This window comes from Oryctolagus cuniculus, chromosome 18, assembly GCF_051225735.1.
Source record: "Oryctolagus cuniculus isolate XC-2025 breed Fujian yellow rabbit chromosome 18, ASM5122573v1, whole genome shotgun sequence".
NCBI lineage: Eukaryota > Metazoa > Chordata > Mammalia > Lagomorpha > Leporidae > Oryctolagus > Oryctolagus cuniculus.
The window spans coordinates 14,557,852-14,833,383 of NC_142884.1; the positions used below are offsets into that span (position 1 = coordinate 14,557,852).

A 275,532-nucleotide genomic window follows, 5' to 3' on the forward strand; every position below is an offset into this window, starting at 1 on the left:
GGTGGCTGTGCGTCCGAATTGCCCCTCAGCATCTTCCTGGCTCAGCGCGGGGTGTGAGTTGGTGTGTTCTGTGCAAGTTTGACTTGAAATGCAGTGTTGCTGTTTCTCACACAGCCGTGTGTGACGACTGCCACGGTGTGCAGTGTCTGGGCACACCTGGTGAGCCAGGCGCCCACTGCAGTGCCGCATCTTGAAGCCTGACTGCGGGCTGGTGGCCGGGCTGTGTTGTGGGGGCTCTGCCGGGCGTCCGCAGGGCCGGGAGTGCCAGTGCCCGTGTGGCTGCCCTGCCTGCTGGGGTTTGCAGGGGAGGAGGCGTCGTCCTGTGACGCCCGCTGGCCTCTGTGCTGAGTGGAGGCTGTGTCTGCGGCGCGTGTCCCCTTGCCGCCTGGTGCCACGCTGGCTTGGGGCTGGCTGCGGCAGTGGGCAGGGCAGGGGCTGTGGTGGGCATTGGCCCTGCGCCCAGCCCTCGGTATAAATAACCCAGGGCTGCCTGTGGCTGTGTTTACTCTACCCCAGCCCGGGGGCGGCCGCAGCCCAGCAGGTCCTGGGGGCGGGGGTGACCAGGCCACAGCACAGACATTTCCCCCTGGCCAGAAAAGTCCCACAGCCTCACCGCACCCCTCCTGGGTGGGGGCAGTGACCCTCGTTCTGCACTGCCAGGGGCCACCAGTGCAGCTGACCTGGACGTGCCTGGGAGGCAGACAGAGGCTGGGAACAGGGGGCAGACCAGGAGACGGGCAGGGGGAGGGATAGGAAAAAATGAGGGCTGAGACCAGGGTAGGAGGGGAGGCCAGTGGAGCAAGGGATGGGGGTCAGAGACTGACAGAAGCTCAAGAGGCCAGCAAGAGAGAATGACCAAGGTGGGAGAGGCAGGGGCTCAGGAACCCGGAGTGGAGAGGCAGGCACAGGGGGAGGGGAGAGGCTGACAGCCAGAGAGGGGCGGGGGAGGGGCGGGCGAGAGGCGGAGGAGCCGCAGAAAGGGGAGAGGACAGCAGCCAGCACAGGGGCACAGGGATGTGAAGCGGCTTCGGCTTTGGCGGAACACGGGAGGGACACACGGAGGTGTCAGTTGCTGAGGGCGGGGCCGGGACAGCCGCCACGGGGTGGGGGCCGGATGCCCACAAAGGGGCTGTCCCCAGCAACCAGCCTCCCTGACTCAGCCTCTCCGCCCACCCCAGGCCCGAGTGGCGCTGGGGGGCCAGGGTGGGCTGCTCGGAGTCTCCTCCTCTCTTCCTGTCTCCCCTTCTAATCCCCGTCCCCGGGACGGCTCCACCTCTGTCCCGGCCAGACGCTCGTCTGGACCATCTGACTAACCCTAACTCTGACTCAACTGCTGTCTCTTGTTTCTTTTTTTAAAAAAAAAAACACGTAACAAATTTACGATGGCACAGTAGAACATAAAGATTTAATGACCAGATGACAGACCACGCATGCTCCCCCACGTCGGGTGCCAGCACCGCTCCTGCGTGACGACGTCCCTGCGCCGTGCTCATCTCCCCCAGCGTAGCCTCGGCGGGCCTCACCCCACCTGGACGCTTCTCCTGTCTCCCTGTCCCGGGCGGCTCTAGCACCTTCGTTCCACCTGTCTGCCTCTTCGGGCCTATGGCCTTGAGTAAGCAGCCCCTCCACGCTGGGCCTCCCCTGACCCATCTGCGATGTGGAGCTGGGGGTCCCTAGGCTGTTGGCTGCCTGGAGGAGTCCCTGTGGTGCGGTGCCAGGCACCTGGCCCAGGGATGCTGGGAACTCTGCTGGCCGGGTACCCCCTCTGAGCCTCCCAATGCAGCCACCTACCCCTGGCTGTCCACCCTAGCTCCTGGAATCAAGGTGGGCTGACCTACAGCTGGGCACAGGCCAGAACTGTGGCCCAGGAAGGGTTCCGGGAGTCTGGCCTGGTCAGGGCGCCACCGTTCTGTCTCACAGGAGACAGGAGTCCCCAGGCCCAGCTCAGCTAACGGCTGGCTTATGTGGCCCACTCCCCTAGTGGCCGCCAGTTCCCCCTCTGCTGGGGGACCAGAGGGGTGTGGGGCATGGGAAGGCAGGGCGCCTGGGTTCCCACAGGCCGGTGGCTGAGTCACCAGGCGGCCATCTGGCTCCCATTAGCCTAGGGCGGCAGGGGGCTCCTGGGGCGGGCCCTGTGGCCGGCTGGGGGCAGGGAGGCTGGGGCAGGCTGTGTGGGATGACTCAGGCCCGTGATAACAGCCTGCACGTATTTGGGGAGTGTAAACAGGAGGGAGAGGGAGCGGAGGAAGTGAAGGAAGGGAAAATTGTGGCTGGGCGGCGGGGGGGGGGGGGGGGGTTTGTGGGGGCTGGGAAGGGGGAGCCCCCCTGCTACCCCAAGCTGGCAGGCCCCCAGGGCTGCCCACCCCTCCCCAGCCTGGGTCCTGAGTGAGACATGGGAGCCGTGCAGCCAGGCTTGGGGGTGGGGAAGCCTACAGCTCAGAGAGATAAAGGCTGAGACCAGAGGGACAGAGACAGCCCATGGCTGGGAGAGAACTGGAAACCACAGACGGAAAAGCACAGGCCCAGGAGATGGGGACACAGCAGCGAGCAGGAGCTGCGCGAGACAGAGGGCGCCACGCACGCCACCTGAGTGGAACGAGACGTGCACGGGGCCAGCAGCAAGTGCCCCGGCCTCAGTCCAGCGGAGGACTTTCATACTGGGCCCGAGGCAGCGGGCAGCGCCTTGGGAAGAGGGAGAAGGGCAGGGACGCAGGACAAAGGGCAGTGGGGCTGAGGCAGGCACAGGACGAGCCAGGGTGTGGGGGAGCCGGCCGACGCCCCTGTGGGGTCGGTCACAGGGCGGCCTGCAGCAGCAGCCTCGCCAGGGGAGTGGACGGTGATGCCGTCAGTCGCCATCCGGCTCTGGGCTGGGGGCGTCCTCGGGCTCCTCCTCATCGAAGTAGCGCTCCTCCTCGTCCCGGGCCACGATGTCCAGGTTGTCCAGGTCGGGGTTGTCGTCCACTGTGCTGTGAAGGGAGGCAGCTGTGTTGGCGCTGACCTTGGAGGGGGACGTCAGGCCCAGCATCTCCTAAGTCACGTTTTATATAAAAAGTCTGCTTTCTCAAACGACTGGAGACCGTGGTGACGTGGGGCCCACGTTCCCAAGGCAGCAGGGGTTTCCAACAGGGCACTTTTGCCTCCTAGGGCACTGCTCAACACCCTGCCACACACAGGTCCATAGGATTCCCAGCAGCCCCCGGCTCAGCTCCCCACATCCAGGGAGCCCCCCCCCCCCCGCCCCGCAGGTTTCCTGCACCTGCTGTGGCCTCTCGGGAGCGCGGGTCCCCTCCTCACAGCCTTCCCAGCCCTGCGTCACCTCTCCGCCTCTCGCTGGAGGGGCCCTGTTCTGTCTGGCAGGAAAGCCTCTCGCTGGTCTTGTTCCCCGCTTTATCCCCAGAGCCTGGACAGGCAGACACCCGGCACACACGGGCTTGGTGTGTGGACGAGGACATGGTGGAGCCGCTGCTGCCCGGCAGCTGCCCTCGCGCTCCCGACTTCCTCCCAGGCACCTGGTCTGGTGGCAGCAGCGGTGTCGCCCACCGAGGGATGCCATGGCCTGGACACCCTGCTGGAGGCTCTGGAGGCTGTGCTCTGGCTGGGGGCACATCTGGCACACACACGTGCACACACACACACACACGGCAGCTGGGATGCTCTGGTCCTCAGGTGCTGGCCATGGCCAGGCCCTGTGGTGGAGACCACAAGCCCCGTTTCAGAGGGGCCCAGGTTGGCACACCTGCTCCGGGCTACAGGTCTGGTGTTCCCGACCACGAGGCAGGACTCGCTCAGCTGACAAAACCACCTTTCTCTGACTCTGACAAATCATTTTCCCGTGTCCTTTGGCCTGGTGGTCTGGGTGGAGAAATGAACACCTGGCACTGTGGACCCACAGGCCCCTGTGTGCTAACCCTGCAGGGTGCCCCCTGGGTCTGACCAGGCTGCAGGGCCTGGACACTCGGGGCTCAGGTGGCCACTGCCACCTGCAGTGCTCAGGTCAGCCCTGCGCAACGCCTCCCCGGCCGAGGGGCGAGGCTCGGGTGGCCCAGGCTGCTCCAAGGCGGCCATGCCTCCTCCTCCGGCTGAGGCGCCGCACCAGGGCCTCCCAGCACCCTGGGGCAGGCGTGTGCGGGGCCCGGGAGCACCTGTAGTCGAAGTCGCCGTCCTTGCCGTCCAGGAAGCGCTGGTGCATGCGGCTGGTGAACTCTTCCCGCAGGATCAGCCTCTCCTCCGAGTCGGGGACCCAGGCCTCCGAGTCTCTGCCTGACCGCTGGTCTGCGGCAGGGACAGCACGGCGGGGGGTGAGCAGTGCATGTGGCAGCTGCTGCCTCCCTCCAGGGGACATGGTCCGTCACACGCGCCAGGGACCAGACTGCAGGCCTCAGGGTGGGGAGGGAGCACTGAGGGCTCAGGTGCGGGCCAGGCCTGCAGCCGGTGTCTGGATGCTGGGTCCCCCTGCTCCTATCCCTCACCTTCCTCGTCACTGTCCTCCTCCTCTTCCTCTTCCTCCAGGCAGGCCTCCTCTTCCTCCTGCTGCTGGAGCAGCCGCTGCTGCAGCTCCCGCTCCTGGTAGGACTGGAGCAGCAGGTCAGACAGTGGGCAGGCGGGCGTGCCGGGGGCGCCTGGCTTGGGGGGCTGGATCGGGGCACGGGCGCTGAGCTCCTCCTGGGTGAGGTACTGCCCGATGTACTGCTCGTACAGCAGGGGGGCCCGGAGCCGCATCTGCTCATCACTGAAGTACTCCCCCCCTGCGTGGAGAGAGCGTGTCTGAGTGGCCATGTCCGTGCGTGCACGTTCAGGTTCACAGGAAAACCACGGGGGCCTCATGTGTGGGGCACGCGTCTGAGCATGTGCGTGTGACCGGGCCTGCAACCACCGGTGTGTTCACACATCCAAGCAGGGGTACAAGGGCAGGCCTGGTTCAGCATGGCCTCTGAGGCATCAGGGCTCTATGGCCCATGGACAGCTGTGCCTGGCCTGGGAGGGTGTGTGTGCAGTCCCACGTACCTGTGTCTGGGAGCTGGTGTGTGGGACAGTGCAGGCAGAACGCATGTGCGCGCAGCCATGTGCATCTAGGATCAGGTCTACAGAGCTTGGGGTCTGCCTCTCAGGGTGTCCCAGCTGGCTCAGCCCCTGCAGGTGGGCCTGGCTTGAACACTGTGGTAACAACTATACTGTCCCTGGCCCTCCCCCCCCCCCCCCGGTCCTAGCCCAGGACCGAGCACCTGCACAGCATCCTGGCTCCTGCAGCCCCGGGGTCTGTGCCTGTCCCTGTCCTGCTCACTCCCTCAGTCCTGCTCTCTCACTCCCATTGCTGTTTCTTTTCTTTTTTTTTCTTTTCTTTTGACAGGCAGAGTTAGAGAGAGACAAAGAGAGAGAAAGGTCTTCCTTCCGTTGGTTCACACCAAAAGTGGCCGCCGCGGCCAGCGTGCTACACCGATCCAAAGCCAGGAGCCAGGTGCTTCTCCTGGTCTCCCATGGGGTGCAGGGCCCAAGCACTTGGGCCATCCTCCACTGCCTTCTCGGGCCACAGCAGAGAGCTGGCCTGGAAGAGGGGCAACCGGGACAGAATCCGGCGCCCCAACCGGGACTAGAACCCGGTGTGCCGGCGCTGCAAGGCGGAGGATTAGCCTAGTGAGCCGCGGCGCTGGCCATCCCATTGCTGTTTCTGGCATCTTCTACCAAATGGTTTCTATTCCTCTTTTTCCCTCCATCTCTCTTGCCTGCTGTCAGTTTCTGCCACTTAACCCCACCTCACTCACCCCTCCTTTGTCACCCTGTTCCCCACCGACAGTCCCTCCACAGCTGGGCCTTCTCCTAACTGGCCCTGACTAGCTCTGCCATGCTCATGTCTGTTAACTCTGCTCGCTCTGTCTGTGGCCACAAAGACACTCCTAGTTAAGTGGTCAGGAAGGCAGCAGTGTCTCCTTCATGGCTGTCACCGTGTCTTGCTTAAGACATCCGCAAGGGGGCTGGCGCTGTGGCACAGTGGGTTAAGCCACCACCTGTAGCACCCAATATGGAATCCCACTGCTCCACTTCAGATCCAGCTCCCTGCTATGGCCTGGGAAAGCAGCAGCAGGTGACCCAAGTGCTTGGGCCCCTGCACCCACATGGGAGACCTGGAAGAAGCTCCTGGCTTCGGTCTGGTCCAGTTCCGAGTGTTGCAGCCTTTTGGGGAGTGAGCCAGCGGATGGAAAATGTCTCTCTGTAACTCTGCCTTCCAAATAAATAAATCTTTTAAAAAAAACACATAGAGCCGGTGCCGCGGCTCACTAGGCTAATCCTCCGCCTTGCAGCGCCAGCACCCGGGTTCTAGTCCCAGTTGGGGCGCCGGACTCTGTCCCGGTTGCCCCTCTTCCAGGCCAGCTCTCTGCTGTGGCCCGGGAGTGCAGTGGAGGATGGCCCAGGTGCTTGGGCCCTGCACCCCATGGGAGACCAGGAGAAGTACCTGGCTCCTGCCATCGGATCAGTGCGGTGCGCTGGCCGCGGCGGCCATTGGAGGGTGAACCAACGGCAAAAGGAAGACCTTTCTGTTTCTCTCTCTCACTGTCCACTCTGCCTGTCGTCAAAAAACAAAACAAAACAAAACAAACAAAAAAAACACATAGAAACAAAAACGGCACCCCGAAAGGAATTGCCATTTGTTCGAGTGTGGAATGCGGCGCATGTGCTGCCAGGCACACAGGTGGGCGGTGCTGCGGCCTGTGGCCTCGCCCACTGCTGTCAGATGCCAGTGACGCCTTCTGCCTGTCGGCCCCATTCTCTCTGCTCCCTCTCTCCACGACTTCTCATTTCTGTGGCTCTGCCTGGACCCGTCTGCCTCAAAGCCTCTCCCGGGATCTCGGGCCTGCGTCTGCCCCCATCTCCCCCCACCCCCTTCCCTCCCCGGCCCATCTGCCCTCCTCACCTTGGATGAGCTCGCGCAGGGCGGCATAGCGCCGGTTGCGCAGGCGGGTGCGCAGGGTGCGGGGCCGGGCACTGCCCTGCCGGGCCACCTCAGCGCAGTAGAAGTCTGCACGGTGGTCCCCACGCAGGTGGCCGAAGCAGGCCAGGTGCTCCTCACGGAGGCCCGTGCGGAAGCGCTCCAGGAACACGAGTGGCTTCTCATGGTACAGCTGGCTCAGGATGGCCACCTTTTCCCGCTCGGTCAGGTCGGGCTCGCCCTGCTGCTGACTGCACACGGGCAGAGGGCCGGCAGCCACGGCGCGCAGCATCGCACTCACTGCCGGGTTCTCGGCGCCGTCCAAGCTCCCCGACTCTCCTTCCACTGCCTCCACCTTGTCCTGGGGTCTGGGTGTGACTGGGGTCTGGCTCAGCTCCCCCCAGTGCCCAGGCGTGGGCTCCGTGCGGCCTGTGAAGAGAGGAGGTGTTGGTTTGGGGTGGGAGTGGGAAGGGGAGAGGCTGGGACTCCTCACTCACTGAGCACCTGCTATATTCTGGACACGCCCACACCCCCTACGCGAGGGGGTCGCTATTTTAGAGGGCCCAGACGGCTGATGGCTGACCGCCAGCATAGTTACTGGACACACACAACGTGGTCCATGTTTCCCAGAGCCATGCTGAAAGGAAGGGCAGGAGGAGGAGACACGGGGAGGCTGCGCTTTTACTAAAAGTTTTATTATTAAAAAACGTGTTCTCACTTCCTGTGAGAAGCAGGGAAGGGAGAGGGAGGGAGATACTGAAGTCTTCCACCTGCAGGCTCACTTCCCAAACCCCCGGGCAAGGCTGACACCGGAGCCTGGAACTTCGTGGGTCTCCCACGTGGGCGGGCGGGAGGCAGGGACCCAAGTCCTTGAGCCGTCACCTGCTGCTTCCCAGGACAAACAGCAGCAGGGAGCCGGGCCCGAAGCCGAGCAGCCAGGACGCAAACCATGCACGCCGGTGGGGGATGCCGTTGTCCCAAGTGGTGACCTAACTCTTGAGCTAAACTCCCAACCCCCAAATTTGTACCTGTTTATCTGAGAGGGAGACAAGACAGAGCCCCCATCTTCTGGTTCACTGCCCAAATTCTTGCAACAGCTGGGGCCTGGTCCGAGCCCGAGCTGGGAGCTGGGACCTCAATCCATGTGGGTGGCAAGGTACAGCGCCTCCCAGTCTGCATCAGCAGGAAGCCGGGGTCAGCCGCAGAGCCGGGACTTGGACCCAGGTGTTCCAATGTGCAAATCTTTTTTTTTTTTTTTTTGAGATTTATTTATTAGAAAGGCAGAGTTAAAGAATGATCTTTCATCCCCTGGTTGACTCCCCAAATGGCTGCAGTAATTGGAGCTGGGACAGGCCAAAGGCAGGAGCCTGGAACTGCATCTGGGTCTCCCACGAGGGTGCAGGGACCCAAGCACTTGGACCATCCTCTGCTCCTTCCCCGGGGGCGTTCGCAGGGCGCTGGATTGGAAGTGGAGCAGGTAGGACTCAAACCAGCACCCAAATGGGATGTCAGGTGTCGCAGGCAGCAGCTGAACCCACCACGCCACAGTGCCAGCCCCCAGATGTTGGCTTAACTGCAAGGTCGGATGCCTGCCCGTGAGGCTGCAATTTAACAAGAGGAGGCTGTGCCCAAAAGTGACATGAGAGTAGAGAGCTGCACGGTGAGGCATGGACCAGCCAGCGCAGAGGCCTCGGGCCACCTCACTGATTCACTTGTTTACACAGACGCATTCACTAACCTGTCCCCTCCCTGGTCCTCTGTGCGCACATGGCCCTGAGCAGGCGAGGCCCAGCGTGCAGGGAGGAACCCAGTGCAGCTCCTGCCCTTGGGAGCACAGCTGGATGGGAGACAGTCCAGATCGAAGAGCACACAGGCAGAAACGGCAGGAAAGCTGAGCCCGGGCAAACCCCAGAGGGGGCAGCGCTGAAGACGAAGTAGAGACCGCCCCTTTAGCCACTTGGCTGGGATGGGGACGAGCTGCAGGGGGTGTCAGTGTGGCAAGAGAAGACAGCTGGAGCAGACAGAGGCTGTGGCAGAGGGGAGGGGAGAGTGGGGGCGGGGCTCCAAAGACGCCAGGAGGCTGGGCAGCCACGTGGGGCTGAAGGGCAGGGGGTGAGGGAGGCATCCAGGACTGGGCCCAAGACAGGGTCACGGGCAGGAAGCAGGAGCTGATGCATGAGGAGAGGGGCCAGACATGGGCGAGGACACGGCTGGGAAGGGGAGTGGGCGTCAGCCCAGCGGTTAGAATTCCAGGTCCCATGTCGGGTGCTTCGACTCCAAGTCCCAGCTTCCTGTGACTGCAGACCCTGGGAGGCAGCGGTGAGGGCTCGAGTGACTGCGTTCCTGCCACCCCAGAGGGGGACCTGGGTGGTTCCTGCTCCTGGCTTCCATAATGGCATCTGTTCCCAGCCAATGGATGGGAACTCTCACTGTCCATCTTTCTCAAATGGACAGAAACAAAAGACAGTCTCTTCACGCCTGCAACAGTTATCTTGGGGGAAACAAACAGAAGGGGTGTTTCCCAGGTGTGGTTTAGGGTCCAGGGGCGCCCGATGAAAACTCCAGTGTCCTTTGAGAGCCCCTGTGGAAGACCTGACACACCCCAAAGAGAAGGCAACGTGAGGATAAGCAGGGCTAGGAACGATGAGGCCACAGGCAAGGAATCCCGCGGCCGTCAGCGGCTGGGAGAGCAAAGACCAGACCCCACCCCACCCCGCCAAGGAACGCATTGCAGACTTCCGGCCTCCAGGACCCCGAGAAAGGAGCTCGTGCGGAGGAAGCCGCCCGGCGGACGGTCGTTCGTTACAGCAGCCGCAGGGCACTGAGGCGGTCTGCAAGGGAGCCACCAGAGGAAGCGGGCCGAGTCCCCGGTGGTCTAGTGTGCGAGCCACGGGGCAGCGCTACGCGCAGAAGGCTCGGGAGACTTGACCCGAGGCCTCCCGATGGAAGCCCACGGCGGTGGGTGCGAGGCGCGGGAATGGAGGCGAATCGGACTCGTCTGGAAGGCAGCATGGGCAGCGAGGGTGCAGACTTTCTTTTTAGGGTTCAAGTTTTGTTTTTAATCGTGTAAAGCTCCAAACACATAAAAGGGCCCGTGACACGCTCCCGCCCACCTCGGACACATCGTCCGGCTTCGACAGCCAGTGGTCCGGGGCCAGGATCCCCCCACGCCTCGCCCCACACCGGAGACTGAAGCAACAGATGGAATTTTAAAATGACAAAAACAGAAGCATTTAGGCTGACGGGAAGAGTGAGGGGGCGAGCCCGGGGGTGGCGCAGGGACTCTGAAGGGGCGGCCTCGGGGGTCGCGGTGACACGGGGCCGTGGTCAGCTGCAGATACTCAGGCGGCTTCGTCGGGCACTTGGGCTGAGCTCTGTGCGAACCCGCGCACCAGCACGGGAAGGCTGACCGGGACGTGGGAAAGCTGGCCGGGAACCGGGAGGAAGCTTCTCTCGGGGGAGAGGACGGAGGCAGAGGAGGGCGGCCTGTGACAAGAGGCCGTAAACCGGCGGGGCGCTGGGACGGACAGGTAACGCCGCGGGCAGGTGTCCCTCTGTCAAGAGTCCTCCCTCGAGTTCCCGGGGAACCATTTCCTAGAGACACCGCAGCTGCACCCTCCCGCCGCCTCTGCGTGGCCAGGATCTCACCCTCGTCGGCTTCCGCCGCCGCCGCAGTCGCCACGGCCTCCATCTCGGTTTCCTGCGACTTATCAACCGCCACCGAGGGTTCCGCAACCCAATCTCGGCCCCCGAGCACTCGGTAGCTACTTCCGGGAGAACAAGTTCCCGGGGTCGGTGCTCCGCCGCACCTAGGCACTAAGGTTCCGGGCTGAAGGCGGATCTCCCTACGCGCATGCGTGCTCCCTCGGGTCGCGCGCTCCCAGCCCGGAAGTAAAAGGCGCGCCGAGGGTGAGAGTGGAAAATCAGGGGGGCCCCGAAGCACTGCTCATGTGCCCGCGGCTGTGAACCCAGCAGCTCCTGGCTTAATTTTGGGGTGAGCGACCACCTCCAAGAATATTTACTACGCCTCCCGCTTGTATCATACCCAGTCCCTGGCTGGGAGCGACCCAGGAATGTCACCCCCCACGTTGTTCCCAGGCCCCGGAGGACCCGCATTCGGCGTCGGTGGCCGGGCTCTGAGGCGGGGACGGTCAGGGACGGGCTCGGGAGGAGACCCCGGGGGCCCTGAAGCACGGGGCGTCAGGGCGTCGGGGGAAGGCGCGCACGCCACGGCCAGGGAACAGAAAGTTCCAACCTGGCAAGGCCATGACCGGGCTGCGGAGGACTTGGGAGCCCCGTGGATCTTTACGCGACTCCAGCGGTGCGCACCGTTCAGGGCAGAGTTCATGGCATGTGCAGGTCCACAAGGGGTTTGTGAAGAACCACCGGCGTGAATGTCAGAGGGGCAGACAGGGAGCCGGCGAGGCCGCCAGGTCACAGAGGGCTCACTAAGCCGTGACGATCCATTCTAAGCAGCTTGAGCTGCTTCATCCTCCGGGGAGTGGGCAGCGGGGTCACAGGAGATGAGCGCTCTGGAGGAAGCTGCTGCAACAGCCCAGGCCGCGGCAGCGAGCGGCGCATTCTCAAGTCGGGAGGAAAGCGGGGTCCCCACGCGCCACACCACAGGTGGGGACAGCCTGGGCCTGGGCGTACTACCAGGTGAAGCCGGCAGAGGGCGCTGCGCCACAGCACGCGGACCCACGGGGCGGGAAGGGGCTTCCCGGATGGGGAGAGCCAGGTTTAGTGTCCCTCTGAGGGCAACGCTGGCACGTCCTCACGTTCAGATGGTCCCCTCCGCGCCTAGCCGTCTCCTTCGTGAGGTTCGGAGCTCCTGCAACGGAGCCACTCTTCACCAGCTCCGCCCCTCCAGGTGCCAGGCGCCGAGCAGGCACTATGGGGGGAGATGAAGTTTAGGGGAGAACGCTAGGAGCCATCGGGCTAGTCTCAGAGCTGGCCACTGGTGCTGTCCCATGACAGGTCTGCGTTCTCTGGAGCGTGACCCTGTGAGAACAGGGTCTAGGACGGTCTCCACTACAGGAGGGCAGACCACTACCCCAATCCCAGGTCAAGCCTGAGGTCCGAGGCTATCTACCCAGTGACTGCACACAAGCAGCCAGCCCTCGTCTCTACGTCATCAGTGCACCTGTCTCCACCCGGGCCTCCCAAGTCTCCCACACAGAAGTCCCTGGGGTGGAGCCAGCGCCGCGGTGCAGCACGGGCACACCGGCTCCTGCGCACCCGCGTACCCGCGTCAGAGCGGGATCCCAGTCCCAGCTGCTCCACTTCTGAGTCAGCTTCCTGCTCAAAAGCCTGCGAAAGCAGTGCTTAAGCCCCGGCCACCCACGTGGGAGGCCCAGATGGAGTTCCAGGCTCCTGGCTTAGGCCTGGCCCAGCCCTGCCACTGCGGTCACTGGGGGAGTGAACCAGTAGATGGAAGCTCTCTCTCCCTCTTTCTGCAACTCTAGCCTTTCAAATAAACAAGTCTTGAAAAAATTCCTGGAGGGATTTGGGATTGTGAGAAGCAGAGAAATCAGGAGTGAGCTAGTGGGCTCAAGGGGACGTCTGCACCAAGACCAGAGACGGCCCCCAGGCCCCAGTCGGGTAACGAGTGAGGGAGCAGCTGCCCACCCCGATTAAGGCCAACTGCAGCAACAGCTCAGGGTCTCCACCCTGCCTCCTTCCTGCTGGGTGCCGTGTCATTTATTGAAACAAAACAAAACAAACAGGGCAAACACATTTCTTAGTAAGTAAGTGCAGTTTGTTAAAAATCCTGTTAAAACACACAGGTCAGCTGGAGTCAGACTGGAGGACCACGGTGGGAAACGCGCTCAGGCCGGCACCTGGGAGCCCAGCGAGGCGGCGGGGGACACCCCGGGTTCAAGGGAGGCGGCCCCCTCCCCCTCCCTCCCCCGCTGAATCCCACCAGAAACTACCAAGACGCCCGGAATAAAAGGTTTCAAGTTCAATAGTCACACTCTCTCCAAATACAAAAAGCAGTTACAATTCAACTGAACACAGAAGCTCGTGTGCAAAGTTACGAGGAACTGAGACGTCGTATAAAAAGTTAGGTTAAAGATGATTCTGTGGTTCTGTTTTTGTGTTTTGAGGGTGTGGCTCTTCCTCGGTCACCTGAACTCAGCAAAGAAATGGTTATCTTGATGAAATATCAACGGCCGACCCACAGTAAAAACGGACAAATTCTAAAAATTAAAAAAAAGCATAATTACCAAAAAAAGGTCACTGCTTCCTCCCTCTGTATTTTGCTTTTTAAACTTGTTTTTTTAAGTTTTTGATTTTTTTTTTAATCCTGAAAAGTAGACAGTAAAACAGCTCCTGGAAGAGTTTACAACCAACTGCATGAGGGCCTGGGAAGCTAAGGGCAGGAGCAGGGCTGGGAGGAGACGGGGTCCTCCCCTCAGTCACTGTGGCCTCACTGCTGCCGAGGAGAGGGGGTTCTCTTGTCAAAAAGGAGGTAGGAGGATGAGGAGAGGTGGGAGGTCGGGGACAAACAGAAAATAAAAGGTCATTGTTGCCTGTTTGAATCCAGAGAAAAATGCCTGGCCCGGTGCGGGGGGAGAAGCCCCTCAGAGGGAGGCGGCCCTGGGATGCCCCTGTCCCCAGCACCACGGGACCCGGTGGGGTAGAGGGGCCGAGGCAGGCGCTGGTGGAGGAAGCCAGTGGGGGCCTCTGGAGCCTTGGGAGCACGCCGGCTACTGTGTACTTGCGCCTCCCTGTGTGCTCCCGGAGTAGCTCCCGTAGTCGTAGTTCCCGTAGTATGGTGGCCACTGGCCCTGGTTCTGATAGTACTGGTTCCACTGCTGCGCATACTGGGGAGAGACCAAGAGAATCAGGTTGCCCTCCTCCACCCCAGATTTGGCTCCTCTCCCAGCCCCACCCTCCCCCTCACCTGGAGCAGAGATCAGTCAGTGCAGAGGTGACAAGACACATTGGAAGGGCAAGTGACCAACCCGATGCCAGGTGGTGGGCAATCAGGGATGGGGCCCAGGCTCTGGCTGTCACCCCAGTGCCCTCTCAGCATGGCTGCCATCGGCCAGTTACCACAGCCAGGGCAGCCTGGAACAGGGCCCTAACCGGAGCTGAAGCAGGATCCGGAGGCCTCAGGCAGCCCCTCCCTGGTCCGTGCTGCACTGTGGAGGGCCTATGACGTCAGTTATTTGGCTGTACCAGCCTGAGGCCAGCAGGCTGCCCACCATTTTAGGGGAAAGCAGAGGCCCAGGTTTGGGAATCCCACCCAAGGGGAGCCCCTGGAGCGTCTCCACCCACCCGGCCCCCATTTGGCACCTACCTGCTGATACTGGTTATAGCTGGGCTGAGGGTAGGTTTGTGCAGTTGGGGGTGGCGGTGGGGTATAGGGGGCCGGGCTGTAGCCACCGTAGCTCCCATAGTTGTAGGCAGGTGGTGGCGGAGGTGGAGGCGGTGGTGCTGTGTAGCCCTGGCTGTAACCTCCCTGGTTGTAGGGTGGCTGGCTGTAACTCGGCTGGAAGAGAGAGAGTGCCGAAGCTCTGTGAAGCAGCTCACAGGTGATAAGAAGGGCCCTGCCCTGGGGAGCTTGTCTGAGGGCTGAGGAGGAGGTGGGTGAGCTCTGTGATGTCGCAGGACAGGACGAAGGGCTCGTCCCAGGCCCCTGCTCTGGCCGTGAAGACCCTGGGCGAACAAAGCACATGGTACCCGAGTCCCAGGTTTCTTTTCTGTAGTGAGAGCTGCACCCAGCTCCTTCAGGCTGCCCGTGGACCCAGTCAGCTCCTGTGTGCCAGCCTCAGTTACGGCAAGCTCTGCTGAGAACAACGGTGCTGCCTGGCACAGGCTGTGTCGTTAACCATGTCATTGCTGTACAGACTCTGAGGGAGAGTCCACCAATTCCATTATAATAGGATGCTGAGGCTCAAGAACGTGAAACCACTGGGTCAAGGTCACACAGCTAAAAAGAACTCCAGCCCAGGGGCCAGCACTGTGGCGTAGCTGGTAAAGCCAAATCCAGCATCCCATATGGGCGCTGGTTCGAGTCTCAGCTGCTCCACTTCTGATGGCCTGGGAGAGCAGAAGATGGCCCAAGTCCTTGGGCCCCTGCACCTGCGTGGGAGACCTGGAAGAAGCTCCTGGCTTCTGGCTTTGGAATAGCCCAGCTCCAGTCACTGTGGCCATTTGTGGAGTGAACCAGCTGATGGAAGGCCCCTTTCTCTTTCTCTCTGCTTTTCCTTCTCTGTGTAACTCTTTCAAATAAATAAATCTTTAAAAAAAATAAAAAAGAGCTCCAGCCTACTTGGTTTAGTCCCAGAGCTTTAATTCATAAGCTATGGTGCCATTTGGCATAGAAGCTGCTTGGGGTCCGGCGCTGTGGCTTAGTGGGTAGAGCTGCCGCCTGCAGTGCTGGCATCCTATATGCGCAACGGTTCAAGTCCCGGCTGCTTTACTTCCAGTCCAGCTCTCTGCTATGGCCTGGGAAGGCAGTGGAAGATGGCCCAAGTCCTTGGGCCCCTGCATTTGTGTGAGAGACCTGAAAGAAACTCCTGGCTCCTGGCTTCGGATCAGTGCAGCTCTGGCCGTTGCAGCCAACTAGGGAGTGAACCAACGGATGGAAGACCTCTCTCTGTCTCTGCCTCTCCTTCTCTCTCTGTGTAATTCTGACTTTCAAATAAATAAATAATTAAAAAAAAAAAAAAGCTTTCAAAAAAAAAAAGAAAAAAGAAAGAAAGAAATTGCTTGGGGTGCCCATATCCCATTAATGGAATGCCTGGACTTCTGGGTTCGCGCTCCAGTCGTGCCTGATTCCAGCTTCCTCCTGATAGAGGGAGCCGCAGGTGATGGCTTGGTGGTTAGGCCCTGCCGCCCACAGGGAAACCTGGGCTGAGCCCCTGCTCCTGGCAGTGGGCTGACTGCTCCTGGCTGCTGAGGGCATCTGGGGAAGGAAGCAGCAGATGGGAGCTCTGTCCCCGACTCCTCCTCTGCTTTTCAAATAAACGACAAAAGTCTACAACCCCTCACAGTACCGTGAGCCTTTGTGGGGAAAATGAGGCCCAGAGAGCTTCTGTCCAAGGTCATAAACCGGATGTCGTGGGCCTGGGGGCTGAGGTGGAATCTACTCCGCTCCTGTCGTAGGAAACACTGGCTCCACGGGGACTGGGGTCCATCCAGCCGTCTCCCGGCAGCTGCTCCCAGGCCTGGCGCGGAAGGCGCTCAGGAAACGGCTGAGCAGTGACACGCAGGCAGCCTGGGGAGCAGTGGCCTGTGCGTCCTGCAGCCAGAGCACCAGCAGCCCGCGGCTGGACCTGGGCCCAGAGCTACCTGGGCGTGAGGCTCAGGACAGCGGACACTCACCACGCCCAGGGCCCTGGTCTTCACAGCCTGGCTACAAACGGGTCAGCCCTTTCCAGCTGGGTGAAAGCCAACTCCACGCCAGTGCTTTCCTGGGGCCCAGTGAGGCCACTGACACAGCCAAGAGAGATCCACCTGCCAGAGGGGCCAGTGCTCACACCGTGTCTCCCTGAGGGTAGTGGCAGGTTCTGGGAAGGGTGTTGAGGGGATCTGAGAATGCCCAGGGTCCATCCCAGACCAGTGCATGGCCCTGAGAAAGGGTGGACTGGAGGCAGGAAGAGACCTGTGACTGGAACACGCGTGGGCGGCTCCTTCACAACACCCTCCTCTCACCTGCTTGGGTTCAAGAGCACACGTGTGCACAGGCAGTGACCCCGGGCTCAGCCTCTCACCTGTGGAGGGCTGTAGCTGCTGACGGTGGGGGTGCTGGTGCTGGCGCTGGCGCCAGGGATGCTGCTGTTCTTACTGTAGCTGCTGGCCCCCGGGGGGTTCCGAGCAGGGCTGTAGCTGGGCGGCGGCGGCGGCTGCTGTGGGGGCGGCTGTGGCGGCGGCGGCTGCTGAGGTGGCGGCTGTTGCTGGGGGGCCCGGTTGTAGCTGCCTCGGTTGTTGGAGTTGTTGTTATCCCGGCTGTTGTTACCCCAGCGGTTCTGGTTGTAGCCACCACCTCCACTGCGGTTGAAACCTGCATTGAAGAAACAGAGAGGCCCCATCACTCTCAACTGTAAGCCACAGGGGCTGGCAACTGCTGTGGCCCCAAGCACGGCCAGGCACGAAGCGTACCCCCGAGTTTCCCCAGGCCCCTGGACTCTCCCCGTCACATGTCAGATAGCATGAGGCTGTCACTGTCTGCGGGCAGGCTCGGCTCGCCCACTGGCTGTGGGCCAGTGAGGCAGGGACCAAGGCTGTCTTGGCTTCTACTACGCCCCAGCATGAACCAACAAGAGAGACGCTCAGGCAGGAAGCACAGCCATGAATGGGCAGATCTGGGCCTCTTTATGCCTGGCCCAAGGGGCCGGCCTGTCCTGAGTCTGTGCAGCTGTTCCTGGGGCCTGGAAGCCACTCCCTTCCCTTGGCCAACTTCCACCGGGCCTGTGAACCTCAGCTCAGACAGCAGCACCTCAAGAGGCCTTTGCTGAGCCTGCAGCCTCCCCTGCAGGCGGGACTGGGGGGTCACCGAGGTCACAGCATCCCTGGGTTTCCCACAGAACCATTTAGGTCATGGCTGTATCACCCCCAGAACTATCCGCACAAAACTCACCTGGAACAGGGCTCAGGCCATGTCTGTTAAACTCACAGACTACTTCAGAGACTGCAGTACTAAGAACTGAGAAAATTAGTCTCACTGAATCTCTCTCCCCACCACTTTAAAACCCAATCCAAAGAGTCCTAGCGTCTGCCTTGCACCAGGTGCGGGTGGGATCTGGGGTCGGCAGTGCACCTGGCCTGGCCCCTCAAGAAGCTCCCGGGCACTGGTGTGGCTTAAGGGGCTCAGCACCACCTGAGACACCAGCATCCCAGCACGGGCACAGGCTTGAGTCTTGGCTGCTCTCTGATGACGTGCCTGGGAAGGCAGGGAAAGACGGTCCAAATCCTTGGGAACCTGCACCCATGCTGGAGGCCTGGATAAAGCTCCTGGCTTTGGCCTGGCCCAGCCCCAGCTACTGCAGCCATTTGGGGAGTGACCCAGTGGGTGAAGATCTCCTCCGCCTCTCTAACTGCCATAGAAGATGGGGAGATTCACGAGTGAGGAGCACTGACAGGGAGTGGGATGCTGATCTCCCTGGCGTCCCAGGGGCTGCCTCCCTCTGGTCCTCACGACAGCCAGCCCACTGCAGTCAAGGTCCGACCCTGACCCAGGAACACAGCGCGGGGAGCTGTAAGCGCGACGGCTCACCTCCTCGGTAGCTGCCCCCTCCACCGCTGCCTCCACCTCGGTTCTGGAAGCCTCCGCGGCTGCCTCCAGGGGGACCTCGGTTGTCATAGCGCTGGAAGCCGCCGCCACCTCCTCGGCCCCGGAAGCCGCCACCTCGGTTGTCAAAGCGTTTCTCCGGGGGCGGCCCGGCCTTGCGGCCTTCCTCATTGTACTGCCTCACCAGCTTGTCGGCTTCCTCCCGCTGCAGCTCGATGAACAGAACCTCATCCAGGAAGTCCCCGACGTCCGGCAAGGTGAAGTTGGCTAGGAGGGGAGCAGCCCGGAAGGAACAGGGGGAAGAGGTCAGTTCCTTCCGCCCAGAGGACGCAGGCCTGCCAGAAGGGGAAGGTGGAAGGAACTGGAGCAGTGAATGAGGAAGGTGAGACGGGGTCCCAGCCACTCGGCCTCTCCAGCAGTGTCAGGGCTCACCAAGACCCTTCCCTCTCTTTCCTGAAGAGACGGCTGGTCTCCATCTAACCAAGGAGCGCATCAGGCGGTGGGATCCCCATGCCTATGTTTACAGAGGAGCAAACTGAGGCTTGCCCAGTTAGCCACCCAGGGCTGGCGGCAAGGTGAGCGCACGGCCGCTCTGCGTGCGCTCCCACTGCCCAGCCCACCCCCGGCTGAAAACCTTGCCAGGAGAGACACGTGTAGCTTTTCCATTCACAGCTGTGGTGGACAGAGAAGGGACAGAGCAGAAGCAAACAAAGAGCAAGATCAAAAGGGAGTGACGATCAGGGAGCGGGGCAGGGGCGCAGCGAGCCAGGAGCCTTCTCCCTGAAGGCCCACGTGGGGCTGGCCCGCAGGGAACCACCCGTTTCCTACCTTTCATTTCTAAGACCGCATGGTCGGGGACATCCTTCCCTTCCTCGTCGGTTCGCTTTATTGTTCGGTCTTTTAGGTCCTCGTCAGTGGGACAAATTACAATGGCTTTGCGCTGGAAGCCTTCAAATGGTCTCATTTTTCGTCTCTGGGCTGACCCATAAACATTTGTCTAGGGGTAAGTAACAGAAGAGGCAAGAGAGGGCACAGTAAGAGTTGTTTGTTCCTCTGAGGGCGGCGATGTAGGCCAGGGCTGAGAGCAGGACGCCAGTGCTCCGCCAGGCAGGAAACCGCTGCTTCGCTCTCAAGGTCTATTTTAATCACGATTACTTCTTTTCTATTTGAGACACCGAGGGAGAGCTTCCATCCCATCTCACTTCTTCGAGTCCTCAAACGTCTGCCAATAGCTGCGACTTGGCCTGGCCAGAGTTGAGAGCTGGGGACTGAACCCGGGTTTCCCATGGGGCGGCAGGAACCCCACTGCTGTCTCCCAGGGCACAGGTGAGCAGGAAGCTGGAGTCCGGAGCCAGAGCCGGGCATTCACCCAGGCACTCCTCTGGGACATGTGGGAGTCTTAGCTGCTGGACCAGACATCTGACTTGGGACAGCAGCTGCACACAGGCTCGGGCGACGGCCTTCTAAGGCTGGGATCCCACATGTTCCTGGTACAGTGCTTGACCACGTCTCCCCCACGCTGCAGGTAGCGCATGCTCATGGCAAACAACTCACAACACAAAGCCTCAAGTTTAGTCAGGATCCCCCTCCCTCCAGTGCCAGCCCTACAACTGGTGGTGAATTTCTTACGCACACCTCTAGAATACTGGTTTGCCACGTGAGTAGAACGTCACGACACATGTGCTTCGGAAGCTCTTTCCCGGAACACATCCCAAGGCGTTTCCTTGCAGCGTTCTCTTTAAATGGCCAGCACGCGGGCAATCGGCAGCCCTGGCTAACGGCACAACCGCCTTCTGCTCCCTCGCTAGTTCTCCTCTGAACAGTCAGCCTCAGCCTCATGCCTGACAGGGCAACAGCCCATGCTTCTTCCAGATGCAGGCTTGGGTCTCACGTTCTGCTCCCCTGCCCTCCACCACAGGCAGCTGTGCCTGGGCCGCTGCTGGCACAGCGCCCCCCAGAGCACCTGTGACTGACAGCTAACAGCAGCAGCTTCCACCGAGTGCCTCTCACATGACTGAATTCCCACGTGGCCCTGGGGCCCGCATCTGTTGCAGCCCAGGGCTTGGTGGTCTCAGTCTGTGTACTTGAGTCACCGGGACACAATAAGAAAGTGAAGGTCAAAGCCTTCAAGACTTCCTGAGCCTGAATCTCGGGGTGGGACCACAATGCCCATACAGGTTCCGTCCTATCCTAACTCAGAACTCAAGGGTCTGGACAGGCACCAAGGGGGAGCTGCAGAGAAGTCTGCAGAGGGCCTGCCGTGTCTGAAGACTCCCCGGGGGCGTGAAGCCCCGGCATGGCCCTCTTGCCCTGCCGCCTATCCTTACAGCTGCTTCACCTCTAAGACCAAGCTTAAGAGCCTCCCTCCCAGGGCTGGTGAGGGCCGAGCGGGAGGATGACTACGAATGACACAGTGTAAGGAACTGCGGGAGCGGAGGGTGACACGCCAGCCCCCAGGGCAGGAGGCCCGTGGCGGGAGGCAGGCATGGCAGTGGGGCTGCTTTGCAGGCCATGGCTCTGCCCTGACAACCCTGTCACCCTTGCATGGCCCTGGGTGAGCGACTTCCACGCAGAGCCTCAGCCTGCTCCTCTGTAAAATCTACTTGCTGCACATTACTGAGTCTCAAGCCCTGAAAAGGGAAAAAGAGTGTGAGTGTCCTTGGGTCGCTGTGGAGACGGAATGAGTTCATTCTCAGTGAAAGTCCTCGTCTCACTTGGCCCGCAGCCAACTCGCCACAACGTGAGCTACCACTGACACAGCTGTCACTGGAGGGATGTGTGGATACTGACACTGCGGTGTCGACTCGCAGCAACCCAGGCTGTGCTGCTCTCCCCAGGAGGAAGGCCACAGGCTTGGGGAGGAAGCTACCCGTTATGAGCCTAGCTGAGACTGCCCACGAGTCCCCTGGTTCGTCTGTCTCTGACTCCTTCACTGGAAACAGGGATCACAGCACTCCCCTCCTGGCTCTGGGGAGGATCTACAGATGTGGACGTCACTTTCCTGTGATGGGGGTGGGGGGGCAGGAAAAGGAGAAGTCCACGCGGCACAGCTTGAACACGTGGTCAACAGGACAGACAGTGTTCTAGGAGAGGCTTCCCAAGGAACAGTCTGAGGAAGAGAGACGGACCACAAAGGCGGCTGCGGGGAGATCTGGACTGTGAGTCCAGTTGTTCTTGAAATCAACCAGATTCCCTGGCCCTGACACACATTCCAGGCAAAACTGTTCCTCCCTGTTCCTCAGAGGAACTATCCTGACTTTCACGAAGGAGGGGGCGGGCAGCATGTGGGTGGGGCCCACACAGGCCAGAGGTGGCTTGAGAAGGCACGTCAGATTACAGAGGCACAGTGAAGTCTCCTCTCCCAAGCAATCCTACCCTGACTGCTCTGAATCCCGAGGGCGTGGAAAAGGAACCAGAGGGACGGGGGCGGGGGGCGGGGAGCGCAGCCGGGATTCATAAACAGCTGGCCTCTGGCTTTGAGAAGCTCTGCAGACCTTCAGAACCAAGGTACCCAGAATCCTCGGGGCGACGCTTTTTGAAAAAGCACCTCCCTCTGCTTACTCCTCGGGTTGGGAGGAAGGGGAGCACTGAGACCAGACCAGCAGCAATGCAATCACTGGCTTTCCTGGAGGGCAGGGAGTGAGCTGCTGGGGGTTGTTACCACAGCAAACACGGTGACGTCAGAGTCTCGGGCCAGCCGGGCCAGCCGGCACGCTGTGGTCACTGGGGCTGCTGGCTGCTGGCTGCTGGCGGCTGTTGCTAGGAGGCAGACACAACAGCGAGGTCAGCTTTTCCAGCTGCCTGAGTTCCTTCTGCCTGCCTCCCGCATCTCCCAGTCCCACCCTGCTGCAAGATGTGTGTTCCCTGGGCCCCTGATCACCCCCATCTCCAGCAAGGCCTACGGGGGGTGTTCCCAGAGGAACTGCAAGGGGAGCATTGGTGTGAGAGCGTCTGAGGGACTGAGGGGGACACAGCAGGCCAGGTGATGACTTCTGCTGGCATCCCACGTTCTCTCAAGGGCCCACTCTGTCTGTCCCGTCTACTCTCACTTGTCATAGCTCAACAATCAGGCTGGCAGCAGGAAAAACCTGGCTGGATCCCAGAGGAGCAAACTTAAGGCTGGTGAGGGAAACGTTTGTCTTTTGGGCTCAGCAAGGTGAATCTCAGTTGAGGGCACCACACATGCAAGAAGAGAGCTGGCTGGAGTGGCAGGAATGGAATAGGCTCAAGGCTCAGGGATCAGTGGGGGTACAGAAAAGAAACATCCCCTCTGCCAACATCTGCCGACAAGAGATCCTTTACTTTGGGCCACTGTAGCCCTGAGTGCCTGTTTCACAGGGATGCAGAACTGTATGCTCCAAGGGTGAGGCTAGGTTAGCAATGTCAGCACAGCCAGCCCCGACTCTGACCACTGTCCGGCCTTTGACTGCTGAGCTCTCACAAAGGGCACTCCTAGCCCACAATGCCCGACTCCAGGGGAGGTTTGGGGAACATGACTCTGTGGCCCTTTGAGAAGCCTCTGGGAGGGCAACTCTGTATCCAGTGTCAAGGCCCTCAGGTAGCCTAGGAACAGGCCAATTCATTCCAGAGGCTTCCTCCCTGTCCCAGGAGACCCCAAAGAGCCACCCAAAACCATGTGGCCTTCTCCTCCTTCTGGCCAGGCATTTGGCCACACCCCTCCTTAGCAATAAACACAGGACCCCAGCTCCAGACTGCCCTTGGACAAAGCATCAGCTCTCTGTAGCCCAGCTCCAGCAAACTTTCCCCAATTCCCTCCCAGGCCCAAATACATGACACTGTGGCCATCTGGGAAGTCAGCAAATCGACTGTATGACTGGAGAAGTTCTTCCTTGGTGAGGCCTGCTTCCCCTCTGGCCACCTCTTCCCATCTCCTCCTGTGATGCTCCGTGGTTGCAATGCAGACACGGTTTGCAGAGCTGCTCGGGTCATCACAGAATGCACCTGAAGCCCAAAGCCACACAAGTGCCTGTGCCCAGTGAGACTTCGGGGGCTATGGGTCCGGGGTCCTGGCCAGACAAACGCAGAATCTTGGCTCACACAGTCCTGCCTGGCTGCTGCAGGCAAGTTCTCCTCCTCTCAGGATGACCATTTCTGAGGCCAAACTACGTAACAGGAGGCCTGGAAACACCAAATGCAAGGAGGTCTGACCACGCAGGGAAAACCACAGAAGGGAAAAGGTGGTCCTTGGCCGAGATGCAGGACCTGCAGGGACTTCTGTGGCACTGCTCTCCCTGCAAGTCCTACCCAGCCCAGGGGACAGCTACGGGTCCTCAGCTTGTCCCTCGCCACCACAGCTCGTGAGGTGAGAAGTGGCAGGATCCGGCCAGAGGGCTGCTGTGAGACACACACACACACACTCTCTCACACACACTCTCTCTCACACATACCCAGAGTTTCCTGGAACCTACTTTTGGAGTTAGTTCAGAACTGGTCAAACCACTGCTTTAGATCTGGGTAACTTAGAGCTTCTCCCTGAGTCCATCTTCCAGTCTGGGCTTACCCGGAACCCTCCTCCCTGCTGTCAGAGTTGATTCACACCTCACCTGACCTGACCTGCATGTCCACCACCAGGAAGCTGGCAGTCCCAGAGCACAGGGACACCAGGTACAGCCCTGGACCCTATCCCTCAACAAGCCAGCACCAGCCTACAAGGCCAGCAATGACTACACAGTGCTCAGCTGTGCGGTTGTGTGCCTACTGGGGCCTGACCTCCCGAGAAAAACTTGGCCAGGCCTTCACTACATGATCTAGCCCTGGTTACCATCCTCCGCGGGTCCACCTACCTGAAATGAATTTCACAGTTGATTTAACCAGCAAACTGAGAAAAATACAGGCAGGGAACAGTTGCTGGGGTATCCAAAAGAGGATGCTCAGACTGCTGAACAGTACCACTGCTCTGCTTTCAGAACCATGAGGTCCAGTTGGGGCCATGTCAGATTAAAATTCTAAAATGCCCTCACAAGGAGACAAAGTGAGGCCAAGGGTTTAAAAAAAAACCCAGTCTTCCAAGTGAGAGGAAGTTGGGTGATGTATTATTGGTGCAGCCAAGCTGGCAGAATAACCACGAGAAGCTTTTGGGCTAGCTGTGTTCGTTACGTGGTGCAGGATTCTCAACATTCCGTGAATGCAACTTGGTCCCTGGGGATTCCTCTCTGACAAGCCAACAACCATCACTGGTTGTTCACCAAGACCCTGTGACCCAGCAGCTCAGGCTATACACACAGAAGACACTTCAGTGAGGCCACAGGATGGGGTGTCACACCCTTGTACCAAGGATGTGAACAGCAGTCTGTATTTGCCCACTCACAGACTCTTACGCATCATAAATCCAAGGCTTATTCACAGATCCACAAATATGGAAAATAAGGAAACACTCTCTGCTCCTTGAGTATGGCTTCAGGACAAATGTCAAGTGTGACGTTGCACAGGCAACAAGCATGTGGAAGTCATTATTCTGAGACAGGAATCCTTAACCATTTTGGGGTCACTCATCCTTCTGAGAATGCTGAAAGCCATGGACAATCTTTCTAACTCAAAACTGTCTCGTTTCTTTAAAAAAGACGTATCTCTGTGCATGTGCATATACAATATAAAACAAAGTATTCCATGTTCGATTTCAAAGGCTCTTAAATCCTTTGATGTTAGCTGAAATGTCAGGAAAAAATACATGACTTAGGTTTTTACCTGTCAATCATAAAAACTTGGTGAAGGAAGCTGGGAAATGCCTACTCTGCAGAGGAAGTAATCGTAATCACCAGTTACTGCGTGCCAGGCCCTGCTGGGTATTGCATGCCATTATGACCTCCACTTTACAGACCAGGACACTGAGACCCATAGGGTAAAGTCGGCTGCCATGGGTACATAGTGAGGAAACAGCACAGCCAGGATTTCAGCCGCAGCCTGCCAGGTTCATAAATCCACACCTCTTCCATTCTATTAAAGGGCTCTCCCCTAATGATGTCCTTTGGAGCTGCTGCTGAGCCAAAGCTAGCAGGCCTGGTTGCAGCTCCAAACCCAGCAGACTGGGCCTGGGAGCTGGGCAGAGGCCAGACTGCATCCTCGTGTATGGCTGAACCCTGGCCAGCACCACAGCCGAAAAGCACTGAGAAAGGAGAAGGCTGGAGGGGAAATTTTAGGTACCCAAGAGGCCCGCCCCCTCCCAGGACATGCTGCCATCAGTGAGCACCTGGTCTAGGATATAGTTGCGTTTCTTGCGGGCAGCGATCTGGATGAGGCGGTTGAGGCACTGGGTGGCCTGCTGGATCAGGACGTCCCAGCGGCCAGCGTAGTTCCGCTGTCGGCGCAGGCCCATCACCTGAGGGTGGGAGAGGTGAGGAGTGAGTGGTCCTAGTTGCAGGGCAGCACTGAGCAGGTGGGAGGTGCGGAGCGCTGTCCTTACCCGCATCTTATCCATGATGGCATTGGTACCCAGGATGTTGTACTTCTTGGAAGGGTTGGAGGCTGCATGTTTGATGGCCCAAGTGGTCTTGCCAGCAGCAGGTAGGCCCACCATCATCAGAATCTACAACACAAGATGCAAAGGGATGCTGCATGGGGACTGGCACTGCCTTTGTTGGCGGTGACAACAGAATACTCTGATCTCATGGCTGCCCCGGAAAGTGGAGGCAGCAGCAGCAGCACCGGCCTCACAGTGCTGCAGCTGAGATTCAAAGGGGTCAGGCTGGTCAGATGCTTGGCCGAAGGCCTGGCGAGGGATGAGTGCTAACTCAACAGCTGTCATCACCAGCACTGACATTTTGGTCAAGGCAGGAAAAGGGACTCCGACAGGGAAAAGCCCCAGAAAGACTGTGCTCCAGGGCCGGTCCCTACAGTGGGCATGAGAAGTGGTACGAACTTATTGCAGTCAGAAACAGGAAGCGAGCTGTACACACACGAACAAGGATCACTCCTAATCAGTACACTCAGAATCAGCACACTCTAGATGCAAACTAAATGCCTCATAAGGAGGGAGAAGAGAAGGCAGTTTAGGATGTCAATAAAAATGATGTGCAAAGCAGGGCTTTCCTGTGGTGGGCTACAGCTCACAAGCACTAGTGAGGGAGCAAGGCAGGCTGTCACAATGCTCCAACCCTAATACCCTAAGATCTCAGTCACATGTGTACACCGAAACAGGCTCCCGGCATACCAAAGAGAATACCAAAACTCTTCAAAGTGAACTGATGAGCAGGTGGTGGTGGAGAGGGGAAATTTTTTTTTCCTATTTTCTAGAATAAACTTAACTCACACATACCAAAAACAAAAAACAAAACAAACAAAAACAAAACAAAACAAAACAAAACAAAAAAAACAAAACAAAACACTATTTAATAACAAAGATCAGGGCTGGTGTTGTGGCATGGCAGGTTGAGCTTCTGCCTGTGATGCTCGCACCCCATATGGGAACCAGTTTGAGACCCAAGCTGCTCCACTTCCAACCAGCTCCCTGCTAATGCACCTGGAAAAGCAGTGGAGGATGGACCAAGTGCTTGAGCCCCTGCAGCCACATAGGAAACCAGAAGAAGCTCCCGGCTCCTGGCTTAGGCCTGGTCCAGTCCCAGCCATTGTGGCCATTTGGTGAGTGAAACAGTGGATGGACGATCTCTGTCTCTCTTCCTCTCTGTAACTCTTTCAAATAATAATAATAATAATAATAAAAATCTGGAAAACAAAATAAAACACAACAAAACCCAGAAAACAAAAAACCAGGATCCCCAGGACAGCTCCTGGAGCCTACTCATCTCCAAAGCCCGCCTGTGTCTTCTCTCTCAGACACCCTGGGTGGCAGAGTGCACCCCCAGAAATCGCCTGCTGTCCTTTCTGCTGAGGCAAAGCCCTCCCTCCTTTTGGAATCTAAGACTCAGGTAGATGACACTAGCCCCTTCCTCTTTAGCCTAAGCCACAGCAGCTCCACCCATCTCCCACTCAGAGCACCCTTCCACACGAAGGGCTGAGGGGCCCACTGGGCCCAGTCACTCTCGCAGTGAGCATGCTCCTTCCCCACACCCGGCTATTTAGTTCCCCTCTGCCTCAGCAGCTAGGTGGCCGTGGGAGGCGGACGCCAGTGCGGCCTTGAGTCTGCTCACCTCACATTCTGCCTTGCTCTTTGGTCCAACGGTGCCGCGGATCCGCTCGCTGAGGGGAAGGTGCTGGATGAAGGTGAATCCTGGGAGGACAGAACAGTAGGGCTCTGCCCTCTGTCCGAAGTTGAACTCCACGGCACAGTTCTTCACCAGGACATGAGGATACAGGGCCTGACCCCCCAGGGCCTCCTTCTGGATTCGGAAGGCAATGCCCATCCACTTCCCATTCTTGGTGAAGGAAAGTTCCACATCGTTTCCACATTCAAAGTCCTGGGAGAAAAAGTCAATGACAATACTTGCCAACTCTCAGCACAAGGCCCTGGGAGCCACAGGCGGGAGAGAGTTGACGCAGGAGATGCAGGGAGTGGAAACAACAGCCAACTTTCCAGACTTAACTGAATTCCTCAACATTCAGGCACGCTAGACAGCACCAGGGAACAGCTCAGACAATGTCCAGCCCCAAACCCTCCTTGCCCAAGACCTGGAAGCTGGTGGGTGAGAAACAAGTGACTTGAAGAGGCTCTAAGGATTTGACTCTAGTTCCCCCGGCAAAGATGAAGGAAAAGGCGGTCCTGCCCTGTCCTCACTGCTGGTGAGGGCACGCTGTGTAGGCAACAGATGAAGGAAGCCACAGCTGGGCCTCAGAACGTGGAGTCCAGCTCTGCACATGCCTTCACGTGTTCCACACTGTTACCTGAGATCTTACTCTTCTGGGTAAATGTGTCTGGGATGACCTGGGCCTAAGAGTGCCTGGGGGAGGGGGAACTGGGGAATCGGACAAGGACGATCTGGTGCCAAGTTTCTCTGAGGAGTAGATGCAGATTCACACACGAAGTCCTGAACAACAAGTGGAAGCCTGCCAAGTTTGGGAGCAGGAGTATTCTATACAAAGAGAAGTGCTGTGTGTGTGTACAAACCCAGCGGTGAGAGACACAGGGCCAAACAGCTGAAGCAGAGGGGATGAGGAGGTAAGTTCAGGCACAGAGGAGAGCCATGAGCGGACCACAGGCATCCGCTCAGTCAACAACTATTCCCTGAGCTGCTGAAGCTTGGTGGTTAAGGTCCTGTTTTGGAAAGTGGATTGCTTCAGCTCTACCATGTACCAATGGTAATCAAAAAAGGAGGGTGACAGTATTTCATTACTTTAGATATAAAATATTTTGTCTCATGCTACATAGGATTATGTGGGTTGGAACATTTAATACACAATGAACACACGATGAATGAACTGTCACCACCAGGTGCCAGGCACTGTGCCAGCTGTCAGAGTTTGGGGCTCCCACTTCAGCTCTGTGAGGGACTCCCTAAGGCACCTCAGGAGTTTGCATTTGATGCTGATGGCAAAGCAGAGACCCTGACTTGTTTCAAAATTGATTTATTTGAAAGAGAGACAGACAGACAGAGATCTTCTATCTGCTGGTTCACTTCCCAAATGGCCCCAGTAACTGGGGCTGGGCCAGGCTTAAGCTGGTAGCCAGAACCCCATCCAGGAGTCCCACGTGGGTGGGAGAGGCCCAAGTATTTGAGATATCATCCAGGACTTTCTCAGGTGCATTAGGAGGGAGCTGGTTCAGAAGCGGAGTAGTAAGGACTCGAACCGGCACTCTGATACGGGAAGTGTTAACTCCCAAGCGGTGGCCTAACCCACTGCGTAACAACGCTTCCCCCACCCCCCGACCGTACCTTGCTAGGAACAGAAGAGCTGTCTGGTCAGAAAGACCACGTGGGCTGCAGGGTAGAGGTCTACAGTTAATGGAGACTTAAAACTGGAGCTCAGACAGCAGACTGAAAGTCAAGTACAAGGGTTCCTGACATGAAAGAAGAAGACCAGCATTTCTGCTCTCTCAAAACGGGAGACCACCTCAAGACTTCCCCTTTAAGAAACAGTGGATTCTCCTCAGAGCCCACAGGAGACAGCCCTGTATGAGTGGCTCCTCTCCTGGAACGCACGAGGTCAACACCATGCAGGGCAGACGGATCCTGCGCCAGGCCAGCTGCGCAGTCCCTGTCGTGTCTTCTCTGCTCAGCTGCTCTGACGTGGACAAATCCAGCACCAACAGAGCCACCTGCCCAAGTGGCAAGTGCAGCTGTGCACTCCCGCTGCAGGGGCTGAAGGCCTGGCACCCTTTAGAATGCGCCCTTTCTGTAGCCTCATCTCTCACACCTCCTCCACAGCGGCTGAAACGGGTCATCCTGTTCTCTCCACTTAGGAAGCTGCTTTGTCCTTTCAGCTTTGTGAACAGAGAACGTCAGATGTGATGCAAATGTTCCCTCAGGCTACTCATCTCCATACCTCCTCCAACCTCACCCTGAGTCTGTGGCATCCTTTGAACGACGGATACTATACGTGGAATCTCAAAACTAACAGCAGAGGTGATCCTGTGAGAGCAAGTCTAGGCCCGGAGCTGAACGCTGCCATCCCCAACAGAACCCCATGCTTTCCCAGAGCAGCTTGGGAACACTCTTACACACTAAGGACAGTTAAACTGCTGCAGTCTCTGGAGTATGTCATCAAAATTAAAAAATACACCTTTTCCCCAGAATGTAACTTTTGAAGAAATCCTAAAATCATATCCCCATAAGAACAGAAATGGAGCTGCAAAACGCTCAAACCAGCACAATAAAAGTGCTCCAATGTGGAAGTGAGAGTAGCTAAGTTAAACAGGAGACCCAGGTGTGGGGACACCAAGATCTTCAAATTACTCTAGAAAAGGGAAAAAAGACCAGCTGTCACTGCTGTGTTATCTGTTTCAGCAAACAACCTTCACAGCCACCAAAAGGATGACCAGCTGAGTTAATTTAGGGCACCCTGAGGCCTACATCAGAATACCCACGTCATTAAGCACAGAGGAATCACACTAACCAAACACTGAGGGGGAACTGGGTTGCAGCAATTGTGGGAGGGCCACACAGAGAAGCCCTCTAGGTAGTGCTATAAAAACATCTGGAAGAAATACACTTGGGCCAGTGCTGTGGCCTAGCAGGTTAAACCTCCACCTGCGATGCTGACATCCCATAAGGGCGCCAGTCTGAGGCCTGGCTGCTCCACTTCCAATCCAGCTCCCAGTTAACGTGCCTGGAAAAGCAGCGGAAGATGCCCCAAGTGCTTGGGCCCCATACAGGAGACCTAGAGGAAACTCCTGGCTTCAGCAGGCTGGGTCAAGCCATTATAGCCATCTGGGGAGTGAACCAGCAGATGGGAAAAATCACTCTTTCTCTCTCTGCCTTTCAGATAAAAAATAAATCTTAGGGGCCAGCACTGCGGTGCAGCAGGTTAAAGCCCCAGCCTGCAGGGCCGGTATCCCATATGGGTGCCAGTTCTAGTTTCGGCTGCTCCACTTCCGATCCAGCTCTCTGCTGTGGCCTGTGAAAGCAGAAGAAGATCCCCAAGTCCTTAGGCTCCTGTTCCCATGTGGGAGACTCAAAGAAGCTCCTGGCTCCCGGCTTCAGATCAGCTCAGCTATGGTGTTGCAGTCATTTGGGGAGTGAACCAGCAGATCGAAGACCTCTCTCTCTCTCTCTCTCGAACTCTTTCAAATAAATAAAATAAATCTTAAAAAAAAAAAGAAAAAAAACATATACTTAAGTGGGGGGAGGGAGAATAACATGCATGAAAGAAAACATAGGGCGCTTGTGTTTGCCATAGCAGGTTAAGGTGCTGCCTGTGATGCTGGCAACCCATATGGGCACCAGTTTGAGTCCCAGCTGCTGCACGTAGTATCCAGCTCCTTGACAATGTGCCTGGGAAAACAGCAGAAGATGGCCCAAGTGCTTGGGCCCCTGGATGAATTTCCTGACTCTGGCCTGGCCCAGCCCCAGCCATTGCAGCCATCTGGGGAGTGGACCAGAAAACAAAAGATTTCTTTCTCTCCCTATCTCTAACTCCATCATTCAAATGAATAAATAAATATTAAAAAAGAAGAAAACACGAGGAAAAAAAAAGTAATGGTCATCGTTCCCATATGTGGATAAAAAAAAGTAAGTACCAGCGGGTTCACACTAGGGGCGGGCACACGTGACCAGGCTCAGGGGAAGACTGACACACACCTTCTTATACTCCTGGATGTTTCTGGAAACAATGTGAACTGATCATTTTTTAAAAATGTCTTTTAATTAAGATAAATCTGTATTATTTGTATGGACAAGGAACAATAGCTAAGACTTTATGTTAAATGGGAAAAAAAAATCTGAGTTTAGAATAGCCTGTAGAACATAAACACAGTTAGTCTTTATTTTAAAGATATGTTCTTTAGGGCCGGTACTGCGGTTTAGCGAGTAAAGCTGCCGCCTGCAGTGCTGGCATCCCATATGGGCACCAATGCGAGTCCCGGCTGCTCCACTTCTGATCCAGCTCTCTGCTATGACCTGGGAAAACAGCAGAAGATGACTCAAGTGCTTGGGACCCTGAACCCTCGTGGGAGACCTGAAAGAAACTCCTGGCTCCTGACTCCAGATTGGCACAGCTCCAGGTGTTGCAACCAACTGGGGAGTGAACCAAGGGATGGAAGACCTCTCTCTTTCTCTCTACCTCTCCTTCTCTCTCTGTGTAACTCTTTCAAATAAATAAATAAATCTTAAAAAAAAGATATGTTCCTTAAAAAACTCATGAAATACACAGGAGAGCTGAGACATTATTTCAGACTAAAGGAGATGAAAAAGACACTACAGAGAATGCAATAAACAATGCTGGATTGGATCCTGATCCCCAAATCAAACTGCACTAAAGAATATTGGACAACTGGCAGAATTTAAATGTGAACGGTGGGGCAGATAATAGGATCACATCCATGTTAAATTTGGTAAGTATACTGTGGTCAAGATAACAGCTTTGCTCTGAAGAAAGAGAGTATTTGAGAATAAAGACATGATGTATGGGGCCAGTGTTGTGCCACGGCAGGTTTAGCAGCTGCCTGCAATGCTGGCATCCCCTATAGGTGCTGGTTCAAGTTCCAGCTTTTTGACTACCCACCCATCTCCCTGCTAATGCACCTGGGAAAGCAGTGGAAGATGGCCCAAGTACCTGAGCCCCTGCAACCACGTAGCAGACCCAGGTGGAGTTCTAGGCTCCTGGCTCCAACCTGGCCCCTCCTTGCCATCACAGCCATTTGAGGAGTGAACCAGCAGATGGAAGCTATCTCTCTCTCTCTCTCTCTCTCTCTCTCTCTCTCTCTCTGTCTTTCCCTCTCTAACTATAGCCTTTAAAAAAACAAATAAATAAACCGGGGAGGGGGGGGACATGATGTATGCAACCTACTCTCAAATGGGTCAAATACAAACCACACACACACACACACACACACACACACAAATGGTAGAGTAAATGTTAGAATCTGGATAAGAACCTCTGAGAATTCTTTATTTGTATTCATTTCTCTAAAGTTTGAAATTACTTCAAAGCAAAAAAGGAAAAACAAGAAAAAGGGAAAAAATGAGCAATGCACACAAATGCGAAAGGGGAAAGAGACCAAGACCAGGAAGCAGTATCTGGGTAGCTGCTTTCTCTGGGGCCTCATGGCACATTTCACAAACATCGCTTGTAACTCTTCAGGCTCACTGTATTAAGTAATATTTACTGAGCACTGACTATGTGCAGGCACTGTTCTAAATGCTTTTCATGGATTAACCTGGCTCCACACAACATTCTAAGGTGGTGCACACAGGGCCTGAGATCAGGGAGTCTGGCCCAGCGCTGAGGGTCACGCTGCAGGCTCTCCAGGATCGATGCACACGGCAGCGGCTTTGCATCTTCTGCTCGCACAGAAGGCAGATGCACTGAGGGAAGCCTGGCTCAAGCAATGTGAGCTGAAGGGAGAAGTTCTGGAATAAGATGACGCCACTGTGGGGCAAGACCCAATACCACTGCCTTCAAGGTAGACAGGCTGGGGCCCGTGTTGTGGCACAGTGGGTTAAGACACCAGCTCTTGGGGCCGGTGCTGCAGCGCAGCAGGTTAAAACCCTGGCCTGAAGCGCTGGCATCCCATATGGGTGCTGGTTCTAGTCCTGGCTGCTCCACTTCTGATCCAGCTCTCTGCTATGGCCTGGGAAGGCAGGGGAGGATTGCCCAAGTGCTTGGGCCCCTGTATCAGATGGGAGACCCGGATGAAGCTCCTGGCTGCCGGCAGCCATTTGAGGAGTAAACTAGCAGATGAAAGATCTCTCTCTTTCTCTCTCTCCCCCCACCTCTGTAACTCTGCCTTTCAAATAAATAAAATAAATCTTAAAAAAAAAAAGAATAAAGAATAGGCAGGATACTTCCTAGCAAAAAAGACATTCCTGGGTTTAGAAAAATCACTCTGCTATCCAGGAAAGGAGGAAGGCTCAGTGTACATGGAGTCGCCAGACCTCCTCAGGGTGCTCCCTGATAGCTTTGCACAAAGCCCAGAGGGAACAGGAGCGCAGAATTTGACACAAAGCAACAGTAAGCGGCACTCCTGTCTGTCAAAGAGACAAAGAAGCATGGTGAGAGTGGCTGCACACAGGGCAGCCGTGAAAGCACAGCCATTCCTGAGGGAGCTCAGGGTGTGCTGGCTCCCTAGTCTGCAGGCACTCACCGCAAAGCAGCCAATCACATCGTTCTCTGCAAACTTGTCTCCGTAGTTTTCAAATCGGCTATTGGTGGACTTCTTTCCAGTGCCTCCGTAGCCATAGGAGAAAGGCTCTTCACCTGGCAGAAAACACAGGCAAAGGCAAGTTAAACGTGCCACGGTCCTCACAGCTTCCTTGGCTGACACATACTTTTAAGAAAAGTAATCCCCTCTCCCTTTATTGCTAATTTTGTTCATTACCTCTTAGGAGGGGTGGAAGGTTAATAGGAAGCCCTTTAACATGCAGGACTCTGGAGGGCTTGTGGGCTGAGGTGTTAAGTCTGGGATCTGGAACTGAACTCAACTACTCCACACAGAAAGGAAAAATTTGGAAATCAAGAGTGGAGGGGAACGGGGATGGAAGACACTGCATGCTGACACCCAACTGTCCGCCAAGCCTGCTAGTGCCAGTCCTGCCACAGACCCACTATGTGACCAAGGCCATGCTGTGTCATCATCCTGGGCTGTTTCCTCATCTGTACTGACCACCTGCCACTCACATCTCAAAACTGAGACAAAGAGAAATGAGGTGACCCAGGAACCTTGAATGAAAAGGACATACTGCAGTGAGCTGCGTACCCACCTTCAGACCTAACAAATCCACTTTCAAGGACTACCCTAAACTGGTAGAGTCATTACAGGATAGTGGCTCCAATGTTTCACAGAAATATTTGCCACTGATTTAAATGAGCTACAAAAGGAGACTTATTATATATATAGCACACTTGTAAAACCAAAAACTTCACAGCGATGAGAAAGTCCTGCTTGCTTACAGGAATATACCCATAATATATTACAGAGATCAGGATACACAACAGTATTCACAGCATGACTTATGTTGACTATGTAAAAGAAACTAAAGAAACTCCTGAAAGAGTGTAGATAAAAATGCTAACACTGTTATCTTGTAGGTTTAGCAGATTATCAGTTTTCCCTTTCTGTATGGTCTAAATTTTTACAAGGAGAATATACTGTTTTCTTAACTAGAATGTTCATATAACCAAGGTCTCAGCACTGGTCATCGTCAGTCACAGGGAGCCAGCCAGGTCATGGAGGAGTGGGGGCCTGTGAAAATTCAAAACCCTTTAATGGGCAACCTCTGCCTTTCTTGGCAACCAGGCCTAACCCCCCTGGTCTGTCCCCTTTAATTAGAGGGTAGGCTCTGGACAGAAAATCCAGGTAGAACTTAACAGACTGCAGATCTTACTGTTTTAGCAAGGCTTGAGGGCAGGAGACAACTGATCTTTAATAAAGAAAGCAATTTTCAGAAGAGAACTTAATTCAGAGAAGAGTTAACTGTCTACAGAAAAGCTGTCACATGACTACGATCTTTCCAGTGGAATCTAGAACGCCTGAGGACCGGCAGGCAGTGGTGTGTAGCTAATCCTATGCCTGTTCCACCCCGGCTAGCTGTTCTCAGTCCAAGCCTGCGAAGAGGAGCCTTGAAGGCCAGCAGGGGCAGTCACCCTACTCTCTGAACTGCCGAGCTGACCTCCCCTTACCTAGCTGGGTGCTGCAGGAGTCCAGGGACCAGCCGATTCGAACAACGTGGGGATCGGGCTCTGTAGACGGAAGGTGCTTCACAGAGATTTCCTCGTTGATCTGGGGACAGAGGACAAGAAGGCTGAGGACTGTCTCTGGAGGCTGACAGACTATGAGGCAACACAGGAGGAAAGCTCACCAGGCACTGAGAAATAGCGATGGTTTTTGTTGCTGTGAAAGAGGGAGTTAAACAGCTCTGAAGAGCCTACGGCACTGAAACCAGGGCTTCAAAAGGGATTGGGGAAATGCAGGGCTACAGAGAGGCATTTCAAAACAGTTTTTTTTGTTTTGTTTTTTTTTTTTTTTTTTTTTTTTTTTAGTTTTAACACTTGCTGCAGGGGGAACAAACTCTCATAATATTTAGTTGAAAGATAAATTGGTGCAATGTCTTTGGAGGGCAATCTAGCAGGCTTTCAAATGTGTAAAAGGAACATGTTCAATAACTGTGCGATCCTGCCGCTAGTTTACTCCAGATACTCCTATGTGTGCAAGTGTGTGTATGTGCATGCAATAGTACGTCTTGTTTTTTATACATACACTAAGCAATGTTATTATTTACTTTCATCTGTTTGAAAGACTGGGTCACTTCCCAAAGGCCTGCAATAGCCAATGCTGGGCCAGGCAAGCAGCACAGAACTCCATCCAGGCATCCCATGTGGGTGGCAAAGATCCAAGTACTTGAACCATCATCACCTGCTGCTTCCCAGGGTGGCATTAGCAGGAAGCTGGATCACAAGCAGAGTAGCTGGGATTCAAACCAGACACTCCCACAGGGCATGCTGACAACCCACGCAGCAACCTAACTGCTGCATCACACATCGACCTGCTTTTTAATCCTGTGTGTTTCAGTACTGTCTGAACTTTTGTTAAATATGAGCAGGTACTATTTTTTTTTTAAATATTTATTTATTGCTTTGAGAGGAAGAGTGTTCCCATCCATTGGTTCACTCCCAAGTGCCTGCAATGGCCGGGACCGGGCCAGGCTGAAGCTGGGAGTTGGGAAGCTGGGAGTTCTCTACATAGGTCCATGCTTTCCAGATCACTTTTCTTCCCCAACAACTCCTTTCCCTGCTTCTACAAATGTGTCACCAATAGACTACTTAACTACACAATACCTGGGGTCAAATCTTGGCAAGGAAAACTGTTTGAAGAAGCAACATATGGCTGGCCTGCTTTTCCAATATCGTATTTAGCAATGGTAAAGTTCTCTTTTGGTTGCTTGGACACAGTCTGTTCTCAGTTCAGTCTCTTGTAGTTGTGGCCCTGACCAAGGCGACTGATGACAGGTCCAAAGGATAGGCCTGCTTTCCATGCCTCTCCCTTCTGCAGCTCCTACTCACCTTCATCTCGAAGCACACACGGCCCCTCCTGACCCCGTAGCTGGCACGGGCTCCTGACCAAAGGTATGCAAAGCCCTCGATTGTGAGCGGATAGCCACTACTCCTATCTCGGGCCACCTTGAAGTGGAGGTCGCAGTTATCTGTGGAGGAAAAAAGTCCGCAGCTGACTGATGTTTTAAAGGTACCAAGAATCAAGCTCCCCATGAGTGTTAACCAGGAAAACACAAGGTAACACATTGTAGGGCCGCATCCAAGAGGAACCAGTACACCCCCTAACCATTCTCTCTTTGAAGAAAAAGGGTTTTGGCTACTGCAAATTGGCTTACATTACTCCATATAAAAACTGAGTTTTGTTTAATTTTGTTTTTACTCCCCAGTTGGCCTTAACAGTCAGGTCTGGGCCAGGCAGAAGCCAGGAGCCAGGAACACATGGGTGACAAGGACCCAAGCAGTTAGGCATCATCCACGGCCTTCCCAGGCACATCAGCAGGAAGCCAGATTTGGAAGCAGAGCAGCTGAGACTTGAGGCAGCACTCCGATACTGGCATTGCAAGCTGTGGCTTAACACACTGGATCAGAATGCGAGCCCCAGGAACTGCGCTCTTGACCATGCAGGCAGGGCCCAAGGATATGCAAATGCCTCCGGTGGGAACTGTGTACAGAACAGCTAAACCCCAATGCCACAGATTTCAAACACTTCCCCATGTCAGCTCTATCAGCTTGGGAGCCAGACTTCTGTTATCAACGGCTGTAAAACAATCCAATCCTGATCCACACCTGCCACCTAGCAAATCTGGGCGCACCACAGGCTCCTCCTGCTCCTGTGGGCCCAGGACACCACTCCTACACCTCTGACTCCTCCCCCTCTCCGAGGAAACCTTTTTTAAGTCTGATCACTTAGCGTCTGACCAGATGCTGCCTCGGGGACAACTGCCACCCAATACTTTCAAAAGAGTTTAGCTTCACCTCAGGTAGGTTTTGTCTTTGACAACGTGTGACAGAAGAGACTGCATGTGAGATGTCTTCACCCCTCACCAAAGCCCATAGCCCCTGCTCTATAAAGACGTGCTACGTAAAGAAACGCACGCACAGGCAGCCTTTCCCTCTGCGGGGAGGCGCAATGTTCTCAGACCTGGTGGGCTTCTGGGTGCAGTCCGCTTCAGTCTATCACTCTGATCCTCAACTTGGGACATCTGAGAAGGGCCAGGACGCCCACAACCATTCCTCCACAGGTTTAGATGTGGTCAACGTGAACGCCACTCATCAGTGGAAAGAAAACTGAACCAGAGGACAGAGAGCAGGGCAGGCCAGGCGGGTTAGTGCCTCAGCAGACCAAGTGGCGCTGGCTTCACCAGGACACGAGCAGCTGGAGGAAATGGGGCAGCGGCTGTCAGAGGGCTGAGTCTCCCCAGCAGCACTGATTCCTCTCCTGCTGAGATGAGCCCCCTTCCAGGTGCAGGCTCCGAGAAACCTGAGAACCCACGGAGGCCGCAAGGTGGGCACTCCTCTTCGGAGAGGAGCTTGGAAGCAGAACGAGCTGCCCAGGGTCCCCAGCAAGAGCTGGGAGTCGGTCTCCTATCTCCCATCCCGCGTCCTGAGCGATGCTGCGTCTCACAGGTGCGCGATGCCAGGCAGGGGTTCTGGTAAAGGCCAAGGCACTGCTCCTGCAATGCTGCCCAGAGGTACAACCACATGGGCACCGTGAGGACTCACATGTATCGATGGCAACAAGGGTGTCATCAAAGTCGTCTTCATCCTCTTCGGCGGGAGGCTGAGGGGAGCGGCCCCTGCGTTGCAAAGTGAGGTTAATCACAAGAGAATAGTGGCAGGAACACAGAGGAGGGACAGAAAAGGCTCTGCTGGAATGTGCAGTGGCCCCAGCCTGCTTCCTCGTCTCCATTTCTTCTCTCACAGGTTGGCAATACAACTCTGGAACTCTTCCTATTAGCAATGAAAGCAATGACTGGTACTTCCGGGTGGGGCATGCGGGGTGGGTGGACACAAGGACACAGGGCATGCTCTACTGAAGTGGGGCATCAGAATCCTTTATAGAGTTTTAAATTTTTTTTTTTTTTTTTTTTGACAGGCAGAGTGGACAGTGAGAGAGAGAGACAGAGAGAAAGGTCTTCCTTTGCCGTTGGTTCACCCTCCAATGGCCGCCGCGGCCAGCGCGCTGTGGCCAGCGCACCGCGCTGATCCGATGGCAGGAGCCAGGAGCCAGGTGCTTTTCCTGGTCTCCCATGGGGTGCAGGGCCCAAGCACTTGGGCCATCCTCCACTGCACTCCCGGGCTACAGCAGAGAGCTGGCCTGGAAGAGGGGCAACCGGGACTAGAACCCAGCCGGTGTGCCAGCGCCGCAAGGCGGAGGATTAGCCTAGTGAGCCGCGGCACCGGCCTAGAGTTTTAAATTTTTAAAAAAGATTTATTTATTTGAAAGCTATAGTTAAGAGAGGGCGAGGTGGAGGGATCTTCCAACCACTGGTTCACTCCTCAAATGGTCACAATAGCAAGGACTGGGCCAGGCTGCAGCCAAGAGTCTGGAACTCCATCTAGGTCTCCCATGTGGGTGGCAGGGGCCAAAACACTTGGGTCATCATCTGCTATTTTCCCAGGCACATTAGCAGGGAGCTGGGTAGGAAATGGAGCAGCTAGGACTTGAACCGGTGCTCATATGGGATGCTGGTATTGCCAGCAGTGGCTCGACATGCTGTACAACACTGGCCTGGGAATGCTTTCTCAAAGACTTGTCCCGGCCGGCGCCGCAGCTCACTAGGCTAATCCTTTGCCTTGCAGCGCTGGCACACCGGGTTCTAGTCCCGGTCGGGGCACCGGATCCTGTCCCAGTTGCCCCTCTTCCAGGCCAGCTCTCTGCTGCGGCCAGGGAGTGCAGTGGAGGACGGCCCAAGTGCTTGGGCCCTGCACCCCATGGGAGACCAGGAGAAGTACCTGGCTCCTGCCTTCGAATCAGCATGGTGCGCTGGCCGCAGTGGTCATTGGAGGGTGAACCAACGGCAAAAGGAAGACCTTTCTCTCTGTCTCTCTCTCTCTGTCCACTCTGCCTGTCCAAAAAAAAAAAAAAAAGACTGGTCCCTCAGAACCAAGATTCTGATCCATGCCTTTTGCATGACAGTGGTCTCCACAATGAACTTCTTGGTATCCCTAAGGGTGCTGGCCAGGAAGGAGAATGTGCAAGATCCTAGATAAACTCCGATAATTACAGCCTGTCCACATAACAGTTTTCTTAAAACCCTACATCTAAAAGGATTTAAAGTGACCCATTTTTTTTTCCAGTCCTTTTCAAGTGTCCTAAATTATGAACAAGATTCATCTGCCTACCAAAGCACTAAAAAAGGGACTTACAATGCTGGCTTGGGCTTTACAGGAATAAGGGAGAGAGGCAGAAAGACGGGGTCTAAGGCCCAGGGCCCTGCCAGCATTGACCTAGCGCACCGTGTGCACAGACCAGGTCGCGTGGCCCCAGCTTGCGGCTCCCCTCTGCCGGAGTTCCCTTCCAGCCTGCTGACCCACAGCCAGCAGAGAGCCCGGTACACACAAGGGGCTCAGCACAGGGAAGCTTCCTCCTGGGAATCCTTTCCTGCCGGCCCCAGATCAGAATGCGCGCTCCTCCTCTGCGCCCCATCAGCAAGCAGCCTGTGCTCTGTGGGAGGCAGAGGAAGAAACCATGTGAGGAGGGCGCCACGTCCTAACTTTACCACCGTCTGTGAGACCCAGCGACGGATGGAGGGGCAGGACTGAGCCTGGAAGCGAAGGAGCGGGAGGGCTGGTCAGGAAAGGGAAAAGGCAAATGGCCAGAGTGGCCCTCTTGTGAGCTCCTGAAACTCCCCTGCAGCCTGACAAGTAACCAGTACTGGGGCTTACTGCTGAGAGTGTCTGTTCTCAGTCCCTGTCAGGATAAAAGAACGCAGACCCCACTGTCCACATCACCTCTGTGTCCCTGGTGTCTAGCCCAGGGGTGGGCGCCACATGGAAGCACTGAGTGGGAGGATGGAAGGAGACGGCTCGCCTGGGCAAGAGATCTTTCTCTGAACCAAAGGACCCCACGCGGCTACTAGGAACAGGACACTGTGCGGGACACCGCAGGCAGTAAGGCCAAGACTCAGACGTAGCCTGGCAACTCACACCCAAATGCGAGGTGTTTGGGATTCACCCTGCAGGTAACAAGAAGTGGGAACCGGGAGAAAGATCCAAGTTCAGGAACGCTGATCCTGGGAGCAGTGCAGGAAGGACTGGGAGAAAGTGTCAGCCCAAGGAGACCTGCTCGGCTCCTCTGCCTTAGAACTAAGGTCCCCAGCGGGTATGGGGCCGCGGGCATGGAAGCCTACGGAATACTGCGACTCGCGCCTCAGATTCTCACCTCCGATCCTCTCGGTGCTCAAAGTACCCGCGGCCCCGGTTTTCTTCGTAAGGCCTCTTGCGACTCTGGAACTGCTGTCTGTCGGGCTTGAGCTGAGGAGCTTCAGGCGGGAGGAAGCTGGTGGGTCCTTCTTGTTTCATCTCTGTCTTCCCTTCTACTGCCAGGACAAATTCACATGGTGGTCACACTTGGAAACTCCTCAGCTGCGGGAGAAACGCTGGTCCCTTTTACCCCAGGAGATACAGGTGGACTGCTGACTAGGAGTGAAGGGCGGGGCACAGGCAGCTTTGCTGGCTGCAACAGGAAGAAGCCTGCTGAGCAAGCCAAGAAGGTGAGCGCGGAGAACAGGGTCAGGACACAGGAGAGCACGTGGCCGTACAGCTGGCAGTCACACAGCTCAGGCTTCACGGGGAAGGGGGCTTCAGCACTAAATGACGACAGTCTTTTTAATTCAAAGGTGAAAAAGCTGCCTTTGGCTAACAGGCCAGAGACCCATGAAGGCTGGCAGCTCCCTTGGCCTGTGCTGATTGGAAAAGAGTCCTCCAAGACTTCTAAGAGCCCAGAGTCACCCCATAAGGGAGGATCTGCGGTTGAGCTACACCATAGCTAGGGTTCACCTCATTAAGTCACACCACACACAGGAAGCCAAGATGCGGACAGGGTACTGCAGGTCACGGGAAAGTCCCATTCCCAGGCACTCCAAAAACCTGCATCCAACCAAGAGCAAGTGTGGACTCACCCCAGACCCCTCTCTCACAGCACCCGCCCAGTGCTGGGTGCAGTCACACCTGCGCATTTCAGTCCAAGACCACCCTGGATCACTCCCTAGCTTTGGCATGTGACCCAATCTCCCAGAGACGTCTACTGGGCAAGTCAAGAAGGTTGCCCTGGAGGGCAGAGCTAGGACACAGGGAGCCACCCTGCAGAGGGCCTCAGGTTCCCTGGGCTGGTGCACAGGGACACCATCAAAATCTGTTGATAACGGCACATAAAACACTCCCCTTGGACGGTGGACGGACAATTCCTCTAGTCTCAGAGCCTGACACAAATCTGCAGTTTAACCTACATTCACTGGAGTCTTGAATCAGCCACAAGAAATGTCTGGGGAATTCACTTTGTGGGTGAACCAGAGTGGAATCAGAATCAACTGGTCTCCCCGAGAAAATGCACCAGGGCTGTAACACAGGGAAAGAGCAAACACTGGAGTCAGTCCTGGCCCTGTCATTTCTCAGCAATGGGACCCTGGCTTCGAAACGGTAAGACATACGCCATGAAGACCAACGCTGCTTATTAATCTACAGCACTGACCCAGGGGAGTTTCCCTGGTTAGAGCCGGAGCTCTGCCCTTACACAAGTCAACTGTCCACTCTGTAAACCTAGGAGGAAACAGCCTCATTGTATCTATCTCCCAAATTGACACCAGAAGAAAGTGCTCTGCAAAGATACATTTCCAGGTTGGGGAAATCCTGAGTTTAAACAACAGGACAGCAGGTTTGCTTCAATGCAGGACTTCTCGGGGCCTTAGATGCTCTAAAGAGCACTGCCAATCTCCACAACATGGTCCAACCTATGCCGCGTTTCCAGCCACACGGTTAAGGAACCCTTTCCTGAGCAGTAACACACCCTGGAACAACATTCTCCAGAATGTGGGGACCACTAGACTGATTCAGAAGGCCCTCCTGGCCTCCATTTACGAAGATTCTAAGACTCAAGCACTGGCCTCCAGGTCTAAAGTGCCCATGGTATTGGTATTCACAGCTGACAATGGAGACAAAGAACCAGCCCCAACACTTGAAAGTGGGGCTGGGGTCTTCCCTTTAAAAAATGCAATATAACACAACACCAATCTGCTGGAGTGAGGGGCGCCAGGTTAACAAAGTCTGAGGAGACAGGTTCCAGAGACGCGGTAGGGGCCCAAGCAGATTCTGCTTCCATCCAAGAAGATGCTGCTCGCATCACTCACCTGGGCGATGGGACTGCTGCTGCGGCTCCATGTCTAGTGCTCTCCTCTCATAGGCAGACTCATGCTCTTGCTTGATGACCTGGGTCTCATAGAACTGGTTCTGCCTGGTAATATTGTCCATGACATCTTAAGACAAAAAAGAAAGAAAAGAGAAAGCCAGTTAGATGGGTGCTCCAGAGGGCACCCTGGCCATACACGCCATCCCCACTGGAGCCAGTCAGGGTGCCAGAGGCTAACGTGTGACACACCTGCAGATGTGGAAGAGGGGCCCTCTCACCCCTCGGAAGATGGCGCTACCTGTGACTGGGTTTGTACAGAAACTGTACAAACCGACCGATGTGCAACTCCTATGAAGTGAGGCAACGGCAAGGTCAGAGAAAGGGTCCACCTTGACCTCCCTGAGTTCCCACCCCAGGGCCGGGGTAAATCTCCAGACACCTGGGACTCCATGGAGCACAATTTAAGAAACCACCAGCCTAGCTGTTCTCTACGACAGTGTGATGCTTAGGGAGAGCCTTCAGGGTGCAACATCGAAAACTGTCTCAGGCACAAGTCAGCCCTCTGCCCAGCTCTGACTGTTCCCACCCCTGCCCTGCAGAGGCAAGGGTGACAATCTCAGTGGATGGGAAAATGGAGAAGGGAAGGAGCTATGAAGAAAACGGGAATCCCAAGAGTAGCCCTCAGCCTCATTGGGGATCTGTCCTGAAATACCAGGAGTCAGGCTGGAGGGGTTTCAGGAAGGTTTCCCGCAGGCGCAGAGGAGAGCGGCTGCAGCGTGCTGGGAACGATTCCTGGAGTGTGCGCTCCACACCAGAGCCTAGGATAAGCTCTCCCTACGGAGGCCTTTGCAGTTTAGGGAGACAGGCATATTAAACAAACGCACAGGGGCCAGAACAGTGGCTCAGCAGGTTAAAGCCACTGGCTGCAGTGCCAGCATCCCATACAGGCACCAGTTTGAATCCTGGCTGCTCCACTTCCGATCCAGCTCCCTGTTAATGGCCTGGGAAAGCAGCAGAGGATGGATGGTCCAAGTGCTTGGGCCCCTGCACCTGCATGGGAGACCAGGAAGAAGCTCCTGGCTTTGGTCTGGCCCAGCCCCAGCCATTGCAGTCATTTGGGAAGTGAACCAGCAAATGAAAGCTCTCTCTCCTTCTAACGCAGCTTTTCAAATAAATAAATCTAAAAACAAAACAAAACAAAACAAAACAAAACACCATACACACACAAATGCACAGAAGTTTAACTATGATTGTGTTAAGGGTTATCAAGAGGCTGGCGCCGCGGCTCACTAGGCTAATCCTCCGCCTTGCGGCGCTGGCACACCAGGTTCTAGTCCCAGTCAGGGCGCCGGATTCTGTCCCGGTTTCCCCTCTTCCAGGCCAGCTCTCTGCTGTGGCCAGGGAGTGCAGTGGAGGATGGCCCAAGTGCTTGGGCCCTGCACCCCATGGGAGACCAGGAGAAGCACCTGGCTCCTGCCATTGGATCAGCGTGGTGCGCTGGCCGCAGCACGCCGGCCGCGGCAGCCATTGGAGGGTGAAGCAATGGCAAAGGAAGACCTTTCTCTCTGTCTCTCTCTCTCACTGTCCACTCTGCCTGTCAAAAAAAAAAGAAAAAAAAAATTAAAAAAGAAAAAGGAAAAAAAAGAAAGGGTTATCAAGAAATATCAGGAGCTAAAAAAGAAAAGGGACCTGAGAAATAACAGCCAAGGTTTGGCTCCAAGGTCACAGGAACGAAGATTCAGGGATGAGAATGGAGAATATTGCCGGGGTTGGGATACTGCACAGGAAAGCTCAGAGGTGGGACTGAAACCAGACCTTCCCCCTAACCCAGACACTCTCTCAAGGGGCAGAACCTTGCAGGCAAACCTGAGAGGGCTTTGGAGACTGAGTGAGCGCCAGCGAGCAGCACACCGGCTCTCGGCCCCAGGGGCCGCTCTCTGCTGGGTGCCTCCCGAGTCCTCCTCGCGGCTGTGCCAGCAGCAGTGAGGCAGAACCACGGGGAAGCAGAGCCTATCCTGCCACTTGTTGACTGACTGGATGCTTTCTCAGAGGACAAACACATCTGGGCACAAACCTGGTGCGGCCCAAAGGGAGGAAAGTCTCAGGTCACGTGGTGCCTTACAGGTCTGTTTACCAAGGCTGAGGGAGGGTCGCAGGGGTGTGGAGGGCACTCAAAGGACTCTGGTGCAGAGGGCAGGGCGAGAGGAAGAGAGGGAACGTCATCTTCCCTGGGATGTGAGGTCCTCTCAGCCCAGCTGCTTCCTCCAGGCGCTAGGCAGTGTGTGCCCCAGAGCCTCAAGCCTCTCTAAGCATCCCTCTGGGCCCGGAGCAGCCTGCCCAGGGAGCCAAGATGCTGGGGTCCCTCTCCATCCCCTAAACGCCGCTTTCCTCATCAGCAGGCGGACCCGGGGAGAGGCCCCTCACGCGTGACTTCATTCTTAACAACCCTGTAACCCCATTTTACACACAAGGAAACCAGACGCACGGAGATGAAGCACCCTGCCCGAGTCACAGAGCCGAACCTGAAACAGTCTAGAGGCTGCGTGCCGAGGCATCCAACCACCCTGCTCTCCCGGAACTCTGCCCCACTGGGGGCTCCCACTCTATAGACAAGCTCGCCGGGCCACTTCTTCCTTCCCAGGTCTCTGCCACGCCACGCACGCTGCCAGCACCTGGGTCCTGGACAGTCGCTGGGCTGTTCTCCACTCCAAATTTACACGCAGGCTGCCACATCTCTCGTGAACGAGGACCCAGTGCCAACCCCAAGTCTCCTCCATGGCCACATTTCTCCTCTCACCTTCTTCCCCCAGCCCCAGGGTGCCCTTTCCACAGACCCCCCAGAAGCCCTGGACACCACAGTCCTTCCCCCTTAACCTCTCTTCCTCCCATCTTTGCAGTCCCAGTGCTGAAAAAAAGTCGCCCTCTGCTAACTCCAGACTCACTCTCTGCCATGCCAGGTCTCTGCTCCTCAAACAGCTGCAGGCCTACCCTAATCCCTCCACTCCCACACTCACTCCTATTGGCTGATGCAGATACTCCCTGGGCACGCAAGTAACTGCTTCTGGGGACCAAGGAACCCTCACCGGGAGATGCTGAGCCCCACCTCTCCCCCCAACAACACCCCGAGGCCCCCGGGGACCAAGTCAACAGGCTTGCCTTCTCCTTCCATTACTCACTCACTCCCCCTCCCCCATCTTCCCAGACAGCTACACACTCCCGTGCTGGACACGAGGATCCCCTGTCCCTCGGTTACTTCACCAAATTCAAGCACTACCAGCTTGCTCTCTGCGCCCGTCCTACCCCCGGCTGCCCCGTTCACCAGGACCATTCAGCACAGCCACTGAGTTCCGGCCCGGAGAGCTTGCCCAGTCCCAGGCTCCCGGGTCCTTTGTCCAGGGAAGCATCTTTCCTGCCCCCACGAGCTTCAGGACACCAAGGCTCCTGGTGCCGCCTCTGGCAGTCAACCACAAGGTCCCCGGATCGCCCAGCACCCAGTGCCCAAGGTGCGCCTGCCTCTCGGCTGGCCTCCCAGCCTGGAAGAGAGGTGGGTCCCCCCGTGGAACAAGCTGGTCTCCCACATCCCCTCACGGATCTCCGGCCAACACCAGAGCACCCAGTCCACCGCAGACACCAGTGCCTCCATCTCATCAACCCACCTCAGGACCCTATCAGCCGCTCCGGCCCGGACCCCGGCCTCTCCGTCCCGAAGCTGGAAACGCGGCTCCTAACGCCCAGCCCACCCTGCTGCAAACCCCAGGATCACCATTTCCAAGCCTCTCCCCAAGCCCCTAAATAGAAAACCTCTTTTTCTTCCGACTCCGTTCGGTTCCAAAAACCACGGTTTCCGGTCTCCGAGCCCTAAGGTCCAGAACCCTCCCCATTCCCTGGACCCACCTCTTTTCCGACACCGACAGCGCCCACCCCCAGCTTCTCCCCCGCGCCGAATGCCAGAATCCACCCGCCGGCCGTCCCGAGGCCCCGGTCCCCAGATCCTTCGCGGCGGCCGATCGCAGGACCCCCCGATCCTCACAGCAAGTCCCCGACCTCGGGCGCCGGACTCCCGCGTCCCACAGCCCTATCTTGGCCCAGACTCCAGGCTCCCCGGCCCCCGCCCCGCGCACTCTCACAATGTCCGTCCGGCCCCGAGTAGCCGCCGGGCTCCGGGTGCGGCTGCAGCCCGGGCGGCGGTGGCTGCGCGGTCCCCTCCAGCTCGGAGCCCCCCTCGGTCTCGACCTCCTCGTTGTTGTGCCCAGGTCGCCCCGGTTCGTCGTCGGCCTCGAGCTCCCGCTCGTCGTCGGGCTCCTCGGCCTCCAGCGCAGCCTGCAGCCGGTCAGCAAGCTCGGCCTTAAGGCCGCGAGTGTCCAGGCCGCGGCGCTGCAGCTCCTCGCGAAGTTCGTTCACCTTCAGACGGCGTACATCCATGGCCCGGGCCCCCGGGGCGGCCCCCGAGCCCGGCCCGGCCTCCCAGGGCTCTGTCCCCCTTAAACCTCTCCTGTCAGGAGGCGAAGGGGGAAAGGGGGGGGGGCTACTCCAATGGCGGCGGCGGCTCAAAATGGCCGCCGCCGCCGCCACCTCCCCCTCCCAGTGCGCCGTACGATGCAACACGGGTGTCAATTGGCCAGCGCTCGGGGGCAACGGGCGCGGGCCCGGAGACTCAGCCAGTTAGAGCACAGTTTTCAAAATAACGACAGTGAGAGGGCCTACGAGCAGCCAGGGAGGAAGCGTTGGCCTACGTCGAAGACGCGGCCCAAGCGGAGGGCGGGAAAAGGCAGAAGGCGGAGCGCCAGCTGATTGGATGGCGCCCGCGCGCCCGCTGCTGTAAGGTCGAATGAGAAAAGGGGAGTAACGATTTAGTCCAATCAACCTTGGGCTTTCAAAATGAGCGCCCCCCCCCCCGCCTTTCCTGCGAAGTCCTTTCATCGAGCTAAGTGTCTTTGCAACACACATTCTGATTTGTCTACATCTCCCGCCCCTTGAGGAGTACGAGCGGGTAAAGTCACTAGAACCAATCAAAACGAGGGTCGGTAGAAACCCCTCCTTCCTGTTGCCTTTAAGAAACCGGAAAGAGAAAAATTCACGAAGGACCCGCCCCTTGCCGTTAGGGCGGTTTCAAAACAATCTGTCCACCAATTGCATTTATTGTCTCATCTCACTGAGGGCCGGTAGAGATGGGTCGCTTGAGGAAAAGCTAACAGGATTGGCCGTTTTTCAGAGGCTTGCCTCACAAATTTCGCCGTAGAGGGAGGCATATGGAGTAGATATTAAACAGATATATTATTCATAATCTGGAACTCGGCTGTTTTATTATTACTTTTTTAATGAAAAACGGAACTTTGGCGAGTCCTGCAGGTTTGATACTAGAGGCTAGGCCAGCGACGAGAGAAAAGTTGTCAAGGAAACCGCGTGTCCATCCCCTGGCCAGCTCGCCTCGCGGGGCCTCTGTCCGCGACCGCAGCCTCGCGGAGGCCGTGGAGCCGCCCCTCTCCGGGTAGAGCCCCGCACTGAGCGGCTGTCCCCTCCCCGACCCTCTGCATGGCTGTCCGGGGCACCTGGCCGACGGGCTCAGAGACGCGGATCGGGCCTCCCGCTAATAAACACGGACGCCCGAGTTCCCCGGCGTCTAACGCCGCGCCACCTGTCGCCTCTAACTCAAACGGACAAACCCGGAGTCAGACACACAGCCGAGGCACGCAAGGCCCACACCCGCCACACTCCAGCGGAGCAGACAAAGGCGCGCGCCGCGCAGATACACCCCCAGGCTCGGGTCGGATCAGGTGCAGCACACCGGCAGCGCAGGTGTGCCCGCGAAGCTCCGCGCGGCCGGGCGGCCCCACACCGCACCGACCCAGCGGACAGTGCCACTGCAGCCACCCGGACACGCAGCACCCACTCCGCGGCGGGACAGACACTCACGTGGGCCCGGAGGTTCCAGTCCAGACACCCCGCCCCTCGCCCACGTCCGACTTCCTCTCTCCTCCCAGCCTTGCACAACGATTTGTTCTAAAAAAGTTTGTGGCCCGGATTGAACCGTCCCGGCTTCTCGGGAGCCGCCACCGGGGGGCGTCCGGGCGCTGCCAGGGGCTCCTCGGTCCGCTCCCGGACACACCCTGGACTGCGCGCCCGGGGCAGCGAGCGGACTCCCCTGGTGGACCCGGGACTACCGGAGGGGTTCTGTGCCCGCGTTTCTCTTCCTGGACTGTGGGTACCTGTTCTGCTCCGTGTCTCAGGATTTCTATCACTTTGTATCTGTTGCTCAAGTTTCTTCCTCTTCCCGCTGGGTGTCTGCCTGATTGTGTGTGTTTGGCCTCGATGTACAGTGTTCATTTAGACCTCTCTAGGGAGGAGACTTTCGTAGACCCCACCACACCCTTCCTGGTACTGACAGAGAAACTGAATGGCTGGGGAGAGGGGCCGCATCGCAGCTGAATGCAGATGAGAGGAGACACAAAGAGGATTACGAAGTTTTATGTGCTCTCAGCTCCTCCGGAGGCACCAGAGACCACACTTGTACACCGGCGATAAGGGACTGGCTCATGGGGGCAGCATGACCCAAAAGTAGGGAGCCGCCCATCCCCCGGGGTGGTGGGGAAGGAGGCATCCCTAATGCATTGCACAGGCTTGGGGGGAGGAGGAAGCGAAGGCAGTGCCTAAGAAGGGGAGGGGCACATAGAGGAACCCTATCAGGTTAGAACCCTGGAATCGTACCTAATACTCTAGGCTGTGGACCCTGAGAACTGAGAACACGCAGTCTTTTAACTGCAGTACCTAGAACCTTCAGATTGACAAATGTGGATTCTTGGGTCCTTCACATGATCCTAGGAAGGCAGAGTGCACATAGAACCTGGAGGTGTCCAATGTTAGGAATGATTAGAACTTTGGAGTCTAGTTAGTCATGGCTACTGGTGAGAGTCCTGCATGCAGAATCTTGGACCAACAGACCCTAGAGTGCCCTGAAACACAGGCTAGACCGGCATCAGGATCTCAGGGATTAAAATCCAGACTCCTGGAGCATATGATCTAGAATCTTAGATTCCGAGACTAAGTCTTAGGATGTCACATCTTAGGACATGAGACCACAGAACGTCCATCTTTAGACTCTTAGAACTTCTGAGTTGCAGATTCTAGAATCCTGGATCATCTATGACCTCAGAGTCCATTAGGATATCAAACCTTGAGGAGACAATGTTTTGAAGCCTTCGTGTCTAGACTCTTATGGTTAAAGGATTTAGATCTGAGAGCCCTAGAATGTCAGCTTTTAGAACTGTAGGCCTTAGGACCTCCATGTCTAGAATTACAGAATCTACATTCTTACATACTACCATTAGAAAAACAAAATCTAGAGCTTTAGAACCTAAAGTCTTGGGGTCTTATCAAGAATCTTAGAACCAGAAAATCTAGAACCACACAATCTCACAGCCTTAGAACTTCCTTGCTGAGAACTTGAGCACTTTTGAGTTAGAGACGTTGGAATTTCAGGTCCTTAGAACCAAGAACTCGTAGTATCTCTGAAACCCAGAACCTCGGCATCGAGACCCCTTAACCCTTGGAGTCCCGAGTCTCGGAATGCAAAGGCCTGGGAGTACCTTGAGAGACTGCAGTCGAACCTCTTCCTCCTACAGGTGGGGGTGCTGTGGTGCAGGGAAGGCAAGGGTCTGTCCGGATGGAGGGGGGTGGCAGGAAGACAGGGCTGCAGTGGGGAGAAACCTAGGGTGGGAGAGTGGGGAGGGGGCTTCCCCCAGTGGCAGTGCCTAGCTTGGATCCTGAGAGGAAGTTCTGGGTAGAGGGTCATCTCAGACTCCATCCTCCTGTGCCGGGGGTGCTTGGGAGCTCCTGTCGGCAGGCAGAGCAGGGCCAGGGGCCGTGGAAGGGCAGAGGACGTAGCGTCCGGCAGGATGGACCTCCGCGGCCGTAAGGCAGCTGCAGGAGTCCTTCGGGTCGGGCTGGGTGTGCGGCTCTGCTCCTCCGGCAGCTCCACGGGGCTCGGAATGACCTCCGCCCTCGTCCATGTTGACGTAGAGGATTTCGTCAGGCTCCTGGGCAGGGGGCAGGGTCTTCAGCGTGTTCTCCAGGTCTTCCCGCAGCTCTGAAAAACTTGGCCGGTCTCGGGGGTTCAGCTCCCAGCACCGGGACATCAGGGCATACCTAGGGCAACAAAGTGAGGGGTGAGAGACTGAGCAGGGACTCAGACAGACGGCATTCTGGGAGTCTGGGGACACTGTATGACACGCAGAGAACCGGGGGCGTTTCAAAGGGCTGTGGGGAAACAGCAATGTGGGGGAATCTTCCAGAGATTTGGAGATGCTCAGCAGTTTCTGCAGGGCGTCCTGGAGGTGGGATGTGGGAAGGGCCTGGGGACACCTGTCTGGTGTGAGGATCGGGCCTGGGGACACCTGTCTGGTGTGAGGATCTGCTCCAGCACAGCTTTCCAGGTGAGCCTCCAAGAAGAGACCCCGGCATCAGAGCCTGGCCCTGCCACCTAGAGGCTGCGCTGGTTTAAAACAAGCCCATAAAGCCTCCTTTCAAAGGATGGCAGGAAGTCCCCTCCTGCTGTGTGCAGCCAGTGTGTGTGACTTCCGAGACCAGCTCACACAGGCACTGTGGCTTCCTGCCTGCACTTGCCCTGGAGTCACCGTCCCAGTGCTAGGGAGGGGTCCTTGTGGCTAGGATCAGGGCCACTGGCCTCAGCCCTGTGAGGGAGCCAATTAGAAAGTGACCTTGGCAGCCCCAGCTGACATCTTGAGTGTAACCCCCTTAGAGACTGAGAGCCAGAATCACCCTGTTAAACTGTTCTCAGACTCCGGACCTTCAAAAATTCTACCAAGTTTGTTATTTTAAGCCTATTAGATGGGCCGGTTCGAGTCCTGGCTGTTCCACTTCTGATCCAGCTCCCTGCTAATGTGCCTGGGAAAGCAGCGGAGGATGGATCAAGTGCTTGGGTCCCTGCACCCACGTGGGAGACCCCGATGGAGTTCTAGGCTCCTGGCTTTAGTCTGGCCCAGCTGTGGTCATTGTGGCCATTTGGGAATGAACCATCATATGAGAGATCTTTCCCTCTCTTTTTTTCTGTAACTCTTGACTTTCAAATAAATAAAAAAAATTTTTTTTATTTATTTGAAAGGCAAAGAGGCATAGAGAGAGAGAGGTCTTCCATCTACTGGTTCACTCCCCAAATGGCCCCAATGGCCAGAGTGGGACCAATCCAAAGCCAGGAGCCTGTAGCTTCTTCTGGGTCTCCCACATGGGTGCAGAGGCCCAAGGACTTGGGCCACCTTCTACTGCTTTTCCAGACACATCAGCAGGGAGCTGGATCAGAAGTAGAGCAGCTGGGACTCAAACCAGTGCCTATACTGGATGCCAGCACTGCAGGTGGCAGCTTTACCAGCTATGCCACAGCACCACCCTCAATAAGATAAATCTTAAAAAACCAACCAACAAACAAGAACAGGCTATGTGGGGCTGGCCTTGTGCAGCAGTGGGTAAAGCTGCCGCCTGTGACACCAGCATCCCATACAGTTGTGTCAGTTTAAGTCCCAGCTGCTCCACTTCTGATCCAGCTCCCTGCTAATGGCCTAGAAAAAGCAGAAAGACGACCCAAGTGCTTGGGCCCCTGCCATCCAGTAGTTCTTGACTCCTGGCTTCAGCCTGGCCAGCCCTGGCCATGGCAGCCACCTGGGGGGTGAACCACTGGATGGAAGATCTCCCCTCTCTCTGTAGCTCTTTCAAATAAACAAACCTGTTCCTTTTTAAACAAAGGCTATGAGAGTTGGGGGTATAAGTTATTAACGCACCAACTGTGCAACCTTTGGCGAGGGACTCCACTTCCCTGTAGGCCTTGGTTTTCTCACCAGCAAAATGGAAACAAAAATTATCTCCCTCACATAGCTGTGGTGAGGGTTAGATGATTTAATACACACAAAGCACCTAAAACGGTGCCTGCTAGTAAGTTCTAGAAAATGAGTAGCTATTATTCTCACTCCCTTTGGCTTTGGGAGCACCCAAGGAGGACCTGGCAAGTCTGAAGCCCCAGGCTGTCTCCTCTGGACCCAAGCAATTTCCTCTGTTTACCCTCAAAGTGCTGGCTAACTGCCGTGCCTCACTGCACGCCGTAATACCGCCAAGATTGATGGGCACGTCCTCAAGGAGACTGCAAGATCTCAGAGGAGCCCTAAGAGCCTGGCGGAGGTTCAGTAACCCGAGCCTCTGCCGTGTCCTGGGTGCCGAGGAGTACCTGGGAGGAGCGTGGGGTGCTCAGGGCCACCGGGTGAGGTTGTGCAGTTGGTCACTCACTACCCAAGGACACACAGCTGGGGGGCCCGATCCAGCCTGCACACCATGTAACCTTAGCTAATTGGCTCCCCATTGGCTCCTAATGGTCCTGCCAGAGTACTGGAGAGGGGCAGGAGGGTCACTCCACACGCTGAGCACTGCACCCACGTCTTAAGGGTCCTGGGGATGTCCGGGCCACGTGGGGTGCTCAGGGGCGTGCAGTGCATTTAAGGCTGTGTATGGGGAGTCCCAGGGGTCCTCACAGTCCATCCAGACAGTCTGCAGGCTGCTTCAGGCGGTTTCCCTGGCGCAGGTAGTCATAAATCTCGCTGTTCTCCACGCCTGGGTACGGCGTCTGACCGCGGGTGGCGATCTCCCACATGGTCACCCCAAAGGACCACTATGGGAGGCAGAGGGAGGGGATTAGAGGGGCTCTGCAGCACAAGAGACCCCCAACATGTAGGTTCACAGGCACAGCACAGAGACCCCCAACACGCAGGTTCACAGAGTGCCCCCAACACGTAGGTTCACAGGGCACAGCCGAGACCCCTGACACACAGGTTCACGGGCACAGCACAGAGACCCCCGACACACAGGTTCACGGGTACAGTCCCTCTCATGTACACATGTTCCCAGCCACCTATTGGTGCATCACAAGTATTTATAGAAATTCTTTCCTGGGGCCGGTGCTATGGCATAGCGGGTAAAGCTGCTGCCTGCGTTGCTGGCATCCCATATGGGTGCTGGTTCGAGTCCTGGATGCTCCACTTCCAATCCAGCTCTCTGCTATTCTTTCCCCAGTTACACACACACACACACACACACACACACACACACACACTATCCAGGCACACACCTCATGCTTCCTGGACACATGACCTCAACTGTCACCCTCCATACTGCTGTACACACTGCACAGGTGCAGGCACATGCGTGCCTGGTCACTGTTGCTTCTCCTAACCTGTAAGATCCACACTGCTGCTATGCACGTGTGTGTCTGTGTATCCCCATGTACACACCACCACTCAGACACACACGCTGCCCCACACAGTGAGCCCTGCACCCATAGCTGCCTAGGCGCAGTGTGTGATGGCCAGGCCCTGCCTGTTCACGCCAGCCCTGCACACATACCACGTCGCTCTTGCTTGTGTAGACGCGGTCAGCCAGGCTCTCGATTGCGATCCACTTGACGGGCATCTTGGCAATGCGGCCCTGGCGGTAGTAGTCCCCGTTGTAGATCTTCTTGGAAAGCCCGAAGTCGGCCACACACACGGACATGTTCTCATTCAGCCTGCCGGGATGGGGGAGAGAACAGGCTCCAGGCCCCAGCCACCTCCACCAGGAAGCCTGCCTGGCTCTCACAGGGCTCCACTGCCCAGCCACGCTGCCCTGTGTCAGGGTGAGGAAGCTCTCGCCTGCACCCTTGCCCTAGTCCAGGAAGGAACTGCTTTACTTCTCGTTTCCTTCCCAGCCTGCCTGGCTCTGGTGTTTCGACAGATTCTAAAGTCCTTCCTAGGTTCCTGACTTTAACAGTTTTCTTGGCGGATAGCAGATATACAATGTCAAACCCTCAGGGAACGGCTCCCTGTGTGTCCATGGACACACCTATGTATCCAGCACCCACATTAAGAAGCAACACCCAGGGGCCAGCACTGTGGCATAGCGGGAAAAGCCTCTGCCTGCAGTGCTGGCATCCCATATGGGTGCTGGTTCGAGTCCTGGCTGCTCCACTTCCGATCCAGCTCTCTGCTATGGCCTGGGAAAGCAGTAGAAGATGGCCCAAGTGTTTGGGCCCCTGCACCCACATGGGAGACCCGGAAGAGGCTCCTGGCTCCTGGCTTTGGATCAGCTGTTGTGGCCATCTGTGGAGTGAACCAGAGGATGGAAGACCTCTCTCTCTCTCTCTCTCTCTGCCTCTGCCTCTAACTCTGCCTTTCAAATAAATAAATAAATAAATCTTTAAAAAATAAAAAATAAGCAGCAGCAGCAGCATCCACAGCCAGGCATCTGGCACAGTGGTTAAGCTGCCCCCCATATCCTAGTGCCTGCGTTCAACTCTCAGCTCTGCTTCTGATCCCGCTTCCTGCTACTGTGTGCTCTAGGAGGCAGAGATGATGGCCAAAGTAATTTTATCCCTGCAACCCACATGGGAGACCCAGATGGAACTCCCAGCTCTTGGTGTCAGCCTGGCCCAGCTCTGTCTGTTGCAGCACTGATGGGAGAGCTCTCTATTTTTCTGTCTTTCAAGAAACCTTTTTTAAAAGATTCATTTTTATTTTTATTTAAAAGGCATAGTGACACACAGAGAGAAGAAGAGGGAGAAAGAGAGGAAAGGAGAGAGAGGGAGAGAGAGAAATCTTCTATCCCAAACAGCCGTAACAACTGGGGCTTGGAGAGGCCAAAGCCTGGAGCCTGGATCTCCATCCGGGTGTCCTACATGGGTGGCAGGGGTCCAAGTGCTTGGGCCATCTTCTGTTGCTTTCCCATAGGTGTGTTAGCAGCAAGCTGGATCAGAAGTGGAGCATCGGGGAGTTGAACCAGTGTTCTGACATGGGAACTTAACCTGCTGTGCCACCACACCAGTCCCCACCTTTCAAGTAAATAAAACTAAAAGAAGAAAGAAAAAACACCCATAGAACATTCATACAGTAGAATACTACATAGCAAAGAAAATGAGAAACCTACGAATTACACATGCCAACACGGAACAATCCCAGAAGATCACACTAGCCAGAGAAGCCTGACATAAGGGGTACAGACTGCGTGGCTGCAGTTAGAGGACATTTAAGAACAGATGAGGCGGGCCAGCGCCACGGCTCACTAGGCTAATCCTCCACCTTGCGGCGCCGGCACACCAGGTTCTAGTCCCAGTCGGGGCGCCGGATTCTGTCCTGGTTGCCCCTCTTCCAGGCCAGCTCTCTGCTGTGGCCCGGGAGTGCAGTGGAGGATGGCCCAAGTGCTTGGGCCCTGCGCCCCATGGGAGACCAGGATAAGTACCTGGCTCCTGCCATCAGATCAGCGTGGTGCGCCGGCTGCAGCGCGCCAGCCGTGGCAGCCATTGGAGGGTAGCAGGTAAAGCCTCTGCCTGCAGTGCCAGCATCCCATATGGGCACCAGTTCGAGTCCCGGCTGCTCCACTTCTGATTCAGCTCTCTGCTATGGCCTGGGAAAGCAGTGGAAGATGACTTAAGTCCTTGGGCCCCTGCACCTACGTGGTAGAGACCTGGAAGAAGCTCCTGGCTCCTGGCTTCCAATCACTGCAGCTCCAGCTGTTGTGGCCAACTGGGGAGTGAACCAGTGGATGGAAGACCCCTCTCTCTCTCTCTGCCTCTCCTTCTCTTTCTGTGTAACTCTGACTTTCAAAATAAATAAATAAATAATCTTAAAAAAAAAAAAGACGAAACTAGTGATGTGACAGAAGTCAGAACAGCGGTTACTGCTGGGGAAGGACACGACAGAGCCAGCTGGATTTTAAGAGTCCCCTTCCCCCATTTTATTTGAAAGGGGGGGGGGGAGAAAGAGATCTTCCATCTATTGATTCACTCCCCAAAAGCCTGCAACATTCAGCCAGGAGCCAGGTCTTCCCTGTGGGTGGCAGGGACCCAAGTATTTGAGCCATCGCCTGCTGCCTCCCAGGGCGCGTTAGTAGGAAGCTGGAGTCAGAAGTGGAGCTGGGACTGGAGCGAAGCACTCTGATTTGGAAGGCAGGTGTTCCAAGCAGCACAGCGGCCAGACACGTGTAACAACTGGCTGAGCTGCCCGAGTGTGTATTTTAGTGAAGGTAGAATATGCACCAATTTTTTAAAGTATAAAAACTAGAGGAAGGAGACATTACCAGCCCCCTGGTGCTCCCCTTAGGTTGAGGCCCCTCCTGGGGTAAGCACTCTTCCCCTCCAACAGCGAGGCTTACTTTTGTTTGATTTTGTGCCTTATAAAGACGGCCCATGCCCATGGTCCACGTGTGTGGGGGAGGAATACCCATTTTCAGATTCCCGAGAGCTGTGTACATGGTCGCGCCTTGTCAAAGCGTTTTTCCCAGGCCTGCTTTCGATGAGTCTGAAGTTGTCATGAGCCCAACACTCTGAGCCTGTGGTCCTGTCCCCCCGCCCCACTCCCCTGGGCGGCTGCTGTGGCCTGTATTCCGCTCGTCCGCTGGTGGAGATTCTGGCCCCCTTATCCAACGTGGCCCTTCCCAAAGGACAGCCACAGGCAAGGCACAGATGGAGGGGCACAGAGGAGGCTCCTCTGGTCACCTCCGCCCCTCTGCTCACCTCCTGCTGCACACCAAGCCTCCCCTCTGGTCCCTTCTCTCTCCTCCTCTTCAGGAGGCCTCCCAGACTCCCCTGTTGAACTCGCGACCCCAGTCCTGGGTTCCGCCTTCCCTGAGGGGGCAGCCGGCCCGTCCTGCATTCTGGCTTGACACTCACATGCAATTCCTGGCAGCCAGGTCCCGGTGTATGAACCTCTTGGTACTCAGGTACTCCATGCCACTGGCGATGTCTGTCATGAACTTCACCAGCATCTGCGTGGGGAGGAACTGCAGGGCCAAGGCAGGGCCAAGCAGAGATGAGCGGATCCCGAGTCCCTGCCTCCTCCCCGCCCTTCTCGTGCACGCCAGTCTCTGCCTGCTCTCTTCCCATGGCCCTGAGAACGAGGCCCAGCCCCTTTCTGCAACCTCCAAGGCCCCAGATAATCTGCTCTGCCCTCCTCTCTGACTCCATCTCCCACTCTCCTTGCCCTTGACTGACATCCAGCCAGGGGCTCCTTTCCGGCCAGCACACAAACCAAGCCTGTTTCCACCTTGGTCCATGCTGTGACCTCTCCTGTCGGAATCTCCCAGAGGCCCCCCAGCTGGCACCTCCTTCAAGGTCACAGCCTTCCCCCACCCACAAAAACCTGTCAGTCTCCCACTGCGTCTCTCTGGGAGCTGCCTGGGTCATGCAGCGGTCAGCTTGCTGAGCACCCTGTCCCACCGTCCCACCGTTGCACGGCGAGCTCCGTGGGAGCAAGTGCTCGGGCCCCACAATCTGGCCAGTGTCTGGACAGTGCTGGCGCCTGGTGTGTGCTCACGGAGTGCAGCCATGATTAAACACCCCTCACCATCGGCTGGTCCCCAAGCCGCGAGTACAGGAGGAAGCTGTGTAAGTCTCCATGTTTCATGAAAGGTAAGATGACCACAGGTGCCGGGAAGCCTTCTCGTTCAGAACCCTGGAAACAGACGCCTGAGCCCCCCAGGCAGCCCCATCACTCCAGCCGGACTGAGGGGAGGCCGGCGCCCTCCCAGCCAGACTCCAGCCTCTGCTTCCCTCTCTGTTGCTGGGGGAGTGACAGGGACAGAGTTTCAGAGAAGCCACTTCCAGCAGAGTTCCCAGGGATGTTTCCGGAGCCCCCCTGGGGACCTCAGCTATTTCTGGAAAGGGTCAGAGGTCGCATTCCAAGGCGAGGGAGAGAAGGGGGCGGAGTTTGCTGACCCTGGAGGAGCAGAGGAGTGGGGGAGCCAGGAGTGTGGGGGTTTGACCATCATCGTGGGGCCCCTGGATTTCCCCCACTCACCGAGCAGCTTCATGACGTTGGGGTGGTCAAATTCCTTCATGCAGACGGCTTCGCTCAGGAAGTCCTCCAGCTCCGACCTGGTGCAGATGGCGACTTGGGGCAGAGAGGAAGGTGGGTGAGGCCAGGAGTGAGGACTCCTTCCCTCCCCCGCCTCTCCATCGTCCTCATCTCCACCTTCATCACACACGATTAAGATGCTGGACTCAGTACTATATGTCTACCCATATGTGCCCATGGTTCTCCTCATTTAATTTATTTAAATATTCATTTTATTTGTTTGAAAGGCGGAGTGACAGAGAGATGCACGAGACAGTGATCTTCCATCCACTGCCAAATGGGTGCAACTGGGGCTGGGCCAGGCAGACTCCCTGGACCTCCATCTGGGCCTCCCACGTAGGTGCAGGGGCCCAAGCACTTGGACCATCTTTTGCTGCTTTCCCAGGAGCATTAGCAGGGAGCTGGACCAGAAGTGGACAAGCCGGGATTCGCACTGGCGCTCATATGGGATGCTGGCATCACAGTTGGCAGATGAACCCACTACCCCACAGCCCTGGCCCCTCATCCTCATTTAAAGATGAGGAAACCAAGGCACGAAAAGGAATGTGCCCAAGGGTGCCCAGAGCTGCAAGGTGGAACAGGCAGAACTCAACCCCAGGCAGCCTGGGGTCCGGGTACTCACTCTCACTCCAGGCTGCCTCCCAACGTTTTCCAACTGCTCTGGGACTCCCAGGGTTAATGCTGTCCCATTTTACAGGTCAGGACTCTCTGACCTGGAGGGGCAAGGTGACCTGCCTGAGGCTGCCCAGGTCAAGAAGGTAACCTGGAGCCAGGGTTGCAGAGGCTCAAGTCGCCGCTTTGGACGCCAGCATCCCACATGGAGGCAAGTTCCCGTGCCGGCAGCTCCACTTCTGGTCCAGCTCCCCGCTAATGTGCCTGGGAAAGCAACAGATGATGACCCAGTATTTGGGCCCCCGCCACCCATGTGGGAGCCCTGGAAGGAACTCTTGAGCTCTGGGCACCTGGCTTTAGTCAGGACCAGCTCCAGCCATTTTTGGCCTTGTGGGGAGTAAAACAGCAGATGGAAGATCTCTCTGTCATGCTGCCTTTCGAGTGCGTAAATACCCATTTTTTTTTTCCTGGTGCACAGGAAGTGCTCAGTGATGAATGAATGAGTGAATGACGATGACGCCGTAGCCCACGCTTTAATCCCTGTAAGTCAGGAAGGAGCCATTCCTCCCCCAACTCCAGCCCCAGCCTGACCCTCTACGCTTTTCCTTCTCTGCATAAAAAGGACTCAGAGCTGGACTTCCTGTGCTATGTGGCCCTGGACTGGCTAGCACCTGTCTGATGATGTAAATGCTTAGCTGCGGTTAACTGCAAGAACTACCTGCCACCCCCGCATTCACTGCTTTGTCTCGCAACAGCCCAGGGAGGCAGGGACATCCCGATCCAGTCTTCCAGAGGACGAGGGGAAGTCACGGTCCTGGATCCTGCAGCGTGCCTCCCCAGACCTCCCCCACTCTGCTGTATCATGGGGTGGGGAGTGCTCCTTGAACACTGCATTTCCCAGGCTCCCTTCCCTGCTGGCTTCCTGCCGCGGTTTGCCAAGAGCTGGCATTATGGGAGATGGGCAGTGGTGGGGGAGGCGGGGAGAAGGCAGGATATTTCATCTTCTCTCTACCTTCACGGAGCTGTGTCTTCTGGCGCCCACGGGCAGCCCCTAACTCTGTGGTCCCAACTTCCACCAGGCGCCCCTGGCCACAGGTTTGATGACATCACTTCCTCCCTCTGCTGTTCACAGCTAGGGGTGGAAGAGACTTCCTGTTCCTTCCTCCACCTATGTGGTGAGTGCCTGTATTCAGTTCCTTCTGTCAAACACCTGGCTCCCTTTTCTATTTGTTAACACTGAGGTGCTACACTGTGGTCAATCTGCCATTACCATTCCTGGGTTGGGGCTGGGGTCCCACACGTGCACACGCACGCACAGACTCACTCTTCATCGTCTTCACGGCCACCTTGAGAATGGAGTCGTCCTGGTTGAGCTGACCCTCCATCACGGCTCCAAACTCTCCTGTGAATGGCCCAAGGGAGATTTTGGCCTCAGGGGCCCACAGGGACTGCGTTTCCTACAGTCAGGTGCAGGCCGGGACAGAGGAGGGTACGTGTGGGCTGGGGGCCTCACCTTCTCCCAAGGTCTTCCCCAGGGCCACCTTGTGCCGGTCCACCATCACGTCCCGCAGCTTCTCCTTCAAGTCTTCACTGATGCCCAGGCTGTTCACTGCATGGAGGTGGACAGAGTCAGGGAGCAGGGCCGACACTCGGGGAGGCTCATCGGCAGGCCTCTGTCCACTGCTGACGTCCTACACCACTTCTGTGCTGCTTCAACATCTGAGGCTGCTCTGAGTACCTCCCTACCCTCACCCTAGCTACACCCCGGGACTCCCAAACCTTCCTCCAAGGCGGCAACTACAAGGCTAAAGTTGGGCACACAAATTTGCTCCAGTGGGCACCCTGATGGTCAGTTCCCTGCAGTACTTGTTAAAAATAATTTCTTCTTACTGAGGCGTAACTTGCACACATCCTGTGTGCACTGCTCGGTGGATTTTCACAAACCAAACACAACGTTGCAACCAGCAGCCAGGACAAGGAAAGCACACGGCCTGCCCTTTGTTGACTTCTCTTACAGTGGGCTGGTCAGCTGTTTCATTGGTGAATGTTGCAGACATGGACTCACCCGGCGCATGCTCTTTAGTGTCTGGTTTCTTTCACTCAGCATTATGCCTGTGATCACTGCTATATAATGGCTGTGTGTCACTGCGGTTTATTCATTTTCATTGCTATATAGTAAGAGTTCTCAAACTTACTGATCTCAGGGCCCCTGTACTGGTGTGGGTTATATGTTTACATCAGTATTTCTGGTATTCAAAATAGAAACAGATAGTTGTTTGTTTGTTTGTTTTGCTTTTTTGTGCTGAAACCCAGGATGGATAGCATTTTAAACCACAAGCATACAAGAGCACGTGTTCCGTCAATCATCAGAGTCACTGGTGACATCATCTCAGGTCAGGGAGTTTCTAGAAAACTCTACTGAATGATCATAAGAGTGCAAAAGGACAAATGCGATCTTTCCTTATGATGAAAATAGTTTTGACCTCATGGACCCCTGCAAAATGTCTTGGGGACCCCAGGGGACCCGGATCACACTCTCAGAACACAGCTGTCGGTTACTCCACAAGGTTGCTGTGACCTCCCTGCTGCTTACTCCTTCTCTTACACAAATGTCTTTCCCAGCCCTTCCCACATGTCCCCTGGGGGCCACGGCAGTGTTCTCCCTGTGTGCTAGGAGGACCTCACTCTGTTCCTCTTCTTTCTGAATTTCAGTTTCCCCAACTGGAAAAATGAGGATATTTGACAGAGTGGCTTCCAAGGACCCTCCTCAGCTGGGACCATCCGTGAACCTACAGTCCACCAGCAGAACCTATGGGTTAATGATTCTGTTGTTTGTGTCATGCGTCTACAGGAGCCCAGCAGGTCTGATTCTCTACACGTGTTAGCCCCAGACCTGGTCAGGGAGCCATGGCGTTCACTTACAGGTAGCTTCAGTAGTCCGGCGACTGTAGGACTTGCGGACCCGGTATCTGACCACCAGCTCACCCCGCTCCACTGTTGGCTCAAACACCTCTCTGGGGGGATGGGGAGAAGGGGAAGGCAGGAAAGAACCGTGAGCACCAGCCCAGCCCCGGGTCCTGCCTGCCCTCTCCTCCAGTGCTGCTGAGTGAGTCTTGGGCTGCTCCCTTCCACCTTCCAATCGTTCCCCAGACCCTCTTGCTCTCATCCTGATTCTGGGTCGCCTCTCTTCCTGCACAGCCTCCTCACTGGTCTCTTTGCCTCCAGCCTCTCCATCCCAGGCCACATAAGCCTCCCCAGCTCACCCATAGCGAGTCTCCTTCTTCCGCCGGTGGACAAGGAAGAGGGCCAAGATGAGGACGCAAGCAGCGGCCACAACTGCTCCCAGCAGTACATACCACCAGGGCCATGAGAAGGCGGGAGCTGGGGGTTCACTCACTGTCAGAGGGTATGGGGGACAGATCATGGCGGAGGCCCTGGATTCAGCTCCCTGGGACCCCCGGGGGGTGATGTGGGAGGGAGGCAGGAGGTGTAGAAGGAGGTGTGGGTGCATTTGATGAGGGGTGCAATCGTGTATCCACGGACACTGGGCAGGGTCAGGCAGGGCATGCGGCGGATATGACAGGAGTGTGTGTTAAAGCAGAAGGAACGTGAGAAGTGTAGGAACGTCGAGTTGAGAGCAGAATGAGGGGATGGTGTGATGGTGCAGCAGGTTCAGCTGCTGCTTGCGAAACCAGCATCCCGAGCCAGAGCACTGGTTTGAGTCTGGGCTACTCTGCTTCTGGTCCAGCTGCAGGAGAACATGCCTGGGAAGCAGCAGGAGACAGTGCAAGTGCTTGGGTTTTGCCACCCACACGGGAGACCCAGATGGAATTCCTGATTCCTACCTTCCGACTAGCCCAGACCTGGCTGTTGTGGCTATCTGGGGAGGGAACCAGCAGATGGAAGTGCACGCGCTCTCTCTCTTTCTCTGTCTTCCAAATAATAAATATTTGAAGAGCGGGATGAATATCTGATGACTGTGCAGGATGAGTTGTGAGTGTCCAAGGAGCACTGGGACGGGTGGGAATAAGTTTCAAGTAGAGTAGGTGTGTGTGATAATTATGCAAGGTGGGTGGTGTTGAGTGTGGAAAAACAGGTGAGTAGGAAAGAGAACACAGGATGGTGGGTGAGGCTTGTGCAAGGAGTGCAAGACTGATGAACAAAGGACCAATGCATGTCTTTGGTGTAATGCTGTCCGGTATGGTAAAAAAGTGTTTATTTACTTTCATTTGAATGGCGGGGGGTGGGGGAGGTAGAGAGAGAGAAATCTATCTGCTGGTTCACTTGCTAAAAGCCCACAGTTGTGAGGGCTGGGCCAGGCTGAAGCCAGGAGCCCGGGGAATTCCATCCGGGTCTCCCACATGGGAGGCAGGAGCCCTAGTACTTGAGCCATCACCTTCCGCTTCCCAGGATGCATCAGCAGGAAGCTGGATCAGAAGCAGAGCAGCCAGGACTGGCACTGGCGCTGCAATATGGAGTGTGGGTCTCCTCAGTGGTAGCTCTACCTGCTGTGCCACGACACCCATGCCTGAAAGCGTTCTCATAAAGCAGGGAGGAGGGCGAGACACCTGTGCAAGAGGCACGGTGAGTGTACACAGTGCGGGACTGCTGTGCACAGAGGTGAGGTTTAGACACTGGGAGCAGGCGATGACGTTCAGGGTGAGAGACGTGCACATGAACAGGTAAAGGAAGTGACTAGGGCAGGCGAGGGGTGTGGGTTGCATGGGAAGGGTGTGGAGATGGGGCAGGCGTAATGGTGCACAGAGTGTGTAGTGGGCTGTGACTGGTGAGGGGTGAGAAACGGTGTCTGAGGAGTGAGGAAGGGAGCTGTAGGGTGTAGGCTAGCGTGGACCAGAAGTTTCTTGGTGTCTGCAATGGGTGGTGTGAGTGTGTACATGGTGTGCAGAGCTTGTGAGTGAGAACTCCGTGTGTGTGTCATAGGTTTGGGAGGCGTGTGAGAGGAATGAAGGAATACAAAGGGATGTGCGCGACAGGAAGGTGGGATGAGTGTGGAATGCCTTTGTGAAGAAAGGAAGACATGTGAGGAGTACTGAGGGTAGTGGGTTGAGTTGCAAGAGGTGGACTGAGATGGTGTTAGGAGGGTATGACAGGTGTAGGAGGAGAAATTGAGAATTGCTGGGGAACTATTTGAGAGGAACAGATATGATGAGCATGCCTCATCCACCTACCCATCCATCCATCTATCCATTGACCCACCATTCTTCTATCCATATATCCCTCTACCCATGCACCCTTTGTATATCCATCCACCCACCCATCCATCCATCTATCCATCCATCCACTGACCCACTCACCCATCCATCCATCTATCCATACATCCATCAATCCATCCACTCACCCATCCATCCATCCATCCATACATCCATCTATCCGTCCACTCACCCATCCATCCATCCATCTATCCGTCCATCCATCTGACCCACCCACCCATCTATTCATCTATCCATACATCCATCTATCCATCCACTCACCCATCCATCCATCTATCAGTCCATCCACTGACCCACTCACCCATCCATCCATCTATCCGTCCATCCACTGACCCACTCACCCATCTATTCATCTATCCATACATCCATCTATCCGTCCACTCACCATTTACCTATCCATCCAGACACCCACCCACCAACCATTCATCAATCCATATACTCATCTACCCCCCTCCATCCATCCATTCATCACTGACTCACCCACCAGTCTACCATTCACTAAGGACCTACTTATGCTGGGCAATTCTAGGCACCTCCATCAAGGGCCACACAAACTCAAGAAGCAGAGGACAAGAATGATGAGTTTGAGAAACATGAAGGGCATGTGCAAAGGGCATGTGCATGCTAATGGGACCCTCCTTGGGTGTAGAGGGGAGGAAGAGAAGACAGGAGGTGCCAAAGCCCTTACCCAGCTGGTGGACTGGCTGTCCTTGCCCTGCGAGGAGAAAGGACAGAGGGGAGACGTGCTCAGAGAGGGCAAGGCTGGTGTGGCCCAGTGAAGGAGTCAGAGATGGCCCCAGGAAGCCTCGGGGTAGGAACGGAACAGGGTGCAGGTCGGGGTGGCAAGGAGGGACAAGGGTGCTGCAGGAGAGGGCTGAGCATGGCTCAGGAGTTACCTGGACGCCAGGGCTCCAAGGGCACGGGGAGGCTCCAGGGCCCATCCCCAGCAGCCGTGTAGGCTGCCACACACACCGTCAGGTTGGGCACAGGCCTGTCTCCCCGCAGCTCCAGGGTCACTTCTCGCTTGAGCCCTATGTCCATTAGCACCTAGGTGGTCCAGAGGGGCACGAGGGTAGAAGGCCAGGCCCATAGCTCAAGCCTCAGCCTCAACCCCGTCTCTTTCCCAGAGCCCTCATCCTCCAGCCCCTCCTCCCCTACATCTGCTCCCCCTTTCCTTTTCACTTCTCCATCCACAGGCCCAGTGGGAGACGGCACCAGGGCAAGGGCCTTGCCTGTCTCATTCTCTGAGGTGCCCCCCAACTCCTTAGCACGGCGCTCGGCACCCAGCACTGCTCAGGGAAGGTCTGCTGAAGAAGCCGTCTCGCCTTCTCACCTGGAACTCCGTCCCCTCCAGGCTTCCTGCCCTAGCTCTCCAGCCCAGGCTGCTCCAAACCCACGGAGCAGCTCTGCACTCATCGGGAGAGCCCCGCTTCCTCAAGATGCCGCACCACCGCCTCAGACAGAACTGCGCAACTGTCGTAGGCAGCAGGTGTCTCCTGAAACGCCGTCGCAGAGGTTCACAGAGAATCGTCCCCTAACCCCTCCCCGGAGCACTCAACCTCCCCAGAACGTGCTCCCGGACGTGTGAGTGACCGAATGCCACCCCATCTGGACAACTTTCTATGTCTTCCATCTCCTCTCCGAATCCCTCCTCCAGCCACCCCGCCCCACCCCAGCCAGCAGCACCCACCTCGGGGGTGTCCTGGCTTCGATACGCCAGCCGGTATCCTAGCAGGGTGCCCTGCAGGGGTGCCTTTGGCTCTTGCCAACGCACGAGGGCCTGGCTTCCGTTCCGCACGGCGCTAACGTTCTCGGGGGGGCCCAGGGGCACTGGAGGACAGGGAAGAAGGGAAGCTAGCATCCCCACTGCTTCCTGACCCCCTCCCCCGTTCCCAGGAAGTTAGGCATGGTGCAAAGGGCAGGCACGTGGGCAACGCTGCAGGCCTCCTGTGAGCAGAAGCACGGGGGTGGGGGTGGGGGAGAGGTGAGCGACGCCACGGACGGGGTTGAGAGGCGGGGGACGCAATGAGGGGGACGGGGTAAAGTGCGAGAGGCACACAAGCTCCAGCAGGGCAGTGAGCAACATCTCCCTGCCCAGCCCACTTACCTCCCTCCGGCGTCGCCACGGGCAGCCAGTGGGTCCAGGGCGAGGGGCCCTGGCTGCTGGTGCACGACACCCGGATGTGGTAAGAGGTGTGAGGATAGAGGCTGCCCAGCCGCAGATGGTGAGGGGGCACGGCTGCTTGCAAGGTGAGGGGCTCCTCCGGGGGGTCGGGCTGTCCTGGCCAGAGGCCCACCCCATCATCTGACAGCACTGCCTGGGAAGAGAGGGAAGGGCGTGGGGACAGGAAAAGCTCTCAGCTGTCGCGGCCCTGGTGTGACCACCCACCCTTGGCTGTATCATCACACAAAGGCCACCTCCTCTGGCAAGACTCTCGTTCCTCTCCGAGCCTCAGTTTCCCCATCTGGAGAAAGGGGGCTTAGAGGGGCAAATGCCCCTGGGTTGTTGAAAGCGTACATGTTATGGACACCCGAGGAGGCCAGGTGCACGGCAGGCGTTCGGCCTCGGTCATAGTAACGACGATGAATGGCGTGATGGTCACAGCTGCGACAGCAAAGCAAGCAGGAGCCTCTGAGACCCCAGCGCTGAGCCGGCCCACAGGCAAAGGCCACCTCCCACAGCAGAAGCCCGCAGAGCGCTCCTCTCTAGCAGCCGAGGGGCCTTCCTGGGGCTTGGGAAGGGTCTGTGCTTGTTCGTGTGTCTGTTTTTCTTCAAAGCTTTATTTACTTATTTGAAAGAGTGACACAGAGAGAGATCTTCCAGCTGCTGGTTCATTCCCCAAATGGCTGCAAGGCTGGAGCTGGTCCAGGCTGAAGCCAGGAAGCCAGGAGCTCCATCTGGGTCTCCCACATGGGTGACAGGGGCCCGAGCACTTGGGCCGTCTTCCGCTGCCTTCGCAGGTGCGTGAGCAGGGGACTGGACTGGAAGCCGAGCAGCCGGGAGTGGAATCAGCACTCTTGACACAGGGTGCTGCAACTCACTGTGCCAACACCAGTCCCAGGAGCTGCGTTTTGATTCGGAGGCTGGTTACATGGACAACTCTGCAGGTGAAACCATCTAGGTGTACGCCAAAGACTCCGTAGGATCCTTACAAGCATAAGGACACGTCTGGTGTGCACTGAGCACCGTTCACAAATCTGAATTCATTTAACCCTGGCACTGAGGTAGGTCCATGCTTATCCCGGTCATGCAGGTGAGGTCACTGAGGCCCAGAGAGATGGAATTACTTGTCTAACATCATCGGTTTGTCACTCCTGACCCTGGGGTGTGAACCCCATTCTGTCCCCAAGGCTCTGTTTACAGCGAGAGCATCAATGAAAGTGACAAAAGCTCTCAGCAATCCAGAGAGGTGGTGTAACTTAGAGCTGAAGGGCCTGGCTCAATCCAGACTCTCCACTCCCTGGCTCTGTGCCTCGGTTTCCTCTTCTGTAAAATGGGCGGACAACAGTGGCTCTGCTTTACAGGGTTGGCTGAACGGGGGCACACAAGAGTTGGCCGGCGCCGCGGCTCACTAGGCTAATCCTCCGCCTTGTGGCGCCGGCACATCGGGTTCTAGTCCCGGTCGGGGCTCCGGATTCTGTCCCGGTTGCCCCTCTTCCAGGCCAGCTCTCTGCTGTGGCCAGGGAGTGCAGTGGAGGATGGCCCAGGTGCTTGGGTCCTGCACCCACATGGGAGACCAGGAGAAGTACCTGGCTCCTGCCATCGGATCAGTGCGGTGCGCTGGTCGCAGTGCGCTGGCCGCGGCAGCCATAGGAGGGTGAACCAAAGGCAAAGGAAGACCTTTCTGTCTCTCTCACTTTCCACTCTGCCTGTCAATAAATAAATAAATAAATAAATAAATAGAGTTTAGAAGACTGCCTAGGCATACTGCATGTTCCTCCAGGATTTTTTTGTGCGACAGAAGTCACCTGGCAACAAGTGTCAACCTCTGCACTCCCCCGCACGGCAGCACCTGGCTGGTCCTCTGGAATGGCACGGTCGGGACAGGGCCCCAGTCGGGGCACACATTTGCACAGCCCTGCCACGGAGCCCCACGCCACGATCACACACAACTCCTGGGCACACACCTCAGCACTGCTGCTGCTCAGGGCCTCACTTTCAGCCTGGAGACCTCAGTGTGGGCTCCTCGTGTCTGGGTCCAGCTTGGATGTTATTTGCTGTGTGACCTACAGTGAACACCTTGACTTTTCTGTCTCGGTTTCTGTCTCCAGAAAACAGGCCTCCCTACTCGTCAGGGTGTAGTGTTTAAGGACACAATGCTTGCACCTCGTGGCACCAACAGCTAACACCTCTCCGATGCCAAGGATGCGCCAAGCTCCAATGAACTCACTGACTTTTCACCCTATGGGGCCAATTTCCTTTCTCACTGCTACTTTATGAGTGAAGTCAAGGCTGTGAGAGGGTCAGCAGCTTTCCCAAAGTCACACAGCTCCTACGTGGGGAGATACACCACCCCCGGAGAGCCGCGGAGGGGTGGACGTGCGTGGTGCATCACAGGAGGGGGTGAGGCTGTCCTCATGCCTGCTCTCCCACCCACAGTGACAGACAAGAAGAGGAACCTCTTCCAGGGCAGAAGGGAGGTGGGTGCAGATAGTGGGCCTGTGCCCACTCCCACTTCTCTTTTGCCTGGGATGGCCGTGACCTTTCTGCTGGAGCCCTTTAGCCCCAGCCAGAGCACAGCAGGAAGTGAGACCTGGAGACGGAAGATGACACACTTCTGCTTTCCTGGGGACACTTGATGGATGGGGCCTGAACCGGCATCTGAAGTCTCCCAAGTCAGGCTGGCCTCTGGGACTGGACCTCAGCTTTGCCCTTCTAGCCATGGTAGGGGTCGGGTGGACAGGCCACTTCCCCTCTCTGGGCCCCAGTTCTTCACCTGGAAAACAGGGAAGTTACTGGCACTCCCTGCTAGGGTTAAAATGCCCAGGGCACGGAAGCGTAAGAAAGGCAGCACCTGTTTAGTTAAGCATTGGCTCTAAAACAGTGTCCGAGGAGGACAGGAGCACCCTTGGGTTTGGTGAGACCAGGGTTTGAATCCTATGTCTGCCATTTCTTGGCTGTGACCTTGGGCAAGCTGTAAATTACTGAGCTTAGTTTCTTTCATCTGAAAAACAGGTGGGGCCACGCATGAGGAGAAGTGAGTACAGCTGTACATAGGGCCCTGCCCGCAGTTGACTTGCGACCGAAGCCGACTGCTGACATCACTGTCACGGACACTGGCCCGCTCTCACCTCTGACTTCCAAATCTCAGAGAACTCCAGAGGCCCTGGACACACACATCTGGCTTGCCTGCTCGCTTGCTTTCTCTCTCTATTTTTTACACATCTGACTTTTTCTTTTCTTTTCTTTTCTTTTCTTTTCTTTTCTTTTCTTTTCTTTTCTTTTCTTTTCTTTTCTTTTCTTCCTCCCTCCCTCCCTCCCTCCCTCCCTCCCTCTCTCTCTCTCTCTCTCTCTCTCTCTCTTTCTTTCTTTCTTTCTTTCTTTCTTTCTTTCTTTCTTTTTTCTGAGTCAGAGCAGGGCTTTGACACTGCTTGGACGTTGCTGGCGTCCTGCGTCAGAGGACTTGAGTTCGAGTCCCAGCTCCACCTCCAGCTTACTGCCAACACCCTGGGAGGCAGCAGATGACGGCCCCAGTGCTTGGGTCCTTGACACTCATGTAGGAGACACAGATCAGGTTCTGGGCTCCCGGGTTCAGCCTGGATCAGCCCTGGCTGTTGTGGGCGTTTGGGGAGTGAACCTACAGACAGACGACTGACCTCTGTCTGTCTATCCCTGTCTCTCCCTTTTTCTGTCTCTCTGCCTTTCAAGTAAAAATAAATCAATAAAATTAAAATAGAGTAGGAACAACTTAATGTGGAGACTGGGTCTAGCCCACCTCACTTGTCATGCACTGTTCTTTTATTTTTTAAAAACGATGCATTTATTTCAAAGGCAGAGAGACCGAGCGATGGAGAGAGTGTGAGTGAATGTCAGAGAGACAAGGAGAACTTCCCATCTGTTGGTTCACTCCCCAGTTGGCCACAATAGCCAGGTCTGGAGCCCGGAACACCATCCGGGTCTCCCACATGGGTGCAGGGCCCCAGCACTCGAGCCATCCTCTGCTGCTTCCCAGGTGCATCAGCAGAGCTGAACTGGAAGCAGAGCAGCTGGGACTTGAACTGGCACTCCACTATGGGATCCGGCATCACAAGGGGGGGCTTACCCCTGGGCCACCATGCCAGCCCCATCACGTACTCTTGTAGAAAACATGCCCCGTACATGCCCGACCCTGTGGTGGTAATAATGAGGAGTCAGTGACCTTGGAGCCCACCGCCCCGTGGGGGACGACCCAGAGGGGTCAGGACTGAACAGGAGATACACAGGGCAACGGGTACCTTACAGTGACACAGAGAGCTCCCGGCCCTGCTGTCTCAAATCTGGTCAGAGTTAATACCATTAATACTAAAAATAATGAAAACAGCTAATGATGCATTTCCTAAGTTCCAGTTGGTTATTATTGAATTTTCACAACAAGCTTATCAGATCGATGCTACCACTGTGCCCATTTTACAGATGAGAGAACTGAGGCCTGTAGAGATCAAGTAACTGGCCCAAGTGGAGCCAGGATTTAACTCAGGATATCTGGCTTAATCTGCAGCTCTGTTGCCTTTCAACACACCAATGGCTGGGAAGGGCTGGCTTCCCAGGGAGAGAGTGAGGGCTGGGGGTGTGGGCTGACTGAGGTGAGCAAAGCCTGGGAGTCTCACCTGCAGGGTGCAGTGGGTGAGGGGGTAGATTCCGCTGAGGCCTGGGGTCCAAGCCACCTCCAGCTCTGTAGGCCAGCGAGAAACCAGGTGGAGGTCACGGGGCCGCTGGGGGATCACTGTGGACAGATGAGGGCGCGTTTGCCCAAAGCTCCCCACCCTGCCCTCTGCCCCTGGGCCTAGCCCCCACCCGACACCCAACCCCCCCCCCCAACTAGCTCCCGTTTCTGTCACCTGTAATGGTGGCCGTGCGGGATGTGGTGACCCCCTTGGCATTATGAGCTTCGCAGGAGAAGGACGACGTCCTGTTCAGGCCTGGGGAGTCACAGGAGGAGCCCAGGGTCAGAGACGGGGAGGAGGGGCTCCGCCCACTTTGTCCGTCCATCTTGACCAGGCTCAGCCCAGGTCACCTGGGCGCCTGCTGGGAGGGAGAGTGTGGGGAGGGGAGGGCAATGCACCGCCATCCCCAAGCTCAAGGCCAGGCCCCTGGCCTCAGACCAAGCCCCTGCCACACAGCCCCACACAGGCACAGGAACACACTCCAAAACACATGTGTACATACACACATAGACACAGACACACATACATGCACACACACTTTCAGAGGGGCCTGCAGAGACACCCCAGGCTGCGTGTGCACCTGCTAGACAAGCCTGAGGCTGTGGGCGAGCATGCCACCAAAGCATCTCATTCACACACTTGTCCTCTCCCAACCCCTCTCCTCGCTCATTGTGCTCCGGTCACACTAGCTTCCTGGTGTCACACACACACACACTAGCATGCTCCCACCCTGGGAACCGTGCACTTCTGTTCCTTCCACTTGGAGGCTCACTGCCTCCCTCCATCATGCCTGTTCCGCACATGACACCTGCCAGTCGCTCTGTTCCCAGCCACCCCTTTTCCAGCGCAGGGGCACAGCAGTGCTGGGGGTGCAGGGCCCCGTCAAGTGGGACTGGCACACAATAGGTGCTCCCTATGTGGGCACGATGGATCTGTGGGTGTCCATGTGCTGGTGAGCGTTTCTGGGGGTGTGTGCAGAAATGTGTATGTGGCCAGGAGAGCCACCATGTGCGTCTTCAGTGCCACTTCTCAGTGCCTGGAGATGATAACTGCCTCTCCCCAGTGCCACGGTGCAGCTGCGCACGCGCGCGCGCGCACACACACACACACACACACACACACACAGAGGCGCCTGCAAGTGCAGAGGCCACGCACACTGCCGCACATCTGCTCAGCGACATGGCACGGCCAGAGGTCGGAGCGCCAGGGCCTCGTCTGTTGCTGCCGCCAAGCGCGCGCGCGCGCACCTCGTCCAGCTGTTTCCGTGCGTGTGCCCGTGGCCCTGAGGCCTGCGCGTGCTGCTCTCTCGGGCCTGTGCCTGGGTTCCCACCACCGTGTTTGCGAGAGGGGCACTCTGCCCGCCCGCAGACAAAAAGTTTCCTTTTCTCCGGAGAGGAACCGGAGAAAAGTCCGCCGAGGCCGGAAGGGGGAGGGCAGGGGGAGGCGAGGCCCTGGCGGCTGCCTGGTGCCGGAGCGGCCCGTTCCCAGCCAAGGTCAGGTGCCCGCGCGCGCGCAGCCCCCGCGGCCAGGCGGCCGGAGAGGGGGCGGGGACCCTGGGTCTGCTCCAGCCCACCTGGCACGTGGGGCCTGCGCCAGGGTCACCGCGTGCGGGCGCTGGCGCCGCCCCTGCCGCGGGCCCGAGCAGCCGAGACGGAAGGGGGGGCAATGTTCTGGAGCCAGGTCCTGTTCCGACCGCAGCATTCCTGCCCCCGCGTGAGTCACCGGGGCGCCCCCCCACCCTGGCACTTCCGGCAGTCCAAGGGGCCCCCTTCCCAGGCCGGGCGGGTGGTGGCACCTTGAGGGAGGGGAACTGAGGGCCGGAGGGGGCCTGGGTCTCACTCCCCTCCTGAGGGCTCTCGCTTTGGGACAGGGGCCCGCCCGACACTCCAGATGTACTTTCCAGATGTCTGCCCCACCCCCTGCCCGCGCTCCCCCCGCCACTCTTTTCCAAGGGAATGAGAGGGATGGAAGAAGAGGGAGGCACGCCCTGAGTCAGATAGAGGGACAAACACCAGCAGACAAAATTCCTTCACCCCCCCAACACCAATGAATCACACTTAAACACACAAGGGCCATTATTAGAACCAGAAAATGCAGCACTCGCTACGCTACACACAGATGTGCAAGGGCTGATGCCGTCACACACACAGTGACTTCCATGTAAACCCACAGTGGTGGACACTGATGTCAGATACACGGGTGAGCTTATGTGGGGACAAACACGTGAACACTTGGTCCCATGTGTGCACGCGGATGACAAACACCCACCAACACAAGGTGCACCCGGGCTCACGGGTGACTGGGTTGACTGGGGCTGGACACACACACACACCAGGATGCCTTTGGTGAAGGTTCCCATCGGCTTGCTTGCCTACTTGCAGCACCTTGGGGCATACAAACACGCAGCCAGACACAGCGGCATGCGCTCAGGCTGCTCCACGTTCATGGGGAGGCAGACTGCCACAGAGACACTGCTGCATACACTAAGGCTGGCGCCGGTGCGCACGCATGCACCAGGCATGCACCAGGCACCAGATCATTCACCAAGTGGCAGCCACAGGGAGGGCGGATGGAAGCAGAGGGTGTTGCTACTGCTCTGCTCTGACTCCACACACAGACACACACACGGACACATGCGTGTGGATACACACACACACACACACACACACACACGGAAGCTGTGCCCCACTAAGGCCCCCTGCCTGAGAGAGGCAGCTACTGATGAATCCCTCCCACACACTGAAACTCACACACACAAACCCTGCTACATCTGTGCCCCCAATTTCCGCTCCTCCCATGGATTTGGCGGGGGGGGGGGGGGGGGGGGACACCGTCCCCTCCCCCTTCCACTTCTCCTGGGTCCTGCCAGGCTGACTCAAGCCCCATCCCTGTCCCTACCCGGCCACCTGAGCTATGGGCCTGAGTCACCCCTCTGGGGGCTGGCTTGTTCCCTGCACACTCAGGGCCCCCGGAATGCTGGGAATGCGGCTCCTCCCTCCACCCTCCACTCTGGGAGACCCTCCTCATCCTGGCAGAGGGAAGCAACAGGTTGGGGTACGGGGAGCTGTTATCCTTTAGGGCTCAGCCACTTCCCCTGACAGAGCATCCCATGTGTACTCCTGTGTCTCCTCCTTCCATAAAGGGGAGCCCCCATGTCCAGGGGCTGCTTCTGCCCACTGTGTGACCCCAGCTGGAGGCCTGCCAGTGTGTGAGATGCAGAAGGGATGGGTCACCCTGACGGGGAAGGTGCCTATCACTCGGACCTCCCTGTGCTGTCTCTCCACCTCTGGTCACCTCTGTGGCTGGTCCCTTCTTGTGTCTCCCAGGCTCGCTCGCTCTGATTGTCTCTGAGCCTCCCACTTTCTCCCTCTCTCTCTTCTCTGGGCTCTGTGCCCCGAGAGGGGCCTGGCTGGATATCCTCCCTGTTGTCCTCCCCATAGTCGAGGCCAGCAGGGCTTCTCAGGGCCGGAGGTGGGCAGGGCATGGGGGGAGGTGGAAGACAGGCGGAAGCACTGGTTCGTGGGTCAAGGGCACCAGGCCCACACGCACTTGGGCTGTGCAGCAGCTCAGAGGAAATCCGGGACAAGGAATGCTATTCACAGCGAGACACTGGGCTGAATGGAAGGAGAGGCAGAGAGATGGAGAGACAGAAAGACACACACAGAGAAGCAGTGGGAGAGACAGAGAACTAGAGAAATAAGAGAACTGACAGAAAGAAACAGACGCGAGACCGAGACAGGGACAGAGGGACTGGCAGACGCACAGAGGCAGCGAGCCAGCGCTCTCTGCTGACTTGGCCCAGGGAAGCCAGACTCACCGGGAACACGCAGGCTGTCCTGGGGGCCGTGCCCCACGGCCGGGGCCAAGGGGGCTGCATCCTGGAGCCAGAGTAGGTCCACGGGTTCTGGGGGCCCCTGGGCCCGGCAGCTCAGGTTGAAGGGAGTGTCGGCAGGCACAGCCCTGTCCTCAGGCTCCTCCAGGAAGTAAGGTAGGCCTGGCGGGAGGGCAGTGGCAGAGGTCGGGAATCTGGGAGCCTCCCACGTGTCCCACCCACCTCTGGGATACTGGGGGCTTTGGATACCTGACCCACTTTGCAGGGTCTCTGACCCCCCTGGGACATCTGAGCCTGCTTCATGACTGACCCCCTAGGCCTCTGTCCAGCAACACGTGATCCCCCCCCATGTTTGACCCCCAAGATGTCTGGGCCCCCCATGTCTGCTTTTCAGAATGTTTGACTCATCATCTCATTTTCTTGATGCAGAAAGTGAAGCCCCTGGTGTGGGGAGTGGGGGCTCAGTCTCGTGCCTACCACTCCTTATCTGGTTCCTAGAATGGGCTATGCCAGCTACAACTGACCTTCAGGACATCCTACAAACCCCAGTACGTCTTCTCTTCACAATACACACCCACAAGCCTGCCTCCATCCTCGAGAGACCCCAAGTTCTCTGCCCTGCAGGGCCTGCGTGACCTCCATGGACCTCCCTGTGTGTCATGACTCCCCCCCCACCCATCCCCGGGCTCACCTTCCAGCCCCAGATAGCCAGGCTGAGACACAAAAGTCTGTCCCCCCAGGACCACCGCACACTGGTACCGCCCTGCATCCGACAGCCGCAGGGATGAGATTCTGGAAGGGCAAGAGGAGGGAAGAGGCTGGAGGTCAGAACTGGAGCCGGTTGGTCCCAGAGGTCTTGTCACTGGCTCAAAGCCACACAGCCTGCAGGCGACTCAGCCAGGACTCTGGTCCAGGAGGGGCTCGGTGCCCATGACCTACCCGCCCGTGATGGGGGCGTGTGGGGATGGGGAGGAGCTTGGGTGTGGCTGGTTGGGGAGAGCAGGCACCTGAGTTTGCTGACCACTTTCCAGTCATCCTGGCCGTCTTCGCCCAGGGGCACCTGGGTCTGGGTGCTGTCCGCCAGCTCCAGGATCTGTCCATCCCGCAGCCAGACCACCTCGGGGGGCTCCCTCTGGATCCGGAGCTCGCACTGAAGGGTGCCCGTGAGTCCCCGGGCACGGGTGACGTTCCCTGGACTTCTCACAAAGGGGTGCTCCTCAGCCTGCGCACCTGCATTGGAGAAGGGAGCTTATGGACCCCCCGTTTTCTCCAGCCACTCGGTTCCATGCTGTCCCTGCCTGCCCACCGGCTGCCAGGACCCGCCAGGCCCTTCGGCCCACATAGTTGTAGGGTGACCTCAGAAGGGGGTGGAGGGCCGAGGCGTGGGGGAGGGTGGGAGCCTTCCCAGGGGACCGAGGCCCAGCATCCATCCGTCCGTTGGGAAGTAGGCCCGGGATCTGGCAGCCTCCCACGCCCTGGACTGCCTGGCAGGCCAGTCCCGGCCCCCTCTGCCCTCCCTCAGGGTCTCTGGAGACTTCATGGACTGGGCTGCTGGCTGGGGGAGGGAGAAGGCGAGAAGAGAGGCTGGGAATGGGGAACCAGAGAAGTCAGAAAAAGTCTGGCACAGGGAGAAAGAGAGCGAACAGAGATAGAGGTAGACAGAGAGATGAAGAGAGACATGACTCTTAGGACAAAGGGCAGGGAGGGTGTCTAAGAAGAGGGGCAGAGACGGGGAGAGAGCAGCGGAGCCGGCAGGCGGTGGACTGGAGGCAGAGATGGAGAGGAAGACAGAGAGGGAGCAGGCAGTGGTGGGGCAGGCACAAGTGTGAGGGGTGACAGTGGCAAGGAAAACCCTGGGGGCTCCAGAGCCCTCCCCACTCTGCCACTTAAGTGCTCTTTGGGGAAGGTTCCTGCCTTCCCAGAGGGCCCCCAGCCCAGCCCCGGCTCCCAGAGCCTCCACCCCTTCTGTCTCCTGTCGGTCTGTGTCCATCTCTTCCGTCTCTGGCCCTCCTAGTTTCTGTTTCCTGTCCCCCTGTTCCTCTCTCAGACTCTCCCCCTGCCTCTTGCTCTGTCTCGGAGTCTCAGCAGCGTCTCCTTGTCACCCTCATGCCAAGTCCCTTGTCGTTCCCAGGAAACTCTAAGCCAGCTCAGCACACCCCCCCCCCACCACCACTCCCGCCTCGGCACCTGCCATCCATCCCCTTCCCCTCCCGCCACAGCCCCTCCATGGACGGCCCTGCCCCGACAGTTCCCATCACTCACCCCTGGGGGCCAGGCACCCCCAGCAGCACAGCACCAAGCACCAGGCCAGTGGGATCCTGCCCATCCTCCGGGCGCCACAGCGCAGTCCTTGCCAAACTTTGCTCCGAAGTTGCTGGGCACGCCGCGGGGGGAGGGGGCAGGGCTGGGCTGTACCCGGCCCTCCCCCCAGCTCCGTGCTCCCCTGATTTGGCACTGCCCGCCTGGCACAGCCGAGTCCCTTCAGCCGGCTCCGTTCCTCCGCAGCCGCCTTCCCGGCTCCCTGCCTCCTTCTCTCCCTCCCAGACTTCAGGCAACCCAGTCCCCGCCCCTGGCTCCCCCTCTGCCTCCGCCCACCGGGCCCGGAGCCCAGGGGCCACCTGGAGGACGAGGGGTTAACTTGGAGAAGCGAGGACTAGCCTTGTCTTAAAGGGGCCTCAGAGGGGGGAGGCTGAGGAGGAGGAAGGGGATCCCCAGTGACTGTGCCCGGCCCCAGGGCCAGTGAGGCGGGGAGGCTGTGTGTCCCTCTGGCTGGGCCCTGGGCGCTGTCCCTCTGGGCTCCTCTGGTGTCTGGTAAACATCCCTCCCCAGCTCCCCCCACCCAGCCTGCACACCCCCCTCTGCCCCCGCCCCAGCCCCAGCCAGGCCTCCTTGGCCCTCACTCCCCCTCACACTCAGGGCTCCTCGGACAAGGACACACATACACACACACACACTCACACTCAGACAGGCAGAGACACGCAGGGGCACGCTGCCGGCCCACAAACACACTCTGACAAGCCGGCTCAGGAGCTTGCCTCCAGGAGAGATCTCAGAGGGAGGATATGTGAGAGACACTCACGTGCGGAGACACGGATCCTCCGACACCCCAGACCCCACGTGGACATGTGCACGACGGCGGTGCCCCCAGAACCGAGTTAGCATACCAGCTATACCGTTAGCCACGTGGCCGAGGGCAGGTGCCTGGCATCCTGAGGCTCCGTGTGAATCTGTAAAATGGGAATAAGAGCAGGATCCCTTTAGCTGGCCGGTGGGGGGACAATCTGGGTCAAAGCATGTGCCGTTCCTTGCACTGGCTGGAGCTGCACCTATCCGAAGCCAGGAGCTTCTCGCTGGGTCTCCTATGCGGGTGCAGGGGCCCAAGCACTTGGGGGCATCTTTCACTGCTTCCCCAGAATATAGCAGAGAGCTGGAATGGAAGTGGTGCAGCTGGGACTCGAACCAGTGCCCATATAGGATGCCGGCGTTGCAGGCGGTGGTTTTACCCGCAGCACCACAGCGCAGGCGCAGGTGGTATCTTAATCACTGCACCAAATGCCCCCCCAGGACCCCTTCTTGAGGTCTGCTTGACCCTCCTTCCTCCTTTCTCACCCAAAGAGCCCCCTCGCAGGCCTTGGAGCACCCTCCTGCACATACGTCAGCCCCATCTCTCGTCTACTCCCATGGCCCCACTCCCATGGCCCCACTCCCTGGCCCCTTCCAGTCTGAGGTCCTCATGTTGTGTTGTTTGCTTCCAACCCCCTGTCCTTCCCTGGTGCAACAGGTGCATGGTCATCATTACAGATTTTTTGGCATGACTATGTGCCTCATGTCTGTCCCCTCCAGTTGGCCTGTGGGCTCTGGGAAGGCGGGGACAGGCTACATCCTGGTCACTGCTGCATCCCCACCCACCAAGGGTGCCACAAGGGGACAATGAATCACTGAGGGGGCAGATGCTGGTCACAGCAGGTTAAGTTGCCGCTTGGGATGCACGTCCTAAATTGGAGTTGGTTTGTGCCCCAGCTACTCCCCTTCTTTCCTTCTTCCCTCCCTCCCTTTCTCTCTCTCTTTAAAGATTATTTATTTATTTGAAAGGCATAGAGAGGGGCCAGCGCTGTGACGCAGCGGGTTAACACCCTGGCCTGAAGCACCAGCATCCCTTATGGGTGCTGGTTCTAGTCCCGGCTGCTCCACTTCCGATCCAGCTCTCTGCTATGGCCTGGGAGGGCAGAAGATGGCCCCAGTTTTTGGGCCCTGTGCATCTCCAGCTGTTGCGGCCAATCAGGGAGTGAACCATCAGATGGAGGACCTCTCTCTCTCTCTCTCTCTGCTTCTCCTCTCTCTGTGTAACTCTTTCAAATAAATAAATAAATCTTAAAAAAAAAAAAAGCATAAAGACAGAGAGGGGAAAAGACACATATATATACAGAGAGAGATATCCTCCATCCACCCAAATGACTGCAATGGCCTGGTCTGGGCCAGGCCAAAACCAGGAGCCAGGAACTCCATCCTGCTCTCATCCATGATGGCAGGGACCCAGGCATCTGAACCATCATCTGCTGCCTTTCCAGAAGCTGAGCAGAAGCAGAGCAGTTCAGACTCTAATCGGAACTCTGATATGGGATGCGGCTTAACCCACTGTGCCACACTGCCAACCCCTCTGGCTACTTCACTTTTTTTTGACAGGCAGAGTGGACAGTGAGAGAGAGACAGAAAGGTCTTCCTTTTTTCGTTGGTTCACCCTCCAATGGCCGCTGCGGTCAGCACACCGCGCTGATCTGAAGCCAGAAGCCAGGTGCTTCTCCTGGTCTCCCATGTGGGTGCAGGGCCCAAGCACTTGGGCCATCCTCCACTGCCCTCCAGGGCCACAGCAGAGAGCTGGCCTGGAAGAGGGGCAACCGGGACAGAATCCGGCGCCCTGAACGGGACTAGAACCCGGTGTGCCGGCGCTGCAGGCGGAGGATTAGCCTATTGAGCCGCGGCGCCGGCCTACTTCACTTTCAATTCCAATTTCATGCCAGTGTGCACCCTGGGAGGCAGCAGGAGATGGTTCAAGTACTTGGGTCCCTGCAAGACACCCAGATGGAAATCCAGGCTTCTGGCTTTGGCTGAGCTTAGCCCTGGCTGTTGTGGGCATTTGAGGAGTAAATCAACAGATGGAAGATTTCTGTCTCTTGGTGGGGGGTGGGGGGAGGCGGCGGTGGCGCTGTGATGCAGTGGGTTAATGCCCTGGCCTGAAGCGCCGGTATCCCATATGGGCACTGGTTCGAGACCTGGCTGCTCCACTTCCAATCCAGCTCTCTGCTATGGCCTGGGATAGAAGATGGCCCAAGTCCTTGGGCCCCTGCACCCATGTAGAAAACCTGGAGGAGTCTCCTGGCTTCTGGCTTTGGATGGGCGCAGCTCTGGTTGTTGTGGCCAATTAAGGAGTGAACCAGCAGATGGAAGACCTGTCTCTCTCTGCCTCTCCCCTCTCTGTGTGACTCTTTCAAATAAATAAATAAAAATCTTTTAAAAATTCTTTCAAGTAGATGGAAAAATAAAACCTTTAAAAAATACGAATTGAGAGGCATTTTTGAAGGTGCAGAGGTCTATCCACTTGTTTAGATATACTGCAGGTCTTCACCCACCTAGGGCATCACGGACAGTGCTGGGTTCGTGGCAAACTTGAACTTGTGACTTCATTCCCTCAAGAACTTTTGGCTGAGAACTGGCCCTCATATAGGATGCTGGTGTTGCAGGTGGTACCTTGACCTGCTGGCCCCTGAGGGCCAGAGGATGGTTGAGGAAGGCCTTGCTGAGGTTATGACTGAGATTGGAAGGAAGTGAGCAAGTGAGCCAAGACCGGAAGAGCATTCCAGGCAGTGCAAAGGCCCTGCAGCCGGCGTGCGCCAGGAACAGCAACTAACTTCAGGGAGGGCTATCTGTGGCTGGGAGTGGGAGAGTAGAGGACAGGTGGGGTCAGGAAGGGCCTGGCTTGGCAAGGATTTTGGTCTGTCATCTATGATGGGAATTACTGGTGGACTTTGGGCAGGAAACATTATTTGATCTCTCTTTAAAGAATCCCTCTAAGGCCACTAGGTGAAAAGTTGAGAGACTTCTAATTTTTTTTTAAAGTTTTTTTTATTTATTGGAAAGAAAGAGAGAGAGGGGCTGGCGCTGTGGCACAGCAGGTTGGGTTAAAGCCCAGGTCTACAGAGCCGGCATCACATATGGGCACCGGTTCGAGTCCCAGCTGCTCCACTTCTGATCCAGCTCTCTGCTATGGCCCAAGTCATTGGGCCCCTGCACCCGCATGGGAGATCTGGAAGCTCAAGGCTCCTGGCTTCAGATCAGCCCAGCTCTGTCCGTTGCAGTCATTTGGGGAGTGAACCAGTGGATGGAAGATCTCTCTCTCTGGCTCTGCCTTTTCAAATAAATAAATCTTGAGAGAGAGAGAGAGAGAGAGAGAGAAAGAGAGATCTCCCATCTGCTGGCTGGGCCAGGCTGAAGTTAGGAGCATGGGACTCCATCTGGGTTCTCCCACGTGGGTGGCAGGGGCCCAAGCACTTGGGCCAACTTCCAAACAGGCGCTCAGACAGGACGCAGGCGGAGGCTTAACTGGCTGCGCTACAACGGCCTGGACAGGACCTCCTAAGAGAAGGATCGGGACGTGGACGCAGCAGCCTTAGGAGTCACTGAACACAGGACCATTCGTTAACTCAGACTCTAATTCCCAGTTTGTAGGGGTTCCTGGGAATGGAAGGACATCTTGAGGAATGCTACAAAAAATGCCATCAGCCAAATCTAGAATATGAAAAACTCTTGTCAGGCAAATGACTCAGTTTACTCAAGAAGTGAGCAGCACGCCGCCAACGTCTAGGGAGCAGTTATGGAGTGGAAAAATCCAAGAGGCACTTCAAACGAAATCTGCTCATGCAATTGGTGTGAAAAATGGGTCCTGGGATTTTGACTTTTGAAAAGAAAGCTTTTGGGGGCAGTTCTTGCTTAGTGGATACAGAGGTTTTCGTGGGATGATGAAAACAGTTTTGAGTATAGGAGCTGGTGTTGTGGCATGGCGGGTAAACCTGCTGTCTGTGACACCATCATTCCATTTCCCACCCGGTTCCCTGCTAATGTGCATCGGAAGGCAGTGGAAGATGGCCTGAGTACTTGGGCCCCTGCTACACATGTGGGAGACCCACACGGAGTTCCTGACTCCTGGCTTTGGCATGGCCCTTCCCCTGGCAATTGTGGCCATTTGGAGAGTGAACCAGCAGAGAGATCTCTCCATCTCAGCCTCTCTTACTCTGCCTTTCAAAGAAATAAAAGAAAAAATATATTTAAAACAGAAAAAGATGGTTATCCTCCATCAAAGAGTCAACAGCCTAGGAACAGGCAATCAAGATGGAATCCCAATCCTGTCTGTCCACTTTACTCTTCCACTGTTTTGTGCTACCTCTAAAGAACAGAAGTCAATAAAGTGATAACATCATGGGACTTTTTTTTTTTTAAATAAGGAAACTTTGTGAATGACAGATGCACTGTGGTATTTTTGGAAGATGAACTGATATCTGCAGCTTACTTGATGGAAAGAAAAAAAAAAAAACCCGAGCCGGAGGGACAGGTGGACAGAATTGTTATTGAGCAATGGAGCAAGATGCTGTTGGGAGAACCAGGAGTTGGCACGTGGGCATTCTCGGTACAAGCCCCTCAACTTTGCCACATGTCTGAAAACTGTCACAATAAAATGGTGGGGGATAGGGGTGGGTGTTGTGTAGTGGACTGAGCCGGAGCTTGGAATGCCTGCACCCCACGAAGTGCCTGAGATCCAGGCATGCTTCTGCTCAGAGAGAGAGGGACATAGAGAGAGGGAGACAGAGATCTTCTATCCACCAGTTCATTCCCCACTTGGCTGCAACGGCCAGGGCTGAGCCAGGCTGAAGTCAGGGGTCAGGAGCTTCATCTGGGTCTCCTATGTGGGAAGCAGCAGGCATTCGAATCATCTTCCTCTGCTTTCCCAGGCCACTAGCAGGGAGCTGGATTTGAAGTAGAGCAGCTGAGACAGAAACGGGCACCCATATGGATACCAGCGTCCCAGGTGGCCACAACACTGGCCCCCTTACCTCTGCTTCTGATGCAGCTCCCTGCTGATGCACCCTGGGAGGCAGCAGATGATGGTCCAAGTACTTGGGTCCCTGCCACCCATGTGGAAGACCCAGGTGGTTCCTGGTTCCTGGCTTCAGCCTGGCCCAGCCCTGGATGTTGTGGGTACCAGGGGAGTGAACCAGTGGACAGAAGATCTACCTCTCTGTCACTCTTTCAAAGAGATAAATAAATCTTTTAAGAAATGTTGGGAAGAAACAAATGTCCTTAACTCTTCAATGATTTTCTGGGATTTGCCTTAAAATATCCCTAATTTCACATAAGTGAAAACTAGAAAGTTAGTGGTTGTTGAATGAGGCTGGATGATGGGTAGTCGGGGAGGCAGGGTTGTGTTTGTCTGAAAACTTCCTTACCAGATAATTTAAGACACAAAGGATCTCCCTGGCTCCCTTAAGAAGGGAAGGCAGGGGGGCAGGGTGGCGGAAGAGGCCAGGGCAGGGTTGGGGTCTCTCTGTGGGCTATGGCCCCTGTGTAGTATCTGCTTCCAGATTCCCAGAATCCCCAGGGGCTGGCTCTGTTGGTTTTGGGCTTTCCCAGGCTGAGGCCCCCCTTCCAGGACAGCCCTGTCCTGCCCTCCCCCGCCAGCTCCACATCTGGTACTGATGTCAACAGCCAGGGTGGGCGGTGACCGTGTTTTTCAGCTCCCGCCCAGCCTCAGGGGAGGGGTGGACTCCCCCAACCCCACCCCTTACTCACTAGGACAGACAGATTCGGTCACACAGCAGGCCCCGCCTCAGGCCAGACACAAATGTTTATTGCAAAATGGGGGCCTTTCAGTCACAAGGACATCAGATCTGGCCTCTTCCCTGACTCTGGGGCTGGGAACTCGGCCCCTACATGGTCATCCAGCCGCTTCCATTGGGTCTTACATGGACTGAGGCAGGGCAGGGGCTGAGTCAGGGACAGCAGGGGTCGCTTTCAGCTCCGTTACATAAGCAGGGCTGGGGCTGGGTGGGCGTTTCTCAGACAGGGCCAGTGCCTGCCAACCAGGACCTGTTTGCGTCTGGGAGAACTTGCGATCAGGGTGCTTGGAAAGGGGCCTCCGCGGCAGTGCTGTCTCCATGGGAGGACCCCTCGGGGAGCTGGGCGGTGTCATGTATGTCTAGCTGCGGCCTGGAGGGCCCTGGACAGGAACCTGTGACTTGCCCCAGAAGGGGGGGTGGGGCGTGTGGCTCTAGGTGGGCTGCGCACCCCAGAGCGTGGCATGGACAGCTTTGCTGTGTTTAAATGGTGAGACACAGGTGGCTGCCTGCGGTGTAGACGTATGGCTGTGGACACACAACTCTGTCCCTGCTCGCCCCGGGCGGCCACCCCCACCCCCACCCCCACCCCGAGCTCCCCTCTTCATCAGGTCCAGCCAAGGCAGTGGTCAGCGGGGCCGGACCTGCAGCTGGAAGGCCGAGGGGATGTTGAAGAGGCCGCTGACGGCAGGCTGCAGGCTGAGCGCTTGTGGCGGGCACGGGCTGTCCAGGGAGAAGCCCTGCAGGATGGCCGTGAAGAGCAGGAAGAGCTCGGCGCGGGCCAGGCCCTCGCCCAGGCAGACGCGCTTACCTGGTGAGGAGAAGGAGACCCGCGGCTCACAGCCAGGCCTGGGGATGGGGCGGTGGGCGAGGGGAGCCAGCAGGGAGCCCGGGGCGCAGGAAGTCGCGGCTGTACCTAGGGAGAAGGGCAGGAAGGCCTCGTGCTTCCGGAACCGCCCGTCAGCATCCAGGAAACGGCCTGGGTTGAATTCCTCCGGCTGCTCGAAGACCTTGGGGTCCCGCAGGACGGAGCCAAGGAGCGGGAAGACCTCGGTGCCCTGATGGGAGAGAGCCACGACAGCGTTCCCTCACCAAGCCCGGACACAGAGGTCCCAGGCCGCAGGCACTGCGCATGCGCATGGCACGGTGGGTGGAGCGCCGAGGACGGAACACAATGACGTCAGCGGGGCCAGGTACGTGTGTACCGCACAGGTGATGCGTAGGTGCACTGCACACAGAGGCGCCCGCACTGGCAAACATGTTTGGAAAATGGAGTCAAAAGGTCAGTTCACTCAGGTGCGAAACGTTCTGAAGTCTGTATATACAAGGAGACTTTAAAAAGCAAGAAACGCAAGCGGTGGGAGTCTGGCGCAGTGGGATGCAACCATTCTGTGTGAGTCCCGCTCTGCTTCTGACTCTAGCTTCCTGCTGATGGGCACCAGGTGATGGCGCAAGTACTTTTTTTTTTTTTAGCTAAAGATTTATTTTGGGGCTGGCGCTGTGGCCTAGTGCGTTAAGCCTCTGCCTCTAAGGCTGGCATCCGGTTTGGGTCCCAGCTGCTCCACCTCTGATCCAGCTCCCTGCTAATGGCCTGGGAAAGCAGAAGATGGCCCAAGTGCTTGGGCCCCTGCACCCACGAAGGAGACCCGGAAGAAGCTCCTGGCTCCTGGCTTCGGATCGGCCCAGCTCCAGGCCCTGCAGCCATGTGGGTAGTGAACCAGAGGATGAAAGATGTCTGTCTCTCCCTCTCCCCGTCTGCAACTCTACCTCTCAAATAAATAAATCTTTTAAAACAAGATTTGTTTATTTGAGAGGCACAGTAATAGAGGGAGAGACAGAGACCCTCCTTCTGCTGGTTCTCTCCCCAGATGGCAGCATTGGCCCGGGCTAGGCCAGGCAGAAGCCAGGAGCCAGGAGCTCCATCCATATGGGTGTCAGGAGCCCCAGTACTTGGGCCGTCTTCCACTGCTTTCCTGAGCTGGATTGGAAGCAGAGCAGTAGGGACTCCAGTTAGCACCGTGATGTGGATGCCAGCATTGCAAGCAGCAGCTTAACCTGCTGTAGTACAATGCTGGCCCCACAAGGACTTGGGTCCGTTCCACCCATGAGGGTGTCTGGATTGAGTTCCGGGCTTTGGCATGGCCCAGCCACAGCTGTTACTGGCATTTTGGGGGAGTGAACCAGCAAATAGAAATCTCTCTCTGCTGTCTCTTTGCCATTCTTTTTTTCTTTTTTCTTTCCTCTTTTCCTTTTTTTTTTTTTTTTTTTTTGACAGGCAGAGCTAGACAGTGAGAGAGAGAGACAGAGAGAAAGGTCTTCCTTCTGTTGGTTCACCCCCCAAATGGCCACCATGGTCGGCGCGCTGCACCGATCCAAAGCCAGGAGCCAGGTGCTTCCTCCTGGTCTCCCATGCAGGTGCAGGGCCCAAGCACTTGGGCCATCCTCCACTGCCTTCCCAGGCCACAGCAGAGAGCTGGACTGGAAGAAGAGCAACTGGGACAGAATCCGGTGCCCCAACTGGGACTAGAACCCCGGGGTGCTGGCACCACAGGCAGAGGATTAGCTTAGAGAGCCACGGCGCAGGCCTCTTTGCCTTAAATAAATCAAAAACATATTAAAAATGAAAAATACGTATAATGAAAACATATGGAAGCATTATTTGTACCAAAATGAACTTCTCTTTAAAAAAAAAAAAACATTTTTATTTGAAAAGCAGAGTTACACGGAGGGAGAGAGAGAGAGAGTTGTCTGTCACTGGTTCACTCCTCAAATGGCCTTCATGGCTGGGGCTGGGCCAGGCCAAAGCCAGGAGCCTGGAGCTCCATCCAGGTCTCGCACATGGGTGACAGGGACTCAAGTACTTGGGCCATCTTCTGCTGTTTTCCCAGGTGCATCTGTAGGGAGTTAAATCAGAAGTGGAGCATCTGGGGCCGGCGCTGCAGCTCACTAGGCTAATCCTCCGCCTTGCGGCGCCGGCACACTGGGTTCTAGTCCCGGTCGGGGCACCGGATTCTGTCCTGGTTGCCCCTCTTCCAGGCCAGCTCTCTGCTGTGGCCAGGGAGTGCAGTGGAGGATGGCCCAAGTGCTTGGGCCCTGCACCCCATGGGAGACCAGGATAAGTACCTGGCTCCTGTCATTGGATCAGCGCGGTGCGCCAGCCACTGCGCGCCAGCTGTGGCGGCCATTGGAGGGTGAACCAACGGCAAAGGAAGACCTTTCTCTCTGTCTCTCTCTCTCACTGTCCACTCTGCCTGTCAAAAAAAAAAAAAAAAAAAGAAGAAGAAGTGGAGCATCTGGGACTCAAACCAGTGCCCATATAGGATGCCAGTGTTGCAGGCAGCAGCTTAACCCATTGTGCTACAATGCTGGCCTCTACACTTGTCCTTTAAATCCATTTGCATGAACTGGTTTGTAACAGGCATGGGCATTGCACGCATACACACATACACATACCCTGTGAATAAGCCAAAGAGCTAGGTATGAATATTATTTCCATTTTAATGATGGTGAAACTGAGATCCAGAGAATGGAAGCGAGTTGCCCACAGTTGCCATCTGGACACAGCAGTGCTTGTCATTTTTCCATTTTGTTTTGAAACTTTGGGCACATCTGTGATTCAGCTGTGGCTGTTTTAAGCCACCTTTTTGCCAAATGTTGAGTCCAGCCTTTTGCTGGAGTAGCAAAAGGCCTTTCGGAGGAGACGGCCAGCATGGCTGGGCGAGGGCTGTCCAGGCAGACTGCCCCTGCCTGTGTTTGCAGAAAGTGGCAGCTCTGGGGCCGGTGCTGCCGCGAAGTAGGCTAATCCTCCACCTGCGGCACTGGCATCCCATATGGATACTGGTTCTAGCCCCGGCTGCTCCTCTTCCCATCCAGCTCTCTGCTATGGCCTGGGAAAGCCAGGCCCAAGTGGCTTGGGCCCCTGCACCCGCATAGGAGACCTGGAAGAAGATCCTGGCTCCTGGCTTTGGATAGGCTCGGCTCTGGCCGTTGCAGCCATTATGGGGAGTGAACCAGCAGATGGAAGACCTTTCTGTCTCTCCCTCTCCCTGTCTGTAACTTTACCTCTCAAAATAAATAAATAAAATCTTTTAAAAAAAGAGAAAGTGGTAGCTCTTTCAGCCATGATCAGAGCCCCTGTGTTCCCAGGGCTGTGTGGTGGATGGCAAATGTGGCAGGATAGCATGAGGGGAGGGAGCGAGACCCCTGCTAGGGACTTGCCTAGAAGGTAAGGGAGGCTCCAGAAAGGACAGGGCCATGGCACTGGTGCTAAAATAAGAGAAAGGCAGATAGCTGGTAAAGCATAGGCTCTGAGTTCAAATCCTGCCTTCAAATCCTGCTTGCAGGTTGGGTGCCCTTGACAAGTGTTTTAACCTTTCAAGTTCTCAGTTTCCTCATTTGTAAAATGGGCATAATGGTATGCAGTTGCTTTGAAGACTAAATAAAATGCACATGCAAACCATTCAGAGTGATACCTAGCACACAGTATCGGTACCTATTATGATGATGATTCTTTTTTAAAGATTTATTTATTTGAAAGTCAGAGTTATACAGAGAGATAGAGAGGCAGAGAGAGAGAAAGAGAGAGAGAGAGGTCTTCCATCCACTGGTTCACTCCCCAATTGGCTGCAACGGCCGAAGCTGTGCCAATTTAAAGCCAGGAGCCTGGAGCTTCTTCTGGGTCTCCCATGCAGGTGCAGGGGCCCAAGCACTTGGGCCATCTTCTGCCCTCCCAGGCCATAGCAAAGAGCTGGATCAGAAGTGGAGCAGCCAGGACTCCGGTGCCCATATGGGATGCCGGCACTGCAGGCAGCGGCTTTACCTGCTACGCCACAGCGGCGGCCCCTAATATGATTATTATTGGTGTCTATTACTGTCATTAGAAGAAAGATACTATTGAGGTTCACAGGGTGAAGTAGTCTGTTCAGGCTTCTAGCTGGAAAACAGCAGGGCTGGACTTAAGCTCCAGGGTTTGGATTCTACAAGGAAGCTGCCTCAGGTTCAGGGAGTCATTGATCTCCCCCTAGTGGTTCTGGGGCTGAACTGCTCTCTGATGAAGAGGCAGGGCCTGGGAGAGGGAGAGGGAGAGGGAGGAGGAAGGAGGGGAGGAGGGAAGCGGAAGGAGGGAGGGAGTGTGCGTATTGCGTGTCCCAGCCACAGGGCTGAGGGCGAGGAGGGCCGCTGTTAGCGTTACACCTGTTACTCAGTACTCAAACTCCTTCCCCGAGCGCGTCCTCATCAGACTGTCCCAGCCACCTCAGCAGGATGTAGAATTAGCATGTCTGTCTGACAGGTGGGGAAACTGAGGCCCAGAGACAGGGTCCCAGGGCAAGAGAAATGCACACAGAAGAAACCAGGAAGAGTAAAGGCTGCAGAGAGAGGAAGAGGGGGGATTATCACAGAGGGAGGAAGGTGCAGGGCCACAGCGGCATGGTTGGGGCACGGGGGAGGGGGAGATGTAGACACTGAGATCAAGAAAAAGTCAGGGAAGGACAGGAGTTGGGCACAGTGGTTAAGATGCCCCCTAGGGCACCTGCATCCTTGTCTGGGTTTCAGTCCCATCTCCACTTCTGATCCAGCTCCCTGCTAACGTGCATCCTGGAGGCAGCAGGTGACGGTGCAAGTGCTTGGGTCCCTGCCACCCTCACGGGACACCCAGATGGAGAGATGGAGCTCCTGGCTCTTGGCTTCTGCCTGGCCCAGCTCTGGCTGTTATGGGCATTTGGGGCAACAAACCAGCAGTTGAAAGATTTCTCTTTGTCTCTTTCTCTGTGTGTCTCTGACATTCAAACAGAATGAAAATAAACAGACATTGGGGCAGGCGCTGTGGCGCAGTGGGTTAACGCCCTGGCCTGAAGCGCCAGCATCCATGTGGGCGCCGGTTCGAGACCCCACTGCTCCACTTCCTGTCCAGCTCTCTGCTGTGGCCCAGGATAGCAGTGGAGGATGGCCCAAGTCCTTGGGGCCCTGCACCCATGTGGGAGACCCGGAGGAAGCTCCTGGCTCCTGGCTTTGGATCGGCACAGCTCTGGCCGTTGTGGCCATATGGAGAGTGAACCATCAGATGGAAAACTTCTCTCTCTCTGCCTCTCCTCTCTCTGTGTAGCTCTGAGTTTCAAATATATAAATAAATCTTTTAAAAAAAAAAAAAGAAAGAAAATAAACAGACAGAAAATAAAAAGTCCGGCTGTCCAGAATACCCACCTGGGGCAAGGTGTACCCTCGGAAGCAGGTGGTCCGTGTGAGGGCGCGGGGCACGCCCATGGGCAACAGCGCCAGCAGCCGCTGGGCCTCGTGCAGAACCGCGTCAGTGTAAGGGAGGCGGGCACGGTCCCCCAGGCCCGGGGCCCGGCCAGCACCCAGCTCCCGCGTCAGCTCTTCCTGCACACGCTCTGCACACAAGAGTTATTGGGTCAGAGGGGACTCAGGCCCCCCTTTCCCAGATGAGAAAACTGAGACTTGAGAACTCAGGCCATCTGCCCGGAGACACAACCGAGTCTGTCACCAGTGCCACCAGCTGCCCAGTGCCACCTTCCCGACCAGCCACTGGCCCGACAGCAGGTGACACAGCTGCCCGGCCCTGAAATGCTGGCGTTCCTGGGGGCGCACGCCCAGCCCGCCTCTTCCCATGCACCCTTCTGCACCCCCAAGGCTCTGGTCCCTCCTAAGCTCCGATAACCCTGGGGTCTTGTGGTCTCCTGCATCCCGCTCCCCACCCCTCACTGGGTGGCTTCAGACCCCACCCAGATGGTTTCAAACTGGAGTCAGCATCTTCTCTCTAAAACCAGTTCCTTCCTGTCCCCACCTCAGGTGGCCACAGTGTCCTCCTGTCGCCCTAGGCAGAGACCTGCCCTTCTGCTTGACGCCTCCCTGTCTTGTCATTCTCTGGGATCTGCCTGTTCCACTCCTTCATCCCTCCCCGAAGCCTGTCCTGTCCTCTCCTGTTCAGGTCTTTGTCCTCCTCCCTGGGGCTCCTGGTGTCCCCTCTCACCCTTCTCCACTCCCTCAGGGCAGCCCAAAGGAGTTTTCTAAAAGCTGAACGTGACTCTGCCCTCTCCTGCTCAGGGTGCTGCCTTGATTCCCAAGGCCAAGGCCAAGGCCAAGGCACAGGCAACAGGCCCCGAGAGGACTCCTGCTTGTCTCTCTCCATGCCTCACCCCATAACCCGCAGCCGCCTGGCCTCCTCCGACACCCCGAAGCCCGCACTTCCTCGCCTCCTGCTCTGGCTCAGCCCGACCACTCTGCTTGCACAGTCCTCCCTCTCGAACCCTCTCTTCTGTCCCCAGGGCCTGGCAGGTGCGAAAGGCGCTTACTGTGGACGTGAGGATGCTTCAGCAGTAGCAGCAGGGCATAGCGGATGGTGGCGCTGACCGTCGCCGTCCCGGCAAACAGCAAGTAGGTGACGGTCATCAGCAAGTTCTTCTCTGTGAACTCTGTGTTTGGGTCTTTTTCCTCCTGGGAGAAACCAGGCAGAAGGGCTCAGAGAACACAGGCTGTGGGAAGTAGAGGTGCAGGGAACCAGGCATGGGGCATAGCACAGTAAGTTACAGCTTTGTCACGGAGTGCAAATGAGTGGTTCAGAATGGGAAGTGGGTGTCTGATATTAGTTCTTCTGGTTGAAAGGCTTTTTTTTTTTTTTTAAAGATTTATTTAGGGCGGCACTGTGGCACAGTGGGTTAAGCTGTCATCTGCACTGCTGGCATCCCATAAGGGTGCCAGTTCGAGTCCTAGCTGTTCAACTTCTGATCCAGCTCCCTGCTAATGCACCTGGGAAAGCAGCAGAGGATGGCCCAAATGCTTGGACCCCTGCACCCAAGTGGGAGACCTGGAGGAAGCTCCTGGCTTCCGGCTTCGGCAGGGGCCAGCCCTGGCCGTTGTGGCCATTTGGGGAGTGAACCAGCAGATGGCAAATCTCTTTCTCTCTCCTTCCCTCTCTGACTTTCAAATAAATCAATAAATCTTAAAAAAAATTTTTTTAAAGGGGGTGGGGCAGGGAGGGGCAGTGAGAACAGAGCACCCAAAAGAGAGAGACAGACACTCAGAGAGGAGCATATGCACAGATGTGCAGCGAGATAGAGACCTGACTGGGGAGTTCAGGTGCACCTGTCCTGTCCAGGAGGGACTCACACCCCACCAACCCTCCTTCCACCTGCTGCTACCTGTGCCATCTTTAGCAGGAAGGCATCCACAACGTCACGAGCAGGGCCTGAGGGGTCCAGGCTCTCCTGGTGTCGACGCACCTGGCGCACAGTGAAGGCAGCCAGGGTACCCAAGTGGTGGAGGAGCTGTTTGTGGGGGCTGGGCAGGGGCCGCAGGAACCAGGAGAACATCTCGTAGGCCTGTGGGGGGAGGGCAGTTTTCCTCATCAGAGGGCTTGGCGGGAATCTTAGGCAGGTAAAAAGGGGTCCCACCTGCTTACCTGTCCCCACGGGGAGCTGGTCCCCAGCAGGGTACCGCCAGCTGCCCGCACCACAGCCTGGAACTCCTCATCCTCGTAGGGCATCCGGAAGCCGAAGATAAGGGAACAGACGATGTTGGAGGTGGCCTGGGCCAGTAGCAGGGAAGGGTCAAATGGGTGTCCTGGGGGAGTGAAGGGGGGGATGGAGCCAAGGTGGAACAGACCCCAGGCCTCGATGGAGAGAGAAGCATGGAGGAAGGCAGGAGGGCAGGTGCAGGGGAGAGAGCCGGAGCAGGGTGAGGCACAGAGCGAGAGGGAGACGTGCAGGGGGATGGACAGTCACAGAGAGACATAGGGAGGCCCAGAGACAGACTTAGGGTCAGAAGAACTGAGAAAAGGAGGCAGAGAAAAAAGGCAGAAAAGAGATGGAGATCCAAAAAGAGGGCGATGACATATAGAGAAGCTGAGATACCCTCACACAAGACACAGAGGGTGGAGGTGGAGACCCCAGCCCAGCCCAGAGCCCAGGGCTTCCCGGGCTGCACTGGGGCCATGCCCACGCACAGGGAGAAGCTCCTCCCCCTGACTCTGCTGACCTTGGGTCTCCTGGAGCGCCTCCACCAGGCGCTGAGCCTCTGCCTGGATCAGCTCCTCGCCTTCCCGCTTCCCCATGCCCCGGTCCCGCAGAGCAAGCATGGTGAATTTCCTTAGCTGCTGCCACCGTTCCCCGTTGGCAAAGAAAACCCCTGCATAGAAGGTGAGACTCAGTGAGGGACCGGTCCCTCTCAGCATTCCCCAGGACAACCCCTGTCCTGAGTCCCTGCCTGCCCAGCTCAGAGATGACCACTCAGCAGGTACCCAGTAAATGCACAAACTGGGGCCTGTGTCCCATGGCCTTGCTCTGGACAGCCAGTTCCTGGGGGAGCCGGGCTCCTGCTCCGTGATTGGCCAGGGGAGTTCAGATTTGTCCCTCCTTTTCATCTCTGCATCTTCCCCCACCCTCTTCCTCTCTCCCGTCCACCCCACCCCAACATTCACAGCGTGAACCGAGAGGGGAGGAGATGAGAGCCACACTGTTCTGCTCTGAACAGACCTCCCCTTCTCCAAGCTCAGTGCTCCTCCTGGCCAGTGCTGCCCTACGGTGGCCTCCCCTGTGTCCCCTAGCACCCCTCAATCCCCACCCCACACTGGGTCCTGCTCTGGCCTCGGTGTCCCTCCTCTCCCTGTCCCCTGGCTGGAGCTCTGGGCGTGACTCGGATGCTTCTCCCACCCCCCACTTTGTCCCATCCCACAGCCCCTGTTCTGGTCCAGCCCAGTCCTGTCTCTGGCTCGCAGCCATCAGTTCTGCTCCGTCTGCAGCTCCTAGGGAGGGTCTTTCAAACTCTGACCACATCCCTTTTCTGCTTAAAATCCACTGCTGAAACCCAGCGTGACTCACGGACCCCACATGGACAGAGCTCACACCGGCTCATCCATGACAACCACACTGGCCTCAAAGGTCCCCGCCTAAGCCTTTGCCCCTGCTGCTCCCTCAGCCGGCATCAATGCCACCACCCCATCTCCTGCCATCCATCCTGATTGAACAAACTCCACGCATCATCCCGCAGGTCTCAGCTCAGAGAGGAGCCTCCCCTGCTCCCCAGGTTCCTGCTCCCAGAGCTGTGCCTGTCTGAACACAGACCAGCCCCCCCCTGCCCCCCGTGGTGAGAGAGGACCCGACATCTCTCTCAGGCACCTCTGCATCTCCGGTTCCCAGAGCAGAGCCAGCCAGGGTGAATGTCTGTGCCTGACAGCTCTTCTGCCCTCACGCTTTTGGACAGGTTGGTCTCTCTGCTTGCAACACCTCCCACTCCGAGTCTCAGCTCAGATATCCTCTCCTCCAGGCAGACCTCCTGGGTAGCCCCCTCCCAACCCAGCCCTCCACAAAGGAACCTCTGGGTCAGGTGCCTCCTCTGTATTCCTGCACTCCCAGGACTTCCGTCATCCCTCAGCCCCTCTGGCTGAGCCTCCTCTATCCGGCCCTTACCCTCTGAGCTGTCACTGTTTGGTGACAGGTCTGCTGCTCATAGCCTTGTGCTCTGGGGGGCAGGAGAGGGGCTGGCTCAGCCAGTGCTGTGAACCCACAGCGCCCAGCATGGGTTTCCTGATTTCTGTGCAATTCTCAGAGCTTTGAAAGTTCTGCCTGAGCCGGGGCTTCACCTGCACAGGTGACTGTTGTCAATGACACCACCACCTGGCAATCACTGCAAAGCCCAATCCCATGCGATCAGTACAACCCTGTGTGCCACAGCTGAAAACACGGACCCCCTAAAGTCACGGATCCAGCGGCCCCCGCCTCCCCTGACTCACCATGGCCGTCAAAAGTCTGGTCCAGCGTGGCCAATGCTCCCCGCCCGGCAAAGTCCTCGGCTTGACCTCCCAGAGCCTCCTTCACAGCCTTGTGTCCAACCAGGACCACCACGCGCCGCCAGGGGCCCAGGTGCACAGTGAACACGGGTCCGTACCTCTCACTCAGCTGGGGTGGACAGGGAGAAGCGGGGATCGGTCAGCAGCTGCCTCTTCTGGCCGAGGTGTCTCTACGGGGGCCCTGGCACTGGATAAGCCATCTGGTCTGGCTTCTGCCCCCTCTCTGGGGAGCCCGCCCCAACCTGAGGCAGAAATAACCCCACTTGGAGGGCTCAGTTCTTTTTGTCTCAGGCTCCCTCCCTAAACGCATCTTCCAGTCCTGTTTCTGTGTGTTCAATCCTCACCTCTGACCCTGGGACAAGCCAGAATCAGATGTGGTCTCATAATTTCGACCTCCACCCCCACCCCAGCTCTCCCTTCCGGTCACTGCTACACCCTCAGATTCCGGAGCACCTGCCCCCTCCCTCCCCAAGACCCCATCCCCTTTCCGTGTCCTTGAGCCCTGCCCCCAATCCTTCTGGATGGGGAAGCTCTTTGCACTCCCAGCTCCATGCCCCCAAGGTTGGGAGGCCTCAGGCCGCCTTTCTTGCTCTCTCGAAGTTGAGCGATTCCATTCTAGTTCCTTCAGCCAGGATCCCTCCCCTCCCGTGGGCCTGCAAGGCTCCCTCCTCTTCCCAGCCCTCCAGGACACCCTGCACCCTCCCCCACACTTTCAGCTACTCCTGGTCCCCCACCCCCACCCCAGGACGCCTGTCTATCAGCTTTGGTCCTTGCCCACCGCCCTCCCAGGAGTCTGTGGGTCCCTGCTCCCCAGGACCCCTGCTCTCCCCCCTCCACTTCCTTCCAAGGAGACCCAAGAGCCTCTAGGCTCTGGCACTCCGGTTCCTCCCATCCACCCATTCCCCTCCGGGCCCTGGGTGCCCGCCCCTCACCCGCAGGAGCCCCGGGTACAGCGCCCCCGGACGGAGCTGCAGCAGGTTCCCCAGCAGCGGCAGCGGCGCTGGCCCTGGGGGCAGGTGGCCTCGCGCCCGGGGCAGCGCCAACGCCAGCAGCAACAGCAGCAGCAGCAGCAGCGCCCAGGTGCCAGCCGCCTCCATCTCCGCAGGTCCGCTCCGTCCCCCACTCCCGGCCGCCGCACGCTTCTGGGCCGGCGAGGGGCGGGAGCCGCCCTCCACGGAGAAATCAGGCGGAGGGGGCGGGGCCGCGAGCCTATCAGCCCGCCCGCAGGCTCGCGCTCCGCTCCCCGCTGCCGGATTTCTCCCAGGCTGCGGGCGTCTGAGGTCGGGGGGCGCACGCCCAAATGGGCCTCCCAGGGTTGCCTGGGGTTGCTGGGCGGAGACAGCGCCTTGGACCCCAGGTGAGGCGAAGGTAAATAGGAGGAACCTGGAAGCGGGAGACTTTGACCGTCCGCAGGCAGCCACACCCCGCGCCTGGCGGTGACCCGGCGCCGCCCTCCGCAGCTCTGGGTTCCCAACTGATGGACACCGGCGTGCGTGCGCGCGTGCGTGCGTGCGTGTGTGCATGTGTGGTGCCTGGGGGCCAGGAGGGACGACTGGACCTCTAGCCTGAAGAGTCTGGGGTCCAAGGCAATGAATGGGCTGGCCCAGAGCCATTCATTCATTCATTCATTCACTTAGGGGCAGTGTGTTCAGTGGTTAGCAGCATGGTGGCTCCAAAATGGGGCGAGTTCCCAGGATTGATCAGAAACTGTGATTCTGGAAAATATGCTGGAATTCGTTTCCTGGCACAAAGCTCCTGAAATCCTTGTTACCCTCACAGCGCCAAGTGTCCTTTTGTGCACCCATCGGTTGGCTGGTGACTGGCGGCCCCTGGCTGGCTTCAGGATTGGGGCTGTCCCTGAAGAAGGGGACAGAGGCTGAAGGTCAAGTTGATCGCCAGTGGCCAGTGATGTAATCCATCACGCCTGTGTAGTGAAGCGTCCACAAAAGCCCAAGAGGACGGCATTGTGAGAGCTTCCGGATGGCTGAACTGGTGGAGGTGCCTGAGGGCGGGGAGCCAGAGAGGGCACAAGCTGTGCCTCCCCTCCCCAGCCTCTCCTCGCCTGTATCCTTTCTAATCTCCGTTATCATCCAGCCGTTAGTGCAAGTGCGGCTGTTTTCCTGACTCCTGGAGGCTGCTGCAGCAGCCGGGTTATAACTGGCATCTGAGGTCGGGGGCGGGGTTCTGGGGCTGGGGGCCGGGATCTGGGGCTTGAGCCCCTGGGCTGTGGGCCGTGATGCTGTCTCCAGGGAGCTGAATTGAGGGCCTGCCTGCTGCGCGGGGAGAACCTCACACACCTGGCGACAGAAGATGCCTGTGTAGAGTAGGAGAGACTGAAGCCGAGCTGGAGTGTTTTTTATACTCGGCGACACTGGTGCACACCGTTTGAAAGGGGCCAGGTGCGTGTCTAACAAGCACTAAGTAAGTGTTAGCTCACATTTATGCACGGATTGTTGTTGAAGTCTATCAGTGATACTGTGTGTTTTACAAACCAGGCTTTGCGCAAGACCTGAGCATGCAGCTTTGAGCAGCTGAGAGAGGGGCTCAGGAACTCGCAGCCACCTGGAAGTAAAATGGAAATTAGAGAATTGCAGGAAGTGCTAAGGCCGGCTGAGTGTGTAGATGGGGTGAGGGGAAGCAGGAGCGGGTTTGTAGAAGAAGAAATTCCTGGACCCCTGCTGGTTCCCTGCTCAGCGAGGTTTCCAGGGGGCTGTTTTGCAGGGCCCTGGGAAAGACGCTGCATTTTGTTTCTAGTGGGAAGGGAAGCCGTGTGGAGGGTTCCTAGCATGGCTGTTACTGTGTTTGGAACTCCACCTGGGTCTCCTGTGTGGGTGGTACCTGAGCCATCAGCTGCTGCCATTAGCAGGAAGCTGGAATGGAGAGTGGAGTCCAGCCTCGAATACAGACACCGGATGTTGGCATTCCAGGTGGTGCTTAATTGTTCCACATGGCCACTCCCACTCTACATGTGGTTAGGAAAACTTTCAAACGCATGGGAGGGGCCAGCGTTGTGGTGCAGCAGGTTAAACGGCCACCTGTGATGCCAGCATCCTGAGTGCCAGTTCAAGTCTCTACTGTTCCACTTACCATCCAGCTCTCTGTTGATGCACCCGGGAAAGCAGCAGATGATGGCCCAAGTACTTGCGACTCTGTCACCCATGAGGGCAACCAGGGTAGAGTTCCAGGCTCCCGGCTTGGGCCTTGCTGGCCCAGCCCTGGCCATTGCAGCCATCTGGAAGAGTAAACTGGCAAATGGAAGATCAATTCTCTCTCTCTCTCACTCTCTCTCTCTCTCTCAAGTCTGCCTTTCAAATAAATCTTTTTTTTTTTTTTTAAATGAATACTTGTATACTGCAAGGAGAAAAAAAAGCCCTTTTATTTTCTGGAGTTTTTATAACTGAGGGTATGGAATGAGTGAACAGTGGGCAGATTAGCAGCAGAAAAGCCATCTTCATTATACGCATACGCACGGCAGTTCCCCCGGGACTCTGACAAGGGCCAAATGTCTCCTATTTATGCAGAATCCTGGGCTAGGGACAGGCAGGGGAATGAGCCCAGGGCCGCCCAGTGCAGATGCGAGGTGCACACTTGCTGCTATGCAGGGGGCCTGTCTCCCAGGAACCGGAAGTTATCTCCAATCAGCCCCCCTTCTGATATGGATGCTATACTAAAACAGGTTTCCTTTAGAGATGCACATTTCCTTGACAAAAGGACAGCTTCTCCAATCTACTCCTGTATCTGCAGTTGCTCAAAATAACCAGCTCAAAATATGCCAAGGAAAGATATTTTGGGGTGGTACATTCTGGTTTCCTACAGTCATCTTTAGGGGTGGCAGGCACTGAGCCCCTAAATTCTACCTAGATTACATAGATTCTACAAGCAATATATTTTTATTTATTTATTTATTTGAGAAGTAGAGTTACAGACAGTGAGAGAGAGAGACAGAAAGAAGGGTCTTCCATCTGCTGGTTCACTCCCCAAATGGCCACAATGGCTGGAACTGAGCTGATCCGAAGCCAGGAGCCAGGAACTTCTTCCAGGTCTCCCACCTGGATGCAGGAGCCTGAGTGATTAGGCCATCTTCTACTGCTTTCCCAGGCCATAGCAGAGAGCTTGATAGAAAGAGGAACAGCGGGGCTGGCGCCGTGGCTCACTTGGTTAATCCTCCACCTGCAGCGCCGGCATCCCAAATGGGCTCCTTTTCCAGTCCAGCTCTCTGCTGTGGCCCAGGAAGGCAGTGGAGGATGGCCCAGGTGCTTGGGCCCCTGCACCCGCATGGGATAGCAGGAGGAAGGACCTGGCTCCTGGCTTCAGATTGGTGCAGCGCTGGCCGTAGCGGCCATTTGTGGGGTGAACCAACAGAAGGAAGTCCAACAGAGAGCTGGACTGGAAGAGGAGCAACCGGGGCTAGAACCCGGTGCCCATATGGGATGCTGGCGCCACAGACAAAGGATTAACCAAGTGAGCCACGGCGCCGGCCCCCAACAATATATTTTTTAAAATATTTATTTGTTTGAAAGTTACAGAGAGCTAGAGAGAGGTGTCTTTCATCTGCTGGTTCTCTCCCCAAATGCCTGTAATAGCAGGGGCTAGGCTCAGACAAAGCCAGCAGCCCAGAATTCAGTCCAGGTCTCCCAGGTGGGTGGCAGGTACCTAACTACTTGCTGCCTCTCAGGATGCACGTTAGCACGAGGTTAGATGAAAGTGGATGGAGCCCCATGCCCCTGACATGGAATGCAGGTGCCCCAAGTGGTGTTTCCGGCTGCTATGAGAAATGCCCACCCCTAGGGATGTATTTGGAGGTAGAGCTGGCGGGGGCGGCTGACGAACTGGCTTTGAAAGCAAAGGCAGGGCCGGCGCCGTGGCTCAGTAGGCTAATCCTCTGCCTTGCGGCGCTGGCACACCGGGTTCTAGTCCCGGTCGGGGCGCCGGATTCTGTCCCGGTTGCCCCTCTTCCAGGCCAGCTCTCTGCTGTGGCCTGGGAAGGCAGTGGAGGATGGCCCGAGTGCTTGGGCCCTGCACCCCATGGGAGACCAGAGACCAGGAGAAGCACCTGGCTCCTGCCATCGGATCAGCACGGTGTGCCGGCCACAGCACACCGGCCACGGCGGCCATTGGAGGGTGAACCAACGGCAAAAGGAAGACCTTTCTCTCTGTCTCTCTGTCTCACTGTCCACTCTGCCTGTCAAAAAAAAAAAAAAAAAGAAAAAAGAAAAGAAAAGAAAAGAAAGCAAAGGCAGGAATCCACTTTACCCACTGAGAGCAAAGCTGGAGTTAGGTAAGGAGGGCCCTGGGAGGACTAGAACGAGGTTGCCAAGGCAGTGAGCAAGACCAGGGTCCGTGGGCCCTGGGGGCCGTGTTGCTCCTTGGGACACATTTTCCCTGGTCCCAGACTGTGTTGTCATCAGCCCACTTGGGGGGTGCGGCGGGCGAGCAGGAACCCCCGGCAGGCTTGCCCTGCAGAAGGAGGGGAGTCGGGAATTGTCTCGGTCCCCTGCAGTGTGAGAGCTATCCCAGGGGATGGCAGAGTGGGTGGACAGGTTTCCAGTTGGATTTGGGGCTTCCTGGACCCTCTCTCCAAGAACAAGCAAAGAAAGAGCTGCTGAGAACCCCACCCCTCCCTCTGATTCAGGGCAGGGGGCTGCAGGCCAGGAGCATTTTCAACATGCTCTATCGCTTTTTAAAGATTTTATTTGAAATGCAGAGTTACAGAGAGATGAGGAGAGACAGAGAGAGAGATCTTCCATCGGCTTGTTCACTCCCCAAATGGCCCCAATAGCTAGGGCTGGGCCAAGCCAAAGCCAGGAGCCCAGAGTTTCTTCTGGGTCTCCCATGTAGGTACAGGGACCCAAGCACTTGGGCCATCTTCCACTGCTTTTTCCAGGCCATTAGCAGGGAGCTGGGTTGGAAGTGGAGCAGCTGGGACCTGAACCAGTGCCCATATGGGATGCCGGCACTGTAGGAAGAGGCTTAACTGGCTATGCACAGTGTCGGCCCCCATGTTCTATCTTTTTTTTAAAAAAATATTTATTTGTTACATATATATATATATGTACACACACACACACATATATATACATATATATGTATCTTCCATTTATTGGCTCACTCCCCAAGTGTCCACAACAACCAAGGTTGGGCCAGACCAAAGCAGGGAGCCAGGAGCTCAGCTGAAATCTCCCACGTGCATGGCAGGAACCCAAGTACTTGAGCCATCACCTGCTGCCCATTAGCAGGAAGCTGGCCTGGAAGCGGAGGCGAGACGTAAGCCAGGCACTCCAGTATGGGCTACAGGAGTCCCAAGTGGTGTCTTAAGCTCTGCTGCAAATGCCCATCCCAAAGAGCCCTGGCCTGGAACCCACGTTGCATGGATTCTAGGAGTCTGGTGGTTTAAGATGACCAAGACTGCAAGGTCAGATAGATCGAAGTTGTAAACGTTCCTGAGAGTCTAAAGATTCCAGAACAGACTTCGCACTGGTCACAGCACCCGAGCCCCTCACGCTGGCCTCTGAGGCCCACCTGGGCTGTGCCCTGGCTGGACTCTCTGCTCCTGGTTCTCCACTCACGCTGTCCTCAAGGCCTTGGCACTCGCCGTTGCCTGCAGCTTGAGGTCGACTCTGTCCCTGGTGAAAGACACCCTCAGAGCCTTCACACTGAATTAGCTTCCTCCCCAGGCCCACACATCCTGCCTCAATTCATCAAATCAAGTCCTGTAGAAACAGTCATCGAGTTAATATCTGTAAGCACGTAAAGTGCCCTCCACATAGCAAGCCCTGAACATGTGTGTTCAGCTCCCGTAGCTTTGTCTCACCACCTGAAAGTGTCTTCCATTTGATTGACATCTTCATTCTGCCCCTCCCTGCACTGTTTTCTCCAGGAGGGTAGGGACTTCTGTCTGTTTCCTTCACTGCTGTTTCCTGAGTGCTCACCACGGAGTAGGTGCTCGGTAAACATCTTATTAAAAAAAAAAAGTGGGGGCCAGCACTGTGGCATAGCCAGTAAACCGCCACCTCCAGTGCCGGCATTTCATATGGGCGCCGGTTCTAGTCCCGGCTGCTCCACTTCCCATTCAGCTCTCTGCAATGTCCTGGGGAAGCAGTGGAAGATGGCCCAAGTCCTTGGACCCCTGCACCCATGTGGGAGACCTGGAAGGAGCTCCTGGATCCTGGCTTCTGCCTAGCCCAGCTCCAGCTGTTGCAGCCATTTGGGGAGTGACCCAGAGGATGGAGAGAAATCTCGCCTGTAACTCTGCCTTTCAAATAAATGAATAAATCTTTGTTTTTTAAAATGATATAAGTATAATTTGCAAGTCTGTGAAATTTGTCTGCAAAGCAATCAAGGTTCCCCAATTCTCAAGTCTAAAGAGCAAAAGTTCAGAGTTTCCCTGAGTTAGATTTCGTGGTAGCTGAGTCACCCCTGGTGAGCCCTAATCTCCCTCCCACACCAGACCACACCCCAGGCCAGTGGATGCTGACAGCCTGGCCTCTTCAGCCTCTGGTGTGGGCCTGGCCATGCAGCAGGGGGATCCTCTTTGAGTCTGGCCTCCTGCCCTGCATTTTCCAAACTCTGCAGGCTCCCAGCCCTGGGGTTGCAGCAGGCCCAGTGGTGGAGGGGTCAGGAGATTGGGGAGGGGTGGGAGTAGTTTGCTGGGGATGCTCTGAGACTCTGGTTCTGGAATCGGACTTGCTGTGGGGCCAAAGCCATAGCCTGTCTCCTCTCTGGTCCACTTTACCACCAGGCTGACCCTGCCTCCTCCTCTGCCTCCTCTCAGCCTTGCTTATCTTGGCCTCTCTGCTTTCCCTTCCTCTAAGTGCCCGCCCCCCACCCCCCACCCCCAGCGCTAGGACTGGTCCCAGGGGAACCTGAAGTGAGCCTGGCTTTCTTCCTGCTGCCCCAGATCCAAAGCACGCCCGTGGCTGGGCCTATGGCAGTGACTTGATTATGTCACAGCCCACAAGGCAGCCACAGGCTTGGTTCCTGTCTTTTATTTATTTTTTTATTTTACTTATTTATTTTCAGTGTATTTGAAAGACAGAAAGAGAGAGAGAGCACGCATACTCTTCCATCTACTGGTTCACTCCTAAATGTCTGCAACAACCAGGGCTGGGCCGGGCTGAACCAAGAGCCCAGAACTCAATCTGGGTCTCCCACACGGGTGGCAGGGACCTGAGTACTTCAGACACTGCCACCTGCTGCTGCCCAGGGCGCACACGGGCAGGAAGCTGGGTTGGAAGTGGAGTAGCTGGCACTCTGACTTGGGCTGCGGGTGTTCCGAGCAGCGTCTTAGCTGCTGCACCCAATTCCTTCCTGCTTTGTTCCTGCCTTCAGTTGCTGTCTCTTCACCCCCTCCCTATCCACTTGCTTTCTTCTACCTCCTTATCCATAATCTCATCTTCCGCCCTCCCCCTACCCCTATGCCGCCTCCTCCTACCCAGAGGGGAACCCAAATTTCTGCTATACCCTCTGAAGTTTGCATAGCTGGAGTCTCTGAAATGAATTTACAGTGCACAGATCAACAGGAGAAAAAACATTCCAGCCGGCGCCGTGGCTCAATAGGCTAATCCTCCACCTTGCGGCGCCGGCACACCGGGTTCTAGTCCCGGTTGGGGCGCCGGATTCTGTCCCGGTTGCCCCTCTTCCAGGCCAGCTCTCTGCTATGGCCAGGGAGTGCAGTGGAGGATGGCCCAGGTGCTTGGGCCCTGCACCCCATGGGAGACCAGGAAAAAGCACCTGGCTCCTGGCTCCTGCCAGGATCAGCGCGGTGCGCCGGCTGCAGCGGCGGCCATTGGAGGGTGAACCAGCGGCAAAGGAAGACCTTTCTCTCTCTGTCTCTCTCTCTCACTGTCCACTCTGCCTGTCAAAAAAAAAAAAAAAAAAAAAAAAAAAAGAAAAAGAAAAAACATTCCAGGGATATGCACCTGGAAGGGGCGGGGGGTGGTGGTGCACAAAACAAGAGACTCTGAGAAGGACCAGGTGGCTACAGCAAGGGGCAGGGCCCTGCTCTTCCACCGGCCATGCCTGGGGCACCGCTTCCTGAGCCCCCACAGACCCCTGCGTGCACTGCCTCATTCCCATCCGCCCCTTGTCTGCTCCTCCATCTGCCCCTTCCACCCGAGTCCTCACCCCGTCCTCTCTGTGCACCTGCTGGAGGAGGAAGTGAGGCACTGCCTCTTCAGGAAGGCAGCCATAGGTGAGAAAAAAAAAATCACAGATCTTTCCCTGCTCCCTCTGTCTCCAAGTAGCATCGGGCCCCATGCTCCCTTATTTAAAAAAAAAAATAGGAGTGGGTGTTGTGGTGCAGCCAGTTAAGGCACTGCTTGGGATGTAGACATCCCTTCTCTGAGTTCAAGTCCTAGCAGGTTCAAGTCCTCGCTGTCCTGTACTGCCCAGCCAGCTTCCTGCTCCTGTGCCTGGGCCCCTGCCACCTGTGTGGGGGACCTGGATGGAGCTCCTGGCTCCTGACTTAGCCCTGACCTGCCCTGGCTGTTTCGAGCATTTGGGAAGTGGCCATTATGGCCACTTGGGGAGTGAACCAGCAGGTGGAATATCACTCTCTTTGTCTCCCTCCCCCCACCCCGTCTCTCTGTAATTCTGACTTTCAAAAAAATTAACAAATCTCAAACAAAAAAGAGTATAAACAAATGGGAAGATGGACAGATGGGGTTTCAGTCACAGGCAGCTGAGAAAAGCCTAAGGACCAGCTACAGGGCGACAACATGGAGCCCACCTGGAAGGTTCCCTCCTGAGCCCTGACCCTCCTTGAGGTGAGACACCAGCTCCCTGGCCTGCCCCCAGCATCGTCAACAACAGGGCTCCTCCAGGCCCTGTTACTGTCCTCTGAACCTCCCAGCATGCTGCACCCCTCTTTCTCAGGGTCTCGCTCTACCCAGTCATCAGACCCACCTCCTCCAGGAAACCCTCCCTGATACCCAACACTCCCAGGCTGGAGCGGGCACTGACTCTGGACACACACCCCCCATCCCAGCCCTGTCCACTCTGGGCACTCAGTGTCTGATGACTGATTTGTCTACCCCACAGCTGCAGGGTTGTCGCCGTCTCCACTGTGTCCAAGCTGGCGTCCACTCTGGACGAAGGGGCTGAGGGTGGGCCTTCCCTGGGGCCTTGCATGCCTGGCACGGACATCCTCCACCCTCTGGAACCCTGCAGCCACTCCTCATTCTGGAAGCTGAGGCTTGTTGGGAGAAAAGAATGAATAGAGATGGAATTCATGTTAGCTTAGGAGGCGTGGGCGTGCAGCGGGCTTCGTGATCTTCACAAAGTAACGTGCAGAGCGGGCGGCCTCCTGGCCCAGGGCGGGCCCTTTCTGTTCTCTGGAAGGTGGACTGCACCTTCCAGAAAGACAACACTCCCAGACTCAGCCCAGGCCAGATCCCACAGTGGGAGGAGCCACTAGAAACAGCAGGTGGAGCCGGCTGTGGCGAGGGTGCAGGGGGCTGGGAGGCACAGGGACCTGGAGAGAGAAAGGTTTTTTTTTTTTTTTTTTTTTTTTTTTTTTCTCCTTTGGGGTCTGAATTGCTTGCTGAAGCCCTAGTCGGCTACAACTCACGTGAGTGAGTTTCTATGAAAAGTGGCCCTGAAGTGGATCTGGAAATGGCCCTGCCTCCAGGGTTTTAGGAGGCGCTGGTGCCACGCCAGGCGCAAGCGGGGGTGTCTGGCAGCTGGCATGACAGGCTGAGTGTGGTTTTGCCTCAACACGCTGGAGGCACGGATCACGGATCCCCGTAATCCCCCGTGGGAGAGGCTGAGGGATCCTCCCCAGCTGCTGCTGACACTCAGGGAGGCCAGGTCTCCTGCCCAAGGCCTGTTGGGGGATTTGAACCCAGGCAGCAGCGGAGGAGGGAGGGGAAGGAATGCTCTCTGACTCCCACCCCTGGGGTTTTCAGTCCCTGTCTGGACCATCCTCTCCCCTCCCCCTTCCTGAGAAACCAAAGCCCAAAGCGTGAATTGGGGGCAGGGAGGGGGCAGCCCCTGGTGGAGGGCAGGAGCAGGTGAAGGTTATGGGTTGGGGGCACAGTCCTGTGAGGACCTGGGGAGGAGGGCATCAGAGTGGAGCTCGTGCACCCATTTCTTCTTTCTCCCTCCCTCCCTCCCTCCCTCCCTCCCTCCCTTCTTTGTGATTTCTTTATTTATTTGAAAGTCAGAGAGGGCCAGCACCAAGGAGCCGAGGGTTCAGCTGCTTGCGTGCTGTCACCCATAGCCCTGCACCGGAGCACATCGCAGTAACCGCATCTGTGATCCAGCTCCCTGCTAAAGTGTCTGGCAAGCAGCAGAAGATGGCTCAAGTGCTGGGGTCGCTGCCACCCACATGGGAGACCTGGATGGAGCTTCCGGTCCTGGCTGCCGGCTCCGGGCTTCAACCTGGCCCAGCCTTGGCCGTTATGGCCATCCAGGGAGTGAACCGGCACATGGAAGACTGCTCTGTCCCTGTAACTCTACTAAATAAATAAGTCTTTAAAAAACAAAAAGGAAGGGAGCTTCCATCCATGGATTTACCCCCAAAACACCTGCAACAGCCAGAATTGAGGCAGGAATCCACTGAGGTCTCCCACACGGTGGCAGCAGTTGAGTGTGGAAGCCATCCCTGCTGCTTCCCAGGTGCTCAGCAGGGATCTGATAGCCCAGCACACTACAGCGCCTTCCCCATTCATTTCTCCATCATGAACATTCTGAAATGGACATGTTGCAGGGTAGGGATGCAGCTAACAGTTCCCCCAAACTGAAAATGTGGTAGGAGAGGGGGCAGGGGACTGAAAGAACCTTCCAGAACAATAGATACTTAGGAGCAGTGTGACCCTGGGCAGGTAACTTACTGTCCTTTATTTCCTTAATCTTTATTTATTTATATTTATTAATTAATTTTTAAAATTTATTTATTTATTTATGCACGTATCAGCCGGAGCGGTGCCTATTCGAATCCAGGAGCCAGGAGATTCTTCTGGGTCTCCCATGTGGGTGCAGGGGCCCAATTACTTGAGCCATCTTCCACTGCTTTCCCAGGCCATAGCAGAGAGCTGGATCGGAAGTGGATCGGAAGTCTGGAACTGGCGCCCATATGGGATGCCGGCGCTTCAGTCTGGGGCTTCATCCACTATGCCACAGCGCCGGCTCCCCTCCCAGATTTTCCAGAGTAAATACTGGCTTCTTCAAGCCCGCCCCCCACCCCCCACCCCGCATCACACCTGCCCAAACATTTCTTGTCCTTTGAACGCAAAACTGAGATAAGCTCAAGCTGGCTCCTCCCCTGCCCAGCTCCCCCCCACCTCTGCCACACCCACCTCAGCCAACTGGCTCCTCCACATATTTCCTGAAGGTGCCCGCCCTCCCAACAGGAGGTCCCCAGGAGGGACTGGGCCAGTTTTCACCCCTGCTCGCTGTCTGCATCTTCCTGACCAGGTGGGTGTGTAGACAGTGGCACGCAGGGGTGAGGACGGCAGACAGACCCTGTCCCTGCCCGTGCCTGTGCCCAGCTCTGGAATGGGAGCATTTGCATCAGGCAAACAATCACGGAGGTGCAGTTTCAAGAACATGTGGACGGGCGTGCCAAGCCTGGAGGCCAGGCACTCTGGGAAGAGTGGGCGGGGCCCAGGAGGGAGGTGCTGGGCTGGGCTCCTGGGGAGGGCTGGGCAGATCAGAGCCCAGTGCAGCAGGCACAGGAACCAGACCTCCATGACTCAGACACTGGAAATGTGGAATTCTCCACCCACCCCGAGGTGCAGCACTGATTGTTGGGTGGGTGGCGGGGGCAAGCTAGGAAAGGAGCGGGACCTGAGCTGTGTCCCGGGGGATTGGGGGGCAGCGTTGTGTCCAGGCTGCTCTGTGTAACACCTTCCAGGAAGTGCAGCCGAAGAACCAGAGCCAACAGCAAATCTCAACCGCGTGCCATGGGCTACCCTGTGGAGGAGGTTTCTAACCCTGCAAAAGCATAGCCATGCTCCCAATTCTGTTTCCTGCCAATGTGCAACCTGGGAGGCAGCAGGTGATGTCTCAAGTGGTTGAGTCCCTCCCAGCCACGCGGGCAAGCTGGGTTGAGTTCCTGGCATCTGGCTTCAGCCCCAGCTATTTGGAGTATTTGAGGAGTGAACCAGCCCGTGGAAGATTTCTCTCTGTATCTGTATTTGTGCTTCTGTTTCCCAGCCATTCCAAAAACTTAAATAAGGAAACAAAAAGGAAATGAGTTCCTTCTAGGGGCTGGTGTGGCACACCAGGCTAAGCCACCACCTGCGATGCCAGCATTCCATATCGGAACGTTGGCTCCAGTCTCAGCTGCTCCACTTCCAATCCAGCTCCCTGCTGATGTCTCTGGGGAGGCATCAACTGATGGCCAAAGTCCTAGGCCCCTGCCACCCGCATGGGAGTCCCAGTGGAGTTCTAGGCCTAGACTGACTCTGGTTGTTGCAGCCATTGGCAGCATGAACCAGTGGATGGAAAAATCTCTCTGTCATAAATAAAATGAAACGATCCTGGGGCCGGTGCTGTGGCGCAGTAGGTTAATCCTCCGCCTGAGGCGCCGGCATCCCATATGTGTGCTGGTTCTAGTCCCAGCTGCCCCTCTTCCAGTCCAGCTCTATGCTATGGCCTGGAGAAGCAGTGGAAGATGGCCCAAGTCCTTGGGCCCTTGCACCCACGTGGGAGACCCAGAAGAAGCTCCTGGCTTCGGATTGCCACAGCTCTGGCCATTGCAGCCATTTGGGGAGTGAACCAATGGAGGGAAGACCTCTCTCTCTGTCTCTTCCTCACACTGTCTGTAACTAACTCTCAAATAAAATAAACAAAATCTTTACAAAACAAAAAAAAAATGAGATGATCCATCTGGAATGGATATCTGGTAGGAGGTCAGGAAGGTGCCTCAGAAGGAGGCCAGAGAGGGCAGGGATGTGGGGGCGACAGGCGTTGTGACGGGCGGAGTGCGGTGGGGCTAAAAGGCAGAAGGACCCCTGGCCTCCGTGTTGCCACACAAAAGTCACACAGGGTACGGAAGGGGTGGGAGCACTCAGGCAGGGCCTCGCTGCCCTCGCTGCTGTGACAAATGACCCCACCCTTAGTGACTTAAAGCAACACTCGCTTATTCTCCGACAGGTGCGGAGCCTGGAGCCTGAGTTGAATCCTGAGTGGCTGAAACCAAGGTGTCCCCAGGGCTGGTTCCTTCTGGAGGCTGGGGGTGGGGTGGGGATTGGGGGGTGGTTCCTGCCTGCTCCCCCTGCCATCCATTCCTCTGCCTCCTGACCGCCTTGCTCCAGCATCCCTCTTATAGCTCAGGATAATCAAGGACAACCTTGCACCCCATGGCTCTTCCTGTCACACCTTCTCAATGTCTCCCTCTTTGCTTTTTCTGAAACTGTATTTATTTAAGAGCAAGAGAGAGAGAGAGAGAGAGAGAGAGAGAGAGAGACACTGTTGTCCGTTGCTGCACTCGCCGAATGCCCACCATGGCTGGGGCTGGGCTGGGACTGAAATCGTGAGCTGGGCACCGAATCCAGGTCTCCCACATGGGTGGCAGGAACCCAGTCCCTGGGCCATCAGCGCTGGCTCCCGGAGCTCAGGTTGGCAGGAAGCTGGAGTCCAGTGCAGCAGCTGGGAGCCGAGCCGAGGTTCCCACTAAGGCACATGGCCATGCTCTCCTGTGTGCCCCCGCCAGGCTGATCGCTGGGCTCTGCAGTGTCTCTCAGCAGGCACGGGAGAGCAGCGGAGGGGTTGGGATCAGGACGAGGAGGTCTCTGGGGGCCGTTTCTCAGCCTGTGTCACCTGGACACAGGTGATTCAGGGACCCGGGTCTCCGGAATCCTCCAGGAGCCAGGCGCTGGGCTGCCCTGGCTGACAGCTCCCAGCTCCCTCAGTCTCTTCCCCTCACAGTTCTTAGTATCAGTTTAGCTGCAGTCCAGGCCAAGTCAACACTGACTGTTGACCTTAGTGCAGCGAGGACAGAGTTCACAGGGTCCTCGTTGCACCTGCTTTCCCCTTCCATACTGGTTTTCCGAAGGCCACAGCTGCCTGTGTCCTGCATTCTGACGAAGCCAAGACCTCTCCCACGATCAAGAGTTTTGGGGAATCTCTGCCCCGGCGGGGGGCTCAGAGTCGCTGCTCGGGAAGCTCCCATCCCACAGTGGGGCACCTGGTTCGAGTCTTGGCTACTCCACCTCCCACCCAGCTTCCCACTGGTGCACACACACCCTGGGAGGCTGCAGGCGATGGCTCAAGTGCCTGGGCCCTGACACTCATGTGGGAGACCAGGATGGAGTTCCCAGCTTCAGCCTGGCCCAGGCATTTGGGGAGTGAACCAATGGATGGAAGATCTCTCTGGGCCTCTCTGTGTTCTGCCTTTCAAGCAATAAAATAAATAAATAAATAAAACTGTACAGGTGACTCTGAGGGATGCCAAGGAACCAACTCATTATTCTGAAAGTGGATGAAGTCAGAATCAAGTACATCTCTTGCTTGTTGTATACAAACCACCTCGGGGCATCTTTAGCGCTAACGATCTTGCTTCTTAGACATCAGCATAATTATCTATCTGCCTTCTCTCTCTGTTGTCTCTATTTCTATATCACTTGTGTCTGTCTTGTGTGTATGAGTCACTGTGTAGCATGTATGGTGTAGAACTTTGTGTCTGTAGTATACATTGTGTCATCTCTGCCATATAGCTACGCTGTATTTGTGTGTATCATCTATGTGTCCACATCTGTCTGAATGTGGTACATCCATTTCAGATTCTTCATTTGAAAGGCAGAATTCCAGAGAGACACGGAGAGACAAAGATCTCCCATCTGCTGGTTCCCTCCGCAAATGGCTGCAACAGCTGGGGCTGGGCCAGGCTGAAGCCAGGGGCTTGGAGATGCATCTGGGTCTCCCACGTGGGTGCAGGGGCCAAGCACTGGGGCTGCCCTCTGCTGCTTTCCCAGGCACAGTAGCAGGGAGCTGGATGGGAAGCGGAGCAGTGGGGCGCCGAGCAGAGCTCACTGGACAGAGGTGTCATCATCTCACAACCGGGAAAGCAAGAGTGCCCACCCCTGGTCAGGCTGGAGCAGCCGGAGCCGCAGGAAGCCGCATTCGCCCTGGAGCCCGCTGCAGGGGGAGGCCACTAGGCTGCTCTCTGAGGGCCACGATGTCTTCCGCATGCAGAGGCATGGGGCGCTGGGCTGTGTGCAGCGGCCCCTTCTTCCTGTGGGGCCGAGCGCCCAGACTCACAGCTGCCGTCTTGACAGCCAACACAGGAGTCTGCGAGTTATCTTGTTTGTTTGAAAGGAAGAGTGATGGGGGTGGGGGGTGAGCGAGCAAGCAGCGCTCCCCTGGGCTGGCTCTTTCTCCAGATGCCCACAGCAGGAGCAGGAGTGCACCCAGCTCTCCCTCGTGGGCGGTGGGAACCCCATCCCTCCAGCCCTCACCAGCACATCCCTGGGTCTGCGTTGGCCGGAAGCCGGAGTCAGGAGCTGGAGCTGGGACTGTTACCCAGCGCTCCGAAGTGGCAGGAAGGTGTCTTGACTGGCACCTATAGCTAGGCTAAGCCCCGCCCCCGCCCCGCCTCTGGGTCGGGACACTCCCACACGCGGCGGGCGCAGAGCCACGCCCCCTTCTGCCTCTAGGAAGTGGGGAGTGTTGTGCCTGTTGTTAAGCCAGACAAGTGGAATCCCTTGGTATCCGCAGTGCGCATTCGTTTTCTAAATTTCACCATCTTTTCAATATCCTTTGTCGTTGTCTGCCTCGGTCTTTTTCGTGTGGATGTCCCCCGCCCCACCACGTGGGCATTCCTGGCTCCTTGCTTGGGTCTGGCCCCGACCCGCCCATTGTGGGTATTGAAGACTGGAACCCGGCATACACGTGAAGGAGCAGTTCAGGCATTGCGCCGCCAGGGGGCGCTGCCGCCCCGCTTCCCCAGCGCTGGCTGCCCCGAGGCTGAATCCTGACCCTGCACGGTCGGTTCCGTGGGCCGGCTGTGCGCCTGTGGTTATCCGTTCCTACAATGGGCGAAGGCGCAGCAGCCACTTCTGAGCCTTCGGGAAGATTCCGAGACGGCGATGGGAGGGGCCTGGCCTGGGCGCAGGTGCCCCCCTTGCCGCCGCGGGGCTCTCACGTGGGGGTGCTCTCCCCGCACACAGACTGCTCGATCCGGGCGTGGCCCTGAGCAGGGAGGGCTCACTGGGTAGTGCTCCGTGGGTAGTGCTCCCTGGGCTGTGTTTGCTGGGCAGTGCAGGCGGCGACGGGCGCCGTTCCCATGTGCGGCCGCTAGAGGGCGCCGCCTCCCTGGGACCTACGGAAAGGCCGGTCGGTCCCTGGGTGATGGACTTCTAGGCTGTCGCTCAGACCCAGGCTGGCCTGCACCCACTGTGGCCCGTGCCAGGTGGCTCCGCCCGTCTGTCCCCGCCTCCCCCTTCCCTCCATTATCAACTGAGCTTTTGCAAATGAGCTGTTTGTGTAGCAGACGCTGATCACAAGAGATCCGCCACGCAGATCCACTGCCACCGAGGGCAAAGCGGTCAGTAAAGGGCAGGTGCCAACGGCAGCTCCTCTCCGAGACTGCGTTCAGCTGTCAGGGAAGTGTTTTGCGGGTGTAATTATTGAGGGCCAGGTGTGCAACACCGTGAATTCCCATAGTGACACCGTGTGTCTCATAGTAACGAGCCTCATGTGGGAGAAAAGTGACCTGTTCACCATCGCGCCTTTGGGGTTGGGTGCTGGCCTCATGGTTAAGACACCCACATCCCACACTGGAGAACTTGGGTTTGATGCCGGCAGCCTGCCAGGCAGAATCCGCAGGGGTAAACAGAAGGTGCTCACGCAGTGCTTCTTTGCGTACTTAGGAAGGAAAGTGACTTCTCTGGGCCTGTGCTGTGGCGCAGAGACCCAGCTCCCTGCCGATGTTTAGGGAACGCAGTGGGACGTGGACCAAGTGTGTGGCTCCTGCCACCTGTGTGGGAGCCCTGGATGGAGTTCCTGACCCTGGGGCTTTGGCCTGGCCCAGCCATTTGGGGGGTGAACCAGCAGATGGGAGATCGCTGTCTGCCTGCCTCTCAAATAAAACCTCACAAGGAGAAGAGTCCCCCCCACGCGAAGCAGCAGGAGCTGTGCGGCCAGGACGAGGGCCCCGGCTGCTGAGTCCTCGTCTCTTGGAAGAGCTGTTAGGATTACCTGGGAGTCGCCTGCGCAGGCTCAGAGGGGACACTCACTCTCTGGGCATCAGCTACGGAGTCCCTAGAGGTCGACTATTCAGTCTGTCTATGAGGTGAACCAGCTGCTCTGTGAGGTTATAAATCCAGGCTGTAAAATCACAGGAGGTTAAAGCTGGGGCCACCCTGCTTCTGTGTTGCAGGCAGCAGAGGTGTTATTAATGATTAAGCCAGGAGTCAGTGTTTGACCTAGCGGCTAGGATGTGGGTCAGGACACCGTGTCGCACATCAGGGTGACGGCTGCAGCTCCTGACCCCGGCTTCCTGCTCATGTGGACCCTGGGAGGCAGTGGTGATGGCTAAACTGTTTAGGTTCCTGCCGCCTGCATGGGAGACTTGGATGGAGTTTCCAGAGCCCAGCTTCAGTGCCCGGCCCGGGTTATTGCAGGCATTGGGAAGTGAGCCTGCAGATGAGAGCATGAACACACACACTCACACACACACACACTCACACACACTCCCCCCTGCCCCGCCCCCGGAAAAATAGTAACAATGAAACAGGACTGAATCTTACAGATGCTTGCTATAAATGCACCAGTCCACAGGGGGCAGCAGAGAGCAAGCCCTCTGCTAACTTGCCCAAAATGTCCAGGCTGCATCACCTCATGTGCCGGCCATCTTTGCATAATCCACTTGGCCCAAGGGCTGAGCGTCACACAAAAGGAGGGCAGCAGCACCTGACCCTTCTGGTCCAGACATTCCATGCGTGGCTGAAAGGCAAGAGCATGGGTGGGGGCTCAGGCCTGGCACCCTGCTTCTGCCGGGAGTGCGGGTGGCCGGGGGTGGAGGAAGTGACCTCAGGGGACCTTGCCTCCACCAGCTACTGCCTGAGAGGAGACTGTGCCTGGGCTCAGCGAGGGGGGATGCTTGCATCAGTCAGACCAGGCCCCCTTCCTGCTCAAATCCTCCACAGGTGCCGTCTCCATCGCCTCCCGCGTCCCGTGCCAGCCACACTGGCCTCCTGGCTGCTTCTCCAAACCCCAGGCCCATTCCTGCCATGCAGGCTTTGCTGTCCCCGCTGCCTCGAGGTCTCCTGACGCCCGTGCCAGCGCTTTCTCATCTTCAAGTTGCTGCTCACGTGTTCTGTTCTCAGCGAGGTCTTCTCTGCCCACACCGCTGGGAGTGACCAGTGACCCCACCCCACGCGCCTGCGCCCTCACCTTGCTCTGGCTGCTTCTTCCCGTAGCTCTTACCGTGGAAGCCCAGACAGCTTCATGCTTTCTTTCCTCCTCCTCCTCCTCCCCCTACTTCTCCTCCTCCTCTTCTCCTTCTCTTTCTCCTTCTTCTTCTAAATATTTTTTATTTGAAAGATAGAGTTACAGAGTGGCAGAGGCCGAGTTATTTGAAAGGGAGAAGTGGAGAAAGAGAGAGGGCTTTCATCCACTGGTCAGTCCCAGATGACTGCAACGGCAAGAGCTGGTCGGATCTGAAACCAAGAGCCAGGAGCCAGGAGCTTCTTCCAAGTCTCCCACATGGGTGCAGGGGCCCAAGGACTCGAGCCATCTTCTACTGCTTTCCCAGGCCACAGCAGAGAGCTGGGTCAGAAGTGAAGCAGCCGGGACTTGAACCAGCGCTCATGGGGTTTGCCGGCACTGGAGGTGGAGGTTTAGCCCACTGTGCCACAGCGCCAGCCCTGGGTTTATTTATTTATCTGAGGAACAGAGCTCCTGTGCACTGCTTTACTCCCCAGATAACTGCAGCATCCAGGGACCAAAGCTGGAGGCCAAGAACAGCCCAGGTCTCCCATTGGCTGGCAGGACCCGACCACGTGAGCCATCACCACCAGCTCCAGTCTGCATCAGCAGGGCACTGGAGCACAGCAGGAGCTGAGTGTTGGACCAAGGGACTCTGGTGTGGGATGCAGGTGTCTTAACCACCAGGCTAGATGTCCACCTTGCTCTGGGTTTTAGTGTATCTCTCGGTGTGTTATTTATTTATTTATTTTTGACAGGCAGAGTTAGACAGAGAGAGAGAAAAACAGAGAGAAAGGTCTTCCTTCCGTTGGTTCACCACCCAAAATGCTGCTATGGGTGGCAGGCTGTGCCGATCTGAAGCCAGGAGCCAGGTGCTTCCTCCTGGTCTCCCATGCGGGTGCAGGGTACAAGCAATTGGGCCATCCTCCACTGCACTCCCGGGCCACAGCAGAGAGCTGGCCTGGAAGAGGAGCAACCGGGGCAGAATCCGGCAGCCCGACCGGGACTAGAACACAGGGTGCCGATGCCGCAGGCGGAGGATTAGCCAAGTGAGCTGTGGCATCGGCCATCTCTCTCTTGTTTTAAAAAATGTATTTACTTATTTGAAAGGGAGAGTTACAGAGAGAGGTAGAGAGAGAAAGAGAGAGAGAGAGATCGATCTTCCATCCACTGGTTCACTCTCACATGGCTGCAATGGCCGGAGCTGAGCCAGGAACTTCTTCCTGGTCTCCCACGTGGGTGCAGGGGCCCAAGGACTTGGGCCATCTTCCACTTCTCTTACAGGCCATAGCAGAGAGCTGGATCAGAAGTGGAGCAGCCAGGACTCGAACTGGCACCCATAGGGGATGCTGGCACCGCAGGCGGAACTTAGCCCACAAAGCTTCCATGCCGGCCCAGAGTGTATCTCTTTCTGTGATGCGGGGTCTCTTCCCTGCCTTATTCTCTCCCCTCCGCCGCCCTCCGCATCCGTCCTGTTGGTGCCTCTTCCTGTGTCCACCTCTCTCTGATTCTCAGCATCTCTGCCTCTCTGCCTTCTCTTTCCTACTCCGTGTCTGTCTCTACTCCCAGCTGTCTGCCTGCCTCTGGGTTTCTGCAGGTTCCTGGTTGGAAAATCTCTGCTGCGTCCCTGGTCCTGGCTATCGCTGCCGGCGCGTTGGGGGAGGAGGGCAGAGTCCACTCTTCCTGGCTCACCCTGGGCACAGCCTGGAGAAAGGACACTTGCTCAGGCTCAGCATGTCCCACAGCCCAGCCACGCATGGTGGGCCGGGGGTATGGCCTGCTTGGGCAGCCGGAGCCCGGCTCCAGAGGGCGAGGCCCCGAGGACAAGGAGAAGGAGGAGGAAGGGAAGACGCCATGAGGCCTGGTCCTGTGAGCCTGGCCCAGCCCCCACAAGCAGGAAGCCCAGGTGCTGGGTGCAGGCTCCCGGTAGTGTGGGGAGGGGGTGCTGGGAGGGCCAGATGCGATCAGGCTTTGGTCCCTCAGCTGCTGACCCTGTGTCTGGCTCCCACGGTTCTCCGGGCCACACCCATGGCAACCTCAGTCCCCACCCCCGCTACCTCCACACCCCATCCTGTTCTTTCTACCGTCTCCCTGCGCCCACCGTGCTGTCCAGCAGGCCCGGGGCTGCTGTCCCCCTCCCACCCCCAGCTCTCACCGTCTCCCCCCTTGCACTCCCCCCTCAGCCCCAGGGACTGCAGCTTCCGCCTTTAGGCCTCGTCCCCTGAGGAACCCCTTGCTCCACTCGGGGCGATGGTCCCAGCGCCTGGCACCCAGGGTGTGCAGGTGCAGCCAGGTGGAGACAGATGGTGGCAGGAGACCCCCGAGGTGGCCGGGCCGGGCCGTGTGGGTGCGGCCTCGTCCCCTCGTGCGGCACTGCCTGCCCCTCTGTCTGTGCACATCCAGTCCCCCACCTGAGCGCCGGCTGCATGAAGTCCAAAGTCCTTGCGTGCTCAGGGCCCGGAGCAGCCGCTGCTGTAGATCGGTGTCCGTGGAATGAGTGTCGCTGTCTGTGGCCTCACTGTTTGGTTTGCTTGTGGTCCCGCCACCATCTGTCTTTCTGGGTCTGTGTGGGGCCGTGGTGATCGCCCGGCCGTGAAGCTCTTACTACAGGCGCCGTATGCGGGGCCTCGGCTCCTTCCGCGATGAGGTCTGGCGGGGCCCACAGCGCACCAGGCTCGCTCGCCCGAGGGCCCTTCAGCACAGCGAACGAAGGACCAAGCTGGGCTGGAACACGAGTCTGCCCATAAACATTAGCGCTTCCTTAACTTGTGAGCACGACAGGGCGGGGCAGGGGTGCCTCGAGGAGCCCTAGACCTGGGGCTGTGCCCCAGTGGGGAGAAAGGGCAAGGCGCCAAGGGCTGGGAGCTGTCCTCAGCCCCTCCCCCACCGTGAGTCACCAGCAGTGCAGATTAGAAACCTGTTACCTTCCTGTATCCTGTGCAGTTCTCTCCCCCACCTCTCCCCCTACCTCTCTCTCTCTCTCTCTGCCTCTATAACTCTGTCTTTCAAATAAATAAATAAATCTTAAATAAAATAAAATGGGTAAAGCCAGCCTCCAGTTTACCAAGTTATACAAATCGCCCACACCAGCCCAGCTCCTGCTTTGGGGGTAGGGGAGGAGTAGCTGAGCTGACCCAGGGGAGGGGGGTGGAGCAAAAGCCATGCCTTATCTGAGTCTAAAAGTCAGAACCTGGCCCTGACTGGGTATGCGGTGTACTCCCTTGACCCAGGAGGCCAAAGAGCGCTGTGCACCTTCCTGACCCAGGAGAGGTGCTACCACGGACTGTGCTGACCCCAGCACCTGGCTCTGGCCTCGCTTGCTCAGTGACATGGCCTTGAACTTGAGTCCGCATTCCAGCCCTGGGAGACACTGGTAGGGGTGGGGGTGTGGTTTACACCAAGGAACTCTTGTGATCCTCACCCCAGGAGGGAGGTATTGCTGTCTCCTCCAGTTCTCCAGTGGAGAGGGGGATGCCCAGAGAGGCTGTGACACTGCCCAGAGACACACAGCAGAGCAACGTACAAGGGGGCATCAAACCCAGGTCGTCTAGAGCAGAGCTTGCTCCCACCCAAATCCATTCCTGAACTTGTGTGGTCATCCCTCCGTGGGAGTGAAGGGCTTGATGGCACTCATTTGCCTTCCTCGGAGCTCAGTGCTGCCCGGCCCGACACAGCGCCATCAGTCGGAGCTCGCTCTCGGCACAGGTCTTCAGCCCACAGACTAATGCCTTCGTCGTCTCAGCCGAGCACTGACCACACCGTGGCCATAACTTTTGACCATGAGTGTGTTTCTTCCTGCCGGCTTCACGGAGAGACGGTTGGTGTTCACTGAGTCTTAGCAACCTCAGTGTAGGGGTTGTCTTCTTAGGTGGGGAACTCTGAGCTTCTCATAACGCCACAACTTCTCGTTGGCGTATCTGGATTGCTAGCACCAGACCACTTGAGCTTTGGGGCCATTCTAAGTAGAGTAAGGGTTCCTTGAATGTTAGCATTGTGACACTGTGATGGGGACTACTGGGGTGGGGGGGGTAACGTACACACAGCGGATACGCTGGACCAGGGGCTGATTCTCGTCCTGGGTGGGATGAAATTGAATCCCATGACTCAGAAAGGTGTGCAGACTTAAAATTCTGTAAGTTGTTCATCCCTGGACTTGTTCCACTGTGGTTGATCACAGGGAGCTGAAGCCTCAGACAGGGGCAGTGTGGGACATTGTGGGTGGGGAGGGGTCTTCTCCACGTTGGAGGTGGGTGGCTCCTTTGGATTTCTCAGGCTCAGAGCTGGAGAGAGTTTGCTTCAGGACAAATCAAGATGGAGTCCCACTCATATCTGATGTAGGTGAGACTCTGGACTTTTGAGTTTGTGTAGATGCGAGTTGGGGCTTGAGGATGATTGGGATGGGATGGATGTGTTTTACATGTGATAAGGCTGGAGTTTTGGGGTTTCCAGGGCACAATGCTGAGGTTCGAACAAGTCCTCCCCTGCATACAGGTGGAAGAAAATGACCATGGCGGAAGTACGGAGAGGGAGGGCTGGAGTGTGCGCTCAGCCCAGTGTTCAAGACACCCACATCTCATACCATGTGTGGGAGTTGACTCCAGGCCCCTGCTCCTGACTCTGGCTTCCTGCCTATGCAACTGGGCTTCGTGGTGCCACCTTCCTGGGAGACCTGCATAGCCTTCCCAACTCTTGTATCCACCCTAGTGCAGTCCCAGCCATCATGGGCCAGCAAGTCGGAAAGCTCACTCACTCTCTCTCTCTCTCTAATAAAATGTAGTGGGGCCCACAGGAGGCAGTCAGGCTCCAGAGCTCTGCCTTCATGGAGGGATTACTGTTGTTATGACAGGGGAGCACCTGTTACCCCGGGAGTGGGCTGGGCTCCGGGGAGTTGGGCCTGTTGTCCTCCGTCTCGTGTGTCACCCAGCCCGCCAGGCCACCACTGGAAGCCCTCACCGCGTGCCAGCACCCACAGGTGGGCTTCCACCTCTGGAACTGACAGAAGGATGCACAGGTGCTGGCTGTGAATGGCTCAGTCCCTGGTTTCTCCTCTAACAGCCAGACACGGACGGACGCAGCCTCTGCACCCCTGGAGCTCTGCGCCCGACTGCAGGAACAGACACTGAGTCAGAGACAGAGAGCGAGAGGGACCCAGAGAAACCCCAGCTGCTCCCAGACAGAGAAGAGGCAGGGGACCCGCCCAGCTGTAGTTGTGGTGATCAGAGACCCTGGGGACCCGACCGGGCACCCTGCCAGCTCTGTCTCCTGCCCCCGCCCCTTCTGTTCCTGCCATTATTGCCGCTGTGGCTGTCACACAAGGGACGCTGGGAGCCTAGATGCAGGAGCGATCGCCCTGAGCTTCTGGAGCCCTTAAAGATACTGGGGCCTGGAGGTGCCCAAACACCAGCACCCAGACAACCCGCACATGGGAACCCCCTTCCCATCACGGACACCTGCAGTGACCCAAGAGGGTGGGACAGACACCGGCAGGCCTGGAAAACCCACGGGCCAAACAGAGCTGCAGACAGACAAGTGCTCACTGCCTCCCATGGTAATAAACAGACGCTCATGTGCACTCTACACCCCCTCCACTTCCCCCTGCAGGTCCCTGCCAACATCCAGGAAGGGGAGGGGGCAGAGTGACGGGCGGTGAGCTGCCACTGGGCTGTCCGGGCAAAAGTGTGTGTCCTCTGGCTTCCAAGTTCACATTTTGGTAATGATGAGAGGAGAGGCGGGGAGTGGGTGAGGTTGCATAACTGAGTTGGGATCCAGGCTCAGGATAAAAGGCCCAGCGCGAGGAGGCTGCAGCAGGTGGACAGCCGACGGCCGGGACCATGGAGTTCAGCCTGCTCCTCCTCCTGGCTTTCCTCGCAGGCCTCCTGCTGCTTCTGCTCAGGGGCCACCCCAAGGCCCACGGCCGTCTCCCCCCGGGACCCCCCCCTCTGCCCGTCCTGGGGAACCTTCTACAGATGGACAGGAAGGGCCTGCTCCGCTCCTTCCTGCGGGTGAGACACGGATGGACGGGTTGGTCCTGGGTGAGCCCTCCCTGCTTGAGTGCCTGGGGCTCATGTGCCAGAGAGAGCCGGGCCTGCTTCCAGGCTCCTGGAGGGAGTGGGGGCGCTGGCGAGCAAGGGGCGCAGAGCCAGAGTGTGGTGGTGAAGGTGAGATTGTGACGGGTGACCCTGCTCAACTGGAGCTGCAGGTGGACAGCACGGGGCATATGGGTGTGAGCCACAGGTGCTGAGTTTCACTCTCCCTGCCATTATTGTCACCTCCTTGGGTGCCCGCCTGTGCCTGGAAGAGAACGAGAAAGGGCGGTGACAGTAAATCATCAAATAGATTGTTTCGTCTGCCGTCATGCCGTCATGGTATGCTTGTCAGTTAAAACCTGTGATGGGTGCTGTGCTGCAGCAGGCTAGGCTGAGCCTGGGCCTCGGCATCCACACGCACTGCTTCTCTGCTCCCATCCAGCTTCCTGCTGATGCATCCAGGAGGCAGCAGGTGATGGCGCCGGTGCTGGGGCCTGCACCCACATGGGAGACCCAGAGGGGGTCCTGGGCTACTGACTTCAGCCGGGCCAGACCTGGTGTGGGGAATGAACCAGCAGATTAAAGATTCTCTCTCTCTCTCTCTCTCTCTCTCTCTCTCTCTCTCTCTCTTTCTCTGGCACGCTGCCTTTCAGATAGATGAAAATAAACCAATAAAGATTTAAAATGCCGGGCTGGGGCTGGCACAGGGTGTTAAGCCCCTGCCTGCAGTGCGCGCATCCCATATGGACGCTGGTTTGAGCTGATCCAGCTCCCTGCTAATGTGCCTGGGAAGACAGCAGATGAGGGCCCAAGGGCTTGGGGCCCTGCACCCATGTGGGAGATCTGGATGAAGCTCCTGGCTGTGGCCTGGCCCAGTGCTGACCATTGTGGCCGTTTGGGGAGTGAAAGCTGTCCCCTTGCCCCCGTCTCTCCCTCTGTTTCTCTCTCTCTGTAACTTCTTTAAATAAATAAATAAGTCTTTTTGAAAAGATTAAGCGTAAGAAGCAGATGCACTATAACACAGCTGACCCTCCAGCAGTGTCTGCCAGGCTCCAGCCGCTGTTTTCATTCGTGCTTCATGTTTTCCTGGCTTATTAATAATTAGCCAGCATCTGCTAACCCATTCCCAGCGGGATAATGGGAATGAGACAGTAACTTCTAGTTCCTCTGCCTCCTCCCCCTGCCAGACCAATCACATTCCTGAATCTTGTCATCTTATTGATTTGAAAGGCAGAGTTGCAGTTCAGGGCTAAGCCAGGACTCTAGAACGCCATCTGGGTCTCCCCCATGGGTGCAGGGGCCCAAGCACTTAGGCCATCTTCTGAGCTTTCCCGAGTGCATTAGCAGGGAGCTGGATTGGAAGTGGAGCAGCTGGGACTTGAACTGGGGTCCACATGAGATTTGAACTGGTGTCCACATAGCGGCTTTGTCCACTATGCCATACTGCCAGCCCCAAAAATCATTTATTTATTTGAGAGGCATAATTAGAGAGAGACAGAGAGACAGAGAGACAGAGAGACAGAGATCTTCTATCTACTGGTTCACTCCCCAAAGCACTACAATAGCTGGGACTGGGTCGAGCAGAAGCCTGGAGCCAAGAACTCCATCCGGGTCTCTCCTGTTAGTGGCAGGGTCCTGAGGACCTGGGCCATCCTCTGCTACTTTCCCAGATGCATCAGAAGGGACCTGGATGGGAAGTGGAGCAGCTGAGACTCGAACCAGCGATGCTATGGATGCCGGCATGGCAGGGGGCGGCTTAGCCCCGGGTCACAAGGCTGGCACCTGATCCCCCTCCGTAAGGGCATTTTTGCCAGCGGCAGCTCAGTGGGGACGACCGTGCCTCCGCAGACAGAACCTGCTGTCTCACTGCTCCTCTTCTCTGCCAGGGCTGGCCATCAATCCCCACACAGTCCCCGCTCACTGTGAGAGCCACATCCGCCTTAAGATACGTGTGCATTTGTAGGGGTCTTGGCGGCTGTCTCCTAGCTCACAGGACGCCGGGACCTGTCAGCACCGCCAATGAAGGGGTTTCAGTTTCGGGTGGGGATGGGCTGGTGCTGGTCTCTGGAGACCCTTTCTGCATGGAGCAGTCTAAGACTCGGGTGTCCAAAACATTTCATGCAAACAGCAGAGGATGTCATCGAATGTTTGACACACGCGCTTCTCATTTGTTGGAAAGGGCAAGTTAACATCCTGTCACAGCAGACCAGGAATGTTGCGTCACCTTTGTCCTTGCAGTGAAACTGGCCTGGAGAGAACCCACAGAGGTCACCAGGGGTTGGACAGTATGGGGTGTGGCCAAGGCGATGGCTGCTGCCAGCGGCATTTGGTCAGCCTCTGGTCCCACCCCCTGTGGAGCACAGGGGCGCATTCAGGGACAGGAGGCCGAACAGCCCTTGTCCCTCGGGAGCTCACAGGGGGACTGCAGAGACAGACGAAAGACACAGAATCCACACGGTGTCAGTGAGCGCTCCGCTGGGTGGCAGGGGACACTCATGAAGACCCGGGCCATTCAGATCATTTGAGGGTGGATCAAAGAGGGGCAGAGGGGAGAAGAAGGTGTCCCTGGTGGGTGTTAGGGAAAAGGAGGGGAATGAGCCATGCCAGGTGAGTGCGGAGCAGGTGGGGAGAGACCCGGCAGCTGTCCAAGCTGCAGAGGCAGCCTGGGGGAGGGGTCAGCGAGAAGGTGGCAGGCAGGGCAGGCGAGGTGTCTGAGCCTCTTTTCTCTGACTGCAGCAAAGCACCTGGGGCTGGGTACCGGGTCAGGTAGAGATGCAAGCAGCTTGCTGTTCTGGAGGGCGCAAGTCTGTGGGCTCGGCCATGGCTGTGTCCCAGCGCCGCGGAGGGACACAGCCATGCACAGAGGGGACTGTGCGCAAGGATGGCCTGGCTTCCTCACATCCTCTTCACCCCCATTTTTTATTTAAAGACATATTTGACTTATTTGAAAGGCAGAGTTTCAGAGAGGAAGAGAGATCATGCACTGGCTGGGTCCACTCAACTTGGGGACAGAGCTGGCCTTGCTTCATAGCAGGTTGCGTCTATGACGATGCTGGTATCCCATATGGGCATTGGTTCAAGTGTCAGCAGCTCCACTTCCGATCCAAGTCCCTGCTAATGCACCTGGGAAGGCAGGGAGGGTGGCCCAAGTACGTGGGCCCCTGCACCGACGTGGGACCCCCGGATGAGGCTCCAGGCTCCTGAGCGGGGACCAGCCCAGCCTGGAGGTTGCAGCTATTTGGGGAGTGAACCAGTGGATAGATCTGAGTTTTCCTTCTCACTCTGTAACTCTGCCTCTCAATAGACAAGTACATCTATAAAAAATGTGGGGACTCTAAACCCTCTGAGAATGTGATCAGAGCAGTGGGGCCTCCCTTTTGTGCATGCACGCACGCTTTGCACAGGGTTCCGAGGCTCACAGCGCCCCTGAAGCCCTCGGAGGAACTTGCATTATGATGGCGGCTTTCCCAGGGCTGGGGGACAGGGAGGGAAGGGACTGGGTGTCACACAGGAAGGGCTGGGACTGAGGTGTGAGTTCACATTCCAGACTCAGCTTTTTTTTTTTTTTTTTAAATTTTTTTAAGGATTTATCGAGGCCGGCGTGAACCAAAGGGCGAGCTGGGGGAGGAGTAGCCAGAGCCAGGCCATAGACAGCAGATTTTAAGCAGGGACACGAGAGGACTCTCGGGCTGTGATGCCACAGAGATTGGCCGGAGTTTAGGGTGCTGTCCTGGGGGAGTTAGAAATTCCCAGCCTTCTGTGCTGCTCAGGGCACCAACCAGTGAGGCAGGGCCTTGGGCTGCGGGGTCAGGGCAAGGGGAACGGGGAGGAGGGGGTCGGGGAGATGGCTGTGACCACTCTGTAGCCCACTGTCTCAGGTTCAGAAACTGACTGCCGCCGGCCCTGGGCGGGGTGTGCTTGGCAGCTCCGAGAGAAATACGGGGACGTGTTCACGGTGTACCTGGGATCCAGACCCGTGGTCGTGCTGTGTGGGACAGATGCCATCCGCGAGGCCCTCGTGGACCAAGCAGAGGCCTTTTCTGGCAGGGGGAAGATCGCCGTGGTGGATCCGATCTTCCAGGGATACGGTGAGAGCGGGCGCTGGGAGGGGTGGAGCTCAGGGAAGGTGGGCCTGGGTGGGGGCGAGGGCTGGGGAGGCACAGAGTCTCCTTCCACCCCCAGGAGTGACCTTTGCCAACGGGGAGCGCTGGCGGGCCCTTCGGAGATTCTCCCTGGCCACCATGCGGGACTTCGGCATGGGGAAGCGGAGCGTGGAGGAGCGCATTCAGGAGGAGGCCCGGTGTCTGGTGGAGGAGCTGCGGAAATCCAAGGGTGAGGCCGCGAGCCAAGGAGACGGGGCAGCGCCCGGCAACCGGAAACCCGAGAGAGGGGGAGACAGGGACCGGGAGGGGTGCGAGCTGTGGTGTCCCAGGACAACTGGGCGTCGCGCGTTGCTGCTTAACTCGCAACCTCGGAAAACCAGCTCCTGGCGACACCGGGACTCACATTAAAGACAGCAGAGGGGGGCAGGGAAAGCACCGGGTGTTCTGCAAACAGCCAGCCCTGTCCCCTCCCCGGTGAAGCTGCTGAGCTGAGAGCCAAGGACCAGGTCGGGTGCTGTGCGCTCGGCTGCCAGAGGGGGCGCTAGAGGAAGTCTCGTCGGGATTTCTGGAGTCTATAAGGGGACTTGGAGGTGACAGTGTTAGCGCCTGGATGTGGTCTTTGCCATCTTTCTTACCTGAGTTTCTGCAGAGTTGCTGAGAGGCTGGAGAAGAGAGAGCGAGGGAGCAAGAGAGAGAGAGAGAGAGCGAGAGAGAGGTGCAGAGCCAATGCCTGCAATGGGCAGGATGAGGCAGAGTGGAAGCCAGGAACTGGGGTCTCAGCTGGGCAGGGCCCATCACTGCTGCCTTCCGGGGTCTGCACTGGCAGGAGCTGCAGTCAGGAGCTGGGCTGGGCATGGACCCCAGGTGCCCCTGTGGGGGATGGAGGAGGCCCAGCACCAGCCCCCCACGCCCTCCTCCCTACCCCCCACACCACCTCCAGCCATGGCCGGGGCGGGTGTGTCAGGCGGGTGCATAGTCATCAACTCACATCTGCAGAGCAGAGCCCTAGGGGTGGGCAGAAGAGACCAAGGGGAGCCACAGACAGGGGGAGTGGTCAGTGTTTGATTGGATGCCTGTGGCCCTGGGACTGGTGCTCCAGCCTGGGGTCCTGGGAGACCCACTCACTGCACATGCGCTGTGCAGCTGGGCTCTCCTCAGCCTCTCAGTTTGCCCACTTGGGAACCGGGGAGATCACAGGCTGTGCCTTCCTCCGCTGCTGTGGGGAGAATGAGACAGAGCAGCAGGGGAAGGGCTAAGAGAGGACCGGACATGAATGTGCACGGGAGGCTGCCAGCTACGGCCGTTCCAGCCGATCATGACTGAGTGCTGGGGCGGTCACACAGCCGCACGTTCCCCAAGCCCGTGACTCTGTCTCTCCTTCTGCTGCTGCCTCCTCCTAGGAGCCCTCCTGGACAACACCTTGCTGTTCCACTCGGTCACCTCCAACATCATCTGCTCCATTGTCTTTGGAAAACGCTTTGACTACAAGGACCCCGTGTTCCTGCGGCTGCTGGACCTGTTCTTCCAGTCCTTCTCCCTCATCAGCTCCTTCTCCAGCCAGGTCTGCCTGAGGTGGGAGTGGGGTGAGGTGGAGTGGTGGGGATTCTTGGAGCAGGTGAGGAGGAGGCGGAGAGGAGGAAGAGGAGGAGGAGGAGTTTGAGGAGGACCTGCTCTGGGGTCTCAGAAAGGCAGCTTAGGGCAGGAGGGAAGACAGAGACAGCCAGAGGGACAGGGATGCCAGGATCTGGAGGGTGGCAGTGACAGGGACCCGAGGACCGGGGCTCAGGAGAGAGTGAGGGGAGGCGGGAATAGAAGAGTCGGAGAGAGAACGTGAGGGCTTGGGAGGGAGAGAGGGAAGGAAAGAGAGAAGACCAGACAAGGGCAGAGAGAGAGGGATGGGGAGGGGGCAGCTAGCCACAGAGGGACACAGAGAGAGAGGAAGGAGCAGAGGAGAACAGTGACTGCCAGAGACAAAAAGCGAGTGAGAGCAAGAGTGAGAGCCAGCTAGGGGTGGGGGGGAGGTCCCCGAGGAGGCGCAGGTGCCCAGGAGCCCCATCCACCCGGCCCCGCCCCACATGACCCCACCACACTCTCTTCTCCCCTGCAGGTGTTCGAGCTCTTCTCGGGCTTCCTAAAGCACTTTCCCGGCACGCACAGGCAGATCTACAGGAACCTGCAGGAGATCAACACTTTCATCGGCCAGAGCGTAGAGAAGCACCGCGAAACCCTGGACCCCAGCAACCCCAGGGACTTCATTGACGTCTACCTGCTCCGCATGGAAAAAGTGGGGCACGGGACGGGGGAGGGGCGTGGGGGAGAGGAATACAGGCAGAGCAGAAGGAAGAGGATGGGAAAGGGAGGGGAAAGATGGGTAGGTAGAGAGGGAGGGAGAGAGAGAGAGGGAGAAAAGAGAGGGAAAGACAGAGAGAGAGAGAGAGAGAGACAGAGACAGAGACTGAGGCAAGCGACAAAACAAAGCAGCAGGGGCAGAAACCCACAGAGCCAGGGTGATGAGGGAAACAGCAAGAAACGTGGAGAAGCAGAGGGCGGGAAGAGAGGCTGGCACTGGGGCACTGGGCTGAGCTGCTGCACACGATGCTGGGTCCCACATGAGCGACGGTCCAAGTCCCGGCTGCACTTCTCATCCAGCTCCCTGCTGATGCACCTGGGAAGGCAGAATGAGATGGCCCAAGTGCTTGGGGATGGAGCTCCAGGCTCCTGGCTTCAGCCTGGCCCCGCCCCAGCTGTTGCAGCCATTAGGGGAATGAACCAGCAGATGGAAGATCTCTCTCTGTAACTCTGCCTTTCAAATAACTAAATCTTATTAAAAGAGAGAGAAGCACAGGAGTGGACAGGTAGAGAGAATCATGGTGGACCAGACAGAGTGGGAGACCCAGAAACGGATGGAGAGATTCACGAGAACTGGGCTCCAGCCTTGCTGACCATCTCCCTCCTCCCCCGCCCCGCCGGGGGACGCAGGATAAGTCCGACCCGAGCAGCGAGTTCCACCACCAGAACCTCATCATCACCGTGCTCACGCTCTTCTTCGCCGGCACCGAGACCACCAGCACCACCCTCCGCTACGGCTTCCTGCTCATGCTCAAGTACCCACACGTCACAGGTGGGCTGTGGACGGGCTCCTGTCTGGGGGAGACGTTAGGCTCAGGGATGGCCCCCGCCAGCCAGTCCTGCGGGTAGGTGAGGGAAGATCCTGTGGATCCGAGCTGGACCCACTGGGCCCTCACCCTCAGTCCCCCTGCACACTCCCGGGTCCGCTCCTCAAGTCATCCAGGGACACAGGTGTGTGTTCAGGGAGGTGCGCCCTGACCCTCTGGGCGGTGACAGCGGGACGGCTTTGACTCAGCAGCGCCCTCGTGTGCTCACCCTTGTCTGCAGCGGGCTTCCTCCCCTGCCCCTTCCCCAGCTGCCTCTCAGGCCTCACCACCCACGCAGCCTTCATGTTCCAGGACAATAATCCCCCCGTTGTGTCACCCCTGAGTCCTCACCATCACGCCCCCACCCATTCCTTCCTTTACATCCTCAGTCCTCACAAATGTGTTCACTCTTCATTCTTCCATATTCCAGCCATCATCCTTCACGTCACTGGTTCACTGGGCTCATTGCCTTATGTTCCAATGGGCTGTTCATGAACGGGTCCATCCAGTTAATTCATAAGTGAATACATCCATACACTCTCTGGCTCGTCATTCATCATCAGTCTATTTATGACTGATCTGTCCATTGATTTGTTGATTACACATTCCCATTATTTATCTAGTGTTCATGGATTAATCTATTGATCTATTTCTTTGTTACACCCCTGAAAGTCTGGCATGGTCCCTCATTACCTACACACACTAAGTACTAGTTCATTTTCTCCTCACCTTAGAGAGGAGTTCTGACGGGAGTTCTTAATCTGAAATTCCTGAGGAACTGTGGGGTGTGTTTATGTGTGTGTGCATTCCTATGTGTACACCTGTGCATGTGACCTTGTGTGTGCATTTGTATATGTGTTACCTGTGAACGTGTATGTGTCTGCACCTGTGTGTGTGGGAGAGAACCCACATCCAGGCTGAGAATTCTTGTTCCTCCCTCCTCCCTTTGCCCCAGGCTGGGACTCTGAGGGGCACCAGTGGCCTCAGCTTTGACGCACGTGTCTCCTGGCCCACGGCGCCCTGGAAAGCAGGGTCTCTGCTGAGATGCCTCCTGCTTGGGGTTCCCTGGCCCCGCTTTTCCTTGCAGAGAGAGTCCAGAAGGAGATCGAGCAGGTGATCGGCTCCCACCGCCCTCCGGCCCTCGATGACCGAGCCAAAATGCCCTACACAGACGCGGTCATCCACGAGATCCAGCGGCTCGGGGACCTCATCCCCCTCGGTGCGCCCCACATGGTCACCAAAGACACGCAGTTCCGAGGCTACGTCATCCCCAAGGTGAAGCCAGTGGTGCCCACCTCTTCCTGCGGGCATTCTTGGTCTTCCTAACTCCCAAACACAGCCTCTCATTGGTTCCTGTTGTGTTTTTTTGAGGGGAGTGGGATTATGCTTGGGCCAGGGGCCGGCCCCCTCTCTAACCTTTGGACCTCCCTCAGAACACGGAAGTGTTCCCCATCCTGAGCTCGGCTCTCCATGACCCGCGCTACTTTGAAACGCCGAACACCTTCAACCCCGGCCACTTTCTGGATGCCGACGGGGCACTGAAGAGGAATGAAGGCTTCATGCCCTTCTCCCTGGGTAAGCCTGCCTGTAGCCCCGCCCCCAGACCCCAGACCCCAGAGTCAAGGGCTCCGCCCAGCCCCTTCTGGAAGAAGAGGGAGAGATAGAAAAAAGGGAGTGATAAGAGTAGAGAGGGATGGCCTGTGCTGGGGCTCACTAGGCTAATCCTCTGCCTGGGGCGCCGGCACCCCGGGTTCTAGTCCCGGTTGGGGCGCCAGATTCTGTCCCGTTTGCACCTCTTCCAGTCCAGCTCTCTGCTGTGGCCTGGGAAGGCAGTGAAGGATGGCCCAAGTGATTGGGCCCTGCACCCGCATGGGAGAACAGGAGGAAACAAAGCACCTGGCTCCTGGCTTCGGATCGGCTCAGCGTGCCGGCCTTAGCGGCCATTTGGGGGGGTGAACCAACGGAAGGAAGACCTTTCTCTCTGTCTGTCTCTCTCACGTCTATCTCTGCCTGTCAAAAAAAAAGTAGCGAGAGAGAAACAAAATGAACAATAAATACTGTGTCTTCTGACAGAAATGAAAATGAAAGAGAAGAGAGAGAGACAGAGAGACAGAGAGAGAGAGACAGAGAGAGAGAGAGAGAGAGAAAGGAGAAGCAGATCCAAAAAGAGACGGAAAGGTAAAGGTAAGACGGGCATAGATAAAGAGACAGACTCCCACAAGTGTGAGCGTCAGAGACACCAAACGGTGTCCCAACGGGTAGCTGCTGGCCGAGGGGGGCGTCCGGTGGGGGATGACGCACTCGGGCTGGCCTGCAAAATCTGGGCCGCAGAACCCGTTCAAGAAGGAGAAGCAGGCCAGAGACTGCTGTAAGCACTGATGGCTCCTGTCTGCTGCTTTCTGGCTGTGCCGAAACGAGACGGTCCTAGCCTGGTCACCTGTCCCACCACCCGAGCGCAATCTTCCAACTGCTTGAGAGGGTGGAGGGGATGCCGGGAGACCCACACCCACTGGCCCTTTGAGAGACCCAAAAGTGAGGGGTGAGGCTCTGTGTCTGGGCTCAAAGTCCCAGGTGCTCCCACATCAAGGGTCTACAACCTCCTGGGTGTCCCACACCCCCAGGACCCCTCTCATTGTGGTGAGCCTGTTCACAGTTTCACACAATCTGGGGGCTGAATTTTTTTGAGTTCCTGAAGGCCAAGGATCTTGGGCTGAGATCTGAAGACAAGGCAGACACGTGGTTCCAGAGATGCCCGCCCAGCCTCCCCTCCTCCCACTCTCCCAGGGACAAACTCAAATAGACACACCTGCAGGATTCTGCACATGAACAGGGTGCTTTGCCAAGAGTTGTTTGAGCTCACAGAGGCTTGTGAGAGAGGTACCATTCTCCACCATGAGAAATCCTGACTAGGGAATACACACACACACACACACACACACATCCAGCCGGAAGTGGCTCCTTCACCCTGTAGGCTGCTGAACCATTTGGGAATCCGACAAAAACTCCAGTGGAGTGAACGCGGCACACACGTGTGAAGGCTGGCCCCGGTTTCAGGGGGTTTGGGAGCCCTCCCTGAGTAGCAGGTTAAAGGTGGCGCCCATGCAGGCCTGTTGCTATGGACACAGGTGAGTGATGTGGGTCGCTCTGTGTCCACAGGGAAGCGCATTTGTCTGGGCGAAGGCATCGCGCGGACCGAGCTGTTCCTCTTCTTCACCACCATCCTGCAGAACTTCTCCATCGCCAGCCCCGTGCCTCCCGAGGACATCGACCTCACTCCCCGGGAGAGTGGCGTGGGCAACGTGCCCCCGAGCTACCAGATCCGCTTCCTGGCCCGCTGAAGGGGCCACGGGGACCCCCGGTCAGGTCGTTAGGTGTCCCCGCCTCTGTAGAGAATGGCCCCAGACTGCTCCCACATCTTCCTGCCTCTCAGACCTGGGGCCAGCCGGGACCCTCCCCTTGGCCTCCTCGGCGTGGGGAGTCCTCTTTGTGGTCCCATCTCCTTCCACCAGGCTGCGGCTTTTCCAAAGACTCAGGGAACTGTTCTCTTCCTGTCCTCCCTGCGTGCGGCACCGGCCCCAGCTGCTAGGTCAAGGATTATACCCAGTTTGCAGTTGAGGGACAGAGGCCAGGCAAGGTGCCAGCAGTCTGAGATCACTGTGCCCCTGAGTGGAGGAGAGAGAGCCACGATGTCGCCACAGCCCACTCTTTGCAGTCACGTAGTTAGGTTAAGATGCAGCCCACACAGCACGCACGAAGCCATGCATTGAATGGGATGGTTTTGTGATTTTCTCTCCTCCACAAGGTCTTTACAACCACAGGATCTGTGCCATTGCCCCAGGGGAAACCCCAAACCTACCAAGCTGTTGATGTCCCAAATAAACGGGGGTCACACCTCTGAGGTCGGCTGTGCCTGGTTCCTTGCACCTCACGCGGTGTCTTGAAGCCCAGGGACGCCCCCCCCTCCCCCCACTCTTGGTGGCGTCACCCGACGTCTTCCATTTGTGAAAGGCCCTGGGCTCCCTGAGATGGTCCCTGAGACTCAAGCAGACACACACACAGCCTGCCCTCCTCGGGCCGGGAGGTGACCCCTGCTGTTTTGCGTGTGACCTGTTTACCGTCAGGTCCCTGGGAAGGCCTTCTGGTGAGACCCTGTCCCCTCCATCAGTGCCCACTCTCCAGTGCTGTTCATGGACCCACTTCCCACAGCTGGGGCAGTGTGTGGCATGTGACAGCTGTGCAGAAGGACTGCTCAGGAATGCATGGATGCATGGATGCATGGATGGATGCATGGCCAAATGAGCCACCTCCAAGACCATCCCAGATGGCCGCCAGGTTCCTCCATCAGACTGTGGTACCATCTCCATATCTCACTTTTTCTGATACCAGAATAAACTCCTGGCCCTAAAGGACCCGTGACAGCCCTAGTCTTACCTCTCATGCTGCAGTGCCGCCTTGTGACAAAACTGGCCGAGCGCCCTCCTTGGGGTGGTGCCACCATCCACACAGCCTGCACACTTTCCACCCTTTCCAGTGGGACAAGCTGGGTGGTCCAGGGCCCTGCCTGTGATGACACCGCCACACCAGCGGACAGCCAATGGGAAGGCGGCCCTGGGACTTAAGCCTGAGATGCTGAGCTCCTGGCTCCTGTGGCCCCGCCCCCTTTGGGCTTCCTGCAGCCTCTGGAGAGTCACCAGGAGCTCTGCCAGGGTGGAGTCCTGGCAGCCCCCCCCCAATCACAGAAATCAAACATCGGAGCAGCTGCCTTTAAGAGGCGGCAGAGCTCACGGCAGGCAGAGAGGGGACCATGGTGCTGTCCGCCTTCTCGCTCGTCCTGGGCCTCACTGGCCTCAGCTCCTCTGGGCCTGGGGCCGCCCTGCCTCCCCGGGGTCCTGGCTTCAGGCTGGACCTGCCCTGGGCTGTTGGGGCCATTTGGGGAGTGAACCAGGGGACTGAAGATCTCGTTCTCGCCTTGTCTCTTCTCTCTCTCTCTCTCTCTCTCTCATTCAAATAAATAGAAATCTCTTAAAAATTACATATGCCAAGAAGTATGTGGGGGGAGCCATCTTGTGATCTCTTCACCTTGACCGCGTCTGTGCAGGATTAGCTTTGTTTCTCCCTTCAGTGTTCTCGGTGACGTCACTGTGCACCCAGGAGGGGACAGCCTCTGCTAGGGGCTCCGTTGCTGCCATCATTTTGGAATTATTCATGCCTGTTATTTCTTTTGTGTCGATGTTAGCAAGTCGTATTTTAAGGAATCTGTCCACTTAACTTTACACTTTTTGACATGAAGTTGTTGGTATTTTTCCTTAAATTGATGTTCACTTAACAACCATTCTCCCTTTTCTCTCGTGCCGCAAGCCTGGAGAGACTGTGTTCACACCTTCCACAGCTGGATCCAGGGAACATCAAGACAGCAGTGCCCCTCAGTCTCTGGGCTTCATTTATGCTGGAAGCCAAAAATCCACTGTGCTCCAGTCCCAGAAGACAGTGTAATGATTTCTCAGATGAAATTCATTAAGTTGTTCCTGCTTTTTCATTTATTTATTTATTATTTATTTATTTGACAGGTAGAGTTATAGACAGTGAGAGAAAGAGAGACAGAGAGACAGAGAGGAAGGTCTTCCTTCTGTTGGTTCTCTCCCCAAATGGCTGCTACGGCCTGTGCTGTGCCAATCCGAAGCCAGGAGCCAGGTGCTTCCTCCTGGTCTCCCATGCGGGTGCAGGGCCCAATCACTTGGCCATCCTCCACTGCCTTCCAAGGCCACAGCAGAGAGCTGGACTGGAAGAGGAGGAACCGGGACTAGAACCCAGCACCCATGTGCGATGCTGGTGCCGCAGGTGGAGGATAAACCAAGTGAGCCTTGGCGCTGGCCCCCTCCTTTTTTAAATGAATTACTTATTTAGGGAGCCGGGTTTGTGGCAGTTCAAGTCTTGGCTGCTCCACTTCAGATGAGGCTCCTGGCTCCTGGCTTTGGCCTGGCCCAGCTCCAGTGACTCTGGTCATTTGGGGAGTGAACTAGTGGATGGACGATCTCTCTCTTTCTCTCTATATTTCTGCCTAACAATTAAATAATCTTTAAAGGGAGAGAGAGAGAGATTTAGAGGCTGGGGCTGTGGCGTAGCAGGTAAAGCCACCGCCTCTGGCACCAGTATCACATAAGGCCACCAGTCTGAGACTCAGCTGCTCCACTTCCAACCTAGCTCCCTGCTGATGGCCTGGGAAAGCAGTGGAAGATGACCCAAGTGCTTGGGTCCCTGCACACGCGTGGGAGACCCAGAAGAAGCTCTAGGCTTTCGGCTTTGTATCGGCCCAGATCCAGCTATTGTGGCCATGTGGGGAGGGAACCAGTAGATGAAAGACTTCTCACTGTCTCTCTGTAACTCTGCCTTTCAAATAAATAAATACATCTGTTGGGGCCTTAAGCCTGAGGCTGGCCCCTGACCAGCAGGGGACAGTACAAGCCCTCCCTGACGAGGTGAACGGGAGAGGTAAGGTCGATGGGTCAAGCACACCGCAGCAAGCACCCGTGAGTTCTGTTGAAGCAGGAATTGCTTTACTGAGGAAGTGTGCAGGCTTATGGAGCTTAAGAAAGACATGCACAGTAGGGGAGCCGATCAGTGAAAAGGTCATGCAGACATGGGTGGAACACACATGGGGCATCTTAAGCGAGGTATAGGGATCATGCACTGTCCACGTGTCCAGAACTAAATCGGACCTCTCCCTGCAGGTGGTCCGATCTCACGTGGTTTAACCCCAGCAGCCTCAGACACATCCCCAAACATCCACCAGGCGCCATGTTGTTAGGGATATTTTAGGCAATGCCCAATATGCATCATTTAAAAAAAGAGCTTCAACCGGGTCTCCCATGTGGGTGCAGGGGCCCAAGCACTTGGGCCAATTCTGCTGCTTTCCCAAATGCATTAGCAGGGAGCTGGCTTGAGAGTGGAGCTGCAGGGACTTGAACTGGCTCTCACGTGGGATGCCAGTGGTACAGACAGTGGCATAACCTGCTACACACCCCCAGCCAGGCCCCCACATGGGTGGCACGAGCCTCAGGACCGTTGCCATCATCCACAGCTTCCCGGATGCATTCACAGGAAGCTGGATCGGAAGCAGAGCAGCCGGGACTCAAACCTGCTCTTCTGATGCGGGATGTGGGCGTCCCACGTGCTGGCTCAACTGCTTCCCAACACCAGCCTCTGAATTCCCGTGTTCATGTGCGGAAACTGAAGCCCAGAGTGTAAAGTCACTGTCCCAGGGCCTTTGGGGACCCGGGCTCGGGGCTTGACCCCAGGTCGGCGTGGATCCGCAGCCTGTGCCATGCTGCTGGAAACCTGGAGTCAGTGCTGCTGACGTCATCCTGAGCCGTGGCACACGGCCCTGGTTTTCCAAAGGCGCAGCTGTCACCGGGGCACCACGCGGCTGAGGAGGCGTGGGCATGCTCCCTGCTGGCACATGGACAGCCTGATTTCTTTGGAAAATAAGGAAATCCCTGGGACCGCCAAGGTCTTTACCAAGTGGAATGAGTTAGTTGGTTTCTTGAGCCGTTTCTCCGAGAGGCAGGGGTGTGGCTGAGTGACCTGGAAGAAGCTCTAACTGTTTGGCTTGGAGTCTAAAAATCCTGACCCCTGACTTGGACTGATGCTGAGCCAGACCTCAGAAGGAGTCCAGAGAGGGCAGGGACGTTGGGGCGACAGGCGGTGTGATGGACAGGGATGGGGTGGGGCTAATAGGCAGAAGGACCCCTGGACTCCATGTTGCCACACAAAAGCCACGCAGGGTATGGAAGGGGCGGGAGCACTCAGGCAGGGCCTCCCTGCCCTTGCTGCTGTGACAAATGACCCCACCCTTAGTGACTTAAAGCAACACTCCTTTATTCTCCGACAGGTGCGGAGCCCGGAGCCTGAGGTGAATCCTGAGTGGCTGAAACCAAGGTGTCCCCAGGGTTGGTTCCTTCTGGAGGCTGGGGGTGGGTGGGGGGCTGGGGGTGGTCCTGCCTGCTCCCCCCGCCATCCAGGCCTCTGCCTCCTGACCGCCTTGCTCCGGCATCCCTCTTATAGCTCAGGATAATCAAGGACAACCTTGCACCCCATGGCCCTGCCTGTCACACCTTCTTATGTCTCCCTCTGCGTTTTCTTAAACTGTATTTATTTAAGAGCGAGAGCGAGAGCGAGAGAGAGAGAGAGAGAGAGAGAGAGAGAGAGAGAGAGATACTGTTGTCTGTTGCTGCACTCGCGGAATGCCCACCATGGCTGGGGCTGGGCTGGGACTGAAATCGTGAGCTGGGCACTGAATCCAGGTCTCCCACGTGGGTGGCAGGAACCCAGTCCCTGGGCCATCAGCACTGGCTCCCGGAGCTCAGGTTGGCAGGAAGCTGGAGTCCGGCACAGCAGCTGGGAACCGAGCCCGGGAACCCCACTAAGGCGCATGGCCATGCTCCCCTGTGTGCCCCCGCCAGGCTGATCGCTGGGCTCTGCAGAGTCTCTCAGCAGGCACGGAAGAGCAGCAGAGGGGTTGGGATCAGGACGAGGAGGTCTCTGGGGCCGTTTCTCAGCCCGTCTCACCTAGATACAGGTGATTCAGGGACCCGGGTCTCCGGAATCCCCCAGGAGCCAGGCGCTGGGCTGCCCTGAGTGACAGCTCCTGGCTCCCTCAGTCTCTTCCCCTCACAGTTCTTAGTATCAGTTTAGCTGCAGTCCAGGCCAAGTCAACACTGACTGTTGACCTTAGTGCAGCGAGGACAGAGTTCACAGGGTCGTCGTTGCACCTGCTTTCCCCTCCACACTGGTTTTCCCAAGGCCACAGCTGCCTGTGTCCTGCATTCTGACGAAGCCAAGACCTCTCCCACGATCAAGAGTTTCGGGGAATCTCTGCCCCGGTGCAGGGCTCAGAGTCGCTGCTCGGGAAGCTCCCATCCCACAGTGGGGCACCTGGTTCGAGTCTTGGCTACTCCACCTCCCACCCAGCTTCCCACTGGTGCACACACACCCTGGGAGGCTGTAGGCGATGGCTCAAGTGCCTGGGCCCTGGCACCCATGTGGGAGACCAGGATGGAGTTCCCAGCTTCAGCCTGGCCCAGGCATTTGGGGAGTGAACCAATGGATGGAAGATCTCTCTGGGCCTCTCTGTGTTCTGCCTTTCAAGCAATAAAATAAATAAATAAATAAATAAATAAATAAATAAATAAATAAATAAAACTGTACAGGTGACTCTGAGGGATGCCAAGGAACCAACTCATTATTCTCAAAGTGGATGAAGTCAGAATCAAGTACATCTCTTGCTTGTTGTATACAAACCACCTCAGGGCATCTTTAGCGCTAACGATCTTGCTTCTTAGACATCAACAGAATTATCTATCTGCCTTCTCTCTGTGTTGTCTCTATTTCTATATCACTTGTGTCTGTCTTGTGTGTATGAGTCACTGTGTAGCATGTATGGTGTAGAACTTTGTGTCTGTATTATACATTGTGTCATCTCTGCCATATAGCTACGCTGTATTTGTGTGTATCATCTATGTGTCCACATCTGTCTGAATGTGGTACATCCATTTCAGATTCTTCATTTGAAAGGCAGAATTCCAGAGAGAGACGGAGAGACAAAGATCTCCCATCTTCTGGTTTCCTCCGCAAATGGCTGCAACAGCTGGGGCTGGGCCAGGCTGAAGCCGGGGGCCTTGAGCTGCATCCAAGTCTCCCACGTGACCAAGCACTGGGGCTGCCTTCTGCTGCTTTCCCTGGTGCAGTAGCAGGGAGCTGGATGGGAAGTGGAGCAGTGGGGCGCTGAGCGGAGCTCACTGGACAGCGGTGTCATCATCTCACAACGTGAAAGCAGAGTGCCCGCCCCTGGTCAGGCTGGAGCAGCCGGAGCCGCAGGAAGCCGCATTTGTCCTGGAGCCCGCTGCAGGGCTGAGGCCAGGAGGCTGCTCTCTGTGGGTCACGATGTCTTCTGCACGCAGAGGACTGGTGCGCTGGGCCGTGTGCAGCGGCCCCTTCTTCCTGTGGGGCCGAGCGCCCAGACTCACAGCTGCCGCCTTGACAGCCAACACAGGAGTCTGCGAGTTATCTTGTTTGTTTGAAAGGGGGTAAGGAGCTAGTGTGCATCTCTCCCCTGGGCTGGCTCTTTCTCCAGATGCCCACAGCAGGAGCAGGAGTGCACCCAGCTCTCCCTCGTGGGCGGTGGAACCGCATCCCTCCAGCCCTCAGCACTGCCTCCCAGGTCTGCGTTGGCCGGAAGCCGGAGTCAGGAGCTGGAGCTGGGACTGTTACCCAGCGCACTGATGTGGCAGGCAGGTGTCTTGACTGGCACCTATAGCTAGGCTAAGCCCCGCCCCCGCCCCGCCCCTGGATTGGGACACGCCCACACGCGACTGTGCAGAGCCATGCCCCCTTCTGCCTCTAGGAAGTGGGGAGTGCTGTGCCTGTTAAGCCAGACAAGTGGAATCCCTTGGTATCCGCAGTGCGCATTCCTTTTCTAAATTTCACCCTCTTTTCAATATCCTTTGTCGTTGTCTGCCTCCTCTGTCTTTTTCCTGTGGATGGGCCCCCACCCCACCACATGGGCATTCCTGGCTCCTGGCTTATGTCTGGCTCTGACCCTGCCCATTGTGGGCATTGGAGACTGGAACCCGGCATACACGTGGAGAAGGAGCAGTTCAGGCATTCTTCCGCCAGATGGCGCTGCCGCCCCGCTTCCCCAGCGCTGGCATTCCCCATGCTGAATACTGCCCCTACCTTGGGCCGGCTGTGCGCCTCCGGTTATCCGTTCCTACAATGGGCGAAGGCACAGCAGCCACTTCTGAGCCTTCAGGAAGATTCTGAGACGGCGATGGGTGGGGCCTGGCCTGGGTTTATTTATTTATCTGAGGAACAGAGCTCCTGTGCACTGCTTTACTCTCCAGATAACTGCAGCATCCAGGGACCAAAGCCGGAGGCCAAGAGCAGCCCAGGTCTCCCATTGGCTGGCAGGACCCGACCACGTGAGCCATCACCGCCAGCTCCAGTCTGCATCAGCAGGGCATTGGAGCACAGCAGGAGCTGAGTGTTGGTCCAAGGGACTCTGGTGCGGGATGCAGGTGTCTTAACCACCAGGCTAGATGTCCACCTTGCTCTGGGTTTTAGTGTATCTCTCGGTGTGTTATTTATTTATTTATTTTTGACAGGCAGAGTTAGAGAGAGAGAGAGGGAGAAAGGTCTTCCTTCCGTTGGTTCACCACCCAAAATGCCGCTATGGGTGGCAGGCTGTGCCGATCTGAAGCCCGGAGCCAGGTGCTTCCTCCTGGTCTCCCATGCGGGTGCAGGGCCCAAGCACTTGGGCCATCCTACACTGCCTTCCAAGGCCACAGCAGAGAGCTGGACTGGGAGAGGAGCAACCGGGACAGAATCCGGTGGCCTGACCGGGACTAGAACCTGGGGTGCCAGCGCCGCAGGCGGAGGATTAGCCTAGTGAGCCATGGCACCGGCCATCTCTCTCTTGTTTTAAAAGATGTATTTACTTATTTGAAAGGGAGAGTTACAGAGAGAGGTAGAGAGAGAAAGAGAGAGAGAGATCGATCTTCCATCCGCTGGTTCACTCTCACAGGGCTACAATGGCCGGAGCTGAGCCAGGAGCTTCTTCCTGGTCTTCCACAGAGGTGCAAATGCCCAAGGACTTGGCCAACTTCTACTGCTTTCGCAGGCCATAGCAGAGAGCTGGATCAGAAGTGGAACAGCCAGGACTTGAACTGTCACCCATATGGGATGCTGACGCTGCGGGCGGAGTCAGCCCACAATGCCTCAGCGCCAGCACAGAGTGTATGTCTTTCTTGGTGTTGCTGGGTCTCTTCGCTGTCTTCCCTGTCTTATTCTCTCCCCTCTGCCGCCCTCTGCATCCATCCTGTCGGTGCCTCTTCTGGTCTCCACTTCTCTCTGGTTTTCAGCATCTCTGCCTCTCTGCCTTCTCTTTCTGTCTGTCTCTACTCCCAGCTGTGTCCCTGCCTCTGGGTTTTTGCAGGTTCCTGGTTGGAAAATCTCTGCTGTCCCCCTTGTCCTGGCCGTCGCTACCAGTGCCCAGGGGGAGGGGGCAGAGTCCACTCTTCCTGGCTCACCCTGGGCACAGCCTGGAGAAAGGATCTTCCCTCTGGTCCAGGGGTATTGCCTGCTTGGTATTGGCCACCCGCTGGTGTGGCGGTGTTGTCACAGGCAGGGCCCTGGACTGCCTAGCTTGTCCCATTGGAGAGGGTAGAATGTGTGCAGGCTGTGTGGATGTGGCTCCGCCCCAAGGAGGGCGCTCGGCCAGTTTTGTCACAAGGTGGCATTGCAGCATGAGAGGTAAGACTAGGGCCCTCATGGGTCCTTTAGGGTCAGGAATTTATTCTGGTATCAGAAGAAAGTGAGATATGGAGATGGTACCACAGTCTGATGGAGGAGGCCTGGTTTCCATCTTGTGGTGGTCTAGGAGGTGGCTCATTTGGCCATGCATCCATCCATTCATGCATCCATCCATTCATGCATCCATGCATTCCTGAGCAGTCCTTCTGCACAGCTGTCACATGCCACACACTGCCCCAGATGTGGGAAGTGGGCCCATGAACAGCACAGCAGAGTGGGCACTGACGGAGGGGAGAGGGAATCATCAGAAGGTCTTCCCAGGGACCTGACGGTAAACAGGTCACACGCAAAACGGCAGGGGTCACCCCTGGCCCAAGGAGGGCAGGCTGTGTGTGTGTCTGCTTGAATCTCAGGGACCATCTCAGGGAGCCCAGGGCCTTTCACAAATGGAAGATATAGCTGAGGTCACCAAGAGTTGGGGGGGGCATCCCTGGGCCTCAAGACGCCGCGTGAGGTGCAAGGAACCTGGCACAGCCGACCTCAGAGGTGTGACCCCCGTTTATCTGGGACATCAACAGCTTGGTGGGTTTGGAGATTCCCCTGGGGCAATGGCACAGATCCTGTGGTTGCAAGGACCTTGTGGAGGAGAGAAAATCACAAAACCATCCCTTTCAATGGACGGCTTCATGCGTGCTGTGCGGGCTGCATCTTAACCTAACTACGTGACTGCAAAGAGTGGGCTGTGGCGACATCGTGGCTCTCTCTCCTCCACTCAGGGGCACAGTGATCTCAGACTGCTGGCACCTTGCCTGGCCTCTGTCCCTCAACTGCAAACTGGGTATAATCCTTGACCTAGCAGCTGGGGCTGGTGCCACACGTAGGGAGGACAGGAAGAGAACAGTTCCCTGAGTCTTTGCAAAAGCCGCAGCCTGGTGGAAGGAGATGGGACCACAAAGAGGACTCCTCACACCGTGGAGACCAAGGGGAGGGTCCCGGCTGGCCCCAGGTCTGAGAGGCAGGAAGATGCGGGAGGAGTCTGGGGCCATTCTCTACAGAGGCGGGGACACCTAACGACCGGGGGTCCCCGTGGCCCCTTCAGCGGGCCAGGAAGCGGATCTGGTAGCTCGGGGGCACGTTGCCCACGCCACTCTCCCGGGGAGTGAGGTCGATGTCCTCGGGAGGCACGGGGCTGGCGATGGAGAAGTTCTGCAGGATGGTGGTGAAGAAGAGGAACAGCTCGGTCCGCGCGATGCCTTCGCCCAGACAAACGCGCTTCCCTGTGGACACAGAGCGGCCCACATCACTCACCTGTGTCCGTAGCAACAGACCTGCATGGGCTCCACCTTTAACCTGCTACTCAGGGAGGGCTCCCAAACCCCCTGAAACCGGTGGCCAGCCTTCGGACGTGTGTGCCATGTTCACTCTGAGACTGGAGTTATTGTCGGATTCCCAAATGGTTCAGCAGCCTACAGGGTGAAGGAGCCACTTCCGGCTGGATGTGTGTGTGTGTGTGTGTGTGTGTATTCCCTAGTCAGGATTTCTCATGGTGGAGAATGGTACCTCTCTCACAGGGCTACTGTGAGCTCAAAAGAAGTTACCACGGGTAAGAACTCTTGGCAAATCACCCAGCTCCTGTGAGGAATCCTGCAGGTGTGTCTATTTGAGTTTGTCCCTGGGAGCATGCGTGGCGGGGGAGGCAGGCAGGCGTCTTTGGCACCACGTGTCTGCCTTGTGTTCAGCTCTCAGCCTAAGATCCACAGCCTTCAGGAACTTAAATACAACCCCTAGGCCAGTGCCATGGCTCACTAGGCTAATCCTCTGCCTGCGGTGCCGGCACCCTGGGTTCTAGTCCCAGTTGGGGTGTCGGATTCTATCCTGGTTGCTCCTCTTCCAGTCCAGCTCTCTGCTGTGGCCAGGAGTGCAGTGGAGGATGGCTCAGGTCCTTGGGCCTTGCACCCGCTTGGGAGACCAGGATGAAGCACCTGGCTCCTGGCTTCGGATCGGTGCAGTGCACCGGCCGCAAAGCGCTGGCCGTAGCGGCCTCTTAGGGGATGAACCAACGGAAAAATGAAGACCTTGAAGACCTTTCTCTCTGTCTCTCTCTCTGACACTGCCTGACTCTGCCTGTCAGAAAAAAAAAAAAAACCACAACCCCCAGATTGACTGAAATTGTGAATAGGCTTGCCACAGTGAAGAGGGTCCCGGGGGTGTGGGACACCCAGGAGGTTGTAGACCCCAGGCTGGGCGAGCACCTGGGACTTCAAGCACAGACACAGAGCCTCACCCCTCACTTTTGGGTCTCTCAAAGGGCCAGTGTGTATGTGGGTCTCCTGGCATCCCCTCCACCCTCTCAAGTGGTTGGAAGATTGAGTCCGGGTGGTCGGACAGGTGACCGTGCAAGGGTCCGTGTCATTTCGGCCCAGCCAGAAAGCAGCAGAAAGGAGTCATCAGTGCTTAGGGCAGTCTCTGGCCTGCTTCTCCTTCCAGAACAGGTTCTGTGGCCCAGATTTTTCAGGCCAGCCCAAGTGTGTATCTCTCCCCCAAACCCCCCCTCGGCCAGCAGCTGCCCATTGGGGCACCGTTTGGCATCTCTGACTCTCACGCCTGTGGGAGTCTGCCTCTTTGTCTATGCCCATCTCATCTTCACCTTTCTGTCTTTTGGATATGGATCTGATTCTCTCTCTCTCAATCTCCATTTTCATCTCTGTCCGAAGCACACTATTTCTTGTTCATTTGTTTCTCCCTCTCTACTCCTATCACTCCCTTTTTTCTACCTCTCCCTCTCCTTCCTCCTTCCTCCTTAGCCTTCTCTCTCCCTGCCACTGTGTCCTGTTCACCGCTCACTCTCAGCCATCGGCTCCATCTCTTTCCTCGTCTCTGTCTATCTCTGTCCATCCTCCTCTCCACCCCTGTCTGTACTCCTCTCCGCCCCCACCCCACCTCTCTCTGGACCTGGGATAGGACTGTGAAGGGAGGAACTGACCTCCACTCCACCTTTCACACCTTCCTGACCCTGCTGACCCAGAAGTGTCCATCTGCTGGGCATCGCCCAAGCACTGCCCGGCTGTGTCTAAGGTGCCTGCTGTGAGCTGTTCTTTGGGTCCCAGTAGGGCAGTGAGCTCTGAGTAGGGCTCTGCAGACTTTCTCTTTGAAGAAACTCATCTCACTCAGTGTGGTGAGGTTAAAGTCCTCGCCCCAGGTCCTCCTTGCCCAGAGTTTGCCTTGGGGACCTAATCTCTTTTCTGCAGCCCCCTAGAGGGGTTGTTGTGATGACAGATGATGTTTAAATCATGTTTAAGGAGTTGATGATGCTAACCAACCTGATTTGATCATTGCTAATTGACTACATGTATCAGGTTACCACAGGGTATCCCAAAAGATCTACAATTTAAATAATTTTAGGGGCCAGTGCTGTGGTGTGGCAGGTAAAGCCTTATGGGTGCTGGTTCCAGTACTATCTGCTGCACTTATGATCCAGCTCCCTGCTGATGTGCCTGGGAAAGCAGTGGAGGACGGCCAGTGCCTGGGGCCCTGCACCCGTATAGGAGACCTGGAAGAAGCTCCATGCATTGGTCTGACACAGCCTTGGCCATTTGTGGAGTGAACCAGAGGATGGATGATCTCTCTCTCCTCTCTCTCTTTCTCTCTCTCTCTCTCTGCATCTCTGTCCCTCTGTCTCTCCCTCTCTAATTCTCTCAAATAAATAAATACATATTGAAGAATAATAATTTTTTAAAAGAGGGAGGACAAGTGGGCTGGGCTCCTGCAGGCAGCTGGGATCCCACAGGGAACATAACCAGAAGGGGCTGGGCAGGGCCCTGGATTCTGGGGTCTGGGGTCTGGGGTCTGGGGGCGGGCCACAGGTGGAGCTTACCCAGGGAGAAGGGCATAAAGCCTTCATTCCTCTTCAGGGCCCCGTCAGCATCCAGAAAGTGGCCGGGGTTGAAGGTGTTCAGAGCCGAGCTCAGGACGGGGAACACTTCCGTGTTCTGAGGGAGGTCCAAAGGTTAGAGAGGGGGCCGGCCCCTGGCCCCATGCAGGTTCCTGCACCCCCCCACCCCCCAAAAAAAACAGACACAACGGAAACCAACGAGAGGCTGCATTTTGGAGTTAGGAAGACCAAGAACGCCCGCAGGAAGTGGCAGGTGACCGCTGGCTTCACCTTGGGGATGACATAGCCTCTGAACTGCGTGTCTTTTGTGACCGTGTGGGGCGCACCGAGGGGGATGAGGTCCCCGAGCCGCTGGATCTCGTGGATGACCGCGTCCGTGTAGGGCATTTTGGCTCGGTCATCGAGGGCCGGAGGGCGGTGGGAGCCGATCACCTGCTCGATCTCCTTCTGGACTCTCTCTGCAAGGAAAAGTGGGGCCAGGGAACCCCAAGCAGGAGGCATCTCAGCAGAGACCCTGCTTTCCAGGGCGCCGTGGGCCAGGAGACACCTGCGTCAAAGCTGAGGCCACTGGTGCCCCTCAGAGTCCCAGCCTGGGGCAAAGGGAGGAGGGAGGAACAAGAATTCTCATCCTGGAAATCTGATGAGTGATGTGGGTTCTCTCCCACACGCACAGGTGCACACACAAGGTCACACGCATAGGTGCACAGACACATATGCACACTGATGCACAGACTAATGCACACTCAAGTTCACACGCACAGGTGCACACATAGACATGCACACAGAAGTGTACAGGTGCACAGAGATGCACACACGTGCACATATACATGCAAGGTGACACATACAAATGCACACGCAAGTTCACACACAGGTACAACAGAGATATGCACACACACATACACACACCCCAGAGTTCCTCAGGAATTTCAGATTGAGAACTCCTGTCAGAACTCCTCTCTAAGGTGAGGAGAAAATGAACTAGTACTTAGTGTGTGTAGGTAATGAGGGACCATGCCAGACTTTCAGGGGTGTAACAAAGGAATAGATCAATAGATTAATCCATGAACACTAGATAAATAATGGGAATGTGTAATCAACAAATCAATGGACAGATCAGTCATAAATAGACTGATGATGAATGACGAGCCAGAGAGTGTATGGATGTATTCACTTATGAATTAACTGGATGGACCCGTTCATGAACAGCCCATTGGAACATAAGGCAATGAGCCCAGTGAACCAGTGACGTGAAGGATGATGGCTGGAATATGGAAGAATGAAGAGTGAACACATTTGCGAGGACTGAGGATGTAAAGGAAGGAATGGGTGGGGGCGTGATGGTGAGGACTCAGGGGTGACACAACGGGGGGATTATTGTCCTGGAACATGAAGGCTGCGTGGGTGGTGAGGCCTGAGAGGCAGCTGGGGAAGGGGCAGGGGAGGAAGCCCGCTGCAGACAAGGGTGAGCACACGAGGGCGCTGCTGAGTCAAAGCCGTCCCGCTGTCACCGCCCAGAGGGTCAGGGCGCGCCTCCCTGAACACACACCTGTGTCCCTGCATGACTGAGGAGCGGACCCAGGAGTGTGCAGGGGGACTGAGGGTGAGGGCCCAGTGGGTCCAGCTCGGATCCGCAGGCTCTTCCCTCACCCACCCGCAGGACTGGCTCGGTGGGGGCCATCCCTGAGCCTAACGTCTCCCCCACACAGGAGCCCGTCCACAGCCCACCTGTGACGTGTGGGTACTTGAGCATGAGCAGGAAGCCGTAGCGGAGGGTGGTGCTGGTGGTCTCGGTGCCGGCGAAGAAGAGCGAGAGCACGGTGAGGATGAGGTTCTGGTGGTGGAACTCGCTGCTCGGGTCGGACTTGTCCTGCATTCCCGGGGTGGGGGTGGGGAGGTTAGCAAGGCTGGAGCCCAGCTGCCTGTCTCTCACCATCCATTTCTGGGTCTCTCACTCTGTCTCATCCACTGCTATTCCCTGTCCTCCACCTGTGCACTCCTGTGCTTCTCTTTCTTTTAATAAGATTTAGTTATTTGAAAGGCAGAGTTACAGAGAGAGAGATCTTCCATCTTCCATGGTTCATTTCCCTAATGGCTGCAACAGCTGGGGCTGGGCCAGGCTGAAGCCAGGAGCCTGGAGCTCCATCCCCAAGCACTTGGGCCATCTCATTCTGCCTTCCCAGGCCATCAGCAGGGAGCTGGATGAGAAGCGCAGCCGGGACTTGAACAGCTCAGCCCAGTGCCCCAGTGCCAGCCTCTCTTCCTGCCCTCTGCTTCTCCACCTTTTTGCTGTTTCCCTAGTCACCCTTGCTCTGTGGGTTTCTGCCCCTGCTGCTTTGTTTTTGTCACTTGCCTCAGTCTCTCTCTCTCTCTTTCTCTCTCTCTCTCCCTCTCCATTTTCTCCTCTCTTTCTCATCCTCCTCCTTCCCTTCTACTCTCTTCCCCTCACCCATGCCCCTCCCCCCTCCCGGGCCCCACTTTTTCCATGCGGAGCAGGTAGACGTCGATGAAATCCCTGGGGTTGCTGGGGTCCAGGGTTGCGCGGTGCTTCTCTACGCTCTGGGTGATGAAAGTGTTGATCTCCTGCAGGTTCCTGTAGATCTGCCTGTGCGTGCCAGGAAAGTGCTTTAGGAAGCCCGAGAAGAGCTCGAACACCTGCAGGGGAGAAGAGAGTGGGGTGGGGTCATGTGGGGCGGGGCCGGGAGGATGGGGCTCCTGGGCACCTGTGCCTCCTCGAGGACCACCCCCACCCTTCACCTGCTTTTTGTCTCTGGCAGTCAGCTCTCCTCTGCTCCTTCCTCTCTCCTGTGTCCCTCTGTGGTAGCTGCCCCTACCTGCCCCTCTCCTCTGCTCTCTGTCTAACTCTCTTCTCTCATTCTGTGTCTTCCTCCCACGTTTGCTCTCTCCTGCGTGTCTGCCCTGGCTGTGTTTCCTCCTGCTCCTCCTCCTCCTTTCATTCTTGCCTGCTCCACCTCACCCCACCACCACCCAGGCAGACCTGGCTGGAGAAGGAGCTGATGAGGGAGAAGGACTGGAAGAACAGGTCCAGCAGGCGCAGGAACACGGGGTCCTTGTAGTCAAAGCGTTTTCCAAAGACAATGGAGCAGATGATGTTGGAGGTGACCGAGTGGAACAGCAAGGTGTTGTCCAGGAGGGCTCCTAGGAGGAGGCAGCAGCAGAAGGAGAGACACAGAGTCACGGGCTTGGGGAACGTGCGGCTGTGTGACCACCCCAGCACTCAGTCATGATCGGCTGGAACGGCCGTAGCTGGCAGCCTCCCGTGCACATTCATGTCGGGTCCTCTCTTAGGCCCTTCCCCTGCTGCTCTGTCTCCTTCTCCCCACAGCAGCGGAGGAAGGCACAGCCTGTGATCTCCCCGGTTCCCAAGTGGGCAAACTGAGAGGCTGAGGAGAGCCCAGCTGCACAGCGCATGTGCAGTGAGTGGGTCTCCCAGGACCCAGGCTGGAGCACCAGTCCCAGGGCCACAGGCATCCAATCAAACACTGACCACTCCCCCTGTCTGTGGCTCCCCCTTGGTCTCTTCTGCCCACCCCTAGGGCTCTGCTCTGCAGATGTGAGTTGATGACTATGCACCCGCCTGACACACCCGCCCCGGCCATGGCTGGAGGTGGTGTGGGGGGTAGGGAGGAGGGCGTGGGGGGCTGGTGCTGGGCCTCCTCCATCCCCCACAGGGGCACCTGGGGTCCATGCCCAGCCCAGCTCCTGACTGCAGCTCCTGCCAGTGCAGACCCCGGAAGGCAGCAGTGATGGGCCCTGCCCAGCTGAGACCCCAGTTCGTGGCTTCCACTCTGCCTCATCCTGCCCATTGCAGGCATTGGCTCTGCCTCTGTCTCTCGATCTCTCTCGCTCTCGCTTCTCTCTCTCTCCATCCTTCTCAGCCTCTCAGAAACTCTTGAGAAACTCGGGTAAGAAAGAGGGCAAAGACCACATCCAGGAGATGGAGGCGCTAACACTGTCACCTCCAAGCCCCTTATGGAGACTCCAGAAATCCCGACGAGAGTTCCTCTAGCGCCCCCTCTGGCCGCCGAGCGCACAGCACCCGACCTGGTCCTTGGCTCTCAGCTCAGCAAGCCTCACTGGGGAGGGGACAGGGCTGGCTGTTTGCAGAACACCCGGTGCTTTCCCTGCCCCCCTCTGCTGCCTTTAATGTGAGTCCCGGTGTCGCCAGGAGCTGGTTTTCCGAGGTTGCGAGTTAAGCAGCAACGCGCGACCCCCAGTTGTCCTGGGACACCACAGCTCGCACCCCTCCCGGTCCCTGTCTGCCCCTCTCTCGGGTTTCCGGTTGCCGGGCGCTGCCCCGTCTCCTTGGCTCGCGGCCTCACCCTTGGATTTCCGCAGCTCCTCCACCAGACACCGGGCCTCCTCCTGAATGCGCTCCTCCACGCTCCGCTTCCCCATGCCGAAGTCCCGCATGGTGGCCAGGGAGAATCTCCGAAGGGCCCGCCAGCGCTCCCCGTTGGCAAAGATCACTCCTGGGGGGTGGAAGGAGACTCTGTGCCTCCCCAGCCCTCGCCCCACACCTCAGGCCCACCTTCCCTGAGCTCCACCACACCCCCAGCGCCCGCTCTCACCATATCCCTGGAAGATCGGATCCAGTACAGCGATCTTCCCCCTGCCAGAAAAGGCCTCCGCTTGGTCCACGAGGGCCTCGCGGATGGCATCCGTCCCACACAGCACGACCACGGGTCTGGATCCCAGGTACACCGTGAACACGTCCCCGTATTTCTCTCGGAGCTGCCAAGCACACCCCGCCCAAGGCCGGCGGCAGTCAGTTCCTGAACCTGAGACAGTGGGCTACAGAGTGGTCACAGCCATCTCCCCGACCCCCTCCTCCCCGTTCCCCTTGCCCTGACCCCGCAGCCCAAGGCCCTGCCCCACTGGTTGGTGCCCTGAGCAGTACAGAAGGCTGTGTATTCCGAACAGCCGGCGTTCCAGTGCTCACCACAGCAATCACCTGGATCCGCTCATTCATTCATTCATTGACTCATCGACAACCCGCTGGGATGTGGGGTCTTCTGTGTGCCATGTCCTGCTCTGGTCTCTGGAAGGGCCCTCACTCATCTCCCTTCCTCCCTTCCTGTACCCCCTTCAGTGCCTCGCTGCTCGACCACACCTGAGTTATCCCATTCAACTAGAAGCTCCCAGCCCGCGTCAAGCCCTCCCAGGCTCCGCAGGGCCGCCGTGGTGTGGACACGTCTCTGACTACTTCTCCCTCAACTCGCCCTTTGGTTCCCGCCGGCTTCAATAAATCCATCCCCAAGTTGAGGTGCTTAAGTCTAGGGGACTTTGGGACAAAGAGGCCTCTTGTTTCAGGGTCCCGGCCGCCCTCTCACCAGCTGTGCACCTGGGCCAGGTGCCTTCTGCATCTCACCACCCGTCATGGCCCATGTCGCACAGGTCGTCCACGAGCAAAGGCAGCCGCACGCAGGGAAATGGATTTCGAAGTCAGGGCGGCTGTTGGGCAGCCGCTGGGTCATTGCTGGGGCACCTGCCTCTCTTGCTGGAGGGCCTGGTCCTGGCCTGGCTCCTCGGCTTCTGAGCCAGCACCTGGACGGCGGCAGAGGACGGCCCACATCCCTGGGCCCTGCCCCCCAGGTGGAAGGCTTGGGTGGAATTCCAGGCTCCTGGGTTCTACCCGGCCAGCTCTGGCCTCTCTGGCTGTTTGGGGAGCGAACCAGAGCCAGGAGGAGCTCTTGCTCTGTGTCTCTGTCTCTCTGCCTTCTTGCTAAGACACTGAAAATGAACGAATAACAGATTTCTCTGAAGTGTTAGCATGTTTTAAAACTCACCATCTCCATCCTCAAAAGAAGACTACATATGGAGACCACTGAACCAACAAGTGTTTTCTGTTCAAAATATTTTTTGTTATACTGAAATCATTTTGAAAAAAGACAGCATCTTAATACAAGATCATTTGCCTAGAAAGTTTAAAGCATTATTACAAAGCTGTAACTGAAATTAAAAAGCTCATTATCAAATGCAAATGTTGGGGCTGGTGCTGTGGCATAGTGGGTAGACCCACGGCCTGCAGTGCCGGCATCCCAAACACTTGGGCCACTTCTGCTGCTTTCCCCGGCCATTAGCAGGGAGCTGGATCAGAAGTGGAGCAGCCGGGACTTGAACCAGTGCTCATATGGGATGCCAACATCACAGGCAGCAGCTTAACCCACTGTACCACAATGCTGGCCTTTCTAATCAATCTTAACATTTGCATTTGTTTATTTGAAAGGCAGAGTTACAAAGAGGATGAGGCAGAGGGAGGGAGAGAGAGAGAGAGAGAGAGAGAGAGAGGTCTTCCATCTACTGGTTCTCTCCCCAGATGGCTGAAACAGCTGAAGTTGCACCAATCCGAATCCAGGAGCCAGGAGCTTCTTCCAGTACTCCTACACGGGTGCTGGGGCCCAAACACTTGGGCCATCTTCTACTGCTATCCCAGGCCACAGCAGAGAACTGGATTGGAAGAGGAGCAGCCGGGACTAGAACTGGAATGTCTCATCCTAGTTTTTTCCCAGTGCCTGCCAGGGACGCCTTCCTCTCCCCTCTCCCCCTCTTCGATCCACCCTTGAGTGAGCTTAAAATGCCCAGGTCTTCAGTGTGTCCCTTGCCACCCAGCGGAGCGCTCACTGTCACCGTGTGGATTCTGTGTCTTTCGTCTGTCTCTGCAGTCCGACTGCCAGCTCCTGAGGGGCAGGGGCTGTTCGGCCTCCTGTCCCTGAATGCGCCCCTGTGCCCCACAGACGGTGGGACCAGGGGCTGACCGAATGCTGCTGGCAGCAGCCATCGCCCTGGCCACACCCCATGCTGTCCAACCCCTGGTGACCTTTGTGGGTTCTCTCTGGGCCATTGTCACGGCAGGGACAAAGGTGACACAACATTCCTGCACTGCTGTGACAGGATGTTAACTTGCCCTTTCCAACAAATGAGAAGCGCATGTGTCAAACACTCGATGACATCCTCTGCCGTTTGATGAAATGTTTTGGACACCCGAGTCTTAGACTGCTCCATGCAGAAAGGGTCTCCAGAGACCAGCGCCAGCCCATCCCCACCCGAAACTGAAACCCCTTCATTGGCGGTGCTGACAGGTCCCGGCGTCCTGTGAGCTAGGAGACAGCCGCCAAGACCCCTACAAATGCACACGTATCTTAAGGCGGATGTGGCTCTCACGGTGAGCAGGGACTGTGTGGGGATTGATGGCCAGCCCTGGCAGAGAAGAGGAGCAGTGAGACAGCAGGTTCTGTCTGCGGAGGCACGGTCGTCCCCACTGAGCTGCCGCTGGCAAAAATGCCCTTACAGAGGGGGATCAGGTGCCAGCCTTGTGACCCGGGGCTAAGCCGCCCCCCTGCCATGCCGGCATCCATAGCATCGCTGGTTCGAGTCTCAGCTGCTCCACTTCCCATCCAGCTCCCTTCTGATGCATCTGGGAAAGCAGCAGAGGATGGCCCAAGTGCTCAGGACCCTACCACTCATGGGAGAGACCCGGATGGAGATCCTGGCTCCTGCCTTCTGTCTGGCCCAGCCCAGCTATTGTAGCCATGTCGGGAGTGAACCAGTGGATGGAAGATCTCTCTCCTCTCTCTAATTATGCCTTTCAAATGAATATATGAATTTGAAGGGCTGGCACTGTTGCATAGCAGGTAAAGCTGCTGCCTGCAGTGCTGGCATCCCATGTGGACCCCAGTTCAAGTCGCAGCTGCCCCACTTCGAATCCAGCTCCCTGCTACTGCACTCGGGAAAGCTCAGAAGACGGCCTAAGTGCTTGGGCCCCTGCACCCATGGGGGAGATCCAGCTGGAGTTCTAGAGTCCTGGCTTAGCCCTGAACTGCAACTCTGCCTTTCAAATCAATAAGATGACAAGATTCAGGAATGTGGTTGGTCTGGCAGGGGGAGGAGGCAGAGGAACTAGAAGTTACTGTCTCATTCCCATTATCCCGCTGGGAATGGGTTAGCAGATGCTGGCTAATTGTTAATAAACCAGCATGCAAAGCAGCGGATGTAGCCGGCAGTCACTGCTGGAGACTCAGCTGCTGCTACAGTGCATTCTCCTTTTGATGTTTAATCTTTTTTAAAAATGTTATATTTATTTATTTATTTATTTATTTGAGAGGTAGAGTTACAGTGAGAGAGAGAGAGACAGGAGAAAGGACTTCCTTCCTTTGGTTCACTCCCCAAATGGCCGGAATGGCCGGAGCCGCGGAGAGAGAGACATCCTACATCTGCTAGGTCATTCCCCAAATGCCCCCACACTAGGTCTGGCCCGGCTGAAGTCAGGAGCCCAGACCCCCTCTGGGTCTCCCATGTGGGTGCAGGCCCCAGCACCGGCGCCATCATCTGCTGCCTCCTGGATGCATCAGCAGGAAGCTGGATGGGAGCAGAGAAGCAGTGCGTGTGCATGCCGAGGCCCAGGCTCAGCCTAGCCTGCTGCAGCACAGCACCCATCACAGGCTTCACTGACCAGCGCGCCCGCCAGCTCCTCCAGCTCTCCCTCCCCCCTCCCCTTGCTCCTGGCATTGGCTTGGCTGGTCTTTGCTCCCTCTTGATGGCAGACGCAACAATCTATTTGATGATTTACTGTCACCACCCTTTCTCATTCTCTTCCAGGCACAGGCGGGCACCCAAGGAGGTGACAATAATGGCAGGGAGAGTGAAACTCAGCACCCGTGACTCACACCCATATGCCCCGTGCTGTCCACCTGCAGCTCCAGATGAGCAGAGTCACCCGTGACAATCTCACCACCACCACCACACTCTGGCTCTGCGCCCCTTGCTCGCCAGCGCCCCCACTCCCTCCAGGAGCCTGGAAGCAGGCCCGGCTCTCTCTGGCATGTGAGCCCCAGGCACCCAAGCAGGGAGGGCTCACCAGGACCGACCCATCCATCTGTGTCTCACCTGCAGGAAGGAGTGGAGCAGGCCCTTCCTGTCCATCTGCAGAAGGTTCCCCAGGACGGGCAGAGGGTGGGGTCCCGGAGGGAGGCGGCCGTGGGCCTTGGGGTGGCCCCTGAGCAGAAGCAGCAGGAGGCCTGCGAGGAAAGCCAGGAGGAGGAGCAGGCTGAACTCCATGGTCCCGGCTGTCGGCTGTCCACCTGCTGCAGCCTCCTCGCGCTGGGCCTTTTAACCTGAGCCTGGATCCCCACCCAGTAATCAACCTCACCCACTCCCCGCCTCTCCTCTCCTCATTACCACAGTGTGAACTTGGGAGCCAGAGGATACACACTTCCTGCCCGGGCAGCCCAGTGACAGCTCACTGCCTGTCACTCTGCCCCCTCCCCTTCCTGGATGTTGGCAGGGACCTGCAGGGGGAGATGGAGGGGGTGTTGAGTGCACATGAGCGTCTGTTTATTTCCACTGAGGCAGTGAGCACTTGTCTGTCTGCAGCTCTGTTTGGCACGTAGGTTTTCCAGGTCTGCCGGCGTCTGTCCCACCCTCTTGCGTCTCTGCGGGTGCCCATGATGGGAAAGGGGTTCCCATGTGTGGGTTGTATGGGTGCTGGTATGTTGGGCATTTCCCAGCCCCAGTATCTTTAGGGGCTCCAGAAGCTCAGGGCGATCCCTCCTGCATCTAGGCTCCCAGCGTCCCTTGTGTGACAGCCACAGCGGCAATAATGGCAGGAACAGAAGGGGCGGGGCAGGAGACAGAGTTGGCAGGGTGCCCCGTCGGGTCCCCAGGGTCTCTGATCACCACGACTACAGCTGGGCGGGTCCCCTGCCTCTTCTGTTTCTGTGAGCACCTGGGGTTTCCCTGGGTCCCTCTCGCTCTCTGTCTCTGACTCAATGTCTGTTCCTGCAGTCGGGCGCTGAGCTCCAGGGGTGCAGAGGCTGTGTCCGTCCGTGTCTGGCTGTTAGAGGAGAAAGCAGGGACTGAGCCATTCACAGGCAGCACCCGTGCATCTGGCTGTCAGTCCCGGAGGCGGAAGCCCACCTGTGGGTGCCGGTGCGCAGTGAGGGCTTCCAGTGGTAGCTTGGCGGGGCGGGCCGACACATGAGATGGAGGACAACGGGGCCAACTCCCCGGAGTCCAGCCCACTCCCGGGGTAACAGGTGCTCCCCTGTCATAACAACAGTAATCCCTTCATGAAGGCAGACCTCTGGAGCCTGACTGCCTCCTGCGGGCCCCACTACATTTTATTAGAGAGAGAGAGAGAGAGAGAGAGAGAGAGAGAGAGAGAATGAGCATGAGAGAGAGTGTGAGAGAGAGAGAGCGCACTCCTGCTTGCTGGCTCACTCCTCACTTGCCCACAATGGCTGGGACTGCACTAGGGTGGATACAAGAGTTGGGAAGGCTATGCAGGTCTCCCAGGAAGGTGGCACCATGAAGCCCAGTTGCATAGGCAGGAAGCCAGAGTCAGGAGCAGGGGCCTGGAGTCAACCCCGGGCACTCCACACACGGTATGAGATGTGGGTGTCTTGACCACTGGGCTGAGCGCCCACTCCAGCCTCCCTCTCCATACTGCCACCATGGCCGTTATTCTTCCACCTGTATGCAGGGGAGGACTTGTTCGAACCTCAGCATTGTGCCCTGGAAACCCCCAAACTCCAGCCTTATCACATGTAAAACACATCCATCCCATCCCAATCATCCTCAAGCCCCAACTCGCATCTACACCAATTGTAAGCCCAGAGTCTCACCTACATCAGGTATGGGTGCCGCTCCAGACTTGATTTGTCCTGAAGCAAACTCCCTCCAGCTCTGGGCCTGTGAAATCCAAAGGAGCCACCCACCTCCAACGTGGAGAAGACCCCTCCCCACCCACAATGTCCCACACTGCCCCTGTCTGAGGCTTCAGCTCCCTGTGATCAACCACAGTGGAACAAGTCCAGGGATGAACAACTTACAGAAGTTTAAGTCTGCACACCTTTCTGAGTTGTGGGATTCAATTTCATCCCACCCAGGACGAGAATCAGTCCCTTGTCCAGCGTATCCGCTGTGTGTACGTTACCTCCCTGTAGTCCCCATCACAGTGTCACAATGCTAACATTCAAGGACCCCTTACTCTGTTTAGAATGGCCCCTAAGCTCAAGCGGTCTGCTGCTGGCAATGCAGATACGCCAACGAGAAGTTGCGGTGTAATGAGAAGGTCGGAGTTCCCCACCTAAGAAGACAACCCCTACACTGAGATTGCTAAGACTCATTGAGCACCAACCTTCTCTCCGTGAAGCCGGCAGGAAGAAACACACTCATGCTCAAAAGTTATGGCCACGGTGTGGTCAGTGCTCGGCTGAGACGACGAAGGCATTAGTCTGTGGGCTGAAGACCTGAGCCGAGAGCGAGCTCCGTCTGATGGCGCTGTGTCGGGCCGGGCAGCACTGAGCCCCCAGGAAGGTAAATGAGTGCCATCAAGCCTTTCCCTCCCACAGAGGGATGACCACACAAGTTCAGAGGTGGATTTGGATGGGAAAATATGAAAATCCCTAGACAAGGCTGCGAGACAAGTGGGTGGAGAAGGATTTGTGAACACGCTCACGGGAGAGTGGCAGATGGCCTGTCACGTGGGAGATGGACTCGAGCCCCTAGCTGGGAGCCCAGGGATGATGGCACCTTGGGGGTCTTCCCAGGGTCACGGCTCTGGAACGTCTCTGCTTGGGGTCAGCATTGTGGTGCAGCCAGTTAAGCTGCCAATTGCAACACCAGTGTCCAATATTGGAGTGATGATTTGAGCTTCAACCCACTGTGCCACAGCACTGGCCCTTAAACTTATCTTTTGTTTGCATTTTCCGTGAACTTTTGAAGCCCCCTCGTTTCATTAGTGCCTAACTTGGAAGCTGAGCTTGACCGTGGGTGTGCCAAGGAGGGAAAAGCTAGAGGCACACATAGAGGGTTCAGTGCTGCCCACGGCCTCAGGCACGCTCATGGACGCTGTGCACCGCAGACTTCCCACCCAGTGGATGCCCCCAAGGCCTGCCGCTTGTGCCCTCTTGTCTGTGCTTAGTTCCCTTTTCCTCTGTTTCTTCCTTCCTCAGTGTTCAGTAGCTTCTGCAATTCTGTTTTGGCTCCTGGCTCAGTAGCTGTGACTCCTAGCTTTGGCTTTCAAGTGCATGATATACATGTATAACTTATCACACCATTTTATGATGTCATTGTGTCACTCGCTGGTCATAACTGTGAGCTTTGTGTTTTTATGGCTGCTTTACGAAACACAGAATCAATGTTCTGTGTCTCACAGCCTGTGTTCCACATTCAGCTCATTCACGTGGGACGAGAACCTGGCAGTGTGTATCCTGACCTTCGGGCTGTCCTCACCATAAGTTGAATCTACATTTGCTGTAACTTCGTGTTACATTGTTACTATGTTTTGCTTAAATGGTCGGTTATCCATTTCAGCATTGTACTAATAGAGGGAAATCCCACGTTTATCACACCGCGCCCGTGCCAGGGCTGCTCACCTCCTCTGCAGGTCTCTGTTTCCTTCTGCCTGAGGATCTCCTTCACTTTTTCTGAGATTTATTTATGTATTTGAAAGGCAGAGTTACAGAAGCAGAGAGAGAGACAGGCACAGAGAGAGAGGTTTTTGATCTGCTGGTTTACTCCCCAAATAGCCACATGGACAGAGCTGTGCCGATCTGCAGCCAGGAGCCAGGAGCTTCTTCCAGGTCTCCCATATGGGTGCAGGGGCCCAAGCAAATGGGCCACTTTCCACTGCTTTCCCAGGCCATAGCAGAGAGCTGGATCGGAAGTGGAACAGCCGGGACTGGAACTGGCACCCACATGGGATGCTGGCACTGCAGGCAGTGGCTTTACCCGCAACACCACAGCACCGGCCCCACATTTATCCTTTTGGGTCTTGTTTTTGAGATTTGTTCAGCGAGATTTGAGACGTGTTCAGTCTGGGACTCATTCCCCATGTGAGGCAAAGTCTGTCCCGAGTTCCAGGGCCCGTGAGTTGCGGCCTTTCGCTGGTCTGGATTGTGGGAGCAGGTGCGGCTGCCGGCCCTGTGGTAGCCGCTGAGGGCGGCATCTCTAACCCTTTCAGATGACCCCTTCCCCAGCCACAGGCCCCACAGTCACCCTGATCAGCGTCCTGTCCCTCTAGGGATCCTCTGACAGCTCCACACGCCCTGTGAGTTTCCACCGCCCTGGTGCCCTCTCATTCCACCTTGACCCCCGCATCAGGGAGAACACGGGGCTCCCCCCTAGAAACTCTCCCCCAGCCATGCAGAGGTGCTAGAGACCACTGTGCGGTCCCCATCTTTCAGGGTTCCCTCCCCTGCCCGCCGCGTGTCCTGCTCCTCCTGTGTTCTCCACTCTGGGGTGCTGGCATGGAGAGAAGGTTTGCCGGCCCCTGTTCTTCACCTTGGCCGTAGGACCTGTGTGGTTGCATCCATGCGGTGCTCCCGTGGACTGGCCGGTGTGTGCCGGTGCGGTTCCCTCTGGGAGCTCACCCTGGTGCGCACACCCCGGCGTGCACACCCCGGCCCCTGTCTGTGTGACGCCTGCAGATGCAGTCACCTCCCTCTTCTGTGAGGGCCACAGAGCGATGACGAGAGAGGCAGAGCGAGGGAATCAGTACAACCGAGTGGTCAGACCCAGAGGCAGGGGTGGAGCAGCTAGAAAAGGCAGCACAGCTGATCCGCCTCGCTGGAGCCCTGGGTCTCTCTGACAAGCTACCCCGTTCCCTCCTTGTCTGCTCCTGTGTCTGGCACCGTCCACACGGTGCCTCTTCCTGCGCCGTGGGGATCTCTCTGACTGATTAACTGTGTCTGCCTAGTCACTGAGCTGCAGGGGCACAGACGTGACGTCCAGTCTGACGGGTGTCCACAAGGCTTAGGTCGTCTGTCTCCAGCATTGCTGTGAGCCTGCCCGGCCCTCCCCATGCAAGGCGTCGGTCCACAATTACCCGCCATGTGGATGGAGGTGTCTGCCTGTGTCGGCTTCTCCCTGGCTCTTACTTTCTGTCTCGTTTAAAATGGGTAGGGACTGGTGCAGAGGTGTAGCGGGTGAAGCCACCGCCTGCAGTGCCGGCATATCATATGAGCGCCAGTTCGTGTCCCGGCTGCTCTACTTCTGATCCAGTTTCTGCTGTGGCCTGGGAAAGCAGTAGAAGATGGCCCAAATGGCAGACCTAGAAGAAGATCTTGATCCTGGCTTCGGATCGGTGCAGCTCTGACCTTTGTGGCCAACCGGGGAGTGAACCAGCCAATGGAAGACCTGCCTGTCTCTCAGTCTCTCTCTCTCTCTGTCTCTATTTATCTGTCTTTCAAATAAATAAATCAATCAATAAGTCTTAAATAAAATAAAATAAAATGGGTAAAGCCAGCCTCCAGCTTACCAAGCTAAAGAAACCACCGGCACCAGCCCAGCTCCTGCTCTTGGGGGTGGGGGAGGAGCAGCTGAGCGGACCCAGGGAGGGGGGTGGGGCAAAAGCAACACCTTATCTGATTCTGAAAGTCAGAGCCTGGCTGGGACTCCGCTGGGTGTGTGGTGTACTCCCTTGATCCAGGAGGCCAAAGAGCGCTGTGACCTGGCCTTGAACTTGAGTCTTGAACTTGAGTCCGCATTCCAGCCCTGGGAGACACAGATGGGGTGTGGGGTGTAGTTTACATGGAGAAACTCTTGTGATCCCCTGCAGTTCTCCAGTGGAGAGGGACGCCCAGAGAGGCTGTGACACTGCCCAGCGACACACAGCAGGGTAATGTGGAAATGGGCGTCAAACCCAGGTCGTCTAGTGCAGAGCTTGCTCCCTTAGCTCCTCCACCGTCTGCCTCTCAGAGAGATGGGGAGCAGGGGACAGAGAGAGAGAGAGAGAGAGAAAGAGAGAGAGGTGGGGGAGAGAGCTCCACAGGCTACAGGAAGGTAACAGGTTTCTAATCTGCACTGCTGGTGACTCACGGTGGGGCAGGGGCTGAGGACAGCTCCCAGCCCTTGGCGCCTTGCCCTTTCTCCCCACTGGGGCACAGCCCCAGGTCTAGGGCTCCTCCAGGCACCCCTGCCCCGCCCTGTCGTGCTCACAAGTTAAGGAAGCGCTAATGTTTATGGGCAGACTCGCGTTCCAGCCCAGCTTGGTGCTTCGATCGCTGTGCTGAAGGACCCTCAGGCGAGCGAGCCTGCTGCGCTGTGGGCCCCGTGGGACCTCATCGCGGAAGGAGCCGAGGCCCCACATACGGCGTCCGTAGTTCCACGGCCGGGCGATCACCACGGCCCCACACAGACCCAGAAAGACAGAGGGTGGCGGCACCACAAGCAAACCAAACAGTGACGGCCACAGACAGCGACACTCATTCCACGGACACGATCTACAGCAGCGGCTGCTCCGGGCCCTGAGCACGCAAGGACTTTGGACTTCATGCAGCCGGCGCTCGGGTGGGGGACTGGATGTGCACAGACAGAGGTGCAGGCAGTGCCGCACGAGGGGGCGAGACGGCACCCACACGGCCTGGCGCGGCTTCCTCGGGGGTCTGCTGCCACCATCTGTCTCCACCTGGCTGCACCTGCGCACCCTGGCACCAGGCGCGGGGACCATCGCCCCCGAGTGGGGCAAGGGGTTCCTCAGGGGACAAGGCCCAAGACAGAAGCTGTGGTCCCTGGGGCTGAGGGGGGAGTGCAGGGGGGAGACGGTGAGAGCTGGGGGTGGGAGGGGACATAGCAGCCCCGGGCCTGCAGGACAGCATGTGGGCGCAGGGAGATGGTAGAAAGTGCAGGAGGGGGTGCAGAGGGAGCAGGGGAGGGGCTTAGGTTTCAATGGGTGGGGCCATGAGGAGCCCCTTGAGCCAGACACAGGGTCAGCAGCTGAGGGACCAAACCTGAGAGCTCCAGGGCCTCCCAGCACTCCCTCCCCACACTAGGGGGAGCCTGCCCCAGCACCTGGGCTTCCTGCTTGTGGGGGCTGGGCCAGGCTCACAGGGCCCAGGCCTCATGGTGTCTTCCCTTTCTCCTCCTTCTCCTCCTCCTGGGGGCCTCGTCCTCTGGAGCCTGGCTCCGGTCGCCGAAGCAGACCATATCCCATCCCTCCATGCGTGGCTGGGCCCCCCTCGCCCCAGGCACCGGCAGGGATGGCCAGGACCAGGGTGCAGCAGAGATTTTTCCAACCTGGAATCCTCAGAAACCCAGAGGCAGGGAGACAGCTGGGAGTAGAGACAGACACGGAGTAGGAAAGAGAAGGCAGAGAGGCAGAGATGCTGAGAATCAGAGAGAGGTGGACACAGGAAGAGGCACCAACAGGATGGGTGCAGAGGGCGGCAGAGGGGAGAGAATAAGGCAGGGAAGAGACCCCGCATCACAGAAAGAGATACACTCTGGGCTGGCATGGAAGCTTTGTGGGCTAAGACTCCATCTGTGGTGTCAACATCCCATATGTGCGCCAGTTTGAGTCCCGGCTACTCCACTTCCGATCCAGCTCTCTGCTATGGCCTGGGAGAGAAGTGGAAGAAATCCAAGTCCTTGGGCCCCTGCACCCACGTGGGAGACTTGGAAGAAGCTCCTGGCTCCTGGCTCTTGGTTTCAGGTCAGCCCAGCTCTGGCCGTTGCAGGCATCTGGGGAGTGAACCAGGGGATGGAAGACCTCTCCCTGTCTCTACTTCTCCTGGTCTTTCAATAACTCTGCCTCTGCCTCTCTGTAGCTCTATCTTTCAAATAAATATTTAGAAGAAGAAGGAGAAGGAGAAGAGGAAGAGGAAGAGGAGGAGGAGGAGAAGGAGAAGAAGGTGGAGGAGGAGGAGGAGGAAGAAAGAAAGCATGAAGCTGTCTGGGCTTCCACGCGGTAAGAGCTACGGGAAGATGCAGCCAGAGCAAGGTGAGGGCGCAGGCGCGTGGGGTGGGGTCACTGGTCACTCCCAGCGGTGTGGGCAGAGAAGACCTCGCTGAGAACAGAACACGTGAGCAGCAACTTGAAGATGAGAAAGCGCTGGCACGGGCATCAGGAGACCTCAAGGCAGCGGGGACAGCAAAGCCTGCATGGCAGGAATGCGCCTGGGGTTTGGAGAAGCAGCCAGGAGGCCAGTGTGGCTGGCACGGGACGCGGGAGGCGATGGAGATGGCACCTGTGGATGATTTGAGCAGAAAGGGGGCCTGGTCTGACTGATGCAAGGATCCGCCCTCGCTGAGCCCAGGCACAGTCTCCTCTCAGGCAGGAGCTGGTGGAGGCAAGGTCCCCCGAGGTCACTTCCTCCACCCCCCGGCCACCCGCACTCCTGGCAGAAGCAGGGTGCCAGGCCTGAGCCCCCACCCACGCTCTTGCCTCTGAGCCACGCATGGAATGTCTGGGACAGAAGGGTCAGGTGCTGCTGCCCTCCTTTTGTGTGATGCTCAGCCCTTGGGCCAAGTGGCTTATGCAAAGGTGGCCGGCACATGGGGTGATGCAGCACTGGGCATTCTGGGCAAGTTAGCAGAAGGGCTTGCTCTCTCCTGCCCCCTGTGGACTGGTGTGTTTATAGCAAGGATCTGTAAGATTCAGTCCTGTTTCATTGTTACTATTTTTCGGGGGCGGGGCGGTTACAGTCTATTTGCATGAGCGTGCCCGTGTGTGTGTGTGTGTGTGTGTGTGTGTGTGTGTGTGTGTGTTCATGCTCTCATCTGCAGGCTCACTTTTTTTTTCCCCCCACAGGCAGAGTGTGGACAGTGAGAGAGAGTGACAGAGAGAAAGGTCTTCCTTTGCTGTTGGTTCACCCTCCAACGGCTGCCGGGGCCAGCACACTGATCCGAAGCTGGGAGCCAGGTGCTTCTCCTGGTCTCCCATGCGGGTGCAGGGTCCAAGCACTTGGGCCATCCTCCACTGCACTCCTGGGCCACAGCAGAGAACTGGCCCGGAAGCGGGGCAACCGGGACAGAATCTGGCGCTCCGACCGGGACTAGAACCCGGTGTGCCGATGACACAGGCAGAGGATCAGCCTATTGAACTGGGGCGCTGGCCATCAGTCTCACTTTCCAAATGCCTGCAATAACCCGGGCCGGGCACCTAAGCTGGGCTCTGGAAACTTGATCCAAGACTCCCATGCAGGCGGCAGGAACCTAACCCGTTGAGCCATCACCACTCCCTCCCAGGGTCCACATGAGCAGGAAGCCGGGGTCAGGAGCTGCAGCCGTTACCCTGATGTGCGACACGGTGTCCTGACCCACATCCTAGCCGCTAGGTCAAACACTGACTCCTGGCTTAATCATTAATAACGCCTCTGCTGCCTGCAACACAGAAGCAGGGTGGCCCCAGCTTTAACCTCCTGTGATTTTACAGCCTGGATTTATGACCTCACAGAGCAGCTGGTTCACCTCATAGACAGACTGAACAGTCGACCTCTAGGGACTCCGTAGCTGATGCCCAGAGAGTGAGTGTCCCCTCTGCGCCTGCACAGGCGACTCCCAGGTAATCGTAACAGCTCTTCCAAGAGACGAGGACTCAGCTGCCGGGGCCCTCGTCCTGGCCGCACAGCACCTGCTGTTTCGTGTGCGGGGGACTCTTCTCCTTGTGTAGTTTCACTTGAGAGGCAGAGACAGGCAGACAGACAGCGATCTCTCATCTTCTGGTTCACCCCCAAATGGCTGGACCAGGCCAGAGACCCAGGTTCCGGAACGCCATCCAAGGCTCCCACATGGGCGGCAGGAGCCACACACTTGTCCACTTTCCACTACGTTTCCGGCACATCGGCAGGGAGCTGGGTCTCTGCGCCACAGCACGGGCCCAGAGAAGTCACTTTCCTTCCTAAGTACACAAAGGAGCACAAGGCTGAGGACTTCAGCAGAGAGCACTGCGTGAGCGCCTTCTGTTTACACACTCGGGATTCTGCCTGGGAGGCTGCCGGATTTCCATAGGGGTGCTGGTTCTAGTCCTGGGAGCTCCACTTCCGATCCAGCTCTCTGCTATGGCCTGGGAAAGCAGTGGAAGAAGGCCCAAGTCCTTGGTACCCCGCACCTGCGTGGGAGACCTGGAGGAAGCTCCTGGCTCCTGGCCCAGCTCCAGCAATTGCAGCCAATTGGGGAGTGAGCCCGTGGTTGTAAGATCTCTATCTCTCTCTCATTCGCTCTCTCTCTATCTCTGCCTCTCCTTCTCTCTGTGTAACTCTGACTTTCAAATAAATAAATAAATAAGTAAATATTAAAAAAAAAAAAAAAGCTCTCCCAGGTCTCCCTTCCGGATGCAGGGGCCCAGCACTTGAGCCTCTTCCACTGCTTTCCCAGGCGCACTAACAGGAAGTTGCACTGGAAGTGGAGTAGCCAGGACTCCAACCAGTGTGCATGTGGGATGCGGACAACACGAGCCCTGGATAGGGACTGTTGAAGCCCACAAGACTGGGGCTGCTCTGGTCTTACCGATCACCCAGGGCAAGCTCGGGGGCTGAGCATCCTCACCGGCCGGTGTGGGCCCCAAACAGCGTCGGCCCTGGGGCCGTGTCACCTGCGGGGGCACCCCCCTCACAGCACACTCTGGGGACCATGGGATGGATGTTTCGAATCTGAACAATTAGAAATTCTTGGCCAGCACCGTGGCTCAATAGGCTAATCCTCCACCTAGCGGCGCCGGCACAACAGTTCTAGTCCCGGTCGGGTCTCCGGATTCTTTCCCGGTTGCCCCTCTTCCCGGCCAGCTCTCTGCTGTGGCCCGGGAAGACAGTGGAGGATGGCCCAAGTGCTTGCACCCTGCACCCCATGGGAGACCAGGAGAAGCACCTGATTCCTGCCTTTGGATCAGCGCAGTGCGCTGGCCGCAGCGCGCCAGCCACGTTGGCCATTAGAGGGTGAACCAATGGCAAAAGGAAGACCTTTCTCTCTGTCTCTCTCTCTCACTATCCACTCTGCCTGTCAAAAAAGAAAAAAAAAGAAAAAAAAAAGAAAGAAAAGAAATTCTTAGAACCGCGGGATCATAAAACAATAACGGCTAAACCATCCATAGTGCCCTTCCAAGGCTTGGCACTGCGCTTGAGTAGCTCACCATCATGCCTGTATTGAAGCCTCGCTTTGTCATCCAAGTCGGACACCCCGTACCCTAGATGAGGTTCCACTTGGAATCGAGTGGTCTTGGGCTGGTGACCGAAGGCGTTGACCCCAGGCCTCCCTGAGCCCTTGTGCCACCAGCCTGCCTCACACCCACACCACTGCTGCCACTCAACACCAGCCCTGCCACAGCAAGAATGCTCTGCTCACAGCTGGTCGGCACCGGCTTGAGGCTGCACAGGCATTGTGCAACCCAACTCCAGCCCACGGACAAGACACCCAGGCTCAGAGTCTCCAAGCCACTTGTCCCAGCTCACAGGTGGAGGTGTGGCTGGAACCCCAGCCTGCTGTCTGCCTGCCAAGTGTGGCTTGGGACGGTCGCGGGGTCTCAGCTCCCCTCGGAGGGGCTGTGGGCCACAGCCAGAACCCACTGGCAAGCCGGGCCACTGTGGGGAGAGGCCGCTTGGGGCTCCGTCCCTGGACATTCCTCCTGGCTTCCTGTGTTTCTCTCAAACCCCGGGGACAGGCTGTAAACACTGCGCACAGAGCAGGCAGTGGCCCTTATCTCGGCAGGAATTCTGACTGCGGGTTCTCATACCTCCCCTGCCCTGCCGGCGCCCAGCCAGCCCCCCAGAAAACTCCAGGCACTCCTCCGACCTCACGTGGTGGATCCCCGCCTTGCCTGCAGGATCCTGTCCAGGTCTTCCCCTGCGTGTGCCCAGTCTCCCCTGTGCATGGAGCAGGTGGGTGTCAGAATGGGGAGCAACCACGGTTAAGTTCCAAACCCGACCAGTCCTGCCCAGGCCGTGAGAACCTGCGCAGGCGCCTTGGCCGCCCTGTGCCCGTCTCCCAGCCTTGTGGATAGGGGTGTGTGTGTTTGCCTGTGTCCTGTTGCCACAACAAAATACCTGAGTCCCAGTGCTTTACCAAGAACACAGGTCCACCTGTGCGTCCAGGGGTAGCCTGCTCTTTGCTGCTGCCTGGGATAAACACTGGTGTTTTCCAGAGGCTGAAATTCAAGATCAGTGCTCATCTCTGCCCAGCCTATGGAGAGGGTCCCCACGGCCACGCCCCGTCCTCTCAGGGAGAGAGATCTCAAGGAGAGGGGAAGCCAGGGAGAGGGAGCCACCTAGTGGTCAGGCTCTTTTTTAATAAAAAGATTTTACTTATTTATTTACTTGAGAGGTAGAGGTACAGAGAGAGAGAGAGGTCTTCCATCTGCTGGTCCACTCCCCAAATGGCCTCAATGGCTGGAGCTGGGCCGATCCCAAGACAGATACCAGGAGCTTCTTCTGGGTCTCCCACGCATGTGCAGGGGCCCAAGCGCTTGGGCCATCTTCCACTGCTTTCCCAGGCCATCAGCAGGGAGCTAGGTTGGAAGTGGAGCAGCTGAGTCTCAGACTGGTGGCCTTATGTGATACTGGTGCCAGAGGCAGTGGCTTTACCTGCTACACCACAGCCCCAGGCTCTAAATCTCTCTCTCTCTCCTTTAAAGATTTATTTATTGATTTGTTAGGCAGAAATATAGAGAGAAAAAGAGAGAAAGAGAGAGATCGTCCATCCACTGCTTCACTCCCCAAATGACCAGAGTCACTGGAGCTGGGCCAGGCCAAAGCCAGGAGCCAGGAGCCTCATCTGAAGTGGAGCAGCCGAGACTTGAACTGCCACAAACCCGGCTCCCTAAATAAATAATTCATTTAAAAAAGTAGGGGGGCCGGCACCGTGACTCACTTGGATAATCCTCCGCCTGCGGCACCGGCATCCCATATGGGTGCTGGGTTCTAGTCCCGGTTGCTCCTCTTCCAGTCCAGCTCTCTGCTGTGGCCCGGGAGTGAAGTGGAGGATAGCCTGAGTGCTTGGGCCCTGCACCTGCATGGGAGACCAGGAGGAAGCACCTGGCTCCTGGCTTCGGATTGGCACAGTGCCGGCCATAGCAGCCATTTAGGGAATGAACCAACAGAAGGAAGACCTTTCTCTCTGTCTCTTTCTTTCACTGTCTATAACTCTACCTGTCAAATAAATAAATAACAAATAAAAAAATAAAAAGGAGGAACAACTTGATGAATTTCATCTGAGAAATCATTACACTGTCTTCTGGGACTGGAGCACAGTGGATTTTTGGCTTCCAGCGTAAAAGAAGCCCAGAGACGGAGGGGCTCTGCTGTCCTGATGTTCCCTGGATCCAGCTGTGTAAGGTGTGAACACAGTCTCTCCATGCTTGCGGCACGAGAGAAAAGGGAGAATGGTTGTTAAGTGAACATCAATTTAAGGAAAAATACCAAGAACTTCATGTCAAAAAGTGTAAAGTTAAGTGGACAGATTCCTTAAAATACGACTTGCTGTCGGGGAACGGGACAGCCTGGCCAGCTGTGCCCCTCCCGACGTGTACAAGCACAAGAAGTTTAGTGCTGGGCTTTTTCCACCCTGCCCGTTGCTAATTGCAAGATCCTGTTTTGACTTTAAGCATCCTGTTATTGCATGTTTCCCACACTTACTCTTGCTGAGTTGGTAACATGTTTTCCGTGAATCATATATAAATAGGTGGACGGTGGGCGGGAGTTGAATGAACGCTGGTAAAAGGCGGAGTTGTGAATGAACGCCAGTAACAGGTGGGAGCTGTGAATGAACGCCAGTAATAAGCGGGAGTGGTGAATGAAGGAGTTGTGAATGAATGCTGGTAACAGGGCGGGATATATGAGAGGGTTGGAGGAGGCGAAGACGGTGGGCGTTCGCGACATGTAACGCGAGTCTGCTGAAAAATAAAGTGGAAGCTGAAAAGCCGATAAACGCGTCTGGTGTCTCCGAGGTCTCGCCGGCGTTAACCTATCCGGAAGGTGTATGCCTGCAACTGGTGCCGTGACTCGGATCGCTGCGACGCGGAAAGAAGGTAAGAAAAAAAAGTCTATAGATGGGAGTCTAGGGGAAAAAGCCTAGGAATACCGCGGTACAATGGGGAACACACAGTCCACCACGAAAATGCACCTGTTGATTAGCCGCCTTTTAAAGGCAATGGGGACACCCGTAAAGAGTGTAGCTGTGTGCAATTTTACGAGGATACTATATAAAACTTGTCCTTGGTTTGTTGAAGAAGGAGATTTATCACAGGTTCGGTGGAGATGGGTGGGACGTGAATTGTGAAACGCTGGAGTCGAGGAGGGAGTGATCCGCTTGTGGTATCTGATAGATACTGCTTTACAGTCGGAGGATGACCAGATTGGGGAACTCTTAGATGAAGGCTCCGAACTACTGGAGGAGCTCAGCGAAGACTCCCATGATAGTAGCGAAAAAGGAGATAGTATAGAGGAACAAAGGATGGAAGCAAGCGGAGGAGCCCGACCAAAAGCGAAACATTCGCAGACGCTGGGATCGCTTCCACTATACTCGGAGTTGCCCTTAATGCCCTCCGCTCCTCCTTACGAACCACCCTGTCATTCTATGCGCTGTTGCTGTTTTGCCGGCAATGCTTCCAGCGAGATGAGGCCCATAGTTTTAGAGTCTGGGCCGGAGAAACAGACTAGAAGGCAAATGCTTGAAACCGAAAGTGCTCGTAATGACGATGAAGCCGCTTTTTTTTTTATAAATACTGGGGATTCAACTCCCCACCCACCGCGGCGCCTGAAACCAAATTGGGCAGAGTTCTTTAACCCCCATCAGATCTTTCCAGTGACCGAAGACCGCCAAGGAAATCGCGGGTGGACTCCGGTCGACTTCACAGCATTAAAAGAGTTGCAAAAGGCAGTGACTCTCTACGGGCCACATGCTAACTTCACCAAAGCTATCCTAGGAACCTTAGGCACTCAGGGCCTAGTCCCCGAAGATTGGAGAAATGTCTGCAAGGCAGTCCTTTCAGGGGGAGATTATCTCTTATGGTCAGCCGCTTATAGGGAACTAGCTCGTACTCAGGCGGCGCAAAGCCGAGCTGATGGGCAACCTGCCTGGAATGAGGACATGTTAAACGGAGAGGGAGCATTCCATGCAGAAGCGGTGCAAGCTCGGTGTCCCCGGGAGGTATTACAACAAATAAGAGATATAGCCTTGAGGGCCTGGAAGGTAGTGCCAAAAAAAGGGGAAGTTAAACACAGTGTGACTAAGATAATACAAGGACTGACCGAGCCTTATGCAGATTTTATTAACCGCCTTTATGAAGCTGCAGGCAATCTGTTTGAGTCTCCTGAAGAGGCTGCACCCTTGCTGAGACGACTGGCATATGAAAATGCTAACAAGACATGTCGCTCCGCGCTAAGGCCTTGGCAACATAAGGACATCCCTACCTTTATGAAAATTTGCAGAGATGTCATGGATGATGTTGCCTCTGGGGCTCATGCTGCTATGGCAATGGCTAAGACCAATAGAGCAAGTGACCGCAAATGTTTCGCTTGCGGCCAACCCGGACATGTAAAAAAGGAATGTGGACAACATAAGCCCCACAAACGACAGCCAGGATTATGCCCTAAATGTGGGAAAGGTAATCATTGGGCCAGTGATTGTTATTCTAAGACTGATAGAGCAGGAAACCCCATTCCCCAAGAGTCAAAAAACGGGAGAGGGGCCCCAGCACACCAGGGCCCGAAGCAAAATTGGGTGCGCCAGCAATCAAAAAAGGGGGATCAGGAACAGTAAGCTGTTTCGAATTGCGGCCAACGGAGTCTCAAATCAGGTAAATATCGCCTACTTCATGATTTAAGAGCTATAAATAAACAAATGCAACCTATGGGGGCCACTCAACCCGGCCTCCCCGATTTAACCATGCTACCTAGAGAATGGAAACTAATAGTAGTTGATATAAAGGATTGTTTTTTCTCTGTCCCCCTAGCCAAGGAAGATAGACAACGTTTTGCCTTTACAAATTCCCTCTATAAATCATATAGGACCCAATGCTCATTTTGAATGGACGGTATTGCCACAAGGAATGACTAATAGTCCCACATTATGTCAAATATATGTTGCTAAGGCTATTGCACCTGTAAGAAAATTATTTCCACAAATGACAATAGTACACTATATGGATGATATTCTATTGGCTGCTCTTAACCAGGAAGAATTAGATAAAGCCTTCTTTGTATTAGAGCAATCCCTAAACAATTATAATCGTATACAAAGTCATTATCCCTATGCTTTACTCTGGCAAGAAGGACCATTGTTGTTTATATACCCACATAACCATATGCTCAGATCTATTACCTCCTATGCGGAGGCTATGGGAAATTTAGTTTTACAAGCCATCCACCGAGTCGTAGAAATTGCAGGGAGAAGACCACAGTCCTGCATTCTTCCGTTAGAGTCTGTAGTCATTCAGGAGTGGGCTAAGGAAACTTGGCAATGGTCCCACATCACCATCACCCTTGGCATAAGTGTAGATAACCATTATCCCAATCATCCCTTTATTAGATTTTGCGACACGGTACCCTTACACTATTTTAAAAAAGTTTATTCTAATCCCATTCCCAAAGCACCCATAGCTTTTACTGATGGAGCAAAAGGAGGTACCGGGGTGGCTATTTTACAAGGTCAGGTGCATCATGCAGTTACTGCATCTCCCTCACCTCAGCATGCAGAGCTAGCTGTAGTGGCTAAGTTATTAAATATGGTTGAGGGTCCTCTTAATATCGTTTCTGATAGCTTATATGTTGTTAATGCTGTTAAGAGGCTAGGCTCCCCTTTGTTAATATCCAAAAGTTCTACAGTGTTTCCTTATTTTGAGCTTGTTCAGCACACTTTATTTAGGAGATCAGATCCCATTTTTATCACCCATATTAGAGCACATACCTCCCTGCCAGGTCCTCTCACTGCGGGAAATGCCCTTGCCGATCAACATTCCCGCTTCCTTTTAGCTTGCACTGCCATGGAACAGGCAACAGAATATCACAAACTTTGGCATGTTAATAGTAAGACCTTAAGTATGAGGTTTAATATCCCTATTCGTAAAGCTAAATCTATTGTCCAAAATTGTGAAAAATGTGTTATTCATCAGCCTGTTACTATGCCCACTGGAGCTAATCCCCGGGGCCTTTATCCATGTCACATTTGGCAAATGGATGTAATGCATATCCCTGCCTTTGGCAAGCTATCCTGTGTCCATGTTATGGTGGATACTTACTCAGGAGTAGTTATGGCTACCGCCGCCGCCAAAGAGTCCACCTCCCATGTAATGCAACATATGTTACAATGTTTTGCTTCTTGGGGAATCCCTAATATAATAAAAACTGATAATGGACCTGCTTATACTTCTAAGGCTTTTGCTGAGTTTTTAGCAACTTTTCATATCTCTCATTTAACCGGCATCCCATATAACCCTACTGGACAAGCCGTTGTGGAACGCACTAATCTGTATCTGAAAAACTTTGTATTAAAACAAAAAGGGGGAATAGGGGCACTATCCCATTCCCCTAAAGACATTCTCAACCTCGCCTTACTTACCATAAATTTTTTAAATAAAAAAGCTGATGGTCTCACCCCAGCAGAACGTCATGTAATCTTGGAACAGACCCCCAATAGTAATAAACCCTATGAACCGACAGAAGCTCAGCCACACGTTAGAAAAATGATTATGTGGAAAGACCCACAAGATAACAAATGGAAAGGCCCATACCCATTAATAAGAAGGGTACGAGGTGCTGTTTGTTTTCTCCCACAGGAAGAAAAAAATCCAATCTGGACTCCAGAAAGACGGACAAGAACAATAGAGTGGCAAGATGATCGTGATCCTACTCCTACTAATAATGACGCCACTGTCACCGACGATGGCCAAGCTGGATGAGTACTGGGGTCTCTTGAGAGCCCTACCTCTCCCTCTCCAGTTGTGTACTTGCCTGAGAAGGACTTCTCTATGGCTGTTCAACACAGGAGAGACTTTGGAGTCACCGTGGTCGTCGTTGCAGTAATTGCGGCATTATCAGCTGGTGCATCCGCTATTGGCATGGCCGTGAGCCAAACCTCCACACTGTCCACACTTGATAGCATCACAAGATCTACCGCCCAGGCACTTGATGATATACTGCTATTCAGCTGTTAATGAACGGATTTATTGCAAGATTAGGCCTGGTTGGCATACCCTGTGTTATTCGATCTACTGCAGTTTGTGTTACCACCTACCCCTACAACCACTTTCCATTTGCCGCTAATCAGTCCCGTCTTTTGGGTAGCATGTTAAATGGTAGTTGGAATCCAATTAAACAATGGGCCGCCATTATAGGGTTGGCTCTTATTGTGCTTATAACAGGATCGATTATTGTTCGGATCTTGCAAGGGCTGTTAATACGCAAATGGTGGTTAAACAAGCCAGCTAACATTCAATAACCAGTACCCCATGCAAAATGGACAGATTCAGGTGTGGCTGAATCTGCTGGAATGGTAGTCAAAGACGGGTAAGTTCTGAGAGGTCTTCAAGGCAACCTAAGACAGGGCATGAACGCTCCCTCCACACCTCATGTTCATGTGCCAATGACGGGTAAGCCCGATAGATGCTCTTGGTCACCTAAGACAGGCACAGTACCACTCCATTTTGCAAAGAAATAAGGGGGAGATGTCGGGGAACGGGACAGCCTGGCCAGCTGTGCCCCTCCCGACGTGTACAAGCACAAGAAGTTTAGTGCTGGGCTTTTTCCACCCTGCCCGTTGCTAATTGCAAGATCCTGTTTTGACTTTAAGCATCCTGTTATTGCATGTTTCCCACACTTACTCTTGCTGAGTTGGTAACATGTTTTCCGTGAATCATATATAAATAGGTGGACGGTGGGCGGGAGTTGAATGAACGCTGGTAAAAGGCGGAGTTGTGAATGAACGCCGGTAACAGGCGGGAGCTGTGAATGAACGCCAGTAATAAGCGGGAGTGGTGAATGAAGGAGTTGTGAATGAATGCCAGTAACAGGGCGGGATATATGAGAGGGTTGGAGGAGGCGAAGATGGCGGGCGTTCGCGACATGTAACGCGAGTCTGCTGAAAAATAAAGTGGAAGCTGAAAAGCCGATAAATGCGTCTGGTGTCTCCGAGGTCTCGCCGGCATTAACCTATCTGGAAGGTGTATGCCTGCAACTTGCCAACATCGACACAAAAGAAATAACAGGCATGAATAATTCCAAAATGACGGCAGCAATGGATCCCCTAGCAGATGCTGTCCCCTCCTGGGTGCACAGTGACGTCACTGAGAACACTGAAGGAAAAAACAAAGCTAATCCTATACAGACGCGGTCAAGGTGAAGAGATCACAATATGGCTCACCCCACATACTACTTGGCGTATGTAATTTTTAAGAGATTTCTATTTATTTGAAAGAGAGAGAGAGAAAGAGACAAGGTGAGAACGAGATCTTCAGTCCCCTGGTTCACTCCCCAAATGGCCCCAAAAGCCCAGGGCAGGTCCAGCCTGAAGCCAGGACCCTGGGAGAGGGGGCAGCCCCAGGCCCAGAGGAGCTGAGGCCAGTGAGGCCCAGGAGGAGCGAGAAGGCGGACAGCACCATGGTCCCCTCTCTGCCTGCCGTGAGCTCTGCCGTCTCTTAAAGGCAGCTGCTCCGATGTTTGATTTCTGTGATTGGGGGCTGGGCTGCCAGGACTCCACCCTCGCAGAGCTCCTGGTGACTCTCCAGAGGCTGCAGGAAGCCCAAAGGGGGCGGGGCCACAGGAGCCAGGAGCTCAGCATCTCAGGCTTAAGTCCCAGGGCCGCCTTCCCATTGGCCGCCCGCTGGTGTGGCGGTGTCATCACGGGCAGGGCCCTGGACCACCCAGCTTGTCCCACTGGAAAGGGTGGAATGAGTGCAGGCTGTGTGGATGTGGCACCACCCCAAGGCGGGCGCTCGGCCAGTTTTGTCACAAGGTGGCATTGCAGCATGAGAGGTAAGACTAGGGCTGTCACAGGTCCTTTAGGGCCAGGAGTTTATTCTGGTATCAGAAGAAAGCGAGATATGGAGACGGTACCACAGTCTGATGGAGGAGGCCTGGCACCCGTCTTGGGGTGGTCTTGGAGGTGGCTCATTTGGCCATGCATCCATCCATCCATTCTTGCATCCATGCATCCATGCATCCCTGAGCAGTCCTTCTGCACAGCTGTCACATGTCACACACTGCCCCAGCTGTGGGAAGTGTGTCCATGAACAGCACAGCAGAGTGGGCACTGATGGAGGGGGCAGGGTCTCACCAGAAGGCCTTCCCCAGGGACCTGAAGGTAAATGGGTCACACAAAAAGTGTCAGGGGTCACCCCCAGCCTGAGGAGGGCAGGCTGTGTGTGTGTCTGCTTGAGTCTCAGGGACCATCTCAGGGAGCCCAGGGCCTTTCACAAATGGAAGACGTTGGGTGAGGCCACCAAGAGTTGGGGGGGAGGGCGTTGCTGGGCCTCAGACGCCATGTGAGGTGCAAGGAATCAGGCGCAGCCGACCTCAGAGGTGTGACCCCGTTTATCTGGGACATCCACAGCATGGTGGGTTCGGGGTTTCCCCTGGAGCAATGGCACAGTTTGCAACTAAATCCTTGGTTGTAAGGACCTTGTGGAGGAGAAAAAAGTCATGAAACCGTCCCATTCAATGCATGGCTTAGTGCGTGCTGTGTGGGCTGCATCTTAACCTAACTACGTGACTGAAAAGAGTGGGCTGTGCGACATCGTGGCTCTCTCTCCTCCACTCAGGGGCACAGTGATCTCACACTGCTGGCACCTTGCCTGGCCTCTGTCTCTCAACTGCAAGCTGGGTATAATCCTTGACCTAGCGGCTGGGGCTGGTGCCACACGCAGGGAGGACAGGAAGAGAACAGTTCCCTGAGTCTTTGGAAAAGCCGCAGCCTGGTGGAAGGAGATGGGACCACAAAGGGGACTTCCCCATGCCGTGGAGACCAAGGGGAGGGTCCTGGCTGGCCCCAGGTCTGAGAGGTAGGAAGATGCGGGAGGAGTCCGGGGCCATTCTCTACAGAGGCGGGGACACCTAACGACCGGGGGTCCCCGTGACCCCTTCAGCGGGCCAGGAAGCGGATCTGGTAGCTCGGGGGCACGTTGCCCACGCCACTCTCCCGGGGAGTGAGGTCGATGTCCTCGGGAGGCACGGGGCTGGCGATGGAGAAGTTCTGCAGGATGGTGGTGAAGAAGAGGAACAGCTCGGTCCGCGCGATGCCTTCGCCCAGACAAATGCGCTTCCCTGTGGACACAGAGCAGCCCACATCGCTCACTTGTGTCCGTAGCCACAGATCCGCATGGGCTCCACCTTTAACCTGCAACTCAGGGAGGGCTCCCAAACCCCCTGAAACCGGGGCCAGCCTTCACACGTGTGTGCCGCGTTCACTCCGAGACTGGAGTTTTTGTCGGATTCCCAAACAGTTCAGCAGCCTACAGGGTGAAGGAGCCACTTCCGGCTGGATGTGTGATGTGTGTGTGTGTGTGTGTGTGTGTGTATTCCCTAGTCAGGATTTCTCATGGTGGAGAATGGTACCTCTCTCACAGGGCTACTGTGAGCTCAAAAGAAGTTACCATGGGTAAGAACTCTTGGCAAAGCACCCAGCTCCTGTGCGGAATCCTGCAGGTGTGTCTATTTGAGTTTGTCCTTGAGAGCATGGCGGGGGAGGGGGGAGCAGGGCGGGCATCTCTGGCACCACGTGTCTGCCTTGTCTTCAGCTCTCAGCCCAAGATCCATGGCCTTCAGGAACTCAAAAATATACAACCGCCAGGCCGGTGCCGTGGCTCACCAGGCGAATTCTCTGCCTTCAGCGCCCCACTCTGGGTTCTAGTCCCAGTTGGGGTGTCAGATTCTGTCCTGGTTGCTCCTCTTCCAGTCCAGCTCTCTGCTGTGGCCCGGGAGTGCAGTGGAGGATGGCCCAGGTGCTTGGGCCCTGCACCCACATGGGAGACCAGCAGAAGCACCTGGCTTCTGGCTTCAGATCGGTGCAGTGCGCCGGCTTCAATGCGCCGACCATAGCGGCAACTTGGGAGGATTAGCCTAATGAGCTGAGGCGCCGGCCAAGATGACAAAATGGTTTTTAACACATGTTTAAGGAGTTGATGATGCTAACCAACCTGATTTGATCATTGCTAATTGACTACATGTATCAGGTTACCACAGGGTATCCCAAAAGATCTACAATTTAAATAATTTTAGGGGCCAGTGCTGTGGTGTGGCAGGTAAAGCCTTATGGGTGCTGGTTCTAGTACTATCTGCTCCACTTATGATCCAGCTCCCTGCTGATGTGCCTGGGAAAGCAGTGGAGGATGGCCAGTGCCTGGGGCCCTGCACCCGTATAGGAGACCTGGAAGAAGCTCCATGCATTGGTCTGGCACAGCCTTGGCCATTTGTGGAGTGAACCAGAGGATGGATGATCTCTCTCCTCTCCTCTCTCTCTCTCTCTCTCTCTCTCTCTGCATCTCTGTCCCTCTGTCTCTCCCTCTCTAATTCTCTCAAATAAATAAATACATATTGAAGAATAATAATTTTTTAAAAGAGGGAGGACAAGTGGGCTGGGCTCCTGCAGGCAGCTGGGATCCCACAGGGAACATACCCAGAAGGGGCTGGGCAGGGCCCTGGATTCTGGGGTCTGGGGTCTGGGGGCGGGCCACAGGTTGAGCTTACCCAGGGAGAAGGGCATAAAGCCTTCATTCCTCTTCAGGGCCCCGTCAGCATCCAGAAAGTGGCCGGGGTTGAAGGTGTTCGGCGTTTCAAAGTAGTGCGGGTCGTGGAGAGCCGAGCTCAGGACGGGGAACACTTCTGTGTTCTGAGGGAGGTCCAAAGGTTAGAGAGGGGGCCGGCCCCTGGCCCCATGCAGGTTCCTGCACCCCCCCAACCCCCCAAAAAAACAGACACAACGGGAACCAACGAGAGGCTGCATTTTGGAGTTAGGAAGACAAGGACGGCCACAGGAAGTGGCAGGTGAGCGCTGGCCTCACCTTGGGGATGACATAGCCTCGGAACTGTGTGTCTTTTGTGACCGTGTGGGGCGCACCGAGGGGGATGAGGTCCCCGAGCCGCTGGATCTCGTGGATGACCGCGTCCGTGTAGGGCATTTTGGCTCGGTCATCGAGGGCCGGAGGGCGGTGGGAGCCGATCACCTGCTCGATCTCCTTCTGGACTCTCTCTGCAAGGAAAAGCGGGGCCAGGGAACCCCAAGCAGGAGGCATCTCAGCAGAGACCCTGCTTTCCAGGGCGCCGTGCGCCAGGAGACACCTGCGTCAAAGCTGAGGCCACTGGTGCCCCTCAGAGTCCCAGCCTGGGGCAAAGGGAGGAGGGAGGAACAAGAATTCGCAGCCTGGAAATCTGATGAGTGATGTGGGTTCTCTCCCACATGCACAGGTGCACACACAAGTTCACACGCATAGGTGCACAGACACATATGCACACTGATGCACAGACTAATGCACACTCAAGTTCACACGCACAGGTGCACACATAGACATGCACACAGAAGTGTACAGGTGCACAGAGATGCACACACGTGCACATATACATGCAAGGTGACATACAAATGCACACACAAGTTCACACACAGGTACAACAGAGATATGCACACACACATAAACACACCCCACAGTTCCTCAGGAATTTCAGATTGAGAACTCCTGTCAGAACTCCTCTCTAAGGTGAGGAGAAAATGAACTAGTACTTAGTGTGTGTAGGTAATGAGGGACTATGCCAGACTTTCAGGGGTGTAACAAAGAAATAGATCAATAGATTAATCCATGGACAACAAGATAAATAATGGGAATATGTAAATGAACCAATCAATGTTCAGATCAGTCATAAATAGACTGATGATGAATGACGAGCCAGAGAGTGTTTGGATGTATTCACTTAGGAATTAACTGGATGGAGCCGGCGCCGTGGCTCAATAGGCTAATCCTCCACCTTGCGGCGCCGGCACACCGGGTTCTAGTCCCGGTTGGGGCGCCGGATTCTGTCCCGGTTGCCCCTCTTCCAGGCCAGCTCTCTGCTATGGCCAGGGAGTGCAGTGGAGGATGGCCCAGGTGCTTGGGCCCTGCACCCCATGGGAGACCAGGAAAAGCACCTGGCTCCTGGCTCCTGCCAGGATCAGCGCGGTGCGCCGGCTGCAGCGGCGGCCATTGGAGGGTGAACCAACGGCAAAGGAAGACCTTTCTCTCTCTGTCTCTCTCTCACTGTCCACTCTGCCTGTCAAAAAAAAAAAAAAAAAAAAAAAAAAAAAAAAAAAGAAAAAAAAAAGAAAAAAGAAAAAAGAAAAGGAATTAACTGGATGGACCCGTTCATGAACAGCCCATTGGAACATAAGGCAATGAGCCCAGTGAACCAGTGACGTGAAGGATGATGGCTGGAATATGGAAGAATGAAGAGTGAACACATTTGGGAGGACTGAGGATGTAAAGGAAGGAATGGGTGGGGGCGTGATGGTGAGGACTCAGGGGTGATACAACGGGGGGATTATTGTCCTGGAACATGAAGGCTGCGTGGGTGGTGAGGCCTGAGAGGCAGCTGGGGAAGGGGCAGGCGAGGAAGCCCGCTGCAGACAAGGGTGAGCACACGAGGGCGCTGCTGAGTCAAGGCGGTCCCGCTGTCACCACCCAGAGGGTCAGGGCGCGCCTCCCTGAACACACACCTGTGTCCCTGGATGACTCGAAGAGCGGACCCAGGAGTGTGCAGGGGGACTGAGGGTGAGGGCCCAGTGGGTCCAGCTCGGATCCGCAGGCTCTTCCCTCACCCACCCGCAGGACTGGCTCGGTGGGGGCCATCCCTGAGCCTAATGTCTCCCCCACACAGCAGCCCGTCCACAGCCACCTGTGACGTGTGGGTACTTGAGCATGAGCAGGAAGCCGTAGCGGAGGGTGGTGCTGGTGGTCTCGGTGCCGGCGAAGAAGAGCGAGAGCACGGTGAGGATGAGGTTCTGGTGGTGGAACTCGCTGCTCGGGTCGGACTTGTCCTGCATTCCCGGGGTGGGAGTGGGGGGGTTAGCAAGGCTGGAGCCCAGCCGCCTGTCTCTCACCATCCATTTCTGGGTCTCTCACTCTGTCTCATCCACTGCTATTCCCTGTCCTCCACCTGTGCACTCCTGTGCTTCTCTTTCTTTTAATAAGATTTAGTTATTTGAAAGGCAGAGTTACAGAGAGAGAGATCTTCCATCTTCCATGGTTCATTTCCCTAATGGCTGCAACAGCTGGGGCTGGGCCAGGCTGAAGCCAGGAGCCTGGAGCTCCATCCCCAAGCACTTGGGCCATCTCATTCTGCCTTCCCAGGCCATCAGCAGGGAGCTGGATGAGAAGCGCAGCCGGGACTTGAACAGCTCAGCCCAGTGCCCCAGTGCCAGCCTCTCTTCCCGCCCCTCTGCTTCTCCACCTTTTTGCTGTTTCCCTAGTCACCCTTGCTCTGTGGGTTTCTGCCCCTGCTGCTTTGTTTTTGTCACTTGCCTCAGTCTCTCTCTCTCTCTTTCTCTCTCTCTCTCCCTCTCCATTTTCTCCTCTCTTTCTCATCCTCCTCCTTCCCTTCTTCTCTCTTCCCCTCACCCATGCCCCTCCCCCCTCCCGGGCCCCACTTTTTCCATGCGGAGCAGGTAGACGTCGATGAAATCCCTGGGGTTGCTGGGGTCCAGGGTTGCGCGGTGCTTCTCTACGCTCTGGGTGATGAAAGTGTTGATCTCCTGCAGGTTCCTGTAGATCTGCCTGTGCGTGCCGGGAAAGTGCTTTAGGAAGCCCGAGAAGAGCTCGAACACCTGCAGGGGAGAAGAGAGTGGGGTGGGGTCATGTGGGGCGGGGCCGGGAGGATGGGGCTCCTGGGCACCTGCGCCTCCTCGAGGACCACCCCCACCCTTTACCTGCTTTTTGTCTCTGGCAGTCAGCTCTCCTCTGCTCCTTCCTCTCTCCTGTGTCCCTCTGTGGTAGCTGCCCCTACCTGCCCCTCTCCTCTGCTCTCTAACTCTCTTCTCTCATTCTGTGTCTTCCTCCCACGTTTGCTCTCTCCTGCGTGTCTGCCCTGGCTGTGTTTCCTCCTGCTCCTCCTCCTCCTCCTCCTTTCATTCTTGCCTGCTCCACCTCACCCCACCACCACCCAGGCAGACCTGGCTGGAGAAGGAGCTGATGAGGGAGAAGGACTGGAAGAACAGGTCCAGCAGCCGCAGGAACACGGGGTCCTTGTAGTCAAAGCGTTTTCCAAAGACAATGGAGCAGATGATGTTGGAGGTGACCGAGTGGAACAGCAAGGTGTTGTCCAGGAGGGCTCCTAGGAGGAGGCAGCAGCAGAAGGAGAGACAGAGTCACGGGCTTGGGGAACGTGCGGCTGTGTGACCGCCCCAGCACTCAGTCATAATCAGCTGGAACGGACGTAGCTGGCAGCCTCCTGTGCACATTCATGTCGGGTCCTCTCTTAGGCCCTTCCCCTGCTGCTCTGTCTCATTCTCCCCACAGCAGCGGAGGAAGGCACAGCCTGTGATCTCCCCGGTTCCCAAGTGGGCAAACTGAGAGGCTGCGGAGAGCCCAGCTGCACAGCGCATGTGCAGTGAGTGGGTCTCCCAGGCCCCCAGGCTGGAGCACAAGTCCCAGGACCGCAGGCATCCAATCAAACACTGACCACTCCCCCTGTCTGTGGCTCCCCCTTGGTCTCTTCTGCCCACCCCTAGGGCTCTGCTCTGCAGATGTGAGTTGATGACTATGCACCCGCCTGACACACCCGCCCCGGCCATGGCTGGAGGTGGTGTGGGGGGTAGGGAGGAGGGCTTGGGGGGCTGGTGCTGGGCCTCCTCCATCCCCCACAGGGGCACCTGGGGTCCATGCCCAGCCCAGCTCCTGACTGCAGCTCCTGCCAGTGCAGACCCCGGAAGGCAGCAGTGATGGGTCCTGCCCAGCTGAGACCCCAGTTCCTGGCTTCCACTCTGCCTCATCCTGCCCATTGCAGGCATTGGCTCTGCGCCCCTCTCTTTCTCTCGCTCTCTCTCGCTCTCGCTTCTCTCTCTCTCCATCCTTCTCAGCCTCTCAGAAACTCTTGAGAAACTCAGGTAAGAAAGAGGGCAAAGACCACATCCAGGAGATGGAGGCGCTAACACTGTCACCTCCAAGCCCCTTATGGAGACTCCAGAAATCCCGACGAGAGTTCCTCTAGCGCCCCCTCTGGCAGCCGAGCGCACAGCACCCGACCTGGTCCTTGGCTCTCAGCTCAGCAAGCCTCACCGGGGAGGGGACAGGGCTGGCTGTTTGCAGAACACCCGGCGCTTTCCCTGCCCCCCTCTGCTGTCTTTAATGTGAGTCCCGGTGTCACCAGAAGCTGGTTTTCCGAGGTTGCGAGTTAAGCAGCAACGCGCGACGCCCAGTTGTCCTGGGACACCACAGCTCGCACCCCTCCCGGTCCCTGTCTGCCCCTCTCTCGGGTTTCCGGTTGCCGGGCGCTGCCCCGTCTCCTTGGCTCGCGGCCTCACCCTTGAATTTCCGCAGCTCCTCCACCAGACACCGGGCCTCCTCCTGAATGCGCTCCTCCACGCTCCGCTTCCCCATGCCGAAGTCCCGCATGGTGGCCAGGGAGAATCTCCGAAGGGCCCGCCAGCGCTCCCCATTGGCAAAGATCACTCCTGGGGGGTGGAAGGAGACTCTGTGCCTCCCCAGCCCTCGCCCCACACCTCAGGCCCACCTTCCCTGAGCTCCCCTCCCAGCTCCCGCTCTCACCGTATCCCTGGAAGATCGGATCCAGTACAGCGATCTTCCCCCTGCCAGAAAAGGCCTCCGCTTGGTCCACGAGGGCCTCGCGGATGGCATCCGTCCCACACAGGATTACCACGGGTCTGGATCCCAGGTACACCGTGAACACGTCCCCGTATTTCTCTCGGAGCTGCCAAGCACACCCCGCCCAGGGCCGGCGGCAGTCAGTTCCTGAACCTGAGACAGTGGGCTACAGAGTGGTCACAGCCATCTCCCCGACCCCCTGCTCCCCGTTCCCCTTGCCGCGACCCCGCAGCCCAAGGCCCTGCCCCACTGGTTGGTGCCCTGAGCAGTACAGAAGGCTTGAATTCCGAACAGCCGACGTTCCAGTGCTCACCACAGCAATCACCTGGATCCGCTCATTCATTCATTCATTGACTCATCGACAACCCGCTGGGATGTGGGGTCTTCTGTGTGCCATGTCCTGCTCTGGTCTCTGGAAGGGCCCTCACTCATCTCCCTGCCTCCCTTCCTGTACCCCCTTCAGTGCCTCGCTGCTCGACCACACCTGAGTTATCCCATTCAACTAGAAGCTCCCAGCCCGCGTCAAGCCCTCCCAGGCTCCGCAGGGCCGCCATGGTGTGGACACGTCTCTGACTACTTCTCCCTCAACTGGCCCTTTGGTTCCCGCCGGCTTCAATAAATCCATCCCCAAGTTGAGGTGCTTAAGTCTAGGGGACTTTGGGACAAAGAGGCCTCTTGTTTCAGGGTCCCGGCTGCCCTCTCACCAGCTGTGCACCTGGGCCAGGTGCCTTCTGCATCTCACCACCTGTCATGGCCCATGTCGCACAGGTCGTCCACGAGCAAAGGCAGCTGCACGCAGGGAAATGGATTTCGAAGTCAGGGCGGCTGTTGGGCAGCCGCTGGGTCATTGCTGGGGCACCTGCCTCTCTTGCTGGAGGGCCTGGTCCTGGCCTGGCTCCTCGGCTTCTGAGCCAGCACCTGGATGGCGGCAGAAAACGGCCCACATCCCTGGGCCCTGCCCCCCAGGTGGAAGGCTTGGGTGGAATTCCAGGCTCCTGGGTTCTACCAGGCCAGCCCTGGCCTCTGTGGCTGTTTGGGGAGCGAACCAGAGCCAGGAGGAGCTCTTGCTCTGTGTCTCTGTCTCTCTGCCTTCTCGCTAAGACACTGAAAATGAACGAATAACAGATTTCTCTGAAGTGTTAGCATGTTTTAAAACTCACCATCTCCATCCTCAAAAGAAGACTACATATGGAGACCACTGAACCAACAAGTGTTTTCTGTTCAAAATATTTTTTGTTATACTGAAATCATTTTGAAAAAAGACAGCATCTTAATACAAGATCATTTGCCTAGAAAGTTTAAAGCATTATTACAAAGCTGTAACTGAAATTAAAAAGCTCATTATCAAATGCAAATGTTGGGGCTGGTGCTGTGGCGTAGTGGGTATTCCCACGGCCTGCCGTGCCAGCATCCCAAACACTTGGGCCACTTCTGCTGCTTTCCCCGGCCATTAGCAGGGAGCTGGATCAGAAGTGGAGCAGCCGGGACTTGAACCAGTGCTCATATGGGATGCCAACATCACAGGCAGCAGCTTAACCCACTGTACCACAATGCTGGCCTTTCTAATCAATCTTAACATTTGCATTTGTTTATTTGAAAGGCAGAGTTACAAAGAGGATGAGGCAGAGGGAGGGAGAGAGAGAGAGAGAGAGAGAGAGAGAGAGAGAGAGAGAGGTCTTCCATCTACTGGTTCTCTCCCCAGATGGCTGAAACAGCTGAAGTTGCACCAATCCGAATCCAGGAGCCAGGAGCTTCTTCCAGTACTCCTACACGGGTGCAGGGGCCCAAACACTTGGGCCATCTTCTACTGCTATCCCAGGCCACAGCAGAGAACTGGATTGGAAGAGGAGCAGCCGGGACTAGAACTGGAATGTCTCATTCCTAGTTTTTTCCCAGTGCCTGCCAGGGACGCCTTCCTCTCCCCTCTCCCCCTCTTCGATCCACCCTTGAGTGAGCTTAAAATGCCCAGGTCTTCAGTGTGTCCCTTGCCACCCAGCGGAGCGCTCACTGTCACCGTGTGGATTCTGTGTCTTTCGTCTGTCTCTGCAGTCTGACTGCCAGCTCCTGAGGGGCAGGGGCTGTTCGGTCTCCTGTCCCTGAATGCGCCCCTGTGCCCCAGACGGTGGGACCAGGGGCTGACCGAATGCTGCTGGCAGCAGCCATCGCCCTGGCCACACCCCATGCTGTCCAACCCCTGGTGACCTTTGTGGGTTCTCTCTGGGCCATTGTCACGGCAGGGACAAAGGTGACACAACATTCCTGCACTGCTGTGACAGGATGTTAACTTGCCCTTTCCAACAAATGAGAAGCGCATGTGTCAAACACTCGTGGACATCCTGTGCCGTTTGATGAAATGTTTTGGACACCTGAGTCTTAGACTGCTCCATGCAGAAAGGGTCTCCAGAGACCAGCGCCAGCCCATCCCCACCCGAAACAGAAATCCCTTCATTGGCGGTGCTGACAGGTCCCGGCGTCCTGTGAGCTAGGAGACAGCAGCCAAGACCCCTACAAATGCACAGGTAGCTTAAGGCGGATGTGGCTCTCACGGTGAGTGGGGACTGTGTGGGGATTGATGGCCAGCCCTGGCAGAGAAGAGGAGCAGTGAGACAGCAGGTTCTGTCTGCGGAGGCACGGTCGTCCCCACTGAGCTGCCGCTGGCAAAAATGCCCTTACAGAGGGGGATCAGGTGCCAGCCTTGTGACCCGGGGCTAAGCCGCCCCCCTGCCATGCCGGCATCCATAGCATTGCTGGTTCGAGTCTCAGCTGCTCCACTTCCCATCCAGCTCCCTTCTGATGCATCTGGGAAAGCAGCAGAGGATGGCCCAAGTGCTCAGGACCCTGCCACTCATGGGAGAGACCCGGATGGAGTTCCTGGCTCCAGGCTTCTGCTCGACCCAGTCCCAGCTATTGTAGCCATGTCGGGAGTGAACCAGTGGATGGAAGATCTCTCTCCTCTCTCTAATTATGCCTTTCAAATGAATATATGAATTTGAAGGGCTGGCACTGTTGCATAGCAGGTAAAGCTGCTGCCTGCAGTGCTGGCATCCCATGTGGACACCAGTTCAAGTCGCAGCTGCCCCACTTCGAATCCAGCTCCCTGCTACTGCACTCGGGAAAGCTCAGAAGGCGGCCTAAGTGCTTGGGCCCCTGCACCCATGGGGGAGATCCAGCTGGAGTTCTAGAGTCCTGGCTTAGCCCTGAACTGCAACTCTGCCTTTCAAATCAATAAGATGACAAGATTCAGGAATGTGGTTGGTCTGGCAGGGGGAGGAGGCAGAGGAACTAGAAGTTACTGTCTCATTCCCATTATCCCACTGGGAATGGGTTAGCAGATGCTGGCTAATTGTTAATAAACCAGCATGCAAAGCAGCGGATGTAGCCGGCAGTCACTGCTGGAGACTCAGCTGCTGCTACAGTGCATTCTCCTTTTGATTTTAATCTTTTTTTAAAAGTTTTATTTATTTATTTATTTGAGAGGTAGAGTTACAGTGAGAGAGAGAGACAGGAGAAAGGACTTCCTTCCTTTGGTTCACTCCCCAGATGGCCGGAATGGCTGGAGCCGTGGAGAGAGAGAGATCCTACATCTGCTAGGTCATTCCCCAAATGCCCCCACACTAGGTCTGGCCCGGCTGAAATCAGGAGCCCAGACCCCCTCTGGGTCTCCCATGTGGGTGCAGGCCCAGCACCGGCGCCATCATCTGCTGCCTCCTGGATGCATCAGCAGGAAGCTGGATGGGAGCAGAGAAGCAGTGCGTGTGGGTGCCGAGGCCCAGGCTCAGCCTAGCCCGCTGCAGCATAGCACCCATCACAGGCTTCACTGAGCAGCACGCCCCGCCAGCTCCTCCAGCTCTCCCTCCCCCCTCCCCTTGCTCCTGGCATTGGCTTGGCTGGTCTTTGCTCTCTCTTGATGGCAGACGCAACAATCTATTTGATGATTTACCTTCACCGCCCTTTCTCGTTCTCTTCCAGGCACAGGCGGGCACCCAAGGAGGTGACAATCATGGCAGGGAGAGTGAAACTCAGCACCTGTGGCTCACACCCATATGCCCCGTGCTGTCCACCTGCAGCTCCAGTTGAGCAGGGTCACCCGTCACAATCTCACCACCACCACCACACTCTGGCTCTGCGCCCCTTGCTCGCCAGCGCCCCCACTCCCTCCAGGAGCCTGGAAGGAGGCCTGGCTCTCTCTGGCATGTGAGCCCCAGGCACCCAAGCAGGGAGGGCTCACCAGGACCGACCCGTCCATCCGTGTCTCACCCGCAGGAAGGAGCGGAGCAGGCCCTTCCTGTCCATCTGCAGAAGGTTCCCCAGGACGGGCAGAGGGGAGGGTCCCGGGGGGAGGCGGCCGTGGGCCTTGGGGTGGCCCCTGAGCAGAAGCAGCAGGAGGCCTGCGAGGAAAGCCAGGAGGAGGAGCAGGCTGAACTCCATGGTCTCGGCTGTCGGCTGTCCACCTGCTGCAGCCTCCTCGCGCTGGGCCTTTTATTCTGAGCCTGGATCCCCACCCAGTAATCAACCTCACCCACTCCCCGCCTCTCCTCTCATCATTACCACAGTGTGAACTTGGGAGCCAGAGGACACACACTTCCTGCCCAGGCAGCCCAGTGACAGCTCACTGCCAGTCACTGTGCCCCCTCCCCTTCCTGGATGTTGGCAGGGACTGCAGGGGGAGGTGGAGGGGGTGTAGAGTGCACATGAGTGTCTGTTTATTTCCACGGGAGGCAGTGAGCACTTGTCTGTCTGCAGCTCTGTTTGGCACGTAGGTTTTCCAGGTCTGCCGGCGTCTGTCCCACCCTCTTGCGTCTCTGCGGGTGCCCATGATGGGAAAGGGGCTCCCATGTGCGGGTTGTGTGGGTGCTGGTGTGTTGGGCACCTCCCAGCCCCATTCTCTTTAGGGGCTCCAGAAGCTCAGGGTGATCACTCCTGCATCTAGGCTCCCAGCGTCCCTTGTGTGACAGCCACAGCGGCAATAATGGCAGGAACAGAAGGGGCGGGGCAGGAGACACAGAGCTGACAGGGTGCCCCGTCGGGTCCCCAGGGTCTCTGATCACCACGACTACAGCTGGGCAGGTCCCCTGCCTCTTCTGTGTCTGGGAGCAGCTGGGGTTTCCCTGGTCCCTCTCGCTCTCTGTCTCTGACTCAGTGTCTGTTCCTGCAGTCGGGCGCTGAGCTCCAGGGGTGCAGAGGCTGTGTCCGTCCGTGTCTGGCTGTTAGAGGAGAAACCAGGGACTGAGCCATTCACAGGCAGCACCCGTGCATCTGGCTGTCAGTTCCGGAGGTGGAAGCCCACCTGTGGGTGCCGGTGCACGGTGAGGGCTTCCAGTGGTGGCTTGGCGGGGGGGCCGACACACGAGATGGAGGACAACGGGGCCAACTCCCCGGAGTCCAGCCCACTCCCGGGGTAACAGGTGCTCCCCTGTCATAACAACAGTAATCCCTCCATGAAGGCAGAGCTCTGGAGCCTGACTGCCTCCTGTGGGCCCCACTACATTTTAGTAGAGAGTGAGAGAGAGAGAGAGAGAACGAGCATGAGAGAGAGAGTGTGAGAGAGAGAGAGCACTCCTGCTTGCTGGCTCACTACTCACTTGCCCACAATGGCTGGTACTGCACTAGGGTGGATACAAGAGTTGGGAAGGCTATGCAGGTCTCCCAGGAAGGTGGCACCACGAAGCCCAGTTGCATAGGCAGGAAGCCAGAGTCAGGAGCAGGGGCCTGGGGTCGACCCCGGGCACTCCACACACGGTATGAGATGTGGGTGTCTTGACCACTGGGCTGAGCGCCATTCCAGCCTCCCTCTCCATACTGCCGCCATGGCCATTATTCTTCCACCTGTGTGCAGGGGAGGACTTGTTCGAACCTCAGCATTGTGCCCTGGAAACCCCAAAACTCCAGTCTTATCACATGTAAAACACATCCATCCCATCCCAATCATCCTCAAACCCCAACTCACATCAATACCAATTGTAAGCCCAGAGTCTCACCTACATCAGGTATGGGTGCGTCTCCAGACTTGATTTGTCCTGAAGGAAACTCACTCCAGCTCTGGGCCTGAGAAATCCAAAGGAGCCACCCACCTCCAACGTGGAGAAGACCCCTCCCCACCCACAATGTCCCACACTGCCCCTGTCTGAGGCTTCAGCTCCCTGTGATCAACCACAGTGGAACAAGTCCAGGGATGAACAACTTACAGAATTTTAAGTCTGCACACCTTTCTGAGTGATGGGATTCAATTTCATCCCACCCAGGACGAGAATCAGCCCCTGGGCCAGCGTATCTGCTGTGTGTATGTTACCTCCCCTGTAGTCCCCATCACAGTGTCACAGTGCTTACATTTAAGGACCCCTTACTCTGTTTAGAATGGCCCCAAAGCTCAAGTGGTCTGCTGCTGGCAATGCAGATACGCCAATGAGAAGCTGCAGTGTAATGAGAAGGTCGGAGTTCCCCACCTAAGAAGACAACCCCTACACTGAGGTTGCTAAGACTCAGCGAGCACCAACCGTCTCTCTGTGAAGCCGGCAGGAAGAAACACACTCACGCTCAAAAGTTATGGCCACGGTGTGGTCAGTGCTCGGCTGAGACGACGAAGGCATTAGTCTGTTGGCTGAAGACCTGAGCCGAGAGCGAGCTCCGTCGGACAGTTCTGTGTCGGGCCGGGCAGCACTGAGCCCCCAGGAAGGTAAATGAGTGCCATCAAGCCCTTCCCTCCCACAGAGGGATGACCACACAAGTTCAGAGGTGGATTTGGATGGGAAAATTTGAAAATCCCTAGACAAGCCCCGAGACAAGTGGGTGGAGAGGGATTTGTGAACACGTTCACCGGAGAGTGGCAGATGGCCTGTCACGCGGGAGATGGACTCGAGCCCCTAGCTGGGAGCCCAGGGATGATGGCACCTTGGGGGTCTTCCCAGGGTCACGGCTCTGGAACGTCTCTGCTTGGGGTCAGCATTGTGGTGCAGCCAGTTAAGCTGCCAATTGCAACACCAGTGTCCAATATTGGAGTGATGATTTGAGCTTCAACCCACTGTGCCACAGCGCTGGCCCTTAAACTTATCTTTTGATTGCATTTTCCGTGAACTTTTGAAGCCCCCTCGTTTCATTAGTGCCTAACTTGGAAGCTGAGCTTGACCGTGGGTGTGCCAAGGAGGGAAAACCTAGAACACACATAGAGGGTTCAGTGCTGCCCACGGCCTCAGGCACGCTCATGAACGCTGTGCACCGCAGACTTCCCACCCAGTGGACGCCCCCAAGGCTTGCCGCTTGTGCCCTCTTGTCTGTGCTTAGTTCCCTTTTCCTCTGTTTCTTCCTTCCTCAGTGTTCAGTAGCTTCTGCAATTCTGTTTTGGCTCCTAGCTCAGTAGCTGTGACTCCTAGCTTTGGCTTTCAAGTGCATAATATACATGTATAAAACTTATCACACCATTTTATGATGTCATTGTGTCACTCGCTGGTCATAACTGTGAGCTTTGTGTTTTTATGGCTGCTTTACGAAACACAGAATCAATGTTCAGTGTCTCACAGCCTGTGTTCCATATTCAGCTCATTCACGTGGGGACAAGAACCTGGCTGTGTGTGTCCTGACCTTTGGGCTGTGCTCATGGTAAGTTGAATCTACATTTGCTGTAACTTCGTGTTACATTGTTACTATGTTTTTCTTAAATGTTTGGTTATCCATTTAAGCATTGAACTAATAGAGGGAAATCCCACGTTTATCACACCGCGCCCATCCCAGGGCTGCTCACCTCCTCTGCAGGTCTCTGTTTCCTTCTGCCTGAGGATCTCCTTTACTCTTTATAAGATTTATTTATGTATTTGAAAGGCAGAGTTACAGAGAGGGAGAGAGAGAGAGAGAGAGAGAGAGAGAGAGGTCTTTCATCTGCTTGTTCACTCCCCAAATGGCCACAACAGCCAGAGCTGCACTGATCCGAAGCTGGGAGCCAGGAGCTTCTTCCAGGTCTCCCACATGTGTCCAGGTGCCCCAGGACTTGGGCCACTTTCCACTGCTTTCCCAGGCCATAGCAGAGAGCTAAATCGGAAGTGGAGCAGCCGGGACTGGAACTGGCACCCACATGGGATGCTGACACTGCAGGCAGTGGCTTTACCGGCAGCACCACAGCACCGGCCCCACATTTATCCTTTTGGGTCTTGTTTCTGAGATTTGTTCAGCAAGAATTGAGACGTGTTCAGTCTGGGACTCATTCGCCACGTGAGGCAAAGACTGTCCCCAGTCCCAGGGCCCGTGAGTCATGGCCTTTCGCTGGTCTGGATCCTGGGAGCAGGTGCCGCCACCGGCCCTGTGGCAGCCACTGAGGGCGGCATCTCTAACCCTTTCAGACGACCCCTTCCCCAGCCACAGGCCGCACACTCGCCCTGATCAGCCTCCCCTGTCCCTCTCTGGGTCCTCTGACAGCTCCACATGCCCTGTGAGTTTCCACCGCCCTGGTGCCCTCTCATTCCACCTTGACCCCCGCATCAGGGAGAACACGGCGCTCTCCCTGGAAACCCTCCCCCGGCCGTGCAGAATTCCAGAGAGACACGGAGAGACAAAGATCTCCCATCTGCTGGTTCCCTCCACAAATGGCTGCAACAGCTGGGGCTGGGCCGGGCTGAAGCCAGGGGCCTTGAGCTGCGTCTGGGTCTCCCACGTGACCAAGCACTGGGGCCGCCCTCTGCTGCTTTCCCAGGCGCAGTAGCAGGGAGCTGTATGGGAAGTGGAGCACTGGGGCCCAGAGCGGAGCTCACTGGACAGCGGTGTCATCATCTCACAAGGAGAAAGCAAGAGTGCCCACCCCTGGTCAGGCTGGAGCAGCCGGAGCCGCAGGAAGCCGCATTCGCCCGGGAGCCCGCTGCAGGGTGGAGGCCACGATGCCACTCTCTGGGCCATGACGTCTTCTTTATGCAGAGGCCTGGGGCGCTGGGCCGTGTGCAGCAGCCCCTTCTTCCTGTGGGGCCGAGTACCAGACTCACAGCTGCCGCCTTGATGGCCAACACAGGAGTTTGCGAGTTATCTTGTTTGTTTGAAAGGTAGAGTAATGGGGGTGGGGGGTGAGCGAGCAAGCAGCGCTCCCCTGGGCTGGCTCTTTCTCCAGATGCCCACAGCAGGAGCAGGAGTGCACCCAGCTCTCCCTCGTGGCCGGTGGGAACCCCATCCCTCCAGCCCTCAGCACTGCCTCCCAGGTCTGTGTTGGCCGGAAGCCGGTCAGGAGCTGGAGCTGGGACTGTTACCCAGCGCTCTGATGTGGCAGGCAGGTGTCTTGACTGGCACCTGTAGCTAGGCTAAGCCCCGCCCCCGCCCCGCCTCTGGGTCGGGACACGCCCACACGCGGCGGGCGCAGAGCCACGCCCCCTTCTGCCTCTAGGAAGTGGGGAGTGTTGTGCCTGTTGTTAAGCCAGACAAGAGGAATCCCTTGGTTTCCACAGTGCGCATTCGTTTTCTAAATTTCACCATCTTTTCAATATCCTTTGTTGTCTTCCTCGGTCTTTTTCGTGTGGATGGGCCCCCGCCCCACCACGTGGGCGTTCCTGGCTCCTGGCTTCAGTCTGGGCCCGACCTGGCCTTTGTGGGCATTGGAGACGGGAACCTCCGGGTACATGGAGCGAAGGAGCAGTTCAGGCATTCCTCCGCCGGGGGGCGCTGCCGCCCCGCTTCCCCAGCGCTGGCTGCCCTGAGGCTGATTCTTCCTCTGCCTGTCCCGGACCGGACCCTGGGCCGGCTGCGCGCCTCCAGTTATCCGTTCCTACAATGGGCGAAAGCACAGCAGCCACTTCTGAACCTTCGGGAGGATTCCGAGACGGCGATGGGAGGGGCCTGGCCTGGGGCAGGTGCACACCTTGCCGCCGCGGGGCTCTCCTATGGGGATGCTCTTCCTGCTCCAGGCGTGGCCCTGAGCAGGACGGGCTCGCTGGGCAGCGCAGGCGGCGACAGGCGCCGTCCCCATGCGCGGCCGCTAGAGGGCGCCGCCTCCCTTGGACCGATTGAGAGACGGGGATGGACATCTAGGTTGTCGCTCAGACCCCTGGTCCCCAGACTGCCCTGGAATTTTTAGAGGAAGGACAAGGCAGGGCGCATCTGAGAGCAGCTGGGAGCTCCCAGGCACAGGACACACAACCTCAGCAGGTCTTTTATTTATTTATTTATTTTGACAGGCAGAGTTAGACAGTGAGAGAGAGACAGAGAGAAAGGTCTTCCTTTTCCATTGGTTCAATCCCCGAATACCGTCACAGTTGGTGCGCTGCGCTGATCCGAAGGCAGGAGCCAGGTGCTTCTCCTGGTCTCCCATGGGGTGCAGGGCCCAAGCACTTGGCCCCTCCTCCACTGCCCTCCTGGGCCACAGCAGAGAGCTGGCCTGGAAGAGGGAAACCGGGACAGAATCCGGCGCCCCGACCGGGACTAGAACCCGGAGTGCCGGCGCCGCAGGTGGAGGATTAGCCTAGTGAGCTGCGACGCCAGTCAGTCAGCGGGTCTTTGAAACAATCCTTGTCCACCAGGGAAGGGGCCACACACTGGGGTTTGTCCTCAGTGCAAGGGTGTGGAGGTGGTGGCCCCTTAAGAAGTGGGGCCTTGTGGGCACTAGGTTTGGGGATGAAAGTAGCTCTAGGGGGTCCCTGGGTAGCCCCTGAGAGAGCAAACTGTGATAAGAGAAAGAGCCTGGGGGCCGGTGCTGTGGCGGAGTGGGCTAAAGCCTCTGCCTGCAGTGCTGGCGTCCCATATGGACAGCATTCTACTCTTGGCTGCTCCTCTTCAGATCCAGCCTCTGCTCTGCCCTGGAAAGCAGTGGAAGATGGCCCAAGTCCTGGGGCTCCTGCACCTGCATGGGAGACTCAGAAGAAGCTCCTCATACCTGTCTTGGGGTCGGCCCAGCTCCAGCCATTGAGGCCATTTGGGGAGTGGACCAGCAGATGGAAGACCTCTCTCTCTGTCTGTACCTCTACCTCCCAAGTAAATAAATAAGTAAAATCTTTTTTATTACAAAAGAGCCTGACCACTAGGTGGCTCCCTCTCCCCGGCTTCCTGTCTCCTTGAGATCTCTCCCTGAGAGGACGGGGCGTGGCCGTGGGGACCCTCTCCATAGGCTGAGCAGAGATGAGCACTGATCTTGAATTTCAGCCTCTGGAAAACACCAGTGTTTATCCCAGGCAGCAGCAAAGAGCAGGCTACCCCTGGACGCACGGGTGGACCTGTGTTCTTGGTAAAGTACTGGGACTCAGGTATTTTGTTGTGGCAACGGAACACAGGCAAACACACACACCCCTATCCACAGGCTGGGAGATGGGCACAGGGCGGCCAAGGTGCCTGCCCAGGTTCTCACGGCTGGGGCAGGACTGGTCGGGTTTGAACTTAACCGTGGTTGCTACCCATTCTGACACCCACCTGTCCCATGCACAGGGGAGACATGGGCACACGCAGGGGAAGGCCTGGACGGGATCCTGCAGGCAAGGCGGGGATCCACCACGCGAGGTGGGAGGAGTGCCTGGAGTTTTCTGGGGGGCTGGCTGGGCGCCAGCAGGGCAGGGGAGGTATGAGAACCCGCAGTCAGAATTCCTGCCGAGATAAGGGCCACTGCCTGCTCTGTGCGCAGTGTTTACAGCCTGTCCCCGGGGTTTGAGAGAAACACTGGAAGCCAGGAGGAATGTCCAGGGATGGAGTCCCAAGTGGCCTCTCCCTGCAGCGGCCCGGCTTGCCAGTGGGTTCTGGCTGTGGCCCACAGCCCCTCCAAGGGGAGCTGAGACCCCGCGACCGTCCCTAGCCACACTTGGCAGGCAGACAGCAGGCTGGGGTTCCAGCCAAAGCTGGGACAAGTGGCTTGGAGACTCTGAGCCTGGTTGTCTTGTCCGTGGGCTGGAGTTGGGTTGCACAATGCCTGTGCAGCCTCAAGCCGGTGCCGACCGGCTGTGAGCAGAGCATTCTTGCTGTGGCAGGGCTGGTGTTGGGTGGCAGCAGTGGTCTGGGTGTGAGGCAGGCTGGTGGCATAAGGGCTCAGGGAGGGCTGGGGTCAATGCCTTCGGTCACCAGCCCAAGACACTCACTTCCAAGCTGCGCCACCTCTCTGGAATGGGGTGTCCGACTTGGATGACAAAGCAGGGCTTAAATACAGGCGTGTGCGTGAGCTACTCAGCACAGCGCCAAGCCTTGGAAGGGCGCTGTGGATGGTTTAGCCATTACTGTTTGATGATCCCGTGGTTCTAAGAATCTCTAATTGTTCAGATTCGAAACATCCATCCCATGGTCCCCAGAGTGCGCTGTGGGGCGGGAGGGTGCCCCGCAGCTGCCATGGACCCAGGGCCGATGCTGTTTGGGGCCCACACCGGACGGTGAGGATGCTCAGCCCCCGAGCTTGCCCTGGGTGATCGGTAAGACCAGAGCGGCCCCGGACCTGTGGGCTTCAACAGTCCCTATCCAGGGCTCGTGTTGTCCGCATCCCGCATGCACACTGGTTGGGGTCCTGGCTGCTCCACTTCCAATGCAACTTCCTGTTAGTGGGCCTGGGAAAGCAGTGGAAGAGACTCAAGGGCTGGGCCCCTGCCATCTGGAAGGGAGACCTGGGAGAGCTTTTTTTTTTTTTAATATGTATTTATTTAATCATTTGAAAGTAAGAGTAACACAGAGAGTAGGAGAGGTAGAGAGAGAGAGAGAGAGAGAGAGAGAGAGAGAGAGAGGTCTTACAACCACGGGCTCACTCCCCAATTGGTTGCAATTGCTGGAGCTGGGCCAGGAGCCAGGAGCTTCTTCTGGGTTTCCCACAAATGCACGGACCCAAGGACGTGGGTCATCTTCTACTGCTTTCCCAGGCCAAGGCAGAGAGCTGGATTGGAAGTGGACCTGCCGGGACTAGAACCAGCACCCCTATGGAAATCCGGAAGCCTCCCAGGCAGAATCCTGAGTGGGTAAACAGAAGGCGCTCACGCAGTGCTCTCTGCTGCAGTCCTCAGCCTTGTGCTCCTTTGCGTACTTAGGAAGGAAAGTGACTTCTCAGGCCGGCGCCGCAGCTCACTAGGCTAATCCTCCACCTTGCGGCGCCGGCACACCGGGTTCTAGTCCTGGTCAGGACGCCGGATTCCGTCCCGGTTGCCCCTCTTCCAGGCCAGCTCTCTGCTGTGGCCCAGGAAGACAGTGGAGGAGGAGAGACTGCATGGGAGACCAGGAGAAGCACCTGGCTCCTGCCTTCAGATTAGCGTGGTGCACCAGCTGCAGCGTGCCAGCCATTGGACGGTGAACCAACGGCAAAGGAAGATCTTTCTCTCTGTCTCTCTCTCTCTCACTGTCCACTCTGCCTGTCAAAAAGAAAAGAAAAGAAAAGAAAAGGAAAGAAAAGAAAAGAAAAGAAAAGAAGAAAGAAAGTGACTTCTCTGGGCCTGTGCTGTGGCGCAGAGACCCAGCTCCCTGCTGATGTGCAAGGAATGTAGTGGGACATAGACCAAGTGTGTGGCTCCTGCCGCCCGTGTGGGAGCCCTGAATGGAGTTCCTTACCCTGGGGCTCTGGCCTGGCCCAGCCATTTAGGGTGAACCAGCAGATGGGAGATCGCTGTCTGTCTGCCTGTCTTTGCCTCTCAAATAAACCCACACAAGGAGAAGAGTCCCCCGCACGCAAAGCAGCAGGTGCTGTGTGGCCAGGCCCAGGGCCCCGGCGGCTGAGTCCTCGTCTCTTGGAAGAGCTGTTAGGATTACCTGGGAGTCGCCTGCACAGGCGCAGAGGGGACACTCACTCTCTGGGCATCAGCTACGGAGTCCCTAGAGGTCGACTGTTAAGTCTGTCTATGAGGTGAACCAGCTGCTCTGTGAGGTCATAAATCCAGGCTGTAAAATCACAGGGGTTAAAGCTGGGGCCACCCTGCTACTGTGTTGCAGGCAGCAGAGGCGTTATTAATGATTAAGCCAGGAGTCAGTGTTTGACCTAGCGGCTAGGATGTGGGTCAGGACACCGTGTCGCACATCAGGGTAACGGCTGCAGCTCCTGACCCCGGCTTCCTGCTCATGTGGACCCTGGGAGGCAGTGGTGATGGCTAAACGGGTTAGGTTCCTGCTGCCTGCATGGGAGACTTGGATGGAGTTTCCAGAGCCCAGCTTCAGTGCCCGGCCTGGGTTATTGCAGGCATTTGGGAAGTGAGCCTGCCCGCACGCAAACACGCTCACACTCACACACACACTCTCCCCCCACTCTCCCCGCCCTGCCCTCGGAAAATAGTAACAATGAAACAGGACTGAATCTTACAGATGCTTGCTATAAACACGCCAGTACACAGGGGGCAGCAGAGAGCAAGCCCTTCTGCTAACTTGCCCAAAATGTCCAGGCTGCATTACCCCATGTTCCGGCCACCTTTGCATAATCCACTTGGCCCAAGGGCTGAGCGTCACACAAGAGGTCAGCAGCACCTGACCCTTCTGGCCCAGACATTCCATGCGTGGCTCAGAGGCAAGAGCGTGGGTGGCGGCTCAGGCCTGGCACCCTGCTTCTGCCGGGAGTGCAGGTGGCCGGGGGGTGGAGGAAGTGACCTCGGGGGGCCTTGCCTCCACCAGCTCCTGCCTGAGAGGAGACTGCGCCTGGGCTCAGCGAGGGGGGATGCTTGCATCAGTCAGACCAGGCCCCCTTCCTGCTCAAATCCTCCACAGGTGCAATCTTCATCACCTCCCGCGTCCCGTGCCAGCCACACTGGCCTCCTGGCTGCTTCTCCAAACCCCAGGCGCATTCCTGCCATGCAGGCTTTGCTGTCCCCGCTGCCTCGAGGTCTCCTGATGCCCGTTCCAGCGCTTTCTCATCTTCAAATTGCTGCTCACGTGTTCTGTTCTCAACGAGGTCTTCTCTGCCCCCACCGCTGGGAGTGACCAGTGACCCCACCCTACACGCCCATGCCCTCACCTTGCTTTGGCTGCTTCTTCCCATAGCTCTTACCGCGTGGAAGCCCAGACAGCTTCATGCTTTCTTTCTTCCTCCTCTTCCTCTTCCTCCTTCTCCTCCTCCTCTTCCTCTTCTCCTTCTTCTTCTGAATATTTATTTATTTGAAAGATAGAGCTACAGAGAGGCAGAGGCAGAGTTATTTGAAAGACCAGGAGAAGCCAGAGACAGAGAGAGGTCTTCCATCCCCTGGTTCACTCCCCAGATGACTGCAACGGCCAGAGCTGGGCTGATCTGAAACCAAGAGCCAGGAGCCAGGAGCTTCTTCCAGGTCTCCCACGTGGGTGCAGGGGCCCAAGGACCTGGATTTCTTCCACTTCTCTCCCAGGCCATAGCAGAGAGCTGGATTGGAAGTGGAGTAGCCGGGACTCAAACTGGCACCCATATGGGATGCTGACACCGCAGGCGGAGTCTTAGCCCACAAAGCTTCCATGCCAGCCCAGAGTGTATCTCTTTCTGTGATGCGGGTCTCTTCCCTGCCTTATTCTCTCCCCTCCGCCGCCCTCCACATCCGTCCTGTAGGTGCCTCTTCCTGTGTCCACCTCTCTCTGATTCTCGGCATCTCTGCCTCTCTGCCTTCTCTTTCCTACTCCGTGTCTCTCTACTCCCAGCTTTCTCCCTGCCTCTGGGTTTCTGAGGATTCCAGGTTGGAAAATCTCTGCTGTGCCCCTGGTCCTGGCCGTCACTGCTGGCGCCAGGGTGCAGGGGGCAGAGTCCACTCTTCCTGGCTCACCCTGGGCACAGCCTGGAGAAAGGACGCTTCCTTAGGTTCAACATGTCCCCCAGCCCAGCCACGCATGGTGGGCCGGGGGTATGGCCTGCATGGGTTGCCGGTGCCCAGCTCCAAAGGGCGAGGTCCCAGGAGGAGAAGAAAGAGGAAGGGAAGAGGTCCACAAGGCCTGGGCACCACGATCCTGGCCTAGCCCCCACAAGCAGGAAGCCCAGGTGGTGGGTGCAGGCTCCCGCTAGTGTGGGGAGGGGGTGCTGGGAGGGCCAGATGCGTTCAGGCTTTGGTCCCTCAGCTGCTGACCCTGTGTCTGGCTCCCATGGCTCTCCGTGGCCACACCCATGGCAACCTCAGTCCCCACCCCGGCTACCTCCACACCCCATCCTGTTCTTTCTACTGTTTCCCTGCGCCCACCCTGCTGTCCCCCTCCCACCCCCAGCTCTCACCGTCTCTCCCCTGCACTCCCCCCTCAGCCCCAGGTACTGCAGCTTCTGCCTTTAGGCCTCGTCCCCTGAGGAACCCCTTGCCCCACTCGGGGGCGGTGGTCCCCACGCCTGGTTCCCAGGGTGCGCAGGTGCAGCCAGGTGGAGACAGATGGTGGCAGGAGACCCCCGAGGAGGCCGCGCCAGGCCATGTGGGTGTGGCCTCGCCCCCTCGTGCGGCACTGCCTGCACCTCTGTCTGTGCACATCCAGTCCCCTACCCGAGCACTGGCTGCATGAAGTCCAAAGTCCTTGCGTGCTCAGGGCCCGGAGCAGCCGCTGCTGTAGATCGGTGTCCGTGGAATGAGTGTCGCTGTCTGTGGCCGTCACTGTTTGGTTTGCTTGTGGTCCCACCACCCTCTGTCTTTCTGGGTCTGTGTGGGGCCGTGGTGATCGCCCGGCCGTGGAACTATGGACGCCGTATGTGGGGCCTCGGCTCCTTCCGCTATGAGGTCCCACGGGGCCCACAGCGCAGCAGGCTCGCTCGCCCGAGGGCCCTTCAGCACAGCGAAGGAAGGACCAAGCTGGGCTGGAACGCGAGTCTTCCCATAAACATTAGCGCTTCCTTAACTTGTGAGCATGACATGGCGGGGCGGGGGTGCCTCTCGGAGCCCTAGACCTGGGGCTGTGCCCCAGTGGGGAGAAAGGGCAAGGCGCCAAGGGCTGGGAGCCGTCCTTAGCCCCTGCCCCACCATGAGTCACCAGCAGTGCAGATTAGAAACCTGTTACCTTCCTGTAGCCTGTGGAGCTCTCTCCCCCACCTCTCTCTCTCTCTCTCCCTCTGCCCCCCCCCCCCATCTCTCTGAGAGGCAGACGGTGGAGGAGCTAAGGGAGCAAGCTCTGCACTAGACAACCTGGGTTTGACGCCCACTTCAACATTACCCTGCTGTGTGTCACTAGGCAGTGTCACAGCCTCTCTGGGCATCCCCCTCTCCACCGGAGAATTGGGGGGGACAGGAATACCCCCCTCCTGGGGTGATGATCACAAGAGATCCTGGGTGTAAACCATCACCCCTACCCCTCTCAGTGTCTCCCAGGGCTGGAATGCGGACTCAAGTTCAAGGCCACGTCACCGAGCAAGTGAAGCGGGAACCAGGTGCTGGGGTCAGCATGGTTCGTGTTAGCACCTCTCCTGGGTCAGGAAGGTGCACGGCGCTCTTTGGCCCCCTGGGTCAAGGGAGTACACAGCACACCCTGTGGAGTCAGGGTCAGGCTCTGACTTTCAGATAAGGCATGGCTTTTGCCCCACCCCCATCACTGGGGTCGGCTCAGCTACTCCTCCCCCATCTCCAAGAGTAGGAGCTCGGCTGGTGCAGGTGGTTTCTTTAGCTTGGTAAGCTGGAGGCTGGCTTTACCCATTTTATTTTATTTAAGATTTATTTATTTATTTATTTGAAAGGCAGAGTTGTAGAGGCAGACAGAGAGAGAGAGCAAGAGAGAGAGACAGGCAGGTGTTCCACCCGCTGGTTCACTCCCCAGTTGGCCGCAAAGGTCAGAGCTGCACGGATCCGAAGCCAGGAGCAAGCAGGAGCTTCCTCCTGGTCTCCCATTTGGGCCATCTTCTGCTGCTTTCCTAGGCCACAGCAGAGACTGGATCAGAAGTGGAGCAGCCGGGACTCGAACCGGCGCCCATATGGGATGCCGGCACTGCAGGCAGTGGCTTTACCCACTACGCCACAGCACTGACCTCTACCCATTTTAAACGAGACAGAAAGTAAGAGCCATGTAGAAGCCGACACAGGCAGACAGCTCCATCCTCATGGCGGGTAATTGTGGACCGACCCACCACAGGGAGGGAATGGGGTAGCTTGTCAGAGACACCCAGGGCTCCAGCAAGGCGGATCAGCTGTGCTGCCTTTTCTAGCTGCTCCAACCCTGCCTCTGGGTCTCAGCCACTCGGTCGTTCTCCTACCCTCGCTCTGCCTCTCTGGTCATCACTCTGTGGCCCACACAGAGGAAGAGAGGTGACTGCATCTGAGGGGTCAAGTCTTCAGCCCACAGACTAATACCTTCGTCATCTCAGCCGAGCACTCACCACGCCATGGCCATGACTTTTGAGCATGAGTGTGTTTCTTCCTGCTGGCTTCATGGAGAGAAGGTTGGTGCTCACTGAGTCTTAGCAACCTCAGTGTAGGGGTTGTCTTCTTAGGTGGGGAACTCCGACCTTCTCATTACACCGCAGCTTCTCGTTGGCGTGTCAGGATTGCCAGCCCCAGACCGCTTGAGCTTTGGGGCCATTCTAAGTAGAGTAAGGGTTGCTTGAATGTAGGCACCATGACGCTGTGCTGGTTGATCTGGTAACTGAGTGACTACTGGGGGGTAACATACACACAGCAGATACGCTGGCCCAGGGGCTGATTCTCGTCCTGGGTGGGATGAAATTGAATCCCACGACTCAGAAAGGTGTGCAGACTTAAACTTCTGTAAGTTGTTCATCCCTGTTCTTGTTCCACTGTGGTTGATCACAGGGAGCTGAAGCCTCAGACAGGGGCAGTGTGGGACATTGTGGGTGGGGAGGGGTCTTCTCCACGTTGGAGGTGGGTGGCTCCTTTGGATTTCTCAGGCCCAGAGCTGGAGGGAGTTTGCTTCAGGACGAATCATGTCTGGAGTTGCACCCGTATCTGATTTAGGTGAGACTCTGGGCTTACAAGTTGGTGTTGATGCGAGTTAGGGCTTGAGGATGATTGGGATGGGATGGATGTGTTTTACATGTGATAAGGCTGGAGTTTTGGGGTTTCCAGGGCACAATGCTGAGGTTCGAACAAGTCCTCCCCTGCACACAGGTGGAAGAATAATGGCCATGGCGGCAGTACGGAGAGGGAGGGCTGGAGTGGGCGCTCAGCCCAGTGGTCAAGACACCCACAACCCGTACCATGTGTGGAGTGCCCGGGGTCGACTCCAGGCCCCTGCTCCTGACTCTGGCTTCCTGCCCATGCAACTGGGATTCTAACACCATCCTGGGAGACCTGCATAGTCTTCCCTACTCTTGGACCCACCCTAGTCCAGTCCCAGCCATTGTGGGCATGTGGGGAGTGAGCCAGCAAGTGGGAGTGCTCTCTCTCTCTCACACACTCTCTCTCATGCTTGTTTTCACTCTCTCTCTAAAAAAAAATGTAGTGGGGCCCGCAAGAGGTGGTCAGGCTCCAGAGCTCTGCCATCATGGAGGGATTACTGTTGTTATGACAGGGGAGCATCCATTACCCCGGGAGTGGGCTGGGCTCCGGGGAGTTGGGCCCGTTGTCCTCCATCTCATGTGTCGCCCCGCCCCACCAGGCCACCACTGGAAGCCCTCACTGCGCACCGGCACCCACAGGTGGGCTTCCACCTCCGGGACTGACAGCCAGATGCACAGGTGCTGCCTGTGAATGGCTCAGTCCCTGCTTTCTCCTCTAACAGCCAGACACGGACGGACACAGCCTCTGCACCCCTGGAGCTCAGCGCCCGACTGCAGGAACAGACACTGAGTCAGAGACAGAGAGCGAGAGGGACCAGGGAAACCCCAGCTGCTCCCAGAACAGAGAAGAGGCAGGGGACCTGCCCAGCTGTAGTCGTGGTGATCAGAGACCCTGGGGACCCGACGGGGCACCCTGCCAGCTCTGTCTCCTGCCCCCGCCCCTTCTGTTCCTGCCATTATTGCCGCTGTGGCTGTCACACAAGGGATGCTGGGAGCCGAGACACAGGAGGGATCGCCCTGAGCTTCTGGAGCCCCTAAAGAGTCTGGGGCCTGGAGGTGCCCAACACACCAGCACCCACACAACCCGCACATGGGAACCCCCTTCCCACGTAGGAAACACACGGGCACACGCAGAGGCGCTGGCATGTGGGACGGACACCGGCAGGCCTGGAAAACCCATGGGCCAAACAGAGTGGAGACAGACAAGTGCTTACTGCCTCAGTGGAAATAAACAGGCACTCACGTGCACGCTACACCCTCTACATCTCCCCCACATTTCCCTGCCAACATCCAAGAAGGGGAGGGGGCAGAGTGACGGGCAGTGAGCTGTCACTGGGCTTCCTGGGCAGGAAGTGTGTGTCCTCTGGCTCCCAAGTTCACACTGTGGTAATGAGGAGAGGAGAGGCGGGGACTGGGTGAGGTTGCATAACTGGGTGGGATCCAGGCTCAGGATAAAAGGCCCAGCGCGAGGAGGCTGCAGCAGGTGGACAGCTGACGGCCGGGACCATGGAGTTCAGCCTGCTCCTCCTCCTGGCTTTCCTCGCAGGCCTCCTGCTGCTTCTGTTCAGGGGCCACCCCAAGGCCCACGGCCGCCTCCCCCCGGGACCCTCCCCTCTGCCCGTCCTGGGGAACCTTCTGCAGATGGACAGGAAGGGCCTGCTCCGCTCCTTCCTGCGGGTGAGACACGGATGGACGGGTCGGTCCTGGGTGAGCCCTCCCTGCTTGGGCGCCTGGTGCTCACATGGCAGAGAGAGCTGGGCCTGCTTCCAGGCTCCTGGAGGGAGTGCGGGCGCTGGTGAGCAAGGGGCGCAGAGCCAGAGTGTGGTGGTGGTGAAGGCGAGATTGTCACGGGTGACCCTGCTCAACTGGAGCTGCAGGTGGACAGCACGGGGCATATGGGTGTGAGCCACGGGTGCTGAGTTTCACTCTCCCTGCCATTATTGTCACCTCCTTGGGTGCCCGCCTGTGCCTGGAAGAGAACGAGAAAGGGCGGTGATAGTAAATCATCAAATAGATTGTTGCGTCTGCCATCAAGAGAGAGCAAAGACCAGCCAAGCCAATGCCAGGAGCAAGGGGAGGGGGGAGGGAGAGCTGGAGGAGCTGGCGGGCGCGCTGGTCAGTGAAGCCTGTGATGGGTGCTGTGCTGCAGCGGGCTAGGCTGAGCCTGGGTCTCGGCACCCACACGCACTGCTTCTCTGCTCCCATCCAGCTTCCTGCTGATGCATCCAGGAGGCAGCAGGTGATGGCGCCGGTGCTGGGCCTGCACCCACATGAGAGACCCAGAGGGGGTCTGGGCTCCTGACTTCAGCCGGGCCAGACCTGGTGTGGGGGCATTTGGGGAATGACCTAGCAGATGTAGGATCTCTCTCTCCGTGGTTCCGGCAGTTGTGGCCTTTTGGGGAGTGAACCAACGGAAGGACACACAGAGTTAGAGCTCCTCCTGGCTCTGGTTCGCTCCCCAAACGACCACTGGACATTGTAGAACCCAGGAGCCTGGAACTCCAGCCAAGCCTCCCACGTAGGGGGCAGGGCCCAGGGACATGGGCTGTCCTCTGCCGCTGTCCAGGTGCTGGCTCAGAAGCCAAGGAGCCAGGCCAGGACTAGGCCCTCCAGCCAGAGACCCAGGGCCTAGCGATGACCCAGCTGCTGCCCCACAGCCACCCTGACTTCACGATCCGTTTCCCTGCTTGCGGCTGCCTTTGCTCGTGGATGACCTGTTTCTCCCACTCCTGCGTCCACTCCTCCCCCTCCGCTCGGAGAACCCAGGCTTAGGCACCTTTGAGCCGTGTTTCATGGTGGCAAAGATTTCGCTTTTCTCGCAGGAAGGCCTTAAGGCAGAACATAGGAGGGCACCTGAGGGCGGTGGGCGGATGGTCCCCCAGTGCACATCTGGTGTGGGTGGAGGGGCAGCTTCCGCAACTCAGCCTCGGGGTTGCTGGGGGGGGGGGCATGGGCAATTCTAGGGAGGACTCAGGAGAGGACAGGGGCTGCTGGGGGGAGGCGAGGCCTTCTTGGCCACGAAACGGTGGGGCTGGTCCCGATGGGCACAGACACACTCGTGTGGTTGCCAAAGGCCATTCTGCCAAGAGCCCAGCTGGACCTGGAAACTTGGGCAAAGGCCACCCTTGTTAAGCAGCGGCGAAGGATCTGGTGGAATCCTGTTCCGGGACTTTTGTGAGTGACGGAATGTAGGAGCCAAGAACTGGGCCCATCATCTGAGTAGCAAAGGGCTCGAGGTTCTGCTTGGCTCCTTTAAAATAAAATAAATAAATAAATAAATAAATAAATAAATAAGAGGGAAGGGAGTGAGTGGAACTGTGCTCTGTAATGAAGAGGGAGGCAGAGCAGGAAGGTTGGGGAAGCTCTGGGTCCTGCTGAGGGCCGGGAACGGAGAGAGCGGCCGGGAGGCTGTTGCTGAGAGAAGAATGTGGATGGAGGGAAGCCAGCTGCTCTCCACAGGACGGCTGGGCCGGGACTGAAGGCAGCTCGCGGGTCGCTGAGACCGTGAGGCCTCGTGGGCAAGGTGTCCAGACAGCTCCCTGCGGGACCTCCTCGCTGGCCTCCGTGGGGCTCTGCCCTGTGAATTCTGGCCCCGCAGCCTCTCACTGCCCCAGCCACGGCCCAGGTAGGCCCAGGTCAGCTCAGCCCAGAGGTGCAAGCCCCAGACCTAGGGCACCAAGCGGTGCTGGTTCAGCAGGCACACAGAGCACACCAGCTGCTGGAGCCAGGGTGGCTTCTGCTTGGATCTCACGGGAAGACCCAGACGGCCTGGGGACCCGGCACGGAGGCTCGCGAGGGTGTAGCCACCATAGAAAGGGCCCCTCTAGGGCAATGCCTCCGGGGACCATGGGAGTGAGGGGGCTACTGAGACCCCGGGACTGGGAGACCACGGGCGTGAGACGCCAGCCCGCAGGAGCTCAGCGGGGCACAGCCAGGAGAGCCAGAGCAGAGCAGAGCAGGTGTGTGGGGCTCGAGGTCCCACCGCCTGCTCCTGTGTGCCCAGGGAGGGGCCCTGGAGTCAGGGAGGTGCTCTCTAGTTTCAGGCCTGCTGTTCTCCCCGGGGGGGTCTGGACTCACTGGGGCCATTGCCTCTCCCTGTTGGAGTGGGAGCAGCCACCTCTGCCTGCCCTAGGGGGGCCTGTGAAGTAGTGCACAGGTCACGAGGGCCCCTCCCCCACAGATGGACCCTTGCCTTTACTGCTGTGGGTTTGGTGGGCTCCTCTCCCACCTGTGTGTGTGCTCCCGCCCTTCATCCCACGGCTGCGGGCTGACTCAGCAGGAGGGCCCTCTCCAGATGTGGGGCCGTGGACTCTGGACTCCGAGAGCTGTAAGAAATCAATCTTGTTCCCGAGCTATCAGCCAGGCTCAGGGACTCGGCTGCAGCAGTGCGACATGGGCCATGACAGGTGGTGAGATGCAGAAGACGCCTGGCCCAGGTGCACAGCTGGTGAGAGGGCGGCCAGGACCCAGAAACAAGAGGCCTCTTTGTCCCAAAGTCCCCTAGACTGAAGCCACTCAACTTGGGGATGGAGTTATTGAAGCCGGCGGGAACCAAAGGGCCAGTTGAGGGAGAAGTAGTCAGAGACGGGTCCACACCACGGCGGCCCTGCGGAGCCTGGGAGGGCTTGACGCGGGCTGGGAGCTTCTAGTTGAAGGGGATCACTCAGGTGCGGTCGAGCAGCGAGGCGCTGTAGGGGGTACAGGAAGGGAGGCAGGAAGGGAGTGAGGGCCCTTTCCGGAGACCAGAGCAGGACATGGCACACAGAAGACCACACATCCCAGCGAGTTGTCGTTGAGTCAGTGAATGAATGGATGAGCGGATCCAGGTGATTGCTGTGGTGAGCACCGGAACGCCGGCTGTTCGGAATTCAAGCCTTCTGTACTGCTCAGGGCACCAACCAGTGGGGCAGGGCCTTGGGCTGCGGGGTCGGGGCAAGGGGAACGGGGAGCGGGGGGCTGGGGGAGATGGCTCTGACCACTCTGTAGCCGACTGTCAGAGGTTCAGCAACTGACTGCCGCCGGCCCTGGGCGGGGTGTGCTTGGCAGCTCCGAGAGAAATACGGGGACGTGTTCACGGTGTACCTGGGATCCAGACCCGTGGTCGTGCTGTGTGGGACGGATGCCATCCGCGAGGCCCTCGTGGACCAAGCGGAGGCCTTTTCTGGCAGGGGGAAGATCGCCGTGGTGGATCCGATCTTCCAGGGATACGGTGAGAGCGGGCGCTGGGAGGGGTGGAGCTCAGGGAAGGTGGGCCTGGGTTGGGGCGAGGGCTGGGGAGGCACAGAGTCTCCTTCCACCCCCCAGGAGTGATCTTTGCCAACGGGGAGCGCTGGCGGGCCCTTCGGAGATTCTCCCTGGCCACCATGCGGGACTTCGGCATGGGGAAGCGGAGCGTGGAGGAGCGCATTCAGGAGGAGGCCCGGTGTCTGGTGGAGGAGCTGCGGAAATCCAAGGGTGAGGCCGCGAGCCAAGGAGACGGGGCAGCGCCCGGCAACCGGAAACCCGAGAGAGGGGCAGACAGGGACCGGGAGGGGTGCGAGCTGTGGTGTCCCAGGACAACTGGGCGTCGCGCGTTGCTGCTTAACTCGCAACCTCGGAAAACCAGCTCCTGGCGACACCGGGACTCACATTAAAGGCAGCAGAGGGGGGCAGGGAAAGCGCCAGGTGTTCTGCAAACAGCCAGCCCTGTCCCCTCCCCGGTGAAGCTGCTGAGCCGAGAGCCAAGGACCAGGTCGGGTGCTGTGCGCTCGGCTGCCAGAGGGGGCGCTAGAGGAACTCTCGTCGGGATTTCTGGAGTCTCTATAACGGGCTTGGAGGTGACAGTGTTAGCGCCTCCATCTCCTGGATGTGGTCTTTGCCCTCTTTCTTACCCGAGTTTCTGTAGAGTTTCTGAGAGGCTGGGAAGGATGGAGAGAGAGAGAAGCGAGAGCGAGAGAGAGTGAGAGAAAGAGAGGGGCGCAGAGCCAATGCCTGCAATGGGCAGGATGAGGCAGAGTGGAAGCCAGGAACTGGGGTCTCAGCTGGGCAGGGCCCATCACTGCTGCCTTCCGGGGTCTGCACTGGCAGGAGCTGCAGTCAGGAGCTGGGCTGGGCATGGACCCCAGGTGCCCCTGTGGGGGATGGAGGAGGCCCAGCACCAGCCCCCCACGCCCTCCTCCCTACCCCCCACACCACCTCCAGCCATGGCCGGGGTGGGTGTGTCAGGCGGGTGCATAGGCATCAACTCACATCTGCAGAGCAGAGCCCTAGGGGTGGGCAGAAGAGACCAAGGGGGAGCCACAGACAGCGGGAGTGGTCAGTGTTTGATTGGATGCCTGCTGTGGGGTTAATGAGACAGAGCAGCAGGGGAAGGGCCTAAGAGAGGACCCGACATGAATGTGCACGGGAGGCTGCCAGCTACGACCGTTCCAGCCGATCATGACTGAGTGCCGGGGCAGTCACACAGCCGCACGTTCCCCAAGCCCATGACTCTGTGTCTCTCCTTCTGCTGCTGCCTCCTCCTAGGAGCCCTCCTGGACAACACCTTGCTGTTCCACTCAATCACCTCCAACATCATCTGCTCCATTGTCTTTGGAAAACGCTTTGACTACAAGGACCCCGTGTTCCTGCGGCTGCTGGACTTGTTCTTCCAGTCCTTCTCCCTCATCAGCTCCTTCTCCAGCCAGGTCTGCCTGAGGTGGGAGTGGGGTAGGGTGGAGCAGGCAAGAATGAAAGGAGGAGGAGGAGGAGGAGGAGGAGGAGGAAGAGGAGCAGGAGGAAACACAGCCAGGGCAGACACGCTGGAGAGCAGCAAACGTAGGAGGAAGACACAGAATGAGAGAAGAGAGTTAGACAGAGAGAGCAGAGGAGAGGGGCGGGGAGGGGCAGCTACCACAGAGGGACACAGGAGAGAGGAAGGAGCAGAGGAGAGCAGTGACTGCCAGAGACAAAAAGCGGGTGAAGGGGGGGAGGTCCCCGAGGAGGCGCAGGTGCCCAGGAGCCCCATCCTCCCAGCCCCGCCCCAGGTGACCTCCCCGCACTCTCTTCTCCCCTGCAGGTGTTCGAGCTCTTCTCGGGCTTCCTAAAGCACTTTCCTGGCACGCACAGGCAGATCTACAGGAACCTGCAGGAGATCAACACTTTCATCGGCCAGAGCGTAGAGAAGCACCGCGCAACCCTGGACCCCAGCAACCCCAGGGATTTCATCGACGTCTACCTGCTCCGCATGGAAAAAGTGGGGCCCGGGAGGGGGGAGGGGCATGGGTGAGGGGAAGAGAGAAGAAGGGAAGGAGGAGGATGGGAAAGGGAGGGGAAAATGGAGAGGGAGACAGAGAGTGAGAAAGAGAGACATAGACAGAGACTGAGGCAAGTGACAAAAACAAAGCAGCAGTAGCAGAAACCCACAGAGCCAGGGTGACGAGGAAAACAGCAAGAAAGGTGGAGAAGCAGAGGGGCGGGAAGAGAGGCTGGCACTGGGGCCCTGGGCTGAGCTGCTGCACACCATGCTGGCGTCCCACACCAGCAACAGATCAAGTCCCGGCTGGGCTTCTCATCCAGCTCCCTGCTGATGCGCCTGGGAAGGCAGAATGAGATGGCGCAAGTGCTTGGGGATGGAGCTCCAGGCTCCTGGCTTCAGCCTGGCCCAGCCCCAGCTGTTGCAGCCATTAGGGGAGTGAACCAGCAGATGGAAGATCTCTCTCTCTGTAACTCTGCCTTTCAAATAACTAAATCTTATTAAAAGAGAGAGAAGCGCAGGAGTGGACAAGTGGAGGACAGGGAATAGCAGTGGATGAGACAGAGTGAGAGACCCAGAAACGGATGGAGAGAGACAGGCGGGTTGGACTCCAGCCTTACTGACCGTCCCCCCCACCCCCGCACCGCCCCGCCGGGGGATGCAGGACAAGTCCGACCCAAGCAGCGAGTTCCACCACCAGAACCTCATCCTCACCGTGCTCTCGCTCTTCTTCGCCGGCACCGAGACCACCAGCACCACCCTCCGCTACGGCTTCCTGCTCATGCTCAAGTACCCACACGTCACAGGTGGGCTGTGGACGGGCTCCTGTGTGGGGGAGACGGCCGGCTCGGGGATGGCCCCCGCCAGCCAGTCCTGCGGGTGGGTGAGGGAAGAGCCTGCGGATCCGAGCTGGACCCACTGGGCCCTCACCCTCAGTCCCCCTGCACACTCCCGGGTCCGCTCCTCGAGTCATCCAGGGACACAGGTGTGTGTTCAGGGAGGCGCGCCCTGACCCTCTGGGCGGTGACAGCGGGACCGCCTTGACTCAGCAGCGCCCTCGTGTGCTCACCCTTGTCTGCAGCGGGCTTCCTCCCCTGCCCCTTCCCCAGCTGCCTCTCAGGCCTCACCACCCACGCAGCCTTCATGTTCCAGGACAATAATCCCCCCGTTGTGTCACCCCTGAGTCCTCACCATCACGCCCCCACCCATTCCTTCCTTTACATCCTCAGTCCTCCCAAATGTGTTCACTCTTCATTCTTCCATATTCCAGCCATCATCCTTCACGTCACTGGTTCACTGGGCTCATTGCCTTATGTTCCAATGGGCTGTTCAAAATGGCTCCATCCAGTTAATTGACAAGTGAATACATCCATACACTCTCTGGCTCGTCATTCATCATCAGTCTATTTATGACTTTTCTGTCCATTGATTGGTTGATTTACATATTCCCATTATTTATCTAGTGTTCATGGATTAATCTATTGATCTATTCCTTTGTTACACCCCTGAAAGTCTGGCATGATCCCTCATTACGTACTAGTTCATTTTCACCTCACCTTAGAGAGGAGTTCTGACAGGAGTTCTTTTTTTTTATTTTTTAATTTTTTTTTTATTTTTTGACAGGCAGAGTGGACAGTGAGAGAGAGAGACAGAGAGGAAGGTCTTCCTTTGCCGTTGGTTCACCCTCCAATGGCTGCCACGGGTGGCGCGCTGCAGCCGGCGCACCACGCTGATCTGATGGCAGGAGCCAGGTGCTTCTGCTGGTCTCCCATGGGGTGCAGGGCCCAAGCACTTGGGCCATCCTCCACTGCACTCCCTGGCCACAGCAGAGAGCTGGCCTGCAAGAGGGGCAACCGGGACAGAATCCGGTGCCCCGACCGGGACTAGAACCCGGTGTGCCGGCGCCGCAGGCAGAGGATTAGCCTAGTGAACCGCGGCGCAGGCCCTGACAGGAGTTCTAAATCTGACATTCCTGAGGAAGGAACTGTGGGGTGTGTGTATGTGTGTGTGCATATCTCTGTTGTGTGTGAACTTGCGTGTGCATTTGTATGTGTCACCTTGCATGTATGTGTGTACGTGTGTGTATCTCTGTGCACCTGTACACTTCTGTGTGCATGTCTATGTGTGCACCTGTGCGTGTGAGCATGAGTATGCATTAGTCTGTGCATCAGTGTGCATATGTGTCTGTGCACCTATGCGTGTGAACTTGTGTGTGCACCTGTGCATGTGGGAGAGAACCCACATCACTCATCAGATTTCCAGGCTGAGAATTCTTGTTCCTCCCTCCTCCCTTTGCCCCAGGCTGGGACTCTGAGGGGCACCAGTGGCCTCAGCTTTGACGCACGTGTCTCCTGGCCCACGGCGCCCTGGAAAGCAGGGTCTCTGCTGAGATGCCTCCTGCTTGGGGTTCCCTGGCCCCGCTTTTCCTTGCAGAGAGAGTCCAGAAGGAGATTGAGCAGGTGATCGGCTCCCACCGCCCTCCGGCCCTCGATGACCGAGCCAAAATGCCCTACACGGACGCGGTCATCCACGAGATCCAGCGGCTCGGGGACCTCATCCCCTTCGGGGTGCCCCACACGGTCACAAAAGACACACAGTTCCGAGGCTATGTCATCCCCAAGGTGAGTCCAGTGGGCACCTGCCACTCCCTGCGGGCATTCTTGGTCTTCCTAACTCCCAAACGCAGCCTCTCGTTGGTTCCCGTTGTGGTTTTATTTGGGGGGGGGGGTGCAGGTGCAGGCCGGCCCCCTCTCTAACTTTCGGACCTCCCTCAGAACACGGAAGTGTTCCCCGTCCTGAGCTCGGCTCTCCATGACCCGCGCTACTTTGAAACACCGAACACCTTCAACCCCGGCCACTTTCTGGATGCCAACGGGGCACTGAAGAGGAATGAAGGCTTTATGCCCTTCTCCCTGGGTAAGCCTGCCTGTGGCCATGCCCTAGGACCCTAGACCCCAGACCCCAGAGTCCAGGGCCCAGCCCAGCCCCTTCTGGTTATGTTCCCTGTGGGATCCCAGCTGCCTGCAGGAGACCAGCCCACTTGTCCTCCCTTTTCTTTTAAAATTATTATCCTTAAAGATGTATTTTTTTGAGTACTTGAGAGGGAGAGACAGAGAGACAGACAGAGATGCAGAGAGAGAGAGAGAGAGAGCGAGAGCGAGATCTTCCACCCTCTGGTTCACTCCCCAAATGGCCAAGGCTGTGCCAGACCAATGCATGGAGCTTCTTCCAGACCTCCTACACGGGTGCAGGGGTCCAGGCACTTGGGCCGCCCTCCACTGCTTTCCCAGGCCCATCAGCAGGGAGCTGCATCAGAAGTGGAGCAGCCGGGACTGGAACCAGCACCCATATGGGATGCCGGTGTTGAGACAGTGGCTTTACCTGCCACACCACAGCACTGGCCCCTAAAATTATTTAAATTGTAGCTCTTTTGGATACCTTGTGGTAATCCGATACATGTAGTCAAATCAGGTTGGTTAGCATCATCAGCTCCTTAAACATGTGTTAATAACCATTCTGTCATCACAACAACCCCTCTAGGGAGATGGAGAGGTGAGATTAGGTCCCAAGGCAAACTCTGGGCAAGGAGGACCTGGGGTGAGGACTTTAACCTCACCACACTGAGTGAGATGACTTTCTTCAAAGAGAAAGTCTGCAGAGCCCCACTTGGAGCTCACTGCCCTACTGGGACCCAAAGAACAGCTCACAGCAGGCGCCTTAGACACAGCCTGGCAGTGCGTGGGTGACGTCCAGCAGATGGCCAGTTCTGGTCAGTAGGGTCAGGAAGGTGTGAGAGGTGGGGTGGAGGTCAGTTCCTCCCTTCACAGTCCTATCCCAGGTCCAGAGAGAGGCGGGGTGGGGGCGGAGAGGAGTATGGACAGGGGTGGAGAGGATGGACAGAGAGGGACAGAGACGAGGAAAGACAGATATGGCCGATGGCGGAGAGTGAGTGGTGAACAGGACACAGAGGCGGGGAGAGAGAAGGCTAAGGAGGAAGAGGGAGAGGTAGAAAAAAGGGAGTGATAGGAGTAGAGAGGGAGAAACCAAATGAACAAGAAATAGTGTGTCTTCTGACAGAGATGAAAATAGAGAGAGAGAGTGAGAAAGGGAGAGAGAGAGAATCAGATCCACATCCAAACAGACAGAAAGGTAAAGATAGATGGGTGTAGACAAAGAGGCAGACTCCCACAGGCATGCAGACAGACTGAACCCCAAAGGCGTTAGTCAGAGACGCCAAACAGTGCCCCAACGGGCAGCTGCTGGCCAAAGAGGGGGGCGGGGCGTCTAGTGGGGGATGACACACTCTGTCTGGCCTGCAAAATCTGGACTACAGAACCTGTTCTGGAAGGAGAAGCAGGCCAGAGACTGCCCTAAGCACTGGTGGCTCCTGTCTGCTGCTTTCTGGCTGGGCAGAAAGGACACGGACCCTTGTCCGGTCACCTCCCCCGACCCAGGCACAATCTTCCAACTGCTTGAGAGGGTGGAGGGGATGCCGAGAGACCCACACCCACTTGCCCTTTGAGACCCAAAAGTGAGGGATGAAGCTCTGTGTCTGGGCTCAAGGTCCCAGGCACTCGCCCAGCCTGGGGTCTACAACCTCCTGGGTGTCCCCCACCCCCAGGACACCTCTTCACTTCGGCAAGCCTGTTCACAATTTCACACAATCTGGGGGCTGAATTTTTTTGAGTTCCTGAAGGCCGTGGATCTTAGGCTGAGATCTGAAGACAAGGAAGGCACGTGGTGCCAGAATTACCTGCCCCGCCTCCCCATGCTCCCGGGGACAAACACAAATAGACACACCTGCAGGATTCCTCACAGGAGCTGGGTACTTTGCCAAGAGTTCTTACCCGTGTTAACTTCCTTTGAGCTCACAGTAGCCCTGTGAGAGAGGTACCATTCTCCACCATGAGAAATCCTGACTAGGGAATACACACACACACACACACACACACACACACACACATCCAGCCGGAAGTGGCTCCTTCACCCTCTAGGCTGCTGAACTGTTTGGGAATCTGACAGAAACTCCAGACTTGGAGTGAATGCGGCACATGCGTCCGAAGGCTGGCCCCGGTTTCAGGGGGTTTGGGAGCCCTCCCTGAGTAGCAGGTTAAAGGTGGAGCCCATGCAGGTCTGTTGCTATGGACACAGGTGAGTGATGAGGGCCGCTCTGTGTCCACAGGGAAGCGCATTTGTCTGGGCGAAGGCATCGCGCGGACCGAGCTGTTCCTCTTCTTCACCACCATCCTGCAGAACTTCTCCATCGCCAGCCCCGTGCCTCCCGAGGACATCGACCTCACTCCCCGGGAGAGTGGCGTGGGCAACGTGCCCCCGAGCTACCAGATCCGCTTCCTGGCCCGCTGAAGGGGCCACAGGGACCCCTGGTCATTAGGTGTCCCCGCCTCTGTAGAGAATGGCCCCAGACTCCTCCCGCATCTTCCTGCCTCTCAGACCTGGGGCCAGCCGGGACCCTCCCCTTGGCCTCCTCGGCGTGGGGAGTCCTCTTTGTGGTCCCATCTCCTTCCACTAGGCTGTGGCTTTTCCAAAGACTCAGGGAACTGTTCTCTTCCTCTCCTCCCTGCGTGTGGCACCAGCCCCAGCCGCTAGGGCAAGGATTATACCCAGTTTGCAGTTGAGGGACAGAGGCCAGGCAAGGTGCCAGCAGTCTGAGATCACTGTGCCCCTGAGTGGAGGAGAGAGAGCCACGATGTCGCACAGCCCACTCTTTGCAGTCACGTAGTTAGGTTAAGATGCAGCCCACACAGCACGCACGAAGCTGTCCATTTAATGGGATGGTTTTGTGCCTTTTCGCTCCTCCACAAGGTCCTCACAACCACAGGATCTGTGCCATTGCCCCAGGGGAAACCCCAAACCTACCAAGCTGTTGATGTCCCAAATAAACGGGGTCACACCTCTGAGGTCGGCTGTGCCTGGTTCTTTGCACCTCACGCAGTGTCTCGAGGCCCAGGGACGCCCCCCCCCCCGACTCTTGGTGGCCTCACCCGACGTCTTTCATTTGTGGAAGGCCCTGGGCTCCCTGAGATGGTCCCTGAGACTCAAGCAGACATACATAGCCTGCTGTCCTCGGGCCAGGGGTGAGCCCTGCCGTTTTGCGTGTGACCTGTTTACCATCAGGTCCCTGGGAAGGCCTTCTGGTGAGACCCTGTCCCCTCCATCAGCGCCCACTCTGCTGTGCTGTTCATGGGTCCACTTCCCACAGCTGGGGCAGTGTGTGGCATGTGACAGCTGTGCAGAAGGACTGCTCTGGGATGCATGGATGCATGAATGGATGGACGCATGGCCAAATGAGCCTCCTCCAAGACCACCCCAAGACGGGTGCCAGGCCTCCTCCATCAGACTGTGTTACCGTCTCCATATCTCGCTTTCTTCTGATACCAGAATAAATTCCTGGCCCTAAAGGACCCGTGACTGCCCTAGTCTTACCTCTCATGCTGCAATGCCACCTTGTGACAAAACTGGCCGAGCTCCCTCCTTGGGGCGGAGCCACATCCACACAGCCTGCACTCATTCCACCCTTTCCAGTGGGACAAGCTGGGCGGTCCAGGGCCCTGCCCGTGACGACACCGCCACACCAGCGGGCGGCCAATGGGAAGGCGGCCCTGGGACTTAAGCCTGAGATGCTGAGCTCCTGGCTCCTGTGGCCCCGCCCCCTTTGGGCTTCCTGCAGCCTCTGGAGAGTCACCAGGAGCTCTGCCAGGGTGGAGTCCTGGCACACCCTGCTCTGCCTATCAGAAATCAACAAACCACAGAGCAACCTGCCTTTTAAGAGACAGCAGAGCTCACGGCAGGCAGAGAGGGGACCATGGTGCTGTCCGCCTTCTCGCTCCTCCTGGGCCTCACTGGCCTCCTGCTGCTCTGGGCCTGGGGCCGCCCCGCCTCCCCGGGCCACCTTCCGCCCGGACCTTGGCCTCTGCCCCTCCTGGGGAACATCCTGCAGATCCATCACAAGGGCTTTCTCCACTCCTTCCAGCGGGTGAGCCAGCCGGGGAAGGGGCAGGGGGAGGGAGACCCCCCCACCACATACCCGGGGCCAAGCTGTAGGGGGGGACTGCAGAGCAGCTTCAGCATTCTCCTCCTCTACCACCTGGCCCAAGAAGCCCCCCGCGGAAGTTTCTGGAATGCAGGGGAGGCTGAAGTTCTGGAAGTCTTGAGGTGTTGAGCTGTGGCCTCAGGGAGGGCAAGTGGGGCGGGTGGGAGTGTGCACTTATTTAAAGAGCAGGGAGGGGCCTTGGGAAAGCCGAGCGCCCCCACAGCCGGGCAGGGCTGTGTGCGGGAGGCAGTCCCCTCGAAGATGGAGCCAGGCCCGGGAACCAAGTCCCTGGGCCATTCTGGATGCTCCCTCTGCAGCTGCGGGAGAAACACGGGGACATCTTCACGGTGTACCTGGGCTCCCGGCCTGTGGTCATCCTGTGTGGCTACCAGACGGTGCGGGAGGCCCTGGTGGAGCAGGCAGAGGCTTTCTCTGGCAGGGGGCCTATTGCCATCACGGACGCCATCTTCCAGGGGACCGGTGAGTGGGGGCTGAGGGGCAGGGGCAGGGAGAGCAGGAGGAAGCACCCAGAGGTGCTCCCCTACACACCTGTCCGTCAGGTGTGGTCTTCGCCAACGGGAAGCCTTGGAAAGTCCTCCGGCGATTCTGTCTGGCCACCATGAAGGACTTGGGCATGGGGAGGCGCAGCATGGAGCAGAGAATCAAGGAAGAGGCGCGGTGCTTGGTGGAGGAGCTGCGGAAATCCCAGGGTGAGCCCCGGATGCTGGGGCTGGGGCGGGGAGAGGGAGCCCCAGGCTTGGGGAACGAGGGACGGGGGGCAAGACAGGAAGAGAAAAAGAGGAGGAGGGAGAGGGGAGAGGCAGAGAGAGAGCCAGCTGAGGACACACATAAAAAGAAAAAGATTTGGAAATGCAAAGGTCAGGATGGAAGGTGGCAGGGGAGACGCAGCGTGTCCCGGGGGGGGGGGGCACAAGGACAGACTCGGGTGTGAAAAGGGAGTGAACTTGGAAGAGACACAAATGCACAAAGGAAATCACTCCAGGTCAGAGCTGAGACACAATGCCAAGAGGCAGAGACGCCGGGCCAGAGTGGCCAGGACAAGGCAGGGGCACCCAGACCCCCTGGCACGGCGGCCCTCTCGCCCACAGAGGCTTACCTGGACCCCACCTCCCTCTTCAACGCCGTCACGGCCAATGTCATCTGCTCCATGGTCTTCGGAGAGCGCTTCGATTACCAGGACCCAGCGTTCTTGCGGCTGCTGCGGCTGCTCAATGAAACCTTCATCCTTCTCAGCTCCTTCTACAGCCAGGTGAGGCCAGGGAGTCCATGACGGGCCAGGATCGGGCGGGACTGCTTCCCGGCAGGGAGGTGTCGCGGGTCAGGCGCTCAGGATCATCTCTCCCTCAGGTGGCCACTGGTGCCAAGTGACTGTGGGAATCAGAAAACCAGGTCCCGTGTTTACGAGTTTACTGCTGCCCAGGGGAGCTTGCTGGCTTCCTTCCCCTCCCTCGGTCCCTCCCTCCCTCCATCTCCTCTCTTTCTCTCTAAAATATTTAATTGTGTCTGGCGCCACGGCTAACTAGGCTAATCCTCCGCCTGCGATGCCAGCACTCAGGGTTCTAGCCCCGCTTGGGGCTCCAGTTCTGTCCCAGTTGCTCCTCTTCCAGTCCAGCTCTTTGCTGTGGCCCAGGAGTGCAGTGGAGGATGGCCCAAGGGTTTGGGCCCTGCACCCACATGGGAGACCAGGAGGAAGCATCTGGCTCCTGGCTTCAGATCGGCGCAGCGCCGGCCATGGCGGCCATTTGGGGGGTGAACCAACAGAAAAAGGAAGACCTTTCTCTCTGTCTCTCTCTCTCTTACTGTCTAACTCTGCCTGTCCAAAACAAAACAAAACAAAACAAAACAAAAAAAGATTTAATTGTTTGAAAGTCAGAGATACAGAGTGACAAGACACACACACACACACACACACACACACATACACACACACCTTCCATCCACAGGGACCCAAGCAATTAGGCCATCTTTTGCTACTTTTCCAGGGGCATTAGCAGGGAGCTGGATTGGAAGTGGAGCAGCTGGGACTTGGCTCATGTGGGAAACTGGCATCACAGATGGTGGCTTCACCCACTGTGCCACAACACTGGCCTCAAGGGAACTCCCTAAGTCCTGGTTAGTCACACACACTCATTCTTTCATCCACTCACACATGTCTCTGGACTCCAAGACACACACGCCACCAGCTGAGGTGAGGCTGTGAGTCAGGTTGGTGGCGGGATTCAGGCCTCGGAGAAGGGTGGATGTTGACAGAAAAGACCTCGGTGATGCAAAGTGATAAGGAAGGTGCAGCTCTGTGCCTACTGCCGTGTGTGCGCCCGTGTGTGGGCGTGTGGGCGGCACAGTGCTCAAGGCTGTTGGGTGCCCTTTAGACACAGCTCTACTGTGCCGTGCACAACCTCCAGGCCTTGCGTGGAAGCCCCAGGCGCCCTGCACCAGCCCAGAGAGGCAGGAACGGGTTCTGGAGCCTTGCCTGCCTCCCTCTAGGTGTTTGAGCTCCTGTCTGGCATCCTGAAGCACTTGCCCGGCCCCCACGCCCGTGTGGACCGCATCATTCAGGAACTGAAAGACTTTATCACCAAGAACATCGAGAAACACCGGGAGACCCTGGACCCCAGCTGCCCCCAGGACTTCATCGACTCCTTCCTACTCCGCATGGACAAGGCAAGGGCTGACTAGCCGTGCGCGGGGAGTCACAGAGCTGGGCGTGCGCTGACATGGGCTCTGATGTTTGGGTACAGGAGTGTTACCCATTGAATAGCTGTCTGCTCCCATTCCTGCCTCTGCCTCCCCAGGAACTAACACTAAGTAGCGGTAACTAAAGAGTTAACATCCGCTGCTTCTCATTCTGATTGGTCAGAGGTGCTGATTGGTTAGGGGCAGATTTCTGTTCTCATTGGTCTGGCCAATGCTAGCCGGATTGTTAAGCCTCAGAGAGACGGCTGCAAGAGCCAATCAGGAGAGCAAAGAATCCAAAGACAGAGGCCAAAGGCACCAAGGGTGTTTACTGAGCACGGTACACAGCAACATTAAAACAACCCCAGGCGAACTAAGGCGCAGACGGTTAAGTGCCTTGCTCAACTGCGCACAGCTAGGAGGGCTTGGCTTAGATCCCGGAAGGGCGGTTCCAGAGCCCGCCCCTTTGCCACCCTGTTGAAGAGAGGAGATGGGAAGGAAGGAAGACGAGAAAGTGGGGCAGGGAACAACCTCAGAACCGGGCAACCTGGGCCGGGGAGACGCCGAGGTCGCCTCCCCCACCCCCACCCCACCCCGCAGGAGCGCTTCCTGCCCCAGAGCGAGTTCCACCACAAGAATCTCGTGCACACCGTGCTCTCGCTGTTCTTCGCGGGCACCGAGTCCTCCAGCACCACGCTCCGCTACGGGCTCCTGCTGTTCCTCAAGCACCCGGATGTCACCGGTGAGCTTTCGGTGTTGGGGGTGGGAGGGCGCACGACGTCGGTGCCCTTGGTGGAGACCAACAGCCACTGTCCTGCTCCGCCCGTGATTTATAACCCGAGCCCTAGCCACTGCCCAAGCCCGCGAGGTCGACAAAGGTCCTCTGTACCTGTGGCCTGGCTTGCAATTTCGAGGCCACCTGAGTGACTGCAAGGTGCCCTATGCTGCAGTTACACAGTCCACCAAAGCACGCGGCCCTCTGATAGAGTTTGGAGTTGACCAAGAACTTGACTATTTGGGGTGTCCTGCTGAACTACAACAGATTTAGAAGCCCCTTGATGGACCCTTAGGCTGAGAGTCTGCAGACGGGACTTGGAAAAACTCTCATCTCATCAAACCTCCCGTCTTGCCATGAATTAAACGCCCTGAGCGGGGAAGTGATCTGTTGTAGCTCACAGAGCCAATCTGGCAGAAAAGGGTGCATTGCCAGCCCCAGACACAGCTCTTTATTAGTTAACAAAATATAGAGGGAGCCCTGAAGTGTTGCGTGATTTTCCTCCCCATGCACCCCTCTCATAACGAGCATGGAAGCCCCAGACAGCACTTCCCCCAAAAGGAGCCGGTTCCCTTCTCCATGCTGTCATTGAGAAGGTGCCGCAGCCAGCACCTTCGTGAAGAGTGCACGAGACTCCCCCTCCAGTAGGCAGGGCTCTTTGTTGGTGCCCGTGGTGGAGTCCCTTGCGTGGGGCGTCTACTGATGTCCTCCTCCCCCACCCGCCCCTTCCTTAGAGAAAGTCCAGGCGGAGATTGACAGGGTGATCGGCCCGAAGCGTCTTCCTGCCCTAGAGGATCGGGCAAAGATGCCTTACACAGACGCTGTCATCCACGAGATCCAGAGATACAGTGACCTCACCCCCATAGGAGTCCCCCACTCTGTCATCAAGGACACCCACTTCCGGGGATATCACCTGGTGAAGGTGAGGCCCGGACGCGGGTGCTGGCTGCCTGCAGTCTTATGCTGGTTCATGTCCTCAGGCACTGGACTACAACAAAGATTTTTATTCCAGATTTCTAGAGGGGGAGGGAGATTTTGGAAATTAGGCATGTCATCTCCTCTCTGCTCTGTCTTACGTTTTACTCTTATTTGATGATAGATTTTCTTTTACTGGGAAAAGTACCATGTACATACTGAAATACATTGTAAGGTGGAGCTGATTTTAAAAAATATATATTTATTTGTTTAAAGGCAGAGTGACCAAGAGAGGGAGACACATACGTCCACACACACAGAGGGAGAGAGAGAGAGAGATCTTCCACCTACTGGTTCACTTCCCAAATGTCTGCAATAGCCAAGGCTGGGCCAGGCTGAAGCCAGGAGCCAGGAGCTGCTTCTGAGTCTTCCACATGGCTGGCAGGGATCCAAGTACTTGAGCCTCACCTGCCGCCTCCCGTGGTGTGCAACAGCAGGGAGCTGGGGTCAGGAGCTGAGCCCAGATCCACATCCAGGCGCTGTGATGTGGGATGTCAGCATCCTTGGCAGCAGCTCAGCCACCGAGTGACAACGCCGACTCTGCCTGTGGTTTTAACTCAGTCCCCCTGCCCCGCCCTGCGTTTCCAAGTATGGATGTCCCAGGTCCTCCAGTGGGTACCAAAGCATCAGATTAGATTCTGGCCCTGGTGTGGCAGCCTCTGAAGAGTCAGACGCAGAGGGAGCTTCGAGTTGATGGATTAGAGAGGAGATCAGAGCGTTTTGGGGAAGAGAGGTCTGAGTGTTTGGTAGGGATACCCAGAGGGCTTGGGACACAACTATTAACCTAAAAAGTCAGCATCATTTCAGTGTTGTAGCCAGCAAGCGTGGTGCTACACAGCCGGTAGACATCATTGCCAGCTATGAATGTAGCATGGACAGATTCTTTTTAAAAAAAAAATTATTAATTTATTTGAAAGTCAGAGTTACAGAGAGAGAGAAAGAAAGGCAGAGAGAGAGAGAGTCTTCCATCTGCAGGTTCACTCCCCAATTGGCTGCAACAGCTGGAACAGGGGCCCAAGAACTTGGGCCATCCTCCACTGCTTCCCCAGGCCATAGCAGAGAGCTGGAGCAGAAGTGGAGCAGCTGGGACCCGAACCGGCATCCATATGGGATGCCAGCACTGCATGCAGCGACCTTACCCACTACGCCACAGTGCCGGCCCCGCACAGACAGATTTGCCTACTCCTCATTGATGCTGCTGGTGTTTTTCTGGCTTTGAAACCCTTCAGGGCACCGCTGTGTACCCCATCATGAGCTCTGTGCTCCATGACCCACACCACTTCGAGAAGCCTGATGTCTTCTACCCCGGCCACTTCCTGGATGCGGAGGGCAACTTCAGGAAGCGGGAAGCCTTTGTCCCATTCTCCATGGGTGAGTCGTGCCCTGCCCTGCCCGATTGCTCGCTTCTCTGCCTGGCTTTCCTCAAACGCTGGGTGAACATTTAGGCAAAAGGTGGAGGTTCTGAGGGTGAGGAGAGAGACACAGTGTGTAAGGCCAAGGAAAGGGAGGAGAAGTGACGGAGGCTAAGCTGGTGATGGAGAGAGTGCAAGACACATGCATGCACACAAATAAACAGTGGCCCCTGGCCGGCGCCATGGCTCAGTAGGCTAGTCCTCCACCTGCGGCACTGGCACACCGGGTTCTAGTCCCGGCCGGGGCGCCGGATTCTGTCCCGGTTGCCCCTCTTCCAGTCCAGCTCTCTGCTGTGGCCAGGGAGTGCAGTGGAGGATGGCCCAAGTGCTTGGGCCCTGCACCCCATGGAAGACCAGGAGAAGCACCTGGCTCCTGGCTTCGAATCAGCACAGTGCACCAGCCGCAGTGGCCATTGGGGGTGTGTGTGTGAACCAACGGAAAAGAAAGACCTTTCTCTCTGTTTCTCTCTCTCTCACCGTCCACTCTGCCTGTCCAAAAAAAAAAAAAAAAAAAGTGGCCCATGACTGAGCACCTGCTATGTGCCCAGAATTGGGAAATTTCACCCCAAGTAAAAATAACTATCATTTTCCTATTTTTATACAAACAAGAAAGTAGTTAAGTCAAAAGCGAACATCCCCTTTCACCACCCAGACCAGACCTGTTGACACTTCAGAGGATTTTCGTGCTGTGTGTGCACACCCGCACTGACACTTGGCTCGAGAGACAACAGGTCTGTAGATGGGAGAGGTGAGAAGGAAGAGAGGAGACGGGGAAGGGAACTAACAGAGGCTGGATGGATGTTGCTGCTGTTGGGAGACGATTGTTGCAGTCTGAGCTGGGACCCGAGGGAGGTCCTGCAGGAATGCAGGGCGCAGCCTAGAACACTGTCGCTCCAGGAGTGTCAGGCCCCGTTTCAGTTATGTATCGAACAATTCAGCTTCTAACCGCTCACTTGAAACTTGTCATCCGCTAACATTTTTAGATCGCCTTGGATCTATTTTAATTTCTGTACATTGGCCCATGTCCACACTCAGCCACAGGATGTCTTTTCTACCTCACCATGCTGTTTGAATGATCACACTTCTGTAGTATGTTCTGATGGTTTCCAGGGGCTGGTCTCCATCTGGCCCTTGCCTCTTCCGAACACTCTGTCCTTCCACAGCTCTTCTAACATAGTTTATTCTTTCAGTTGCACTCGGGAACCATTTTGTCAAGGTCCCAAAAAGTCTCACTGGGATGTTATTATTGGCATGAACTTAAATTTGGAGAGATTTGATAATTTTACAAATTTGAGGTTCCATGTGTGTTTCTTCATTGAGTCACGTCTCATAACACTTGGTGGAGTTTCACACATTTGGTTAAATTTTGTTTCTGCTCTGAAAGGCAAAGAGAAACACAGACAGAGCTTCCATCTGCTGATTCACGCCCCAAATGCCTACAGCAGCCAGGACTGCAGCCAGGGACCAGGAGCTCCCTCTGGGTCTCCCACGCAGGTGGCAGGAACCCGGCTACTTGAGCCATCACCGCTGCCGCCCAGTGCGTGTGTCCACAGGAAGCTGGAGTCGGGAGCCAGAGCCAGGAACCGAACATGCATGGTGGGGTGTGGGAGGCAAGTGCCTTAATCACCAAACTAAACACCCACTCTACCTTTAGGTTTATTATTATTATTATTATTATTATTATTATTATTTGAAAGGCAGGGAGAGAGAGAGAGAGAGAGAGAGAGAGAGAGAGAGGTCTTCCATCTGCTGGTTCACTCCCCAGATGGCCGCAAGGACAAGGCTGAGCCAGGCTGAAGCCAGGAGCCAGGAGCCAGGAGCTTCTTTCCAGTCTCCCATGCAGGTGCAGGGACCCAAGCACTTGTGCCATCTTCCACTGCCTTCCCAGGTGCATTAGCAGGGAGCTGGATCAGAAGGGGAGCAGCTGGGACTCTAACCAGTGCCTATGTGGGATGCCGGCACTGCAGGCAGAGGCTTAGCCTACTAGCCCCCTCTGACAGTGCTAGCCCCCTCTGACAGTTTTTAATGGATTCCCTTGGGGCTTCCAGATAACTGATGTTAGCATCTGCAAACACCGTCGTGACCCAGTTCTCGTCAGTGAATTCATGTGCCTTGTTCCCCCCAGCATCGTGGGCTGGCTCCTCTAGAATTATGTGAACCAATCTCATCTTGTTCCTGACATTGAGGAATGTAAGCCTTCAGTGTTCTCTGTAAGGCTTGAAGAGGGGCATTGTCTTTCCCAGATACAAGGGAAACATTTGTAGAAAATGCACATTGATGGCCGGCGCCTCAGCTCACTGGGCTAATCCTCCGCCTGTGGCACTGGCACCCCGGGTTCTAGTCCCAGTCAGGGTGCCGGATTCTGTCCCGGTTGCTCCTCTTCTAGCCCCACTCTCTGCTGTGGCCCGGGAAGGCAGTGGAGGATGGCCCAAGTGCTTGGGCCCCTGGCTCCTGGCTTTGGATCGGCACAGCGCACCGGCCGCAGCAGCCATGGGGCGGGGGCGGTGAACCAACAGAAAGGGAAGACCTTTCTCTCTGTCTCTCTCTCACTATCTAACTCTGCCTGTCAAAAAAATGCCTGCGCATTGTCTTTTAATTACATTTCCCTCTTAGTTTGTGGCCCTTCTACCACATATTTTCTCAGTTTTAAACCAACTGAAGGAAAGATCCACCCCCTCTGTTTTACAAGGTTCTTCATTTTCAAATCTCAATCAGGGTGCCAAAGTACGGTGCAGCTGTTAGGAGGCTGCTTGGATGTGTGCAACCCATTTTGAGTCCTGGGTTCAAGTCCTGGTTCCGTTTTCCATTCCAGCTTCCTGCTACTGTGCACCCTCGGGGGTGACAGGCTCAAAGTCCCTGGGTCCCTGCCACCCATGCAAGGAGATCCAGACTGAGCTCTGGGCTCCTGACTTCAGCTTGGCCCGGCCCTGGCTGTTGTAGGCATTTGGGAAGTGAACCAGCAGACAGAAGGAAGACCTCTGTTAAGTTGTATTTCTCTTTGGCCTATTAAAAATACAGTAGTGCTGAATCATACATTCTGTGATGCTGCAGTCAGAGGGTCCAGGGTTTGGGCTGGTGCCTTGCCCCAGGCCCTGTAGCAAGTCATGGCCTGTGTTGGTTGGGGCAGGCCAGGCTTGATAAACAACCTGACCCCAAAGTGAATTCACGCACAGGCACCGTATCCACGCCAGGCCAGCAGGAGGACTGTGCTCACCATGGTCAGGGGGAGACGCTGTGCCGACACAGGCAGAAGCAGGAATGGCATGGCACACGCTGGTTAGCTCCGACCAAGTCCCTCCCTGCTCAGTGCTGCAGGCAGGTGCAGTTAGCCAGAGCTGTGCTGCGAAGACCTGTGGTGAGGCCAGGGTTTGCCTTCCTTCAAGCTGCAGCTCTCTGGGTTCCCTCCCTTCCTAATGAGATCCCAGGTTGTTCCCCTGGTCCTGCCACACAGACCCAGGCCTGTGCTGAAGACGATGGCGGGGACTGAGGGCTCCACCCAGATGGGACACTCGAAAGATCAGGGTAGGGGACGTAAGAGGCAGAGTTCTTGGTGGGGGGGGATAGGCAGGGGGGCCATCCAACCATGTTGAATAAGCCTGAGGTGGCCACTGGCCAATCAGAACTGACCCTGTCCATGGTGCTGAAACTGGATCCTGGGAGGCTACTGGGTTGGCTGTCGACTCTGAGGAGGGCCTTGGGGTCCGGGGACGGTGTCAGGACAGCCAGAGCAGAGGGCACGCAGCAGTGCTGAGCCACAGCCGGGAGCACCAGCTCCTTCCGAAGCACCTGAGTGTTCTCAGGACCAGGACCAGTTCCTGTGCCTGCCTGTCAGTCGTTGAAGGGGCTGGAGGTCTCGGTTCCCCTCTGCCTTTCTCCCACTGCTCCCCATTCCAGGGCACACTAGCAGGCTGTCTCCCTGTTTTTCACATCATCTCATCAACTGGCTTAGCTGGTAATATACTTAGTCAAAGACACACAGAGGAAAACAGAGGATGCAAGAGAGACAAAAACTGGACTGGGAGAGGAGATGGCCGGGAGGAGGGGAGACAGGGACACACACATGCTCATCTCGTTTGTGTTGAGGACAAGGATCCCATCCGAAGAATGTCGCATGTAAATCCATGCCGATGAGCATGCAAATGCCCTGGGGGTGGGCGGAGCAATGGGGTTCCCTCCAAGTGCTCCCCACAGTAACAGCACCACCCTCCCCAACGCCCCCAGGAAAACGCATCTGTCTGGGTGAGAGCCTGGCCCGCTCCGAGCTCTTCCTCTTCTTCACCTCGATGCTGCAGAACTTCTCCTTGGGCTGCCCGAAAGCCCCAGAAGACATCGACCTCACGCCCCAGGTGAACGGGATTGGGAAGCTGCCCCCTGTGTTCCAGCTCCGCTTCCTGCCGCGCCAGAGAGAGGACGAGGGGACGCAGAGCCCCTCGCCTCTGCAGGCCTCTGAGCTCCCCCTGCCCACCGGCTCCTGTGAGAAGTCCTGTCTGTAGTCTCTCCTCCACTCTTCCTGCTGCAGTCTCCATTCATTCCCTCGTGGCCTTGGCAGGTGGCCGAGGATCAAACCTCAGGGTTTCAGGGCCAATAAATGCCTGTAACAACTTAAGGTTAGCACCATGAGGGACATGGGACAGCAGCGGCACAATCAGGCTCTGCCTCCCGCCCTCATGCCCTCCCCACTCGGTGGGAGTGAGCCAGTGGATGGACCACCTCCCTCTCTCTGCCTCTGCCTCTCTGTAACTCTCTGCCTTCCTAATAAATAGGTACATCTTGTAAGAAAGGGACGTTGAGGCAATGGAACATTTGTGAAGGTGGAGATGGGAGGTTCCACCGGCTGTTCAGAACATTCATCTGTGGCCACAGTGATCACTGCCCAGGTGATGTCAGCCTGAGGCTGGACAGAGCTGCTGGGCGGGTGTTCCTGTAGAGTTCTCTGGGGGAGCTGGCGGTGGCTGCCATGTAAGGTGATGGCTCGGGTCGCGTTCTGTGAGCCTCCCGTTGGGCAATCACAAGAACTCTGTCTCCACATCCTCCTGGCTGCATTGATTATTATTTTTTAATCAAGGCGAGTACAGGTGACTCGGGTTTGATTCTGATAACTTTGACCTTGCAAAGCATTTTTGTCACCTCAAAAGGAGGGCCCCTTTGTCACTCTCCCTGGGGCCCTGTGACTACTGGTCAGTCAACTTCTATCTCTAAGTATTTGCCTGTTCTGGAAGCGTCGTGCACATGGATTATATGAAGTATAAATGGAGTCATGTGCCTTCCCTTAGCTCCGTGTTCTCAAGGCTCACGCACACTGGAGCCAGTGTCAGCATAGCCCTCCTTTTCATGGCTGAATAGTACTCCACCGTACGGCCAAAGCTCTCTGTGCCGTGATGGACAGCTGGATTGTCTCCACCTTCTGACTATAGTGAATTAAGCAGTTCTCAATGTCCGCGTCCGAGGTTGCCTGCCTTTGTTTCACTCGTCACGGGGCTAACAGGGGGAAGGTGGTCTTTGGCCTGCACCTGCTACCTGAAGTTCCGAGGAACAGATTAAAAAAAAAAAAAGACCATAGTCCAGCAGGGAAATAGGTGAGGGCTGGAACTAATAAAGACAGGAAGAGATGTTCAGCTTCGCTTATATAAAGTACATTTTAAGGTAGCCGCAGCGTTATTAGAACTACAGTAGTCCGTGATTCCTATCAGTTTGCTTGGCGAAGACTGAAAATCCAGTCTGAGAGCAGCTTGCCCTGTATTTGCTACACACCGGCAACTCTTAGTCCTTAACCAGAGCCGCGGCCCACAAGGCAAGACTCGCGAGGTGCCACGGAGACGGCGGTCTCCTCCATCAGCCCCGTGCTCGCCTGCTCTCCTGACCATGCCCAGGCTGTTTCGTCAGGGAGGGAGACACGGCCAGACCCTGCCCCTGGGGGGATGGGTGTGGCAATAGGGGCCTCTGGACAGCCAGAGTAACCACTCCACTGCCCTTGCCTCTCTCCGCCCCAACCCAAGGCAGGTGCAGTCCTTGGTAGGTCCTGGTGCTCAGCTGCGAGTGGGTCTCAGGCATTGTGTCCTTAGAAGGCCTGAGCTGGCCGGCACCGCGGCTCACTAGGCTAATCCTCCGCCTTGCGGTGCTGGCACACCGGGTTCTAGTCCCGGTCGGGGCGCCGGATTCTGCCCCGGTTGCCCCTCTTCCAGGCCAGCTCTCTGCTGTGGCCCGGGAGGGCAGTGGAGGATGGCCCAAGTACTTGGGCCCTGCACCCCATGGGAGACCAGGATAAGCGCCTGGCTCCTGCCTTTGGATCAGTGTGGTGCGCCGGCCGCAGCGCGCTGACCATGGCAGCCATTGGAGGGTGAACCAACGGCAAAGACCTTTCTCTCTGTCTCTCTCTCTCACTGTCCACTCTGCCTGTTTAAAAAAGAAAAATAAATAAATAAATAAAAGAAGGCCTGAGCTACACCTTCATGGTGGGGGAAGGGGTCTTGAGGTCACACATGCAGCTGAAGAAGGCTCCCTTGGGGGCCCAGCACTGTGGTGCAGCAGGTAAAGGTGCTGTCTGCGGCGCCGGCATCCCATCTGGGTGCCGGTTCTAGTCCCAGCTGCTCCACTTCTGATCCAGCTCTCTGCTATGGCCTGGGAAAGCAATGGAAGATGGCCCAAGTGCTTGGGCTCCTGCAATCACTTGGGAAACCTAGAAGAAGTTCCTGGCTCCTGGCTTGGGCCTGGCCTACCCTGACTGTTGTGGCCATCTGGGGAGTGAGCCAGCGGATGGAAGGATTCTCTCTCCTTCTTCCTCTATAACTCTGCTTTTCAAATAAATAAAATAAATCTTTTTATTTTTTTAAGAAGGCTCTTTCTCTTCCCTGTTGGGCTAAAAGCAGCAGAATTTAGGTTCACCTGGAGGAGGTGGCCCAATGGAAAGTCATGAGGCACTGTGGTTGGGAGGTGGAAGCTTGGTCCCCAGGGTGGTGTTGGGGTACTGGGACCTTTAAGAGGTGGGGCTTGGTGAAAGGTGATGAGGTCGTGGGGCTCCACCCTCATGGCTGTCTCCTGGGAGTCAGTGAGGCCCTGGGCCTTGGTCCAGATTCACTGCTCTCCTCTGGTGCAGTACGTGGACAGGACCTTGTGCAGGTCACCGGCGGTGCAGACAAAGGCCGGAGTTAGCATCTGCAACTCCTCCGCAAATTAGGTAGGGGTCTTTGACCTAAGTCAGTCAATGAAAGAGGGCCTTGTCCTCTCACTGTCCTGGCGTCCCTGTTGGTTACCTCTCAGAGGACAGAGCTTACTTGCTTACTTCCTGCAGTAAATGGCGAAGAAAAGAGAACCACAAAGTAAATGGGGGGGGGGGGTGCTGGCCCCGGAGCCAGGAGTGTGAGTGTGGCTACAGGCAGGGGTTTCCCACAGAGACAGCGAGGGTGGTCGGGGGTCTCAGGAAGGCAGAGCTCACTGCACGGGAAACAGACGCCTCGCTGGACAGGGTGACGAAGCGTGCGGTGGGGACCCTGCAGGAACAAAGCGGCTGACGGTGCGGAGGGCAAAAGCAAGAGAGGTTGGCAATGTCCAGAGTCCACGGTCAGATGGCGACAGAAACGAGTGTGCGGCCAAGATCAAGTCCCAGCTGCTGCCACAAACCTAAAGGACCAGAAGGTGTCCCACCTGCACCGTGTCATCCAGCTCCCTGCTAATCCCCTGGGAAAATGGCAGAGGACGCCCAGGTTCTCAGGCCCCTGCACCACACGGGAGACCCAGAAGAAGCTCCTGGCTGCTGGCTTCATCCTGGCCCAGCCCTGGTCATTGCAGTCATCGGGGAGTGAACCAGTGGATGGAAGACCTCTCTCTCTGTCTCTCTTTCGGTCTCTGTCTCTCTCTTTCTCCCTCTCCCTCTCTCTCTGCAAATCTACCTTTCAAATAAATAAAGCAAATCTTTAAATTAAAAATAAAAAACGTACTGGCCGATGTCCAGGTGGGCTTCTAGCTCCGCCTCAAGGCTTGTGGCTGGCTCAGAGCTGATGCTGTGGGGTGTGTGGATCCAGGTTCTCGTCTCCAGCGTAAGAGAGAATTCAAGGGTGAGACACAGGTGAAGGACAGCAGAGAAGAAAGACTTCATTACATGCAAAGGGAAAGCACACGCTCAGTAAGGAGCGCAGGCAGGCTCAAGAAGGGCGGCACTCAGCAAGGTCTGGGGCCGTCCCTTTACATGATCTGGGGGCACAGCAGGTGGTGCAGGGGTGGGGGTTTCCTGCATATTGAAGGAGGGTGGAGTTTTGCGTGGAGCTTGAGTACCACCCATTTCCATGCCCTTTTTGGAAATCTCCGCAGTGTCATGGCATCAGGGGCATGATGGGAGCAGGAGTGTTGGCCGGGGTAACTTTAGGTCAGTGCAAGGACACAGCTGGCAGCCATATTGGACATTTTAGCCACCACCGGTTCTAGCTGATGAAACCTCAGAAGCTGGGGTTTTCCACAGCATGGGGGGTGGGGTTTGAGAGGTGGCCGTGCGGCTCCACCACGGGCAGGGCTGCAGCACGGGCAGGGCCGTGGGGAGCTGCTGGCAAACCTCAGCTCCTCCTGCCACCTCCCTGCCTACCTCACTGCCTCCTGGTGCATTAGCAGGAAACTGGCTTGGAAGTAGAGGAGCTGGGATGTGAACCAGACACTCCAGTATGGGATGCGGGCACCCCCAGCGGCAGCTTAACACACTGTCCCACAACACCCGCCCCTTCAATCACTTTTTTTTTTTTTTAATGTACAACGTGCTTTCTAATTTCAAGAGAATTTTTCACAATGTTCTTTAATTTTTCAAAATCCTTTTCAGCATGTCAAGTATTTCAAAAACATTAAGCATATCAAATTTTAAAATCAAATGTAAAACACACAAAGCTGTATACAAATAGTTGGCCATTTACGAATTACGTTAGCAACTAGAGCCTCACTTAACGCTGGGGCTATTTCCGGGAAATGGGTCGTCAGGTGACGCTGTCGTATGCAGACGTCACAGAGTACATGTACACAAAGCATGGTGGTCAGGGCTCTGCTGAGTGACAGAATCTTATAATTGCACAGAAAAACCTTGTCATTGAAACGTCATGACGGGACACATGATGGTAGCTGATCTAATCCAGGGGCCACTACAATGAAAGAATTTTATTCTTCACAAAGCACATCGTACTTCACTAGGCAGGCTTTATTTATTTTTTTAAAAAAAAGGGATTTATGGCCGGCGCCGCGGCTCACTAGGCTAATCCTCCGCCTTGCGGCGCCGGCACACCGGGTTCTAGTCCCGGTCGGGGCGCCGGATTCTGTCCCAGTTGCCCCTCTTCCAGGCTAGCTCTCTGCTGTGGCCAGGGAGTGCAGTGGAGGATGGCCCAAGTCCTTGGGCCCTGCACCCCATGGGAGACCAGGAAAAGCACCTGGCTCCTGCCATCGGCGCAGTGCGCCGGCCGCGGCGGCCATTGGAGGGTGAACCAATGGCAAAGGAAGACCTTTCTCTCTGTCTCTCTCTCACTGTCCACTCTGCCTGTCAAAAAAAAAAGGGGGGGATTTATTTATTCATTCACTTGTAAGGCAGAGTTACAAAAACAGAGTGATGGATAGAGACAGAGATCTTCCATCCACCGATTCACTCCCCAAATGGCCACAACAGTTGGGGCTGAGCAGGCTGAAGCCAGGAGCCAGGAATTCCAATACTAGTCTCCCATAGGGTTGCAGGGGCCCAAGTACCTGGGCCACCATCTGCTGCTTTCCCAAGCACATTAGTAGGGAGCTGCATTGGAAGTAGAGCAGCTGGGACTCGAACTGGTGCCCATATGGGATGCTGGCATGGCGGGCAGTGGCTTAACCCACTGTGCCACAGCACTGGCCCCAAGAAGCACTCCTGCATGCATTCAAGACTGCAAGAGGAAAATGGTGGACAATTTCCAAGCCTTCAGCATTTTTGAGTCATCGCAACTGACAAATTACCATCTGTAATTAGCCTGGTAATTATAAAAAGCCCTTGTGCTTTGCAAACATTCTCTAGGATAATTATCATAACCTAAGGGTTAATGCTTAACACCGCTGTGTATCTTGCAAGCCGCTTCAGAGTTTGTTAAGAGAGCCACTTGCGAAACCAGTCCCTGCACCCCACGGGCACGCGGAGGCAAATGTATTTGAGTATTCAAGGCCACCTCTGAAGTGGTTAACAGGTTCAGCAACTCTATCATTTGGAATTATTTTATAATTCCTGACAAATGTCTTGAGCAGCCCGCAAGCCTTCAAGGTGACTCCCTTCTGTTTCCAGTCCCCCGGGTCATCCGATGTTCTCCAGAGTCGCCCTTCTGGCTTCCAGGGAGAGAGGCAAACCCCAGCTGCCTTGCACAGCCGGCTCCAAAAGTTTCCAAAGGTCACCCCCGCTTCCTGTGAACATGAGGTCTCCACCCGTCCCCCTGTCGAGTTGTTTCTGCCTGTCCTGAGTCCTCATCCTCTCTGACTTTCGGGCTCAGTGGCTCTGTAGGTAGACTGTAGACTATAGACTGTAGACTCTCGCCTTGGAATCCGCACTCCACCTGGCCTCACCTACACGTGTCTGCGTGCGTGTCTCTCGCTGTCTTTCCCTAAGTGGGTCTGTTTCCAGCTCTGGCTCCGGCTCTCCCCGTGTCTGTGTCTTCTGTCCCTGGTTCTCAGGGTCCTGGTTCCCCCTCCCCCTCCCCACCCGCCTCTTCCCTTCCCTCTACCCTCCCCCTTTACCTCTGTTGGACACTTTTCCTCTTTGTCTCTCTGTTTCCCTGGAGATTCTCTCTCCCACCCAAGTAATAACCAGGACAGACCCTGCTTAGCTTCCCAAATCAGATGAGATCGGGTGCATTCCTGGAACAGCCGTAGGTGAGATTCTCCCTCTCCCTCCCCCTCCCCCTCTCAGTCTCTGTCTCCGTCTCCCTCTCTCCCTCTCTCCCGCTCTCCCTCTCTCCCTCTCTCCCGCTCTCCCTCTCTCCCGCTCTCCCGCTCTCTCTCTCTCTCCCCTCTCTTCCCCTCCCCCTTCTCTCCCCTCCCTCTCTCCCCTCCCTCTCTCTCCCCTCCCTCCCTCTTCCCTCCCCCCTTCCCCTTCCCCCTCCCCCTCCCCCTCCCTCTCTCTCTCCTTCACTCTCCCCCTCTCTCTCTGTCACTGTCTCTGCCTTCCTTTCTCTTGCCTTTTGTCCTCCTTCAAACGTCTCTTGTTTCCTTCTTGGTTACATGTTTGCCGGGCTACTCTCCCTTTGGCTGCCTGCCGGTGGGAAGGAGTAGGGCAGAGGCGATTATACAATTGTTGCAGAGCAGGAAGGCCGAGCCTGTGGGGTGAGGGGTGAGGAGGAGGAGGCCAGGGAGGAAGACTCTCTTCCTCCTCACCTTTCTCAGCCCTCTCCTCTTACCCAGGTCCAGCAAAGTGGCCTTTTAGACCCACGGGGCTCTGTTCTCCTGGGATGGGGTGGGGAGGTCGGCCTGGGGCGCCCTCTCCTGGATGAATGCGGTAGGAACAGAGGGAGTGGAGAGCCTGATGGGAGATGGGGGCCGCAGACAGGCAGGGTTTCCCAGAGAGACAGGCAGGTGCCAGGTCTCTCCCCCGTCCCCCAGAAATTAAGGTCAGCGGGGATCCTGGGGCGCCTCCAGCTGGGCTGAGGCCTGGGGAAACCTGGTTTCTGATTGCAAACTAAGAAGAGGAGGGAGGCCGGCCTCCCCAGCTCACTGCTCCCAGGTTTCAACGTGGCAGGGTGGGGGCTTCTTTGCTTCCTGCTCCCTTCCTCGGGTCCGTGGTCACTGTGGTGCCCCCGAAAGTCCCTCAGGTCGCTCTCCAAGCTGCCGGGGAGGAACACGCAGCACTTCAGCCCTGGGGGTCCCACTGCGTGCCTCCCTCTCCCTGGTGCTCGTAGGGGGGTCCCAGCCCCAGACCTTCCCCACACACTGCAGCTCAAGCCCCTGTGCCGCCTTGGGAGAGAGTTCCTACCCGTGCAAGCCGCTCAGCCTCACCTGAGCCTCAGTCTGTTCCTGGTAAAATGGGCTCGCCCGCACCGGCGGGACATCTGATGAGTGCGGAAGGGCAGCACTCAGCACAGCCCTGGCACCCAAGGGATGCTCAGGAATGGCCGCTCCCCTCCGGCTCCTCCCTGTCTTCCTTGTTGGTCCAGCTCCTCATGGACAGTCCAGGCTGTCATCTGCCCACTTCCCACCATCAGCCGTGGTCTGCCTTCAGTCCACTGCTCAGCCACATTGCTCTAACGATCACCCTGTTTACTGTAATTCCTCCATGAGAATAGATTTCAAGGGGGGGCGGGACTGGGTTATAGAAGAGGTTGTTGAACAATATGCACAGCCCTGTGCTGATGACTTTGCATAGGTTCAGTCCACACAACAACCTTGCAAGGCAGGTTGCTATTATTAGTTCTCCCATTTTACAGAAATGGAAACTGAGGCTCAAAGCTGTGAGCTGTCTCATTCGAGATCACACACACCAAGAAGGTAGCAGAGGCAGGACCTGAGCCCAGCTCACCCCCTCCCAAGCATTCAACAACCTCACACACGCTCTCAGAGGATGGGCTCGGAGGCCATGCACGTGAGGGAAGGCTCAGAGGGGCGACTAGAATTATGCAACCCCACGGTCATCCAGGCCTCATGGGATCCGATTTCCAGAGCTCTTAATCCAAGGGTGTTCGGGTTTCTGAAAGGGCTCAACCACAGGATCCTAGTACCCACAGCTCATGGTCAAGGGCAGTTCCTCCTTCCTGCTTCCATGGCGATCTGAGAGGACTTGGTCACCTTCCTGTCTGCACCTGGCTCCCGGGTGGTGCTCAGCACGTGGGAGCTGTGGACACAGCAGCGGGCAGCCCCAGGCCTTTGTCTCCTCTGTGTCTGAGACCCCGGCTGCCCCTGCTAAGCCTTCACAAGCGTGAGAATGTCAACCCTTGCGTTCCTCCCAGTGCAGACACCGTGCACCGCACCCCTACATCCATTTACCACCTCTTTCTTTAGTGACAGAGCCTCTAAGTCTGAGCCCAGCTCAAGAGCATCCAAAAATAGACCTGCACGTCCCAGCTTCCCTCGTAGCAGGTGCAGCATCAGGACTTGGCAGAGAGCGAGAGACTGGAGAGGAAGTGATGCAAACAGCAGCCAGGCTGTGTCTTTCTGTCTCTTAGGGCTTTCCACTGAACACCCCCAGCCCAGCACACACAGGTTGCGCTCGCCTCCAGCCACGCTCTGGTCTCAGCCTTCTCCCTCCAGGCTGGTTCGTCCCACCTCCCTTTCATGAGTCTACCATCCGGGCACTCTGCATCTGCTCGCATCCAGTGAGATCAGCGCCTGGGATGCTAACCTGGCAGCCTGCCAGCACCACCCACTTCTCTGCCCTTTGTCCTCTCCAAGCACATTCTGCATCCTGCTTCCCTCCCTCCCATTGGCACGCAGCAGACTATGATGCACATCGTAAAAGGAAGGTGTTGGGGAGAGAGGACCCCCCTCTTCAATTCAAAACAGAATGAGGTATCTAGCTGTCATCTATCTATGGAATATTATTCAGGTATAAAAAAGAATGAAATTCTATCATCTGCATCAAGACGGCTGTGACTGGAGCACATTATGTTGACTGCAAAAAGCCATACAAAGACAGATACTTTATGTTCTCCGTTGGATGAGGGAGCTAAAATTTAAATAATAATAATAAAAGACGTGCCTGTGTGTATCAGTATTGCTGCAAATATGGTTTTGTCACACTTTGTTTTCTGTCTTTGTCAAACAAATTGTTAAGAATGATATTCTGGGGCCAGCGCTGTGGCATAGCAGGTAAAGCCACCGTCTGCAGTGCCAGCATCCCATATGGGCACTGGTTCGAGTCCTGGCTGCTCCACTTCTGATCCAGCTCTCTGTATGGCCTGGGAAAGCAGTAGAAGATGGCCCAAGTCCTTGAGCCCCTGCACCCTTGTGGGAAGTCCCGGAGGAAGCTCCTGGCTCCTGGCTTCAGATGGGCGTAGCACCAGCTATTGCAGCCAGTTGGGGAGTGAACCAGTGGATGGAAGACCTCTCTCTCTCTGCCTCTCCTTCTCTCTCTGTGTAACTCTGACTTTCAAATAAATAAAATAAATCTTTAAAAAAAGAGAATGATATGCTGCTGTAGTTTTAGTGATCTGCGGTTATTTTAAATTTTACTGTGTATGCGTGAAGTTGACATCTTTTTGTTTGGCTGTTTTTAATGGTCCTTGCCTATGTGCCTGCTGACCAAGGGCCTTTTTACTTTCTGCTTATTAAACTCTTTATTCAGTGGAGGACTAAGCCTTTGACTGTAAATTTAAAGTATTATCTCAAAAGTGAAAAAAATCAAATAATCTTTCCATCAGGGGGAAAAAAATACTAGCCAAAAAAAAAACAAGACCAACATGAGCACTCTGCTGTGTCCTGTTTCTCTGAGGCCTCCTCTGCAGAGTGCCTAGCACCTGCTGCTCCGTACCCCGCCCTGCCCGGAGACCTCCCCCGCCCCCGGCCCCTGTAAGCACAGAGACGGAACGCTGCTGCTGGCCGGAGCCCATGCAACCAGAGTTTGCCCCGAATATGTAAAATGCTGCCTCCATGTCCCTCGGGCTGTTGCTTCTCAACACAGAGCCTTCTCTGAGTGGCCAACAACCTGCTGCTGGTCAACCTTGGTTGTCCCGCCTGCCTTGGCCGCCAACTGCCTGTCAGAAGGAAACTCGGGCACCTACTTCACAATCAGGATGAGCTCTGGGGGCGCCGTGCTCGGAAAAATAAGCCAGACACAAAAGAAAAATGTCGTCTGCTTCCTCTGACGGGAAGCAGCTATGGAAACACTCAAATTTGTGGAGACAGCAGAATGGTGGCTGCCAGGGGCCGTAGTGGTGGCAGCAGACGACAGTTGCATTTGGTGGGTGCAGGGTTCTGGTTTTATGGGATGGCAAAGTGCTGGAGCTGGGCAGCCATGAATGCTTGCACGGCAGCGTGGCTGTACTCGATGTTGTTGAACTGCAAGATCCAACACACTGGTGGTGGGAAACTGTATGCTACATGTAGCTTCCCACAGTGAAGAAGGAAATCCTACATACACACAGCAGGGCATCCTGCAGCAGTCGGCTTATAGGGGATTCTAGAACAGGCACTAACTGACCTGCAGTGGAAAAACACTTCAGAACTTCTTTTAAAGGTTTATTTATTTGAGCCGGCGCCACGGCTAACTAGGCTAATCCTCCGCCTTGCGGCGCTGGCACACGGGGTTCTAGTCCCGGTCAGGGTGCCGGATTCTGTCCCGGTTGCCCCTCTTCCAGGCCAGCTCTCTGCTGTGGCCTGGGAGTGCAGTGGAGGATGGCCCAAGTGCTTGGGCCCTGCACCCCATGGGAGACCAGGAGAAGTACCTGGCTCCTGCCATTGGATCAGCGTGGTGCACTGGCCACAGCACACCGGCCGCAGCGGCCATTGGAGGGTGAACCAATGGCAAGAGGAAGATCTTTCTCTCTGTCTCTCTCTCTCACTGTCCACTCTGCCTGTCAAAAAATTTTAAAAAAAATGTTTATTTATTTGAAAGTCAGGGTTATGGAGAGAGAGAGAGAGAGAGAGAGAGAGAGAGAATATGATTGAATCGTCCATCTGCGGGTTCACTCCCCAGATGGCTACAATGGCCAGTGCTGAGCCAGGCTGAAGCCAGGAACCAAGAACTTCATCCAGGTCTTCCATGTGAGTGGTAGAGGCCCAAGGACTTGGGCTATGTTCTGCTGCTTTTCCCAGGCCATTAACAGGGGGCTGGATCATAAGTGGAGCAGCCAGGACTATAAATAAATTTTTTTATTATTTATTTTAAGGGCAGAGAGAGAGAGAGAGGTCTTTCATTTGCTTGGCTGGGGGTGGGCCAGGCCAAAGCCAGGAGCCAGGAGTTCCATTAGGGTTTCCCACGAGGGTGGTGGGGACCCAAGTACTTGGACCATCATCTGTTGCCTCAGGAGCATTCGCAGGAGCTGAACAGGAGGCTGGGGTGGACTCCAGCCCCAGCACTCCAAGACAAGCAACAGGAAACAGTGGCCTTTTACCTTCCGTGCAATTGTCCTAGACGGCAAAGGTCATCTCACGCCGGGGTAATTTTCTGTGCTTTATGTAGAGTTTATTATATATTTGATTATTCAGGCAAAACAATTGAAAGAGTTAGGGCTCTTCACAATCACGTCACCATTATGTTTATTTTAAAATGTTTAATGTCACTCTGATCGCATAGGTAGCCAAGTATTGTTTGTCTGATGTGCTTGGTCTTCCTTAGGATCCAGCTTCTTCGATTGTTGGCTTTGCCAAATTGGATACTAAAAATAAAAAATAAAACTTTCAGGATCACCTTTTACATATACTTAAAACAAACTTTGAGATTTCTTGGAAAATCTCTGGGGAAAAAGTAACAAATATTTGTTCTTCCATGCCATAGAGCTAACAGTAATTCAGTTTGTCTAATGACTTGCACGGGGAGAGCTGCCAAACCAGGCGAGAAGCCCCGCCTCCCTTCTCGTCAATTCTTACGGGTGAAATGCTATTAGCAGAACACGCAGAAATGGTGTGCTCTGTGGGAAGTTCCTGGGGATCTGCCAATGCTCTTTCTAAAAATAGATTTATTGTATTTATTTATTTGAAAGGTGGGACAACAGAGAGGGGGACACACACACACACACACACACACACACACAATCTTCTATCTGCTGGTTCATTCTGCAAATGGCTGCAACAGCCAGGATTGGTCCAGGACAAAGCCAAGAGCTTGGAACTCCAGCCAGCTCTCCTTTGTGAATGGCAGGAACACAAGTAGCTGGGCCACCTTCTATTGCCTTTCCTGGAGCATTAGAAGGGAGCTGGAGTGGAAGTTGGGGTGCTGGGACTTGAACTGGTACTCTGTTCAGTATGAGATGTTGATGTCGCAAGCGGTGGCTTAACCTGCTGCACCACAACACTGGCCCCTGCCAACGCTCTTGCTGCCCATAATATTTTTTTTTTTTGACAGGCAGAGTGGACAGTGAGAGAGAGGGAGACAGAGAGAAAGGTCTTCCTTTGCCGTTGGTTCACCCTCCAATGGCCGCTGCGGCTGGCGCGCTGCGGCCGGGGCACCGCGCTGATCCAATGGCAGGAGCCAGGTGCTTCTCCTGGTCTCCCATGGGGTGCAGGGCCCAAGGACTTGGGCCATCCTCCACTGCACTCCCGGGCCACAGCAGAGAGCTGGCCTGGAAGAGGGGCAACCGGGAAAAAATCCGGCGCCCCGACCCGGACTAGAACCTGGTGTGCCGGCGCCGCAAGGCGGAGGATTAGCCTAGTGAGCCGTGGCACCGGCCATAATATGTTTTTATCCTCAAGAAAAACACTGACTGACATTTTAATGACATATTCCGTTGAGTTTTCCTATAGGTATCAGAGGCTTGGGTGTAGGCAACAATCATATAGAGTTACTGGTTGTAATGTCAGCTGCTCTACGAAATGTTCAGTATTGAAATACCACATGGTACCCTATAAAGAAGTACAATCGTATGTCTCAATGAAAAATAAACTAAAATTTTATATGATACAAAATCACACAAATTTTGAAAAGACTGTCTAAAGGAGTCTTAGCTGATTTGCCCAGTGAAGAAAAAGTGGAGATGAACCCAGATTGTCTGAATCTTGAACTCAATAACTCAGGAAGATATTTAACCACATCTCAAACCTCAGTCAGAAAAAGACTGACCTGGGGGTTGAGCTGAGGGTGAAGGACTGGGGGCCTGGAAATGTGAAGAACGGGGAATGGCCTCCCAGTTCCAGAGAGAACTCCACTCACCTTTATTCAGGTGCGGGATTACAGGTTACATAACCACCCCCCAGCCATCACAATCTCTTTCCTGATGGTGTCCACACCCGGAAAACTCAGATCCCAGGGTGTTCAGATTTCGGTCTGAGCTGATCTCCCAGCGCTATTTAGGCAGGACCCAGCGCCCAGGGCACAGCCTGCAGCATGGAGCTGGGAGGGGCGTTCACCATCTTCCTGGCTCTCTGCTTCTCCTGCCTGCTCATCCTCATTGCCTGGAAACGAGTCCAGAAGCCGGGGAGGCTGCCCCCAGGCCCCACTCCGATTCCTTTCCTGGGGAACCTGCTCCAAGTCCGCACCGACGCCACCTTCCAGTCGTTCCTGAAGGTGAGTTGGCAGACTCTTCCCACATCTATAGCCAGCGATGCAGAATTGCACTTCTAAAACTTCTAAGATCTTGCAAACCTTAGAATTCCAAAATTCCACATCTCAAAAGCACAAACTCCTAATGTGTAGGAATAAGACCTTCCCAACCTTAGGACTTTGGGATCACAGTGCCTTATTTGCTTGAACACAAGGACTCTGCACTCAGGTTGTCTTGGAACTTTGAGATTCAGTATCATGAAGGCTAAAGAGTCTATAAACTTGGCATTTGAGAAAGAGAACCTCAAACATTGGAGTTCCCTTAACCCAGGGCCACCACCATGTCACAGACGAGGGAACCACGCTGCTGGGTGTGAGTGGGGTTCTTCCCAGACTCACAGGAATCAAGATTTTTTTTTTTGACAGGCAGAGTGGACAGTGAGAGAGACAGAGAGAAAGGTCTTCCTTTTGCCTTTGGTTCACCCTCCAGTGGCCGCCGCGGCCAGCGCACTGCAGCCAGTGCACCACGCTGATCCGAAGGCAGGAGCCAGGTGCTTCTCCTGGTCTCCCATGGGGTGCAGGGCCCAAGCACTTGGGCCATCCTCCACTGCACTCCCTGGCCACAGCAGAGAGCTGGCCTGGAAGAGGGGTAACCAGGACAGAATCCGACGCCCCAACCGGGACTAGAACCCCGTGTGCCAGTGCCGCAAGGCGGAGGATTAGCCTAGTGAGCTGCGGCACCGGCCCAGGAATCAAGATTTCTAAAGCCTTTTCCCAACAGTCCTTCCAAATCTAGTCTCAGCTCTACGTGTTATTCGCACCTTCGTGTCCCCTGGAGATCCCCACCCCCTAGAATCCTCGACGGGGCTGTCTGTGGTCCTCTGACCCACTGCCCCCTCCATGTCTTCCTTCCCTCGCAGCTCAGGGAGAAATATGGCCCCGTGTTCACCGTGTACATGGGCCCCCGGCCGGTAGTTATTCTGTGTGGACATGAAGCAGTGAAGGAGGCTCTCGTGGACCGAGCCGACGAGTTCAGTGGCCGTGGAGAACTGGCTTCGGTGGAGCGGAATTTTCAAGGTCATGGTAAGTAACACTGCTGCCACCATCGCCGCATGGTTATCACGCAGTCCCTGTGCTCGGACTGTACTGTACGTGAACACACAGCACTGGCCTCCTGAGAAAGCTAATATCATCAGGCTAATTTTGCAAGTGAGGAAGCTGAGGGTGAGGAAGGTTGTTAGGTACAGTTTCATCCCCGGGGGTAAAATCAACTCATTTTGAACATAAGCCAGCTGACCTCAAAGTACCTGCTATGTTATTTTGGATTTTACTTCTAGCAAATTAGTGTGTCCCCACTGAGGCCTTCATAGCCAACTGTATTTGTTACCTTCCTGCACACATCCACATGTCTAACCCATAAGTATCTGCCTCTTATATTTAGCTAAATCTGTTTCTTGAGCTACCCACGTATCTGTGTGGAACTGATCCCATCCCTGAATTGGAAGCAGGCACAGCCCATTCATCTCATCCTGCCGTCCTCCCCTTCACACACACAGTCCACAATCTGCCCTCCTTCCTTCTGTTGATCCGCAAGTCTACAAAAAAATCCATTCATTTTTCTTTCCATACAAGCATCTCCCTTCCATAATATCTACGCCTAAGAATTCACTTTCCTTTCGTCCGTCATTCCTTCATCCATGTATCAGCCTCTCCTCATCCATACATCTATTAATACTCCAGTGTATCCATTCTTCTAACCATTATCCACCCATCTCAGATCACTAATCTACTAGCCTCTCACCCATTCATTCAGGATCTCATCCATCATCCCATCAGTCATTCCAGTCATAAATTCTTCCATTCATCAATCAACCAAAATAATTTCATTAAATTTCTAAACACTAACTGATCAATCTACATGTCTGGTGACTTCTCAATGTATCCTACATTGAGGTAACTCCTTATGAAGGTTTACTTATGTACACATGTGAAGCTCTGTGTACACATATGTGCACATCTCAGGAATCCAGGTGGTGTATGGAAGAGGTAGCGCCTCATGCCAGGGTGCCCTACATGGCATTTACCCATGCATCCCTCCACCTCCCTGAGCATTCCTGGAGCTATTTTTGCAGTGCCATCTCTCTTGTAAAACACTCTCTTGGGTTTCCCCTGACCATTTCTAAGCCAATAGTGCACATACCCGCCACCCCCACCCCCAGTCTGGATGCTCTATCTTAATCTCCCTATTGAACCTGGAAGGTTGGAAGGAGTTTTCTGGAGAATGGAGTTAAGGAATTCTTTTTTAAAAAAAAAAGTTTATTTCTTTGAAGGTAAAGTTATGGAGAGAGAGAGGGAGAGACACAGAGAGATCTTCCATCTGCTGGTTCATTACTAAATGGCCACAGTGGTCAGGGTTTGGTCAGGCCAAAGCCAAGGGCCAGTAGCTTCATCTGGGTCTCTCACATGAGTAGCAGGGGCCCAAGCAGTTGGGCCATCCTCCACTGCTTTCCCAGGCCAAGGAGGGAGCTGGATCAGAAGTGGAGCAGCTGGGACTCGAGTTGGCACCATATGGGATGCTGGTGTGGCAGGAGGCAGCTTAACCTGCTGTGCCACAGTGCTGGTCCCTAAGAGCCTTTGTAAGCTGCTCCCGTCTTTGTCCAGCACAGAGCTGACACAGGGAGCGGGCTGGTGGGGCGGCGGGCGGGAGTCTGACACTGAGATCCCCACAGGTGTAGCTCTGGCCAATGGGGAGCGGTGGCGGATTCTTCGCCGCTTCTCGCTGACCATCCTGCGCGACTTCGGCATGGGGAAGCGCAGCATCGAGGAGCGGATCCAGGAGGAAGCTGGCTACTTGCTGGAGGAATTCCGGAAGACCAAAGGTACGGGGGCCGTCAGGGGGCGCGCTCCTGGTCATGGAAAGGTGGGCCTTGCTGGGAGAGAGTTCCAGAACGTGAGAGCATGGGAAATCTCGAGGTTTCTTGGCGATTTCCAGCCAGCTTTCCTGTTAGCAGGTAACACAAAGACCCTGAGGGACCACTTGCCCAGAAACTTCAATCAGTGGACCTCAGGGGGCTTGGAGCTCTGATATTGTTTGGAGATCTGTGTCTTCTTATGGAGACAGGACCCAATCTCATGATGTATAGATATTTCTGTTATATTAAGCACACTAAACTTACCCCCTCACCATGTAAAGTGTACAGCTTAGCAGGATTAAGAATATTCACATTGAGCCTGGCGCTGCGGCTCACTAGGCTAATCCTCCACCTTGTGGCGCCGGCACACCGAGTTCTAGTCCCGGTCGGGGCGCCGGATTCTGTCCTGGTTGCCCCTCTTCCAGGCCAGCTCTCTGCTGTGGCCAGGGAGTGCAGTGGAGGATGGCCCAAGTCCTTGGGCCCTGCACCCCGTGGGAGACCAGGAGAAGCACCTGGCTCCTGCCATCAGATCAGCGCGGTGCGCCGGCCGCAGTGCGCCGGCCGTGGTGGCCATTGGAGGGTGAACCAATGGCAAAGGAAGACCTTTCTCTCTGTCTCTCTCTCTCACTGTCCACTCTGCCTGTCAAAAAATAAAAAAAAGAATATTCACATTGTTGTGAAACAAATGTTTAGGATTTTTTCATCTTGCCAATTGGTTCCCACCCAAAAAGAAGTTCTGGAACCACTGGGGTCTACAGAGAAATGACATGGAGGCTGAGGAATACAGAGGCAAGCAGATGAGAGATGGAGACACCTTCTTCTGAATTTGAGATCTCTCTCCTGGACTCCGGGGATGAGTAACAGGGCCTGGAGATAGGCCTTGCACTTCCACGCTCTCTCAGAAGTTACTTGTGCAGTGGTTGTATGTTCGTGAATATGCACATTTTTTTTTACAGGCAGAGTTAGACAGTGAGAGAGAGAGAGACAGAGAGAAAGCTCTTCCTTCCATTGGTTCACCCCCCAAATGGCCACTACAGCCAGCGTGCTGTGCCAATCCAAAGCCAGGAGCCAGGTGCTTCTCCTGGTCTCCCATGCGGTTCCAGGCCACAGCAGAGAGCTGGACTGGAAGAGGAGCAACCGGGACAGAACTGGAGCCCCGACTGGGACTAGAACCTGGGATGCCAGCACCGCAGGCCCAAATATGCACATTGTTCTGAAGGGATTGTCCCGGATCCGTGGAGGGTGCTGCTGAGGTCTAAGGACTGATTTTTTTCAATAGCCTAGGTGGAATCACTGGTAAAGCTGGACAGAATTCAGACATTCTTTTTCTTTTTACAATTTTTTTTTTGAGAGAGAGATCGTTCACCTGCTGCTTTACTCCCTAAATGTCCATGGTAGCCAGGGCTATGAGAGGCTGAAGTCAGGTCCCAGAATTCAATGTGGGTCTCCCCTCTTGGTGGCAAGGACGCAGATACCCAAGCCATCGCATGCTGCCTGCAGGGTGCACGTTAGCAAGGAAGCTGGATGGGAAGAGGCAGAGCTGGGTCTTGAAACAGGCACTTTGATTTGGGAGGTGGATGTCCCAAGCACTCCCTTAACCTCTCTGCCAAACACCTGCCCCTTCTTCATTTTAAAAGCATGGCCCAGCCAGCGCCACGGCTCACTAGGCTAATCCCCTGCCTGCGGTGCCTGTACTCCGGGTTTTAGTCCCAGTTGGGGCGCCGGTTCTGTCCTGGTTGCCCCTCTTCCAGTCCAGCTCTGCTATGGCCCGGGAAGGCAGTGGAGGATGGTCCAAGGGCTTGGGCCCTGCACCCGCATGGGAGACCAGGAGGAAGCACCTGGCTCCTGGCTTTGGATCAGCACAGTGCGCCGGCTGTAGCAGCCATTTAGGGGGTGAACCAATGGAAGGAAGACCTTTCTCTCTGTCTCTCTCACTGTCTAACTCTGCCTGTCAAAAAAACAAACAAACAGAAAACGTATGTCCCTGCCATTGCTTTTTCCCAAATCTATGACTCTTGGCCACAAACATATTTAAGTAATAATAACAGAAATGGTGAGTAAGGGCCCCAGCATTTTTTAAAAATAATTATTTATTTATCTGAAAGTCAGAGCCACACACACAGAGAAGGAGAGGCAGAGACAGAGGTCTTCCTTCCTCTGGTTCACTCCTCAGATGGCTGCCACGGCCAGAGCTGCACCAATCCAAAGCCAGGAACCAGGAGCTTCTTCCGGCTCTCCCACGTGGGTGCAGGGGCCATCTTCTACTGCTTTCCCAGGCCACAGCAGAGAGCTGGTTCAGAGGTGGAGCAAAAATCCTGGACTCAAACCGGCGCCCATATGGGATGCCGGCACTGCAGGCAGCAGCCCTACCTGCTACACCATAGTGCTGAGTTTCCCCCACCCAGCATGTCTTGAGTGTTTTGCTATACGATCAGGCACTATGTTAAACGCCATATGTAGACGATTATTTTGAATCCTCAGGAACCAATGAAGTGGTTTCTAAAGTCATTTCACAAGTAGAGAAATCTAGACTCAAACACAGAAATAAAGTAACTCATACAAGCTCTGGAGCGGTTGAGCCAGACTCAGATGCACGACGGAGTGAATGCATGGGCCGGGCTCCTCACCAGCGCCTCCAACACAATCCCCACGTGCAGGTGCGCCCATCGACCCCACCTTCTTCCTGAGCCGCACCGTCTCCAATGTCATCAGCTCCGTGGTGTTTGGAAGCCGCTTTGACTACGAGGACAAGCAGTTCCTGAGCCTGCTGAGGATGATCAACGAGAGCTTCATTGAGATGAGCACCCCTTGGGCACAGGTGCCCCACAGGCACTTCTCTGCCTACCCTGCCCCCATGGCCGGCAGCTTAGAGCTCGCCTGTAGCTCCCCCCTCCCACCATCAGCTTAGAGCTCGCCTGCAGCCCCCTCAGGAAGGGGAGGCTAGCAGCATGCCCGGGTTTCCAGGAGGCAGAGGGCTTCACCCACTTCTCAGCTGTGCCCCCAGCCCCTCTGCACCCTTTGTCTCTCCCCACAGCTCTACGACATGTACTCTGGAGTCATGCAGTATTTGCCAGGAAGACACAACCGCATCTACTACTTGATAGAGGAGCTCAAGGACTTCATTGCTGCCAGGGTCAAGGTCAATGAAGCCTCCCTTGACCCTCAAAATCCCCGGGACTTCATTGACTGCTTCCTCATTAAGATGCACCAGGTACCCAGCTCCTTCCCTCGCACCTCCTCACTCCCTGTGCCTGCAGTTCAAACCCAGCTGCAGATGTTGAGGCCCAAAGAGCATGCATTGTTTCGCGTGACTCACTTCTATCTATAGCTGAGATGCAAGAGCTGTGAAAGTACACACTCTCACATTTTGACAATGCATTTGGATAGAGAAATTATAGGAACATGGAAGCTTAAAATTGTATAGCTTTCTAATCACAGGTCAATGACCTATGATTGTATATGTATAGAAGGAGTCTTTCAGAGTCTGAGAAGTTGAGAAACTTAGAAGCATGGAGTCTGCAATCTTTTTTTAAAAAAAGATTTATGTATTCATTTGAGAGGTAGAGTTACAGACATAGAGAGGCAGAGACAGAGAGAGAGGTCTTCCATCTGCTGGTTCACTCCCCAAATGGCTGCAATGGCTGGAGCTGGGCCAATCTGGGGCCAAGATTCTTCTGGGTCTCCCACATGGGTGCAGGGGCCCCAGCACTTGGGCCATCTTCCACTGCCCTCCCAGGTCATTAGCAGGGAGCTGGGTCAGAAATGGAGCAGCTGGGACTTGAACCAGCACCCATGTGGGACGTCGGCACTGCAGGCAGAGGCTTAGCCTTCTACACGATAGTGCTGGCCCCCAAAGTCTGTTATCTTTACCATTAGAAGTTTAAAGTCTTAGAGCTACAGAAATGTAGAAGCTTCCTATTTCTGTGTCATTGGTTCTTAGAATATTAGAAACCTGTGATTTTGTGTGGTAGAACCTTAGTACTTGGTAGTTTTTAAAACATGCTCTAAAATTCCGGAACTTTCGGTGCTGACATGGCACTCTTTTCCTGTTGTTCTCCCCGGTGTTCATTCCACTCCAGCCTCCCTGCCTGTGCCTTGCTGTTCCTCTAACGCTACCGCGTGGCCCCTACCTCAGGACATTTGCTCTTGCCGCTTCCCCTCTCAGACTTGGTTTATCCATCTATTGTGCCTGCGTCAAGCCCCATGCTACACACAGGGAGAAAATAAAGATAGCAGAGGATGATTCTGTTTACTACCCCACTCCTTTTCAGGATAAGAATAATCCCCACACAGAATTCAACCTCAAGAACTTGGTCCTCACTACCCTCAACCTCTTCTTTGCTGGCACGGAAACAGTGAGCTCCACCCTGCGCTACGGATTCTTGCTGATAATGAAGCACCCTGAAGTGCAAAGTGAGTGCCCAGCGCCCCCGCCCCGCCCAGGGCTTCTCCGGCGCCTCCCTCTCCTACCAGGGAAGAAGACACAACCTTGAGAATTGAGACTCCCAATGCCTCGGGATGCAGAATCTTGAAATTCCTGGCTTGGGAGGCCATCAAGTTTAATCTTGTACTTTGAAAAAATTGTTTGTAGGAAAGAAAGGGGGGGTGGACTCCTCCATTATTTCTCCAGGAGCTGCAACAGGCAGGATTAGGTCAGGCTGAAGCCAGGAGCCTACCCATCCCAGTCTCCCATATGGGTGGCAGGGGCCCACATAGTTGAGCCATCACCTGCTACGTCTCAGGCACATTAGCAGGCAGGCAGGCAAGAAGCGGATTAACTGAGACTCAAGCCAGCTCTCTGATACACCGTTAATCTTGCGCCTGCACTTGTTTCCTATGGCCGCCATCACAGATGATCAGAAACGCAGAAGTTTAAAAACCACACACACATGTATGACTTTCATTTGTGGTTCAGAAGTTCACATAGAAGTTCACCTCTGGGCTGAAACCAAGGTGGAGTCTGCATGCCTGCTTCTTCCAGACCTGCGTCCCTTGCATTTCTGGGCTCCCGATCCTTTCTTCCACCTTCAGGTGTGACCGGGAGCAGCTTCTCCAGGTCTCTCTGCTTCCACCGGCACTACTCCGTTTCTACCTCTGACCCTTGTACCTCACCCTTGCTTCGGCTCCTGTGTTTGTGTTCAGGGCTGGTCACTCTGGAGAGTCATCTAAACCACGCGGCACCTGCAAAGCCCCCGTTAGCCTTTAGCTGCCCTTGCATTCATCAGCATCCACCAGTTTCAGGGATCGGAAGGTAGACAACTTTGATGGCCGTTGTTCAGCTGACCACGCTGCCAAAATAAAGTGGAAGGGTCCTTCAACAAGTTTACAGAAAAATGGAACTGAACGATATTTATTTTAGAGCAGAAAAATTTTGAAATACATGCCAGGCTTTCTCACGATATGCATTGTCCACAAACTTTCCCAGGTGCCTTCATCCACTCCATCTCCAGTAAATTATAATCTGGTACAGCTGAATAAGTCAGGAGCTCAATTTTTGTTTAAGGGAAATCTGCAGTGTGGCTGCTCACGGTGGTGCAGGAGTTCAAAACCTGCCGCAGTCTTTCAGTCATGGGCGACATGAACCTGCTTCCACTCAAACTTTTCTAGTCTCACCTGCAATGCCTGAGTTGCCTCTCATGGACCCCAATGATCAAACGTGCACCAGACACCTGCTGTGTGCCAGGTATCGTCCTAGCCACTTGCAGGTTGGAGTTTGTGTGATTTTTACCTCTCTGTGACCTGTCAGGCCATCACGTCCACCGTGTAGATGAAGAAACAGTCTCAAAAGGCAAAGCCATTTGTCCTGAGGTCACTCGCCCACGTAGTGCAGCGAAGGGTAGCTCCACCAGTGAGGTTCTGCATCCTACCGTGTGACTGTCATTGGCCTCAATCCTGCCTCAGTTACCTACTGTGACTGCTTCTCATTTTGTAAAGATTATCTGTGTGTGAAAGCCCAGCTGGGACCAGGACACCTCCCCACTCATCATCAGCCTCCCATGGCTCCTTGATGCTTCAAGTAAAGGCCAAATGTCCCAGATGGCGTTCAAGGTTCTAGACTGGTGATGAGCTTATTGGACACCAGGGGAGTGTCCATTGCTAAGTGTGAAAAGGCGATCAAATCCCAAATGACCTCTACCCTCAGGACCCCGCTGGAGACAGGGCTTCTGTGGTGGAAACCCCTCGTACCCTCTCCTAACTCCTGCTCTGTTGTCTTCTGACCTTTCTCAGCCAAGATCTATGAAGAGATTAATCAAGTGATCGGACCACACCGGATCCCAAGTGTGGACGACCGTGTCAAGATGCCCTTCACCGACGCCGTGATCCACGAGATCCAAAGGCTGACGGACATCGTGCCCATGGGCGTCCCTCACAACGTCATCCGGGACACTCACTTCCGAGGCTACCTTCTGCCCAAGGTGCGGCTGCCCCTCCCGTTGCCCCCATCCTCCTCTCTCCTCCTGGTGCCCCTTCCCATGTCCAATATTGACTTCTCCAACTGCCCGTGTCTCCATCCCAGGGCACGGACGTGTTTCCCCTGCTGGGCTCAGTCCTCAAAGACCCCAAATACTTCTGCCACCCAGACGACTTCTACCCCCAACACTTCCTGGACGAGCAGGGCCGCTTCAAGAAAAACGAAGCATTCGTGCCGTTTTCCTCTGGTAGGTTTCCCTGGTCCACACTCTCCCCCAGGTTAAGTGTCAGAATCGTTTCTTAAAATTCAAGTCAGAACTGGAAGTTGAGGGCCAGGTCATAGAATCATAAAATCCTAGAACCCCACAATCAGGGTATTTTAGAATCATCTACTACACTAACTAGAAAGGAAAATACGTTAAAACAGTAACAGCATTAAACAAGGGCTCTCAAATAGGTCCTTAGTAGAGTGAGCTGTTCACTCCTGCCATCACACTAGGGAAGCCACAGACAACATGAGCCTGAGCTGGAAAATCGCTTATGAACACTGGAAATTTAATTTAATTTTCACGTATCAGAAAATATGATTCCTATGAAGACTAATCCCTTCACACCACTGGGAGAACACCTGGCAGGTAGCAAGCACTACGGAAGTGTGCCTTCCTTTTTCCGTGCCCTCATCAGCGTCTGGCACCTACCAGGCATTTGAGGAAAGGGAATGCACAGGGCTCTGAAAGCCACGGGTTCTTCCGAACCAGCCCATCTAGGAATTGATGGAATCCGAGCCATCGGAGAAGTAGCTGCCAGCATTGAGCCTGAGGGTGAGACGGTAGCCGCGTGCTGCAAATACAGGAGGCTGTGAGCCTTCAGAATACCACGGAAGGTGGGCACGGTCACGGTCCCTGAGACGCCAGGCGGCCACGGCCCCGTAGGTGGTCGGATCAGAACACCTGCCACGCCCCCGTCACCTGTGCAGCTGTCACTCACCCCTCCCCCTCCCCGTGTCTGCAGGAAAACGCATCTGCCTGGGCGAGGCCATGGCCCGCATGGAGCTCTTTCTCTACTTCACCTCCATCCTCCAGAACTTCTCTCTGCACCCGCTGGTGCCGCCCGTCAACATTGACATCACTCCCAAGATCTCGGGGTTTGGCAACATCCCTCCGACCTATGAGCTCTGCCTCATCGCGCGCTGAGCAGTCTCCCCGGGGCAGAGAGAGAAGTGGGGGAGAACGGAGCTCTGCCCGGTGTCGCGCCAGCCACGGTCCTCACTCTCCACATTCTGACAACAAACCCAAGAGGAGGCACTGTTACTACCGCGTGGGAAGCTGACCTGAAGACCCGGAGCTGGGTGTCTTCTCCAGCCAGTAGAAGAGCAATACTTTCTCCAAGATTTTGGCCGAAGCCTGTAGGTTTAATGTTTGCTGGCTTCTGCTTTGCTTCCTGCCAGTACCCAGACTCTGGTTGTAGATTCTGTCTTCACGTCGTCCCTTTGTCTTTGCGCTGATATTAATGCACAATGTGGCCCACAATCCTCTCTCCTTTATTCTTGCTTCTCACCTCTCCCACCAAAGCAGCCAACAAAGAACTCAAGCATGCGGAATGCAGTGACCCTGTTGTGTTTCGTGTGGGACACCACGGCAGGGGACAGCAGACACCTTGGCAGGGGCTTTTGGGCTTCCTGGCTCCTACTGACCTTTCCGTGGCCTCTAGTGACTTCCCAGTGGCTGGGTCAGCCCACGCCATGCTGCCCCTCAGCCTCTTTTGCCCATTAGCTCTCCCTACCACCACCTCATCTCCTGGACTTGTTTTCCTGGTTGCTCTCATCATGACTCTTAGGGACAAACTCTTCCCACTCCGTTCTGAAGAACAGCTCAGTTACAGCCTCCCTTACTCCAGTTCCAAACTCCACCGCCTTGCTCAGCTGATGAAAACCTCCCCCCAGAGTTCATTTGGGCTGTCTTGTGCTGCCTCTCCCAAGCACGTGAGCAGGGAGCTGGACTGGAAGCAGAGCAGCCGGGACTTGAATGGGTGCCCACACAGCATGCCAGCACTGCAGGCAGCAGCTTAACTCGTTACACCACAACGCTGGCCCCTGGAAAATTCTTTAAACACTGGAAATAGGGCTACCATGATGACTCAGCAATCCCACCACTGGGCATGTACCCAAAAGACATTGTATCAGACACACCTGCTCCACCATGCTAGCTGCGACACCATTCACAGTAGCCAAGATACAGAATCAACCAAGGTGTCTATCATTGGATGGATGGATAAAGAAAATGTGGTTTATACACATAAGGGGATACTGTTCATCCATACAAAATAAGGAGGTCCTCTTATTTGCCATCCGTGAGATGGATGGAACTGGAGGACGTCAAGTTGAACGAAATGAGCCAGACAGCAAGACAACAACTGCACATTCTCAGTCCTCCCTCACCCGTAGGAGCTAAAAAAAAAAAAAAAAAAAAAAAAAAAAAAAAAAACAGAAGAAGACAAAGAAACAAAACAAAAACCCCTTGATCCGAACACGGAATGTTGATCACTAGAGGCTGGGAAGAGTGGGAGCAGTGGAGGGAGTTGAGAGAGTAAAGGAAGTTGGGTGTAGTTCATTAATTGTGACAAATCTGTTCTGCCGATATGAGATAGTAACAATGGGGGAGGCTGTGTGTGTGTGTGTGCTACATGGGCAGCCTTTGCACTATTTCACACTTTGGTTTTGTAAATTTAAAAGTATTCTGAGGGGCCGGCACTGTGGCATAGTGGGCTGAGCCTCTACCCGCGGCCCCGGCACCCCATCTGGGCACTGGTTTGTGTCCTGGCTGCTCCTCTTCCGATCCAGCTCTCTGCTGTGGCCTGGGAAATCAGTGGAAGATGGCCCAAGTGCTTGGACCCCTGCATCCATGTGGGAGACCCAGAGGAAGCTCCTGGCTCCTGGTTTTGGATGGGCTCAGCTGTGGCCGTTGCGGCCATTTGGGGAGTGAACCAGCAGATGGAAGACCTCTCTCTGTATCTCTCCCTCTCTCTGCCTGGAGGTCTGCCTCTTAAATAAATAAACAAATATTTAAAAAAAAAGTATTCTGAAGTTAAAAGTTAAAAAAAGAGAGAGAGAAGAAAATACAACTTAGCGGCCGGCGCCGCGGCTCACTAGGCTAATCCTCCACCTTGCGGCGCCAGCACACCGGGTTCTAGTCCCGGTCGGGGAGCCGGATTCTGTCCCGGTTGCCCCTCTTCCAGGCCAGCTCTCTGCTGTGGCCCGGGAGTGCAGTGGAGGATGGCCCAAGTGCTTGGGCCCTGCACCCCGTGGGAGACCAGGATAAGTACCTGGCTCCTGCCATCGGATCAGCACGGTGTGCCGGCCGCAGCGCACCGGCCACGGCAGCCATTGGAGGGTGACCCAACGGCAAAGGAAGACCTTTGTCTCTGTCTCTCTCTCTCTCACTGTCCACTCTGCCTGTCAAAAAAAAAATTAAAAAAAAAGAAAATACAACTTAGCAAAACGGGGAGGAAAAGCAGTAGCAGACCACTGCTGGGCAGCCTCCGTGGGCTGGCATCCCGCATGCGGGCTCCAGGGACCGGGCGGTGATGGGTCGTGTGGTCTCTCACTCCTAGCCCATGTATTCCCCCACCGGCCAGGAGGCAGCTGTCTTTTCCTGCTGGCTCTAGCACTCCTTGGAACGGGAAGCAGCCATGCATTTGGACAGGTTTCTCCCCGGCTTCCCCGGGTCACACCTGGCTGCCCTGGTACCTTCTCCATGACTTCACGCCTGTAGCTAAGCTCCTAAGATGGAAACACTTCAAAGGCCCGCCCAGAGGTGTGAGCTGAGGAGCAAAAATAACACATTTTCAAACAGCCACAGTAGAAGCCTTTCTGTGCAAGGGACAGAGACGGGAAGGCACACACCAGCACTGGCGTGCACTGCTTACTCCCGTTTCTCCCGGCTGGCTTGCCACTGTCCGTTGTGGACCAGCTGGGTCTATCCTGAGTTCTGGTCTCCATGGGAGAGAGGAGTTCAAAGCAGAGACAAAGATAGGGCACAAGAACGGGAGCAGTATTTACTTAAGAGACAGGACCCCGTGGCAAGTGGAAGCAGGCAGCCTCCTGAGGAGACCTGCACCCCAGTCTGGTGCCCCCTTTATGGGGTGGCACCTCCACAGGATATGCAAAGGCGAGGTGACCTTTGGGAACGGTTTATGGCCTCTCCACTTGGAGCTCAGCATCCATGTGTTCGTCATGGTGTCTTCATGACGGGGGAGGCTCAGGTGCATCCTGGGAAAGTGGGAGTGCTGAATCGGCATAGAAGATGCAATTGCACTAAGCATTAAAAATGAGTTAATGTAGCTCAAGCACACATTTCTTCAAAATAGAGAATGATCAAATGCTTTGCAAGTCATTTTACAAGACCAACATAATACAGATATCGAAACCTAGTGAGTGCAAGAAAAAAATCACAGAACTACAGTCTTCACTAAGATATGTGGAAAAGTTTTACTACAATGCATAGCAAATCACATCCAATTAAAATTTAAAAAAATTAGAAAGAAAATACAGGGACTAGGTTTTTCCTCTCATCCTCTTTTTTTTTTAAGATTTATTTATTTATTTATTTGAAAGTCAGAGTTACAGAGAGAGAGAGAGAGAGAGAGAGAGAGAGAGGGGTCTTCCATCTGGTGGTTCACTCCCCAACTGGCCACAATGGCCAGAGCTGTGCCAATCCAAAGCCAGGTGCAGGGGCCCAAGGACTTGGGCCGTCTTCTACTGCTTTCCCAGGCCATAGCAGAGAGCTGGATCAGAAGAGGAGCAGCTGGGACTCGAACCGGCACCCATATGGGATGCTTCAGGCCGGGGCATTAACCCGCTGTGCCACAGTGCCAGCCACCTCTCATCCTCCTTTGTGTATCTGCTCTGTCGGGTTTGTACTCTGCTTGAGTCCTGATGGAGTGAGCTCATCAATTTACTTCTGTGCAGGTTGCTCCCAAACATTTCTTGTAGGTCCAGTGTGGTAGTGATTGATTCTTTTAATATTTGCCTGCCATGAAAATTATTTCTTAAGGATTTATTTATTTATTTGAAAGGCAGAAAGAGAGAGATCTGCTATGCACTGGTTCACTCAGGTGTCCAAGCACTTGGGCCATCATCTGTTGCTTTCCCAGGCACATTAGCAGGGAACTGGGTTGGAAGTGGAGCAGCCGGGACCCAAACTGGCCCTCATATGGGATTCTGGCTTTGAAGGCATCGGTGTGCTACACTACAGCCCAGCCCTTCCTCTGTTCTTTAAGAACACTTCAAGCATTCTAAAATCATTTGTAAATATTTCAGGTAGAAAACAACAAATATAGTTTTACCTAGTTTAGCTTGAACTAGAGGTAAAATATGGAAATTTTAAAGTTTGAACTCCTTGAGTATCTTTGAATAAAACTAAATCTTAAAAGTGTAGAATCATGGAGATTTAAAATCTTACAGCAACCTAAACATATAGGTCCAACATTTAAAAATCAAAGGATAATGGACTGATGATTTTAGTGTTAGATAAGTTGAAATAGTTAAAGAGTTCAATCTAAGTGATTTAGAAATCTCAAAGCTTGGGGCCGGCTCTATGGGCGCTGGTTCTAGTCTCGGCTGCTCCTCTTCCGATACAGTTCTCTGCTGTGTTCTGGGAAAGCAGTAGAAGATGGCCCAAGTCCTTGGGCCCCTGCATCTATGTGGGGGGCCCGGAGGAGGCTCCTGGCCTCCTGGCTTCAGATCAGCACAGCTCCAGTCATTGCAGCCAACTGGGGAGTGAATCAGCGGATGGAAGACCTCTCTCTCTGTCTCTACCTCTCTCTGTAACTCTTTCAAATAAATAAAATAAATCTTAAAAAAAAAGAAATTTCAAAGCTTAATACAACAGAGAATATGAGGACATCAGAATTTTAGAAATTTAATGTTTTTATATGGCAGAAACTCAGCACCTCAAAGTTTAGGACTATATATACCCCTATGTCCTCAAATTTTCAAATTTCTAAGACCTTCTTCTACCGTCCGGCTTATGAACCAGGCACACCCCTGCCTCAGGGCCTTTGCCCTGCCTGTTGCCCTGCCTGTCTGCTGTATTCTTTTTTTTTTTTTTTTTTTTTTTTTTTTTTTGACAGGCAGAGTGGATAGTGAGAGAGAGACAGAGAAAAAGGTCTTCCTTTGCCGTTGGTTCACCCTCCAACGGCCGGCGCGGCTGGCGCGCTGCAGCAGGCGCACCGCGCTGATCCGAAGGCAGGAGCCAGGTGCTTCTCCTGGTCTCCCATGGCACCGCGCTGATCCGAAGGCAGGAGCCAGGTGCTTCTCCTGGTCTCCCCATGGGGTGCAGGGCCCAAGCACTTGGGTCATCCTCCACTGCACTCCCGGGCCACAGCAGAGAGCTGGCCTGGAAGAGGGGCAACCGGGACAGAATCTGGCGCCCTGACCGGGACTAGAACCCAGTGTGCCAGCACTGCAAGGCGGAGGATTAGCATGTTGAGCCGCGGCGCCAGCCTGCTGTATTCTTAACCAGACGCCAGCTTGATTGACCCAGCAGCAGCTCCTCCCCAAAATTCTTCCTTGACCAAGAGGAGGAAATAAGACAAACCAAACATGTTTACCATCCCCCCTCGCTTTCAGGATAAAAGTAATCTGCCCAGAATTCGACCTCAAGAACTTCAAGTTCTCCACTCTGAAGCTCCTCTGCTGGCCTGAGCCCCACCCACTGCTGCTGTGTCCTGAGGTGGAAGATGGATGAGCCCAAATACTCCCCGATGCCTCCACTCCTCTCGGGATGGAAGACGAACTCTAGAAATCTTAGAATCCCACTGCTTTGACTCCCACCCTTTAGAATCTTCCGATCTAGGGACAGCCTTGGAGTCCCAACACTGGAAGCCCATTTGATTTAACTGTCTACTTAGTGTCCGAGATGACTAAAATCCAGTTCCAATATGTGTCACCAAGGCCTGTTGGGTAGACCCAGAGAAGAAGAGCTCATCAGTATTCTTGAGATAATTCCCCAATTTTGTCCCCTCTCCTGTCAAACACAAGTTATGCCATTAACTTTCTCCTGGTAGATACAGGGGAAGAGAGGAGCTCATGCCCACTCAGCTCCTCCAGGCTCACCTCCATTGCCTGGCCTTTGCTAATATAAATAACCACATATTTGTTGTCAATGGCGCCTTGCCAAGAATTGTTCAATTACTTGCACCATGGATCACACGTAATGCTGTGGTCTTCTCTACCACCAGCCAAGATCTCTGAGAAGATTAAGGAACTGGACGGAACCCAAGGACGGATGACCGGGTCAAATGCCCCACACAAATGTTATCATTCATGAAATAGAGAGAGTGAGGAACGGTCCAGCTTTTAAAATTGGTCAATGATTTGGACATCCTTCACCCAAGAACACAAACAGGTGGCAGATAGCACAAGAAAACATGTTTCATATTATTATTTCTTAGAGAAACACAAGTTTAACCCTTAAGAAAACAACTCTGAACATTGTCAAAAGGCCAAGATAAAAACAATTAAAAATTGCAACCATAGGCAAAGACAGTAAAGGATTAGAAGTCTCATATATTGCTGACGGGATTGTAAAATGTCTCAATACCTTTGCTTTATGAAAGAACAGCAGTTTTCTTTTTTTATTTTTATTTATTTTATTTTATTGCCAGGCAGAGTTAGACAGTGAGAGAGACAGAGAGAGAGTTATAGACAGTGAGAGAGACAGAGAGAAAGGTCTTCCTTCCATTGGTTCACTTCCCCAGTGGCCACTACGGCCAGCGCTGCGCTGATCCAAAGCCAGGAGCAGGGTATTCCTCCTGGTCTCCCATGCGGGTGCAGGGCCCAAGCACCTGGGCCATCCTCCACTGCCCCCCTGGGCCACAGCAGAGAGCTGGACTGGAAGAGGAACAACCAGGACTAGTACCCGGCACCCCAACTGGGATTAGAACCCAGGGTGCCAGCACTACAGGTGGAGGATTAGCCAAGTGAGCCATGGCGCTGGCCAGAGCAGCAGTTTTCTAAAAACATATGTGACAGGGGGCCGGAGCTGTGGTGGAGTGGCTAAAGCTGCCACCTATGGTACCAGCATCCCATGTGGGCACTGGTTTGAGTCCTGGCTGCTGCACTTCCAATCCAGGTCTCTGCTATGGTCTGGGAAAGCAGTAGAAGATGGCCCAGGTCCTTGGGACCCTGCTCCCATGTGGGAGACCAGGAAGAAGCTCCTGGATCCTGGCTTCGGATCTACACAGCTCCAGCCACTGCGGCCAGCTGGGGAGTGAACCAGCAGATGAAGACCTCTGTCTCTCTCTCTCTGCCTCTGTCTCTCTGCGACTCTGCCTTTCAAATAAATAAATATTAAAAAAGAAAAAAAGAGAGGGAGACAGTGAAATCAGATAAAAATGCTCATTCAAGACCAGAGAGAAAAAAAGTAAGGGTATAAGAGAAAAAAAAATCAGTAGAAAACAGTTACTAATATCACAGGTATTAACACAACTGCATCAACAATACTTTAATGTTAATGCTATAAACATATCAAGTAAAAGTCAAAGTGAATTAAAAAATCTATTTAGTGTTGACCATAAGATACACCCTTCAAGTATAAAAATGCAGATCATCAGTAAAGGCGTGGAGAAAGATAGACCATGTTAACACAAATTAAAACACAGTTGGAGAACCTGTATGATTTTCAAATAGAGATTTCACAGCAAGTATGAATATCAGAGATGCACAGGGGAGTTATTTAATGACGTAGGAGTGAATGATTCAAGACAATATGACAACCCTTAATGTGCATGCACCTGCCAGGAGAAAATCCTAATGTGCAAGGGGAAAAGTGACAAAACTGCAGTGAGAAATCTTAAAAATACACGATTACGCGTGGGTGTTCCAACTACTGCCTTTCAGTTTCTAACAGACTCAGCAGGCCGGCGCCGTAGCTCAATAGGCTAATCCTCCACCTTGCGGCGCCGGCACACCGGGTTCTAGTCCCGGTCGGGGTGCCGGATTCTGTCCCGGTTGCCCCTCTTCCAGGCCAGCTCTCTGCTGTGGCCAGGGAGTGCAGTGGAGGATGGCCCAGGTGCTTGGGCCCTGCACCCCATGGGAGACCAGGAAAAGCACCTGGATCCTGGCTCCTGCCATCGGATCAGCACGGTGCGCCGGCTGCAGCGGCGGCCATTGGAGGGTGAACCAACGGCAAAAGGAAGACCTTTCTCTCTCTGTCTCTCTCTCTCACTGTCCACTCTGCCTGTCAAAAAAAAAAAAAAAAAAACAGACTCAGCAGATGGAAAATCAGTGAGGCTGTCGTTGAACTACGTAGCACCGCAAGTCACCTGGTCTGTTGATATTCATTGGATATTTCATCAAACCACGGCAGATAAAACATTTTTCTCCAATTCATGTGGAATATGTCTCAAGGTGGGCAATATTCTGGACTTTAGAATAGCCCCAACAAATTTAAAATAATTCAAATAATATAAAGCATACTTTCATAGAAAAGCAGAACTATGCTAGAAAGCAGTATCAGAAAGATACACAGGAAACCCTCAGATATTTAAAGATTAAATCATAAAATATGAATAAGATATGATCAAAGAAAAGCATCTTAAGTTTTCAAAATAGGTGATCTGCAAAAAGTTCAGAGAAAAGTGTATTTTGACAAAGTGTATGGATTTCAAAATTTGTGCACCCAAATAACCTTTTAATTCCCTTATTCCTAACAGTTGAAGCACCACTGTACCTTGAACTGAGTGAAAATCTAGCTGTTCTAACTTGTGGAATGAGGCGACAGTAGTCACAGAGAGAACTCTGACACTGAGAGCAAATATAGAAAAAAGCCTCAGGGGCCGCAAGGTGGCACAGCGGGTGAAGCCACTGCCTGCAGTGCCCGCATCCATATGGGCGCCAGTTCGAGTCCTGGCTGCTCCACTACCGATCCAGCTCTCTGCTATGGTCTGGGAAAGCAGTACAACATGGCCCACGTCCTTGGGCCCCTGTACCCATGTGGGAGACCCAGAGGAGGCTCCTGGCTTCAGATCTGCTCAGCTCTGGCTTTTTCCGCCATCTGGGGAGTGAACCAGCAGATGGAAGACCTCTCTCTCTCTCTCTCTCTTTCTCTCTCTCTCTCTTTCTGCCTCTGGCCCTCTGTAACTCTGCCTTCAAATAAATAAATAAAAATTATCCACAATAAAATGTACCACACAAAATTAAAAAAAAAAAAAACAAACAGAAAATATGGACTAATCTGGGAAACTCAGTTACTAGCCACAGAACTGGTTTAAAAAAGAAAGAAAAAAGTCTCAAAACAGGAATGTTGCATTTCACATGGGGGCTAACAACTTGGGTAATACAAATACGAACAGAGAGAAATGGCCCAAGAGTAGTCTTTTGGCTGATCTCAATCAGCCCTTAAACAGGCGGAAGTTTAAATAAACATAAACATAAATGCAAAGAAGCAGCTTCTCCTCCTCATCTGTTCGTTTCCAGGCAACGGAGTGACAAGCAGAGCATCAGCGGAGGGTGCAGGCCGTTTCCAGCTGCATGGTTCCAGACGGAGATTCTGCGTCCAGGTCACCAGTCTGTTAAACACCCTGGCAGAGCAGGTGCAGAGACCTGATAGGAGAGCGTGGGGGAAGAGATCGCCCTCTCAGGGCTGTTTCTTTGCATTTACGTGGCTACCTGCGCTGCGGGTTGGAAGCGGCTAATCCCGGGCTCAGCGACGTGGAGACCTCGGTGACTGCTGACCTGCAGACCCCGGAATGACAGACTTACCCAGCTGTAGAATCTTCCCATACAGGAGCAGTCACATCTTCAAAATGCACACCCCTGCAACACTGGAACCTACGCACACCCCTGCAACACTGGAACCTACGCGTTGAAAACCTCGGCACTTTGGAATCTAAACGCCTGAACTCAAACACACAGGATCTGAGTATTGGTAGTCTTGGAACTTTGAGGTTCAATGTCAGGAAATTGTTGTATCACAAGAATTCTGTGATTAGGAGAGAGAGGAATGGACTTTGGAGTTCTAGTTAAGTCTGTGGTTTTGCAAGTAAGTTGCGAAGGCTTGGGGAAGGAATGTTTTCCTAGTATCACAGGAGTTAGGAGTTCCATGTGTTTTCCCCAACAGTCTTTCTTTAAAAAAAAAAAAAAAAGGAGGCCGGCGCCATGGCTCACTAGGCTAATCCTCCGCCTTGCGGCGCCGGCACACTGGGTTCTAGTCCCGGTCAGGGCGCCGGATTCTGTCCCCGTTGCCCCTCTTCCAGGCCAGCTCTCTGCTGTGGCCCGGGAGTGCAGTGGAGGATGGCCCAAGTACTTGGGCCCTGCACCCCATGGGAGACCAGGAGAAGCACCTGGCTCCTGCCTTTGTATAGGCGCGGTGCGCCGGCCGCAGCACACTGGCCGCGGCAGCCATTGGAGGGTGAACCAACGGCAAAAGGAAGACCTTTCTCTCTGTCTCTCTCTCACTGTCCACTCTGCCTGTCAAAAAAAAAAAAAAAGGTTTATTTATTTATTTGTAGAGTTACAGAAAGAGACAGAGAGGCCTTCCATCCACTGGTTCACTCCCCAAATGGCCGCAACAGCCAAAGCTGAGCTGATCCGAAGCCAGGAGCCAGGAGCTTCTTCTGAGTCTCCCACGCAGGTGCAGGGGCCCAGGACTTGGGCCATCTTCTACTGCTTTCCCAGGCCATAGCAGAGAGCTGGATGGGAAGTGGAGCAGCCGGGACTAGAACTGGCGCCCATACGGGATGCTGGCACTGCAGGCGGTGGCTTTACCCGGCAGCCCCATCCTTTCACTGCAGCGCGGGGGCTGCAGTGGTCAGCTCTGGAAGCCCCAGGAAGACCTGCTTTGCCTGGTGAGACCAGTGGGAGGCGCTCTCTGTATCCACGGTTGCAGGTCCACGGTTGCCAGAGCTTAAGCTGCAGAAAAACCAGCTTTGGGACCCAGACAAGGTCCCTTCCTGCCCTGCAGCTGTCCGTACACATTCCTCAGAGTCCTGGGTCCTACCTGCCCTGCAGGACCTGGAACACCTCCAGGCCCACACCCGCCAGGGCCACTCCCCAGCACACACCGTGTTCACCCTGTACAACTGGGTAAGTCACCTTCACGTGCCAAGGCGATGCAGCTCGGACTTCCAGGGCTATAAGTGCCCGTACCAACTGCAGGGGCTGGGGGAGCTCCCACCCACATCACTGCTCCAGAGCCACAGCTAAGCTGCCACAAGCCCCGACATCACCCTGTCTCATCCGGCAGTCTCCTGCACATCCCACACCACCAGAAATGTGGGGGTAGCTGTCACAAACCCAACCCTCTGGGGACTCAACACACACCTTAGGAAGCTCACTCTTGGCTTCCCTTGGTCTGCAGCCTTCAGACCAGGACAGGGCCATGCTGCTGGTACCCCAGGGCCACCACGCTGCAGACAACTGGTCCTGGGACACTGCTGCTGCCATAATGATGTGAGCCAATTCCCCTAGTGAGTCTCCCTTCCCCTACCCGTACGCATAGTCTCTTCATTCCATCTCTCTATAGAACCCTAATACAATAGAACTCACTCCAGACTTCAAATTATCCCCCTCAACAAGCTTAGAAACACATTGAAACCATAAAAACTGTACCCTCGATAACAACAGATTTAAGCCTGATGTCAATTACTTCCTGTAAGTGTCAAATTATTATAGCTGCAACAACACACAATGGATAAGAAATGGTCAAGTGAGAAATCTCCTCTCCCCCCGCCCCCCCGGGCCTGAACATGGTACTGTTGACACCAGAGCCTGTTTATTCAATAAAGAAGCAAGGAGGGCCTGGATGCGGGGCTTTGCGATGAAGGCCGGGAAGTAGACCGCACTTCCATGGAGACCTGGGGCCCTTCTCAGGTGGCAGGGGCTGACCTCCCACTGACATCAGCACAGAGAGCCACGTTCTGCACAGCAGGAGTGACACCAGGTGCTGAGGGCCGCCGCCGCCGCCGCCATCCCCTCTTCTCTGTCGTGTCAAGGAGAAAAGTGAGAAATCTCGAGAGAGATTCTCCCCAACACTTTGAACCAAATGCAACACTTCAAGATGTGTGGGATGCAGCAACAGCAGTGCTCAGAGGGACGTTGAAAGCCTTTATTAGAAATAAATGTTTCGGCTGGCGCCGCGGCTCAACAGGCTAATCCTCCACCTAGCGGCGCCGGCACACCGGGTTCTAGTCCCGGTCAGGGCGCCGGATTCTGTCCCGGTTGCCCCTCTTCCAGGCCAGCTCTCTGCTGTGGCCCGGGAGTGCAGTGGAGGATGGCCCAAGTGCTTGGGCCCTGCACCCTCATGGGAGACTAGGATAAGTACCTGGCTCCTGGCTTCGGATCAGCGCGATGCGCCGGCCGCAGCGCGCCAGCCGTGGCAGCCATTGGAGGGTGAACCAACGGCAAAAGGAAGACCTTTCTCTCTGTCTCTCTCTCTCTCACTATCCACTCTGCCTGTCAAAAAATAAAAATAAAAAATAAATGTTTCGAGGCCAGAACTGTGGCCCAGTAGGTTAATCCTTCACCTGCAGCACTGGCATCCCATGTGGGCACCGGTTCTAGTCCCGTTCGCTCTGCTTCCGATCCAGCTCTCTGCTGTGGCCTGGGAAAGCAGTAGAAGATGGCCCAAGTCCTTGGGCCCCTGCACCTGCGTGGGAGACCCGGAAGAAGCTCCTGGCTCCTGGCTTCAGATTGGCTCAGCTCTGGCTGTTGCGGCCATTTGGGGAGTGAACCAGCAGGTGGAAGACCTCTCTCTCTGTCTCTACCTCTCATGATCTGTAACTCCATTCCGCAAATAAATGTATAAAATATTTTTTTTAAAAAGAATTGCTTTAAAAAAAGAATTGTTTCAAATCACTAACCTATCTTTACACCTAGATGAACAGAGCCAATGACCAGAAATCTGAGCAGAGGAGAATAGATTCAGTCCTCTATTACTCAAGTAGGAGATTACAGGGACACACCTGCTAAAAGCAACATTTTCCCTAACGGCATCCATACCTTGTGGTCATTTCTGCATCTTTGATTTCCCATAACCAATTTAGACAGATCAGGCACCCTGGATGCAAACCCTCAGGCACCACGGAGCTGAAAGGGGCCTTCTCCACCTTCCTGGCACTCTGCTTGTCTTTCCTGCTCGTCCTCGCTTCCCAGAAACTAACCAACAGGAGGCCCAAGCTGACCCCAGGTCCCATACCAGTGCCACTCCTGGGACACCTGCCGCAGCTCTGCACTGACGCCACCCTCCAGTCTCTTGTTGACGGTGAATCTAACTCATCGTGGGTTTGGAAGCAACTAATCCTACAGCTTGAAACATGTAGTCCTAGCCGGCGCCGTGGCTCAATAGGCTAATCCTCCACCTTGCGGCGCCGGCACACCGGGTTCTAGTCCCGGTCGGGGCGCCGGATTCTGTCCCGGTTGCCCCTCTTCCAGGCCAGCTCTCTGCTGTGGCCAGGGAGTGCAGTGGAGGATGGCCCAGGTGCTTGGGCCCTGCACCCCATGGGAGACCAGGAAAAGCACCTGGATCCTGGCACCTGCCATCGGATCAGCGCGGTGCGCCGGCTGCAGCGGCGGCCATTGGAGGGTGAACCAACGGCAAAGGAAGACCTTTCTCTCTCTGTCTCTCTCTCTCACTGTCCACTCTGCCTGTCAAAAAAAAAAAAAAAAAAAAAAGAAACATGTAGTCCCTTGGAAAAACAAAGCTGTCAAACTAGAATGTTGGAATCCCAGCCTATTCAAATCTTCCAAACACACACCCTTCAAATACTGAAACTCACACTCTGAAACCACAGGACTTTGGAATGGAAACCCTTGACATTCTTAAACAGAAGGGCTCTTGCACTCTGATACTCTTAGAACATGGAGACTCAATGTCATGAAATCTTAGGAATTTAGTAATTCAGATTGGGGGTGGGGTGAGCTTTGGATTTCTAAAGCAAATCTGTCACAGTACAGAGGAGGAAACCCAAGACTGGGGCCGGGGCGGGGGGGTCTCTCCTCCCCAGCCCCCAGCAGTCCTTCCACGCCCAGGCTTACCTTCCTCAGCTATTTCTGCATGTTTACCCTCCACCCTCTCCACTCCTGAAATGGCGTCCACATGTGCTCCAACCTTCCCACACCTCCCACCCTTACATGTTTTCCATTCCTCACTCAGGGAGAGTTAACACACGCCATGTGTTTACCGCGTACACGAGTCCACAGCTGGGAGGAGCTTGATGTGGACACAAAGCAGCGCAGGAGGCCGTGGGCACCATGGGGATGATTTCAGCAGTCCTGGACCAATGCCTTCTGCAGACCAAGTTTCCAAGCCCGTAGTAGGTAGCGACAGTAATGAAATATTTCTAATGCTCCTTCTGTCTTCCAGGTACTTTCATTAGGCACTTGCCGTGTGTGGGTATGAGTGCCTGTGCGTGTGGTGGAAGGGAAGACACGAGCAGCCGTAAGGACTTGAGCAAATACACAATGTGCCTGGTGGGCACTTTCGAAGTTAGAGCCCAAGTTCTCCGGAAGCTCCGTCTTTGCTCAGTATACCCTGTTAGCTCTAACAGGTAAGCGGATGAATTCAGGGGCTGTGGGCAAATGCCTCCAATGGAGCGAAACTTCAAAAGTCATGCGAGACAACAATAACAATGACCCCTAAATATTTATAATGTGCTTTCTATGTCATAGGTTTTTTTTTTTTTTTATAAATACTCTGCATCGACTATCACCTTGATCTTGTGTTTCACTTAATCTCCAAATGACTAAACCAAACATAACAAGGGTTAGGTAATTACACAGGAAGTGCCAGAAGCACTTTTTTTTTTTTTGGTATGGTAGATGGAAAATTACAAATCTTTATTGTAGAATAGCACTCCTTTTCAGAAATGAGTGACAAAACTAGCATCTTCCATAGAATTTTGGGAACTTTTTCTTTTTTCTTTCTTTCTTTCTTTCTTTGACAGGTAGAGTTATAGACACTGAGACAGACAGAGAGAAAGGTCTTCCTTCCATTAGATCACTCCCCAAATGGCTGTCATGGCCAGCGCTGTGCCGATCCGAAGCCAGGAGCCAGGTCTTCCTCCTGGTCTTCCATGTGGGTGCAAGGGCCCAAGCACTTGAGCCATCCTCCACTGTCCTCCCAGGCCACAGCAGAGATCTGAACTGAAAGAGGAGCAACCGGGACTAGAACCCAGTGCCCATATGGGATGCTGGAAACGCAGGTAGAGGATTAAGCAAGTGAGCCACAGCACCGGCCCCAGAACTTTTTCTTTTTAAAGATTTATTTATTTATTTGAAGTCAGAGTTACACAGAGAGGAAGGCAGAGTGAGAGAGAGGTCCTTCATCTGATGGTCCACTCCTCAACTGGCTGCAATGGCCAGAGCTGTGCCGATCTGAAGCCAGGAACCAGGAGCTTCCTCCGGGTCTCCCTCACGGGCGCAGGAACCCAAGGACCTGGGCCATCTTCCACTGCTTTCCCAGGCCACAGCAGAGAGCTGGACCAGAAGCGGAGCAGCCGGGCCTCGAACCGGCGTCCATATGGGATGCCAGCACTTCAGGCCAGGGCGTTAACTCACTGCACCACAGTGCCAGCCCCCTTTTAATTTTTTTAGAAAGCTTTTATTTAATGAATACAAATTTCACAGGTACAGTTTTAGGAATATAGCAATTCTTTCCCCCTTACTTGCCCTCCCACCCTTACTCTCATCCCACCCTCTACTGCTCTCCCATCCCATTCTTCATTAAGATTCATTTTTAATTATCTTTATATACAGAAGACCAACTCTATACTAAGTAAAGATTTCAACAGTTTGCACCCACACAGGCACACAGAGTACAAAGTACTGTTTGAAAACAAGTTTTACCATTAATTCTTATAGTACAACACATTAGGACAGAGATCCTACATGGGGAGTAAGTACACATGGAGAGTAAGTAACTCCTGTTGTTGATTTAACAATTGACACTCTTATTTATGATGTCAGTAATCACCCAAGGCTCTTGTTGTGAGCTGCCAAGGTTATGGAAGCCTTCTGAGTCCACAAACTCTGTCTGTATTTACACAGGGCCATAAGCAAAGTGGAAGTTCTCCCCTCCCTTCAGAGAAAGTAACCTCCTTCTTTGGTGGCCCCTTCTTTCTACTGGGATCTCACTCACAGAGATCCTTCATGTAGATCATTTTTGACACAGTATCTTGGCTTTCCATGCATGAAAAGCTCTCATGGCCTTTTCAGCCAGATCTGAATACCTTAAGGGCTGATTCTGAGGTCAGAATGCTGTTTAGGGTATTTGTCATTCTATGAGTCTGCTGTGTGGCCTGCTTCCCATGTTGGATCATTCTCTTTTTAATTCTATTTATTGTTATTACCAGAAACTTGGTCTTATTTATGTGATCTCTTTGACACTTAAACCTATCTATGTGATCAGTTATACACTTAATATGAGCACTTTAACATGTAAGATGGCATTACTACCACCCAGCTTAAGAGGATTTAGAGTCCATTGGCAAGTTTTTAGTTTTACCCTTAGGGGTAAGTTCATGGGAATGTGTGCCAAACTGTATTTCTCCTCCCTCTCTTATTCCCACTCTTATTTTCTACTAAGATCTATTTTCAATTGGATTTAAACACCTACGAATAATTCTGTGTTGAGTAAAGAGTTCAACCAATGGTATTAAGTAGAAAAAGAAAATAGTAAAAAATAAAATAATAAAACTGTTCCTTGACAGTCAAGACAAGGGTTGTTCAAGTCACTGCTTCTCATAGTGTCAGTTTCACTTCTACAGGTTTCTTTTTAGGTGTCTGTTAGTCATCACAGATCAGGGAGAACATATGGTATTTGTCCCTTTGGGATTGGCTTATTTCACTAAGTATGATGTTTTCCAGGTTCATCCATTTTGTTGCAAATGACCGGATTTCATTTTTTTTTACAGCTGTGTAGTATTCCATAGAGTACATATCCCATAATTTCTTTATCCCGTCTTCTGTTGACAGGCAGTTAGGTTGATTCCATGTCTTAGTTATTGTGAATTGAGCTGCAATAAACATGGAGGTGCAGATAGCTCTTTTATTTGCTGATTTCATTTCCCTTGCATAAATTCCAAGGAGTGGGATGGCGGGGTCGGATGGTAGGACTATATTCAGATTTCTGAGGAATCTCCAAACTGTCTTCCATAGTGGCTTTACTAACAGTTCGCATTCCCACCAATAGTGGATTAGGGTACCTTTTTCCCCACATCCTCGCCAGCATCTGTTGTTGGTAGATATCTGTATGAAAGCCATTCTAACTGGGGTGAGGTGAAATCGCATTGTGGTTTTGAGTTTTATTTCTCTGATGGCTAGTGATCTTGAACATTTTTTTTATTTCCTCTTTTGCAAAATGCCTGTTTAGGTCCTTGGTCCATCTCTTAACTGGGTTGTTTGTTTTGTTGTTGTGGAGTTTCTTGATCTCTTTGTAGATTCTGGTTGTTAATCCTTTATCAGTTGTATAGTTTGCAAATAATTTCTCCCATTCTGTTGGTTGTCTCTTCACTTTCCTGACCATTTCTTTTGTCGTACAGAAACTTCTCAATTTGATGTAATCCCTTTTGTTAATTATGGCTCTGGCCACTTGTGCCTCTGGGGTCTTTTCCAAGAAGTCTTTGCCTGTGCCAATGTCTTGCAGGGTTTTTCCTATGTTCTATAATAATTTGATGGTATCAGGTCATATATTTAGATCTTTAATCCAGGTTGAGTGGATTTCTGTGTAAGGTGTAAGGTAGGGGTCTTGCTTCATACTTCTGCATGTGGAAATCCAGTTTTCCCAGCACCATTTGTTGAATAGACTGTCCTTGCTCCAGGGATAGGTTTTTAGCTCCTTGATCAAATAAAAGTTGGTTGTAGATGCTTGGATTGATTTCTGGTGTTTCTATTCTGTTCCATTGGTCTATCCATCTATTTTTGTACCAGTACCAGGTTGTTTTGATTATAACTGCCTTATAGTATGTTTTGAAATCTGGTATTGTGATGCCTCCATCTTTGTTTTTGTTGTATAAGATTGGTTTAGCTATTTGAGGTCTCTTGTGCCTCCATATGAATTTCAGCATCATTTTTTCTAGATCTGAGAAGAATGTCTTCGGTATTTTGATTGGTATTTCATTGAATCTGTAAATTGCTTTTGGAAGAATGGACATTTTGATGATATTGATTCCTCCAATCCATGAACATGGAAGATTTTTCCACTTATTTTGTATTTTCTTCTATTTCTTTCTTTAATGTTTTGTAATTCTCATCATAGAGATCTTTGACATCCTTGGTTAAATTTATTCCAAGGTATTTGATTGTTTTGTAGCTATTGTGAATGGGATTGATACTAGAAGTTCCTTCTCAGCTGTGGCATTGTCTGTGTATACAAAGGCTGTTGATTTTTGTGTATTGACTTTATATCCTGCTACTTTACCAAACTCTTCTATGAGTTCCAATAGTCTCTTAGTGGAGTTTTTTGGATCTCCTATATATAGAATCATGTCATCTGCAAATAGGATAATTTGACTTCCTCTTTCCCAATTTGTATCCCTTTAATTTCTTTTTCTTGTCTAATGGCTCTGGCTAGAACTTCCAGGACTATATTGAATAGCAACGGTGAGAGTGGGCATCCCTGTTGGTACAGGATCTCAGTGGGAATGTAGAAGCACTTTTTTAAAAAAATATTTATTTACTTGAAAGTCAGAATTACACACAGGGAGAAGGAGAGGCAGAGGCAGAGGCGGAGGCAGAGGCAGAGAGAGAGAGAGTCTTCCATCCACTGATTCACTCCCCAGTTGGCCACAATGGCAGGAGCTGAGCCCATCTGAAGCCAGGAGCCAGGAGCCAGGAGCTTCCTCCGGGTCTCCCGTGCAGCTGCAGGGACCCAAGGACTTGGGCCATCTTCTACTGCTTTCTCAGGCCATAGTAGAGAGCTGGATCCGAAGTGCAGCAGCCAGGACTTGAACCAGCGCCTATATGGGATGCTGGCACTGCGGGCAGCAGCTTTACCCACTAAACCACAGCATCAGCCCCATAGAAGCTCTTTTTTTTTAAACCCAAACCATCTGACTTCAGAGGGCTGCTGTGTTGCATGTGCTGTAACTAATGTATTAACGACCTCACTTCTTACCCTCTTCCACACAAACATACATACATGAGTCCAACACACAGAGCCCCACATGCCCCTCAGGTAAGTCCTTCGCAGGATGACCCAGCATCCATGTCTTACAATCCAAGGAGCCACGCCTCCTTCCTTCCATACATTCACCCACCACCACACCTTCACTTCTGCTCATTTACAATTCCACTTCCTGTTCATCCACTCAAAGACCCATTCATTCATTATTGTAAGAAGCCATCAATCCATCTAACTATCAGTAAATCCACTATTCTTCTCTACATTTTCTTCCATTCATGCATTTAACCTTCCAACTATTCAATTCAATAATTTCCATCCAGTTATTCTTTTTTTTTTTTGACAGGCAGAGTGGACAGTGAGAGAGAGAGAGAGAGAGAGAGAGAAATGTCTTCCTTTGCCATTGGTTCACCCTCCAATGGCTGCCACGCAGATCCGAAGGCAGGAGCCAGGTGCTTATTCTGGTCTCCCGTGGGGTGCAGGGCCCAAGCACTTGGGCCATCCTCCACTGCTCTCCCAGGCCACAGCAGAGAGCTGGTCTGGAAGGGGGGCAACCGGGACAGAATCCGGTGCCCCGACCGGGACTAGAACCCAGGGTGCTGGCGCCACAAGGCGGAGGATTAGCCTAGTGAGCCACGGCGCCAGCCCATCCAGTTATTCTTTCAATAATTTATCCAATTCTCAAATCATCTATCCTGGAACCCTATACTCATTCACTAGGTCTTTTTTTCCATTAATCCCTTCAATACAATTAATGAAATTCTCATTATAAAATAGTTAGATAGTGAATGTATTGTTGTTGGAATGGAGTACAATGCAGTGGAACCATTTGGCAAAGAGCAATGAGCAATGATGGATAAAAGAAATACAGAATACAGCCAGTGTTCCTTAACTGAAGATATTTGGTACCTGTAACAATTCTGATGGTGAAAAAACATGGTTTGATGGTGAATAAATGCTGTGGATTGGTTTCCAAACATCCTACTTCTTTTAGAGGTAAAAAAATGGCATTGGTCTTTGTTTACTTGAATAATTGATATGTGTTGCTCCCCCTCTTCACGGAGGAACGACACAGAACCCTGCGCTGTTCTTTTGTCTGCTTGGCCCTTCCCGGGTTTGCTGCTGGTCCTTCCCAGGTTGGCTGCCGACCCTTCCACCTCCGTGGAAGGGCGGCTCCCCCTGCCACTTTCCCCACTTCCACGGGGGAGCGGCACACTGCCGGCCGGCTCTCTCGGGGGCTGCTCAGATGTTATCCGGATGTTCCCTTTAGATGTTCCTGGTGCATGTTGTCTCTCTCCTCCTTTATAGTCCTCTTCCACCAATCCCAACTCTGCTACCCACACGCCGAGTACGCTGCTCTCCTCCAATCAGGAGCAGGATCAGCTCCTGCAGGTCATCACTCAAGTTGGCGAGAGGCAGCTGCGTAGAAGTTGTTTACTCCCTTCTCAGCGCCATATTGTGGGAGAGCAGATGCATAGAATAAGTCTTAATTCCAGTAACTTAGTCTAGTCCGAGTTGCTCCCCACAGATATGTATCATAAATGCATAGATTATTCACATGAATTTGTGAATAAAGAAAAATCTAGTAAGTTTGTTGGAGTTCCAGAAACATCTGGTTAGCATACCTAAAATCATGCAATGAGAAACCATAAAAAGCATAGTACTCTGGACCTACTACTATCCAAGATGATATCAAATTTGACATGAGAAACCACATTATTCTCAAAGAGCAAGAACAACACCAAAACAAGCCATGTCATGCAAAACCAACCCATAGTCAAAAATATACTGAAACCCTTTGTTTGAAGTGTTTTGCTCCTTTCCACCAAAAATAATAGATTCCATAGAACTTCTCCAGTAAGATGAGAAGCTCTGTCATTCTGTAACTCTATGGGATTTCCCAGTTTGGATGCGTTTTTCTTTTCGGGAAACATTTACTAATTCCCATAACCATGACTCCTCTATAATAGTCAACCCCGTGAGAATGTGTACCAGTCAACACTGACACATACAAGAGGACTTCAAAAGGTTCATGGAAATGCATATTGAGAAAAAAGTATACACAGAGAGGCCGGCACTGTGGCATGGTGGGCTAAGCCTCTGCCTGTGGTGCCAGCATCCCATATGGGCTCCTCTTCTGATCCAGCTCTCACCTATGGCCTGAGAAAGCAATAGACGATGGCCTAAGTGCTTGGGCCCCTGAACCTGCATGTGCAACCTGGAAGAAGCTCCTGGCTCCTGGCTCCAGATCAGCCCAGCTCTAGCCATTGTGGCCATTTGAGGAGTGAACTAACAGATGGAAGACCTTTCTCTCTCTCTGTGACTCTACTTCTCAAATAAATCAAAAAATATTTTTAAAAATGCATGGATGGAGTCCAAAATTTTTGGCACCAAAATAAACATTTCTTAATTTCATTTTTGGAAGTTCTTTCACATGTTATTTTTTCATGTGTTAATAAATATACTGAAAGAAAGCTAAATATAATTTCTTATTTGAAATGCTTTTCGGGGCTGAAGCTGTGGCGTAGCGGTTCTAGACCCAGCTGCTCCACTTCCAATCCAGCTCTGCTATGGCCTGGGAAAGCAGTACAAGATGGCCCAAGTCCCTGGGCCCCTGCACCCACATGGGAGACCCAGAAGAAGCTCCTGGCTCCTGGCTTTGGATCGGCCCACCTCTGGCCGTTGCAGCCATCTGGGGAGTGAACCAGCGGATGGAAGACCTCCCCCTGCCCTGCCTCTCTTCTCTCTGTGTAACTGTGACTTTCAGCAAAATAAATAATCTTTTAAAAAAAATAAATGCTTTTCACATAATTTAAATCAACTAAGTCTAATATGGATCTTCTGGAAATTTCAGTTAGAAAATAATTTGAATGGCTACTAATAAAAAGATTAAAAATAACAAGTGCTGGTGAAGTCACTGAGAAGGGGAACTCACTCCTGGTAGGAATCCACATTAGTGCACTCACTATGGAAACCAGTTGGGAGATTCCTTTAAAGACTGAAAGTGGAACCACCATGTCTCAGCAGGCCTACTGCCGGGCACCCATCCAAAGGATATGCATATCCAAAGAGACACCTGCGCTCCCGTCATGACAGTCAGGACAAGGAGTCTGTCCAGGTGTCCACCTGTGGAAGGGTAGATACAGAAAAGGTGGCACATCCCTGTGCACATACCTACACAATGGGGCATTACTCCACCACAAAAAATGAATGAAATCCTGTCATTTGCAGCAAAATGGATGGAACTGGAGGGCACCATGTTAGGTAGAATCAAGCCAGACAAAGACAAATACTGGAAATTCTCTCTCACATGTGGGATCTTCAAAGTTCGCAGAAATGGGCATTATAGCAAATCAAAACCACAATGAGGTTTCACCTCACCCCGGTTAGAATGGCTCACATACAGAAATCTACCAACAACAGATGCTGGCGAGGATGTGGGGAAAAAGGGACACTAACCCACTGTTGGTGGGAATGCAAACTGGTCAAGCCACTATGGAAGTCAGTCTGGAGATTCCTCAGAAACCTGAATATAACCCTACCGTTCGACCCAGCCATCCCACTCCTCGGAATTTACCCAAAGGAGTTTAAATTGGCAAACAAAAAAGCGGTCTGCACCCTAATGTTTATCGCAGCACAATTCACAATAGCCAAGACCTGGAACCAACCTAAATGCCCATCAACGGTAGACTGGATAAAGAAATTATGGGATATGTATTCTTTAGAATACTATACCGCAGAAAGAAACAACGAAATCCAGTCATTTGCAACAAAATGGAGGAATCTGGAACACATCATGCTGAGTGAAGTAAGCCAATCCCAAAGGGACAAATACCATATGTTCTCCCTGATCGGTGACAACTGACTGAACACCAAAAAGGAAACCTCCTGAAGTGAAATGGACACTATGAGAAACGGTGACTTGATCAGCATAGCCCTGACTGTTAATGAACAACTTAATACATTATCCCTCTTAGTAGTTTTTTTGTCTGTTCTACTTAATATGACTGGTTTAATTCTGTAATTATCACACAGTTATTCTTAAGTGTTGAAAATTAACTGAAATGTGATCCCTGTTAAACATAAGAGTGGGAATAAGAGAGGGAAGAGATGTATAATTTGGGACATGCTCAAGCTGACTTGCCCCAAATGGTAGAGTTAGAAACATACCAGGGGATTCCAATTCAATCCCATCAAGGTGGCACGTACCAATGCCATCTCACTATTCCAAGTGATCAATTTCAGTTCACAATTGATCATAATGAAAGGACTAAGAGTCAAAGGGAGCACATAAACAAGTCTAGTACCTGCTAACACTAACCGATAAAATAAATAAAGGGGAGAGTGATCCAACATGGGAAGTGAGATACTCAGCAGACTCATAGAATGGCAGATGTCCTAAATAGCACTCTGGCCTCAGAATCAGCCCTAAAGGCATTCGGATCTGGCTGAAAAGCTCATGAGAGTATTTCAGGCATGGAAAGCCAAGACACTCTGGCAAAAAGATCTCTGTGAGTGAGATCCCAGTGGAAAGAACAGGTCTTCAAAGAAGGAGGTACCTTTCTCTGAAGGGAGGAGAGAACCTCCACTTTGACTATGACCTTGTCTAAACAAGATAAGAGGCGGAGAACTCAGAGGGCTTCCATAGCCTTGGAAACTCATGACTGGAGCATAGGGAGATTACTGATGCCATAGACAGGAGTGTCAATTGGTAAAGTCAACAACAGGAGTCACTGTGCACTTACTCCTCATGTAGGATCTCTGTCCTTAATGTGCTGTACATTGAGATTTAATGCTATAACGAGTACTCAAACAATATATTTCACTTTGTGTTTCTATGGGGGTACAAACTGTTGAAATCTTTACTTAATGCATACTAAACTGATCTTCTGTAAAAAAAAAAAAAAAGAAATTATCAATTCCCAACTTGACTCTCACTGGGATTAAACATGACAATAGGTCTGAACTGATTTCATCATCATTTAAAAAAAATCATCTATTATTTTTCACTTTATGTTTCTGTGTGGGAGCAAACTGTTGAAATCCTTACTTAATGTATACTAAGCTGATCTTCTGTATATTAAGATAATTGAAAATGAATCTTGATGTGAATGGAAGGGGAGAGGGAGTGGGAAAGGGGAGGGTTGTGGGTGGGAGGGACGGTATGGCGGGGGAAGCCATTGTAATCCATAAGTCGTACTTTGGAAATTCATATTCATTAAATAAAAGTTTAAAAAAATGTGCATTATAAAAAATTTGTGCACAGATTTCATTTTTTTGTACCAAAATGAATTTACCTTTTAATTCCATTTTTCTATGAACTTTGAAGTATCCTCATGTGTGGAAGCTAAGAAGTCCATCCAAACATAGAACAGTGGTTACTGGAGGCTGGTAAGCGGGGGATGGAGGGGCCGGCACCATGGCTCACTTGGTTAATCCTCCACCTGCGGTGCCAGCATTCCATGTGGGCACCGGGTTCTAGTCCCAGTTGCTCCTCTTCCAGTCCAGCTCTCTGCTGTGGCCCGGGGGAGCAGTGGAGGCACCAGCCGTTGCAGCCATTTGGGGAGTGAACCAATGGAAGGAAGCCCTTTCTCTCTGTCTCCCTCTCACTGTCTAACTCTGCCTGTCAAAAAAAAAAAAAAAAAAAAAAAAGGCGGGGAAGGGAGAATTTGGAAACAGGCCTAGTTAGAGAGAGGAAAATGTTCTATTGTCCCCAGCACAGTGGGGTGACAGTAATTCATGGTAACATCTAACAGTGTGAGGAACCAGCAGATAGGAGCCCAAAGGCTCCAAACATAAGGAAGCGGAAATGCTAACTGCCTTGATTTTATCAGTACACATTTGATACATATATTGATATATCACAGTGTTCCCCATGCGCAATCAAAATAAATAAATAAGTAGACTGAATTTAGAGTTTCATCAGGGAGACAGAACACTTTCTAGGCTAGATATCGAAAGGTAAAGAAATATTTTCTGCGTGTGATTCCTTCTCCTTACAAGAAACCCACTGAGAACCTGGAAGCCAGCCTAAGGCAAGGGCTGCTGAACCTCACGGGACAGTGAGATATCCACACCGGCCTCCAAGGCGAGGTAGACAGGGGAACGGTACCTCGCGCAAGGGAGCGTGGGACTCTAGGAATGGTAAAAAGCCTCTGAACTTTTCTGGCAATGTGATAGCTTTTTAATACCAAGAAAAGTGAAGATTCAAGTTGTCTTGGGCTTTCGAGATAACTGTTTTTAGCATCAAGCCACAATAACAAGACACAGAACTGGAGAGAGTGGAAGAAAGACCTGTACAGGAGCTTTCAAGAAAGTGGAAAGGGGCCGGCACTGTGGTGTAGTAGGTAGGGCCACCGCCTGCAGTGCCCCCATCCCATATGGGCACTGGTTTGAGTCCCGGCTGCTCCACTTCCGATCCAGCTCCCTGCTATGGCCTGGGTCCTTGGGCCCCTGCACCCGCGTGGGAGACCCAGAAGAAGCTCCTGGCTCCTGGCTTTGGACTGGCTCAGCTCTGGCCATTGCAGCCATTTGGGGAGTGAACCAGTGGATGGAAGACCTCTGTCTCTCTCTGCCTCTGCGTCTCTGTAGCTTTGCCTTTCAAATAAATAAATAAATAAATAAATCTTAAAAAAAAAAAAAAAAAAAAAAAAAAAAAAACACAAGAAAGCGGAAAGAAAGTTACCAGCTAAACGGATCCTGTGAACTAGGGAAGTTTACAGTTCAGAAGGTTGGGTGAGAAATTTGAAAACAGATTCTGGATTAACAATCAGTCCTCTTGGGGTTGCATCATGACACAATGGGTGGAGTCACCGCCTGTGATGCCAGCATCCGTTATGAGCCCAGGTTCCCATCCCAGATGCTCCACTTCCAATCCAGCTCCCAGCTAACGGCTAAGGCGCCGAGAGACCCAGATGGAATTCCTGGCTCCTGGCTTCTGCCTTGCCTACTCCAGCCCCAGCCATCATGGCCATTTGGGGAGTAAACCAGCGGATGCAAGATATCTCTCCCCCCAACACACACCATAGCTCTGATTTTTAAATAAATAAATTTTTAAGAAAAATCAAAGCTCTTGCAAGTTTTTAGTAAAAGCAGATCAGTATTTAAAAAAAAAAACCTTTTTGCTTTAAACATAGAAAATTTGATTCTGTAATTAAATCCATGTACCAACGCTCACTCTTTTAAGAAGTCTATAATGGCTTTTAAATTATAACTCCCTCGATCGCATTCAGATTTCTTACAGCTTTGTCCTTTACAAACATCATGGGGCTTGCTCAGTAGGCTCTGTGACACGCTTCAATCTTTAGTTTTTTCCTGTTTCTTTTCTCACTTTTGGGAAAATTTCAGTCCTCCCACCTTAGAACAAAAATTTATTTTATCATAAAAATTTTCCCCATGCAAAAAAAAAGAATTCTGGGGCTGGTGCTATGGCGCAGTGGGTTAATGCCCTGGCCTGAAGCACCGGCATCCATACGGGCGCCACTTCGAGTCCCGGCTGCTCCTCTTCCAGTCCAGCTCTCTGCTGTGGCCTGGGAAAGCAGTGGAGGATGGCCCAAGTGCTTGGGCCCTGCACCCATGTGGGAGACCCGAGGAAGCTCCTGGCTCCTGGCTTCGGATCGGCGCAGCTCTGGCCATTGTGGCCAACTGGGGGTGAACCAGTGGATGGAAGACTTTCTCTCTCTCTCTCTCTCTGCCTCTCCTCTCTCTAACTCTGACTTTCAAATAAATAAATTTTCTTTTTTTTAAAAAAAAGAATGCTTTCTCTTTTTAACTTCCCTCACAAAAATGACATCCTCATAACTCCCTTCACATCTCTCTCCCCTACCTTCTGCTTTGTCTCTATTTCCTTCCTTAACTTTACATTGGGAGGTGCTGACGTTGTGCGTGGGTTGAAGCCTCAGCCTGCAGCACCAGCAATCCCATGTGGGTGCCACTTCCGATCCACCTTCCTGCTAATGTGCCTGGGAAAGCAACAGAGGACGGCCCAAGTCCTTGGGTCCCTGCACTCACTGAGCCCCTGCACCCATGTGGGAGACCTGGAAGAAGCTCCTGGCTCCTAACTTGGGATTGGCTCAGCTCTGGCCATTGCAGCCATTTGGGGAATGAAGCATGGATGAAAGACCTCTCTCTGTCTCTACCTCTCTCTGTAACTATTTCAAATAAATAAAATAAATCTTAAAAAAATTTTACATTTGGAACTATTCTTTTTTAAAAATCTCTGAATTTAGACAAAATTACTCTTTTTTTTTTTTTTTTGACAGGCAGAGTGGACAGTGAGAGAGAGAGACAGAGAGAGAGAGGTCTTCCTTTGCCATTGGTTCACCATCCAATGGCCACCGCAGCCAGCGCACCACGCTGATCCGAAGGCAGGAGCAAGGTGCTTCTCCTGGTCTCCCATGGGGTGCAGGGCCCAAGCACCTGGGCCATCCTCCACTGCACTCCCGGGCCACAGCAGAGAGCTGGCCTGGAAGAGGGACAACCGGGACAGAATCCGGAGCCCCGACTGGGACTAGAACCCGGGATGCCGGTGCCGCAGGTGGAGGATTAGCCTAGTGAGCCGCAGCACCGGCCCACAGCACTCTTTTTCTCAAG

General features: G+C 55.5%; 10 protein-coding genes and 5 long non-coding RNA genes across 39 annotated transcripts in view; 7 read left to right on the forward strand and 8 right to left on the reverse strand.

The window, feature by feature from the left end:
- Positions 1-1,376: 1,376 nt before the first annotated feature.
- Positions 1,377-10,769, reverse strand: CCDC97 (coiled-coil domain containing 97). 3 transcript variants are annotated; one of them, XM_002722313.6, is made up of 5 exons: positions 10,571-10,769; positions 6,908-7,351; positions 4,470-4,745; positions 4,143-4,272; positions 1,377-2,966 (listed from the first exon to the last, which is right to left on the reverse strand). In XM_002722313.6, the coding sequence occupies exons 1-5, from the start codon at positions 10,611-10,613 to the stop codon at positions 2,846-2,848; spliced, it is 1,014 nt and encodes a 337-aa protein (XP_002722359.2). In that variant the 5' UTR covers positions 10,614-10,769; the 3' UTR covers positions 1,377-2,845. The 3 variants fall into 3 exon arrangements, with proteins under 3 accessions (XP_002722359.2, XP_008247927.2, XP_069918278.1); XM_008249705.5 differs by having other exon boundaries at positions 1,377-2,961; positions 10,571-10,754; XM_070062177.2 differs by lacking the exon at positions 10,571-10,769 and adding an exon at positions 8,661-8,814.
- Positions 10,770-10,777: 8 nt separating this feature from the next.
- Positions 10,778-13,139, forward strand: LOC108175753 (uncharacterized). Its single transcript, XR_016224527.1, has 2 exons — positions 10,778-10,916; positions 12,709-13,139. It is a non-coding gene; the product is annotated as an uncharacterized LOC108175753 (long non-coding RNA).
- On the reverse strand, positions 12,870-49,394 carry HNRNPUL1 (heterogeneous nuclear ribonucleoprotein U like 1). Of its 10 annotated transcripts, none has more exons than XM_089318794.1 (15): positions 49,275-49,394; positions 43,070-43,195; positions 41,107-41,263; positions 38,445-38,518; positions 36,732-36,871; positions 35,352-35,451; positions 33,817-33,929; positions 27,269-27,535; positions 25,585-25,707; positions 25,372-25,500; positions 18,993-19,161; positions 18,150-18,431; positions 16,648-16,937; positions 14,229-14,420; positions 12,870-13,749 (listed from the first exon to the last, which is right to left on the reverse strand). In XM_089318794.1, exons 1-15 carry the CDS (start codon positions 49,390-49,392, stop codon positions 13,633-13,635), a joined length of 2,397 nt encoding a protein of 798 aa, XP_089174920.1. In that variant the 5' UTR covers positions 49,393-49,394; the 3' UTR covers positions 12,870-13,632. The 10 variants fall into 10 exon arrangements, with proteins under 10 accessions (XP_089174920.1, XP_069918268.2, XP_069918276.1 ...); XM_070062167.2 differs by having other exon boundaries at positions 41,107-41,260; positions 49,275-49,388; XM_070062175.2 differs by lacking the exon at positions 49,275-49,394 and adding an exon at positions 48,982-49,104 and having other exon boundaries at positions 41,107-41,260.
- A 126-nt stretch (positions 49,395-49,520) lies between these two features.
- On the reverse strand, positions 49,521-78,272 carry AXL (AXL receptor tyrosine kinase). Of its 2 annotated transcripts, XM_008249707.5 has the most exons (20): positions 77,745-78,272; positions 76,490-76,712; positions 76,174-76,274; positions 75,468-75,644; positions 71,825-71,905; positions 71,594-71,709; positions 66,894-67,104; positions 66,477-66,616; positions 65,683-65,833; positions 65,475-65,501; positions 62,819-62,951; positions 62,478-62,569; positions 61,069-61,164; positions 60,880-60,957; positions 58,887-58,979; positions 58,434-58,555; positions 57,761-57,870; positions 54,466-54,625; positions 53,598-53,734; positions 49,521-51,210 (listed from the first exon to the last, which is right to left on the reverse strand). In XM_008249707.5, exons 1-20 carry the CDS (start codon positions 77,806-77,808, stop codon positions 50,859-50,861), a joined length of 2,664 nt encoding a protein of 887 aa, XP_008247929.4. In that variant the 5' UTR covers positions 77,809-78,272; the 3' UTR covers positions 49,521-50,858. The 2 variants fall into 2 exon arrangements, with proteins under 2 accessions (XP_008247929.4, XP_051692320.3); XM_051836360.3 differs by lacking the exon at positions 65,475-65,501.
- A 154-nt stretch (positions 78,273-78,426) lies between these two features.
- Positions 78,427-96,414, reverse strand: LOC100353317 (cytochrome P450 2S1). Of its 4 annotated transcripts, XM_008249708.5 has the most exons (10): positions 96,098-96,407; positions 95,109-95,274; positions 93,356-93,505; positions 92,781-92,941; positions 92,521-92,700; positions 91,675-91,816; positions 90,566-90,753; positions 85,281-85,422; positions 85,009-85,175; positions 78,522-78,709 (listed from the first exon to the last, which is right to left on the reverse strand). In XM_008249708.5, the coding sequence occupies exons 1-10, from the start codon at positions 96,260-96,262 to the stop codon at positions 78,650-78,652; spliced, it is 1,521 nt and encodes a 506-aa protein (XP_008247930.2). In that variant the 5' UTR covers positions 96,263-96,407; the 3' UTR covers positions 78,522-78,649. The 4 variants fall into 4 exon arrangements, with proteins under 4 accessions (XP_051692322.2, XP_008247930.2, XP_002722341.2 ...); XM_051836362.3 differs by lacking the exon at positions 85,009-85,175 and having other exon boundaries at positions 78,427-78,709; positions 85,176-85,422; positions 96,098-96,414; XM_002722295.6 differs by lacking the exon at positions 78,522-78,709 and having other exon boundaries at positions 84,358-85,175.
- On the forward strand, positions 96,382-131,716 carry LOC149120788 (cytochrome P450 2B5). Of its 3 annotated transcripts, none has more exons than XM_089318797.1 (9): positions 96,382-96,522; positions 124,488-124,650; positions 124,745-124,894; positions 126,066-126,226; positions 126,773-126,949; positions 127,645-127,786; positions 128,908-129,095; positions 129,254-129,395; positions 130,977-131,716. In XM_089318797.1, the coding sequence occupies exons 1-9, from the start codon at positions 96,466-96,468 to the stop codon at positions 131,156-131,158; spliced, it is 1,362 nt and encodes a 453-aa protein (XP_089174923.1). In that variant the 5' UTR covers positions 96,382-96,465; the 3' UTR covers positions 131,159-131,716. The 3 variants fall into 3 exon arrangements, with proteins under 3 accessions (XP_089174923.1, XP_089174922.1, XP_089174924.1); XM_089318796.1 differs by lacking the exon at positions 96,382-96,522 and adding an exon at positions 120,343-120,538; XM_089318798.1 differs by lacking the exons at positions 96,382-96,522; positions 129,254-129,395; positions 130,977-131,716 and adding an exon at positions 120,343-120,538 and having other exon boundaries at positions 128,776-128,933.
- Positions 131,717-140,666: 8,950 nt separating this feature from the next.
- LOC100328948 (cytochrome P-450) lies at positions 140,667-153,130 on the reverse strand. The gene is given in 9 exon segments (NM_001171131.3): positions 140,667-141,403; positions 144,001-144,115; positions 144,289-144,476; positions 145,744-145,885; positions 146,494-146,670; positions 147,014-147,174; positions 148,359-148,508; positions 148,608-148,770; positions 152,923-153,130. Coding segments are annotated over 9 exon segments (1,449 nt in total). The 5' UTR covers positions 153,094-153,130; the 3' UTR covers positions 140,667-141,221.
- A 13,519-nt stretch (positions 153,131-166,649) lies between these two features.
- On the forward strand, positions 166,650-171,854 carry LOC149120789 (uncharacterized). Its single transcript, XR_016225176.1, has 2 exons — positions 166,650-166,771; positions 170,519-171,854. It is a non-coding gene; the product is annotated as an uncharacterized LOC149120789 (long non-coding RNA).
- Positions 171,855-172,751: 897 nt separating this feature from the next.
- Positions 172,752-184,968, reverse strand: LOC149120790 (cytochrome P450 2B4-like). Its single transcript, XM_089318803.1, has 9 exons — positions 184,775-184,968; positions 180,461-180,623; positions 180,217-180,366; positions 178,867-179,027; positions 178,345-178,521; positions 177,594-177,735; positions 175,736-175,923; positions 175,422-175,563; positions 172,752-173,999 (listed from the first exon to the last, which is right to left on the reverse strand). Exons 1-9 carry the CDS (start codon positions 184,943-184,945, stop codon positions 173,818-173,820), a joined length of 1,476 nt encoding a protein of 491 aa, XP_089174929.1. The 5' UTR covers positions 184,946-184,968; the 3' UTR covers positions 172,752-173,817.
- A 15,764-nt stretch (positions 184,969-200,732) lies between these two features.
- Positions 200,733-212,418, forward strand: CYP2B4 (cytochrome P450, family 2, subfamily b, polypeptide 4). Its single transcript, NM_001170859.2, is given in 9 exon segments — positions 200,733-200,960; positions 204,330-204,492; positions 204,588-204,737; positions 205,788-205,948; positions 206,320-206,496; positions 207,161-207,302; positions 208,930-209,117; positions 209,271-209,412; positions 211,679-212,418. Coding segments are annotated over 9 exon segments (1,476 nt in total). The 5' UTR covers positions 200,733-200,789; the 3' UTR covers positions 211,861-212,418.
- Positions 212,419-213,050: 632 nt separating this feature from the next.
- On the forward strand, positions 213,051-224,183 carry LOC100353574 (cytochrome P450 2B4). 3 transcript variants are annotated; one of them, XM_002722296.6, is made up of 9 exons: positions 213,051-213,490; positions 213,865-214,027; positions 214,108-214,257; positions 214,657-214,817; positions 216,053-216,229; positions 216,842-216,983; positions 217,751-217,938; positions 219,221-219,362; positions 223,625-224,183. In XM_002722296.6, exons 1-9 carry the CDS (start codon positions 213,320-213,322, stop codon positions 223,894-223,896), a joined length of 1,566 nt encoding a protein of 521 aa, XP_002722342.2. In that variant the 5' UTR covers positions 213,051-213,319; the 3' UTR covers positions 223,897-224,183. The 3 variants fall into 3 exon arrangements, 2 of the variants coding, with proteins under 2 accessions (XP_002722342.2, XP_089174930.1); XR_016224528.1 differs by lacking the exon at positions 217,751-217,938 and having other exon boundaries at positions 213,199-213,490; XM_089318804.1 differs by lacking the exons at positions 217,751-217,938; positions 223,625-224,183 and having other exon boundaries at positions 213,197-213,490; positions 219,221-219,363.
- A 13,161-nt stretch (positions 224,184-237,344) lies between these two features.
- CYP2G1 (cytochrome P450 2G1) lies at positions 237,345-248,016 on the forward strand. The gene is made up of 9 exons (NM_001195764.1): positions 237,345-237,524; positions 238,421-238,583; positions 240,230-240,379; positions 243,070-243,230; positions 243,447-243,623; positions 244,684-244,825; positions 246,641-246,828; positions 246,930-247,071; positions 247,835-248,016. Exons 1-9 carry the CDS (start codon positions 237,345-237,347, stop codon positions 248,014-248,016), a joined length of 1,485 nt encoding a protein of 494 aa, NP_001182693.1.
- Positions 239,792-275,532, reverse strand: part of LOC138846446 (uncharacterized) — a 66,702-nt gene continuing 30,961 nt past the window's right edge. For 3 of the 4 annotated variants that reach the window (XR_016224531.1, XR_016224532.1, XR_016224529.1), the window contains one exon: positions 239,792-243,179. This is a non-coding gene — a long non-coding RNA (uncharacterized LOC138846446). Of the gene's footprint in view, positions 243,180-244,900; positions 247,908-275,532 lie in introns of those variants that run through there. The other variant, XR_016224530.1, reaches the window with a different exon arrangement.
- Positions 251,381-269,462, reverse strand: LOC149120791 (uncharacterized). 3 transcript variants are annotated; one of them, XR_016224533.1, is made up of 2 exons: positions 262,004-269,462; positions 251,381-257,426 (listed from the first exon to the last, which is right to left on the reverse strand). It is a non-coding gene; the product is annotated as an uncharacterized LOC149120791 (long non-coding RNA). The 3 variants fall into 3 exon arrangements; XR_016224534.1 differs by having other exon boundaries at positions 251,381-257,558; positions 262,004-262,139; XR_016224535.1 differs by having other exon boundaries at positions 251,381-257,558; positions 262,011-262,136.
- Positions 262,240-275,532, forward strand: part of LOC149120792 (uncharacterized) — a 34,672-nt gene continuing 21,379 nt past the window's right edge. Inside the window, exons 1-2 of the long non-coding RNA XR_016224536.1 lie at positions 262,240-262,369; positions 269,458-275,532. The exon at positions 269,458-275,532 is cut by the window's right edge and continues 21,379 nt beyond it. This is a non-coding gene — a long non-coding RNA (uncharacterized LOC149120792). The remainder of the gene's footprint in view (positions 262,370-269,457) is intronic.

Bases quoted from the DNA above. Each gene is read 5' to 3' on its own strand.
- LOC100353574 (XM_002722296.6), top strand. From the start codon at position 213,320: ATGGTGCTGTCCGCCTTCTCGCTCCTCCTGGGCCTCACTGGCCTCCTG. The intron at 214,028-214,107 runs GTGAGTGGGGGC...CCTGTCCGTCAG, and splicing joins CGCCATCTTCCAGGGGACCG to GTGTGGTCTTCGCCAACGGG. The intron at 219,363-223,624 runs GTGAGTCGTGCC...CAACGCCCCCAG, and splicing joins CTTTGTCCCATTCTCCATGG to GAAAACGCATCTGTCTGGGT.
- AXL (XM_008249707.5), bottom strand. From the start codon at position 77,808: ATGGGCAGGATCCCACTGGCCTGGTGCTTGGTGCTGTGCTGCTGGGGG. The intron at 71,710-71,824 runs GTGACAGAAACG...ATCTGTCCACAG, and splicing joins CCGCACGGCCACCATTACAG to TGATCCCCCAGCGGCCCCGT. The intron at 51,211-53,597 runs GTGAGGACCCCT...TTGTTGCCCTAG, and splicing joins GCAGACTGTCTGGATGGACT to GTATGCCCTGATGTCCCGGT.
- CYP2G1 (NM_001195764.1), top strand. From the start codon at position 237,345: ATGGAGCTGGGAGGGGCGTTCACCATCTTCCTGGCTCTCTGCTTCTCC. The intron at 243,231-243,446 runs GTGCCCCACAGG...CTCTCCCCACAG, and splicing joins TGAGCACCCCTTGGGCACAG to CTCTACGACATGTACTCTGG. The intron at 247,072-247,834 runs GTAGGTTTCCCT...CCGTGTCTGCAG, and splicing joins ATTCGTGCCGTTTTCCTCTG to GAAAACGCATCTGCCTGGGC.
- HNRNPUL1 (XM_070062166.2), bottom strand. From the start codon at position 47,490: ATGGATGTACGCCGTCTGAAGGTGAACGAACTTCGCGAGGAGCTGCAG. The intron at 36,872-38,444 runs GTGAGTCCTCAC...TTTCCTCCACAG, and splicing joins CCTTGTTGCCATCGATACAT to ATAACTGCGACCTCCACTTC. The intron at 16,938-18,149 runs GTGAGCCGTCGC...TCTTCAATGCAG, and splicing joins AGGGGGCAGCTACCGAGGAG to GTTTCAACCGCAGTGGAGGT.
- LOC149120790 (XM_089318803.1), bottom strand. From the start codon at position 184,945: ATGGAGTTCAGCCTGCTCCTCCTCCTGGCTTTCCTCGCAGGCCTCCTG. The intron at 177,736-178,344 runs GTGGGGCCCGGG...CCGGGAATGCAG, and splicing joins ACCTGCTCCGCATGGAAAAA to GACAAGTCCGACCCGAGCAG. The intron at 175,564-175,735 runs GTGAGGCCAGCG...GACCTCCCTCAG, and splicing joins GAGGCTATGTCATCCCCAAG to AACACAGAAGTGTTCCCCGT.
- CCDC97 (XM_002722313.6), bottom strand. From the start codon at position 10,613: ATGGAGGCCGTGGCGACTGCGGCGGCGGCGGAAGCCGACGAGG. The intron at 4,746-6,907 runs GTGAGGAGGGCA...CTCTCCACGCAG, and splicing joins CCTGCGCGAGCTCATCCAAG to GGGGGGAGTACTTCAGTGAT. The intron at 2,967-4,142 runs GTGCTCCCGGGC...CTCCCTTCACAG, and splicing joins GACGGCGACTTCGACTACAG to CACAGTGGACGACAACCCCG.
- LOC149120788 (XM_089318796.1), top strand. From the start codon at position 120,368: ATGGAGTTCAGCCTGCTCCTCCTCCTGGCTTTCCTCGCAGGCCTCCTG. The intron at 126,227-126,772 runs GTCTGCCTGAGG...TCTCCCCTGCAG, and splicing joins TCAGCTCCTTCTCCAGCCAG to GTGTTCGAGCTCTTCTCGGG. The intron at 126,950-127,644 runs GTGGGGCACGGG...CGGGGGACGCAG, and splicing joins ACCTGCTCCGCATGGAAAAA to GATAAGTCCGACCCGAGCAG.
- LOC100353317 (XM_051836362.3), bottom strand. From the start codon at position 96,262: ATGGAGGCGGCTGGCACCTGGGCGCTGCTGCTGCTGCTGCTGTTGCTG. The intron at 95,275-96,097 runs GTGAGGGGCGGG...TGTCCACCCCAG, and splicing joins TGTACCCGGGGCTCCTGCGG to CTGAGTGAGAGGTACGGACC. The intron at 91,817-92,520 runs GTAGCAGCAGGT...GGTTTCTCCCAG, and splicing joins TCCTGCTAAAGATGGCACAG to GAGGAAAAAGACCCAAACAC.